Consider the following 288,358-nt stretch of genomic DNA (forward strand, 5'->3'; position numbering starts at 1 on the left):
GTGTGCAGGTAGAAACTCCTGTGGCTAAAACACCACAGGCCAGCACTTGGAATCCCAGCTTGAGGCTGCACAGCTTTTGATGCAATTTAGCCACGTCCAGTCTTTCACTTTTAGAAAACATTGTGAGGATGGTTGTGACAAGACAGCTTTGTCATGTAGGAGCTTACAGACCTCCTCCCTGCCTTCCCATCTGGCTTTTGGGTTGGCTTGCAGAATATCAGAGAGCTGTCATCTCTTTGCCAAGCCCCTATAGTCACGAACGCGGGAAATTGCTGTTCATCTTATCAGCACCCTATAGTGGTGGTGATACTGAATTATTTTGATACTGATTTTTTAAAATTCATCTTCTTGTTCGCTGAACGTCTTATAGCTATATCACAATATTTAAATCCTATACAACACTTTCAAGTCACAAAAGACCTTGCAACATAAACGCAAAATGCAAACTTTACTTACATACTCCTAGTTAACATAGCTATGTATAGAAGCTAATGACAGGCAACAGGGAAAATATTTATTTTACCTGTGCGTGGAACAGAAAATAAACTATTGGGAAATTTAGCTTTTTAGGTGGCATGGACAATGTATGAGGTGTTAAAACCTAAACAGCTACTAATAAATTACACAGGAACTTAAGAAACCCTAACAACAGATGTTAAGGGACTTTGCAACCAAATCCATTCCTAGGATTTAAGTTCTAGGATGGATCCCAACTAGAAATGGATATTTCACAGTATAAACAGAAGTCCGTCCTTTTCCTGGACTCCCTCGCCTCCCACGACTTGTCACATTCAGGGCCAAAATCTTCCAAGAACACCACATTAGAATCACACTTCATCCATGTTAAGCCACAGGCTTTATGTTCATCCTCAAATCTTTCTGCTCTGCTCTTAAAGCTAATCTGGATTCAAATTTTCACAAAAGATGTTAACGGATAGGCTGCTCTATCCCTGTTGAATATTGTATATTTGTATACTTTATAGGATTATATTTTAGTCTTCCAATCACAGAAACCATGAAAGCATGCATATTTGATAGCTACTTTTAAAGCTATATCCTCTACTAAGTATTACTCAATACAGTAAAGATCAGACAAAACACACCTAAGGGATATCATAAAGCATTTTCATAGAAGATCATCCTTTGACACTTTTCTGAATCGTAATGAAACCAACTTCCCTTTGCTGTTTTCACTAAACTTGTCACATGATTAGTTTTCTCCTAAAGCAATTCACAGATGGATGATTCAATCAGCTGCTGTGTTCAGCACTACAGAAAGATTTACCTCCTCTTTCCATTCCGTGCTCCAGCACGAGCTGCAGAGGTGGCACCTGTGCCATCTCTGACCTGCACCAGCATCCTCTGGACCAGAGGAATCCTGCACACCGCAGTGTTGGTGGCATCGCTGCCTGGTCACAACGCCTGGATGTGGGAGATCATCCTTCAGAAACCAAGCCTTTTCTTCTGCTGCTGGTCAGAGCAAGAAGCGCTTCAAACAGCAAAATCTAAATAAGTGCTCTCCCTAATACAAGGTAGTAATTTTTTCCTAGAACAGATTTTGCTCCTCTGAAAGGATTTTATTCACCTTCCTCTGCTTATTTAGTGAAATTCTATCTTAGATGTGTAAATTACAGTCACACAGGCACAGGATAACAGTTCAAAGGCAAGAGAGTGTCAGCAAATAAATATTAGTGCTTTTAGGCGGCTTTCATGGTGTTTTTGCTTTGACATTTCTATGTAATCTGGGGTTAACAGATCTGGCATTACACCCAAATGTGTAATGCCAAACACTAGGGAGCAGCTAGTTTTTATTTTACCCTTTTCCTTTCAGCTTTAGCATTACATCCCATTTTCCATCACAGCCTTTTAGTGGCAGTGTTCATCTCTTTACCTGTATGCACCACGGGGACGCAACTGTTTGCTCAGAGGTGCTGTTACTGCAGACAGCACGGTAACAGAACCATACCTACCATTCACTGTTGTTTTGAGGAAACCGGTAGGATTAAATATTTGAATTTTTCCTAAGGTGACACCGAAGAGCAGCTCGCTGGCATTTAATGACACCCGTTCCCATGCCACTGTGTGTGTTGATTGCAGTTTTGCCTGCAAAACTATGGGTAGATTTAAAAGTTTGCAACAGGTGTTTTCATGGTAGTGTTTTTCATGGAGCCTTTCACCTCTGGGGTGGCTGGAGATTGGGGGGTTAGGGTACAGCAACCGATTTCTGCAGCAGAGAACGGCTGGCCCCGTTAACCACGCAAATGGCATCACCTGCGTGCGCGGGTTTGGTCCCCCGGTTCTGCTCCTACCTCAGTCACTAGATCGGGCGGCACAACTAACAACTTCTGCTCACGCACCGGCCCGGCCTGGAAACGTGGGAACGTTACCGGTGGCGAAGGAGTTACAGATACCGCGAGTGCTTGAAAACGCGGGCGGGAGCTCACACCGACCCACGGCAGCTGGCGACAATGGGCGGCAGGGAAAGAGCCAGCGCCCGGGAAAATGCCGAGCCGAGCCGGGCCGATCCGATCTGCTCCGAACCGAGCCGATCCGGTCCGAATTGAGCCGAGCCGCTCCGAACCGACCCGAGTCGCTCCGAATTGAGCCGAGCCGCCCCGAGCCGAACCGAGCCCGCGGCTCAGCGCGGGGCGCAGGCTGCCCCCTGGCGGCGCCCGGCGGCGTGGCGCCGCGCTCGGTTCCTCGGTGCGTCGGAGCCCGTTCCTGGTTCTCTCCACTCCTCCGCCCTACAAAGCCCGTCCTGCAGCCGCCTGAAGTGCCGTCAGGGGCCGCAGAGCTATTGGGGAGCAGAGGCTGCGAAGGGAGCCCGAAAGCGGTCAGGAAATCTGCCTGTGAGCCAGGCAGGCTCCCACAGCCCTCCCCTTACTCAGTCTTTACACACACCACGCAGTCTAGGGAGGGAAATCAGCGAAGAGTCCTATGTTCATTTGTCATCTCTTCTAGTCAGTTTCCATCAGTTTTGAAATCAAAATCTAAACGGCTTGCTGCCCTAAGTGCCTGTGTCCCTGTGAGGATGGTGGTGATGACATTTGCAGCAAAGTCTTGTGTCTGCCTGTGATTTCTCAGGGGACCATTTTGGGGGTGTTTCCTCAGTATTAGGAAGTAATAATTGCATTTGGGTTCTACACACTATGAAAAAATCACTTCCTTTAGTTACTACACCAAGATAGAATGGAAAATACTTCATGTTTATTTTCAGAGAAGATGGTTACTATCAGGCTAAAGTCAACCCAGCTATCAGCATTCAGAGAGGAAATCAAAGTGCCACTTTCAGAAGTCACCTGCTCCTGTTTGGTTTGAAATGCCCCTCAAAAACGGGGGACTGTTAGTAATTTGTCACTGTTTATTTAACAAGCAAACCCAGTTGCAGTCAGGAAGGCCGCAACTGGGACAATGGTTAGAGCCAGAGGGCTGGAGCAGGTTTGTCCCTGGCTGTGCTCAAACCCACTCAGATCACAGGAATGAGTCACCTGGAACTGAGGATCGCTCCTTCGTAGCAATGATTTGAATTTCTGGGTGAGCTGGTGCCTCTGTGTGTGCAAACACCGGGGGTGACGGGAAAAGCAGTGCAGTGACAGCTCTGGCTGCTGGCGGTGCCCTGGCTGACGGTGCACATGGAGTCACAGCCAACCTGTGAATAGGCATGAGGCCAACACATCTTGCTTTCTGTGTCTGGTAAAGCTCTATGGTTGTTCTCCAACACAATTACGTGAAAGATCACTTGACCATTTTTAAGAGGAAAGTGGCTGGAGGAGCTCCAAAGTGTGACACGACTATCTTGCAACCTCTGCAAAAGGCTGGTGTTTTGCAGGAGGTGACCTAATGCCATGTCTGCTCTACAGATCTCAGGGCAGAGATGTTTCATAAGGATATCTCGGAGGTTGTTTCAACTCTGCTGAGCTCCAAACATCCACCTTGGCTGTCTCATAACATGTTTCGGTACAGAAAACTATCCAGTGCCATGCCAGGTCTTCCTAACATCACTGTTAACCAGACAAAGCACACTTGCTGCCCAAAGTGGGAAGGATCAGCCAGTTTGCAAAGGAAACGAACGGTGTCAATTATACTATGTCTATGCAAAGTAGGAGGGAAAGCGTGCCCTGCACAGCGCTGCTATGGTTAAAAACCATCTCACAAAAAATATGGGAATAGGAATACAGTTATCGCATAGAGAAGACTTGTATACGCATCACTCCTACACAGCACCACAAATCTGGATGCCAAAGTTACAAGCACTACCATAAGCAGCTACCACAAAGAGTCTGACACGAATCATCAGCTGTTTAACAATTAGATTATTAGATCAGATTTAACCTAACCCAGGTTAACAGTTTAGAACTGGAAGATTAAAACCTTCTCTTGTTGGAGATTTTTTTTAATAAAGAGCTTGTAGCTGAATGGTAAATAAGGTTTAGACCTGTTAGAAGATTAAGTGTTCTGCTCTGTTCCTAAGCTTATACTTAAGGCAATTAATAGTTCTCAAGGTCTGAGCAGTAGGGATATGCATGAATTTTCTTAATTCCACTAGCTGAATGAGATCTGAATGACTTTTGCCTCACATTGTCACACAGACTCTGGTAGGGCTTGCAGTGAGGTAAATCAGCAGTAGTATGAGATTATCCATCGCTGATCCATTAGATTACAGCAGATTAAAAATATGTTAAAAAAATCATAGTAAGAATGGGGTCTGTTTGGGTTTTTTTCTTAATTTAATTTGTCCTCTTCTTTAAATTTACAGTTGAAATGGATTACGTGTATGAAGAACCAAGTTTATAAAGAATGAAGAAGTTACAAACCAGCCAGTTTCCTGCACATCTACATTATATTTGTTGCTCCTCAGAAAAATGAGGCTTATTGTGCATGGGGTATATGGTGTGACATGTATGGAGACATATATTTCCTTGCTGGGACCACAGGCATAAGCATAGACACAACCTCAGTTTTTCCAGGTGAGGATCCTGAGACCATTTGTCCTGACTTCCTCCTCTGCAAACCGAGACTTTAATCCCATGCTTTCCTTTTTTCGTTGCATATATTCATTTCATTACCCTGTGCTCCCACATCCCGAACACGGAGTACAAATCAAGCAGTGTTATCAGGTGATCAGCTGCGACAGACACTGTTATCACACTTGGACCAAGATGGAAGTCACAGGTTGATATCATGGCAAGATGTCATGAGCTGGATGACTCCATGTCGTACCTTTTTTGGAAGTCAGCTTTAGCAGAGTCCAGTGTTAATTTGGTGTTCCTGATGCACAACACTGACATGTTTCATGGACCAGCGATGTGTCACAGAGCAGAGCACAGCTTAGGAGGTTCTGGATCACATGGTGGTAACGGCCATTTTTGTCTCCGAAATAGTGAACCACAAAGCAATAGCAAATACAGAAAGTGATAATTACCAAGTGGCCTAATTAGGTGTGCCATCTGCTTGTTTAGTGTTACAAATCGCTTCATCAATAGGCATTATGTCTTGTGTAAAGTTCCTACTTCATGTAGTAATTCTAGTCTAAAACCCCTGTACAGCCTATTCACCTCAAGAAAACTGAATTACAGTCATAGTTTTGCAGCCCGAATTGAAATCCTTAAGTTCTACCACACAGAGAACACACATCCTCTGGTGAGAGTGTCCTTTATCTAGACCCTTAAAGACCCATAGGCAACAAACTACCTGCAGCCAAATTAATGATTTTTCTTGAAAGTGTTTCACCTTTTTAGTTTTTATAATAAGCCATAATTTAACTTCCTACTCATTTGAAATACTGCAAAGAATATTGCTAGTTTCTGCAAATACAGAAATTCCTCCTGCCTGGTTGCTATTCACGCTTCACTTGAAAGGTCTACTAGTCATTCTGCTATTGTCTCTGAGTGATGTACACAAGGGGAACTGGTTTTTAGTTAAATTCTACTTAAACGTATAACACTTATGATTTCTTGATAACTGTGTTCTGCAAGCTCCTCAAATGAGCATGCAAGCCACTTTATTGTGAAGACATGTTTTCATTGCTCTTCAAAACACTTGTGCCTTCAGGAGCACAGATTTACCTGGTCAATGGCTCACAAGTTTAAAAAAAAATGGATACCTGCAAATTATCGACCAGATTTTCTTCTCCTGAACATGTTAGTGAATGCCTTTCATGTGTAGTTTTATAGTCGGGTCCCGTATTATCAGGAGATTCTGATTAAATTCTCATTAATTTCAGCATCATAGAAAAGGAGCTTCAACATTTCAAGTGGGTGTTAAGTTGCATTAAGACTTGTGTACTCGTTCCACCTGAATTATTATTCATGCACAAAGAGCTGTAAGAGCTTTTTTAAAAAAGTAGGATGTCGCAGCCCTTACTGTAGAACTTCTTGGTGCGTATTTTGTTCTCCCCAAGGTGTACATAAGAAAAACACACACCCAGCATCATACCGAGGCAGGTTTCTCAGTTCATCCAAAGATTGTTCCACAAATCCTGTCAGTCTGTCATAAATAGCTTGTCTGCTTGAAGACTCACTCTAAGCACATTTTTGCACATTTTTTCCTGGGCACAGTTCTGTGCTGTGTCTGGAAATAAGTTTTGCTGTGAAGTGTGTTTTCTCTGGACCAGGAACACAGATGACATGTATTTAAATTTCTAGGATTATTTTTTAAAATTGTGTTCTTAATAAACCTTATTGACTTTGTGTTCTATTTTCCTGTTTAGCTCAGGTTTCTATTTTCTTCTGTCTCGTGCAAAGTGTACTTATATTCCATGAGAAATTAATAAGACAATTTCAGAATTTGGTTCCTGTTATTTTTTGTAACCTCTGTTGTAAAGGGTAGGAGATAGCAGTGTTCTATCCCAAATGCCTACCAACAATGTGTCATCTCATATTTTAGGCTTTGTGACCCACAACCAAAGAATCAAGATGATAGATGCGTAATAATATGAAATCTTTACTCACCTGCATACAAAAAATGAACCATTTAAACAGTTTCACTGCTGATTTCAGGATAAGATTGTAATGGGAAGCACTTCTTCTCCTCGATTTCCTGATGGTTCATAAAGAACAAACCTGCAAAGAAGAGCGAGAGTATAAATACAGCATGCTGCTTTGCCAGTAATACTTTATTTATTTACTTTATTTATTCTTAATTGTAGTCTAAAAACAGAGTGACTTCCAGTTTACCTGAATCCGAAAAAGGTGCACACATATGGCAGAAATGTAACTGTCTCTACAGTACTTTAATTTTGTGCCAGAGTTTGTTTCTCTAGAACATCTTGATAAGTTGATGGATTGTGTCATAAAACGCTTAAAACTTGTAACACAACAATCTCTTCAACACAAAAATATGTAACCAAAAGATGTTGAGATTTTAATGTTTGTCCCTGGCAGAAAAATCTTACTAATCAGTATCAGTCACATTATTTACAAATTCTCTTAAAACTAACCCATAGACACACTTATTTTCTTTTATTGAATATGCTAAAAAAAAAGCTGTGTATTAATTTTTCAAATCAATATTGACTTTTTTTTTCTTAAGCTAGGAAAAATGTAATCCATTTCTGTTTGGGAATTATTACCAAGCAAGCTGATGTTCTGCTGGATGCTGTTAAAGCTTTTCAGTGCAGTAAATATTGCCAATATAATTTCACTGACATATAGATCAGAATAATATAGATAGTTCATAGCCAATTGTTTGAAATACATTTGTGTACAAGCATCTAAGAGAAGTGGGAAATAAAACAAAAGCTTGTAAAACGTGCTGTCAGTGTCTAGATCAGTAAAGAAAGAGGTGATGGAAAACATACCAGAGTTTTATAGCACAGAAAGAATTGCTCTCTTATACAAGGTCAAATATGTAGAAGAAAAATTATCATGCTCTGTTTGAATAAAGTATAGATATTGATTAGACTTAACATAAGAGCCTGGAAATAAAATAATTTCTAAAAATATGGGATTATCTATTAAATATTCACCAAGAATCAGAATAACAAGGTGACCAAGAAACAGTCTACTATGTAAACTGGAACAAACAGAGAATTACAAGCAGCCTCCTTGCAGTGTAATCGATCAAAGACAGTTGCACTTAAAGTTCTGTGTGAGAATGTGGGCTGACAGGGTCCATTACCAGCACAAATCCAAAAAATGAAATAGCCATTTCCCAGTAAACTGCAACCTTTGCAGCTGGTTTTGCCCTCTCAGAGAGGAGCTGGCTCGTTCACTCTCTGATTGCAGCCCCCCAAAACTCCAGGTTGTGGAGAATGAACCAGATCCTTATTCACCAGCAATGCTCAGAACGTGCACACTGTTGCTGTCAGATCCGATAAGTTCTTTTTGTCCTCCCAGTCATAATAGCAGTTAACTACTCATGTGTGGTCCTCTCTAAACGCCTGTGACTGACAAAGATGATTCCTGGCCAGAATCAAAAGCTAAGCATTTTATTTCTGAAGAAGTGAAAACATGAATAATTTGTTAGCACCCCTGATTAAATTAGTCAGTATATTTTTTAAGGGAAGGCATTTTCCAAACTGCATGAAGTGTCCTTATGTGGGTCAAGGCAGCACAAGAGCTGTCCTCACATGGAGGTGGAAAGTATGACAAGAAATACCTGTAAGTTATTCACAAACACATTAACTGCAGTTAAGGCAGTAGAGCAAGCATGAAAATTACAGCTCACTTGGCAGCATGGAACTGGTGAAAACAATTCCCTGAGAGGTCATGTAATCAGCAGGGCAGGTAATTGTATTGTTATCCTACAGGCATTATAAGGAATCCCTCAAAATTGACATACAACACGTGAACTTCCATAGACACTAAATAAAGCCATCAAACAAAACTTTGTCCCTGATTTGCACCAACCTTTCTAGTTCTGCCACACCAACTTACCTATTTTTACTCACAGAAAGGAATCTCATTTCTGTTGTAGTGTTGTAGTTGGCGTCTCAGAATAATAAGACAATGCAGACATAACTACCCTGCCTCCAAAATGCTGCTCTGACCTAAACGGTGCTCCAAAAGAAATGTCCAAGATTCTGATATATAGTGAGGAGTGACATTGTCCAGAGCTGCTGGCAACACAAGAGGAGATTCTTATTTGGGAAGGAAATCTGGGATGTGTAACAGGAGTTCCAAGGTTAAACAGCAGTTTCAGGGTGGCTGTCTTGGTAAGGGAGGGAGACAACACCTTGGTGTTCTAACATTGCGGTTTGAAAGGTGGTGTCCAGAATGGCCATCTAAATACACAGAAGAGCAACAACAGAGAAATGGCATCCTGACCTTTCTAACAACAAGGAGGAATTTGGAAGCCCCTTCTACCTCTCCAGATTGTTTGAACTGCTGCACTGTTGGTGAAGTGGACAGGGAGGGAAAAGTATTTTCAGTACAGACCTACTGCACCTCCCATGTACAGATAACAGCTGTTAAGAACAGACTCTTTTTCCAAGTTTTACAAAACGCGTCCTTAGGCAGTAGTTGCAAACCCACTTAGTCGGTTTGAATTTTAAGTCTCAAGAAAATGTTTAATTTCCTCCATGAATATTTGATCCTTACCCACACAAAACAAGAAAATTACAGGAGTTTTGCAGTCTTTAATTCTTTCTCACCACCTTAACAAGGAATACGGTGAGGATGATGTTACCAGAAACTGAATCAACCAATTAGTGAGATTATTTATCTTGTGCTTCTACTGAAGGAGTAGCATGAGAGATTTAAGAATACTGAAAGAGTAGTAGAGTATGCAGATTGTCAGGGTCTTTTGTGGACTGCAGCAGCTTTTGAGAGAGAACACAAGGATTAAAAAAAAAAAAGTCTAATTTAATTACTTCATCTCCCACCATTGCTGTCACCTTCTATAAACAAATGAGTAAAGAACAATTAACTAGGAAAAGTAAACTAAAGCTTAATTAAGAAAGGATTTTTCTTTCTTTCCTATTCAGGCTCATGTGGGTACCTTGTCCCTAGGATCCAGCAGACATGCCATTTCCTTCCTCTGGTAATTAGAGACACCGTATTTGCTGAACAGAGTGCTGAAGGCATATTCTCAACCATTCATTTTCAAAACAGAGTGACAGGCACGTTTATAACCTAGAAGTAACTTGTATTCATGTAAACACAGCCTATTTGCACATAGCCACCTCAATCAAATTGATGTTTCACGGCTTATCAAAACTAGAACCATTCCAAAAGAATCAACACTGAAAGCCTTGGAAATGGCACCAAAAGAGTTGTAGTAGGTGGAGCTGAGCCAAGAATATTTTTAGGCTACCACAGAAAGCCTATGGAGGCCTGAAAGACATGAGATCTTATTGTTACATATCTGAATACAACTGAAACAGCGGAATGACTGATAAGCAAGTAGAAAGTAGACTATTAAGCAGAATATCTGTGAACTATCAAAGGACTAATGAAAATATACCAAATGTATCTATGGCATGATATGAGGATGTAAACACCAGGAAATACCTGAGTATTTAAAGATGTCTACCACAAACTGAATAAATAGTACTGCCAATAAGTGGAATTTTCTCAATGTTTATGCATTGATAAATAAATAATTTAAAGTTCCGTTATAGAAGATAATAACCATAACATAACGTATAAGGACCCAGCATATAGAGGGGATGCGTAGCTTTCCTCCTTTGGATCTGGGCTGTTAAAGCTCAGTGTGTATTGCTTAATCAGCACATAGTGTTACGTGTATCTATCATATGAAGAAGAGTGTTGTAGCTTTATAAGGCTGAGTCAGACTTGGAGTAGGCAATAGGTGTCAGTAGGTGAGAAGCTGCATGTTGAAATACCATGAGTGTGTTGAGTCTGGAGTATCGGGGCACCAGCAGCTCCACAGGGACAAATTTGCCTGAGATTCTGATTAAATTCTCATTATTTTCAGCATTACAGAAAAGGTACTTTAACATTTTAAGTGGATGGCAAGTTGCTTTCATCTGATGACCCATCACTGACCATAGCCCTGGGGCCTCTGGTGTCATTCCATGCCCACACTTCCAAGGGATCTGCTACCATCACCTGCTTGTACTTTTCTGTGTTGTGTTTTATTGTAGGGTCATAGATAATTCACTCTACGCTAAGAAATACTTGCCATAACTACCTGTTAGTTACAGACATACACATAACTGTAAGCACTAGCACACAACTGCGCACATCTGGACAGAAGCTAGCTGGTTGTTAGTTAGCTAATGCTGTTACAACCTGGTAAACTAAACCAGAACTCCAGTCCAGGCACAGCCTGACAAGTCTTGAGGCTGGTGGCCTCAGTTTAGCACAAGGTCTGTGTTCTGCTACATGCAGTGGCAGCACCGTCTGTACTGGCCTACAAGGCTACACGTAGTAGTAGTAGATGCGCGGTCTCTCCTCGTCACCACTGGCTACAGAACAGGGCTCCACAGGCTTAGATGTCTGAACAGCATTTTAATGGTTTTGCCACTTCTAAACCAGCTTCTCGACAGCAGCCAACCTCTCCATCTTTCATAGGAAGGACAAACTTGATGTGTTTCAAATATCACTAATAACCTTGCTGCAGACATTAAACAGAAAATGTCTGTAAATACATTGAATATTAGAGTTGAATATCACCCTTCACATAAAAAACAGAGTAAAGCTATTTAGGGAGGGCATTTCCATCTAAGAAAAGTGCTTGATATCTTGTAACATATAATTTGCATAACCAAGAGATGGCAGCACTCCATCAACCATTTGCCTGAAGCATTTATTTGAAAATGATTATGCATCTGTGCACATGATACCTCAGTGTGTGAACAACAATGAAATAACAATGGAGCGACACCAGTGATTATTATTCTATTCCTTTACAAAGGTCTGTAAAGATGAAATTCATTCACCGGTAACTTGAATGACTCAGCTTATACTAAGAATAAGACATAGCAAGTTGTGGGGTTTTATTGTTTGGTTTGTTTGTTTGTTTGTTTTAATTTGGTTGTCTCATAGGTGCATCTTCTCAAAACGTTTTTCATAAGGTAACTAAATTACCTAACTCCCCTTTCACCAAATCTTAAGAATACATATATCAAATATACACTTCCATTTAAAGCACTCTGTCAGCCTTTTCTCAGCAGCTGGAAAAGTTCCCAGGTAATAATCTTATGGATCGAGGCACCTCTAAAAATTCAATTATGTTTTTAATATATATACTGCTGATTGTCTCCTGCAGACTGATGCTGGCAGAAATTGGAGGAGTTTTGCCTTTCCCAACAGCCTCCAGTGTGTGTGTATATATATATATATATATATCATCAGGCTCACAAGGGGTTTGGTTAGCGATGATAATTAACCTCTTTTAGTCCATTTTACATTAAGATTCCATGAATAGCATACAGACTTCAGCAACAGTCTTCAAACAATGCTACATGGGAAATTAGTCGTAAAACTATAAGGATACTATGAGGTGATTAGGAAACCGGGTAAAAGGCAGATGACAATGAACTGGACTGAAAAGGAAATTGTTGAACTGAGACGTTGTGGTCGGATGAGTTTTGAGAACAGCATTATTTAACTTAATGAGGAGGTTCACAACTGACTAAAGCCAACACTGGTTTCCACCTCTGTTCCTTATTGCTAGAACTAATTTTTCTAACAAAAAGGCCAGGTTCAAACAACATGGGCATATTTCAGAAAAATATGTCATGAACAAGCTGCATAAGGATCTTACAATTTCTTGCATTATTATTCTTACTTTAAAATGTCTGGATTGATTTTCTCCTATTGCAACCCATTTTAGTTTAGTGTCTCTCTAACTTCATTGATGTTACACTTAATTTAATCCAATACCCCAGGAGAATCTGTTTCTTTTCACAGAAAATACTGGATGTAAGTTTTTGGGAGGGTTGCTTTGGCTTTCTGGTTTTTTAAATGTGACCTTGTTCTTCCATATCTGTCTCTAATGAAAATATCCACCACTATTGCATTCATTCCTGATATTTCTAATTATACAGAAGATGATCATTCTTAGAAGACCAGTTTTGTTTAACAGTTTAAGAAATGCTATGCAGGAATATAACTCAAAAAACTATTCTGTGTTTCATCAAAAGATACTAAGTGTAGGCACTACGTAGAAACTGGAATAGCAAGTATCACAGAATCACAGAATCAACTGGGTTGGAAAAGACCTCAGAGATCATCAAGTCCAACCCTGGGTCCAACTCCAGTCCATTGACCAGATCATGGCACTAAGTGCCACGTCCAATCTTAGTTTAAAAACCTCCAGTGCCGGTGAGTCCAGCACCTCCCTGGGCAGCCATTCCAATGCCTGACCACTCTCTCTGCACAGAATTGCTTTCTAATCTCCAGCCTCAATTTCCCCTGGCAGAGTTGAAGCCCATGCCCCCTTGTCCTATTGCTGACTGCCTGGGAGAAGAGACCAATCCCCACCTGGCTACAACTTCCCTTCAGGTAGTTCTAGAGAGTGCTGAGCTCACCTCTAAGCCTCTTCTTCTCCAGACTAAACAACCCCAGCTCCCTCAGCCTCTCCCCATAGGTCTTGTATGCTTTCGTTCTATCTTTTATTCTAATATAATGTGTGCATCTTAAATTACACCAATCAGACTACATGAGACTACAGCTATGAGAACAAGTCTGTAACTGATCATCTCAGGGTTTTTTTTTCCTGAAGCAAGAGGCTGCAGCACCAACTTTCTCCTCTTTCTCACACAAATCAATCTTGCTGCCTATAATGAGCTCCTGTGTCACTGGAGGAATATCCATGGCATTGTACATACCAGCTAGATCAAAACACTTCAAGCAACTGAACAAGTTCTCCAAAATACAGATTGCAATCTAAGTTTTTTTGACTCGTAACTGTTTCTATTGATGGGCCTGAAGTCCCCATTCATTATTAGCTCAATACATTTTCAGAGGGTGACAAATGAAATCTCGAGAACATATATTGCAAAGAATTTGTAACAGCATGTTTCTTGAATTATTATTAACTCAATAGAAATCCTGTCTTATATAAATATGCTTTAAAAGACCGGACAAAATTAAATATCATTGCTGGGGGTAAAAATATATCTTTTTTTCTCTCTGAGATGATCAATTCTTCCAGAACTCCTCTTCCCCCAACACTGTGATGTGGTTGTATCAGAATCAATAATCTATTTCTAGATAAAAGGACAATTTTTTACTCAGCAGTTAGTAGGTTTCTACTGCTTGCTGTTGTATTTAGTATTCCTTTTAAGTTGTTGGGTTTTTTTTCTCCAGATAGAAAACTTCGGATAACTACTTTGAAGATAATTCCCACATCAAGCTGAAAGCACAAAAGATAACAAAAGTTCAAAACTTTTCAAGTTCTGACTTAGGGAAGATAGGACAGCTCACTTCTTCCGTTTGTTCCCAACACAGGGAGCTCAGGGCTGCTCTGAAACACTATTTACCTCGTTTTCTTTCTCCAGTTTCATACTTTCGACTCTGTAACTTTGCTTTGCATTCCTTTCCCTGGTTCACAGCCACAGGATGCCCCACCAGTCTGCTGCCCAACCAATAACCAGTTTCTTATTTTTCTAAGTTCTATGACAAAAACTTTATTAGGTTATCCACTCCCAATACAACCACTTGTAACATGTTCCTGTAAGATGTGCTCTAAATGCTCTATTGCCTACATGACTTAGGGATTGCTGTTATGAATATTGATAAAGAAAATACATTAAAAATTGCCACAGTGAAATTTCATACAATCTGTTTACAACTAAGTTGATGGAGCCTCATAAGTTGTATTCCTACAATTTTATTCAAAAGAGCAAAATTGCTCAATTCAAAAATACTTAAGGGCAAAGGACAGGACCACAACAGAGTTTAGATAGAAGCTTTCCAGCAGTATGAGTTCAGATTTAATTGGGTTGAACCCTCCAAGGTGCTCATGTCACATCGTGCTGGTGTTATTATTTGGGCTGTTTGAAGGTAGATAATGCTTTGATGTCTCTGAAGTTACTTCTGCTTTACAATGTAAAGACCATCATGAGTTTCAGGGCATCATCTGATGAAATTTAAGACCAATGTAAATTCAAATCAGTAGGAATACACGTGCTTAATGCTGAGCACAGGTACACACCTTTGCCTGCTGAAGAACTAAGTGGATAGACAAGAAAGATGTTTTGATTGTGTTTCATGTAGAAAACATGTTTTCATGATTCTTATCCATGCTAAGGTAATAGTTTCCTGAAAGAAATTGAAGTAGAAATTGCAAATTTTGAGCTCATTCACCAGAAAGCAAATGTACAGGATATGTCTAAGAGTAAAACCAGATGATATTTTAAGTGAATGCAAGCTAATAAATAGCATCATGTGGGAATTTTGAGATATGGTGACAGAACTCAGAGGGGCAGAACTCAGCTGTGGTAGCCTATCCCACATCAAAGCTAAGCTGAAGGAAATTTAGGCAAGCTCAATTCATATTTGTCAAATTATCTTCAAGCAAAAATTTGCTTTTATAATGATAAAAACTATGATGCTGTGCCATGGGAAAGAGCCATGGTTCATTCAGTTCCCAAACCAAGGCAGATTAAATAGGTGACTGCCTAGATTCTTGAGAAGTTTTTCTGATCACCTGCAAAGTGATTCCTCACTTCCACAGAGATAACCACGTTTAGAACTTAATGTTTCAGCATTAACACCTAGCTCTCAGCTCCTCTGCCTTACTTCCAAGACAATCGACTAGGAATCGTAAATTTGCACCACTATCTCCTATTTAAATATTGCACTTGTTAACTGGTAGTGCCACGTTTACTTTAACTTTCAAAGGCCGGAGCTACCTGCTGGCAGACACCTCCACAATGCCAGTCTTATCAATGCAAAACGCGGCTTATTAAAAAGATATGCACCTATTATTGTTATTATTGTTACTATCATCATCATCATCATCAGATAAAAGGCACCAGTTTCAGCATCTTTATACAGGAAGCTACTGCCCACAAGCCCCTTACAGAGCATCCTTGCACTTGTCTGATGCTTGTGCCTCTTACACCACAGTGAAACCTGCTCTGTTCACTGAAAAAGAGCACAGTAGGATGTATCTCTGAACAGACTCACACGTCAGTTATTATTGGTCGCGATAAACAATTCTCTCCTGCTTAACAAAGCACACACCGAGTCCTCTGGCTCACTTTCTGAGTGATTTAACATTTCAGAGATGAACTCAACAGCCCCACTCTACCCTGAGTAATGAGTCAGACCTTCCTAAACACTTCATTGGAGTTTGTTTACAGCGATGTCGTTTTCTACAGCAGGGGGAGGAGGTGTCTGTGTTTCCTTTATATATATATACATATATATATATATACAATTTTTTTTTTTTTTAAGCAAACACAACTGACAAAACTGTCAACTCTTTTTATTGTTTTCAACTTATCCAAACAGAATTAAGCTGCAGGGAGTCTATTAATAAGGGCCTACACAACAAAACCTTTCACAATCTTCAAGGCAGGTTTTAATCTCCCAGAAAAAAATCAATTTTATTTAGAATAAACTAGTAGAGAATGGAGATTACTCCAGGGAATTAGTCTTTAAAGTATGATGGAGAAATATAGATTTTTCTTCTCTACAGGAATATGATGTTGCAGCGCATATTAAATGTGCCATAACAATTACACCAAGACTTCTTTAAAAGTTTCAGGTTTATTAACCCTGTAGCTTTTTAGAAATAAGTACTTCTGATAAAAACAAGAAAAAGCATAATTAGAGAGAAAAATACCTGCAAGAAAAAGCTTAGAGCCTTGAATAAGTTCCAGTGCACTAATGAACCACTCCACCAAATCCCAGGAGGTTAAAATATATTCTGTGTGTCGACTCCAATGCAGAAGAACTAACCTTGTGCCCTTGCTTTCCATATCTATGGTATCTCCAAACTGTCACAAAGGGATGAACACAGAGGGCGAAGTGATATTAATACAAGTTAAATGACCGCCTGGAATACAGCTGCCAAGACCCTCACTCACAGATGGTGACACTTTGTCTTGGAGGTTGAACCTTTTCAAACAACCCAAATAACATAAATTCTGCATTGGGTTGTACCTGCACCCACTTGCAGCTGAGTGTGTCTTCATCAGCTGCAGCAGAGAGGATGAAGCTGTTTTTATTGAACACAGGATTGGATGCATTTTCACTGCAATGTAGACACCACTGGGTTTTTAACATTCGTAGAATGAGTTCAAGTCCTGACACTCTACATTTACTTGTTAACAGGGTCAGTATTTTGCTTTTTACCTCTGCTTTATACTTCTCTTAGCCAGATAAGTGAGACCTACACTCTGTGCCTGTTATTGTCACTGCAAAAATGTAAAGAACCTTTTGATTCACTGAGACACAAACAGCATGAAGACTGAACCACTTGCAAAACCACTTCTCAGCTCTTTACACACTTTAACTGCCTGTGCTCCAAATGAAGCTGATGTAAATGAGGCTTACAGGGTTTGAAACCCAATTCACACAGGTGTCGCAAATCTGCACAGGAGGGTTTGATCTGGTGCAACCATCACTGTGTGGGGGGAAAAAGGCTTGCATGTTTTTCATCAAAAGATACATCTGGGTGCATACATACAGATTTGGATGGCAGTTAACGCTTCTTCCATACACCTACACTTCTGAATGAAGTTGGTAGCTACGCAACAGCTCCGCTCTTAACCACACATCAGGGTCTCTGCTTACATTGTCGCTGCAGCTTTTCAACACCGGCTGCCTTCCGTCCTCCTCCTTCATCCCGACTCCCCTATTCTTTGTTGTAGGAAATAACAACCCAGACAACGGCAATGTCTCTTTTCCTTATTGGTAAACATTCTCTGGGCACATCTGCTGTGATGATGATAAGGCAGAGGTCCACTCTCAAATGGGAAAACCAGAATGTCAGTTTACATAATGACCAGAAAACAAGAAAAAGAACCTAGGCGCTCAAGCAGCAAGCCTGTTTCTATCTTGCTTCATTGTCTTAACAGGATTCTTATTGTGTTTATATTTAGAGACATGGGAAACTGTGCTAGCCATGCTACCCATTGTTACTTAACCTCAAACAACCTATATACTATGCTGTCCATTAAGGAACCTGAATATAGACTCTAATCAAGGTGGCTAAACAAGATATAGGAAAATAAAGCTCAGTGCTTCCTCCTTGTTTGGGAAAAAACAAACAGGAAGGCTCCCTCTCAGACTCACCTCAGCTGAAAAGAGTAGGGGGTTTGGCGTTGTTTCCACAGGCTCACAGAAAATTTTAGCTCTCCTTTGTGCACCTGTTTGGCTTTTTCATCATTCATGCACAAATTTAAATCCTTCAAAGGTTTAAATTGGCAAATTTATATAGACAGCTTTCGCTTCTTTCTGTGGTGTTTCTTCTTGTCATAATCATAGCATTCGAGATTCCTCAATAAGTATTGAAGTTTCCTATAGAAATGTTCAAACTTTGGATATCTAAAAGTGTCTCTCTTAATAGATAAGAGATTGAAGGCAAGGTTGCTCCATTGCTATCCTTAGCAAACATATTTCCTTGGTGAACACACTTCTTCCTATCTTGTCTTGTCACTCAGTCATCAAACCACATAAGGCTGATGTAAACATAGGGAGACTGAAAAGGCTGTAGTTCTTTCTTACCTCGTCTTTCATTTTCCAATACCTCTGGAATACTCCTGCACAAAGATCAACAGAAAAGCAGGAGGCACGTAAAAGGAGCATCAGTCTCCAGGAGGAGCTCAAGGAAAAAGTGATCCTACATTGCACCTTCCTACTCCACATGCAAGGAGAGAACCCTTTCCTGTCAGTTTCCTCTCCCTGCTGCTCGGTTTCATTTGTGTATCATATCCAGTGTGTCTTGGATTTAGTGCTGGAGAAGAAAACAAACTGATTTCTGGTAGAAAGGCCAAAGGCTGGCCTCTCTAGGAATGGCTGCAGCAGGGTTTCAGTTAGATTTTAAAATGAGACCTTTACTATGATTTCATTTAATTACCCTCCCTGCTTTCTCCCTCACCCTTAGAGTGTCCCTTTCCTTCAGGTGGTGGCACTGCTGCGCCATTTGTGGTACTCAGGACAGATTCCTTTGCCAGATTCCAGAGTGTCTCTTAACAAGTAATTAGAGCAGTTTTCACTAGCTCCTGCTGTCGGCTTTCCAGCTCCTGCATGATCCAAATGGCTCTCAGGGGATGTTACATTATGGTTGGTTTGTTATTGTTTGTTCCAGGCCAGTGCCACTAGACAAAAGCCTTATAAAACTGGTGAGTGGTATTAATCACAATGTCTTAAGTGTCTATATCTGCACTGTCCATGTTCTCACTTTCCCATTTTTTTGCTTAGCTTTCATTTCATTCTGAAATAAGAATAAGAATGTGATGTACAGAGTACTTCACCATATAAAAGTTCAGGAATAGGCTGAAACATCTATAAGGTTACATTTTAGAAGTCTAAGCGTTGCATTTCAATGACTCCATCCCTTTGTTAGGAGCAACTGGATTAGTATCTGAGAGCTTCCTTGCAAACAGCAAAACTCCCACCAGCTTTGAGTATTTCAAGCCCTTAAATTCAACTGAAGCTTAACTACTTACCCATTGTGTGTCTCCACATCTAACTTGACTTCAGCATACAATGCAGAATGTCCCCTGCTGCGCATCCCCAAAACAAGCCCCTTTGAAAATGGTGTTTATTTCAATTCAGTTAATCCTTATCATAGTTTTGAAATTCACTGAGATGTACCTTTGTTCCTGTTTTAAGAGACAGGTATTCAGTCATACAGGGGGAGGAGAATAAACAGAGTAAATAAACTAATTTATTCCACTTCCGATCTTATTGATTCCAGGTCCAGTGGGCTTTTAAACCTGTTAATTGAGGCAATAATAAGTAATAATAACTTTAGCCTGTCTCCCTCCTGGGTCTCTTCAGTACAATGAAGTGGCTATTCAGTACTCTCAAGGAAAAGAGGCCCTCCAACTGAAAATCCACCAACACAACTGAAGGTCCTCTGAAAATATGAAAAAGAAGGAAGAAACAACCACTTTACTGGAATTGCTGAAAGCAACTCGACAGTTGTTAAATATATTTTACAAATAGGACTATGAGCCTGGTAGATTATTGACTAATGTAGCAATAATAATAAGGCTGCATTTACATGGTGCTTTACATCTTCAAAGTGCTGTGTAAACATTAACTAATTGATCGAGTCAGAAAAACAACTGCTTCCAGTGTCGTATTTAGTCACAAGAGAACAAATTAGTAACTAAAGGAAGCAATTTATTTGAAACTCTATTATCATAAATTATACTGATCTTTTCTCCTCCTTTTTAAAGTTTTTCCCTCTTCAATCTGATTAATGCCTGGATTAATTTGTTCATGATTTCTGGAAACTTAGTAAATGCAAACCTAATAGGAAGCTGATAGAAATGTCAGAGGTAATTGATGCTTTAATGAGCATGAAACCTGAAAAAGTACCCAATCGGAATAGATTCACAAAGGCCTTTGTTAAAGCACATGGGTAGATGCTCAGAATATCAGGCTCGCTTCCTTAGACAACTTCAGTAAATTGTGTACCGTGAATATTCTCTGCTTCCTAAATGTAGAGGGACAAAAGATCTATCAAGCCAATATAGCATTTCTCTGAATAACTCCACATATTATATTATTACCTACCTCTTTTTTATCAACATTTTTAAATTGCTGCATTTTCAACTGAATGGTTGCATAGAAGATTTTATTTTTTTAATGATAATAAGTAGTTTGTATCGTGCCACATCAGGACAAAAGTATTATAGGAGTTGGGGCCATTCTATTTTTTTTTTCCCTACTTGGATTGATAGAAAAAGTTTCTGTTCCCGTTTGTAATTTGTCCTTTTAAACAAGGCCTGATCTGATCAGGTAAATCCTATTATTCCATTTCACTCATTAATACAAAGGAAACGTCCCATAATCTGTCCACAAGAATCTCATCCAGGTCTGTTTCTTAATGGAATACACATACAGTGATAATGCACACATTGTGTTTTATCAGGAGGCAAAAAATATCTTAATCTGTGGATGTTCCTTGGTGTAAATGCTCTGTTTATCACTGCAGTGTGTTTGAAAGCCTTTTTTTTTTCCTAAGGAGAAATAAAGTTGGAAAAACACCAGTGTATCTCAGTTTACCACAACAGACTATAAGGCTCCTGTCTGCCAAGTCCCTGCTGTATATTTAAAGTCAGCTCTCAAGTTCCTTTCCCTCTGTTAATGCCATGAAGTTCTGGCTGCTGCACTCGCACTACCCATCCCCACATTAGCTCTTGAAGTAGCCGGTAAGTAAAAACCATTGTAATGCTGTCTGGCTTGTAAATGAGAAGAACAATAAGGAAAGTCTAAGCCTGACAGCCAGCAGTCCATGGTGATTAGAGAGAAAAGGGACGGCATTTTTTACTCGCTTTTTGTTATTGTTATTAAGGTCAGTGTCATCCATCAAGATGCGGAGTTATTTCTGACACAGTTTCAAAGGTCAATTGGTCATGTGCAACGACAAATGAGATTCATGGAATAACGTACCCAAAAACTGCGGAATGTGCCTTTTCACTTTCTATTGTCATGCCACTGCTCATATTTCAAGGCCCGAAATCAACCAAAAGAGACACTTGAAAATACCAGTTGAGTAAACAATGAGAAGAAACCACAAGTAACTCACTTACGTACAGTTTGAAAACCATGGAAATTCTCCGTCTAAGCTACTGTTCCCTTTGTTCCAAACATTTAGTCATTTTTTAGCCAGGAGAAATATTTCATTGGCCTCCCCATGCTACAAAGTGGCAGCCTTAAAAAGGCTCCTGGTCCGACTCCAATGAAAGTTTAACAGCAAAACTCTGAGTATAACCTCTCGCGCTATGATTCACTTGGCTGGCACACTGCTGGCTTTGTCCTTCCAGTTGTTTGCAGATGAATCTTTTCATGAGTTTTAATTTGGGGGAAGTCTTGAGCAAAGTCCGCAGAGGTTTCATCACCATACCTGCCACATTTCGACAGTAAGAATTGCTGAAATCGGTAATAAATGGGTGAAGACTGAATCCAACAACCAGCAGGACACCAAATAAGAAATTCCACTTTTACCCTCTACTGTGCAATGGCTGCACAAATACAAAGCTGTAATACCTTGTGCCACCCTCATCCGTCTCTCCTTGATAGCAGAGCAGGAATATCAGTGCTTCCCATGTACTGGAGCCAGGCGGAGGAGAATTCTCTGCTAGGCAGGCAAAGCCTGTACAAGAGGCCCCAACCGCTGTGCTCCACTCCTTTGCGACAAAGAAACTCTCTGGCTGTGAGTTGCTCAGTGAGTAACTTTGGAAACAAGGACTCCTTCTAATGAGTTACTAAGCTGAATTCTCTGGGAATACGAACAGCACAATTCAGAGCTACAATCTGTTTCTCTTTCGAACGGATCTATCTATGCCACATATTATATGAGCTTCTCAGCATACAGGCCCATACAGCACTTCTGATAAATGAAATAGTAGCATTATCTTTCCAAATGTCTAGACAGAAATAAGCATGTAGCCAGGCTGTACAACAACTGCATTTCCCACCTGTGGTGTGGATCGGTACCTTCAGTATTTCCTGTGCAGTTTAGCTCATTACATTTGATAACAGCTTATTTGGAGGCCACAGATATAATGGAAGTGCTCAAGGCACTCATAGTCACTATTGATCACTTAATTGCAAGGTAGTACCATAGAATAGTGTGGAAATTATATGGCAAATAATAGTCAAGTAAACAGTTGTATTTGTTTCATGTAATCTTGCAGCTTTACAACATTTGCCACATAGTAGTTCATAATTTAGGCTTAAATAGGTCCTGTGAGTGATAACAAAGTGTTTAGTATAAAACACGGCAGTGAATTGCTTCTCACTTCTCATGTTTGCAGTATAAAAACCAGAAAACATATATTCAAGGATGCATTATACCATTAAATTTGGAGTACAACAACCAACGAAAGAAATAAATTCATATGGAAAGATTTACTTGGAAGTGGATCTTGGAGGCACAAGACAGTTGTAACCTGCCCGTTTGTGCTAAAGCTCATAGTTCATAACCATGTTGTGTCTTTACACAGCCCTGGTTTACTAAACCAGAATAAATACAAAGCTGATATTTTGAATCGATAATATTATTCAGTTAGACACATTCAGTTTAACAGGAATCAGTGATATATGCACTAGGTCAGCTGTTAACAGCCTGTTTAGTCCCACTTTAGAGTCAATGATATACCGCCAGGCATATATATTGACAAAACAGCTCCCAAAAGTAAAAACATTAATTATTTAACTGTGGAATCAACGCAGTCATTAAAAAAGAAATCAGATTCTGAAAAGCTGGAAACCTTTCTGGTTTATCTTTGTCAAAGGCTCACTCCATTGCCCATTAGGATGGGCAGGCCTGACTTTTTCAAACATTGCACATGTCAGCCTGTCTCCCCCAACAAAACACTAACCTCTCTTTTGAGTAAGACTCCCACTTAAGCACCCAGAGTCACAAGGGGGTTATTCTTCTGTATTCTCAGGGTTTGCCCTTCCTAGATAAAACCAGTACTGTAAACTCAGCAGGAGATTAAGCCAAAGTTCTCAAAACCAATGGCTCAACTATTGTTCCTCAATAGCTCTCAAGTGTGGGCTCCAGATAAGGCACTTCTCAGCAACAATTTCTTTTTTTCCTGCTTCTTCATCCTCCCACTGCCTTTCAGATAAACCTACAGGATTAATGCATTCAATAGCCAACAACATACAGGTTAACAGACAATATTCAAAAGTTACTAAAAGCAGCTTCAAATTCTGCCATCTATTTTCAAAGCTTTGGCAGTGATCACATATTAGAGGTACAAAAATTGAAAACACTGTTATAGACTTTCCAGTTATTCTTTCAGCTCCCCTATAACATTGTGATTCCTCCCATGAAAAACATTTAGGATATTACTCAAATCATTACTTATTTTTCCCTCTGCAAAAAGTGAGACAATCTGCACAACTCAGACACACTGAGAAGCCCAGGTGCACAATTTATTTTTTTAACTCCCTGCATTTTTGTCTCACAGACAAAGCTCTCCAGTGAAAGGGCTCTCTTTTCTAAAATGCTGGGGATCTGGGGATACTAATAGGTCTTAATGGCCCTGACCTACCTCACCTGGGCCCCACTGCCCTGCCCCTAGGGCTCCATTTAAGCCCAGGCTTTCAGTCCTTGTCTGAACTATTTTGTAGGTTTGTTTGCCTCCAGGTTTACCTCCTGGCTGGACCCTGGACCCACACGGCGGGCAGCTTGTTGGCTGCATGTGTGCCTCAGATGTGTGTTCTAGCTTGTCTCTAGCCCCCTGGTTGGCCTTCAGAGCCTTGTCTCCAGTCCTGTCCCTGGCCCTGTCTCCTTTCATCCCTGCCTGGGCTCCTTAGATGGAACCTGGACCTGGTTTATCACTTGCCTTGTCTGGGGCTGTTGCTGGACCCTGTTAGCAGCTCCTGGCTCTGACACCATGGTCAGACCCTGTAGGACTGTGCCAGGATCAGTGGGGATGCTGCCACCACGGGGTCACCCTTGGCACTAGGCTCACCTTTCCTTATGTGGCAGCAGGCTACAATCTATAAATGTGCTCCAATAGCAGCAATAATTCTTTAATATTCAATCTTGGAGAAAATTAAACAAGAAATATGTGGAACTTGGTTTTCCCCTTCATGCAACTGATGGTTAAAATCAATTGTTCTGAAGTCCTGCTCAATCCTCCCAGCAAAGTGCCTTCTGTTACAAGTGATTAAGACAGATTCACTCCCTTAAATACGATTCCATATGTGTTGTAAATATCATAAGCTGTAAGTTTAACTGATTTATTTCCAAAAAAAAAGGACACCAGTCAGTTATAGCCTTGAAGTTTCCATCCACTAATTGTTAAAACTCCCCCAGATGAAAATAAAGAGCTGGAAATCTTCAAGTCCCAAAACTTTCATCAAATGTAGACGTTCACTGAAAGAAAAATCACTGTGAAAAACAATCAGGCATTCAGGATGAAATTCTGAAACATGTTGTGTGTCTCCTGTTACATGGGGTCCTTGGCTTTCTTCTCTGGTCATGCAAGTTGAGAATGGCTGGCAGTCATATCCAAAGTTTACTTATCGCAGAAAAATAACACTCATTTTAACTAAGGTACGCACATGAACACCCATTGGAGTTGACTCTATTGATGTGTAGAAAAGCACATATGTTATTAAGGGCAGAAGCAAACTTTTATGATTGGAAAAGGAGTTAATTTTGCCTGTTTGAAACATGCCAACCATCACAAGTCAGCACAATGCTGACAGAGATTTCTCCCAGGAATTGTTTCTTTTCTCCAAAACCACATATTTATGCTGCACAGAGCACCCTGGTGTATGAATGCATTGATATAAACAATATGGAGAAGACAAAGGAGAATCAGGTGTCAAATTTTCAGCAAGCAATGTTATATAGAACATAATTTTTATCATTTATTAGAAGAACGATTACTTACTAAACTAACTCAATATATCAGTATATATAATCACTGCATATGTGTTGATATGTAGATAGGCTGGTTAGACATTTCTGTGAGCAAAAATGATAGGCTTCTACCCACCAGTGAAACTCTAAACTCCACTCATGTCAGCAGTCTGTGTCACCCAACTGTTCAACCCCAAGGGAAGAGACTCTTCCTGGAAAAGTCACATCCTGCCCCATTACGCTGGTGTAAAGTTTGTCACCCCATGGATTTTAATGGTGTTATTTTTTCATTACATGACCACCTGAGAGCAGAATTTGTGACCTCAGTGTTTCACTCTGTATTGACAGAACCACACTGACTGTTTGCCAAACATGAAATTGATTTCTTAACATCGTTTTAAAGGCCTATGAGGTTGTGCATAATTTCATAAGTTGTCTATTAAACTGAATTGCTGAGTCTAAGCTACTAATATCATTCAGTTCTGATCTATTGATCATACAAAAAATGCAGGCTAAAAGTCTGTGCAACACTTGCTATAAATTTCTATATACCAGACACAAAATGCGCTGCTGGTCAAGGTTATGAAAGCTAAATGAACATACTTGTTTCAGTCTAGAGATCTCTATTCCTGATAACTTCATCCTCAGAGGAAATGACAATTTTGTATCATAGAAACACAGTTGTGTTTCAATTTATTTTATTTTAGTTGAAAGCACTTCAGAATGTATTTGTATATGTGATCCCTTGTACATCTGAATGCTGAATTATGTCACGTTAATAAATTGTTTTCTTTGCAAGATACAGCATAGCTTTTACAGATTGATACCAGTTTAGGTAGAAAAGCACCTACTTTACAACTTAGAAGAGAAAATAGAGATATTCTGAAAGTTCATTAGATAATCCTCGTAGTATTTTGCTATCATTTTGGTAATGACATACACACATACATACATTCATATTCATAAATACTACCATTTTACAATGATTGCCATTGTATTGTGACCCAAAGATCACAAATAGCATTAGAGCATTCCAGACCAGTACAGAATTCACTGAAATTACAGGCAAGATTAGCAGAATAAACACTTCCAGCCTTTCCAGGCTCTCTTGCTGAGTTTGTTTAAAGAAGAGAGAAGATGGAGACACTAACACAAATGGAGAAGTCACAAGCCTGGCAGAAGCGTCTGAACTGGACACTCCCTAAGCTTCCCCAATGGCCATGCAGATTTGCCTAAGCATCAGTAGATGTCTGTTGTTTGGCTGATCTTTTGGACGAGAGGTTCTCAGTTTACCAACCCTTATCAGCAACAGGCCCAGGAATCCCCAGCCTGTTTGTTTCAAGCAAGTTTGTTCTCTCCCCCAGGTTTCCCAAAAGCAATTGCCATTTGCAGTTCTACACAAAATAACACACAATACTTGCATTTCTAAGCTCAGTGGTTTCATGTCTCTTGAATCTTCCTTAGAATTCATTCTGCATCTTCAAGGAATCCTGATCTCTTCACTCTCGATTTTGACTGGTGGTCAGTGAAGACTCAGGTCTATGCTCATCATCAGTGCTCAGCCATGTCCTGTCATTCGTCTGTGTTCCTCCCTTCCCTGTGTTTCATCTTTCTGAGTTCCCCTTTGCTCAATAACTCCTTAATAAATCTCAAGAGGTGATTTGTACCCCCAGCTTAGACTAATTAAAAATATTTCTGATATTGGTCTTCATGCTTTGGTACAAACATTCCACTGTACCTGCTTGAGCTTAGGAACTGTTCTCATCCTTACTCATGGTTTGGATGGCTGCAGGGAGTTGGTATCAGGGAGGAGAGAGTCATGTTCTGCTTTCTGCTGTTGCTGAGTCTGCCATCAGGCAGAGAAATGCTGCAGTACCAGGACTGCACACTGGGCCAAACTGGTGCCAGCCCTTGGCCGGCAACCCCAGCCCAGAACTGCACTGCGGAGCAAGCAGGCGGCACCTCCTATCACTGTGACTAGTCCAGAGAACGGCCAGATAAACATCAGATCCAACTCACCCAAAACAAAGATATCTGGGGAGCCAGAAAGAGCTTCCTATATTTTTACTGTTGTTGTTTTTCTTTTTATTTTCTTGCCAATTATTTCCTCCAACCTCCCTCGCTTTCTCTACACCTCAGCTTTTTGGTTCTCCTCCATAGCTGTTAAAATACCCTTCCTTTATTTGTCTCCCTTGCACAGTTCTTTTTCCTTTTCACCGTGCCAACTCCTGCTTCTAATGGATCACACCTACTTTTTCCTCCTCAAAAAATCCATTCTTTTTCTTGCCCTCAAGTTATTCCTTCAACTTGTAGAACACCTGCCTCATGTCTGCCTTACCTACTTGCTTTATATGGTCCTTGAAGCATTTGAATTATGGTTGTGAGCATGAATATCATAATAAAAAGCATAAAAATAATACTAAACCACATTTTAATTGCTTATGATAAAGAATTATTCCAACAGAGCAAATGAAATGTTATCATCCTACGGTTGTGTTTTACTCCTAAGGAAGACCAGAGCATGGACAATGTGGATAAATGCAGACCCAGTCTGCAATTACAAAAAAAAGTTGTCAATAACCCTCCACAACTGTCACTTTTATTACTCGACTCCCCTTCCCATAACACTACCTCATTTGTAGCCATGGTAAGATGCCAAATTGCTTTATTTCCAAAGTGTATGACTACATTTTAAAAAAGCCTTTATGTGCAATATATTTCACAGTGCTTAGTCTCATTAGTATTGCCTCAGCATGCATGGATTCATGACTAGCATCCTTATTTCATACGGAGGCATCCTTTAAAGAAATTGAATGCTAGAGGGTCTATACATCAATGTTATGATGCTGTATTTTTCATGAAATCTGTGAATAAGCTAAACAGGCTGGGGATATTCCAGATGACAGAATCCCTAATAGTTTTTGAGGAGCAGCCTGTTTCCCTCTAAAAAGTCAATTTGCTTTTGACCCATGCCTATTAAAAAGTGTACTTTGTATAGCAGAGGCAAAGCACAATTCCAGCAGTTTTCATGGCTTTGGGTGAATATTGTTCAGATGATGTATGCAAGAGTAGCTGCCCATAGCTCCAGAAGGACAGTAATGAGGACTCTGGATCATTGTAAGTGGCATTGTTTGACTCTGTTTTTGAGGGTCTCAAGCACGATGAATTCATAACTAAGATAGCATAGCAAGAGAGAATAAACAGCAGTGTTGGCCTTGTGAAAGCTATAATTTAGAGAGCCAAGAATGCCATTTCTGTTGCTACACAGGAAAATGTAAATAGCTTAAGCTTCTTCCAAGACTTTGGACCCAATCCTGATTCCCTGGGAACCACTGACTTCAGTGAAGGGAAGGTCAGACTCTGTTTCACAATAGGAGGATTTGTAGTTTCTCCTCCCAGCCCCTGTCAGCAGCTAATCAGAGCTCATTCCAGAAAGAGGCACTGAGCTCAGGTCAAAGGTACGGATGGGATCCAGGTCATTTGTGATTGAAAGTCACTACAACTGGGCAACTGAGAAGTAAATTAGGGGGTGAAACTAGTTCCTGGTGGACAGCTGTCCCCTGTACAGAAACCACCACCAGAATGGGAGTGGCAGAAAAGGGGAGAAACAAAAACTAATTGGAAAAGAATACAGAGGTGTGAAATAGAGAAGCAGATATATAAGAAATTGAATGAGGCAAGCAAAACCAGGGCAAAAAAGCCAATATAATTCATTTTAGTTTATGACACAGTAGGGTTCTTGTTTATCTGTAACTCCAGCATTCAACAGCACGCATATCAGATATTCAGACTGACAGCATTCTTTGTGTTAGCTAGAATACACAAAACGAGAAAAACGAGGAAAACTAAATTAACATGAACAAAAGTGAACAAAATTAAAGTGAGTAGAAAAGGAAAAACATAGATGAGATTATTTGTAACAAGAAGACCTAGTTCCACAGTTCATCACACACCTGGTTTGTGTCCCATTCTTATAAAGTTCCCTCCTTTCTGTCACTGATGGACTCAGATCCTGCATCTGTCCCCAAATCACAGGACATTGGAACAACAGGCTCACAAAAATGGGTCAGCATTCGTCACAAGAAAGGTTTGTGTTTCTGTTAATGAATTCTCATTGCCCACAGCAACTCGAGAAGTCGTTTCTTTCAAGAGACAAATGACCAGCCAGTGGACACTGAATCTTGAAATTATCTCAGTCTACTTTTATTTACAGTTCCTTTTGACAATTCTGTTTTCCCTTTTTTTTTTTTTTTTCCCATCCTAGCCTCTTCCTCCTTAAAACTGAATTTAAGCCTTGTCTTTTTCTTTCAAGATGTTATCTCATGGCTCAGACTCTGTCTGTGAGCCCATCCTTTTGTTTTGAGGTGCAGACACATGTCCCAGGGACCATTCAGGTGGGGAACCCACCTGCTGGGGCTTGGAGCCAGTTTGACTGGCAGTGCCTTTCAACACCAAAGCAGTCACATAATCACTTTGTCACTTTCATGGCACCTATTTTACTGCAAAGGACTTTCCCTTTTAGAGAAACCCCCTAATTCCTTAATTGCTGTCTACTAAAGACCACTTGTTTTGCAGTACTGATTAGCTTTGGAGTTTCTATAACCCTTTGGCAGAGGAAGATTTTTATATGAAATGGGTAGAATTTGATTTACAAGGTAGATCTCTCCCCTATATCTTTGGCAGCAATATCTCATACCTGTCAGTGCAGTCAGCTGATTCTATGACCACCAAGACCAGCAATGCCTACGGTAGCCTAAGCTCAGTCACCAGTACACGGTAGTGGAGAAAGTCACAGAGAATAATTGACCTACAGAGAAACTATTAGTGGCATTAGCAGAAGTTAGACACATTAGTGGCACCATTAAATCCCTCTGTTTTCTGCGGATTTCAGGATTCCTGCTGTGACTTGACTATTCACCCATCCCTTGTTCCTAAGAATCATGTAGGCATCTGAGGTTTTCATCCATACCTACCATACACTAATGAAGTCTTATAATCTTAGCCAGTCTGCTAAGTACTTTTACAAAAGAGGCATCATTCCACTTTTATTCTTGTATGATTCTTACACCAAATTGTGCAATTTTCCTCCATAACCTTTTCCTACCTAATCTTTCCACTGCGTGGGATATGATGTAGCTTCATACCCGAGAAAGCCATAAAAATGACTGACGCTTGAACCCACCTCTGTGGGCACACTCTGCATTTTAGCATTGTCATATAGTATCTCATTCACCTCACGGTAGTTTATGTTTATTAGAGGAATATTGGGATTTGTCCTATTTAGGATTCTACTTCCTGGACAGTTAAATAAGTGCCGGGCTGTTATCTGGCAGTCTTTCCAGCTTTCATCATCTCCTGGGAGAGATTAACCATAGATACAATGAGAAAGAATAGTCTGTAACTTGTTAATGCTTTTGTTCATTCATAAGTATCAATAGCAAAGCAATGTTGGAAAATACAAGTTTAATCTTGTAAGAGTTTTTGCTGAAGTTAATATTCCCATGGAGTACAGGAGTAACAAAACAGTATCTTCCAAAGTTACTGCGCTGAACGGAATCAGGAGTCCTGAATTCTACTATCAGCTCCTCTGCCATATTTTTGATCATTTTCTTGAATAAATCAAAATAAAATAACTTCCTTACGTCTCGGTGCGTATTTAACAATCCTTCAGCACCTTTTAAAGTTCAGGTGCATCTGCAGTTAGGGAGCATTAATACTTCTATTATAAGCTGATTGGAACAAACATGTCTGACTGTCAAACTCCCAAGCTTAATTTTAAACAAACCTTTGGATAAAAAGTTGTTGCACAATTACTAAAGTCAAGCAGAATTATTTCAAAAAGCTTCATGTCCCATTGAGATGACTGGGTATTAAGGATTCAATCTGTAACCCAGTAAAATAAAACAAGTCTTTAGTTTGTATGCACTAAAAAAAAAATATTTAAAAGTCTTACCCTGATAGTAGTTCAGTCTTTGTTGGCATTTGGCATTAGATCTCCTAATGTATCTCTTGGAGCCCTTCCAAAGAGGAAAAGAAGGGTAGAGAGAGAAGGAGAGAGAAAAGAAGGGGGGGAGAGAGAAGAAAGAGAGAAAGAAAATTTGATTGATGCTATTTTTTTGTTTTAATCACTTCTCTCTACAATAACGCGCAACGAACTACAAGGTTTTAGTGGAAAATGCTGAAATATTATAAGCAGTTCAAATGGCTGTGGATTCTTCCCATCTGTCATGGGCTGCAACTGAGCATTATAACAGAAAAGTGATATTAGTTTCAAACTAAAAAATAAATCATCAAGCCAAGTCTGTGTCTCTAATCCTACCTACAGTGCCCTATCACTGACCTACCCATGGCTGGGACAAATCATATTCTATAGGGAACTGGTAAACTCATTCTTCATGCTGGCTCATTTCGGGTCTCCTTGTGGGGGAAAAAAAATCTCAGATACCTCATAGCGAACCAGTCACATTAATGTTTCAGACATCGGCAACATTAAGCTCCTCTCCATCACAGTCTAGCCAGACCTGCTTTTGTGTTTAAGATCTCGGATCTTGTCTACTAGGAGTTGATAAGGGCTAAGACATTAGTAGCTAATGCCTGTCCCTGAAGCAGTCATGTAAACGGAGGGAAAAATAATGGAATCTCACTCCAGACATGGATACCAAACAGAGACATATCCTTCCACAGGTGAAGGAGTAAGGGCAAAGACAACTTCTTCATGTGTTTAGCATCTTCTTCAAAGGTCTAAGCCGGTGCACTTAGAGGAATAGTAAAATTCACTGAATACTGTTACACAAGGCAAAATCAAAGCTGCTTCTCTTTTTCACACAATTGATTCAGGCCAAGCTAAGTTAATTTTTGAAGTTAGATTCATCCTGCTATAATCTTTGTGTCAAATTATATGCATTCTCTATAGTCTTCATTCACGAATGTAAATTGTTTGATTAGTTCATACGTTACTTTTTCAGAAAAGCCGGTACTAAACAAACCTAACAAATGGAACATATTGGTAGAAGAAAACAACAACTTCTTTCTTAATTTTAAGAAAATCTCATCAATGGTCCAGAAAAGGGAAGTTAAAAAATGTTCCGCACAGTGGGCTATTAGATGAAAACAAAGTATTTATGCTACTTTGCCTTGCTTTAAGACATGATTTTCAGAGTGGGAAACAACTAAACTCTCACAGACAACAACTAAAATCACAGATACACAGCATATCTGAAAAGAACAGGCTTAAGGTACCTATTGTGCCTGAAAACACAAGTTCTCAAAAGTACGGGCCTTTTAAAAAATATTCTTTATGTGACAAGGTCCAAGGCCAAACAACATGTTTGTATTTGAATCTGGGAAAGAACTCGGGCTTCCCAGATCCACATCTTAAACAAATGATTTGCCTTTGTTTGCTTCTTCTGAAAACGCTAATTTGCACATGCAAATGACTAGTGTGCACCTATGTCCATACGTATTTGTGGGAGCACATTTAGAGATTGCTTTCCCAAAGCTAACTCAGGAATCCAAACTTATAAAAAACCCTCCACACAAAATATATCTTTCTGAATATAAAGAATCACAATTTCTAATCAGTTTCATTGATGTTCAGTGTTTCAGGTTACCATAGTAACCAGCACACACAATAAATGGTGTTTTGTTTAATCAGTCATGAGAAAGAAGTCTGAGCACGATGAATCAGCCTGAACCAGAAACAGTTTCCTTTACTATCCTAATCAAAATAACTTCAGTGTAACTATAGGACAATTCAAATCAGCAAGACAGGATCAGACCATCAAATTCAGATCTCAGTCCTGTTTTCAAACACTCGTCTCAGAAGCTCAGATGAAAGTTCTACTTCTGTTTCAAAGACAGCAGTTTATGTAGGATAGGATTTAGTTCAAGGTTCAGATTTTATCTAGCCTATACTGTAGGTAGTTTGCATCAGGCTGAAGTCCACGTGAGACAATAGAAGTTCAGAGCCAAAAAACTCAAAATAATCTCAGCCTCACATAATAACAGGAAAAAATACATCAGAAAATATGATAATTCTTCAATAATAGGGAAAATTCCCCAGACCTAATAACAATGCAAATAAAATTTCTTTACTCCCAGTTAATGCTTTAAAACATTGATTGCTGGAGTCTGCTTTGCATCAGTAGAAAATAAATATAATTAATATATAGCTGCATATTTTTATAGATGAAAACAAAACTCATGTAAAGGGCATTGAGGAAGAGGGGCTTTTCTGACATAGTCATTCTCAGAAAACAAGTATAAAAGTGGCATTCAGCTGGCTGGCCCTAAACCAATTGTAGACTTGAAAAGGATTACCTTTGATGTATAAAGATCAAAAAAAGCATTTTTTCAGGTAATAAGATCTCTCTTGGATGGATTTCAGTAATATGAACATGTTTTCCATAGTATGGTAATAAAAATAAAACAAAGCAATAAAACTACAACTGGGACTAAGTCAGTCACTCTTGAATTCTTAGTGGAAGGTCAAACAAACATACAATTGGTGTTTACAGTTTTTAATGTAACAGTTATACATAATGAAAAATTATAAAAGCAATGTGAGTAATAAGACCTGAAATAATGTTGTGGCTGTGGTGACATCATAACAGGCTTGATCAAGGGGCCTGTGATGTAACCACAACTGTAGCAATTTTTTCCAGAATGTCAGTTTTTAAAGGAGCTTTGGGAATGTGGGTGGAGAAGGAATATAACATAAAACTTTTCTTTTTATCTGTTTTCATTCCTGCTCAGGCTATACCATGTACTTTATTCCCTTCTCTTTTTAATTGCACCATGTCTTTCTCTGATCTTCCCTCCTGAAGGCACTAGAAACCCAGACTGGACATAATCACAGCCATTGCTCTCATCACACTTTTTCAAGTGACCAAATATTTTTTGAAACAAAAAAACCCACTTTTTTTTCTTTTAATTGGGTATTTGATCTTAGGATTTCGAAGTACTGCTAATTTCAATACATTAATTCATGTCTCATTGCAAAGATTTTATAGATAGTTAAGATAAAAACAAAGGCCCAGTGTGACATAGTGGTGAAGTAGGAGTAAGATGCTGTGATTGTGGCAGTGAGAACCCTTTCTACCCACAAATTCCAAAATTTCTAGAATGTTCCATAGCAGTTTATTAACTTCTAGGGCTCTTCTACTCAAGGCAGGACAAGTGGAAGTGAGTGCTACCAAACGCTGTGCCAAAGCCAAGGACCAAGGTGAAATATAAGAGGAAAAAGAAAGATTGTGACTATCAAAGTCATGTTGCTCGTGGATGGCACCTTAGTAATCACAGCATGTTGAACTGCTTACTTTAACATGATTGTAATGGGTTGTTTCCAGTGAGAAGCTACACATAAGGAAAGACTATGCTTAGCCAGAAAAAAAACACCGAATATTTGCTGTTTTCTGTCTTTTGTTTAAATGCTGCTATGAGTCCCTTTGGTATCAATCATGTAAGTGCAGGGAAACACCTGTACGTTTACTCATTTCATTTCATTTCATGTATCCAGTTCAGCTACAGAACCAAATTTCCACTGCAGTCTTTGCTTTTTACCTAATTTTCCATCTGAGCTGGCAGAAGATCAAGAAGGTCAAATGATTTGCTCGGGGTCACATAATGAGTCAGAATCTTGAGCTCAGATTAAATCCAGGATACTCCCAGCTCCAGCACACGGGACTTGTCTACTCGGTAAACTGCACGAGTTTTAGCTGTTTTCCCTCCTCACATGAACTGAATATGAGGAAGTTTGTAGAAAATCTGTCTTAAGTAGAAATTCAGCCAGCAGCAGGCTTTCTGCAGTCAAGCACTGGATTTGAAGTGGGTTTAAATTAATATCCAGAACGGGGTGCTACCTGGTACCATTCTTTTAATTTCTTATCCCCTTCAGTTATCTGTCCCTTTTCTTTCCTGTGGTTATCCAAGAAATAAAGAAAGGTTTTTAAAAATCTTTGTTATCACATGTAATCTCTGCAGACAGAAACAAACAGACAAACAATATTTAACCACAGAACATTTTAGGCAGCTAACAGAGCTCATGCTTTTATTCATTCAGTACACAGAGAAGCTGTATCACTAGTAGGTAAGATCACAACATAGGAGAAGTCTAATCTAGCTGAATTACAAGCAAGACCCAGTGTTTCAAATAATTGCCACAGATACAAATGAAACTTCATGGCAGAATTAGATTGCTCATGCAGGTTACTGAGAGCTCCTGAAGAGAAAATTAAAAGTATATATAATTTCTACTGTAGTAAGGTGGGAGCGTTAGGAATTACCGCTGCAGCTTGGAGGTCCCAATTTCTTGAACATCTTGTCTGAGTTAATAAATTTGAGCTTTAATTAGGTAAGAGCTGAAACTTAAATTGCATGGGAGACCACTAAAGTACCAAAATAAAAGCAAGATGAGGAATCCAGTGCTACTTTACTATCAACACAAGTTCTGCAGCAAGTCTAGAGAACTAAGGTATACCTTACATAATTAATCAATTACAGTGCTAATGTAAATTAAATGCTATTCCTAGTATGAATGCTGCTGAATACCTTGAAGAAAAACATATATGTGGCAAGAGAATAGATAAGAGACTCCTAATTTGTCCATTGGTGGTGTCAGCCTAGGGAAGCATTTGAATGCTACACTGTTTCCACCTCTATAGTTATTTAATGTCTTCCATGGCAATAGTGCCAGGTGATCATGAAGTTTACAAACTTTCCCATCTGAGAACCACAATTTCTGTTGTGGGATACTATAGTTACGTGGATCCCATAATAGAATGTAAGTTTCACCAAGTCGTACCCACTAAAAAGAGACAGATGTTTGGGCCAGTCTAGCTCTTATCACCTTGACTCTGTCAGACCCTCACCTTTTATCCTAACAAGCATTTGGTAAATTCTTCTTAAAAAGCCATCCAAAGGCAAAGACCTGGGAACAGTTCGGTACCTGGCTGTAAGCTGGACAGTAGTCGGCCTCATATTTATCAATCCTATCACCAACATGATGTTCCTGGTACTAACCAAGTCCCAGATGCAGAAAGCAAACTGGTGGGGGCCCATCCTGAGAGAAGATGAACTTCCCTCTTGAGAAGGTACCTTGTATCCACATTGTAAGCTTTGCTCTCTGCGTGATGCTTGGTGTGCAACATAACCTTGGTTTCCTTCAGTTGTGAAACTGCTTCCTGCACACCGGTAGTGCAGAGACTCTAGACTGCACCACTGGGGTAGACAGAAAACCCACAGTTGAAAATAACGCCTTTGGTGCACTAAAAATAGATACACCCTAAGTGATCCTCCCCCAGGATCAGCCCAAGAGGCTGCTCTTTGTCACCTACCAAGTAGATTATAACAAAGCAGTACATTGAGTATTAAGTGGCTGACCCTCAGGAAATGCTAACAATTCAAAATACAGCAACACTTGTTCTCTGAAACACAAGCTGTCATGAATGTATTAAACATGTTCTACCTTAATAACCTGCCAAATGATGAGTAAAGTTCAAGACCATGTATTTCAATCATATGGTGCTCCTCAGTTTGCTAGCAAGATATATAAATTATTTTACACACCTTTAGGGTAAAGACTGTGGTTGACAACTTCATAGCTTAGAAACCTCAGAACTTGATCATAACGAGGACACTTATTCACCTGTACTGGAGCAAGAATACTCTGAATTGCTGACACAGGCCTCCAGAATGAATTCCCTGAATAAGGAAAACGTACTCTATTCTCCATGTTTAGGGTGCACTCGTTGACTTTTTTTTCTCTAAAACAAAGAAAGGTCACTGTGCACACCTATGTATGTCTGCATATCTCTTTGTGTTTGTGTATGTGTATGGATATATGTATATGTTTGCATCTTAAAAGTTTGACAGATTATTTCACTGTGCGTGCACTTTGAGCCTTGCATAGCACACAATGCACTCACCTTCATGCCCAGGGGCAAGTGCCGCCAGAGATGCGCGAAATACCTGAGTCTCTCTACAACAAACCACCACCACTTCCCGTCATCGAGAATTGTGACATGGTGATATCTTACACCTGCCACCAACAAACACTCTTTTAAAAGTTACAAAATGAAGTTTGACTTTATAATGTGTTACGAGTTCACACAAACAAAATAAACTCACAGGAAAGCTGCTGGAAGTTAAAAGTTATGAATATAAAAATGTAAAGCTCAGATTTGAGGCTGACAATGGCCAACTCAAAGATGCATAAAACTCTCAATCGTATAAAATTATTTTGAAGTTAAAGAAAATGTTAATTTACTGATTCCCCTCATGGTCACCTGTGACCCAACTATTTCCATTAGCACTGCTCACATTCTCAGTGCAACATTTGCTTTGACAATCTGAATTTGTCTGAGCTGAAACTCACATCAGATATCTATCAGATCAATGCATTTTTAAAAGTAACAAGAAAGATAAGTACACTGATTAGGAGGTACTTTGAATGGACAACGAACATCCCAGGTATGAAGACAGTAGGCACATTTTGCTGAGGCAAAAGAGTTAGCTTGTTTGCCAAACATGGACAGGTCCTTAGCTGTGATAAAAAACACTAAATGGCCAGAAATGCAGTGGAAATTATTCTTGTTACATTGCTGTAGCTTAAATATAGTTTCAATGCACCTAAGGGCCATTTGACATTGTTAGAGATGTGCAAAGGTTCCTTAATTGCAACTAAAAGTGACACCTAAATGTTCCAAATGCTTTTTCTTTTTAACCTAGTAATCATCTCTTCTGGGTAACTAATTAATCAAGCAACACAAAACACGAATAAATGCTTTCTTTTGCTGCAGAATAAATACTCTTCAGATTTAACAAAAGTTATTAGAAATTAATGCTGAATCAGGAAAGGAAGAGCAAGCCAGTTTTGATTGCACTCCATCTGCTGCAGCACTGCTAATTCTCAGGATTCTATTGCACCCAACATAGGGTTTCATATTTTTCCTTCAGGCCCCTGCTGATGTAATCCTGGGTCAGCATGTGACCTTTCTGGAGGAAAGTTTGCCAGTGTGACTTGGGTGTATCCTGAAGACACAAAAACAAGAAGTCAGATAAAAAGAACTTCGTAAGTACGGCAGCTTCAAATTCTCATGATTTAAGCAAATCTCATGATGCTTTGCAGGCTGACTTATGGGCAAGGGAGGAGAAGCTTACACTTGCGGTTGGCAATGCTGCTGTTATGTTAGAAATGACAACATCAGAAAGCTACTTTGAGAAAATGTAGCACTCACAGCTGTGAAGAGGCAAATTGCTTTGCCTTCCAGAACCCCCAGAATGCACCAAGTGAACAAACCTCCAGATGAATCTCTGTGGGGACCCTTTCTCCAAAATGCCATCTGACCTAGGATTTCCACTCCTGCAGAAATGGACCTGGGGAGCTCACACTGACCCATCAAAGTCATCTTTACAGAAACTATGGAGTTTCCTTTTTAGAGACAGGACACAGCATTTTCCCATTTCCTAACAAAATCTCTCCTGGAAACCTTAGATTTCAGGATTGTGTGGACCCAGTCCCTCCACTCTCCCTCTTTCAGATAGAGGCCATAATACCCACAGACAGATGGACATCCTTATTTGCAGATAGAGAGTATGTATTAATAATTAGACCCAAATGATTACTATTTTACCCAAGATTTTACACACAGAATACCCTTTGCGTCCAAATGAAACCTTTGCTATTAGTTACTTTCTGCATAAGGCTCACAAAATCCAGAAGAAGTTTCGTCTGAAAGAAGTTTTGAGTTGTCCTCTAAGTGAAATCATGCAAGTATTTTTAAGTGGCCGAGTTGCGCATCAAGAAACAAGAATTGTAAATAAGGAAGTACTTTGACTAGAGCAGAAGATTGATACAGCACCTGACAGCTTTCATTACGTAAATCTAATTTATTTCAGCAAACAAGTGACTGGAATCATGCATCATTTCTGAACGAGCTGACCCTCAGGTTTACATGGTTGGCTGATATGGGTTTGAAAACAGGAAGCTCCAGCTGTAACATGAGTGACCCAGACAGCAAAGAGTGAGACACCAACCTAAATTGGAAGGCAGGAAGTCAAAGTTCATGCTCATACCACAAACAATACAAAAATAATAAAGTTCCTCTGAGATACATTTGGCAAAGCCAAATGTCATTGTGAGGCATAAAGTATAAAAGAACTGATACTATAAATGTTTATAGAGAAACAGAGCAAAGAATTGTTGAAAAATTACCAACAGTGTTCCAAAGAGCAAATCCATCTGCATGCATTTCCATAAACACTATAAACGGAACACCAACTCTAACAAGATGCCTGACTCCCTGAGGTTCTGTTAACTGGTCCATTCAAAAGCCCTGGGGTTTGATTCTCTTTATTCTCTGGTTTCCTAAACATTAATTTCAGTTCCCTCTCAGCTCCCAGGATACTGCAGAGTCCCTGCTCCGTTAGGCACTTTCTTCTGGTCCCCTGACACTTTCTTGTAAAGCACTTTTTACTTCTCCAGGGATCTGCTTTGGGGCATATTTGATCTCTCCACTCTCCCACTGGCTCACAGAAAGAGCCTTCACATCCAGAAACACAGCACATCCTGTTTGCATCAGAGCTCCCCAACGATTTCCCCAGCAACTATACTTGGTCTATTGCTGTTACCTTCTGGGGACCACATTTCTGCAGAAACTGTATATACACAAGTATATCTGCCTACAGCTGGGTGATGTTTTCATTTTAGGGACAGAATAAGCCAGTACAGAAGAAAGTTTAACACCCAACAGGGGTGCTAGCTCTGCAAGTCAGGAATAAGGCTGCTGAAACAGAGTCCTGTGAGATTTACATCTGAGCCGCTGGTGGTTGCCAGAGCCATGATCTACCTGTGTTGATACACGGATCCCCAGAAGCAGAAGCTTGATTCTGCACCAAGGTTGCAGCAGTTACACCCATATTTTCCTAATTCCACTCTGCAGGAAATAATGGAAGTTTTTAATTTAACTTCATGTGTATTTCATTTCTCTGGGAATATAATTCATTCCTTGACTCCTGACAAGCTAATCTGCCCCATCACCAGCTATAAATTCCAGCTTCATCCTGTGACTCCTCTGCATCCCTGTGCTCTGTAACCAACTTCCATTTGCTATGATCTGTTCCACAGCCTTATGCTCAAAAACTTGAAGGGTAATTTCTGCCTCTCTCTCTCCAAGCATAACTATTAGCACCATTAGCACCATCACATCTACAGAGAATATTGACTGTACCCTATATATCCTATATAAAATACTTTTTCTCTGCAGAACTAAAGGCACTATAGATTGCAGACACAGAAGGCAAGATTTGCATTGTCAAACATCCGCAATAGCTCACAGCTGATCTAATATAATACTTTATTTTACCACACAAACAACATTGGTATTTTCCACAAATCTTGCTCAGAGGACTTTTTTGCTGAAGTTCCTTTTTCATCTTGTTTGCCTTTTTGCTTTCCAACTTCTCTTGTTTATTCCCTTGTGTTCTTTATTGCAATGAAGCTCAAAAAATATACCCTGTGAAAAGAGCGGCAATCTTTCTGAAATTCTGTACTGAGTCAATGCTCAGCTTACACATGCACTAATGACCTACTGAAGCCAAGGGGGCTTCAGTGCATACAGACACAGTATGTCCTGTTGAATTCATTTCTCTTTCAGCCTGTGGATAAATTCTTTAAAATTGTAACGTAAGAGAAAAAGGAAAACTTAAACAGGAAAGACTGAAATAAAATACAGGAATTTTAAAAACATTTCCTTTTTATCGAATACCTCTTTTCTACTTATTTTTGGCAATTTCTGTATTAAAAAAAAAAACAACCTTCGAACATTTGAAACCCTAGAAAAGTACTGTTAATTCACCTGACAGCTATTAATACTGCAAACCACTTGAATCCAGAAACTTTCCAGAAGTTTTCTTTCTGCTAATGGTTACTGGACTACACAGAAGCCATTAACACATGTCACCATCATTATTAACAATTTTATTCACAATAGATGTCAAAGTGCGTAAAAGAAATTAAAAACTACAATAATAATGAGGGAAGTTCCCTTTGTCATTAGTATTTTGTAAATGCAAAATTAAGAGGCCCATAGGATAGAGTCTTCACTTTGAGCATAAATCTAGCATTTTGAATTCTGGAAGTTTGTATACTAATCTTAAGGTGATGGGCCTATTCTTCAAAGACAATTTTACTGCCACTATTTACTATTAATGTTGCCAGGACAACTAGTGAACCACAGTGCTCTGTGGTGCAATAGCACGGCGGAGAAACACAAGGCAGTAGGGAGCCAGACAAAAGTGTGAGATAAACTCGTACCTGCATGTACATTGATCTGGAGGGAAAATACAGATGTGCAAATATCTGAGAAAAACCCCACAGTATTCTTAAATTGGATATTCGAAGACTAGCAATCGTTTTAAAGCTCCAAGTGCTCAGGCTGAGATTAAAATGTGAAACAAATCAAAGACCTAGGGACAGGATTTTGTTCTCTCAGACTATCACTACACCTGTTACACAGTATTAAGGCAAATGAACATGCTGGAAAATATATCAGCAAAGTATTCAGTGCAACTTAGTTTATCTTAATTAAATGTTAGCTTTGTATTTGTAATTAGTAGGGTTTCTATAGTTTCTGTAAAACTTTTCTGATATGTTTACTCTGCTTTAAACCTTTCTTCTACACAATTCCCCTTAAGGTAAAAATGTCTACAGTCTTGGGGAAAAAAATGAAAAGAATTGTCTAAATGGATAAATGGATTTAATGACAGGTTTATTTTTACTTCTGTTTGGTGTTTTTACGTTTTGCAACCTTAATTGTGACACAGCTTCAATTTGTTTCCTCACTCAAGTAATTTAAGTTGCAATACTGCTTCCTGACTTTGCAATTTCAATTTTCTCATTCTTTTCCACAGGCTCATCTTTCCTCTTCATAGTGAAGGTTTACAGAATCAGCCAAAGATGCCTTACCTGTGTCCTGGATTAGATCAGTGAGACTTTAGATTAGAGGTCTTTAGGAAGGGAACACAATTATTATCCTCTGTGTTTAATTGTGATGATAAGTAACTAAATATCACTTCAGGGAAAACAGAAAAAAGCTTTTTGCTAGAGAAATTTTAAAAATATAATTCTATTCTAGTATTTTCAGCAGTTTCTAATAATGATTGTGTAATTCTAGAGATCTGTGCACTCTAAGTGCATAGGACATACACCTCAAAGGTGGATGTTGCATCAACATTCCACTGCTTGTCTTGGTTCAGTACTGATAGGTACACAGACAGTGGATTCCAGATGTATTTGTTATTAAAGTTGTCTTAGAGGTTTGCAGTCATTGCATACTGTACTCTATATGGATAGAAATGTTGCATTTCCTCTCATACGTGAGCAGGATGGCTTAAATATAATTCAGTATTATTGTATAGGTAAGGGTAGGCTTTTGCACATATACGTGCACACTAAGATACCACATACAGATAGTTACATCATATAGTATGATTTATTATTTATCCTCAAGCATGCACATACAGTATGGTTGATTATTTATCCATATATATCCATATATATACATGTACATCTTCAAACTACAGAAACATGCCTGTCCATCCCTTGACCAAATGGAGCAGTTCAATAACTAGCAGATGTGCAAACAAGCTCTTAGTGCATTTTACTGATATGTTCCCCAGTCTCTCAAAATGCTGCTCTCCATGAACTAGGATCAGAGAAGTTCTGCTACATGTAGCCTAAAGAACAGTCTCAAGCAAAATGTAAATCCTTATAGTAGAAAAAAGTGACTTACAAGAGGTCAGATATAGATTTGCCTACTCCAAATAATGGAAAATGGTACTTTTCCATGCATTAAACAATAACAGTTCAAGTTTTAGATATGCATCTGTATAAACCATGATGAAAATACAATCTGATTGAATTTTTAATTAGTTGAGCAGCTTCGTCCAATTTTTTCCCTTATATAAAATGAATAAACATCCACGTGCATATATGCAAGCACCAATTTTGTTAGGGTTTTTACCTCAAACACTCTTCCTTATTTTATTTCTCTCTGTATCCTTCCCCATAATGAAATAATGTAAACATTCAAAAATTAGTCTCTGTTAACTACAGACAACAGCAAAGGTCTTGCTTCTGCGGTTGTGTCTGAAGCAGAACAGACTATTCCTGGGCACAAGTACAGCACCAAGCACACTTCACAGCCGCCTCCAAATCCCAGTGAATACCACACAGAAAATAGAGAGAATAAGCAGAAATGTGAAGTGCTCAGTACTTAGCAACAATACTTAGACAACAGCAGCAGTTCATTATTCTGCTCTGATCTGAAACTGAAATGCTTCAAGAAGACGGAGTTTGGAGCTGCTCTTTTTCAAGGACAGAGAGAAGAAGCTAAGCTAAGCTCCCCAGGCATATAGGACAAGATCAGGATGCGTCCAACAACTCTTCTTCACATGTGCTGTATCCATCAAAGGAAGAGGAGGCCCAACCTGCCAAGCAAATGTTTTATATGGAGCTGGAGGGTTCCAAATGTCTCACAACAGTGTCAGATAAACAAAAGGAGACACGAGGTGACAGGGAAGCTCTCACTCAAGTGTTGCTTCTGTTTTGAAGATGAGTGACAGACAAAGAATTTTCCCCCATTTAACATCAAAAAGAAATCTCAGACTACTCAAGCTAGACATCTATGTGAAACGTCAATGTTGTGCAAAATCTTTTCTAAGATAAAGTATACAAACAGATTTGGGTTATAAAGAGAAACCAAATCAAAATGGCATAAATTATGCTTCCAATGGTAACTTTCAACAAAAAAACCAATACCATGGTAAGAACATTTCAATAATTTCATTAAATATTAAACTTTACTGACCACAAATATTGCTCACTTATCAAATTAATTTCTTTTCTGCTAGAAATGGTTGCATCAGATGGTTATTGATTGGCCAATAGTAATCTGAGGCACATTTAATAAATGTAATAAACATATATTTAGTTTCATACAAAATTACTATGAATATAGATCTCCCTAGAAGAAGCGTGAGATGGCAAAATTAAAAAATGAGGGACAAGCAGCAGAATATCCAGTTTTTTCTATGATTGATATTGATTTACGATGCAGTTGAATAGCTGAAACCACTGCCTGCTTTACAAGAGTTAAAACTACTCACAAGCACCAGCCAGGGCCTGTCTCAGCACCTCCATGAGGGAGCAGGACAGGCCGGGGGGCAGCTGGGGACACCCCAGAGCAGCAGCCGAGTGTGTGGTGGCAGCAGGGACTGAGGTCAGGCTGGGACATGAGCCCACCAGTGGCCCTGGCTTGGCTGGGACTGGGACCTTACGGCATCACCAGAGCGAGGACTGATGGCCCCAGAGGGCTGAAGTGGGGCCCTGTACCACGGGTGGGGTGACAGAGGCCCCGTGGAGGCTGGTAAGGGACATTAAGGGCTATTTGCGTCCCCTATAGCCTGATGGTCAGTAAGATCTAACTGCTGAAATGAAAAATACAGTAACGTTCACTTCCAACAACAAATTTCCATGGCAAAGAGAGACAGAAATAACAGTTATGAGAAGATCTGTTTCTGAGAGATCTACAGACTGGCGTCGGGAAAGTTGCTACACACATTTCCATCTTGGTTTTTTAAATGATTTTTTGAGGAAATGGATTATGGGAGAAGTCAGCCTGGGCAGATCCTGCAGCCCCACCAGAACCTGGCTATAAATGAGAAGCTGTAAAGGCTGAAATAAAAGGAGTCAAAAAGCTGTTTCATACATCACTGAAAAAAACACCTCGCTTCTTTTGATGAGTAGAACAATTCTCCTAATTTTGAAAATATTCCTAGCACTTCCCTACTATTTTAAGTCTACTGACTTCTATAAAGTTACTGTAAATTTGAACCCATGTAAGACAGAAATCAGACATCAGTACTTGCTCTGTAAATCAGCAAATTTCCCCCTCTCCGAAAAGTGAGATTTCACAGTCAATTTAAGCTGATCTAAGACTGCGCTGCTCCCGGCCAGGGCAATCCAACTTCCTTTTATCTCCAGCTGCGTGTTCCCACCACTTCCCTTGTGTGGGCTCTAGAGATCATACAGCCAAAGGATAAACAAGATCAGCTCACTGATCCTACTGAAAACTAACACTGAAAATACTTCATTTTGAGCCATTTTCTAAAGACTTGAAAACATTCCTTTGAGGGCCAATCTACAGTTAACTTTCACCTAAGTTGTTCGTGAAACCTCAGCATTAGACAGAAGGCAAATTGGAAAAAACCAAAATGTATTAATACCTAAGCAAGAGGTGAGATAATCCAAAAATCCTGGCAGTCTGTTGCAGGCAATTACAGTATTTTAAAAGAACTATTTTTATCCAGTTTAGAAAACCTCCTAGTCCACAGAGATCCTAATGCACAAGAAGTGAACAGTTAAAATGAAACTAATTACAGCAAAACACTCATTTCAAGAAATGTATTTCAAACCTACAAATACTTAGCTCACATGAGAAACATAATCCAAAGAAAAAAATAATCATTAAAATGTTGTCATTTTCCCTTTAATTTTTCTTCACTATTTTTCTTCCTGGATCAATTTAATTTTTTATGCATTTTTGCCCTGGCATTGGAGTTTTTATTTTGTAAGTTTTTTATCAGGTATTTTTTGCTAACCCTGCTTGCAAAGCAATTAGGAAGATGTTCTTTCCCCTTTTGCGCTCTTTCGTGTTTGTTAGATTTTATCTATGTGGTATAGTGATAATAAGCATACTGTTCCTTTCTGATGTTTATTTCTTGCTGATTCTGGTTTTATCTATCATCTAATGTGTGTTGTAACAGAGAAAGTGTATCTTTTATGGCAGTTGCAGATACAGGAACAGAATAATATGTAACAAATAGGTTGCTCTAATTAACTTATACCATTACCAAGAGGTTTACTGTTTACACTAGGGAACAGACAGGTAATATGGATAATTAACATCATCCCAGATTTTAAAAAACATAGTTAATAACATCAAAATACTTAGCTGAGTTCTGAACTTCCAAAAATCACCAAGCTCAGAAGTGTAATCACTGGGTTTGGCCCTGTTCTGATGCTGGCATTTTATAATCACACATCTTTTTAGTTTAAATATAGGGCTTGTAAGAATGACAACATATCCGCCGAGGTCTATAGGCAGGTGGAATCACCCAAAAAGAGTTATCAAGAGTTCTCAAGTCTCCACATGCAGTCAGCAGTAAATTAAGGGCACCTATGAAGTCTGCTAAAAGAAGGTTTTTATTGTAGTCATAACTTTCATGATACGGGCATACAAATTAAGACAAATAAATGTCTTTAATGTAAGTCTTCTGAAACACAAAGAGTAACATTTGGTTGATACAGACCTAAACTTGGTTTGAATCAGGGATTTAAAAGCCTTAGACAATCCGTCCTATTACAAACCTCTCTAATATTTGATTTCTTAATACGTTATTCTTTTGTAGTGTTATTATTAATTGAATTACTGACAATTGCTTGTATGTGTAGCTTTACCGCTGTGCACTGTTTTGTATTTTGAATACATTAGCACCCATTCACACATTTAAAAAATCACCCAGTATGATTCTATAGATTATAGAAGTTCTATGCAGGTAGGAGTGGTTCACCATCAGTACGAGTTGTTGGCCCAAACCCTATTTAAACATTAGGTTTTGCATGGTACCCTCCAAAATCAACAACTGGGGAAAAAAAATATGAATTTCTTAAAAATGGGCAACACTCATCTGCACACAAACAAGTAAAATTCTTAAAAATGGGATGAGCCTTCTTTTAGGTTGATTATGGCCAGACTGGGGTTCTCGGAGTTACTCCCTGACTCAATAAACTCACCAAAAGTGACAAGATGTTAAAACACTAATGGTTTCTATTCTGACGTTTTCTATGCTTTATCTTTTTGTCTGGTTTTTTTATCATGTAACCTCTTAGGGAAGGAAATATTGCCTTCTTTTATGTTGGGAAATTGCCCAGAACATTGCAGACGCTACCCAAACAAAGAGTAACTATAATAATAACAAAAATAGGAGGAGGAGGAGGAGGAGGTTTGCTTGACCCCATACCAGCAGTCCACTAAAGACTCCTATCAAACTCAATGGAATTGTAACCTGGCTTATTGCTTAAGTAAAACTGCCCATTGTTAATTGCACCAATATAATTAATGCTATCAAAATTTATGACAGAAGTGTTGCTATGCAATCAAGAGATAACTGAACTTATTTTTGTAGAGAGTCATATATGATAGTTAATGTAGCCACTTAGAAATATATAAATAGGTACCTTTTGTGTTGTCCTGAGATGAAGTTAAAGAGATCCAGAGTTTCCGCTCAGTTCTGTTGCTGACTTCAAAATCTTCAATACAGCACTGTCAGATAGCTCTCTATGCCTCCATCTCATAATCTGTAAAACCGAGATAATGGTTTTCTTCTCGGAGCGTTTGGATGTATACAAATAAAATGCTACATAAGAGTTCAATGCCATTAATACACTTTTTCTCCACTGACTCAAGGGAAACCCTTTCCCTTTGATCTTGTTTGCTGCAACATGCCCTCTGCCGCTCCTCAACAACACATTTTAAGCAGCGTATGATAAAAAGGTCCATGTAATGAAATGAACTCTGCAAATACCTCGTTTTCCCTAGATTTAATTAGGATGAATCTTCTCTACTGTGATAACATTCTTTAACCTTTCCAATTTTACAAAGTGCTTGTACCAGATTCTGTTAGTCCCTCATATTTCATGCTATGTAGTTCATTTATCTCCCATCCATGAAATATAGAGCTAGCATGACATTTCATATTTTAAAAACTTGCAGTATTACACAAGGAACACTGCCTTCCTGTATCATTAATACCAACATTATGATTCAGACCCATGGCTTATAAGTCTCTCTTTTAGGTTAATTTACTGCAGTAATAAACCATTTTCTTTGCTTACTTCTAGTATTTTATATAACAGTGTAAAGATTTGAGAAGTATAATATCAAGACTTCAGTTATCCTTAAAATTCTGTTATTACTTCCATGGTCTTACATGTGTGATTTTGCCATCAGTCATGAAAACATCAGCCTTATGACAACTGAGGGAGCACCCCACTGAGATTTGTTTAACTTTGGTGCTTCTCATGGGTATTTGGTACAACGGATAGTAAAACAATCTATTTTTCATAGTTATCAGAATCTCTTCTCCTTAATTCAGATGGATCTTACTATATGTTACGTAGAAAATGCATATTATAAAAGAACATAGTCTCTGCAGAAAAGATAAAGAAGCTGCAAGTATATATATATATATATATAAAGAGAGAATATTAAATAAGTAACTGCTATGGAAAGCACTGTGATACGTCAGCAAGTAGACGCAATGGTATCTTTGGCCAAGGCCCTGTTTGCAGCTCTGTTTGAGGTCTGTGAATCTGTCTCACCTCCCGCTACTCATAGAACTCCTTTTGGGGAAAATAAGCTTCATAGCTCAGCATTTGGGTGTCTTTTTGTTCCAGGGAAAAAGTGATTTGACTCCCCATGAATGTTTTCCCCATAGGCAAGATTTCAGTTTCATTTCTCACCCTGGGCAGGACTGGTAGCTAAATTTTTAAAACTGACATAAACTGAATGAAAGTTCATTTGTTATATTTGATAGTTTTCTCACTGAAATATGCTAAAATTTCAAGCATGTTGCAGATAATCTAATACTAACAATTCTAAGTGCTCATATGCAGAAAATTTGAGAACAAGTTTTTTGCATATGATCAAAATCAGCAAAAGCTTTGCCATTTAATTTAGCGCTGATTTAGATGATGTTATGAATGGATTTGAGCTTTTGAAATATCATTTGTTACAAATTCTGACCTTATAGGACAATCAAGACTGTTAGCATTAATGATAATACTAAATACAATTCTGAAGCCTTTAGTTAAGAAAATATATTTGAAGCCAGAATTACTCAGTTTGTGTTGAGCATATTTAGTAGTAATTTTGCTTTACTAAAGCTATCGAAAGTGGCTTAAAAAAATGCTTTGAAAAATTGAAGAAATTGAGGGAGTTTTATTCCCCAAAAAAAGACTCTTTAAATAGAAGGTTTGATGAAGTGAAAGTTGGGCAATGACTGCAAAAAATAGCTTTCAAGAAAATAGTGAGTCCATAATGAAATATCATGGTAAGATCCTGAGAAATTTAACCTGTGGCAAAGTCAGAGGAAGGCCTATGGATAGTTCAGGGTTTCTCAATCACTCCAGTAGCACAGAAAACAGAAGCAAAACTACTAATGAAGGAGGCATTTGAAAGGCACTCAGACTTCTTCTTTACCATTAAGCTGGAGCATTATTGTTTTGTTAGAGAAACATTCCAGAACACGCGTTTTACCAATGATTTCTAAGACAAGAAATAAAAGCGTTTGGTGTACAGTGTACAGGCCATTTGGCTACCAGGGACTTGTGCTGCTTTTCTTGATAGCCTATTTGGCTCGACGCATCGACAATTTAAGGACTATTTGTGATTGTGCATCTGTGGACACAATCCAAATTGCTCTTTGAGAAAAGTTTCTGGTAAAATGTCCTGGCAAAAAGACTGCAGGCCTCGTTTAGAGATGAAATTTTAAAATGCAGATCAAGAGCTGGAAACAGGTTTCCAAACTGAATGATTCTTTAGCACTGTGAAATTTATATTAAAGGATATTTACAAGCACAACACAATGCAAATACAAATAATGCATTTCTATTAAAACAAAGCTGTTCCACAAATAGAAGTATAAAAGCACATTCCCTAAAAAAACAGCTGCAATTCCATGGACTTCAGTCCCCAAGGCACACTCTCTTTGAACACAGTTAATGTATAGGAGACTGTAACCCTTTGCATTGCTTAATGTTTCAGGTCATTGCAAACAAGCAGATTAAATATATCTGCATCAAAAATGTGTTAAAAAAATTCTAAGTTTGTAAATCCAAGCATTCAAAATTTACAAAATGACAGAAAATTGAAGAAATCTAGAAAGTAAAGATTGCTTGTCATAGTGGATTTTTTCCTAATCTCATCCTCTCATCCATTGTACTCTGCATTCAGAGGGAAAAAAAAAAATCAAAAATTTATGGGAAGATCTATAACCTTAAGGTCATCATACAGAAATGCCATTATGCGGAACCTTGTAGAAATGTTGTCGGCAGCACCTCTGCTGTACACTGTAGCTGGCATTTGAGCCTGTCCCTTCTGCAATTAATAGTCACAGTAATAAGATTTTGAAGTTTAAATCTCTTTAAGGGAGAAAAGCTGCTTTTTCATCCCTTTCTCAGAGCACACAATATGATTGGCAAAGTATCAGGAAAAATAAGACAACTGGTTGACGTAAACCCCAGGAGAAACAGAGCAGCTTTTGTTCTGAGCTCTCATCAAAATCTTGGAAATCTTGCAATAGGAAACGTTGCTGGAATGTAGGCTCTTACTGAGAGTTCTTACATGTTAGGCCTGCGATATCTGAAATCACTTACTTGCTTCTATAACCATTGTACACCGTCCCATTTGCTGCCTGTAGCTGAAATGGTGATACAGTTAACTATCTGAAATTTTCTTGACACAAAAAATATATATTTCATTCTCTATCAGTGCACCATTATTCTTCCATCACTGGAGGTACTAGCTATTCTGGTTGTTAATGTAATAATTGCTACAAAGCATGCAATAAATGATGCAATCATGAATACCATAGCTCAGAGAGCAAATGCTTTAAAAAGAAAGTGCAGCTTAAAGCACTGTGCACATGAAGACCATACTTACTAGACTTCATGTTAAATGAAATGTTTAATGTAAAAAAGCCTTGTGTAGGTTAAAATCTGATGTTGTAAAGTCAACATTACCAAGTCAGAAAACAGAAAACTTATGGCTCAAAAAGCTCTACTATATCCACCACATTGACAAGCTGACTTTAAAACATATGGTAATGACTTCACAAGAATAGAAAACTGTACCATCGGTCTGAAACCCCTGAGCATTTGGTGCAAACATAAGGCTTTTGTAGGTATACAGATGTTTCGTAAAACTCAAATTTTTAAAGAAGTTCTCAGTTATATAAGGATCAGTGTCACCTCTTGAATTTAATTTATTCCTTTTTAAGTAAAAGAGGAGAAAAAGAAAGAATTGCTTGTGGAGCTTGCATTAATCGTATACTTTGCTGTGCAAGTTTTCTCACAAAACCTGTTTTTAAGACTGCACTGTCATGTAATTTAAGGTCTCTGTACTTGAGTTACTTCCTTCTAATCAATCTCGTAGCCTAAAGGAGCGCACCCACTCCATAAAAACTACTTGAACTGCTCTGCTCTTATTCACACAGCAACCTGCTTTTGTGTGATGCTGAGATCTCTGGGGACATATCTCACAGATATGAAATGAGGTGGTTTGTGTGAGATTGTGTGTGCTGCTTACAACCACACTGAAGGAACTCTAATAAAGTACCAATCCATTCAGGTAGCAAGCAAAGTTAATGAAATCACTAGTTATTATTCTAGTTAGCTTTGTGATATTTCTTAATGAAAGTCTGCAGGAACCCAAGCAATGGATCAATTAAGCCATTCACCTCTCCTGTAGTCTTCATGAAAGTAAAGAAGAGGCTAGAGCTCAAAATATTGGCTGTGACCATACAGACATGTCATGTGGCTCAAAGCATTCCTAGGTAAGAGTGTGGCAGGAAGGCGTTACACAGTGAGGAGAAGGAGCTGGATGTGTTCCCAGAAGGAAGCAGATTGGTTTTGACTAGATGCCTCTTATAACTCTGAAAAGCAGAGGCAAGAAAGGAGCTTTTTGGAAAGAGGAAAAGTTATTTTAACAAGGATTTGTCTGACAGAGAACTGTTTGTATGTATTTGTTTCTACTATTGTTCAGATTAAATAAATATATATATATTTTAATATAAATTACACCAAAAAATACTCAGCTCAAGGGGTAGGTCCAAATAATTTTTCATATAAAGTCAAAAACACAAGAAAGCCTTGAGGTAAGAACCAGAAAAAGTACCAGACTAATGTGCAGGAGGTTAGGGATCAATTGACATCACCAACCATCTTTTGATTACGTCAATGAACAAAAGTTACTCATCATGAACCAGAGAAACCTGGGTGCCATCTGCAGCAGGTTAATGGAATTTTCTCCTCTCCTGTGATGCCATATTAAGGTTTTAGTTTTAGAGGTGAGCAAGGCCTGTGGGTCTGCTATTGTTAAGAGTAGGAAAGTAGAACCTGGTCACTGCAGCTTTATCTCCCTTTCAAATCTGCTCTCAAGAATGCAATAAACCTCCTTTTAGCAACACAACAGATTAAAGTGATATTAAAGATCAGATTTATTAGTGTGTATGTTTATAAAATCCAATGTCTATGTTCTTGTAACATGTTACTCTTTTTTAATTTCAATTTTAACTTTGTTCTCTCATTTCCAATCCGAGTTACATTCTCTCAAGTTTGAAATGTAAGATATGAGCCGTTCCTCCTGACTGGTCAAGTTGCAGTATCCACAAAATGGTCACCGGTCACATGTGGTGTGAACTTTCAAATAGAGCTTATAAACATCACACTCTGGTGCGTTCTTACAGATCTCTGAGAGATACAACATGGGAACATCACAAAGGAAAACACTGGTGGGTCCGAGTTCTACAAAAAAATCCATTGAAGAATATAGAAACATTTGCTAATTACTTAACATTTAGAAAACGTTTTGGTAAAATGTGTAGTTCCTTCTGCTTTCAGAATGAAATGTGAAGTTGGAGGGCATTTTTCAGGATGGAGGACTGTGGGAGAGGAACAAGGGGAGGAACAGGGGGTTTTATTGTGGAGCTGCAGCGTTGAGAAGTCAGTGGTAGGTGGATGCTGCTTTGCAAAAAAATCAGGGCAGTTGTAGCAAGAGAAGGAAAATTACTCAAAAACTCGATTTCACCTCTTTGTTTCCATTCTATCTGCCCATACTTGTACCTGCAACACCAACTCAATTATATCAGCTTTCTAGTTATTTTAGAAGTGCTACAGTGATGCCAATTGCAATAGCCAAGAGCTTTCAGTTAAACAGAGAGAGGAACATTGTATAAATAAAAGGCAGTTAAACAGCTCCCCAAATTAACTGGTGCTGTGTAGCCCAAGGCTATAAAAAATCTTGCCTGGGCCAGCAAAGCTTCAAGGCTGCATCCTGCCCATCTTCCTGCCCCAGGGAGCCTTTGGACAAGGCTCATTGTTACACAGAGCAGCTAATTCAGCAAAGGAACCACTTGGGGAATTTAAGGCTTATTTGAGGGGATTACCAAAAGTCATTGTTTTGATGTTTCTTAATTTTTAGAGTTTAAGAGAAGAGACAGAACCACAGAATCACAGATGCTAACCTCTGGTCCAGTTCATTAAACTATATTCTGAATTCATTGCTATTCCTGTCATGATAATTTACCATAAACTGTAAAACAGAGTTTTACAGAGTAAATTAATTCATGCACTGAAAGTTTCCCAAGATCACGTACCCTCTGTTTAAATATAATACCTTCAGTATATAGTAGTCATTAAGCATTCTAGATATCACCATAAATACCTAAAGATTTAATATTATTTGATATTCAATATTTATTTAAAGTATTTTGATACCCTGTATTTAACTAGTCACAATATATCAGAACTAGTTGAAATTTTCAGGTCAGCGAATTGGAAGTCAAGATTTCTTACTGCTTTCCCTGATTGCTCACTGCTTTTGGGAAATAAGCGTTAAATTTATGCAGAGCGGTTTTCCCTAGATGACTGGCATACACTCCTAAATTTCTGTGGCAACTTATGCCAGTTGAAAATCCTCACTCTGCAAAGCCCTGCTCTGTTTATTGGTCCTCGTTATTTTTAATTTATTTATATTTTTGAGGGAATATCCCACGTTTCTTTTTGATGAGGAACCTTAGAAGTTTTCCCTGACCAACTGATAAGCCACTCCCTTCACAGACAACTGCAGATGGGCACTATTAATACTGAATTCATTTCGTTTGGACACATACCGCAGAAAAGGGATTCTGCCTAAGCTACAGATTTATTCCCCCACAGCTTGTTAACACAGTCCAGGCAAACGTGCTTTCTAACCCCAGATAACAACATCTCTATCTGGGTTGCAGAGATTCTATGCTAAAACCAAAATACAAACCAAATCCAAACCCATCGATGAATTAATGGCTAATAAAACCTTTTCTACCTTGATCAGGAGAAGAACTGTTCTTCACAAATTGATTAGAAATTTACCACAGATATTCATAGACTAATGATCTGAGGAGTCCAGTTTTCTGTGCCTATATGTGTAATCGATGTTCAGAAGCATATTTCATTATATCTTCAAACCAGTGCAAACCACTGGAAGGCCATCATCATCTGCATCTCATTCTTCTCATCGGAGGCATTCAGTTAGGTTAAATTATTTGTTCTCCATGTCCAAAGCTCTCCTTCAGTGTCTCTTAAATGAGGGGCCATTTCATGCTGTGTGATCTCAACTTCCCCTGATGACAGCTCTATCCTACCGAAACCATGAAACTGTCAACATCGAGAGCAAAATTTAGGTGTGCAGAAGACAGAAATGGCTCAGCAGCTATCCCACAAACCCTTTCAATAGAGGTCAACAACCTCAGCATCTAGGGGGAAAACTGCAAAACTCAATATTTCCGTCAAACAGCCCAAAATAATGCAGCTAAAAGTTTCTTGCCGGTTGAAAGTAAAAGAAAAATATTTTATACACATTACAGTTTCAGAAAACGAGTAGACAGTACCATGACAGACATGGAATAAGACACCGGATCACTTTGATTTAATAGAGGGAACAGGTGTGCATGGTCAGCCTTCGGGGAATAATCATTGATTTTTTTTTTAAACCCCAACAACCTAACTTAAGAAACATTAACTTATCACGCATATTTCCTAACCTGACCCACATGATACGAGGTCATCTAATATTCAAGATTTTCTTGGATTCAAGTACACACACTGTTATCTTCTTTTTTAAAAGCATTAAGCTGAGGCAGTGGTGGTTAAATGGTTTGCCTGGAGTCATCCAGTGCATGAAAGGTAGAGCCATTAATAAAAACCCTGGAGTCTCAACTGACAAGTTCTATGTAGCAAGGATTGGAGTGTAGCTCCTCTCTAGGTAAATTAAAATGTTGTGCTTTATGTCAATAGAAATATGGGAATTTCCACACTGCATTAGACGCTAATAGATATTACAGAGTATCCTTCACTTGATGGTGGCCAGCAATAAAAACGCAACTCCCCCCTCCACCCAGTTGACAAATGTTTTGCTTTTCCCCCCATTCCAGTCAGTATATTTTCCAAAGATCTCTAAAAATACCTTTTCACATTACTGGTAAGAAGATCTAATGGGCTGCCCTGCTAATGTCTGTCTTAATCCTAGCCATATAATCCCACCACTTCCCTTCCCTTGTATGGGCTCCAATTCCACAATGAACCAATTTAGGGAACTAGAACATCAGAAAATTAACCCTAAAAAAAAAAAAAAAGAGAGAGAGAATAAGAAGTGAATTGTCATCTATCTTTTTTCTGCTCGGAACACGTTACTGTGGAAGCAGGTATTACTGATTGTAACAGCTCTGGATATATACAATATTCATATAAGCATCTTCTCCTTTCTGGAATCTCGGTACATTTTTAGCTTCAGTGATGTGAAAATTGGAGCAGCACAAGCAACACGTCTGGCCAGTGACCTCCCCCTGCTACCGGTACTCAGGCACACCAGCTGCGTGGCTTCCTCGGCCAAAGGAGCAATGGGTCACCACTATTTTAAGTTCATTGACTGTCCCCTTATTTGAGTCTTGTAAAATTACAAGATAAGAAGTTCCTCCTCTGTTTTCTCTAGGCCATCCGTTGTTTTATATTTTATCCCCGTTATTGAGGTTTGCTCAACACGTAACAGTGTCAGTCATTTTTGACCATGCCCTTGCCCTAAATAGTCTCATCATTTGGTCCTGGGCACCTCCCATGACAGGGACAACCAAAGAAATATTTTGCTCATTTTAAAATGCACTGCATTTACTCTTAGCATTTTCACTCATTTTCATAAATGCAAATATGCACTCCAAGAGTTCAATTCTGTATCACTTTCCTATTCATTTAGTTTAACGCAAAGTTGATACAAAACATAACTATTCTTACTAAGAAGTATTTTATATTTGTTCTTTACTGATATAAATGACAGTATCAAGTAAACTGGAAAAGAAAAACCAATCCAGCAAAATAGAGCCATATTAATTAAAACATATTGTCTGGCCCTTATTAAATTATACATTTCTTTTAGAAGCATGCCTTTTCAAATAACTCAGGGGATTTGCAGTTGCCTACCAAGCTTTTCATTTCTAGGTCACTTGTTAAATCTACTCCAGGTCAGCACTGACTGAAAATTATTACTGTCTGGCAGCTGGTTTGTAGTCTACATAAAATGAATTAGTGGTTTCATTCCACTTCCTAATGGACAAGTGGCCCCATCTTACACTTCGACCTAAATGACACGCTGTTGACTACTGCGGGGGAAGAACTAAATAAACTCTTTTTATTCTGTAGGTGGGTCCTCATGGTTAGGAATGAGACTGGTGGGACCCTCGGGGCTATTATAGCACTACTTCACAAAAAATAGAGCCCTCCATCTATGGAATTCCTGTAATCAGACTAGATAAAATGCTATTTTGGTGAGCTCTTGTGGTGATTATTTTGGTCCTTGGAGGATCTTTATCATGTGGTTCAGTGGGGAATACATTACAGGTTGTCCACTGATAGAATTAAAAAGAGATCTGTCCCCTCCGTACCATTTCACAGTTCGAAGGGCAGAGAATGTGTGTATGTATGTATGTATGTGTAATTGCATACACATGCAAGAAACCAGAGGAATAATTCACAAAGGTTTCCTGTTTAACAGTAGTAGAACAAAAATTACTGTTTGATAGAGATAAAAATACATGTTAAATGTTTAATAATAAGATGGTGGACAAAAAGAGATTTGCTAATTAACAGCAAGAGATAGAAATTATAATATGATTCATATTTGACTTCTACTCATTGTGCTCTACTTAAAAGCCCCCGGTTTTACACTTTCACAAGCATTACATTCCTTTCTTTTTAGAGCAGGCACAGGCACAAATGCACCAACATGTATTATTAAAGAACTTTGTGTCTGTCTATTTGTATTCAATATATTTCTCACAGAAATAAAGTTTAAGTAAGTCCATTATTTTCTCTGCTTTCTCTTGTCTTTTTTCCTTGGATGACAAATAAGCCTCTGTGAATCTGGTGCTATCACTGTCCTTCCTGAGCTAGGACAAATTTCCCCTAAGGCCCCCATTTTCCTCTGTGTCTCCATTTGTCATTCTGCTCAGCCTTCAGCAATTCAAACAGACCTGCTCCTTGACTGAGAAATCTTCACCTCTTCCTATCCACCAGGATGAGGCTGCTTTTCTATGTTTTTGTGACAACTAAAAATAAAAAAGAGAGACTATCAACTTCATCTGTCAACATCTTTTCATGCTCTTGTCCCTCAATGGCCCTACTGTCTCTGTTCCTATTTGTTTGCTTCTTCTAACTTATTGTTCATCTTTCCTTCTTTGCTACTCCTCACTCTCTTCACTGTTCGACCTAACTTTTCCCAAAGCAGCCTTCATTCCACAAATACAAAGCCGTTAACTTGAAGGTGATTTCTCCACCCTGAGAACACCACCAGGATCCAGCCTGTGCTTGGCTTCCTGCTCCTTTCGTAATTCACCGCACTACTGTTTTGAAAAGCCAGATGTGTAAGTCAGACCAGCTCCTAGAGACATTACCTTTGTGTTGCTAGGACTTGCAAGTAAATAATTGAGCTGATATTGATCCTTCTGTCATTTCATGTATGTTATTTTCTGTTGGACAAGTTATACTGGGATGATTGTACATAGGACTTTATTTCATTACTACATGTACAAGCATTTGCATATACAGTCTTACGTTTACATATTTCCCTTTTATCCTTTACCACTAAGTTAACTGCCTTTTCAGTTTTATTCTGTGGGCCTTGCTCACAAGCTATCTCTCTAGAAGGAATTTACCTGTATGGAAAGTAGTTTCAAGGTAATGAATATTACAAAGATTCACAGGTAGACTTACCAGTGTTTTGTTACCCAGAACTAAGAGTCTTTTCAGGGACTTCAGAACAAAGAATGGGCATGAGGCCAGTTAAACACTCACTGCTGTTTCTTGTCCATCTGTCCCTGACTGGAATGTAAGAAGTTGCACAAGTTTTGCTTTGAAATCAACTAGACATTGTCTAGAAGTAGAGACAACCTGCTGTTCTTTATTACATTACTTCTATTTAATTGTGTACATCTGATTTATAAGAACAGACACAAATGCACACTCAAATTCTAGAAAGAATTTAATATAAAAAGATATATTCTGGCAGCATCCAAGCTACCGTTCCAATAATTAACAGAACCAGCTTACCAATGGATTTGTGATTTTTGTTGTATTCCCTAATATCTAACATAATGCACCCAAAGTATTTGCTACTTAGGCTGAAGCCTTTCCCTCAGTGGGGTACTAACTTGAAAATCAAAGTCTAAGAACACAATTAAACTTTGCTTTTATCATGTCAGGCACCGACCTCCTCTCAAACCCTAGATTCTGGCTCTGGATCTTTACATTTTGCTTTTACTTGCCTCTTCTTGCCTTTGATTGCTACCGTTCTTATAGGAAACCACCTTTCACTGGCAATAAGACAGACAGATGATGAAAAGGCTCTTCTGTCTCTTTGTTCATAAGATTTGAACTGTTTGTGTTTAACTATTATTCAAAGACTGACACTTTGGTTATGACTGGCTGTTCTTGAATCTTCTCCACAACAGTGGTTCTTACACAGTCAGGATCTACTGAATTAATGATTATGATTGTGTTTTTGTGATAAACGGCAGTACAGAACATGACTGATTTTATATGCTACTCTAAGATCTATATTTCAACGTACACATACTTGATACAAGCAGTACAGTTGTATTGGTCAATAGAGACTTGCTCACTAGCTCAGGCATAGATTAACGGCTTGGTCACTAAAACCTGCATTTGTGGCTGAAAATTGCTTCTCTCCTGGACTAAAATCAGGATTTTATGAAGTACTCAATACTACTTTGTCTTTAGGCACCAGAAGAGTACTTTCTCAGCAGTTATTTCCATCTCACATAAAACTGATCTTGCTACCCTAATAGCAACTGAAATCCTAAAGAAAGGGACATAAACTCTCAAATTTAACAAAAATGCATAGCGTAAAAGTTACACAAATGTTTAGATTCTGTGATCATCAGGTATGTGATATTTCAACTTTTGCAGACATTGCAGCTATCAAAGGAACAGAATTTCAGTTCAGAACCTAGGATAAGGAGACTCAACTAGGGTTGACAAGTCTCAACAAATCTGTCAAAGCAGTCAAATGCTTAAAATTCTCTGACAAATCTCTTTCGTTTTTTATGATGTGTATTTATCATGCTATCACATCCAGTTGGTTGTGTGCTAGTACTGGTCCAAGTATTTCTTTCTTGAAGGAGCAGCTCTCCATTCCACACTTCACGCCAATCATCTTTTTCTGTACCTATTCCATTTGAATTTGTTTCCCTTGTTAAGAATTGTAAAAATGATTCCAGACACCTTTCCAGTGCTCAGTATGGCAGCAGTAGCACTTCTTTCTCCCTTCAGTATACCCTACTTGATACATTCAACAAGCAAGGACATCTCTTTCTCAGCCGTATTTGAGAAATTCAGATTCATCCTGCAATTGGCTAATATATTTATGTTTTTCTCTGATATCCCATGTCCAAGGATATTCTGGTTTCAACAGTGACACCTCGTTTTCTGTTAGTAGTGAATTTCAGTAGATCACTACTTATTGTCAGAAATCTAATGCAAAATAGTAAGTGTAACTGGTTCCAACAATGAACATTGAAGAGCTCTACTGGTTGCCTTCCTGCAGCCTACTATTTCCCTTTCGGTGTCGTCACTGTTATTTCCCTTTACAAACTTCCTCATTCACATTAGATATATTGTATTAATTCCCACAGAGTACAGCTCAACAAACTAAGCTCATCAACACTCAAATGGCATCATATGCACTGCTTTACTGAAGTCCAGACAAGTGGAATTGACTCAAGTTTATTTGCCTAAAAAATTAATTCTCAATGAATGCTATTAAGTAGTCCTACTACAATATACAATAAATTCAACTTCCTTTTTGCTCTGTTTTCAATTTATTTCCACACTTTTAAATATTCTTCCCACTAGAGGTTGTTCTTAAGCTTTGCATACTAATAAGACAACTAAAGCAACAGTAGCCCATGTTATTCATTTTAAATGTAGGCTGTGCATTTGCCATTCAATAGTCACCTGACTTAGTCCTGGTTTTGACAGATTTATTAAAAACAAACTGTTTCGAGACTTCTCATTTCGCATCCTTCTTTCAGAATCTGATGGAGCTGATATGGTTCTTCTGATCTGATCACATGGCACTTCTTGAGCTTTGCTTCCACGGGCAATAGGGCAGTTTCCATTTCTATACATACTCATTCATACTATGTATGTTTGCCTTTGTCCACTTATTCAACATCTCAAATGCTTTTGAAAGGTGGGAAAAATCTGTAATTAGTTTATCCTCTCAGCTGAATTACACTGCTGCTTCAGCTAGACTCAGATCCTTTGTAGATCTATATCAAAGCAGCAGAGGAAGATTGACAGGCTACTTCATGGAAAATAGGCATTCCATTTTTCACTAAGATACATTTTGAAATATTTCTGAGACTTACTTATAAGATACCTGCTAAAAACGGATCAAGCATTTTCTAAACATTAAATGCATTTTGACAAATTCCAGGAATGGAATAGCCTCTTTCCAAATTCAGTAAAATGTTACATATTTTGCATTGAACATGATGCTAAAGTGGTTTCGTAGATTGGTTTCAGTTTTAAACCACACAACAATCAATCCTTCCCAAGAGACTTCATTTTGGTGGAATAATCATTATCAAGCAACTTTGCTTTAACATCTTCTTTGCTTAGAAAAGAAGAGGGAATAAAAAACACAGCTTTCAAACCACAGAGCAACCGTTGAAAACTTAAAACCACAATACCCAAGAACAGAGTGAGCCTATGATTACCTAACACAAAGTGTGGTTTAAACTGGGCATCTTACCAAGTTTTTCACAGAAACCCAAGGGGAAAATGGAGTAGAAGTATCCATGGTTACAGTGACCCTTGCTTGGCACCTGAAGAGATCTTTCTAGAAAAAGACAGGTAGAAACATTTTTCAGGGTCCTCAGAAGTAGCAAGGCTTCTTCCTGTTTTTATAAGTTAAAAAAAAGATAAAATAACACTTCGTACAGACTGTCCTGAACGCAGACTGTAACCTAGAAATATTTTTAGAATTCCCCTCTTGTATGTTTTTCACAGTATTCACTCAGTACTGAAAAATAACCTCAGAAATATAGATCCATCTACTTAAAATAATGGTAAATTCCTAGAATAACAAATTCATTTCTAAAGTGAGTATTTCAAGACTAAAATCTTTCATCTTTCTTTGCATGTTCAGTTTCACTGAACTCATGAATGAAGGAACAGGATCATAGGCTACGATTTTTCATGTAAAAAGCTTCAAGTGTAAAATAAGCTAAATTGGAACCATCACTGCCCAGTATTGAAGCTTCTCCACTCCCGGTACTTCTGTTCAGCTATAGCTTGGATGGTCACAATAGAGCTAAACACAGATGACAGTTTGCTTGAATGATATTTTTTTCTTACTTCTTCACTCACCTGCTCCCTGTTTATGTGTATGTTTGGGGAAGATTTTTTTAAAATGTATGCTGATGCATAACCAGCTATACTGAAGCATGAAAAAACATGCACACATGAGCAAATATTCATGACAACTAATTTTCTAGATGTTTCTCATATGTGTGCAATAATCTGGTGAGACAGTGAAAAAATAAAAGTGAACTGAATTTGGATGGCAAGTTCCTCTCTCCCTGGCGGGGAGGAACACAGCTATTTCTTAATGTCCTTGTACAAGCCAAATGCAGCTCTCCTTCTTGTGCAAAGGAAAAAGCAGGCAGAGATTTTTAATGGCCTTTATTTTCCAGAATGCTCATCTTCTATTCTTTATGCTCCTTAAGGATTCTGCCTCATCTTCTCCTGTAGAGGTGAGGGCTCCACAGTTCCTCCTAACAGATGGTTGCTGAACCACCCAACTGTGCAGATCTGCTCTGGATCAGGCATTAGCCCGCTGTCACTTCTCTGCCAAATCAGCCAGAGCACATGCCATGAGGTTTGTAAAATCTTCATTCTGGCCATTATGAAAGTGATGTGGATGATGCCTGGTTCAGCATAAAGCTTGCCCAAAGTTGCCTGTTCAACTTTCTAAATACAAATTTGAACCAGCAAGTTGAAGTTTAAAAAGTTCAGCTATAAAGTATTAGCTCTTTATATCACATGGCTGGAGCACTCTTTATGCAGGAAGAGACACACTGAAAATTAGATTTACCTCCCCATTAGATCAGAAACAGAAGTTCAACATCCCAATCATTTCATCAAGCAGTTCTGCTTTTGTAGAGCTTGGTCACCTAATGACTGAGAAGAAATCATACCATGTGACCTCAGTGATTATTTACAAAGATTAGGCCCCAAATCCTACCTACCAAATTTTCAAATAAGCAAAAGCAAACATCTCTATTCATAACCAATCAGCTCAAAATAATGAGTGTGCAATATCATGATAATTTTACTGGGAAATAATGAACAGAGAAACAAACGTACCTGCCATAAAAATTCCTACAGCTCTTTATCTACATCCTTATATTTAACTATAAATAAATGGATATAGCAGGCTGTATACGTGTGATTTACTCATGGTATTTAAGCAAGTACTGTATATAGAGGGTTTGACTGCAACACTGAAAATCTGGCAACATTTAATGGAGAATTTTTGTGGTTTTAGAAATGTTGGATCATGTTTTCAACAGGCATCAAACTGATGGACAGTTACTGAGTAAATGCTGTCAATTTTATTACCTAAGTAGGAAGCGCTGACTCAAAAAAAATAAACCCAGCCTTACTCCTGCACCTCCTGATAGAAAAAAGGCCATATCTCAATGGCATATGGCAAACCTGGCTGCCAGCACTAAAAAATGTTTGGAATTCTAGGGTGAATTTTCAGGGAAACAGTGGGACGAGAGATCCAAAAGGGAGAAATGATGGGAATGCACATCACTGAATTTGGGTGACCTCCCTACTTGCTGAACAACAGATCCAGTCACCAATTTTGAGAGGAAGCAGAGACAGGAGCAATCCCTGGCATGCAGATTCAAAAACAAGTATACAAGCTGAGGTTCAGCACCCATATGTACAGACTTTACTTCAAAGCTGTTGCAATAAAACTAAAACATTTGTGAGCTCCAGGCTGCTAAACTGAGCTAAACAGGAAGAGCTGTTGCTCCTACTCTGCTTTCAGTGCCACTTTTTAGACACAAAACAAGTGGGAAAATGACCTAAAGAAATTATTTCAGCAAGCTCAGAAGCTCACAACATATGAAAAATCAATACCTACTACCACATCCCAAGAAAGGAATTAGAAGAAATGTGTCAAAACAATAAAGAAAACATGACACATGCTAGAATACTTTCCTATATCCCAAGCACACAGTTCCATGGACATCATTTCAACACAAGATTGATCAAAAACTGGCAGGGCAGAAACACAACATCAAAATGCACTTTCCATTGTGTAGAGCAAACAGGCTTAATGTACATAAACATAAGTGGGTGTATTTTGATCCGGTTAACTCTGGGCACTGCTGGTAGCAGAGGTATGAGGACATGGTCTGGTGGACCTATTTTGAGTCACAGAATAACTCAGGTTGGAAGGAACCTCTGGATTCAAAGCTAGACCAGGTCACTCTGTTTGGTCTACTAGTGTCCAAGTAGCTATACTGTGTTTGCTCTAGTAGGAGAAGCAATGCACAGTCCCACATTAACTGTATCTGTACAGCGATATGAAATAATGAGATTGTGAAACTGCACACATGTATACATGAATATCTGAACTAGAGTGCCTGACTTTATCCCTGTGCTGACAGGAATACGGCATACTGTTAGTACCGTACACAGAAGCAAATCCTGTCCTTAGTAATCCAGACTGAACTGTGATAGTTTGTAATGGAATTTTACAGCATAAAAAAACATCGTAAGGAACACATCTCCTAACTAAACAGAAATGTATCTGAATGCTATGAAAGCCAAAATCCTACCAGGTTATAGTAAAGAAATTATTTGTGATATAGTTAGGTCGGTTTTTGTTTGTTTTCATAATTCTGATCTGACCGCAACTCTGGAAAACAAAAACCACTTCAGCATGTCTCCAGAAGTGTTCTGCTATATAACCATCACAGATAAAACCTTTAGCTTTAGTGATATGCAAATGAAGACATGTTTGTTGAAAGGATTAACAAAGTTGTTCAAAGCATCTTTTTAGTCTACTCTACTTCCAAACAAACAATAAACGGTCCACATGCAGTGAGATTTGCTAACCCATAAACATAGCCAAATGGAGGAAGAAGATCAGAACCTTAATGAGTTTGGTCCCCTTTGAATTTTAGCTGATCAGTGTCACCAATAATTTCGACAGGCTCTAAAATAAGCACTTTCTGTCTTCAAAGTGCCTTGCAAACATCAACCAATTAATCCCTACAACTCTCCTCTGAGGTAGGTAAGTAGGTATTGTTATCCCCATTTTACAGTTGGGTGAACACAGTCAGAAGGGTTAAGTGATTTGCTGCAGGCCACAGACGGAGGTGGGATTAAAACACAAGACTATGATTCCTTTTAGAGGACAGCACTTTTTTTTCCTGCTGACTTTTCTGTGCTGACTTTAGACATCTTGGCCTTGTGGTGAGACTTAAAGGAAACAACATAAATTCTCCTTGTTAAAAGCAAGCAACCATAAAGAAATCTGCCTTTCAAACCAGTGCTGATAATGTTTTTGTTGCCTTGTACTGATGTAAGGCTTTTCCTTTAATTTTGTTCTCATATTCAAATATCATTCCTTATACAGAGAGACTTGTTCCTGTGGTAATGCAACATGCTACCAATTGAAAGATATGTCCTGCTCCTTTGCAGATTTCGCCTTTCTGCTTTCACATTAGTAACTTTAGGTGGCATCCTGCCCATAAGGTGGGCAGACATGCTCCTTCCAGGACCAGGGTAACAGTTGGTAGCTTGTTCCACTCCAGCACAGACAGAAAGAAATGGAGACAGGGAGCTCTGAGAACCAAGAGCAAAGCCATTAACTGAAACCCAACTCCGCAAACCGCTTGTAACCATTCTAACAGGCGTAAGATTGATACCTTTCCCACTTCAACAGAAAGATAAGATGCAAAAGGCAGAGTATATCCTTTTCCTTTCTATGCATACAACTTTGGGGCACTTGAAGACCTGTTTGTCATGAAGTCAATTCTATGTATGGTAATAAACGTTCGAGTTTTATAAGGAAAACACTTTTCATCTAGTGGCAAGCAAGTCCGCAACAGCAGATGCCTGGAATTTATTTTTAGAATAGAAAAATCCACTACTCAAAGTTAATGTTTTCCAAACCTTGAGCACAGTTTCTGTTATTTTTTCAGAAGACACTGCCCCCACTTTCAGAAGCCTTCCAGTACTGGGATTGACATATAGAGTGAAAACCAGTGAATATTTGAAAATTGTTCACCCCCTATTATATAGCACAGTAATTTCAGTCATATTGCTGGTGATCTGTTTTTTAGACACAATCATTGATGTGTACTGAAAGGACAGCTCCATTAATGCTAAAAAATAAGGAATAGTTCATTAATACGCTATTGGAATTAATACACTACAGTGGTATTAATAGATGACATAAACCAGGGCTCATATCTCCTTTGTGTTGGCTCTTGCCCACATTCAAAGGTGCCATCAAACTTTTATTAGCTAGAAGTTTACTTTGTTAAAGACACTTGTGAAGCCTTGAGATTAAGTCAGTCATTCAATATAGTTAAATAAAAGGCAATTTATTTTTCTGCTTCTGTGGTAGAAGTGTATTTTTCCCATTAGAAAAGTTTATTAGAAACTACTTTGCTCTTGAATGACCAGCACTTACGTCTCTTTTTAGAAGACAAAAATAGGTTAATGATTCACAACCTGAGGGATTGTATTGTTAGCATAACTGTTTAAGAGCACATAGGATTTTGAATCTCAGAGGGCAAGTTTTTTGTAACAAAAACGTGTATTACATGGATCAGGAAGAGTCTGATTTTCACAGTAATTCTGTGACCAGGAGAACATGTAATGCAAAACATAAGCTTGGAAATTGCCATTTGCTAGCTCTGTCTTAAGGAGATTTGTAGCTGACGCTGAATTACATGCTCTGCAGAAACAGCTCCCTTCTTTTATCACTTTGGAAATCATTAACTTGCCCTCGATGGTCCTCCGTGCAACAAAGGAAGTTTTCACATGGCTTTTCTGATAGAGGAAACAAAAGAGATCATAGATAACAAAACAGCAGTGTGAATGATAGTTTTAGAGGACCTCCAGCCAAACACGTCTCAATGACATCTCATCAGATAGGGTATCAATCCCCAAATTTCTCACCACTCAGCACTACTATGCTTCAGGGCTAATCCATGGAACTAGATCATTCCTCAGTTCCGAATTTCTTACGTTATCTGGGAACACAAATAACTGAGTACCTGTCCCATATCCCACTAATTAACAAAATCAGTTCTCACATGATGCGCTTTGCTATCACAGGTCTACCCACACAGTAAAACAGAAGTGCGATAGCATTTGCCTACTTGGGCTGTAATTATCCTTGCATTTCCGTGCATCAAAACCCCACAAGTCAATGCACTCCACGCTATCCACCCCAATAAATAATCACCAACTCTCAAACTTGTCAAATAGGCCCAGAGTTCATGTACATATATATATATATTATTTTGCTCATCTGCAGCCATTGCCACAACCCACCTGCACTACAAGAATATTTTAATGTCCTGCACTGCATGCATGGAGAAAGAGCAATGTTTAATCTTCTATGCTGCTCTGAGATGAGAATATGTTCTCCATAAAAATACATCTGCCACCCATATGAATTTCTGGCAAGGACGGATCCAATTTTCCCTGAGGGTTCATCTCCCCTATATGGAGCTCCATGTCCTGATTAGTTTTTTAGCACCTGTTCAATATGCATATTTCTGAAAATTCGGTTTGCATGTTTGCAAGTTCAGTAGGCTGGGGAACCTTCCATGCAGCGTCACATTGCTGTAAACTGCACAGCAACTGCTGGTGCCATGAGTTGGGCATCCTCCGTAAGTGATAGAGTGAAAAATGATTATGTGCATACGATCCTACTCATCCATATATAAAAATCCCTCATCTGTTCATTTATCTGCCTGGTCATCTAATATGGGCTGCAGGTTACTTGAGGCACATATTTTCCTGTTTGTATGTCTAGAAAGTAGTGAACATATCACAGGTTCCATGGAAAATATGGAATGAAGAGCAATAATTACAATCTTGTCGCATTTGCTTTTAAAGAAGTGCAGCAGAGTAGAACGATGGCAATATATGCCTCATCTTAGCATCTAAAAATGGGGATTCAGCAGAAGATTTTTACTTCTCTAGAATTCTAGCATGGTATCCCTCTCAAGTTTTGGGTTTTTTTAATATAAACTCAAAGTAGAACTGAGTTTTCTGAAGACTGCTAATTCCTGAGTTATAATTGCTTAAAGTTGGCTTTTAATGCAACTTCTGTGTGATAGTCTAGACCTGCTGACAAAATATTAATTACAATGAAATTACGATGTAGTTAAAGTACACAATCGCATATCTTACATACCATGTTTTTAACAAAGAGAAAGATAATCAGTGTTATTAATCATAACCAAACTCACAAGCACCATAGGGCATGAGAAGGAGTTCTAGAGTTTTTAGGGGAAGAGTAAGAGAGTGACTCTTCTCAAATATCTGGAAATATTTGTATCTAAAACTGGCAGCAAACTCGAAGCATGTAAAGTGGTAATACGGACATTTAAGAATAAAACTTCAGTCAAATTTTCATTGTATTCATCCCTTGAGGCTACCGGGGTAATCTGAGCATATTTTTATTACATAAAGAATGCACTTCTCACCTCTTCTTCTTTCCTGTTCAAATTCCAACTGTAAGGAGTAAATCCATATAACTAGATAAATTATTCCCAACATAGTTACTCACTATGGTGTGAGCAGTGAGACTGAGGGGGAATGACAACATGCTATTCTAATCAAAATCTGTTCTGCAGATCAGTTAAACTGCATGTCAACAGTACTGCAACCCCAGAGACAACTTGAAAGAAAATCCATTATTCTGGAGTTTGGTTTGGTTTGGTTGGTTGGTTGCTTTTTGTTTTTTTTACTTTATATTTGTTTTGGTTTTCCCTTGCAAACCTATTTTATGATTGCTATTTTTATCCTAGATATACAATTTCTGTGTTGTGGGACTTTTTTTTCTTCAGATTATCCAACTACTGGAAACAGATCATTACCAAAGATATTCACCCTTAAGACTAAAGAAAAAGACAAGCAGCATTCCTGATATTAATGGGCAAATAAAGAGCTCACTGTCTGCTATTTTTAGATTACAAGATACTAAGCATGAAAACCCATGGTTTTAAATTAAGTTGGCAGCACCATTATTACGACAATGTTTTCTTTTCTTCCTGATTTCTATTGTTTCCTTGTAATGTTCCAAAGCTTTTTGGAACCATCATCCTATCTCAGACACGCTGGCAAAGCACCTGCAGCTCCTCCTTAGACTTCACACCCAAACCACAGATGGCAGAGGAGTTCAGCAGGCAATCAGCAGCCCACTCGGGTGGGTCTGCAGAACTTCTCATCCCTCAGGAAGGACCATGCCCTTAATTCCTGCATCTCAGGAAACTCTCTTCTCAGTAGGGATGGGAGACAACTCCAGGGACTGAGTTGACTGTATGTTGAAGGGTATGCAGGACCTCTCCTCTTCCTCGTCCATCACGATTCCTGAACCAGTGACTTCACCCGGAGCTCGCCCGGGGTACCCATGGCAACACGGGGCCCGACAACACACTTCAAAGAATTTTTTGAGGGGAAATTCAAAAACCCAATTGTATGAACACATCAAACAGAGGGTGGCAAATACCCCTGTGAAGAGCAACGCCCCCGTGGGCGCTCGGGGCAAGTGCAGTTCCCAAGCCCTGGCGCTGCAGACAAAGGGCGGTTCGAGGCGCCCGCCCGGAGCCCGGAGCCCGGGGCCGCGGTGACACCCGTCGGGGAGGAGCCATTCGCGGGCTGCCCCGGGGGCGGGGGGGCAGCGGGGGAACTTATAAGAGCCGCGTCCCGCCAGAAGAATCGGGGCGGGTGTTTGGTGCAGCTGCGAGTGACGGTGCTGGCAGAGGCGCGGCGGCAACAACTCGAAAGCCCGAGACCGTTAGATGGCTCACAGCATGGACAACAGCCTTGACGGCCTGGATGTAAGTGTCGGGAGCTGCGCCGGCCGGCGGGGCCGCGCTGGCTGCTCGACGCCGCTGCTCCGCGGCAGGGGCACGACAGCCCCGGCTCCCCGCAGTGGTCGCCCATGTGCGCGCTGTTTGCAAACAAAGATGCCCTCGGCGGAAAGAGCGGGTGTCGGAGGGGAGGGATCGCCCCGAGCCGCGGGGAGAGCGGGACCGGGACAAGGCGGGGGTCGCGGAGCCGAGCGCCGCGCTGCCTCCGGCTTCCCAGCCCACGTAACTGCGGGGGTATGCGGGGCGCAAACGGGCAGGGCTCAGCCCTGGCCTCTTGATGCTGCTGTGCCTGGCTGCAGCGCTTCGGACCCTGCTGGAGCTGCAGCCGCTGCTGGACTCCCGCTTCTTTCCTCGGGCTTTGCTGCTTAGCCGTCAGTTGCAGTGACATGTGGCGCCTTTGTGGACTGAAAAACGCCGGCAGGGCAATTAGAGACACGGGAATGATGAGGGGGGATACAAGCGAAGAAGTTTGGAGTGATGTGACGCCAGGGATGGCATCCCTGAGCCCCGGCGCCCCCTCTCACCCAGGGCTACCGGTGTGCGGGGAGCGGCGGCAGCGCCCAGCCGGACCCTCCGGCCGAGCGGTGTTCCCATGCAGAGCCCGCTCTTCTGCCACGGGCTTTTGAGAGTAGTGAGGAGCAAACTGGAGATCTCTGGCAAGTTCCAACTTTAATCCGCAGTCAATGCCCTCCCGGGGCTGGTGCATCCCTGTGTGAAGTGCTGCGGATCCTCGGGGCGCGTCCCGCGCGGGGGTCAGGGGTTCATGGTACACGGGGCATGAAAACTAAAATCTGAAAACCCGAGGAGTTGTACAAGGCCAGGTGGCACTCGCCCGCCTGCATTGCTTTGCAGCGTGGTGGCCAAAACCGTTGGTGGTTTCCTGATGTGCTTTCATGCCCTCACCAGAATTTCGCTTCCTTTTTCCACTGCTGCACTTGGTTCGCAGACTGGCTCAGCCCAGCACCAGCCCGCGTCACCCCTGCCCCGCCACCGCAACGGGTGGGGAACAAAAGGAGGGAACGTGGCTGGTCGTGATGACCCTCCATGGGGTATGAGTTCCCCTGCTTAAGGTCACCTCTTCCTTTCTTTTCTTTATGGGCTTTACGGTTTTTTTCCCCGTCTCTGTGTGTGGAGCTGTCAGTTGCTTCTCAGCAGGGAATTCTTGCCATTATTTATCCTTTATTACATCAGCCGAGGGTACCTTCTCTGTTTCTCCTTGACCCCATCCAGCTAATGAGAAGGGACTTTGAGGCAGCAGTATTACCATCTAAACTTTTTTTTTTATATAATAGCTCTCTGTTGTAAGAGTTAAATGTCATGGGTAACATTCTGTGCAGACTAACCTCTTGCATCCAGCACTTTGGGGCTCCTCCATCTGTAGTACACATCTAAATTTGAGCAGTGAAGTGTCCAGAACCAACAATATTTCTGGGAGTAGCCATTATTGTTCTTTTCCCTTTCATCCCTGGCCTTCCTTACAAGACCTTAGTCCTTAAAGACAAAGGAATTTTTTTATCTTGTTCTTATTTGCTGTATCATATATATATTTCAAAATTATTTTTTCATCTGTTTTTCAAAACGTTTGCCTATTAATGATGATGGAGACTGTTCAGGCAACTCTTAACATACTGATATATTGAGTGAGTTTTTGCAGCAAAGCTAACTTCTAATTTTTTTTTTTCCTTTTAGCTGTCTTCTGGGTTCACCATTGAATTTTCTGATAATGGCACAGATGAGGTTGGTTCAGGTGACTATGGGGACTATGGAGAGCCATGCTTCCAGCATGAGAATGCTGATTTCAACCGGATCTTCTTGCCAACAATCTACTCCATCATCTTCCTGACGGGAATAATTGGCAATGGATTGGTTATTGTTGTTATGGGCTACCAGAAGAAACAAAGGAGCATGACAGATAAATACAGGCTGCACCTCTCTGTGGCTGACCTCCTTTTCGTCATCACCTTGCCATTCTGGTCTGTGGATGCGGCCATAAGCTGGTACTTCGGGAATGTTCTGTGTAAGGCAGTTCATGTCATTTACACAGTCAACCTCTATAGCAGTGTCTTGATTTTGGCCTTTATAAGTTTAGATCGTTACCTGGCAATAGTCCATGCTACCAACAGCCAGCGACCACGAAAGCTGTTGGCTGAGAAGGTGGTGTATGTGGGCGTGTGGCTACCAGCTGTGCTTCTGACAGTGCCTGACATAATTTTTGCCAGTACTAGTGAAGTAGAAGGAAAGTATCTATGCGATCGCATGTATCCTCATGAGAACTGGCTGATTTCTTTCAGATTTCAGCATATCTTGGTAGGACTTGTCTTGCCTGGTCTAATAATCCTGACTTGCTACTGTATTATAATATCTAAGCTGTCACATTCAAAAGGCCACCAGAAGCGCAAAGCCTTGAAGACAACGGTTATCCTCATCCTCGCCTTCTTTGCCTGCTGGCTACCATATTATATCGGCATCAGCATCGACACATTCATCTTGCTAGGAGTCATCAGACATCGTTGCAGCTTGGAGACGATCGTGCATAAATGGATCTCCATCACTGAAGCCCTGGCATTCTTCCACTGTTGCCTGAATCCAATTCTGTATGCCTTCCTGGGTGCCAAATTCAAAACATCAGCACAAAATGCCCTGACATCAGTTAGCAGAGGATCAAGCCTCAAGATTCTTTCAAAAAGCAAACGTGGGGGACATTCTTCTGTTTCTACAGAGTCCGAGTCTTCAAGTTTCCATTCCAGCTAACGCTGCTCCTTGCCATCTTTTTATAAATAGACACTTTAAAGTCGGGCAAGATTTCAGAAAAACAAGACTGACCATAATGTACAGATTTATTTACAGTTGGAATTTTATATTGGTTCTTTTAGTTTTTGTGAAGTTTAATTGACTTATTTATATAAAAAAACTTTGGTATTGATGAATACTGTCTAGGCGGGTCCTGTGGACAAGTGGTTAGTTCACAAAAGTTTTAGTGCTTGTATGTATAGATATGTGAACTAAACACTTCTGGATTGTAGCAAGTGACTGTTAAAAGTTTAGAAAACATTCCTTTGTTGTTTATATGTAAATGTTTTCAGTGTTGCTGTTAAATTCTTAAAAATTTTGGCTGGACTTTTTTACCTTACTACAAGATGTTTGGTTTACAATAGCTTAACTCTGCTGTAGAAATGGCACTTATAACCAAAGCCTCCTCTGTTACATGCTAGGGATTTTTTCCCCATTCTCAGTAACTGATGGTTTGCAAAAAAAATTCTGTTCAAGGTAAATAAAAGTATAAGACAAAAAGTTATTTTGAGTGGTATTTTCATTTCTGGTTATTTTTTTTTTCAGTGCTTTTGTTTACAATTCTCAATGCACAATAATTTCTTTGAAAATTGCTGGGCTCTTGTATGAAAAGCAGGAAAATGACTTTCAGTACTTAGTGATTATTCAGTTGACACCTGTGAGTCTCAAGTCATTTGTTTTTTTCACCAGAATACATTCATTCCATGAAAACCAATCTATATAAGCAATTGCTAAAACTTTACAGCCTCTTTATAAAGTCAATCCTACATTTCTTCTGCCTTTTGCTGTTCTTCTAAATTTCGTTTCACATGGTAATAGTAATTAAGTAGTTGGATCAAAGACCATTTTGCTATTTGATTTAGCATTTGAACGAGAAATAGTTATTGGTGTATCTGTGGAAGATAAGTGTTTTTTCTCTGGAGTTTGCCCTACCCTGTCTATATCCACATTTTCTTAGGATAAAACAATCTTCTTAACATTATTTTTAAAAATCCAGAATGTGTACCAATTCTCTTTAAAAATATGCTTTTAGTAGAAACCAGCCAGACTACAGAAATTCCAACAATTAAAGTTGAAATCCTATTTGTCTCAGTCACAACTTCATGTTAGTAGAGTACACTCAAAAGTAATGAACACCCAGGAGGACAGAGCTATTGTGAATATTTGTATGTTCCTACACAAAAAAAAAACCAAACATAACTGTTACTGTCCTGTAAATATTTAACAGTTTGGAAGGCAAAAAAAAGTAAAACCCAATACCTATTAGACACACAGAACTGAAATAAGCAACATGGATATTTCAATATTTCCCAGAAAGAAGATGTTTTCACATCACCCTAGTGATTTTGTGAAGCATGTACTACTATGTTAAACTACACATTCAATTGCATGGTTTGTTCTAGCTATAAATGCAACTTCCCTACTCCAGTCAGGAGGCTGCAACCTTGGCTGCACCCTGCATGCTTTTTCCCTTGCAAAGGTGGTAGAAATCATCTGATTCTATGTTGAGCTGACTCAGTTTGCTGAATCAGCACAAAACTAACCCAGCAGAGAAAAAAAATCATTTTCCAGCAATTTAGTGAATTTAGTGAACTGAACGAGCCCAGTGAGGAATCCAACAAGCACCACAAAAGTGCAAGACCCTGTAACCTGGAGCCAGGCACGGGGAGAGAAAAGTGAGCAAAGAAGAGGAAGGTCTCCTTTTAGGTCAGTTCAGCATTCAACCCTAATGTCTTATCTTCACTCAACGTAATATAAATTAACAATAGAAAAAGATGCATTGTCAAGAAACAAAAGGTCTCACTTTCATCAAGTTGTTCCTTGTTAGAAATGTTGAGAAATGAGGAAAACGTGGTGTAGGAGCAGAACTTCTTAAATGGTTTATTTTTGTTGCTCATGTGTGTTTTCTTAATTTAGTGAGGGTTTCCCCGTGAAGAATTTGTTGTTCTAAATGATTCTGATTTCCACCCCAGCCCAATCAATCACTGTGATTTAATTGCACTTATACTTATTGGCTATCAACACACTGTTGCTTATTTGTTGAGGAAATAGTTAGAGCCCTCTGGCATTAACTTCGATTATTCCCATTACACTTTACCATCAGCCAACTGTTACTTCAAGCAGAGAGTAAGCAGGAAAGAGGGTGCACGACAGAATAAACTCAGCAGTCCATGTTACTGCCAAAGACCACTATAAAAGGACACTTTGAACAAACAACAGAAAGCATTTGTGTAGAAAATAAATTAGCAAAACTAAAACATAACCCAAGCCCCAGAGGAATGAGACCTTCATTAGTTTTATAAAACTGTCATTGTTTTCAGCAGAATTAGTGAAACTATGGGCAAAATAATGTATTGGAAAGAGGTTGCAAGATTATTAGGATTTTGCTTCAGCAACAAAAATTAGTAAAAAGCCACATGTATTTCTTTTGAAATAGCTTTATATATCTCTAAATAAGAATATAACATATTTTTACTCTTTACAGAGCAAATATTTGTAAAAATAATTAAGTTGCCATGAGGAAACATAGTAAGAAATTATGAAGCCTGTTCTGTCCTTTTACCTCTGAGTAAGTGACAGCAAATTGGGCAAATTTCTCTCAGTCACTGAGCAATTCCAAATACAACCTGCAAAAAATCGGAATTTATTTCCCTTCAAAACAAAACCACTTTTAAGCTGATTTTTGTTGAGGCTCTGACTTTTGACATCTTTGTGAATGAAAAGTAGTCCCAGTAAATGCATTTCTCAAAGTGTAAATTCAGTGACAAAGGTGAATAGACCTAATTTTGTAATCTATCCACTGAATAAGTCCACATACATCAAGAACTTTCCAAAGCTTTCAAAGAAATTTTCCAAGTCTTTTTCCAAATCATTCCTCTCTAGTATATAGAATAATCAAAACCAAACTCTTCAAGATAGACACAATTCATGGTCTCAGCATTTTCTTGATGTCACAAAATGATAGCTGTGCTCAAGTAATTTAAAATATGCAACTCAAGATACAGAAAACAAATGGGAGTACTGGTGAGTATTGGTTACAAAGCAGTTTAAGAATTTATATGGTCATTAAAATGTTTATAATGTATTTACAAAGAAATACATTACAACGTATTTACGAAAACTCTTTGCACAGAATTCAGTCACTAAGTATTTCGCCATGGTTGTTACAGTGTGCTAACAGCAATAAGGGACTAAAACATGGATATTCACCTAATACTATAATGCACACATTTTGAGTGCTTAAGATTAGTTAGAAATCCTTTGGATCACACAAGGCTAAACCAAGAACAGAATGTGTACATAAACTTACTTTTGCTTCCTCTGAAAGGCTGTTTGGAAGTCAAGCTAGAATACTTCAAGCAGTGGGATAAAATTACGTTATAATCCATTATTTGTATTGCATATTTTTACTCTAATCAGGTTGTACAGGGTCCACATTAGAGGAGCATGTGAAACGAGGAGTAGTGGTAGTGAGGGTGTCAGGGCTAATGTATGCAGGCTATAGAGGGCAGCCAGTAAGGTGGAGTTTCTTGTTTTTTCTTGGCTAGTCTTATGACACAATCATTATACAGGGGGTTCGACTTCTATGCATTTACATAAATCAAAACAAAATCACCATGAAACTAAAAAGGAAGTCGCAGTAATAACATGGAGCCATTCATACAAATGAATGGTTTATCTTGTGATGGTTGAGCTCTAGTTGGACAATGTACAAAGTGACCACCTCTAGATGTTTGGTTGAAAAGGCCATTTTTTATATTGTTTGGGAAAGGAAACAGCATGACGAGGAAGTACTTCCTTGATCAGGCATGCCTCCAAAATCCCCTAACAATGGGGTATTCTCACATTCTCATAGTGCTGAAACTTAGGAAACACTTAAGCAGATAGGGCAGCAGAGTTTTTGCTCAAAGGATGCCACTCCCTCACTTTATGTTTTGAAAGAGCTATACAGGTTCTTTTTCACAGCCATAAATCACATGTCAATTGAAATTATATGAGCACTGGGATTATTTCTTATAAAGAAGGCAAAGATTTCTTAAAATCTTTTCTTTTTAGGCAAAAAAAAAATTCTGTCACTTTTAATTTTCTCTGAAAATCTTTAATCTATAACAGGATGAAGTTTAAAGATCATTTATTTTAACATCAACCCTATTACTATCTTCCCACAATTCTAGTTCTAACAGGACATAGAGTAAAACAATGCTACGTTTATTGGGTTTCAAACATATTTTAATAGCACTTCATTTTAAGTATACTTTGTGCTTTTTATATATATATATATATTTAACATAAATATATCTACATATCAATAATTACGTAATTATAAGCACCATTTTCAGTTGTTGATGCAAATCATCCAGGCTCCACTGACTTCAGAAGAGTCAGGAGTCATTAAAAATGTAGTAGGTATTGATTAAAATTACTATTTTCTTAAAGGGACAGACAGTTTCAGTGACAAACTCCCACTGAATTCAGAGACAGTAGGGTACCTAAAGAATTATGTTTCCTAAAGTGTATAAACTTATAGCCAAATCAATTACAAATGCAGATTACGAGTTCCTCTGATTTCAGCTACAGTAAGAGATCTACAAGAAATAAAATCTTTCAGTATGGAGCAGGTGGAACTGCTCTGCTGAACACAGAAATAAATTTCCAGCAAAATGGTTTTCTCTTACTGGAGGCATGCGAGCTTTGCATACCCAGCTATCAACAGCCTGACAGTAATTTGTCTTCAGTGGCACAGTGTTTGAAAGAAATAGGTCAACATTTTAAATATCCTTATCTTTTGGAACTCACACCAGGAGCATATTCTCACTGCACAAACATGTCAAACTGAATAGAAATTATGAGAGTTTTTTGAAAGGGTTACATTGTGAAGAGTTCTTTGGCTTCTGTTTTGGTTTGGGTATTTTTGCTGTTGATGTTGCCTTTTGTTTCTACTGTCCTCTTCTTACAGCTTCTATTCTACTTGACTTTTCCTTTAAAAATATATCCTTATAGAATTTTAACAGCTCTGTTCTGTTAAGACTACACACAATATCCTGGACAAGTAAGAAAAAGTAGAGAGAGACTGTTTGAAGAAAAATTACAGCCTTCAGAAGAGTTTCTATACCTTCTCATGTGCATTTCCCTTCCAACATCTGCTTTTCTTTAGCAGAAAGATAAATTACTTCTATATTATCTGAAAAGTTTAAACTCAAACGCTGGTTTTATTCTCAAGTTTCTTAAAGTGCAATTGCAGCATGGATTTGTTTACTGTTTTGGTGGTTTCCTACTCAGCACACTGTAATCAGCCAGATCTCCTGAAGTGAGGTCTGGATAAGAAAGGCTGAAGGGGGCCCTTACCTGCTTGTCAGTGTCATCCCTGATGCTAACACAGCCATAACACCAGATGGCCCTCAATTTGCCCTCACTACTGATGCGCTCTGCCAAGGCTACAGTAAGAACAGACAGCAATACTGGTAATATTCCTAAAGTGTCACCTTCCCAAAGACTCCTCAACAGACATAATACAAAATAAACCTGAAAAGTTCAAATAGAACATCTTTCCTTAACTCTCATAACTACTCAACCTTTTATTGGACAACCCACTTGTCACCTTTCTTACGGTTTCACCTTTTTAGTATTGCCCCCTCTTAGGCTTTCTTCCCCTTTGGGAAAATATCTAACATTTAAAATATCTTTAAAAGCACTCATTCTGCTAAGTCTGTCTGCATGAGTTCACCAAAGAAAGAAACGTTGGTATACTTGGGAGCAGAAAATGAAGAGGGGACCTCTGTTTCCACAGGTCAACTCTATCTCTGTAATCTGTGGAAAGTAAGAGAATAATCCTGTTTTTTTAAGGACGTGTTTTAATTTGACAGCAATAGATGTGTCTTGTCAACATTAGGCTCACTGAAAGCCTGAAATCTATTTTCCCTGCTCTTTGGAGAGGTATTATATCTGATCTGCAAGTGTTACACGCACTGTTGGAACTCACAACAGGACTGCAATGGTAAGAGAAGCTAGAGTCTCTAACATGAATAAAAAGGAAGAAGGGATTATTGTACAAGCACATGGTTTCATGTTAGATTTAAGTTGACGGCAAAGTAGATTTAATGAGTTCCTGCCCCCCACTTACATAGCGTTTACTACTTTCCTTTCCATGGCCTTTCAGGTGATGCACCCCATCCCCTTTGCTTGCTCTCTTTTTCCCCAGCCCCACTGGGGTGGTTCTTTCACAGTGTTCTCCTGTGTGGCACTGGCACTCACAATGCACTGACACAAGGCAGCTGAGCTGATCTACTCACCAGCAGGACCAAAAAGGACAGTCTCACACTTCACAGCCCCCCTCCTTCTCTCCTTTACTCTGAACTATGCATGCCCTCAACTTCTGCTCCTCATGCGACTCCTTGGACAAGCCAGTTCAGCTCTTGGAGACTGGAGTTTCACAGGAATTTGAAGCAATCTAACTTCCTCTGCTGGGAAGGTCTTCAGCCTCCCTCCCCCCATTCTCTTCTAATCCTTTCATTTGATATCTTCAATACTCTCCAGTTCTTAGTCCTGCTGTGCATGATCTATTGAATCAGTCACACTTTCTTTTGAACAGACTTAACTGACTAAATAGATAGACAGTATCTATATTTTTTTCTAATTTATTTTACACCATTTAAATTAAGTTAGTTAGCTCAGAAAGATTGCTGAATACATCCAAGATTTAAAAAGAAAAAGACAGTCAGGTGCATGGCTCAGCAAAGAAAGGTTGTAACAGGTTTTTTTCACTTTTTCTTTCAGCAGCAATTAGCTCTTAATTTGGCTCCCCATATTTGGGAAGCTCACACACCACAGAAAATGTACCAACAAAATAAAGCAAATAGATTTTAGCCAGCATCGTGAAGCGAATTGGGTTACTAAGAAGTCAAAAGCCAGAGCAACTGCAAGAGCAAGCTTGGAATCATGCACCTGGGAGCTGTGCGGGGAGCAAAGAAGTGGGATCCCATCTTTTCGGGCAGCAAACTGTTAAACCAGCTTAACTATCTTGTCAAAACTTCCTTGAGTAAACAGCCAAATTGTTAAACAAACATAAACCAGTTCTCAGGTAGAGGGTAAGAGCTGAAAAGGTATGAAGAGAATAGATACCCCTCTATAAGGGAAGTGAGCCCTGCTTCCTCCATAACCAAATTATGATTACATGACCATGGTCCTGCAGAGGACTTTTCAATGAAATAAGGCTCAAGAAAGAGGTATTGAAAGCAGTATTTTAAACCACAGAGATCTGTCATAGCATGATTAGTCATGTTCTTGATTATAACCTATATTATTAATCAGATTTAATGTAGTTATTTGTTAAGACGCACTGCAAATCTACATTCATATATACACTCCACAGGGCTTTTTGAATGTGATGGATGTTTCTACGATTTTTAAAAGCAGAATCCTTGAAAAGCAGAGAGCAGGTTTTTTCTTATTTAGCAACCACTAAATTTTATCAGGGCTTCCTATTAAAAAAAAAGGAAAGCATTTAGTTTAAGTATTATGTTGTAACTCTCTCCTTCTTAAAATTAACCTATCAATTAAGAAAAAAAAGAAATTGCCTCTTGGTATGAAATCTGCTTAGGAAAAAACATTAGATCCCTGCCTCAAATGCACATTTAGTTCCACTGAAGAAATATGGTCCGCCCAGTTATGTTGAAGCCAGACTAAATATACTCAGATTGTACAGTCCGAACATGTGGAGTTTTATGGCTCTCCTAATACTCTGCAATGAAGGGAGAGGGCCTGGCAACTGCATGAATATTCAGTGTAGTGCACACCAATCCAACCACCTAGCCATACTGCAGCCCAGAGAATAAACAGTCAACAGAGCCACGATTCCTTCCATCTACTCACTCTTGCCTTTTCCAAGCTAATAGGGAGGGATTATTAGGAAACTTTATCACCTCATCAAGCACCTTGTGGGCACTCTGTAATAAAAACTGTGACAGATGATGGATACAAGATCCTTTGTCTGTGATATTTAAGAACCACTCTGCTACTCAGGTGTTTGAAAGAGATCCTGTTCCTTCATTCACCAGTTTCAGTAACAATTAAAAATCAGAACAAAGGATTTTGCATCCCTTTAGAATGCTTTCAGTTTCTAAAGGTAATCTATTTTAAAATTCTCAGTTCTTAGTACCACACACTACATGTACTTGTGGGCCAAACTGGGGCCCACTGTACCCTCCATAAGCCAAGTTCTGCAAGGAAAATGAAGGTACATCTACCTGAACTGGATCATGGTATTGAAATGCTGAGGTTACAGCTGACAGTGGTACCGTTTGGTGATATTAACCGACTTGACTTCAGAAATCAATGCAGCCAGAGGAGCAGCTGGGATTACCTGTCCCTTTATCCATCTTGACTGTCCTGATCACTGGGCTATAGAATTAATCTCTCTCTGACTCAGTGAATATTTATTTATGCAAAGTTAAACATTTTCGAAAGGGCTCACAAGACAAAAGCACCTCACCAGATACAACAGCATGGCGATTAAGCACCCTCCCAGGAGAGAGTGCCAGGAAACCCGAGCTTCTGCACCAATGTCCCTTGACAAGGGACATTGTTTTTGTAAGAGGGCTCCTCCTCCTGCTCTTCAATGTTTTGTATAGGATTAAGTGTGCGTTAAAAAAAGCACCTACAGGAGTAAGCACTGTCCTTTGAAAAAAGCTGAGAAGTGCTTTGTTTATGATGGGTAGGCGGATGTACTTTCTCATTTGGCACTATCAAGTCTGAAATGGTTCTGTACATTAGCAGCAGTAGATATTTAGGTACTTAGATCTGCTAGAAATCGACAAAAGTTTTTAAGATTTGTGTTTAGATTTAAGTGTCCATATAATTTGTAGAAATGTAAATTTGTCTTGTAAATCTAGCAGACAGTATGTGGAATCTGTAACACTACAGAACTCTGCCCCACATTAATAGAGCTGTAGATTATATTCATACACTAGTAATTCAAGCTCTACACCAGAAATAACACAGCTACAACATGTTTTCCTCGTTATTCCTTTCACAAACTCCATAAATGAATGGACAGCTCATCCTAATGAGCTCTTCAGCCACTGAGGTACACTTAATCCTGAATCAGCAAAACCTGATAATAACTCTCAGCTGCTTGAAATGGAATTATTTTCTGATGACTGGACTTAATCCAACCAAAGGTCAGTAGAAATAAAAAATACTGTCAGCTCAGGACTTAATGATATTTCTTACCTCTGCAGGCCTATAATTTCTTTAGATACCTAAGAGGTCATGTCAATCCTAATGTCTCCTAGTTTTATGAATGCAACCATGAGCCCCTTTTAAATCAGATTACAAATGATTATTATAACTCTAAATCAAGGGAAAGGCCCACCATTTTCCCTAATTGGAAAGACTAATTTAATTATAATTGTTTTCTTTCCAGATGCTTTGTATTTGTTCCATTACGTTACAATAGATAGGGTTTATGGAAAAGAAACAGTTAATTGTTTATGACTTGGAAAGGATGAGAAATTAGTTCACATTTGCTGGTGTAGCCACACTTCAGCCACACTTCTGTTGCTTTTGAACTGCAGGTATCTTCATATACAGTTCATGATGACTTCATTTCTAATTTAAAGTAGCTGAGAAGACTGCATAACTGGATAGCTTATGCCGTTCTAACGTTTTTTAAAGATCTTATTCCATCTAAAATAGGCAGTTGATAAAACCATCAGAAGCAAAAACCTAAGAATTCTTTACCAGTCTGCGGGGACAAAGTGAAAAATGCTTAATGTATTCAATATCCTAGTGTGATTTTGCACTGAATTAACATAAATTGATGTAGACTGCAAAGTGAATCTTGTCAACAAACTCAGCTTGCCCTATTAAAATCATTGCTATATCTAAATTATTTTTGTTTGTGAAAAATAAGTAGCTTTTCAAATATTAAATAGGCCAAATCTATATTCTGTGTAGCTTTGCTGAATCCAATGTTTAATTATTTATTAGATATCAAATGTATAGCATCTGTGTAGAAGGCTGACATATGTTAGGACCTTTGACTTTGATATACAAAAAATGTCTGCTGAGTTAGGACTCCCTCTATAAGTTAATTGGATAAACATGAATATAGCATGTATATTCTTCCAAATCTTTGCTTCCCTAGAGATGAGGATAATGCTTATACAGAGGACACAAGACTGAATGTACGAATGGATCCCTTTTGTCTTTGAATTAACAAGGTTACACTTTATGCCTTCTTAACTTTGTAGTGGATGGCTTTCACAGTTTAAGGATTTCACAGTCTAAAGGTTAATTCCTTGCTCGTTTCTTAAGCTGTTTCTGAGACTCTGTCAATATTAGAGAAAGTGACACCAATATAACTACCTAGATTTTGTTTCATTGGTATAAATTTTGTAGGCAGAGTCTCACATAAGAATATTCTTCTGGAAAGATATATTGTTTGTCTTCTTAATTCATACATGCCAGCACACAGGCACACACATACAAATCCAATTGATTATACTTTGGGTCATAATATTATATTTTGATAGGAAAACTTCAGTCTCATTTATCTCCATGGCTGTACCTTTGAGTTGGAATCCTTCTAAACCTTGCTTGTGCAGCTGCCTGTCATTCCACTATATAATAAAAAATCATTTTGCCTAACACTCCCTAGAAAGCAGAGCCTACTGCCTATACAAGGTATTTCCTTTTTCTCAGCTAGGTACAGAATGTAGTATCTTATCAAGATAAGGAAAGGGTCACAGCTGATCTTCTAGTGAAAGAGCAGAGCCTTCTCTCCACAATATTTTTTTTCCTCTAGAGATCCTTCAGTAGAGATTCAGTTTTGATTTATGATTTAAGTTACAACTTTGCAACAGAAAAGGAGTAGTTTATAGGCAAGTATGCGAGGTCGTAAATTGTGCCCATTGTCACTACTGAAAAGGTATCATCTTCTTCCAAATAAGGCTGCATATAGCAGCATATCCAAGGAAATTAGAGAAGCAGACATGTGCCAAGAGCATCAACTAACGTTCTTTGCCTGAGTAGGGCCCATAGTGACATGCATGCAAAAGAACTCTTGCTTTTTCAAAAAGCAATCCTGAATAAAAACTCTTCTCATTCAAGATAGAGGCCTTAAGGAACATCCTGCATGTTAACAAACATCTTCAGATAATGCTGAGTTTGATGCTCATTTCCTAGTTATTCACAGACTCTCTTAAAAGGAGCTCTTTCACGTCTGTAGCTTAGCCTAAGGAAATCCTGCAAGAACAATGTGTGACTGAAATACACACAGGTTTCCCAAATGGTAGCAAGACCCATTGATGCTGCTTCAGATAGTACCACGACAGCAAGTTATAATACAAGCTAAACAAGAAAGGGTCTTGTTTGTATAGGACTGATTTTGGTTCAAGCTTTTTCCCTTTCCATTTGTAGTACATTATGTAGAGTGTCCTTCACTGAAGAATATATTCAGCTGCCAAATCACATTACCTTTCTTCAAGTATTTTAGTAGACAGAATTTCAAAACCACATATGCAATTGCATTCCCATTTACTCTTCTTAGTAAAGGAGCCTGGAATCTACTTGCAGATGCTGAAGGTCTGGTAAAAGAAAGAGAAGCCTTAAATACACTACTTCTAAAATTAGATACCATGGCAATGACACAGTTTTATTAATTAAGGTTGATTTATTTCTATAGAAGATACCTGGTTTGATGCTCATAGAGTCTGTACAACCTGTACATATTTACAGAAAAACTGCAGCACTGAGGACATTCCAACTTTCCTGGGATTACCTCTGTAAACAAGGGAAAATCCTTAGGACCCCAAGATTATCCAGCTTATCAAGAGAGTATAACTGATTCCAGTATATGGACATCTTTCCATTGTACAATAGATTTAAAACATTAATTTATGTTAAGACAGATAACACTTGATGGATGGCTTCCAACTATATCCAGGGTTGGGCCCAGTTAGTACTTGGATGGGAGACCGCCTGGGAATACCGGGTGCTGTAGGCTTTCTGGGCTGCTGTGCGCTATGCCGAGCGGGCGTCCGCGCTAAGGCCGACATCAATGTGGTGAGTCCTGGGGAGCCAGGGGACACCAGGTTAACTAAAGGAAGGGGTGGTGGGAGGTAAAGGGGGTAACAGGGAGCATCTGCCATGGTTTATTGCCGCCTTGCCTTAAACCTTGACACCAAGACAGATTACTTTCGGATCTCAAAGAGAAATAGCTCCTTATCCCATTACAAAATTTCTAATCACACAGTTCTAGGAAAGTTGTATTTTGGCTGAAAGAAAGACAGGAAGCAGAACGTGCCTCGTATGTACACAAAAGAGACAAGTAAACCAAAATATATTAAATTAAAAAAATATGTAGGACACTGACCATGGAGAAATGAAAAATAGTAGTCCATCCAATAAGTGATTTCAGGGGGTTTATATACAGGCAAATATAGGTATCAGTTCAGATATGATATATCATTTAGAAGTAAAAGCACGGTATAAAGAAGATTATATGCATAAAACTGATCCTATTATAAATTCTATTTTACTGAAATCATTAATAATCAAGCTTTTGAGACAGAACAAAATAGTCCAATGAAAGTACCACTTTCCTGCAATCCTACAAAAAAAAGGCAGAACTAAGGTAAAATGTTTCTCTAGCAAATCTTCCCAGTTACCATACTCATCCTCTTAAATAGAAAAGAAGAACATTAGACTAGAACTTTATTCAAACACCTGCTAAAATCAGTGGAGACTCCCACTGGATTGATACACTTTGAGTGGGACACTAATGCAGGGTCTCCTGCTCATTGGATTTCTCCATTCTTTTCTACTGCCACCACAGCTACCTAAGTAATTCTGACGAATTTTTGTGTCGGAGAGCTGGGGCTTTTCAGGAGAGTCATTACAGTGAGTCCTGTGTGGTTAACTGATGTGCTGAGCAAGAGTGAGATAGTGCAATGTAGTATCAGTCTGGAAAGCTAAAACAATGAGTTACTCAGAAAACAGTTGGAATACACCATGTTTGTTCTTTGCCTTTTTATACATAAAAATGCTTTTGACTGTATCTGTTCAAACACTAAAATGTATCTAAATATAAACTTGACTTCGAAATCTCACATCTCCAGTTATAAGCCAGTTATTTTTACAAAAAGCAATGCTCATTTACCCATCAGGCACTTCTAAGCACATCTTTGGATGTTGTTGCTCTTAGTTTTTTATATAGTTGAGCTATTTGTCTTAAGTAAAAAAAGTGGCATCTGTATGTAATTTCCATGCTCACTTGGCACCACTACCTCCTTTTGATGACAGTCTGTACTGTTTCCCTTTCTTCTTCTAGTCACTCCAGCTGCAGGACCCAGATGTCAAACTCAGGAGTGTATTTTTTCCCAGCAGAGATATCTGATTCTGTTGTTGGCACCTCCACTGGTGGCTGTTCTGAAGCTGCCTGTGTGCAGCTTCATAAGCTTAAACTGCAGACAGTGGTTTTTTATTTATATGCTAAAACCTTTTCAGCTGCCTTAATTACAGGAACTGAATATTATATATTCATCAAATACACAAACATACAGATTCCATTATTTACACTACTGGTTTCATGACAACTGTCATGCTTCTGTAACCAGAAACTGCTAATGAGACAGTATAAGTAATTGCTTACTTTTAATAACTGATACAAACAAACAAATAAAAAACCTAAATTTAAAGCAAAGGCTGAATGACAAGAGTAAAGAGTGAGGTAGAAAGGAAAAGCTGAAAAAAGAAATGTATTGAAAAGGAATGAACAACAAAGAGATGAGGGGAGAATAAAATATGTTAGCACTGTCTAAAAACATCCTGCAACATGTCTCTAAAAAGTGAAGTTCTTTTTCTTTCTCCTAGCTTCATGTTTTCATTTTGGGAACTTTTTGCTGCAGCATTTGATTCTCCATCACATAGACTAGGTATTTGTCTCCGAGAGGCTTTGCTTAGTCACAAAGAGTGACTGGTCTGGAGCACTGAATGAGTCAAGCAGCTTGCATCCTCCCACAGGCACCGGATAACACCTGTGTGCTTACTCTGCCACAGTCTACATGACAAATTAATTTTCTACAGATCCCCTAAAGAAATTGCAATCCCTTCCCCCTGCATTAGTTCTCCTGTGTAATAAACATACTTTTGAGACAGCTTCTAGCTTACATAAATAAATATTACTAGTTGCTTTACACTGATGCACATATAGGCACAAGAACAGCTTGTGAAGACAAAAGAATGGCTTATTAACAAATTGCTTGGTCAAGAAACTAACAAGTGTTAGGCTGAAAAAGCTAAGAGGTTGGTTAAGGGAAGGGACGGTAGTGGCTGAATCTATTAATGAGATAAAGGAATGGTAAGTGGTGAGTAACTCCAGTAAGATAGATAGACTGGGAAGTTCAGAGGTAAGAAAATATTAATACTTAGCAGCATTTGTATTATCTTGAGAGTCCATTTGATTTCTATCTCAATATATCTCAATATATTATACTTACCTGAAAAATATTTTAGTTCAACAGCATGAACATTTCTAATAATTGTTATAGTTCTTCCTACAAACAAATTTATGGAGATTAGGTGCTGTTTAGAGTTTGTGATCCAAGTGTTAGAAACAATCAGTTACACTTGTAAGCGTGAAAACTGGAGATGTCAGCATACAAATGGAAGGAGAAAAGCATGTCTTTAATTAGCTACTCAAAACTGTGACATCTTATCACAAGATTAGACATAGCACAGAAACAAAGACAATGCATTTAGAAGTGCTGAGAACATTATCACATTCCTCTATTTACTATTGTTTTTTTGATACAGGAAAATCTTATACAAATAGGGGAAGGCAAAAGAAAAACAAGCTTGCCTATATGTAAATAAGTAGGCCAACTCGTCTATGAACTTGGCCTCCAGCACCTCTGCCCCTATTAAGTGAATTTATTTCCTTCTACATCTACTGCCCAAATAGTTCTTCAAATTGTTTGTGTAAACACCAGGTGTTCCAAACAGTGGAGGTCTTTTTTGTCTCCATAATTCCAGGAGAACATGTTTGACCTAATGACAGCTTTCTGCGCGCACACAGGCACAGAAGTGCAAACTGTACTCTCCATCCTTCAGTTGCTTTCAGCTCCAATGTTTTAAAGGGGCTCCAAGAGATGACAACTTTTTGTCTGTTTAAATGAAAAGGTGGCATTCAAAGTCCACAGCTGGAAGGAGTCCCTCAGCTTTTTAAGACTATACTTCCAGAGGAAAGTGATGCAAAATAAGTATTACAAATTTCATAAACCTGTACGTAGATTGATATTCTCAAGATGACCTAGACAGTGATCAAAAATCACAAAACATTCCCTTGCTAACACTGTGTGGGTTTTTCCACTATCTAATGAAAAATTTGACTCCTAGAGACTTTGTGTTCATCACGTCCACTGAAGGTGCACAAGTTCAAAGTCATATTTATATGCTTTGAATGAAAACTTTCAAGGGAAGGGAATGGTTCCCAAAGGTAAGTAGGTCTTCTGTGACACGACAGAACAAGCCTCCACCTTTTGAAGAATAGATCCTAATGTTTGGAATTGACTCCAGACACATGAGATCTGGTATAAATAAAATCAAGATGGGTTGTTATGTATACATCATGCTGCACTTCAGAGGAGACTGCTAGGTATTGACTGTGAGTCATAAAGACTTAGGAAGTGCAAAACAGACTGTGGAGTTTGTAAACATTTCACCTGCCCACTACCAAGATAAAGATAGAAAATAACTTGGGATGAGCTGATGCCACTGCAGGAACCTTTGATATTGACTCTCCAGGTAACAGAAAGATTGAACTGTGCAATCCTGTACAAACAGTGGTACTGGGGTGCAACAAAGTGAAGAAATTTCCTATTATATGGATTATAACACGGAAATAAATTCAGATTAAGAGAGAGAAGTGAGCTTACCCTTTGAAATAATGATATTATTACCATCATTATCATCATGAGCTTGAATTTGGCAATAAAAACATTCAACTGAAGTCTGAGATGGCTCCCTAGCTGCCTTTCTTCTTTGGATACTAGAAAATGAATACTATAAAGCTCTTTTTCTCTGATATAAAAGAGAAAACAATCTGTGGCTCCTAGATTATATAAGCAACTTTATTTGGAAGGTCTGTGGTGAAGGCAACAGACGCAGAGTATAGAGATTCAAGGAAATATAGTGGAAAAATGGGCTACATTTTAAGTATCTTACATGATACACTGGAAGAAACCTAAAACTTCCAGGATCAGACTACAAATGTATCCTTCCAAAATTCCATAAAGGTATTTTTTAGAATTTGATCTGTCATGGGGTTGTCCTAATAAAAGCCATTTGGCATGGGAATCTTTGAGTGGGTAGAGCAAAAAGGAGAAGACAGAAAACGAAATATTGTAGCTTTGTGAAGCTACAATTAAAAAAAAAAAATAGAAACAACTGGAAGTGCCTAAAAGGGAAACACCACTATCACAGTAAACAGAATACAGACAAAAGAAATCCAGTATTGCTGTTTTTTTTTCTTTTTTTCTTTCTTTTTTACTTATAATTATGCTCTTGGAAAAGATTACCCAAGCACTTTTTCTGCTGACAGTCAAGCAAGATATAATTAGACATAGTCAAGTAAATTCGATATGTGAAAATATAAGATTTTCTTCCTCTTTCAGCAAATTCTTCCAGCCAATTGAATACCCACATTGAGGAAGGAATACTGCATAATGCTAATATGCACAGATTTCACGTCTGAGTGTCTATTTCAGTCCCTAACTTAGAACTGCGAAGAGACTTAGATTTCTTCAACTCAAAAACTGGACTTACCATGTTATGTGATTCATAACATGCTATTTGTTTTGGTTTGGTTTGTGTTGTTTTTGTTGGTGGTGGTTGGTTTTGTTTTCTTGCAGTAGATATTAAGAGGTATAATTAAAAATAAAAGCAGAACCAATAAGCTGATAATTTGCTTTACACAGCCTTCAAAGTCATCAGTATACCAGAATTCTACAAAATAGAAATTTAAAATTATCATATAAGTAATTATCGGCTGTTATCAGCTGTTCAGTATCCAGCAAATGAAGGAATATTCTTTATTATCAGTATTAAGAATTGAAGTATTCTTGCAACATTTTTATGACGATAGTCTTTTGCCAATGTTAGAGACGCAATTCTTGTTGGTTCACGGTATCTTCAGGACACTATGACCTAGCAATGAGTTGAACTTGGCAAAATATACAACTGATAGAGAATTACGAAAAATGAGCATTTCTTAGCTTGAGAGAAATCTTAGTTAACATGAAAGAATTCTAGCTAAATTAGCAGGTCAAATATATCATTATGGAAACCACAAAGTGATTTGTATTCACTAAGATCTTTTATAGTCTATAGTTCATAGCTGAGACTAACTCAGGTTTTTTAGACTGTTTTGGCAATGAAAACAACGTCTGTAGGGCAGATGTCTGGTGGAAACAGAGACAAAAGCAGTGATAGAAATTATCATGCCAGATGTCCAGAGCAAGCAATTATTCAAAGTAAAATTAATTGATAAGACATCCAGATTTGAAGGCAGTGGTTACCCTAGAACACTTAGACCCTAGCAATACTGACAGAGGTGAGACCAGTATGAATTTTAAAAGTAAAACCTTCTATGTAGGTCAGTAACTTTCCTCTCATAAAGAGTATGTTACAGCAGACTCTCAAAAGGTTGCTATTATTGAGTGCAGGTGACCAAAAAACAGTTTTGCACAGAAATTTTCAGATTTTTCCTCAAAAAGAAAAAAAACAATTTAATGCTCAAAATCCAGTATTATATAAGGCAGTGTAGGAAAAATAAATTAACCATTCCTTATTGAAAATGCAGTGAAGCTGGTAAACAAAATTGGAACAGGCTGCACAGGGAAGTTGTGAAGGCTCCATCCATGGAGATGTTCAAAACCCAAATGGACCCAGCCCTGTGCATCCTGTTCTAGTTGACCCTGTTTTGAGCAATCTCCAGAGGTCCCTTCCATCACCAGCCATTCTGTGATTCTGTAAATGTGGAAAATACCAGTGTTTAGGAGTTTTCTTTAATTTCCATTTATCATCAATTCTTTTTCAAGCTCTTCCATTCCTGCGAAGTTTCCAGAGCACAGAAGTATTCTAATTTACAATATCTTTAATCTGGAATGATCCCTTCCCTTCCAGATTGCAGAGAGAGTTTTTTTCACCAATCTTTTTGTAAAACTTCACATTTTATCATAAGCACTTTTCTATGTTCTCCTTTAAAACTGCAGTTGCCTACAGAAATGTATGTTTCACTGTTTAGAATCACAGACAACGACTTCAGTTATCTTTTATTCCTTTTATAAAACTGTTACTGTTATGGAACTGGTAGTTCATGCATCACCTGATCAGTTTGTTCAGAAGAAATTATTTTTTAAACATGCGCACAAAAATCTCAGCTTTTCCATCCTTGAATGTCTACTGTAAACTAAGTACATTCAATATGAAAGGTTATGAGTCAATTAAATATAATAACCTTTTTATTTTCAAAGAAACCCTTTTCACATAAAAGCTTAATGAATTAACACTGCACAATTCTTACTGTCCTCACCTGCTGCTGGTATTAGAAACACTGAGCTACGTGAGGAATTGTCCTTTCAAATTCTCCACTTCTATATTTACATATTAAGCCTCTTTGCAGGTACGGGTATGATTAGAATACATAAATTTCTGTTTTGGCATATGCAAGTATGCTGTGTTCAAATGCTAGCATTCATATATGATTACAGGTGCCATTTGAAAACTAGTTTAGGTATTTGGTTCTTTGTTATGATACACATTTGCAAATCAGAACAATATTTGTCATTGCATTGGTATCATAATGAAAATACATAGTATTAGTAATGTGAGATATAATTTCTTAGAGGCAGATTTTCATTGGGATTTCTGCAGTAGCACGTGACCAATGCTAATCATTTGTCTTGTTCTCTGCTTCGCAGCAGAACTGTATTCCATTTCAGCAGGACGCTTTATGGGCAAAAAGAGAAGCTTTGTGAACATCTACATTCATCACTACTAAAAATAAAATGTATACAATAACAAAGGCATTCAATAATCAACACTTGTTTGAGAACCGTATTGTTACACGAAATGCTTCAGTAGGACTCCAACCATGACTTCTTTTGAAATTTTATAAGATATCTTCCTTTGAAAGTATTTCAGACAAATTTGTTATGGAAGAAGTATTGATAATACCAAACAACAAGTTTTCTACAAAGTTCACATAACTGACTTTTTTAAAAAAATAGAGCATGTACCTTCCATTGGATATGAGAGTCGCTGAATTTTTTTGATAATTTCGTAAATGCAATCAAAGCATGTTCAGTTTCATTTTGGTTTGTTAGAACTACAAAAGAAGGAAGAAACAGCAATTTGCAAGGAGATGGAAAACAAGGCCACATAAATAGAAAAAATAGTTACACTTAATGAGATTTGTTTTCATTGGAACTGCTGCTGGTTTTCACTTTCAAACTACAGAGATATCTACTTTCATTTGATTAGAGACAATGCTATGCAATCTGAGTCGCTTTGATTCTCTCACCAAATAAAAGAACAAGTGTGTCACACTTAAAGAGAGAAAACATTCAATTTAAGGAAATGAAAGAACAAAGAAAGAACCTAGTTACTTTAAATACAAATGCGAAGACATTTACATTAAAGATAGTAAATCACACTCTGGCAAGGATGCTGGTGGAGAAATTCTGTCCTGACACAAACCCACAAGGAACTACTAAAATTCACAGGATTACTTTGGAAGAGCATAGATGTGGTTTTGTTTATACTAAACTCTCCATCTCCATAGATTAGTTATTTTCTTTTGAGTAGTTGCTTCTGAACTTTATTGTAGTTTTCCATCATCATTCTTCAGTCTCCCAGAGACTAATGACTTTTCCATCTCTCCCTGTGCTGCAGCAGTGCTTGCCACCTTTTTCCTTCAAACTGCTGAACATAATTAGGTAATTTAAATTATCAAACCATGTATTCCTAAACGGAATACAGTTTGACATTTGCTGCTTCTACTTCACGTCTCTTTCTGTCTTGCATTCTCAAAAGCTTACCAATTTCTTCAGCTGAAAATGGATTTAATAAGGTTTTGCCTTTTCCTGGAAGTCCAGCCCACTTTCAGATCCCCACAGCTACAGCACTACCACTAATTATGGATGTGCTTGTACCATCTATATGTTGCATCATGTTATTACATCCTTAAACATGCATTCCTACACCACCTAATTATTAATACCTATGTCTTAGAAAATCTTCTACCTCCAATTCAAAAGTCATTCATATTATGTATTATAAAAGAATATCTGTATTTATATGACAGAGTTACATTGTTTTAAATATCTTAGTAAGTAATGACAAAATCTAAAGTAGCCCTAGATAGTGAACTGGAATGCAACACCTGTACAGCCAGCATGTTCCCACTAGGCTTCATGATTTAGCACAACTGCTCATGCAGCCTAAATGAGGGAGTCAGTTCTGTGTCTGAAAAGATTGCCTTAGATATTTACAGAAATAAAACTTAAGAACTTACTAAGGACTTCAGAACGGGGTTCAAAATACCAATTTTTAATTACAACTGGTGTTTTCCCTGTGTGAAGACTACAAAATGGGACTTAAAACTATCTCAAGTTATCAAGGGTTGTGTATCTGCTGCTGTGTGTCAAAGTTCCCACCCAGAAAGCATAGGAATCGCTTTGGGAAGTAGAAGGGAGGATAACTAGGGAAAAAAAACCCTTCTTTTCACAAATATATTATGTTTCCAGTTGCAATGATGCTGCAACTATGATGGTGTGTGCACATAAATGATTTAAGCTGCATATGGATAGATAATATTTTTACTAGACGAAACAATGTATTTGGTAGTTCCTCTACTTCAGGCCTAAATAAGAGCTTGTACCCCAGAAAGTCCAGCTGCTATTTCACTTAAGTCATTTGTCTAGTAAAAGATATTATTTCTTCATACTGGCTTTGACTTACTTTATGTTCTTTCATTTGCTGTTTCCAACGGTTGTAAATTAACAGCGTTCACATGCAAAGTGTGTGGTTACTTATAATGCACTAAAAGACAGGTTGTTGACTTAATATTTTATTTTAGTTTTGAATACATTATTTTTTACTGTACCTTTTGCTTTTTCAGTACTTTTGATACTTAAATAGTTCAAGCTCTTTCATTTGCCTACAAAGTAAGCCTACTGTCAGTGGTAATATGTGAATTCAAATAACACGTTTTAACAGGATTCCCAGGCCCTAATAACCATTACTTCCTGCATTTATCATAAAACCAGTGTGAGATGGCTATGTTCTCACATATCAAACAAAATTTCAGGACAGCCCAGTTAAATGATTTGCCAACATACAATTTGATACAGCATTAGCAATTTTCCAAGTCTTTCTCAATTCTCCACATAGCTGTTCAGTACACACCAGGTTAAGTGCTAATCAGCATTACTGAAGTGTTTAAATCACTCATTCCATATTTTGAAATAACATTTTTAGTTTTAAAATAAGAGGTTGAATGATACAAAGTATTTTTTTAAACAGTTTGCCAAACTTTAATGTGTTTCTTTACAACAACATATGGTATAGTCATTACTTAAAGGCAGGTCCTCGGCAGTACACATCTTTCACTACAAGGATTGAAACTGGGGACCCATCTGCTCATATCTATTAAATTCTCAATACAATTTCAAACATTTGCCGAGCTGATGATACTTTCAAATGTGGTAGGATTTTTATGACATAGGTGAATAACGGGAACATGGTTTCACATTAACCAAAATAATCTTAAATTGTTGTCAGAGAAAATAAAAAAGGGAATAAACAGCTGCAGTACTGAATCACGTTAAACACAATGACAGGGCTGTGTAATACAGGCTCCATGTTATAAAGCTTTCTGTTTTTCCTTTAAACTAAGGAATGTACAAATGGTGATCACACTAGCTCAACAGAAAAGCACTTTACTGAACACCCAAAAATGTGGAGGTGATCTCTTTTATTGGGGCAACTAAAAATATACAGAAGTCTTTGGAAATTTTATTTTAATTTGTTTTATCAGACCTTGTAAGCAGTAAAAAAGAAAATCAAAGGGTTGCCCTGTGTGGTGCCTCTTGGTAAAATAAGCAGCTTTGAAGTTATTCTTTGGATAACACAAGACACTGGGTTAAGTAAGGGGCACCTCCTTAGGATTTACTCCCATTTGACACAGCACTGCCAAACATATGTAAATTTTATGCCAAGCTAAATGTGAAAACATGTATTATACTAAACAACCCTATAAACACACTGTTTGTTCCCTAAATAACCATATAGCTGAAAAAAAAGATGGGAAAACACAGCAGAATAAAATAAACGAAAATCTAGGGGGGGGGGAAATACAAAATTACAGAAAAAAAATTAACCATTGATCCATCGATATTCCAACACTGGCCACTCCCCAGCTGGAGTAATATATCACAGTTCAACAAGTCATAAGCTACGACAACTTAGACAACAAAGGATCTGTACCTATATGCAGTATAAACTAAATCAGATTTATTCTTCATCTGATACCCATAATATTTTGACGGTTAATTATGTTCATTTAAAGAAATGTGTCTCAATTCATGTTAACTAAAATGCTCACTATGACTCAAAATCTTTTCATCTTTTACCTTGAATGTTTTTTCTGTTAATTCACTGATTCTGTTGCCTACCAGAGGGACAAAAAGGAAAACAGGAAAAAGAAAAAAAAAAGAGGACGAAAGAGAAAGAAACAGAAACAAACAGAAAAAATACAGAGCTCCTCATACTCCTCATAGCAGCAGTATCTTTGATACAGGATTACAAACATACATACAACGTCAGACCTTTCTACAGAATTTTTAAACTGAATACATTCTACCTTGTACCATAGATTTCCATAGCAACTTGCAATAAAAACCTACATATACTAGAACAGCATCTTGATAAAAGCTTAGGCCTTGCCTAGACTTGCTCATACAAATAAGATAAATGTTTGAAGAAGAACAATTACTTTAAAAATTCCAAAAATATTAACCCTCTATGTATGGACATTCTTATTCCAGAATAAAACCACCCCAGAGTGACAGTAGCAAGAAAATCCTTAATTGTTTGTCTCCAATATGTGTTAACCTTCCAAAAAAAAGATCACAGCTCCTCCTACACTGTTCAGACAGCTCAATGAACACTACATATTTTGGTTTATTGTTCATTTGCAGGCACAGAACATTTGCGAAAAGCGCAACTTTTTGATGCTGGTATGGTCATTATATTTCATTTTCCTCCTGGTATGTCCATACAACCTCATTATTGGAATTAGCAGACTGTAGATTTTGCTTGACATGTATTTATTATCAGTTGACTGTATTTTATCATCACGATATACTTACTGGCCAACTACATATATTTTATAGATATATAATTTATATATTTTTAACATATAATATTATATATTTATGTATTTTATATACGCTTAATAGAAAATACCATAGGAAAAAATATTGAAATTTATTATTCACATTTCTGATAATATTTTGCCACTGGAATACACTATAGTAATTCAAATACTCTGTGGTTTCCAGTAAAGTTATCTCAGACAGGACAGCATAAAATTTCTCAAATTAATCTAGCTCATTTATAAATACTATGTAGGAAAGATACTATGCAGAAATGAAAGCAAGGATAAGAGGGACTCAATAAAGAAAAAATATAGGTGTCAAATCATATTTGTGGAATCTATGGAAACCTCATAAAAGTGAATAAGATTTGTATCAAGGGCCTTTTTTGTGATGCCCAATTGAAATAGAGTAAATGTGCTTGGAAATCTATGTCTGGACAAAACGAAATAGCTCGATGTGGGTCTGTAAAAGTTAGACTAACTATTGACAGCACAGCCTTCAAATCAGGCACTCAATCTGGCATTTCAGAGCTCAAAATACAGAACAGGTTGATCAGAGGAGGTTTGTAAAAGGCGGAGAATTTCAGAATTGAACACGAGCTCTCAGCTTTCAGTGTTGCCTCCAGACAAGAAAAAAACTACTGATGCATAAAAATATACAGCAGTAAGTATTGCAACTAATCTGCTGCAATAACTTTTCATTCATTTTGATACTTATGGGATTATCAAACTGGAGCAGACCACTGAAGAATTATTTTGTACAACAAACATCATATACAGCAGTAAAAATGTTAGGATACTTTCAGCCCTCAGCTACAGTCCTTTCAATTTTTGAGAACATTCTGTTTGTTGAGTGAAGATTTTAATGAAAACAGTATTTCAGAACTTCCTTCCTTTGTGAGTATATGTCCTCACCTTAACCTTATTTTAACATTGTTTTTTGTGTGGGCGTTTATTGTATTGTAGAGTATGGCAAATCTGATAAGAGAAAAGCAAAGACTAAGACCAGTCTTACTCTATCAGAGTGGCTGAAATAATCACATATCCTGGAAAACCTGGGAATTTCGGATCCTACTTTCAGACACAGAATGGATATACAGTTTTTGATTACAGAACATTCCCTTGCAGTCAAACACAAAGCTAAACTTCGGTTGTATTCTCTGATGAACAATCAACATGGCTCATTTCCTAGGCTTTGGGAGAAAAACTGTTTCTGCACAACCCAGTGAACTGAGAATAACAGGAATTATATGCTTGATGACAGCAGCAACATAGAACCTAAAAAATATCCCAGAAGACTGCATTTTTGAATTGAAGTATGAATGTCATAGGGACAGCACATAGGATGTTTGATCCCAAAAGATTTGTTTCTTTCAATGCCCTATAAGCTACACCTGTAACTGTTACAACCACCCATTATATGGATAGTTAATTCTCCCCAGACATTCTATTTTGTTTCTAAAAAGATTGCAACAGTTATTAATAGACAATGAAAAAAACCCAGTAATCTACATTTTGGTTTCCTAAGGAAACCGAATAATTTCCTTTAGCTACATTTTATTTTATTATAGCTTCTTTTCATACCTCATGATGCAAAAAAGTGTAATTGTCTGGGTTTGTTACCTCATAGGACAAATATAATCGAAATATTATTCCCAGTTCTTCGGGTATTTTTTGCTAAGAGAGTTTCATGATCTCTGCTCTCACCATAGAACAACAACCAATAAGGTAACTGAGAAAAGATCCATGTTGCTTCCACCCAAGTCTGTCAGTGTCATTCCTGAAATTCAAAAGTGGTTGACTGCTGCAGAACAGTGGCCTTCACACAACAGCATAGTATGACACCATATCCGTATTCTTGGAGGGTATATTCAATCCCTAACATCTCATCAGTCTCATGTACACTAATGAATGTCCAATTAATTTGAATACATTAAGCACATTCATACTACTAGCTGGATTTCTATACGTACCTCGAGGAAAATCAAAGAACATTGAACAATATAGTGTGAGCAGAGCTCCTGGCAGCACACACCACAGTAATTGTTCACCACAGAAAAATAATTCAAACTTGAAATTGATGCATATGTCTGTAAGGACTTACAGCTCTTCTGGCGTTCTTACAATGACCAATCATATTGACATATATTTTCTTTAATCTTTACATGAAAAAATAATCCTACCGTCAATATATTACAGTTTGAAAGAGACTCCCTTTAGAGGCAATCCTTTTCAAAATTATGCCTAATATACTTTCCTGTACTTCTGGTAACTGTCAAAAATGGGCTTCATATCAGACATAATATTGGTCTGATTTAATATAGCATTTCCTTTTTGGATTTTTAATTAATTCCAGTATTTTCTCCAGGGCTTGAGTTTTTCACTAAGAAAGCCTCCAGTGAAGGCTGTTTCAGTGCTCATTTCCTGAATCTGATATTGACTTCTGAGAGAATTAACCATTTAGTTCAGTGAGCTGCTAACTCTTAAGGTGCTTAAGAAGTCCATATTCACAACTATATAATTAACAATTCTGACAACAGAATTTAGTTGGACTCATTTGAAAGCTTGTTCCATAAGAGCAAGGACTCCAATTTTCCAAACTGTTAATAATTTAAATTACTGATAAATATTTCTGCATCTGAAAATGAATACTCCATATCTATGAATGAGGGGGGAAAGAGACTTGGACAACAAACAATAAATTTAAGCTCCTATGGAAACAGCAAGACTTCTCAGGACTCAGCTCATTAATTTTCCCTGGGAGATATGCAATTGAAATTCAGTGAGAGTTAAACACTTGACTCCCTTAAGTTCTTTAAAATCCCAGATGAAGTGATATTTAACTAATTCCCACACTAATAGAAATTAGTCACTTGGCTCAACAATGCAATCTAATTGTTGGTCACTATAATAGATTCAGTCCCTGGCACAGCATTTAATGACGTCAGTATGGGAGCTCACATGTCCTGTCCCGCTGGGCTAACAGCAGCTGAGTGTACTGGCCTGAGAGCCCCATCAGCCAAAATGTGATGTAAGCAAGTAGGTGCATTGGAGGATGCTGCTCATCACCTGAAGGCTGTGGATGTGCATTCAGCTTTCAACAAACACTTTTTTGCTTTTCAGAAGCATGCATATTCTACATGTTTGAAGTAATATATTCTTTGGATGTGACCATTCTCACATGTTCTATAAAATCAGTAAAATTAGATCCCTTATTTCATTCATGAAATATAATTAAGTGTCTCTGGAGAGATTTACTCTTAAGTAGCAAGAGTTTTTCTCCCCCTTCCCACTTTGTTTTCCCTCTTTCATTCTTAGTGTGCTCACTTTGCTGCCAGAAATTTCTAAACGGGTGAGCTCACTCTCCCCCCTCCTCCTTCCTTCCTTTCTCTCTCCCTTCCCTCTGCCCGTCGCTGGGTTTCAATGGGCTCCTGCAGTTACTCAGGCGGACAGCATTGCGTTACCAGGCAACTCTCTGAAAAGAAGCACATGCTGCTGCTGCCCAGACAGAGCGTGCCCGTCTGCTCCAGTGATGCTGTGGCCTAATTTCTACCGCTGTTGTGTTAGATACAAAAGGGAACATCTCCAGAGTAGAGGGTTAGGGAGCTCTGAATTATCTGCACCTTTTCTTTGGTTGTTTTTTTTTTTTTTTTTCTTTTTTTTTTCTTTTTTTGTTTTTTTTTTTTTTTCACTCCTTTCCTGATTGGGTTCATCCCCTTTGATCTCAGGGCCCCCAGAAGTCATGCATGTCTAATCTGCATGTCTGTGTTTGGGACTGTTCACTGGCTTTGTAGAATGCTGACAATTTTCTGTTAGCTTTTGGCTGAGTTAATAGTACTTATAGAGATCTGTTGAGCCTTCCTGCAGCTCTCCCATAAGGGCAGTTCCGCATGTAAATTCTCAAGGCCATTCATCTTTTCCTACCTGACTCTTTATTGCCTGGGTGTTTTGGTTTTGTTTCTGTGTTTTGTTTTTGTTTTTTAAAGGTCTCTTTAGGAATGCAGGCATAGCCTTTCTTATTTTCCCTCCTTTCACTGTGCTTTCCTGAGAACAAAGAACAGCAAACTAAGAAATTCCTTTGGTTTTTCCAAAGGCTAAAGAAAGACCACTGCTTTATCCATGGATTTAGTTTTGGACTGCCTAATCTTCTCAAAAGGCAGGCCTATACAGATTCAGATTTTGTGGTTTGAACTCAGCTCTGCAATCACAATCCTTCACTGTCTATTACAGACAGTATTATCATTAGGTAAAAAACAGCACTCAGAATAAGAAGCAAATTTCCTTCTATTTATTGCTAGCTTTTTAAAATTTATCGTTAGTATGTTTTTAATATGAAGGTTGCTTGTGTTAGTTGTCTTTTGTCAGTTCTAGTACCAACTCAGCAGCTCACTCAACCTGCAAACAAACATGAACCTCAGAGAGAAGCTGCACTGTATTCAGCCTGACAGAGTCTGATATTGCTCTGGTGCTCTGGGCATTCCACCGATTCTCCTCACACTTCTGGACCAAGCCTGAAATCCCAGTCCTAATCTACAAATCCCTGATTTGGTTAGTGCACATCTACTTTAAGGGCAGCCAAGAATCTTCATCAACTGATCCCTAGAGTCAGCAATACACTACAAATTTCTGCCAGCATAGCTACGTCAACACAAACTGTGAAAAATGTATAACCTCCAGCTGACACTGCCATACCCATAACTGCCTGGTTTGGCCTTGTTTATGCCATCAGGGCAGCACATTTTCCAGCTTAGTTTGTGCCTTCAGAAATGTGCTGTAATTAAACAGCCAAAAACCGCAGTGGCACAGAAAAACACGGAAATCACAGAAGCCCTGTAACAGATAAGACCAGGTCCAATGTCTGTGGACACATTAAAAGAAAGACTGCCAGACAGAGATCAAATAGCTCTGAAGAAGAAAGGTCTCAGCCCAAATGTTCCAGTTCTTCCCTATGGCACAGTACTTATGAGATTGCAGCCACTTTTCATTCCAGTGTACTTTATGTGTATATTGTTATGGATAAGATTTTGCCTATCTTTTCCTTATCTTTTGCTTATCCCCTACACAAAGTATCAGCACTGTTCAACTGTGTGGTAGCCATAGTTCTGCAACACTGAACGCAAATGGAGTAAGTGTCATCCTTTTGGAGCAAAACTATATTTCAAACCCTGAGAGTTTTATGTGGTAGGCAGTCAACATATTATTTACAAAATGTTTTGAGACCTTCTGGAAAGAAAGGTGCTGTATACAGGCAGAACATAGTTAGTACTTCCATGAGTCACACATACACAACTTTCAGTATTATACAACTCCTCAAACATCCTTCCTCTCCAAACACACTTTGTATAAGATGAAACATGGGACTTATCTCTCTCAAAAAGACAACTTAAAAGCACCAAATAAAAAACAAAATGTCGTAACATTACATTAAAAATTCACACTCTCATTTGAAGTCAATCTAAAATGGAAAATGAGGCCCCAGAACTGCTGTGATCCCTTGCCAAACAGGTAACACCACCAGCCAATTCACCATACGGATACCAATTTCCTACACACTGTCCAGAGGCAGTCTGTGTGTTTCTCTACATATTTTTGGATCTTGCATCAATTCAAGATGATGCTACAGTTTGGCCCACAGCCAGAAAGTGGCAAGTGAAATAACGTTCCGGTACTCGCACTGTGAACACACAGCTGGCTTCAAAGGGAAATGGACTAATCCTACTTCATTTCCCTTCTTCAGTATGTGTTTAAAGAGCTTTGGTGCGCTAAAGGAAATCGACCAGAATTCATTAGTTCCCTTCTGATTCAGCTCATTGCTGTTGGAAAGGGAAACAGGTCGTGATCGCAGGATCCTACTCAATTTCCTTTTGAAGCAGACTTTAAGCCAATTCTCCTCTCAGTTGTACACACACAGATCTTCACTAATGATGCATATATTTAAATGCAATACCTCTCCAAGCTGGCTAAGACTTATAAAGACTATGAAGGGAAGAAGAAATATTAAATAATTTTTAAGAATATAATCTATTTGACTTCATACAATTGTGAGCTTTTGGCTGAGAGCATTCCTGAGAAACAAACTCAGAAAATCATGAGAGGAACTTCTAGAAAGAGACACGGGAAAAAACAGGTGGGGAGAAAACCCAACCAAGAATAGTAAAAGATCACAATGAAGGAAAAAAGAGAAAAGTTTTATATATATATAATGTTTTTGCTATTCAACAGAAAATTACAGCAAACTAAAACAGCGATTGTAATAGCTAGAACAAATCCTAGGCATCATCTTGATCTTGATGTGGTTTGGGAAATAGAGAAATGAAGCCTAATCACTTGCTCTGGACAGAAAGCTTTTCCTCCCATTCGTAATCAGATGTCTCAATTTCTCTCTTGAGAGCTTGTGTCGTATTTTTATGAGCCTTCTCAAGGTTACTGGAAGCAATATGATTTCAAATGATTCCAGGCTATTCCTGTGTAGCTGAAGGCCACTGCTTTTGAGACAATAAGCCAGAACTAATAGCCTTCCAAAGTAAACCTGCAATTAACTACCTAAGCAGAAAGTGGTTTGTAACAAACAAAGCAGAACAAAAGAAAGCTATAGTGTTCATGATGGAATCATAGCTGTACTTGAACCAAATAAGCACAACATGTAAAAATCATTTTTTTGTTACTGTAGTGAAGAGAAAAAAGTATTATTGTTGCAATGAACTGTCTCTTGAGCTTGAACAATGATACTTTGAATCCTTACTAATTATGAATCCATGAGCTTGAAGCAGCATATTGCACAGAAAACTGTCCTGGACTTGGAATCAACCAACAAGCCTTTAAAACAGCAATACTGTATCTGAGAAGAGAAGGTGATTCCAAACACTTTAAGTTTTAGAAGGTTTTCTTGTATGAAGTTGTAGAGGTGTCTGAAGAGCTCTATTTGACAATTTAAAAATCTGATTCCTCACCAGTCAGCTGCAGAAATACAGTACAGACACAATTTATATCCTGCACTAATAGCTTCTCAACACTGGAAAATGAAGGCCAATTAGAGTGCAAGTAATGGCTCAGTGATTCTGTACAACACTGTACCAACTACAGAGAAAGTTAAAATGAGATTATTTTCTTTTCCTATTCTATGTCAATATCAGTTTACAGCTTCAACTTTTCTCACTAGACCATAACTTAAAATGTTATTCAACCAACTCTACAAAAAGTTACATGACATTTATAACTTTAAAGGCTGAGAGGTTCATACAGAAGCCCTGGGATTGCCACATCAGCAACACAGATAATCTGTTCTCTTTGCATATACAACTTATTTTCTCACTCCAAAGACAAAAGTTGAATGTCTTATCCCTCTTTAGTTGTAGTGAATGGATATTGTACAGGAAGAAATCAGTCACCACTTGTAGATAACATCATAAACAAATAAATACGTGAAACAAAGCCATTTCACAGCTCAAACATTCAAAGTCAAAACTACTTTATTCGGCATTTTTCTCGTTTTTGTTATTTAATGTACTTCAGTTTCGAAGTACAAGACAGTAGATGATACAAAGGCAATTCTAGCTCCGTCATCTCAGTGAGTATATCTAACTACATTTTTAATCCTTTCTTGTTTACTGCAGTTATATCTCTGTTGTTACTGTTCTTGTTTACTACACTGATTACACAAAAGGTTTTTCTTTTGTATTTCCCTTGCAAAATCTGCGTTCTCCTTCTTCCTACCTGCTCAGTTTTCTTGTCTCTCTCTCTCTCAAAAAAAAAAAATTCTTTTGTTCATGTTGGGCATACATATCATTTAAACTTCACCTGATGTCATCTCAGAATCCAAATTACTCTCCAATTTGAGATAAATTATTCTGGATAAAACTATATTCTAAATGTATCCAAGCCCTTAACAGAAATGAGAATTTTGTTTTTCCTGTCAGAAACATTTCAGCTAGTAAAATATATTCCAGAAAAACCATCTCTTGATTCCTAATGTAAAGAGCCATAGGTTGCTTTTTCAAAAATAAAAATGAATTCTGGAATGAGAAATATAGTTCAATAACCTAACCAACCATGGAGATAGAGTTGTTGTTTACAAATGTGAGCTAGTTACTAGTGTATTCAAGGAGAATTGGGTTCTTGAAGACATAACAGGAAAAGAAAACATCCTTTGGTTTACATCAGAGATGTCTCTTAGACTTCAAATGGGAAGCAGTGAAATACGGAGGGAGAGAGTTTACATACTGTGGCAAGAGGTAGAACATAGTGATGGAGGAACACCTGCCCCTATTGCTGTTCTTTGACAGGTACCAAATGACCATGTCTGTCTGCAAGTAAGATTTAATACACTGTGGAGACTGACACAGGCTGCCCAGTGGAGGAACAAAAGGGAAAGGAAAGCAATTGGGGAGCCAGGAAATAGCAAGTCCTCCCACTATGCACTGCACATACTGCAAATGCTTGTGCAAACCACCCTGGACAACCAAGGCACTGCATATTGTTTGAGCAACTCATCCTTCTACTTACGCAGAATTAGGAAAGGAAGGGCAGGGATGATGGGTGCCACATAACCTGACATACAGGTACTCTGAAAATACATGATGGTTACTTCAAATTACAGACAGAGATATATACCTGCATTCATCAACTGTACCTCTTAGTCCCAACATCTTTTTCAGACATCACAAATTAAGAAGAGTTAGATTTGATGTCTACAAACTTACTCTCACTGAGAGGTTTAACGTATGACTTGTCAGTATTATCCCATCTCCTTGATTCTTCAAATATTAATTATCACAAACCACTAGTGATTCAACATTCCTGCTAAACAGTAACAGCCTTCTAAGCACGAGATTCCAAATTTCGACGTTATGTAAAAAATCCACATATTTCTCAATTCATTGACAAGTGTCCTTGCTTTAGTAATTGTGCCTAAACCAAGAAAAACAAGAGAGTCTCTTTTAGCAGAAAGCCCAGTAGATAAACTCTGAGTGAAGAAACGACCTATTAAAATCTTCCTCTTCTGTCCAACCCTGGATTAAGCAGCTGTCCATTTACCAGGGATTTAGGAAGACTACAAATAGAACCCAGTCTATTATCGTGCACTAAAAAGTGAGCTTTCTGTATAAGAATGCCCTCACTTGCTTCACTGTACCCTGTTCAAAATATGTGATGTGCAGCTACTGATAAACGTGGAGAAATCAATTCACTACAACTATTATAAAATGTTGTGTATAACACTAACCGGTCCAGCTGGCTTCTTGGCTTTCTCAACAGCCTTCGTAGCTTCCTTGAGTTGTTTTCTAAGGTCTTCCTTTGGCTTGTCATGTTCATGTTTACAGCACTAGAAGAGGAAGAAACAAAGCAATTGTAAAACTTTTTAAGGAGTAGTTCATGTGCTATTAAAGGTGACCTTCCCACTTCCAGTTCTATTTGTTCTTCCTCTCCCAAGTGGGTCCAATCTTTCAGTTTAAGATCTGAACACTATTCAACAGTCAGGTCTCTGAGAAAAGCATTCAAAACTGAGTCCTGAGATGTTCTGACCTGAAAAGCTTAGAGCCACATTCTAATAAGAAACAAACGACCACTTCATAGCAGGTTGAAATCTACAGATATATTAGAAAACAACACAGTTCTAAGCAGCCTTCATAGTGTATAAAGAAACTGTCAGTCACACCAATGCGGTAAGCATAGTGGTAGTCTGCAAATGCAGAAAACCCAAGATGTACATCTTCTCAAAATGATTCACACTGTAGACAAGCATGCCTTTGCAAAGGGCTGTGCTGTACAAGCTACTGCCCACTGGCTCTTTCACAGTTTTTCATCACACTGCACTTCAGTGGAAATCACTAACCCTTATCTACACTGTCCATTCCCATTTCCCAGCGTTTCAAGTACGATCAGCCAGGTTAGATTAAACAGCAGAGCTTTGCTAACCTGGAAGAAATGGACAGGTGTGCATTTATATGAGTAGTTCAGTCTGAGGTTGTGGGTTCCTATTGAACTTAATTTGGTCTAAATGCAGGTTACCACAGAAGTTAACCTTTAAGAGAGTACTGTGGACAGCCAGTCTCCACTAGCTGTACTGGAAGAAAAGACTATTGCCCCAGGCTTGCTGTTAGGTATTAACTAGGGAAAATTTGCAGATTCTGATTATTTTTCTGATTTTTTTTTTTTTCTGGTATCTTGATCCTTCAAGGGATAAAACCATGCACACAGTTCTTGAACCTAGTGCTCAGCTTTCCTAACTCTTCCCTCTCAAGGAAGGCAGCTGAGGTTTTGGCTTCGTGCTAGTGTCTGTCTCAAATTGACAACTAAAAAAAAGGGCACCCCATCTTTATTAGCTGAATAACTACAACAAAGGCAGAACCACAGCAAACCTTGATAATTGCTACAGCAAACTGAAAGATGTACATTTTAAGCATGTTTCACAAGGTGTAACTTAGTATCTTTAATATCTTATTTTCCACTTAGATGGAATCTGGAATGTAACTACAAATATATGAAAAATTAGCAGACAGACCTTGATAGTCACATAGTTAAATCATATACTGCAGCCAAGCACAATTAACAGGAATGTTCTCAACAATCTCAAAGAAGTATTGATCTATTAAGGTCTGAGAAACAGAATCTTCAGAAAAATAAAACAAAACAAACCCAATAAACTAACCCTGCTGTCAGGTAATGTATTTAGTCATTCTGAATGGAGGACAGCTAAACCATAACCCTGTTACCATGTAGATTTGCATTTTCATTTGTAAAAAGGAGATGGGATATGCCAGGTTAATCACTCTGTTTATCTGTTTCTCTGGTACTGGCTGTGAACCTTACACTCATCTTCTTATGCCTCATAAAAAGCAGCAAAATGTAGTGGGGAAACCCCACAGTAGGATAAAGAACTAAACCAGCAGCTCTGTAGGCACTCCCCACAATCCTGACCACCATAAAATTTATAAATGCCTATAAGGTTAGCTCAATAGATGAGGAGAAAGGGAAAAAGGAAGTACAGCAGTGAAAAGTAGCTGCAGTTTGTAGAGCGTGCAGGTCATACTGGTGTCCCCAGGACATACTAGGCTGTAGGAATGCATATCATTTAATCACACTGCTTGCTCAGAGTTGAAAACTGGCATCACATTCTCCCTGCTCCCTCTAGAAGAAACTAATAAAACACATTTCTAGAACTCAGGATTGCATCACATAAAAACATGATGTGTTAGGTTTGCAAAGTAAGGTGCCCAAAATGAAGGCCCAGATCTTACAGACATGTGATAGACTTTGCACTGTACGTAATCCCATTACCTGAAAATTAAATGAACTTGAATTTCTAGGTATTTAGACCATTCTGAAAATCTCATTTCAATCCTGTGGAAACTAAGTAACTTCAACCCAAAATGCTACACTTATCAATTTGTTCTAATCAAATTTAAGATTTATACTATTTCTTACTGACATGTGAGAGCCATCCATAAAGGACCACCAGTTCAGAAATTTAAATGACAAAATCTAGTTTTATTTTCACACCAAAATGAAAATGACTATCCTCTTTTGTCCAAAACTCAGGAAAAATACCTATAAACTGAGAACAAATATAAGCAAAGAAAAAACCTCCTCAAATGAAATGTTAAAAATTAAAAGAAATTTAGAAGAGCACAAAGATATTTGCTGAATATCTTTGTTGAAACCCCCAATCAAACAAAATTTTATTTTTCTTATGAAGGTGAAGGCAAAGGCTGAAGTCATACCTAATTCAAATTGCATGACCCTGGTGAGATGGAATTATCTCAGTTTACAGAAGGAGAGGTTTGATCTTAGCAGTGTTTGCCTGAAGCTCCCTGGTAGAGAAAAGCTTGAGCTATAATGACAGTGTGCAGAATGACCCACATTACCTTTTGGCTAAGTACTACTTTTAGCAAGCTTTAGTAGTTTATCATCACTATATGATAATAATAACTTTTCTGAGACACAAAGAATTATGGTTTTTATCAATGGTTTATGTCAAATCCAAGTCCTTAAAAGAAATCAGCCCAAAGCAGGTGCACAGAGCTGTCAGACCTTGAAATTTGTTTTGAAACCAACCACCTGTTAGTGCAATTGTGTAGCTGTTTTTCCTGGCTTATGGGATTTTAGTTCAGCTGTTGTTCTCATGCTAATGCTTATTTCCTCTAGGAATCAGTCTGTCCGTTTACACTAACCTACAAATTTCTGTGTGACTGTCTTCACAGTCCTGATTCAACGTATACATGCAGAACTTCTGGTGTAACACCCTTAATCAGTAACACACTTTGTTTACAAAATAGCTTGTGATTGCTGTAGGAAAATCTCTGAGAAACAGTATTTAACATCCTCTGTGTCACATTTAATCATTGAGATGACTCGTCTCTGTTTCTTGTTTGTTTCAGACAGCAACAAAGAACGTTTACTCTTAATGAATGATCTCAAAGACCAGATTTATTGTTGGTGCCTGAGTCACATTCTACTGATAACAGAGCACTATTCCTGCTGCTGAAATAAAGTCTGAATCAGGTTTCTCATTAAAACCTTCTGTTTCTAAAGGTTTATAACTTCACCAGAAGTTGACTCTGGGTTAGAGGTTAGCAAAGATACTCTCAGCCCACATTTACTCGAAAATCTGAAAGAAAAAAAATCTGCCCACATGTGAGATAAAAGTGTAAAAATTATCTTCAGAAGGATAATGGCTTAAGGTGCTTTCTGTAAATGTGAAATGGCATATAAGGTACAACAATGAGCTTGTGCTTAAGTGGCAAATCAGAACTGCAGTTCCTTTATTCTCCAGATTGCAGTTTTCAGCACCCTTTGGACATGAGCCACCCCAGAAAAAGAACTAGACACTTGGCTGAGAATAGTTTAGCGGTTCCTGAAATGTCTCCTGCAACGGTGATTCCCAGTCATTCCACAGCTCCACACTGCCCTCCAGGGAGGGCTGTCAACAAAGTTATGAGGTTTCCCTCAGTTTACCTCTGACAGCAGATAGATAATTCCTTGGGAGTAAACAACTAAAGCAAATAAGAAATATACAGCTGACATAAACACGAAAATATTAATAAGATATTTCATGACATAAAACCAGTAAAAGATAAATTATAAAGATTAAATATTCCATGTGTTCTTATTCATGCACAGATAACTGCTATCCAAATGCCTTTTTCAAGCATCATATAAAGGAAACAATAAACAATTTATGGGTAATAGTTCATAAATATATGCAGTACAGTACGTCCAATGAGCATAGATATTTCATTGTGTAAGACATGATTACTAGGTTTATGCATGGTATGAAATGCGAGTTGTCTGCAGCTATTTAAAATCATTTTGGGACACAATAAACTCCTGACAAGATATATCCTATTTAAATGTATTGCCCATCACTGACTGGAGAGCATGTTGTCTCGTGTTTATCAGAAGGAACACTTTTAAAATGCACTGAGAAACCCAATTGTTATCATTGTCTTAACTTAAAAAGACTGCACCTTTGTATAGAGTTCTGTTAAAAGAAATCCTGCTGCTTATCATAAGCACGTACTTCCCCAAAGTTCCTGTTTTTTTAGAGGTTTTATTAATTGCAAATGTTGTTTACTAGAGGAAAAGCATGATTGAAGCTCTAAAACAAAGAGAATACTTGTAACTTTAATCCTTTCAATAAGCCTTTGTTTCCCATTGACTAAAAACTTCCTAAAGGAAGTAGAGCTGCGAAAATCCAGGAAGGAATTACATTTGCCAAATTCTGTTCCTATTTGGATTTAGATGCAAGGGCTTTGTTACTCATTGTACAAATATTTGAGTAAAAAAAAGACTTATCAATTTAAAAATGCATTTTTTTGCCAAGGTTGAAAATTATAAATAGAAGAGCTTTCCCTGTCATAGAATGCATACTATTAGCTTACATAACTTAAAAAAAAAAAAAAAAATTTTAGCTGCTGCTGCATTTTTTTCAGTGGCTTTTTATTTTTCTCTTTTTGTTATCTAAAGAGAACTCGGATACTGGCCTGACAATCATACAAGAATCTAGATAAGTAAACAAATATGGAAAGGAAAAATCAAAGGCATCCTCTTACTTAAATTAAGCATGCTTTGCAGCATCCAAAACAAATCTCCAAAATCCCTTTCCATGACAACGAGTAATTGCATAGTGGAAAGTGTACTATTGTGGCAATAAAGCTGAATTCCCTGAAGACCTTTCAGAGACACTACCAATTTGTTTGTGTTTTTTTTTCCACAGCTCCTTATAACTCTGTACCACTTCATGCTCTCCAGGTTTTAACTAGCCAAACATGGAGAGACTAAGTAAATATATTCTCACTTATTCCATAGGCCAGAGGCCCTTTTAATTTCTTATCCTAAAATAACTTCAAGGCAATTCCTATCTCCTTCCCACCAACACGGTGTATATTTTAACTGTTCATTTCTTGATTAATAGTACTCTGGAAGATTAAAGAATACTTGAGCCACCATTTTTATAAAGTGCTACATATGTATAGACTATGGAAGGTTCTGGCTAATTTCAACTTCCCATGGTTTCAGTGGAAGTGTTGTTCAGCATATTGTGGTACCCAGCTCTTGAGTAAAATCCTCACCGTATTTTAACAAAAGCTTAGCTGGACCACTGAGTTGGAAAAGCTTTGCTACAGGTTGTAGTAGCCAAGAGCAGGCAATGAAATGCTGTAGTGAACATCATATCCAGGCTTTGTGTGCTGCTAGCTCAAACCACCCACAAGAGAGGCTGACTGGGCGTTATCTTCAAACTAAGCAGAAGCAAATGCCTCTGGATTCCTAATGAGACAGATTTATGACTCTGCTATGGAAACGCCCATATAACATGTGGAACACAAATACACACAGGACCAAATTTTGGAATAGCTTCGGTTTAGGATATTACAGGTGCTAACACCTAAATTTCAAGGATATCTTGGATATCATTATTCACAGTGACTTTAAACTTACTCTTAAGATATTCTAGCACGTTAATAGAGATATGTGGAGTACATCCCTAAAATCACTAAAATGTGTTTTATTAGATCAAATTACAACAGGAGAAGAGGGAAGAAAAACACCCCCTGATTTCTGCATTCCATTTTTGATCACAACACTTGACAACTCCCTCCCTCCCTTTAAGACAGAAAAGCCAGTTTTAATTTAAACTACAAACTGTTGACCAGGACTCAGCTTGGCTTTGCAATTCACTATATGCCTGAGGGATAAATTATTTAGCATTAGCACATGGTATGTCATGTCTTGTTACTTAAGTGGGATATGGCTTCCATCCAGCTGCACCCCCAGGACCCCCCGATTGGCTGTGGGTGATGTCATTTCCATTTGCTAATCCTCTGCGAAGGCCCAGGGGACAGCGCTGGCCGCCCAGCAGGTCCCCAGCCCCTCCGCCTCCTGCCCGGGCCCAGCACCGGCTTTGCTCCTACTTATCACTCTAAGGTTCACTGCAGGTACTGCCCCAATTACATGATTTTCAATAATAGTGCAGTGAAACAGAAGGTGCAGCAGATGAGCTACATCATCTGCACACATGATTTTGTTTTCTTAACAGAAGATCCGTAATAAATTTAGTGAGACGGATATGGCAAAATAATTTTTTGCTGAAGATACAAATTAAATTCAGAATTTTGAGGGGTTTATTTAACCAAATATTAAATGGTTATTCCTAAAATTGATTTATTTTTCTATTTTCACTGTATTGTAGAATTTTGTTCAAAAAATCTGTTTCCACACTGCAAGACAAAGGGATTCAGGACAAACAACCTGAGAGCATAAACTTCAGAAAATGCTTCTTCTGAAAGTTTTGCAACGAATTAATTAGCTACAGTGCCCTTTAAATGGACATATTTTGTTTTCAGTCAACATCCTAATTATATTAAAAGGGTTCTTCCTTCAGAATCACCTTCAGGTTATTTGTCACAGAGGAAATACTCATTATGCTATTCTCTATCGGAAGGCTCCTTGCATAAAAATAAGGGTTACAGGGTTGGTTTGGTTTAGCTGAATTTCATAGCAAAGTCAGTGAAATGCTGAGAATTACAGAGCACTGTTATACAGATGGTACCATCCACTCCGTGGTGAGGTACAAGATTTGCATTATCTGTATGTTAAGGCTCAGCAGCGGTTCTGCTCAGCCTTGCATTCTAACTGACAGGTAACAGAAAAGATGCAACTGACAGGCTGTAAGAAATCCACGTGTTTTGTTACTGTTACATTAATGTTTAAGCAGACTACATGATACCCTATTCTCAGAACTTTGTGTCTTGTGGTGAGGAGGTATGAAAACTGTGATTTGCCTTCTCTGTTACTGGATCTTAATTCTTTGCAACAGTGCTTTGCATGAGAAGAAAGGATTTTGTGAAAGCTACGCAGTCTTATGGTGAAGTGCGTAATACTCCCCTTCTCTCAGAAGGGGAACTTTGCAAGGGGATTCCCACGAGAAGAGATGCTGAACCAACGCAGTACAAAGTGCTGTAAAATAAACAACCATAGGACAGGAAATGAAGAAGTCTAATCGATACCGCAAGAGGGATTAGTTAGTCAAATTCAGAACTGCAGTTTAAATCAGGACAGCTAACTCCTTCTTCCCATCCTGTACAAAACAAACCATCTATAGCCATAGAATTCAACAGCTGCTTGAAACTTTGGTTTCTGTCATTTGAAAGTTGGTATCTGCAGCAACCCCTGGCCTCAATAACATAGCATTGATTTAAACACTCAGCTGGAGGGAAACACCTCGATTTGCACTAATGTTCGTTCTCCCCAAGCTACCAGACCTACTTTGTGTTTTACCTCACTAATAATAAACAGCAGGATTAGCAGGGGGACAAGTGACTAAACTGGCAAGGCAAGTTAGCTGGTGAGATAAAGCCAAAGTGCCCTTGGGTTTGGCTGCTAAGCTGAGCCGATCACATCAGTTATCCACCATACAACCCAACACTTGGGAATTAGGGATTAGGAAGCAGGGTGAGCGAGCACCAAACCCACCCCCTGCCCATCCTCAGAGCTGCGGCGCAGCCCGGCACACCTCTGCTGTGCGGCACGGCGGCTTTCGCCTCAGCACCAGGGCAGCACTGAAGGCGCTCAGCCTTTTTAGGTCGGTTGCAGTTTCGTGAAAACTCACATCTGGAATATTGTGTCCAGTTCTGGGCCCCTCAGTTCAAGGACAGGGAACTGCTGGAGAGAGTCCAGTGCAAAGCCACACAAAGATGGTTAAAAGAGTGGAGCACCTCCTGTGTGAGGAAAGGCTGAGGGAGCTGGGGCTCTTCAGTTTGGAGGAGACTGAGGGGGGTGAGTGTCAGTAGCTTGGAGCCAGGCTCTTCTCGGTGACAACCAATGGTAAGACCAGGGGTAATGGGTTCAAACTGGAACACAGGAGGTTCTACTTAAATATAAGAAACTTATTCTCAGGGAGGATGGCAGAACACTGGCCCAGGCTGCCCAGGGAGGTTGTGGAGTCTCCTTCTCTGCAGACAATTCAAAACTCGCCTGGACACCTTCCTGTGTAACCTCATCTGGGTGTTCCTGCTCCGGCGGGGGGACTGGACTGGACGAGCTTTCGAGGTCTCTTCCAATCCCTGACATTCTGTGATTCTGCGGAAACGACCGTTTGGGCTGCGGAGGTGAGGAGCACAGGGGGCCGCACGCCCGCCCTGAGGCGGCTGACAGGCAGAAGCTCGCGCCACCCCAGCCCTTAGCGGCGCGTGCGCCTCCCGCCGCTGCGCACTGCCCCGTGGTGGCGGCTCCGCTCTCGCGATAGGTCGGCCGGCGCGGAGCTCTCGCGAGAAGCGGGCGCGCGGAAGCGGCGTGGCCGTGCGGTGCCGGGGGTGAGGGGCAGTGCGGCTGCAGCAGCAGGAGGATGCCGAGCGCTGCCGGCCGCGGGCAGGGCCAGGACCAGGACCACCGTCCGGACAGCAAAGAGTCGGCGGCGGCCGATGTGGGTCTCCCGCAGGGAGGGAGCGGGCGCGGCGTCGAGGCTGCCTGTGCCGGGAGTGGGAAGGGGCAGCGTCCGGCCTAGCGCGGGGCTGGAGCCGCCCGAGGGGCCTGTGGGACGGGGAGGCCGAGCCTGAGTGGGGGAGTTGGCCAGACGCGAGGACAGAGCTGCCTTTGCGCTGCCTGTAAACACCTCCCTCTTTGCCGGACCCGGTCACTTGGTGCTTCACGAAAGAGTTCGGCTCTTCTCCGGTCACACGGCGTCTCCTGAGCCCCGCTGGGGGTCGGTCACGCGTGTGCGGCTGGCGGAGGCCCTGCCTGGGCCTTTTCCTCCTTGCAGTCACCTGCACAAACCTCTAGGCTGTGGTGCTCATAGCAGCAGGGACACCACTGGCTCCTGCTGGCCTGGTAGCTGTGCCTGCCCTGGACTTGAAGATAAGGAAAATTGTAGGCCAGTATTTCTCCAAGAAGGAAAATAAAAAGTATTAATAATGAGCACCAGTTCATTTCATTATAAAATTAACTTTACTTGCTGTCAAAAAGCTGAAAATGCATCAGCAGTAAGGAATTTTGAGTATGGGTGGCATCTGTAAAATTAGACATGAGCCACAATTCATCAAAAACAGAGAAACAGAGACCCCTTCCTTCCCCTCCTGCCAAGTAAAGTGTTTAGAATGAACTTAGATTAATGTATTGAATAGAATAAAATAAATAAACTAAGGCCTTTTTGTATTTGGAAATGAGTGGACTTAATTGGGAATCTAGGTTTGTAATCTTTTTGATTGAAAGGCCCTGTCCACCTGTGTCTTACCCAACATTTTGTTAGTAGTCAGACAAGCTTGCTTAGGCTGTCATAAGGATGTGCGATCTGCTGAATTTCTTAGTGTACCTGAATATTGGAAGGAAATACTTAGCCATGGGTCTGCTTCTGCAGAACTCATGTCGTGGGCTCTTTCCAGAGGTATTCACACTAACTTCTGTGTAGCAAATAATGATCCTAAGGTGTGTTTGCTGTTGTTGGATTTTTTTTTTCTTACAGGGCACAGTTACCTTCTCTCACTTGTGCGTGTCTAAGAGTCTGAAACACAATTTCTCGACTTTAATATTATAGCTGATTGTTTTGTATTATCTCTGGTAAATCTGTAATGATTTTGTTAATCTTTTTGCATTATGCTTCTTTGATGTGTGTTTCTCACCTTCATTTTAGGATTATGCTAAGGAAAGATATGGAGTGTCATCAATGATACAATCCCAAGAGAAACCAGGTCAGTTAAAAAATAGAAGAAGTTTATTTCAAAAGAGAAGGGGGAAAAGGAGTTATGTACTAGATATCCTCTGTAGTAGTTTGAGAAATCATTTATCAAACTGCCATTCTTTCCCTTGGTTTGAATACATTTGACATTTGTGAGGCTGCATTTGGAGTGCCGTGTCCAGTTTTGGGCTCTTCCAGTGCAAGGAAGGTGTTAGCATTTTGGAGCCAGTCTGATGGAGCGCTACCAAATTGGTCAGGGGACTGAAGCACAGGATTTGTGAGGAGAGGCTGAGGGAGCTGGGCTTGTTTAGCCTGGAGAAGGGCAAGTGATATTACTGAGATATTACTGTTTAAAGCTACTTAATGGGAGGGTGTAGAGAAGATAAAGCCAGACGTTTGAAGGTGTGTGGTAATTGAACAGGAGGTCACGGACACAAGTCGAGAGACAGGGAGTTCTCATTAGAAAAGAACCAAATAATGAGTGTGGTTGGATATTGGAGCTGGATCCAGAGAGATTATGGAATCTTAGTCTTTGCCCTTGCCTGGACCATGCCATACACAGATTGTCAGGTTTTGTCTCTGTCCATCACTGCAGGCTTTTTTTTTTTTTTTAATAAATTCTAATTTATAATGTACTGAGTCCAGAGATGTCAGGTTTTTTCTTTCTTTGGAGTAAGTTCTGCTATGGCTTGCTCTGACAGCACTCTCTGATTAGGATATCTGCATATTCAGCCTTTGTTACTCCTACATATGACCACCAAACCCATTAATATTATATATTAATATTTATGGGTTTTATAGTTATTCGCACCGCTGTGAATTCAGGAAATCCTCATACTGATGGGGAATTGGGATTTAGAAGGATTTGTCAGCTGGAGAACAATCTTCCAGGCCAGCATCCCAAGAAATATTAATCTTCATATTATTCAATGTGTGAAACAGGAATGAGAGATGATCATAGGTTGGCTTCTTGTAGCTTCTTCATAGTGAAATGTACAACTGGTGGATCTCCTTTCCCTGCAGTCCTCTGTGATCGCATTTGGCTCGCTAGAGTTTCTACAAACTATGTTTCCTCTGCCGGTTTCACACTGCATAGCAAACAACTGCATGAGAGATCCAAGCTGGCAGATTGAGATGGTGGATCAAATCCTAATCTTGTAAAGTCCACTCTGCCAAGTGTCTCCTATTCAAAAGAAACACTCAAAAATACTGTGGAGAAAAAAAAAATATGTTGAGAAGGAAAATGGCAAAATTGACAGGAAATTATATGGAAAAGCCTGAGTGGTGTATTTTGGTCTGTTGTACCCTCGATCCTCATTAAAAAAAAAGCCAATGTATTGACAATATTGAGTAGATTTTCCATTGGGCTTAAGATGCAACCTATAACACTCCTGCTGTTCCATTTTTTAGAAGATGCTTATCCAGAGCACTAAAATTAGGTAACAATAAAAACTAAAATGCCTGTAGTAAAAAAGTTCAAGATTGGCCTAGTTCCTTCTTTGAGAGTAATGCCTTCTTTAAAGATTCAGTAGTTCCTGTCAGGGAGAGCTCTTATCAAAGGACTCACAGGAGGGTGAAGTCATCGCTCTACATCAGTAGTGTATGAATGCTTTTCCCCAAAGTGTTCTGATTGCTTTGAGTGTCTTGGAGGAGTTGCTGCTTGGGGCAGGGGGTGGCGGGGAAGCACAAATGCGGGTGTTCCCATCTGTCTGTACTGTATTAATTTTGTTTGTTTCTGAAGTCTGTGTGGGTAGGTGCCATTTCTAAGTCAGAATAACGAATTGCGGTATGACATGTGTGGATCCACATACCGTCTGGTGGCTGGAGCTGGCAGCCAGGACAGACAGCACAGACATGGGCAGGAGCTTGGTTGGACAGCTGCAGCGCTGTTGCTTTTAGGCTTTACTGCAGTAGCTGTGCTGTCCTGAGGACACCAGCTGGACGTGGGAAATTAAAAATCTTAGAGTGATCAGAGCAAATTACTCACCCTTTCCAAGGCATAGGCTTGTTGTCCTTTTACCATACTCATCTGTTTTTATTCCTCTGTAGGCAAATTAAAACTCTTTTCACATGTTCACAGAGTTGCTGCTTAGATGCTCCACCTTGCTCTGCTGATCTCACAGACACCTGTGCCTCCGTTCTTGGCCCACTTTAGTCTTTCCTCTGCTGATGTTGGATGCCCTGGCTCTCTGATGTTCTCCCTTCCTGTTACGTCATGTCTTCAAGTCCTTCCTGCCTGCTTGCGGCTGTAATTGCTAGTAAAACGCACATATGCCTTTTCCTTTTTCGCCTTTCAGCCACATGACTTTCATCTCCCCTCCCTGGAAGTTGCTTTCATGTTATAATGCTTTTGACTGTCAAGAATTTTTAATGAACTTATCTTTTTCAACTATATTCAACATTGTAAAGATGCTGTCTCTTCACAGGGACAGCAGAAATACTGATGATACTCTTCAAAACTCCATGGTGCAAGATAAATGAACTTAGTGAGCAGGCTGATGTGACAGGCAGGAAATGGGGGCTTGTGGGTGGAAAAGTGATTTTCGTCTTGTATAACCCACACAGCTTTTTGGTTTTTTATCCTCTCTCCCTATGTTTAGAAGAGGTTGGGTTCTGGGAGAAGGATATTTAGTGTGTTGAAAAGGAGAGATTGCCCTATACAAGAAGGAAACAAAAAATAGTTTCCCCTTAAACATGATTCAAAATGGCAATGAAGGTGAGATAGCATAAATATTGAATTGGGGCTGGAGGTGTAATTTCAGACTTACAGAGTGTTTTGTGTAAAATCTTTGTTCCCTTGGCTTCACTGAAACTGTAACATGGTTTAAAATGTTTTTTGCATTATTTGTCTTTAAGTCTTTATGTGGCAAGAACACAGAAAATGTACATATAGCTTGCATTTGTGGAACAAGAAGTAGGTAGTAGTCTGAGTATGGTGGGAGGACCTTAAAGGTGAAAGCAAGAAGCTTCATTTTTATCATGGAAGAGATGGAAATGAACTGAAAGGAATTCCAGGTGAAATTATATGTGAGAGTATAGAGGGAAGATTTAAGCTACAATAAGTTGGTTGGACAAGAGAAAATGAGTGACAAATGATTGCTTACACTAACAAATGTAGACATCATCATGAACCACAGGTGTTTTGGAAGTGAGAGGCAAAGAAGACTAGGTTGGGGAAGTGTTGAAGGAGGGAAACAAAGTGACATTAACAATTGCTACATTGAGCAACATTGAGCATTGTGAGTGGAGCACATGGGCAGGGCCAGCGACAGTGCCCACAAGCTGAAACACCAGAGGTTCCGTCTGAACATCAGAACCCAGGTTTTTCACTAGGAGGGTGACCAAACATTGCTACAGGTTGCCCAGCGAGATTGTGGAGTCTCCCTCTGTGGAGATATTAAAAACCCATCAGAACATGACTGTGGACAACTGGCTCTAGCTGACCCTGCTTGAGCAGGGGGTTGGTCCAGGTGACCTCCAGAGGTCCCTTCCTACCTCAGCTGTGCTGTGATTCTGTGATCTGCTTGTGGAAAAAAATGACTTTATGGTATCTCTTTTTGGGTATTATTTTATTACTCTTTTAATGAAATAGTTTTTAATAATTCATACTATATAATTTTTTTTGTGTTAAAGGTGTCTTGTTTAGTCTTGATGAAACATGAACCATTATGTATCCAAAAGATTTTTAAAAGTATTTATCTAAGGCAGATGGTTCTTGTAACACTAAGGATTCATAAAAAAAGTAACACCTCATTGCGTCTTTATGCTTATGCCTGGAAAACGTTTTAAGTTTCTAACAACACAATTTTCAGTTGACTGAGGTAATTTTAACTATCTGAATATCAAACTCTTAGAAATACTAGTGCTTATGGATTGTTCTGGTTGTGTGTTTCTTATAGTACTATACTGGTAAAGTTTGAATGTCAGAAGTTCCTGACAAATGATAACATTCTTTATTCCCCTTTCTCTCTTCCCCCGTACACGTGTGCACGCACACGTACATTATTAATATATTTGAGCCAATTTCCTATCACATTTCTCTGTGCATTTTCATTCTGTTCTGGTTTTGATGGGTGTCTTTGAGGAAAAAACTTCATTGCCCTGAGCATAAGCTAATAAACATTTTCAACCCCCGTGGAATTCCCAGTGCAGAATAATAGGCTTGCAGGGCAAGCTGTGACTGGTATTCAGTGACAGAGGGAAAGGAGTCCAGAACAGCAGATGGTAACCTGGGGTAGGCAAAACTTTGGAAAAGTTCTGGCGGGAAAAGTCGAGAGTGGAAGTGTCTTAGAAAATTAATGTTAGTTTGAAACAATGTCTGTGATGAAAGGCAGAGAGAGAGAACTAGCTTGTGTGATAGATTATAGAATAACTTGAGTTGGAACAGACCCATAAGGATAAATATCTCCCTTGAAGATTTTTTTTTTGTCTAATGAGCAATGTTTTTAACCACATACAAACTGTAAATAAGTAAGTGTAGCTGTTAGAAATGTTTGGGTTCTATGCAATGCTATGTATATCCTCTAACTGATTTGTAGATACTATACGACATTAGTGTTGGAGACCATGCAACAATACATTTGGCCAACAATCTATGGAAAAATACAGTTAAGCAAGTACGTTTCAAGCAATAGTGGCATGCAGCCAGCATCTTGGCAGCTTATGATCGTGTAAAATTTTTAAAGTCCTGTTTTATTTAAAAATATTTCCCTGGATAATTTTGATTTTTCCTTTGCTATCCAAAATCTGTCTTTTCCAAACTATGCATTCCTATTGTTATTCAGCTTTCTTGAGTACGTGGAATTTGAAGGGTTCTTTCTGATGAATCCTGGCTCTTACAATGATAGTAATGCTTCATCAGGTTGTTGAAGAGATGATCTCTTAGAATAAATTTTACTGGTTTTACACAGTAATACTGTTGTTCCAAAACTCCGTTGTGTTTCTCGAAATCTTCTTTTAATTTTCAATGCACATTTATTTGTGGTTTATTTTTATTCTTTATTTTAAATAGCAATTATTTTACAGTTTTATTTGCCTTACATAGATACAGAGAACAGTCATATCACCTCTGAGCCTTTGTTTTGCTGCATTGAACATGCCACCTTCCATGTTGCAGAGTTGCAGGGCAGACATCCCTTAGCTAGCAGAAATCCAGACTAATAAGTGCAGCACAGGGAAGTTCTATCAAAGATAGTGTAGTCATGCTGGGTTCTGCCATCTGTGGACTACAGTAAGTCTTGCTTTCCTTTTAGTGCAGTTTCACCCTCCTATATAAGTCAAACAATAAGCTCGAACCAATTTAAAACTACTTGATCAAGTAAAATTCACTGAGAAAGGAAATGGGATCTTGTGTGTTTCCGATACACCTGTTGTGCTGTAGAAACAAAAAATAATGATTTAGATTTATTGTAAATGATAGCAAATATGTATTTGGAGTTTAAAGTGAAAAATGTTTTGCTTCATAAAAAACCAAAACCATTTAAAAACGTGTTGTTTTTCTGTAATTCAGATAGAGTTTTGATTCGAATAAAGGACTTGACAGTGGAGAAGGCTGATGAAGTGGTTTGGGTTCGTGGCAGAATTCATACAAGCAGAGCTAAAGGTGAGATGTCTCCAGAGTTTTTATTTTTATTTCCTCATATTGTTGATATAACCTGAATGTTCATTTTGGCTTCATGACCTGTTAGTTATGTCTTGCATAGAAGAAAACTTTGCCACCTGATTACTCAGTGTTCACTTGGTGTTCACTTTAACTGGTTATTTTATCAATTTTCCACCTCGCTTTTCCAAACAGGGGAAAAGGAAATTTTACTTTCAGCTGAGTGGAAATTGGGTATTACTATTACATTGTAGTAAAAGTGAATTTTGGTTTTTAACATATTCCTAAGTAATGTACAGACAATTATAAATAATAGGAATTTTAAAATATTACAGTAATTTTCCTTTGGGTGTTACAAGCTTCTACTGTAAAGCATGTTTTTATTATAAATGTATCAGTTGTCAGACAGACCATATGCATTCTGCTGCTTCTGAATATTTTCACTATACCTTTTCTTCAACAGGAAATAAAAATTTGTGTTTAAATTGCAGAACTTTTACTTTCGGTTACCAGTGTCTGATGATATCAATTTGAACTTAAAATGAGAAACATCATCTTTCGTTAACAAGACAAAGAGAAAATCCTTTCATAGGTTCTCAGTAGTGTGGGCTGTCCTACTTGGCTGTCTGACAGCCAAATTTCTTCCTTGGAACCTGAAATTCTCTCTGGAGATCCGTTTGCCATATGCAAACTTAAATAGGCTTTGGCCTTTTCAGTTGACATCAGATGCTGACAACTGTTATACTGGTTTCAGTTGTGTTTGGCAGCTCTGTGGTGAGATACAAACACCTTGTCTTCCCAAGAGTTGAAAGAAAGGAGCGTAGAAAAATTATATTCACGAATGAAATTTAACAGTAGTTTTAGGATTGGGAATAATGCAAATTAGGGGCAAGAATACAATACAGAATATTGTCACAGATACCAGATTAATTTCTCTTTTTGAGTCTTCATTTTCCTAAAAAATGTCCCTTTTAATGAGCATCTGTACTGCAGTCAGTTAAAATAAGGAACTGCATGTAAATATATACAAATAATGCTCATTTTATTTTTTGTTAGAATCTTTAAGTTTAGGGAGTCCTCTGTGACTTCCTAAATCCTAAAGTTCTGTGGTGTGGTCTTACATGGAAGTCTCTCTTTGCTACGTGTAGAAAATGTGAACCCCCCCCCCCAAAGCTGTGAAAACCTTGGTCACTACAACTTGAAGTTGTTCAAGCAGTAGACACTATCTAATTCAAATGTTGCTATCAGTATACAAATAAGATATCTTTGTGGCTTTTTCTTTTGACAATTGTAGGAAGAGTTCAGACTATTAACAGAATTTTATACATTAAAGTGTCTCTGCAGACCTTTAAAACGACGTAAGGTTCAATGGTTGTTTATTACTGTCTCTATATTGCATTTATATACAGTATTTTGCATGATACATGCATTTACTTTAATCAGAGTAACATATATGTGGCATGGTAATATTAACTTACGAGAAACTGTTAGTCATCCTTCACCTTTGACCTCAGGAAAGACTTGTTTTTTGTGAATTAAAAGTGCTTATTTTCAAAGCTCTTTAACAACCTGAAGAATTAGAGCAAAATGAGTTGATTATGGGCATGAAATGTTCTTAATTTATTGATTGTGCTTCTTGTTCTCTCTTGGTCTGACAACACAGAGCAATTCTGACATTCAGGGAGTGCCACATGCTTGTTTGCTTAAGCTTTGGGGGAAAGAATCTTACCAGAAAAGCAAATGTTAAAGAGTAAAAAGTAATGTTAGACTTTCCCACACACATCGTGGCACTATTCCTACTATTATGGTAAGTCTTGCAGGAAACAGGAAAGTCTTACAGAAAAATAGCTTTAGTTTTTCTCAGAAGCTCAAATTTGACTCCTAAATAACCAGCGTATCCTTTATTTAACCCTGTCTTGTTTTGACCAATAAACAAAAAACATGAATGTGAACAACTGCAGAATCCAGCTGTCTTGTATAGCAAGCCACTCATGAAGCCTGATGGAAATTAACTGAAGGATGTGTGAAGAATGGAGTGTTGGGAATTTCTGTGGTTTGTACTAAAATTGAAATGCTTGGGGCCCTGTGGTTTTTGTCATAGATTGACTAAATGTTATTTCTGGCCTTATTTTCAAGCCAGCGTAAGCTCCTGATCACGTTTATCATTGAAAAGCAGTTGGGAGCTCTGTCAAGCAGCTGGGACTTGTGCAGTATGTTAGACCTGAACTTGGTTTTGGTTTATGGGTGCAAAGGTTTATAAAATACCAAAATAGTATGTTTGAAAATAAGAGTATCACCAAGAGCATTTTAAATACTGGACCCAATTTACAATAAACCACATAAAGTTTTCTCTTTGCTGGCACATTTCTGTAACTAGCAATTAATAAATTTATAGGACCAAACTTTTTTTATTATTTATGCAAATTCCTTCCTTACATCCTTTTCTCTCACAAGGTCACTTGTCATTTGGTACTTCGATCCAAGAAAGGAAATGGTTTGGAACCATTTGGAAATGGTGTTTAGTTTTATGTGCCTACTTTTGATGGGATTCTCTGTGGTGTCCTCTCTTATTTGTTCAGTGACTAGAAGTTCCTTGCGTTAGGCTGTGTCAGACCTTTTTAACCAAATTTCTTTAAAAAATTTCATGTTTATAGCCATTTCTATGGGACAATGTATTGGTTTGTTTTATAGAAACTTAAGAGTAGTTTACTGTTGAATCTGAATCAAGTTGGTCTTATACTTTTCAATGAAATACCATGTAAATGTTTTGAAACACATGGAGAACAACCCATAATCCAGATTTTTTTCTCACTCTGATGTTTCCTTTTTTTCATCTCTTGATTTGGAAAGGCATCTAATCATTAAGTAGATTTGATTAGAGCTTGTCTTTTTGATACTTTATTTTGTATGCATTAGGCTCTTTTGGGAAAAGTTCTGTTTCCTCTTACAATCTGTGTAACTGTGATGTTTTAACTTTCCTATCAGTGAGGCTTTTTGATCACTTATTTTCTGTGTGATTAGAAATGGTTATATTCCACAAGACTTCCTCTTTCCTCATGAAAACAACTACTGTTACTCATGACAAAAAGATCTGAGTCCTTTTGAAAATGCAGATATTCATCAGACTTCTAGTGTTTGGGATTAAGTACAACTGCCAAACTTTTGCTTCTGATTAGTATGATAGCGGCTCCCTCCATTTATTTCACTACCTTCTCCTTAAATATTTACTAGTTGAATGACATTGTAGCTGTCTTCAGTTGTGTTTTTTGTTTGAACACCTGATACAGCATTGCTGAAACCTGGATCATATTTTGCTAAATTATTTATCACTGTAATCATGGAGACAAACACTGTTTTCTAGGAAATACTGCGTCAAACCACATTGTAAGTAAGAAATACTGAGATGTCAAAGGCCTGAGATACGCCTAGCTTATCTAAACAAACTTAGCGTATTGTGACCTATGGAAAAATCGTATTTCATTTGTTGACTTGCTGGATCTAAAACCCAGGCATGTGTACCACTGAAGGCTCTATTTAATTTCTAAAGACTGTACTTTTCTAATTTAAATCTGTGGCTTAATATTTGTCTGGAAGAAATACATACATTTGTACCATATTAGCTTCTTTCCTTAGTTATGGCAGCTTCAGGAATATAGAAATAGTTGTACTCTGTTTTCTGAAAATACAGGATTAATTTTGTTGCATTTCTGAAATCACAATCATAGGACAACATGAGGTATTTCCAATAATTATAATTTTAATTTTTAACAATGTTTTGTACTAGTTTTCTGTGTTTGGTTGGATTTCCATCACATTGTATGTCAAATGTTCTGCATTTATCTTCTGATACTATTTAGATTTTCTGCAGCTATGTGTCAGGAATGGTAATCTACATAATTGCAAACGAAAACTGCAAAAGGCTTTTTGGTGTCAGTGTTCAAGTTAGATGTATGTATTTTAATGTTTTACAGTCTAGGTCAACAATAACTGGGAAATAGCTATCTTTAACAAATCTTCTGGCTTCATCCTATTCTCATCATTTTAGTGGAAATGTTTTAATGTTATGAGTCAGAACTCAGAATTAAAATTATATTGATGCATTTTATCAAATACTGGTACAACAATGAAGTGTTTGTTGTTAATTTCTCTCTCTGAGGAGGAAGCATATAAAATCACCATATTTCCTTGAGTCTAAGTTAAGGAGTAAATGTTTGTTAGAGGTGTGAGGAGAAATACAAAATTATTGTAATTGTCAGCTAAACAGTTTAGAAAGAATTTGTTGACCTGAGAAATTCCCATTTTAAAAGTCAACAAAGTGCACTATGTTCTTTGTAAATTATTATTAATGCCTATTAATTTCTTTTTCCCTAAGCTGTTAATGAATAAATTGCTCCTCCAGGAGTTTTTACTGGGCTCTTTTAGGTTCTTGTCATTCACCAGAATCAATACTCCTTTTGTTCCCCTTCATCCTGAATGTGTGGTGTATCATAGAATGAACATTGTTGGTTTAGTCCCTGTGGTGCAAAATCAAGCCTATTTGTCTCAGAGCAGCTTTGTGAAATGAACTTTACAGCTTTAATTTGAGAAGATGAGAAAAAACTTGTTTTAAAAGAATGTAGAGCTGGAAGTAGTTGTGAGCAAAGCAACAAGGAAAAGTATGATTTACTTCTTGCAGTTGAAGAACAATAGGTATTTTAAAACTTATGAGTTCTAGTTTTTGTTTTGTCTAGATGTTCTTTATCTTGGAAGGCTTATTATTTTTAGAAAATGCCCATTCATGTGTTTATAGATGTAAGGCAGAATTATTTATCTCAATGCCCGGTGTCTGTACATGCAGACTAGTTTGATGTTGCTATTTGGGGTGGAATGGGTGGCAAGGAAAAGAGACTCACACTCCCCTCTTAAAAGCTCAGTTGAGTTTTAAAGTAGTAAAGTATTTTTTGTCATTCACAAAGGCCTCAAGTAACTTGTCCTTAATACACCTGTGTTGTTTTCCTTTGTATTCAGGGAAGCAGTGTTTCTTAGTCCTGCGTCAGCAGCAGTTTAATATCCAAGCTCTGGTGGCTGTGGGACAGCATGCGAGCAAGCAGATGGTAAAGTTTGCTGCCAAGTAAGTAAGCAATTATATCCTGTTGTCAGAGTAAACAATGGTGGGAACCAGGGCTCCCAGGGGCTGGGACCATTTTCACACATTAACATCAATGCTTCGTTTGTTTTAAAATGTAGTTATTTAAATTGTCAGTTCACTATTGCGTTGAATACATTACACTGACAAAAGATAAAATAGAGAACAGGCTTGAAATTCATTCTGAACTGCTGAAGCAGCATTCTCTCGCTGCAGACAACCTACATTTACTTTCAAGCCAGCTAACAAAAAGTCTGGCAAGCTGAGCTTGGTGGGACACTTCATTTTGTGTGTGGTGTTTGTGTGTGTCTGCACATGTGCAGGGTTTTTCTTCTACAAGATGTGCAGTGTAGTGATATGTTTTATAGCTAGATCTGATGTGAAGAAGCTCCATGTTGCAAGTGGTTTACTGAGTTGAAGAAATTAAAGAGTTGCTTCTGTGCACTGAGTTAGTCTTATTTACAACTTATTTTTTGGCACTAGAATTTTTAATGAGGGATTTAAGTTACTTTTAAAAATGTTTTGGAGATTAATGGCAAGACTTGCTGATTAAACAAATGTTTGTTGCAGCAATTTAAATTCAGTTATTTGGTTTGTTTCATTCTTAAAGATAAAAAAATGACACTTTGGGTTGTCCAGTATACTTGCATGACAAAGGTGTTTTTATAGTAGAGCTTTTAGCCGTGTATATCTACTTGTTCACAAATAGAAATGTGGATCAATTCAGTGCAATAATATGTTGAACATGTGGCACTTGAGTTGCTTCTGTTTGGTTCTTGGCACTACTCTCATGCCTGGGAAAGGAGCCCCTACTAATTAGCTGCAAAAGTGCCCCAGCCTTCAACCTTCAATATGCCAGGGAGAGGAGGGATTCATTATAGCACAGATTTCCAGAAGCCAAGTTAAGAAGGTTGGGATAATGCTTGTGCTGAGGAGGTTTGAGGTTCAAGGCAACGAGAAAACAGAACCAGCAGTGTTTGCTGTTTGGCGGTGCTGAGTGCTGGCAGTGCCAGGGTGAAACATGCTGTTTACAGGTGTTTATGAGCCAAAGTGGAGTGTTCTGTTTCTTTATGAAATAGTTTGTTCTCTCTAGCGCTTAGGATCTTTGAAAAGAATTAAGAATATAATGTACTCGTTCCCCAGTTCATCTTCCTCTAACCTACCAACAGACTGTCTGTACTTGCACTGAAGAACCTGCACTAGAGAACAGTGAAACAGCTCTTGTGATGCTCAATCTCCTATTCTCCAGTTCTCTCCAACATCTTTCTTTTTCAGTTTTCTTCGTGGTTCTTTCCTTCACAACAGAATTTCTTACGTTTCATAAGTGGCAGAGCTCAGTGTTTAGGAGCTTACGAGAGGGAAGTTGATCATTACTCTTTTCTTTCATGTGCTGACTCTGCTATCTCTAAGCCTTCCATGACTTTTTTTTTTTTTAATTCACTGATCTTTTTTTTTTACTGAGTTAGTTTTCTGTCAGTTTAGTGATTTAAACGAGGTCATGGAGGTCCAGAGCTAAAAAGGAGTGGTAAATGGTGGAAAAGGATATCTGAAAAGAGTAGAAGGCGAAGCTCCTTTCTCTTTTGGCTGCAGCGAGCTGTTCAGTCAGATGGAACCTCATCCTTAGGTTCTTTCCAGCTCCCAGTCATGTCCCTGCTTTTACTGATGTGACAGACCTGAGTAGCCCAACTCATATTTGTACTGTGTTTTAACTTTTTGTCCTGCTCCTTTTTGTGATAGCTTTTTCCAGCTAAACCCTGATACTTCAGCCTGTCCAATTTATAGCATGCGTATTTTACTCATTATTTGTGCTTCTGAAATGCTTCCTTGCTTATGATCATGTGCTTTGAATAGCAGAACTTTCTCTGCTTCAGCATTCTGCGTTTTCTTTTAGGGGTTTGCTGCTATTTTTTTAACACCATTAGTGCAATCATCTTCTCATTCCTTCTCACGAACAAACCTGTTTTATGAATATCCTCACAGGCCATCTCACTTTTTGTAGTGTTTTATCTCCTACAATTTTACCTGATACCACCATTGCAGCTGCCACTTGTCCTCAGAACCTGCGGTTGTTCGCTGGCTTCTGAGTGCACTTGTGGTCAGTACCACCTGAAGCGCAGCAGCAGCACCTGCCTTGTCTTCAGGCACTTTCCTCCTAGTTCTCTCCTGCTGGGGAATGATGCCATTATTACCAGCAGATCAGGCTGGTCTTAGATGTCTAAAAATAACTATACTGTTTCTCTACCTTTCTCAGTGTCTTCTTTCTTTGCCTCCTCTTATTTCTTACACATTAAATGAGGAAATACACATTTATTGAAGAAAACATTTAACTTAAATACCTCACATTTCAACTAAATTTTTAAACTAAACTTTTCACTGGTAGTACATAAACTTTATTTTTCATGTGCTGCTTTCTTATATTTTGATACTTGGTCCAAAACTTCCTTTAGAATAGTCTGTGAAATTGTGGATCTTGAATTTCTAATGAGAACTGATTAAACCATGAGCAATTTTTTACAAATTTTCAGAAATAATAGACAAACAAGTTCCTCTTTTAGATATTGGCACATGGAAACCAAGAACTTTCATAACCTTCTGTGGTCTAGAAACATGCATATACTAATTATCTCTTATCACAAGAATTTGAGTCCTTTTTAGTGAAAGATACTTAATACTGGTTTAACTCAGTTTTTCAAAGAAATACCTGTGAGTTTAGCTATGAAAGGTTTCTAGTTGAACTTTCAAAGCATACATAGCCAACAATATAGAGCCAGTCAAGATAGTGGCTTGGCAGCTGTGAAGTTCTGATGTCTTCCATCAGAAAAAATAATTCAGCCTAGTCCTGCAAGGGATGCTGCATAAGAGACAGAGTTAATCGTGCCTTTCAGCCAGCAGAGGTGCCAGGTGGTGCAATTAGTAATTTATCAACCTGCTTTTTTTACCATAAAGTATTGGGTGTGGCCAATTTTGGTTTTGTTTCTATCAGCATTGAGTATTCCACCCCCCTGCCCTCCCCCCCCCCCCCACCATAGCCATGTGATATGATAGAGCAGTGGGAGAGGTGGTTAACACATTCTAGTTTAGCTGCCCAAACAGTGTGCTCAGGAAGTACTTTGATGCGTCTTTATAGTAGGCTGGAGAATGAAAATCCATGAAAAGAGGTTAAAAATGGAGGGGAAAAAAAAGGTTAAACCTGCATGAAAATACTTCACAACGTAGAAAAATATACATAAGTTCATCAGCTAGCTGAATTCGTAATACCATGAAAACTGCTGGCTCTTGCAGAAATATTTTCTTTATCCATTTCTGTTTAATTTTTATATTGGTGATCTGGAACAAAATGTCAAATCACAGTTGTTAAATTTGCTGATAACACAGACATTGGCATGGTAAACTAGGGGCTAAGAATACATAGTAATGAGGGCTCATTTAGAGTAACCACTTCAATGCACTTCAATGTGAATTTGTACCTTTCTGGTCATTAGTTTGGATTTTGTATATGTTCGGGATTAGTATGTAGGAAAGTCAGTGATGAGAAATGTGAGATCATGATAAATAACGGACTTCACAGGAGTCTATGCAGTTCTCTTAGCTGCTATGCTAGATCTCTTGAGTTTTGCAAAAGATGAATAAAATGCCATTAATGTAATATATGCCAGTCATAAGACCATTTCTGGAGTATTTTGTCCACTTTTGTTGTCTTTGTGTCTGAATATAAGCCAAATTGGAAACAGTTGATGAGGAAGCTGCAAGATGGAATGATATATGGTCAGGCAAATCTGCCTTCCTGTGAGACTAAAGAAAACTCTCTATTCTATCCAAGAGAAATTAGTAATTTAAATCCCACTCTGATGGTACCTATGCAAGATTTACTGCCAGTGGAGTGTTCTTTACTTTACAGATACAAAAGAATGACAAGATGCAATGAACCGATAGTGAAGCTAGGTAGATTTGGAAGGGAAATCAAGTGATTTTTTTTTTTCTATGAAAATGATTTAAAACGTGTAGTGGATTTTGATGCTTAAAAACTTTAAAAGAATAAGCTGGTTTGGTTTTTATTTCCAAGAAGATATCCGGGTTCATCTAGGTGTTAGAATGTTGGTACAAGGAACAGATCGCTAGATTTGTAGAATGAAGAGAATGACAATAGGTGTTTACCTGGCCTTCATGTATCCAATGTCAGTTAACTCCTCTTGCAGAGGGCTTGGTGGATACTTACTGTGTTTGTGCAGACAGTATTACAGTTGTTCTTACGGAGTTGAGTATAAAATATTGATGCTTTCAACTATTTACAAACTGAACTCATTTTTTTTTAGCATAAGCTCTATTGCCTTAATCTTTCACTAATGTTCAGATAAAATATCATTATTTTGTTTTATGACAATTATTTAGTATTTTTAGATTTAATAATATTTTGTGCAGTCTGATTACACATAAGTGTCAAAGGAAAAAAAATGTCTGAACAAGTATAGATGTTTCCATCAAGTAAAACATTTTCTATTTAAATTCTATAAATAATGAAGTTTCTTCCAGTTCTTCAGACTTTTGATCAAGAAAATGCTGATTGTGATTCGCTTAGGGAGGCCTGCATGGGGTTCAGCTTGCAACATGAAGCTGTTGATGAAAGATGTTGTCACACAGACAGCAATAATGCAATCCTGTGGTTAAAAGAGAAAGTCTTGGCTAATAGACACGCAGATAATTAAGAGGGACATAAAGGCATCTAGTGGACACTTTAGTAATTATAGTCTTGATTTTTTTGGAAGGAACATTACATTTAAAGAAGCAGTTTGCTGTGCAGAGGAACTTTTTAGCATTGGACTTCATGAATCTATAACTAAAATGGCTTCTTTTATGATTAAACAATGTCAAGATGTCCTCTGTCTTAATGTATCATGCATCCTAATTTAGTTTTTAGTACTTTGTAATATTAGTTATAGATAGAAATATGCTTGTCTTTAATGGAAATGGTGATGGCTTTGGCATGCTTTTCTGCTACTTGTTCACTTTTTTGGTTTGTTTGGGATTTTTTTTGTTACCCAGTGGAACTTTATCAAAAAATCACCTAGATGACTTAGTGCTGCTGCTGTGGAGAACACTGCAGTAGTTGCTGGCATTTCATTAAAGCAGATTGTTTCTTGTAACTTGGACTGAAGTTACCATTTCAGTAACATTCTTGGAATTACCTGTTGGAATTGAAGCTGCACCTTCTAGGTTTCTGTTGTTTCCATTTGATGCACCACATTTGTGACTTCAGCTTTTTCCAGCACTGGGTCTTGCTGAGCACAGTTCAAACAGAACTCAAAACATGAGCTTTTACTTCCATACCAGGTTAGATACATAATCTGAAGGAGCAAAAGCGTGTTTTCCAATATCAAATGAAAGTTTAGAGTAAATGATGAACGTTTGTAAATACAAGGATGGTCATATGCAGTAGAAAACTTGGTAATGCTTTTGTGTGCCAAGGCAGTTATACACATATATGGATACAGGGATCTACGTATGTAGGATCTGAGTTTAAATACATCTTAAAATTATAACAAATTTAATGACCAAGGGATGTTACAGTTTTAAAGTGTGTTCCAAATGAAAAAAAAAAATTAATTGCAACTGCAATTTAGAGAGGAAAAAACCACATTTTATCACAAGTGCAAACTTTTAAAGTTCTGTTGTGCAAGTTCACAAAGCAATATTGCAGTTACAATTATGTAAAAACCAGTTCTTCCTGTATTTTAAAACTGATACCATTGTGCATATCTTGAGTCCTGTGCACGTTCTGATCAGAGCTCTATGACGACTTCACTAACAGCAGTTGTCAGCCATGGGATCAGTAATCTGATAATGAATCCCTCATACAACATGTTAACATTTAAATACTCTTTTCTTTTGCATAGTGCAGAGAATTTGCCTTCAGTGAGTTTAAAACATTGTTTTTCTTTGCAGTTATTAGTGAGAGGGCTTTTATTGGGCAGATTAGAAACGTATGTTTTCAGTGAAGACACTGCTATTTGTGTCATTAGTAGTGTTTTCTGGGCACTCGCCAAAATGTAGACATGAAAAAGGAAGCATGAAAAACAGAGGAGAACTGTTTAGGGGGAAAAATAAGTTAGTGCAAGAGTAAAACTTTTGTTCTTTTAGACATTCACTTATTTGAAAAGGAAAGAGAATATATAGTGACACCTAATACTATTTTAGCATGATATGTTCTCTGTGCATTTCTTATAATCACTTTCTATTTCATCCAAAGCATTGTTATTCCTGCCTCAGTCTTTTTAAGGAGTTTTAAAGAGACTAACTTGTAAGAGGGTGTACTTGTAAGTACTTAGTGTAATTTCTCCTTGTCTGTCTTGTATTTCATGCCTTTGCTTAAATAATGGAGATGAAGCTCACTCTTAACTAAATGAATTCTGATTTAAGGCCTACTATCTACCTCTGCTTTGTACAAATTCAGTCATTTGTTCGTGATGTGAGCAACTGTAGCTCTTTTAAGTGTAAATGTACCAGAAAAACCTACTGTTCACAAATTTTATGTAGTACATGAAATTATCTAATGGTTAAGCAAGTCAAGCATATGGAGCACTATGGTCTCCATAACTTATAGAGCAGCTGCCAATGAGTTCTATCACCTGAACTTATTACCATCAAAGAAGTAGTGTAATCAACTAAAATGCTTGAATTTTGCTTTTTTTAGTTATGTGTCATTTACTCACAGTGATACGGTTATGTTTGGAGAATTTTGATGCTTGAATTTTCCACTGTTACTTTAATATGATCAGATTTTTCCAAAACCAATAAGTTTTATTAAAAAATTTGGTTGGATAACTTAAATGTGAACTCACCTTTGTAACATTAAAAAGTTTCTCCCAGGTTAAATGGAAGATCCACATAGGTTTTCTTAGGGCTGATATGGATGCTCCAGGAACAGCAGAAAGCAGAGCAAGCAAGTGGTCACAGTTGGCAACACTTGGTGATTTGTATCTCAGCTGCTTCTGGGTCACACCACTCAGGCTTTGAAAGCTAAATTCCCCTCATCAGCTAAAAAGAGAATCTGAACTGTTTAGCTGGGTAAATCCTACTTTAAAATTGTGAGAGAATGACTAATTCCAAACATAAGTATTTCTAAAGAGAAACTTCTCGATCCTAACAAGTTTCTTATGTGGTTTTACTGTAGAGCTAAAATACCTCGGTTTTGTTCACAGCCTTAGACTGACATACTGCAGGTGGTACTAGAAAAAATGAAGCAGATGCCAGTGACTGGGACTGTAGTACCATCAGTAGTAGCTTGTACCTGCTTCTACTCTGTCCTCACCCCCTTTAACTGGGGGTTATTGCACCTCAGGAACACCTTCTGTGCATAGAAGTATTTATCTCACCACCCTCCAGCTTAGCTGTATGAGGTTTGTGGGTTGGGTTTTTTGGGGCATGGGGTCTTAATAAAAAAGAATTCAGCCTTGTAAACTTGATTGTTAATTGCTCTTTGCTTTACTGAGTTCAGTAGTGGCCAGCTTGTCTGATGACAACCTCGCTCATCTCTTATGATTTGCGGTTAAATTGCGGGCCTGCTACTTCCCTGCTTTTTCATAAAAAGGAAAGAAATATTTTCTGATATTTGGCCATTTGTAAGCAGGTTAGCAAAGAGACAGAGTGAAAATATATTTCCAGTGGGGGTGATATTCTCTGCAGAATACTACTGGTTTAAAGTCCAGTACCTTAAATACCTAAATAAAAACAGGTCATACAAATTATTTTCTCACCTATGACTCCTGAGGATTTTGTTATTGTTTGTTTATAGCACACATACTTTATACCGCATTTTTGGAAGACTTTCAAGATGTTGCGTGGTGTTTTAACGTACTATTAGTGACTGTTAGCGGAGAGCAATTAAGATGTCTCCTGTCATAGAGAAATGACTTAAAAGCATGTTGCATCTTTCAGTAACAAGTCATGTAGTTTAAACAAGCTCAAGCAGTTTTGATTTTCCCCTCCGCATCAGGACTTCCTTTCGGTTCGTTGTTCTGCTGGTTAAGACACGTCTTTCAGATAATTGCATCAGCTGACACATACAAGAGTGTATGTGGCCCAGAAAAAGAAAGATGCAACTTGTCACTTTATGTATACACACAAAGAACGAGTGAGCACTAAGCTTAATTACAATTCTTTCTCTCCCACGTCTTCCATCCCAGTTTGAATTTGTTGTGGCTGGGAATATTTAGCCAAGTCCTTCATTACTCAGTTATTTTATTTATATATATATATATATATATATATAAAATTAACTTTACCTAAATCCTTAACTTTGTTTAGTTGTTCCAGCAATCCATACAGTACATGAAAGTCCTAGTGCTCAGTACTGACTCTGGTGCTGTGACCGATGAAATTTAGTAACCCTCCTATCCTATCTTTATTGACAGCATCAACAAAGAGAGCATTGTGGATGTAGAAGGCGTTGTGAGGAAAGCATATCAGAAAATTGGAGGTTGTACTCAGCAAGATGTTGAGCTTCATGTTCAAAGGGTAAATTTTTGAGCAAATCTAGCATTGGTTAATTGTTTGAGAGATTATCTCAGCTGTCTGTCTGTCTACGTGTATGAACTTTGTCAGTACGCAGCCACCAGAGAAATAAACTGCTTTGAACTACAAATTTCAGTGTATCATATGTAAACATGAAACATTTCTGGTTTAAGAGATCTGATTTTTTGAATTGCCTCTTTTTATCTGCCATTTGAATTACAGTACCAAGTAAAGTAAAGTATCTCATGAGAACAATTTGGCTGGGAATGCTTGTAATTCTAGTTTTTGATTCTTAACTGCAGCAGATACTGTAATAAAAAGTCTGCTTTTTTCAGAAGTTTCTTCTTTATCAGAAAGTTACAATCTTCCCCTTAGTACAATGGAATGGAATACGTAACTCTCAGCAAAAGCAAAGCACTGGTTTAGCAATATGGCAGCTCTTGAAATCTAAAATTCCTGTATCTTGTGCTATAGGGCTGGAGGAAGTGCAACTTTATAATTTCTTTAAATAGAAAGCATATTTAAACCTTTGTGCAATATCCTTTCCTTTTAAAGATTTTCAGCCAAGCTGCATGCCTACAATACGGCTGAAACTCAATCACCTCAGGAGTACAATACAATGGCTATTATAGCAGTTAGATAAATTTTAGCTAAGAGCATTGGGAAAAATCTGCAGATTTTGAAAATGTTTTAATATATGTGCAGATTATCATATGCTTGATTTTTGTGATAGAATATAAAATTTACTGCACCTATGACTAGACTGAGGCAAGGCAAGGTGCTTTTCATTCTCTGATTATATTTTAGGTACCTCATACATTTTCAATCTGAAATGGCTTTTTCAGGTATAATCAGACAATAAATAAAATAATACGTTAACCACAAGAAGAACAGGATGATTTTGCTGGAATCAGAACGTAAAACTCTGTGAAATCTAGTAGTTTCAGACCTGGCATTCACACCAATAGTTTTGTCCCTTAGGCAGTTTGTACTTGCTCAGCATAATGCTTCCCAGAAGCAAAAAGGATATTTTTAATCTTTCAAAAGGAAAATAGAAGTATGCACTTCCAGTATTGTCATGAGAAGGCACCCATGTGTCTCAAGTATTTGAATAAAATCACAGTCTTCCAGCTAGCAGCGTATGCAAACTCTGTTTCAAGTCTATGTCGAAAATACTCTCTGGTAAATCACGCCTTCTTTTGAGCTGAGTCTCATGCTATTTCTGTTCCTGTCTCAATTTCAGATCTATGTGATCAGTTTAGCTGAACCCCGGCTGCCCTTACAGCTGGATGATGCTGTTCGACCAGAAGTAGAAGGAGAGGAGGTGAAAACTTTGCGTCCTCAGATACTTTGTATTGTCTTTGTAATTGAACAAAAGCATGAGAGCCATGCAGCTTTCTTAATGCAGTGATTTGGGGATTCGTTAGGCTTGCGTTTTACTTCCTGTATGTTATCCAGAATGGTGTTAGACATCTCTATAGCTTTGATCTCTGCTGAACTGCAGTAGAAGGTCAAAACCAGAGGATTTGCCATCTTTTTTGTGTGTGTCTTCTGGATCCTCATAGGTGGGTTCTGCATGGCAACTCTGGGAGAAGTTACACCTTAAGCTTTGCTATGCTGTCAATTTGCTGTATGTTCTTTCTAGAACAATCTAAAGATTGTACTGAACTTAGAAGTAGCTCTTGGCTTTTAGCCAAAGATTTTTTTTTTGTCGTGTTTTTTTTTTTTTTAGGTATATGTATTCATTATGTATTTTTGCATAACTGTTTAGGATGGAAGAGCTACTGTAAACCAAGATACAAGACTGGACAACAGAGTCATTGATCTGAGGGTAAGGAACATGCTGCATTGCATGCTTGCCTGCAGGTGTTTATTGTTTACATTTCTAATCCATGAAGCAATAAAAGTGGTGGATTTGGTGGAAGTGTAAAAATAAACAACACATTTTTCTATTTGTGAGTGACACTATGAAAACACAGGATTTATTATCCTAAATGTTCGCCTTTCCTGACATTATTGAAAGAACACATTTTAGTAGTTTAAAGGTGACTGTTCAGGATTTGGCATGTGGCCATGTAAATCTGGGCTTTTTTTATTTACACGTGTCAAAGGTGACTAAATAGAGACAATTTAGAGACACCATTTCTTCTCAAATGTAGTCTTTGATACTCCAAAACTGTAGTAAGAGCTCAGTTTTGAAGTATAAGATGGAAGTTCTGAATTTGATGTCTAATAGAGATGCTATAATGCACGTCTCGCAAGTGAAATTGTACTAGGCTACGATACCAATCTCATTATCTTTGTTTCTTCCACAGCATTCGTATCTTTTTCTTCTTTTCTTTTTTTATTGAAACACCTTTTTTCATCCAGATTATAGAGATAAAGACTTCTGTGAATTCATATACCTCGAAAATATTTCCTCTTTCTGATCAGCAGCAAAAAACTATCTACTAAATCACTCATATCACTTTTCTTCTCTTTTTTTAATGAAACAGCAACTAACACTAAGCGTGTAAGTCACTAACCATTCATATTGACATGAGGCTTTCTGGTCTTTTCCCATATTTGGCTCTCCACAAGAAAATTGTAATTAACTTTTCACTGAATGAAGAGTGTGCTTAGCTCATTTTTATGGTGTATCTAGTACTGCCTTCGAAGTTCTGATAGTAGGAATTTCTCAGTAAATCAATCTATGGACCTGGGAAATAAAACATAAAAGTTAGTTATTTACTGAAAGATTTGGAAAAGTTCTGGCACTGAGATGCTTAAAGTACTTGAACATCTGATCTCCTTATTTCAGCAACTAAAACTACTTATGAAAATTGTTTTACTTGGAAGAAAGTTAATTGCTTTTCTCTTGACCTTATGTATAATACTGAGCAACTTCAATTTGTGATTACTTTTCAGGATTCTTAGTATCTCATCATATTGTTCTCTTCATCTGTGTCTTAAATTAAGCCTTTGATGAAAAGAATTCTATACTAATGGTTGAAAGTGAAAATAATTTAAAGGATCATCGGCTTATGGTAGTGGTAAGGCAGTGTACTAAACTGAGGGGAGAAATCTGGGGTGTTTGAAGTGCAAGCTTGCACTTCAATGAAGAAAAATACTCAACACCACTCCAGAGAAACTTTAAAAAAAATCCATTAAGTTAATGAAATACTTGTATAATAAACTGGAAAGAACCATGAACCCCAAAGAGAACAGAGAAGTAATACAGAGGGAAATAACATTTAAAAATTCTAGCCGGAAATAATGGCATAAAAGTATCCTTGGCTGTAATTCAGATGGGGGCATCTGCAGAGTAAAACCTAAGAAGATATATAGTAATGGAAGAAGAAAGACAGTAATGCCAGTGTAAACACAGGAGATGGAAAAGAAAGGGGTGGGCTAAGTGGATGTTGCTATAACCATGTCTAACTTACGTGTCCCGGCCATTGTGGTACACCATTTATTCAGCAAAGTTTGGCACCTTGTTTTGAGGTCTGAACTTTACCTCTGCCTTCTGCAGAAGCTGTTTGTCTCCTTTGCTCCAACAGCTGCTGCAGTGTGGTTCTGAACAGCTTCTTTATGCTGAACAGGAATTTGGCGTAACTTTTTACAAAATGGATGGAAGGATGAAATGTCAAATCTCAGTACTTCAGTACCTTAAGTCTTGCTCTCTATATGTGCCTGTGGCTGGATGTAAGCTGGCCATGGTTTTCCTTTGATTAAGCTGAAGTATCTATCTTGCCTTCCTCCTATGGACAGGAAGAGTTTCTGTCTTTGACTGTGTCATATTTCTCTGTGTTTTTTCTGTTGCACATTTCATTATTTGTTTCCAAACAAAAGCAGATTATTTTGGAACACTAGGCTCATGCCTATTAATAAGTTTGCTTTGTTTGTTCTACAGGAGCTTTGCTTATGTGAAAGAAGATTCTAAATAATTACATGTTACTTTGACCTGTTGTTTGAAAGGGAAAGCTGAGTAAACAGAAAAGGTATTTAATGGAGAAAGGGAAAATCCAGTGAGAATACAGGTACTTTATATAGTAGAAGACATGATGAGTTAAAAACTCGGAGGGATATCTGAAACCATAGTTAGCCACTGCCCTCCCATACCTCTTCCTCTAGGAAAACCAAATCATGGGCAGCAGGGAAGAACTGTTAACAAGAATATTTCTAACAGAGATTCTGTGATGATCTGTTCCTACAAGTGCGAGAGGAAGTCCAACCACAGATATATGTGCACGTAGTTCTGGTTTCCTTGGTGCCCCAGTTTTTTAAGGAAGAAGGAGGTCATCAAACATCAAAAATAGAGATACTGTTTTTTGGAGAAACATTTAAGAAACTAAATGCATAGATCTTGGCTAGACTCGGACTATTAAAAAGTCCTTAGTGTGGAACTAAAATTGTTTTTTTTCATTTCAAAACAGTCTTTAAAATAGTTAAGTGGTTTAACTAATTTTAAGTAGTGATTAGCCAATGAGGATATTGGATAGGGCCAAATTGTGATAAAGTGGAGCTGTGAAACTCAGTTATTGCATGAATGAAAGTGACTGAATTTCCCAAACTAGCATTATTCCATGCAGCTCTGATGAGTGCCAAGGAGAGTTTGGTTATGATGCAATAGAAGGAGTGCAAAGAGTAATAAGGAAATTACATTAGTGGAGATGTAATATGCCAAATATCCTATAAAGATTGCAAGTCTTCATTCTTGTGTCCATGTGAAAACAGAGTGAATAGTGCACTGCATTTTTAACAGTCTTGCATTTTGGTTGCTGACAAAGATCTTCCAGAGGGGTCTGGTAGGTTTTTTGATGTTAGGGATGAGAAGTACTTAAATGTCAAGATCCCAGGGTATTGCTGTAGTTGCTATTCTGATATATGGAGGGAAAATGGTGATTATTAATATCTAGGGTGCAGGTGTTTTAAAAATCCTTTTCAAGGAATGATGACTGAGGAAGAATGAGTCTGTTCCTTATGGTTTAGCTCATAAAATACAGATCACGTGCTAGGGGAGTGGAAAGATTGTGAGTACAGAGACAAGAGCTGGTAAGACCTTCTATAGACCAGATATTCTTTCACATAACCACAGGTGACCATGAGGAAACCACTGTTGACCTGTTTTTCATGATAGCTTGATAAAAGTCGAAACAGTTGATTCTAGAGATGTTTGATTTACCATTCCTTTATCAGAACAATTAAAAAAGGCAAATTGGAGCACTGATTTGGTTTTTAATCTTTACTTTTCTGAAGTTTAACTGAAGTATTGTGATGCATAGACTTCCCATGTCAGTAAAAACGCCTACAGAAACCATATTTCATGAAGATCTGCGGTAGATGAAAAACAGCGAAGACAACAAGTGAAATACTGAGTTTTGGGTTTTGCTTCCTAGTATGTCTTCCTCTGAAGAAAATAATCCATTCAGGTTCATCAAGTTTTAACAATGGACCTGACTGGTGTCCTTGCTCTGGCTTAGTTTTGATGTCCAGCAGGGTTTTTATCTTAACAGTATCTGTCCAAATGTAACTTGAATTATATGCAGTTTGCAGTCCTGATGCTATAATTGTGTCTGCTAATGCACAGCTCATGGAGACCAAAGCATAGACTGTTCAGGATCAATATTACCCTGTTCAAACTGCTCAGGGTAGAGCATAAAAGTTAAACTGTATCTTTAGTAGTTTATGGATGTCAGACCATGTTATATGATAGTTCAACTGTGCACTGATCTCAGTGCAGTTTTTTTAATGATACTTGATTACTTCAAGCTTGATTTCATTGTGTTGAATTCAATTTGCTCATTGCAAAAGCTGTATTTTTCCTGACTGAATTCAAGCTGTAATGAACAGGCAGATGTACAGTTTGTTTTATTGTGAAGACATAACACAGTGCCAGTCATTTAGATTATGAACTTCATGTTCATATCTTCTTCTTGTACTGTAAGTAATATTGAAATTTGAACACAAGTTGACTTTTGTCACTTTGGCATCAAAAGTTATTGAACATAAACCCTATTTTCTAGTAAAACCTTCATTTCTCATGTATATAGCAGAGGCATTGCAAAATCATTTACTTTATTTAAAATAATGTATATTACTTGAAATCCTATAGATTGTATTATTTCCCTTTAGCCTACTTTATGTATTTAGTGGTTGTTTATGGTGGAAGATAGGTGGTTACAGCAAACAGAAAAGCAAAACTGAGGTGAGAGTGGAACAAATTCTACAGCTGATGTGAGTAAAAAGAAAAGTTCTCAACTTTGCACATCTGTGCCTCAGTTGCACCTCTGAGATACGATCACGTAAGGTGATAACTGCCCTCAATTCTGTTGAAACACATTTGTTGGCCTCTGGCATCTTAAGTGGCTGTGATTATTCTAACACTGCAGCTTGTGCTGAATAAAATGTGATAATTGTTTTTTATGATATTGCTTATAGAGTTAAAATACACTCTGTTCTATTATTGTTAATATTTTCCTCTGTGGCACTTAAATAATAAACACATGGGTGAAATTAGAGTGAGGTTATGACCAAAACTTGTATTTCAGACTGTTAGCTAAACATTTTTCTGCTCCCAGTATCAAAAATAACAAGTTTTCCTGTAAAATCAACTCCGCAGACCAAGTTAAAACATTAACACTGTTGACTGCTACAGCATTTATGTGGCATAAGTTTGTTTCTGCTTAACTCTTGAAGGAATATTTACTGTCTTTGCCATAGTCTCAGTTAATATATGAATATATATGTGGAAGGGTTCCTATTAGAGTAAGCACTACAGGAAAAGAACGCTGTACCAGAATCTTTCACGAGGCAAAGGTAAAAATCAACTCATGTTGGCAGCTGTCTCTGTCTTTTGTTTGCTGTGTCGTACCTAAGTGTGGTAGCTCAAAAGGTAACTGTTAACTGCCATTGTACCAAACACGGTAATATACATACCAGGGTCTGATTTAAAGACAGGATAACAGCTTGCTCGAATGATTTTCTTCAGATAAATTCACTCTGTTTTTGTCTTAAACATCATACCAGGGCAAAAGATGTAATTAAATGTGAAAAAGTTTGCTCCACATGTAGAGACAGAATCATATTTAAAATATTTTGAAAGATCTAGTGGCACATAAAGCTTTTGAGGTCATCCCTTTGACTCGACTGCACGTTGACAGTTGCAGTTCTTTAGGCTTATCTCAGGTATCTTGTTGGTCTGTTAAATTCTTACGAGGTGACTGCAGTGTCACAAATTCTGAGTGGTTATCCATGTTGGCAGCCTCTGAATGAATGGGCACTGAAACTCAGCGACTTCTGCTAGAAAGAAGAGTGGTCTTGTCAGATGTAATTTGAGGTATGGGGAATTGCTGCTTGCTCTTTCCTTGGTCTGTAGTTAAATAAAAGCTTCAGTGTCCAGGTCTATGACTTTGGCTGCTTTCATAACTACTATTTTTTAAGCATAATTTATCACTGTAGATGGGATTAGGAGGACAGAGTCTTTGCATCCTCACTGAAGCCAGGACGAGTTACTACCTGATGCGCTGTTGTTAGTGGAGCAGTGTGTTAGTTATTGACTGCCTGTGTTTCTGTGCACACTTTCAGATCAGACCAAGTGATTGCTTTCAGATTGGGCTTAGCAACCATTTCTCTCTTTCCTCGGACTGTACGACTTAGGGCTGCATTCTTACCTGCTCTGGCATGAAACGGATGTTGGTTCATCCGGAGAGTAGAGGAGGAAACGTTACTATCCCTCTTTAAAGAGATGTTACACATTTTTGTCTCTCAGCATCTTTAGAAAATTTGTCTAGCTTATCAAATACTGTATTGGTAAACCCAGATGTGACTGTTTCAGTTGTGATCTCCTGGAAAATATCTTTTACCTCTTAAATAGGAGATGGTTAAGGAAAAAAAGGAATGTCTTTGAATTACCCCAGTGCTTTGATATAACACTGCCAAATTATAGCCAGAACTCAGGCAAAGTCTTAGCAAGTGTCTGATTCTGAGAGACCCATGTGAAAAAGGTGAAAAAGTTTGAGGGTACTTTTGTAACTGTTGCTCAAAACCTCATTTCCTTCATTTTGAAAGTAGTGGGAGTAGTGGCTGTGGTTAATGCTATCAGACAGTGAGAGCTGCTAGCCATTATTTCATAGTCTCGACCACTTATGCTCCTGAGATATTTTATCGGTCAGCTAAAACTGCAAATAACTCCAAATTGCTACAGATCTGCAGTATTATTGAAGATTTCTCTTTTATCTTGCAGAGGTGGTAGCTGTAGCTTTATTTCATCATACCTACTGACTGACTGTCTAATTTTAGGTGCTTGTATCATTTGTTTTGGTTGGGGGTTTTTTGTTTTGTGGTTTGGTAGGAGTCATGTGAAAAAGCCCACAAGGCTGCTCTTACCCTAACTGAAAAGCCGGGTACCTTTCAGAAAGCAGAAGTAAACAGCGCTGTGACGCAGATTGTCGCGAAGAGCTGGTCTCTTAGTTGTTTGCAAGAGTTCGTTGGGTTTTATGTGTGCTTCTGGGTTGCTCACTGGCAGGTCTTGAACTCTGCAAGCACGAAATCAGATATGGGTTCGGTGCTGACGTACTGCAGTGTTTTCAGCCTTCACTAAGGGTGGTTTTTTTCTTCACTCTGAAGCCCAAGAGTGTTGCAGGAACATTTAGTGTAGGTATTTGCTAACCAGATAAGTAGCTTAACTGTGTCACGTACGTAAACAAAAAGATGATGATCCTTCTGGCTAAATCTACTTTTGTTTTCAGCTAAATGTACTTCTCGAGTACGTTTTGAAAAGACAGAAGAACTGCAGCTCATGTCATCACGTGTTATGTGGACTGGTTTAAATGCTGGGAGTTTAAACCTTGGTTTTGGGATGTTTTTGTGGCGTTGTTGTGTGGCTGTGGTTTTACATGAAAAACATGGCATTTGGTAGCCTCTAATAGACACAAACATTTCTACCTTATGTAAGTTATTGAGGGCTTTGCTTTTATCATGCACTGTGTATTACTGCAGCCGTTTAGTTCAGTGTGCTGAAAGCTTTTTAATAACTTTAGTGGTTTTGTTCCATTTGTTACTATAAAACCTTTATTTGCAGAAGCACATCTCATAGATCGGTAATTCTTTAGATGTAGAGTTGATTTAAATGTAGAATTGCCTCCTTTATAACTGAATATGCCATAAATTGAAATTAGGAGTTTCTCTTGTTTCCTTTCCTGTTTCTTTTTTGTGTAATAAACAATTACTGATTTGCACTTTTCTCTGTTTAGGCAAATGCAACAATCAGGTGTTCCAAAGAAAAGAGATTCATCCTTCCAGCTGTCCAGAAAAAGTAATAGAGTCAGGAAAAGCTAACTTAGGATTCATTATTTTATCTTCTTCTTATAGACCTCCACTAGTCAGGCAATCTTCTGCCTTCAGTCTGGTATTTGTCAGCTTTTCCGAGAAACTCTTATTCGCAAGGGATTTGTGGAAATTCAGACTCCCAAAATCATTTCAGGTACTGTATATGTGATCCAGCAGCTACAGGTCTGCTTCTTTTACTGTTGCTCAGCATACCGTTCTGCCAAAAATTTAGTAAGTTTTGATTTAAAAGATATAAAGTTCTATTTCTGATTTAGATGCAACATAGCAGACTTCTTCTAGCAGGTGTGAAAGTTGTTCTTTACTTTTCTCTGACTTTGGATGTTAAAAGAATGACAAGGCAAATATTATATATATATATATCTCATATATATGTGGTGCATTTAAAATTTTTATTTGGTTAAATACAGATGTCAGATCATATGTATTGTTCTTCAGATCAGTTTTTTCAATGGTAAGCACTGCCAGTTCCATTCCCAGTATCAAAAAAACCCCACACTAATTTAGATTAAAAGCAGCTTCCATCATAAAGAAATTACAATGAACGTATCATGGTATGAAAGATGATGCTGTTATATACAATACGTCACTTCTTTAGCAATAAGCATATGGCTGAATAGAAGGTGATTAAATCATCTTTCTGAAAGTGTGACATAGCAGCTTCAGCCTGACTAAAAGTCTAGAAATGTAGATTTTGCTTCTGGTTCTGTTGTTGATCTGCTGTGTTGTTTTCAAAAGTCAAATTAACTGATTTACTGATGGATGTTTTTATTGGTGTTCTTTGAGGTTTTGTTGTTGTTGTTAAGACATGGCATGGGAAATGCAGGGCAGAATATTTGTATTATTCTCATTGTATGTGCATTCAGTACATATATGCATTTTGCCTACTCAATGTTATATTTCTGTATTTGTATTTTTGAAGGCAGCTCCTAATTGAGATAAAAGGGCTTTTATACAAAATACATATAAACAGCTGTTCTTTCAATGTGGAAAATATCGTTGATATATAAGATTAGATAAATTTTTTCCTATAGGGACAGTTGAAACAGCATGAACTACCAAAGGCTCCCAAGCACTTTATTTCTGCAGGACCGTTGAGGAAGTGTGCTATTCTTACTGTGCAGTGTACCATGGAAAGCAAGCAAGCAAGCATCCTATTGTTTGAATGAGATCATGATTTGTAAAAATAACTAAGTCGATGCAATCTGTACTGAACTTCAAATTTAAATATCATAGCTGTTCTAAGATTTGAGATTTTAAAAGTTACCTGTATTCGAAGTAACAGTAAATATCCATGGAAACTATTTCAGTGGGTAATGAAATGTAGTGGTAATGAAAGAAAAGATCAGTCTCATTGGAATGGTTAGTAATAATGATAGTTAGTACTTTATACCTAAAGTTATCTTAACATTTGAACTTTCAAAGATCATTAACTAATCTTTCACTCTGGCATGCTTTTGTTAGCAAGTTAGGCAATAAACTCTCATCACACACTGGGAAGTGGGAAGGTGAAGTGTCTCAGCTGGTGGTTCTGCTAGGCAGTTTGCACTGAGGGATTCAAATGCATCTTCTTGGTTCCTGTTCTCTCAAGGAAACCTTCTATGAAAACTGCCTCAAACTGAGAAGCAGCTTTATACCTTGGGCAGATGTCCTCTGGTAAATGTAGTTTTGGCTCTGGGAGATATTTATGCCTTCAGTTAGAGAGGATGGTCCTGGCCAAACAGGGTCTTGCATCTCGGCCTCTGCGGTTAACCCCTGGAAACCTGTGTCACTGATGGAGATTGGTTTTCACAGAAATGTTGGGCTGCAGGTAGACGTGGTGGTACAAGCATTGGTTCTCTGCTCTTCTCACCCTAAGGCAAAGGACAGCTGGGAATAATAACAATTTAAACTACCCCAACTAAATTTGCAGATTTGAAAGCCAGTGTTTGACAGGGCTGCTTCCTTTCACATTAATGGATGCGAATGTATCTTTTTCCTCTAATATGCTTTGAAGAACAATCTTCTGATCTCTAAATGTCAGGCCAATAGTCCATCATTCTACCTCTGATTTAATTTTCACATTTGCTTTTCAGCTGCCAGTGAAGGAGGAGCCAATGTGTTTACTGTATCATACTTCAAAAGCAGTGCCTACCTGGCTCAGTCCCCACAGCTGTACAAGCAGATGTGTATATGTGCTGACTTTGAAAAGGTTTTTTGCGTTGGGCCAGGTAAGAAAAAAGTTTTATTTTCCAAAGTGTGAAGTGTGCAGTGATGGCTTTTAGCAGCTGTGGTATAAATCAGATAACACGCACACTGAAAGCTTTGAGTGGTTTCACTTAATATAGTTTCACTTAGCAAATATTAATACAAATTTCAGTTGGGGCAACTGCTGAGAGTTAAGTTGACAGAGAAGTTGCTGGAACAAAACTAAAATGCTGAAATCAGGGTGGAGTCCTCTTCCCCAGGGCCTGCTGCTCTGTGAGGAGGAAAGGTTGCCTTGGAAATTGGTAATATGATGAAGTTAGTAAAACATGGAACAACACTGTGGTTACTGAAGCCATAGTTTCCTCTCAACCATGCCCGGTAGGTGCCTAATTGCCTTCAGTTGCCCGGTAGTAAGCAGTTAAAATAGGCAAGCTGGGTTTTATATACTTCACATTGCACGTTAACAAGTACTTATCCCTCGCTTTTGTTTGTGTACCAAACAACTTCAGTTAGAAAACTCATACTTTTAGCTGGACTGTCGCTAAATAATAAAAAATAATAATTTCCCATCTCATGCTCTCCTTCTCAAAAGCTGGTAGGACATGGTCTCTTTAGGTTGTAATACAGCATCTTTTTCTAAGACCTCAAAGACAGGTTTAAAGATACATAGGCTGGAAATGCTGGAAAACTAATCAACAACAGCTTATAAAATTAAAAAAAGAAAGGGAAATAATTTAAAATATCTTAAATTTCTTGTTAATTATTAACAAATGAGTCATGGCTTATAGGAAGTTGTGTTTATATTAGATTCATATATCTGAAAAAAAACCCACAGAACACACACACGTGCACACATCTATTTCCTCTGAAAAGGCACTTTTCAAACCTGAAAGCTGCGTGTGCCTGAAAGCTTGTCTGTTTTTTCCACTTGTGTCTGTTGGTTTAACAAGTACAAATCCTGTCTGTGTTGTGTCCTTTGAGCACCACAGCTACAATAACGCTGTCACTGGTGGTGTAAATGATGCTCTGAGGCAGCAGTTCTCTTTCTGTTTTTCGGTGAGAATTGTCATGTGTGCCTGATCCAACTGCTGATGTGATTGATTGTCAGTGTTATTTTTCAAAATGGAATGATAATCTCAGGTCAGTTAGAATTTCTGTTTAATTTTACAGTATTTAGAGCTGAGGACTCCAATACACACAGGCACCTGACTGAGTTTGTTGGTCTGGATATTGAAATGGCTTTTAACTATCACTATCATGAAGTGGTAGATGAGATTGCAGATACCTTGGTGCAGATATTCAAGGGACTTCAGGAAAGGTAATGAAAGCATTTTCCATTTCATGAGCAACTTCATTTGAGATCACTTGCATCTCTTATATGAAATGGGTGAGTGTTTTATCCTCAGCTTGTCCAATAATAATTAGTAATCTGATTTACAGCAGAACTTCAAAACAAACAGGTTTGCTTTGCTCTTTACTATTTCTTTGTACCTGACTTTTTAGTTCACTCGAGCCATAGGCCAGTAAACTGTCTATTTTTAGCCTGAGTTCCATCTCATGGAGTACACTAGTTTGCATTAAGGAAACTTGATTATTGTTGAATGGACTTCCTAACAGAAGTGACCCATCATTAATTTGAAATGTCCTTCTCTTTGTGCCCCTACAGGTAGATTGGTTGCCCTATTTTGAAATTATCTTAATATTTAGTTTTTAAGTAAATGCATCTCTGCAATGAAAGCAGCGAAGATTATTTTCCATTGTTCACAGTCTAACTCATTAAAAAGCCAGGCCAGACGTTTAGGAAGTGGTTTTCATTTGCTTTCAGATTAGACTATCTTTCCAGTAGAAATGCAAATCTTTTCATCTGTCTAGAGGGAAATTTCTCTTTTGTATTTGAAATAGGATATTACTCAAATCAAAGAAGCAGCCAAGTAAATAGTACAAATCAAAGGGATGACTTCTCGATGTTTTTACTGCAAAAATTTGACCTAGTCAATTATTTCTTACAAAAGAAATAAAACAGAAGTAATAGTAAAATATTAACAAGTGTATCATTGAAGTAGATGCATTAACTTACATGAAATATTTCATTAGGATTATATAGAATTTCTCCAGAAGCAACTTTAAAACAGTCTTTTTATGTTACAATGGGGACCTCTTGTGGCAAAATTGTATTGCTGTTGCAAAATCATTGTTAGGTACAAGAAGAGGACGTTTCTTTATCGTTTTGTATTTTGCTTCTGTTCTTGTTTTCTCCTCCATAGATTCCAAACTGAAATTCAGACAGTGAGCAAACAGTTCCCTTGTGAGCCGTTTAAGTTTTTGGAGCCAACTCTGAGGCTGGAATACTGTGAAGCCGTGGCCATGCTCAGAGAGGCTGGTGTTGAGATGGGCGATGAAGAAGATCTGAGGTACTTTGGCAGCACACGAATGTGTCAGAGTCCTGTGAAAGGGATAGTGGGGTGTCAGTTTTATACTGTGCAACTGACACTTCTCAGGAAGGAACCACAAGCCTTTAGAGGAATAAACAGTACTCATGTCCACATCTCTTGACCAATAACTGAATATGAAAATAGTCCTTTGTTTTACCATAGACTATACATACAGACTGAAATCCAAAAGAAAATACCCTACAGCATAAAGTGAGAGTAACTTGAACCTTCTAAGGATAAGCATTTGTTTTTACTAACAATTGCAGTTCTTCGTGTGAATTGTCACATCTTTGAATAGGATTTTTAAAAAGACTCTTCAGTCTTAAGGTCTTTCTTTTCATTAACACCTTCCCATTTCTTCCTTATGCTTCTCAGGAAAATGATTAAGCAATCTCGATTGCATTCCCATTGATTTACTAAAAGAGAGGTTTAATTAACTGATTATATGTAAACTTTTCTTAAGACAATAAATGAAAACATTTCTGATTTTTCCCATAATATATCCAGTACCATTTGCATAATGTGTGATTTTACAGTTAAATGATCTGTGTGTCAAAGAAGTTCCAATTTTAAGAGTTTGATAGAGCAAAATAGTTTCCTCAGCAACTGCTTGTGGTGTTTGTCAGTTATGGTGCTGAAGAAGAAATGGCTGCCCAAGGTATATGACAATAGGAGACACACAATTCTTCGGTAATCAGAACATGGTGACTAGGAAGTAGCTATATCAAGAGCAAGAATATCTTTAGGTATCAGTTAATTTAAGGGATTTCTAGGGCCGATACAAAATATTAAGGAACAGAAGTAAGTGTGGTTTACTTTTGGAATTTCAGTCTGCACAATCTAAAACATTTGGAAACAAGTAGCAGATTTTCTAAAGGGTGTGGTCTGGCAGATCTGCACCTTGTAATCATTTTAGCTTTATGAAGTATATAATCAGTACAAGTTTAAATCTTTTAATTTTAATAGTGATAATATTTTTCAGCACACCTAATGAAAAGCTCCTGGGACGCCTGGTAAAGGAAAAGGTAACAATTATTTTACAGTAAATAAATTTGTCATTGAATCTGAAATGTGATGTTGTGGAGTTGTTGGGCTCGTATAAATGCCTGCTTCATGTAAAACAACTTTTTACACTCTGATTGAGAATGCAGTGTCTTAGAACATGCAGAAATTCTGAGGAATTTGTGATTAGCATAAGCATTTTTAATTGTCTCATTGCATTCCCACTTTGCTGCTGCTTATTTGATCTACTGACAGTATTGTCTTTGTCATTATTAAGCTGTGTCATACTATTTTTAATCTTTTATATTTATTTCTACCACCTGTTCTATTGAGTACACCAAACAGGATGGTATGTTCCAAACCGAAACCACCACGATTCTGACTAAAGCTAAACATACTTAAGTTTACAGTAGGGGTAGTATTGGAAAACTGAAAGATAATACATGACTTTTATTGAATAAAACTATTTTTTTTTAAGCTAATACCATCACATTTGTGGAAGGTTGTTGGGAGATCATTTTTTATTTTATTTTGAAGATTCATTGGTTGTGTCTTCCTCTTGTAATTTGTTCCTTACATCATTTTCTCTTGTACTAACTATTAAATTATCTTCTTTCAGTATGACACAGACTTTTATATTCTGGACAAATATCCCCTTGCTGTGAGGCCTTTTTATACAATGCCAGACCCAGTAAACCCTGTAAGTAAAATTCTTGTTGTCAATGTGGGGTTTTTTGTAGTTTAAGTTAATCTATGTAGGGATAACTTGACAAAGTAGATAAAAATGTGTATCATTGCTGTTATAATTAAAATTCTGATAACAGGAGTAGGTCAGTGTTACATGACTTGTGAAATGTTTACAGTTACTCTTCACTGGTGAAAACACACCAGAAACAATCTAGCTAAAACTGGGAGAGCTTTGTAAAGAGATCTCCATGGTCAGCACTGCTGCCATCCCTGAAAAGAGGCAAACAGATTCTTCCAAGGCAACAGACCCTTTAACGCTTTTTTACATTGTTAGAAATTCCTTGGTTTATTTCTAAATTCGGGGTAAATGTCTTTAGAGCTTCCTTTGCTGGGACAACTACATTCAAGTACAATAATGGTTTTTCAAAGGGTGTGCGGATGAACTTCAGTTTTTTAAACCAACTCCAGGGTAAGAGAGGAGCCAAGGGGCTGTAAATCCCAGGCAGACTCCAAACACATTGCATTTACTGTACAACTTTGGATATTGTAAGTGAAGTTATCGAGAGGTGCATGTTTGCCACCTAAGGATAAATAAATTCATCTTTGTCTTTCCAGAAAAACTCTAACTCTTATGATATGTTCATGAGAGGGGAAGAGATTTTGTCTGGAGCTCAGAGAATTCACGATCCTCAGCTGCTGACAGAGAGAGCCCAGCATCACGGCATCGGTAACGAGTCAAATAACATGAAGCTGAATTTAAAATAATATAAATCATGACTAGGTTTGTTTCCTTTAGAGGAAAAATTTGGGGCAGAATTTGTTATATGGCAGTAGTGCTAAAATCACAGTACTCTTTCATGCTTAGTGTTAATCCATCTAATTCTGTTTAACCATTTTAATCTAGAATGGTGGTATTTAGAAACTAGTTAGTTTCCCAGCAGCACCTTGATGAAAAGGAATTGTTTCCGAGCACTTTGGAGAGAATGTAATGCAGGAAATACCTTTGACAGAAGGAGGGTGGGCAAACAAGTCTCCTTCAGTCCTGCCTCTCTGTACTCTCGCAGACTTCTTATCGAGTACTCCAGCAGAGTCTTGTGGGCTTCGCTGCCCTTTTAAATCTCGAACTGAGAGCAAATAAGTAAGAAGTGTCCATTGTTTAAGGCTTTTTTTTTAAAAAAAGGACTCACCAGGGGCAAGGCTGGCTAATAATAGAAGGGTAAAAGAGTACATTAGGTGGGGATGAGGAGAGTTATTAATGTTATGCTTTCATTGAATGGCAAAGTGAAGTGGCAGGTAGGCAGTGGCCAAAAAAAAAAGTGTAGCTCCTGCCGTAGCAAGATGGAAAAGCAGTTGTTAAATCTCTATTTTGTCACTAAAGTCTATTCAAGTCATCATTTTTCATAAGTTGCAATGAATGGTTGGGCCTAGCTTTTACTGAGTTCTGGAATTCTGTCCCTGATGAAGTTTTTAGCAAAATAGTAGAACAAAACTGTTATAGTAATAATTTCGAGATAGTCCTGGGTAATTTATATGTTTAATGAATAAAACCCTGCTGTTTGTGAGTTAAATTGGGCATCTTTTTGTTGTGCTTGCAGTTGTCTAGTCAGTTGAATGTTTGGCTTGGGGATCATTAACCAGGTGGGAAACATATCTTTTTCCTTTCTAGATCTGGAGAAAATAAAGGCTTATATCGATTCCTTTCGTTTTGGTGCACCTCCACATGCAGGTGGTGGAATAGGTAAGTATCTGTATTTTATTTTGTTCTGTCTTAGCCTGAGCTTAATTTAAACTGCTCAGTCTCAACTAGGGTTCAATATAAAATACAGAATAGTAGCTTTCTTAGGTAAATCTATGACACTGTTCGTTCTGGAGAATTTAAGGACAGAAGCTAAAATGTAAGTATCATCATAAAATAAATAGGCAAAATATTAACAGCACGGTCTGGCAAGTTTGAAAAGTAGGTGATCACAAGAAAAAATGCCAATTTATTAGCCAGGCACATCACTTTCAAACTTGACCAATGAAGAAAATGTAAGGAAACGAGGAAATACTGTATTAGGTATGGATTTATTGTAGCTTACTGATACCAGAAGCCACCAGACTCTTAGTGCATTTCATGAAGCTGTTTTGCAGTGAGGAGAATTACGGGATTGATTCTTTCTTATTCAGTGATTTGATTGAGTTTCACTGATCATTTTGGCTCTTGCGAGTTGTTTCAGCAAATGTACTGAGGCTTCCTGTCTTGGGTGTGAGTATTTACATATTAAAATGAAAACAGGTAGGTTATAGCGATCTTAATGATAACAATTTACAGTTAAGCACATTACTTTCATTAGCAGGATGAAATCTGTTCATGCATATGGAAATAGGACACTTTGTAGTTCCCGATCGATTAACACAATGATTTCTTTGGTTCAGTCTTTCTGCATTTGCCTTACTTTAGTAAAGTATATTTAGTCAATTTTTGGCATGTTCTCAGAACAGCTTTCTAAATATGCCTTCAGAAACTGCATTAGATCTGTGATAAGCTATTGAGACAACTGTTTAGAAATACCTGTGAGGTGTAAGCATCGATGATCACGCGGTACTTGTGAGCAGAGGAGATGCCATGTTTGCAGATGATCCACTTAGGCCAGTCAGAACTGACATCAAGGATGCTGAAACTACATCAGTAAATGCTCCTCATGGCACATCCCAGAGGTCAGGCCAGTTATCAGGCAAACAGATGCTATGAGGGTGAATGCTGTTTTCTGGCTGTTTCAGATGGAAACCTTAGCACAGGAGAGCAGTGGGGGAAAAATAGGAAGCATCGTGGGGGTGCATGTGTAGCCCCATGGATTAGGAAGTCTTTCCATGTTCCACAGTACACACATAAGCTCTAATATTTCAGGAAGAAAGAACACAATGACCAGTGAAATATTTATTATCGTAAAGATATCACCAGATAGTTACATGGGTACGTATTGCTGAATCTACATTTTTGTACTGCAGAGGGTTTGGGATAAACTTCTCCAGCTGTAGGCTTTTACTGTAGTTGCCAGTGGCCTTTAATGTCTCTTTCTCTGAAGCTGTTAAGGCTGGTTGGACTGTACTTTGTGTGTTCAAGATGCAGCTTTCCCAATTACCCATTTCAGTTTTCTACACTGTCTTTCTTGAAAGTCCAAAGTGATTCAGAGGAGGATTGAGTCTCTAGTACCATTGCATATTGATACCTGCTTCAAATGAAGCCTGTATGGTAGCAGAAGGCACTGTACGTAAAATCCATAGGTTTTGGAATTTTTGGTTCTAGCTCCTTTCTGTAGTCAGACGTGTTGATGCACACATTTCAGTCTTTGGTTATACTGCTGTGTGACCTATAGGTTATTAAGAGTTTTCAAACAAAAGACTGACTGTCCTGACATTTGTTCTTTCATTTGTTGTAGGGCTGGAAAGGGTAACCATGCTGTACCTAGGGCTGCACAATGTTCGTCAGACCTCCATGTTCCCACGGGACCCCAAACGACTGACACCTTGACACGAGCAGCTTTGGAAAGTTTGAGACGATTTGCCTGGCAAATGAGATAGGATTGCAAGTACGTCCCCTGCTACTGATGAACCTGCATTGATTTGAGCATTATAATACGCAAAAAAAAAACCCAAACAAACCATCTTGTTTACTAAAGTGCCATAATATTTTTTTTTTTAATCCTTAGTTGTTTATTTAAAAGAAAATATTTTGACAGATCAAGACTCTTTGTATTGGCAACTGTGCACATTTTAAATGAAAATATGGTACTTCAAGTTAGTGTTCTAGTGCCACATTAAAATGTACCATCTTTCTAAACATTTTAATAAATTATGCAATAAAAAAACCTGGATTTTTAACTTATGTCAGAAAGATTGAATATTCTGAAGTACAGAATTGACTAAAAGCTAAAGTAATTGGATGCTTGCTATTTAAAAATTAGGAGGAAACCAGCCAATTGTTAATTAACATGAGTGTCAGGTAGAGAAGCAGGTGAGAAGAACAACATTCTTAACAAAAAGTCTTCATACAAAATTGTGAAAGTAGATTGCAATAAATCTCTCAAAGCAAATTAGACACAATATCTGTAGTTCTGGTTTTTGCTTTATATCTTCACAAGATAATCATGACTCAATAAGGATTGGGTTCTTTTGTGGTTTTTTTGGAAGCTGCATATAAGCCCTAGGCCCATTCTCTATTTTATGTTACTATTTGAGAATGAATAGAACGTTACATACATACTCATGGAATACACAAGGGATATATAATATTCTCAGAAAATAAATGGACAGTGAGTTTGATGGCAGGTGATGTGGTTTCCTGCCTAACGCAGCCCCTAGGGTAGGAAACAAAACAAATGACCGAGGATTTCATGTATTTGTACGCCAACCTATTTCAGGGGTTTTTTTTCATTTATAAACAGCCCAACTGTTGGACATTTAGAGGAACAGGGTGTTTCTGTAAGTCAGAGTACTAGACATCCCTTTTCTCAGATGAGTCACCTACTTGAACCTCCTCAATTTGCAGTGATGTGCGAAGCTACTTCTCTTCCTCCTCCGCCCAGCCCAAAGTATGTCCCCTGCGTTTGGACAGGAACCCATATATTTGAAACTTCCTTTTGTGGACTGCATCTGATAGTTGTTTTTCAAATTTAATTTTTTTTGGTTTTTTAAGCATGGATGCCAAAGAGCAAAGGATTAAATTCCTTACTTGGGCACTGTAATAGAGTTACTCTAATATTCATAAGAATTTGTAATTCCTGACTTAATTTTTGCTTAACATTTTACTTGATAAAGAGCTTTCAGTAGGATGTATGGTTTAGACATTCTGTGCTATTGTTGCTACCTTGATTTTTAAATGTCAGAGAAATCACATATTGCTTACGGTACAAAAAGGTCAGTGAGTCTGTGTATAAATTGTGTAGAATCTCACAAAAGGGCATATCATCTTTTGCAGCTGCCATTGAGCAAGACTTAATGTTTTGTGACGAGAGCTCTCCATTAGAGAACAATCATACTAAAGGTCAGTTAGGCAAAGTACTGGAAATGTAAAAATTGAAGTTTGTTTAGAAGTCACACAATTCAAGGAGTAACATAACTTCGCAGCTTTGGATGTGAGTCTGTTGTAATAAATTTACCATGGAATCTTCCCCAAATTATTAACTTTAAAATCTCACAGTGTACCCAGTCATACTGTACAAGGCAAAGTGGATTAGAAACACAGCTTATGGTCACAGACTTGTTACTGATGAATCCAAATTTCAAAACAGTTTATTCAGCTGAGCCAACTGGAATGAATTTAATTATTTTTGTTCATATGGAGCCGGTAATGTATTCCACATTGGAAGTGCTTCCTTCTAATAAGACTGACCTATATTTCATGCCAACAAAACATATTCTGAGAACTAAGTTTCTTGCTCTCGATCTGGCAGCAAGTTCTGTGCATACACTCCTGTTAAACCATGCTTATCCCAATTGTGTTAAGAGTCATTTGAGCTCATGTTGGAGTTTGATTTATTCACAGTAGCTGCACAAAGAGGAGAATTTGGATGGAGACCCCGATTCCTTTGTATGCAGAATCCTTTCATGCAGTTGTTCTTAGCTAACTGAAAATAATTATGATCATAAATCAAAACGCAAAATGCATTTGTCCTGAACGTCATTTTAACAGGATACTTTAGTGGGAGCTGCACATTGTTAGAACTTAGCTTGAAACCCTGGAAACAGTAATTTCGGAACTTTATGTTGTTTTGATAGGTAGTGACTCTGGTTTGGTAGTTCTGAAAAGTAAAACCTGTATAGTCCTTTACTTCCAGTAACTTGCAGAAATTTAGGGTTTTACATGGAGTCCACATTGCTGCTGCTTTTCCACCAGTTAAAATGTGGGTTGTTTTTGTTTTTTTCTCTTTGCCTCATACTAAACTTGTGCTTGTGCACATTTTTGCTTGTATGTTCTCACAAAAGGTTTCAAAAAGTTATCAAGTTAATTCCCCATTTTCTTCTTTTTATTTAGAACAACATGTAAGTATATGATAACTGTAAGCAGTTGGACAGTTTTTCTTCTAGTTAGCTACCTCTTTAACCCTTAGCCATATTCAAAGGGAAAAACAACAACAACAAACCTTCACAAGGCTATAATTAAGTACCAAAGCACAACAATCTGCATTAAAATAATACCGACTTTCAAAAAAGACTGAACCCAGCTAGAACCTCTGCTCTGACCTCTGCACTGAAAAGCGAGTGAACCGTGCAAAGTTTAGTCTTATTACATCTGAAAAAAAAAAAATGCCAGACAACCATTTTGCAATTAATCCAGGTCTCTGTTCGTTATATGGCGGGTGCACCATAACATGCAGTAACAGTGGTGCAGGAAGCTTGTGCTGCTAGTGCTTTTTAAAGGGTTTCAGAACTGAAAAAGCCCTTAGTTGCCTTAATTACAACAAATCCCCACCTTAGACAGAGATAAATGACTTTGCAGGTGGCAGGCTCACTCTAAGCAATTTTTCATAGATGTTGAAATGGTTCCTGCTGGCAGGTATCATGTGCCATCAGCTGCCATCCAGTACTGCCTGTCAGCCGTGGCACCACTTGGCAAACCTTATCTTACACCATCCTGCAGTAAGTGCAATGGAGCCAAGTGTCCAAGCTGAGGCCTGACTCTCCCCTGGTTTAATTTGCACCCTTTTCACCCAAGGCCAGTCCTTCAGAAGCAGGAGGCTTCTGAATGTCCTGAGCTGGAACGGACCCACAAGGATCATGGAGTCCAACTCCTGTCCCTGCATGTGACAACCCCACAGTTCACACCATGTGTCTGAGGGTGTTGTCCAGTCTCTTCTTGAACACTGTCAGGTTGGGGCCGTGACACCTCCCTGGGGAGCCTGTTCCAGTGTCCAGCACCCTGTGGGTGAAGAACCTTTTCCTCATGTCCAACTGACCCTCCCCTAGCACATCTTCCTGCCATTCCCTTGGGTTCTGTCATTGGTCACTGAAGAGTTCTGTGCTGACCCTTCCTCCTCCCCTTGTAAGGAAGCTGTAACCACAATGAGGGTTGGTCACAGAATCCCAGAATGTCAAGGACTGGAAGGGACCTCGAAAGCTCATCCAGTCCAGTCCCCCACTGAAGCAGGAACACCCAGCTGAGGTTCCACAGGAAGATGTCCAGGCGGGTTTGAATGTCTCCAGAGTAGGAGACTCCACAACCTCCCTGGGCAGCCTGTTCCAGGCTCTTGTCACCCTCACTGTGAAGAAGTTTCTTCTCATATTTAAGTGGAACCTCCTGTTTTCCAGTTTTTACCCTTGTCCTATCATTGGTTGTCACCGGAAGAGCCTGGTTCCATCCTCCTGACACTCACTCTTTACATATTCATAAACATTAATGAGGTCACCCTGCCCCCTCACATTCACTCCGCTCGGGGTCCCGCGGCGGCCGGGAAGTGCCACTCTACACTTTCCCCTCCCCGGAGCAGGAACCCGCCTCCTCCGCCTCCTCCGCCTCCTGTCCCAGCCCCGGGAGCGTCCCTCACGTTTGGCGCGAAAATGTCTGTGCGGGAAGAGGGAGGAGCGGCGGCGGGGCGGGGCTCTGCGGACCGCGTCCGCCGATTGGCCGGCGCGGCGGAGCATCGGCGCACGTGGGCTACGCTGTGGCGCGAACCTCCGTGGGGCCGGGCCGGGTCAGCAGCAGCAGCAGCAGCAGCAGCGGCGGGCGGGATGGATCTGGCGGTGGCAGCGGCGGCCGCGGGGGGCACGCAGCAGCACCAGCAGCTCCGCGATGAGGTGGCCGAGAAGTGCCAGAAGTTGTTCCAGGACTTCTTAGAGGAGTGAGTGAGAGGGGCCGGGCCTGGCGAAGGGCGGACAGGCCCGTCAGGGACGGTGGGCCGCGGGAGGGCGCCTCACGGAGGGGCCGCCATTTGCCGAGGCCGAGATCCTGTCAGGGGCCGTCGCTCCGATCTCCCCTGTTTCTGTCAGGAAAGCTCTCGTCTTCTGGGCCCGCCGCTGGGGCACCGCTCTGCCTTGGGGGAGCGCCGTGCAAAATCCTCTCCAGAGAGCTTCGGACGGGACTTCTTTAGCTGCATTTTGTCCCTTTTAACAAAGTTTTGTGACGACCGCGTTAAGAATCCCTTTTGCGCCTTGGTTGTTAGACCTTAATGCGCCTGACTCCCTACGTTTTGTCTCCCGAGGGACTTTCCTGTGGCAAGAGGGAAACACATGGCCCTGAGGAGCGCAAAACAAAACCCGTTTTGCTGGTGCAGTTATTGTTAAACCATAACTAAAACCCTGTGTGAAATGCAGATCCAGTGAGTGTGTGCTGGGCTGTTCATAGAACGGGTGTAACATGGGGATGGAGGGAGAACTGTTGTTGGAAAAGACGTTTGCAAGGGACTGTGGGTCACTGTCATTCCCTTGCACACTCCCTAACATGTGCCATCCTTTGTTTCTCCTCTCCTGAATTCCAAACTATTCAGTTGCTGCCTGATATAGAATCATTTCAGTTGGAAGAGACACTCAGGATCATTGAGTCCAATCATAACCTAACTCTGGCACTAAACCATGTCCCTAAGAACCTTGTCTAAACGCCTTTTAGACCCCTCCAGGGATGGTGACTGTGAAACGTTTCCCTGAATCACTTTCAGGTTCCAGAACAGCGACGGGGAGGTCAAATATTTGCGTGATGCTGAAGAACTGATTCGGCCAGAGCGGAACACGTTGATTGTCAGCTTTGCGGATTTGGAGCAGTTCAATCAGCAGCTCTCTACCACTATTCAGGAGGAATTTTACAGGTAAAACGTAGAGATTACCTGAGAGCTGTGCAACGGGGCAGTCTCAGGCCCACAATGTCTTACCAGGGAGAACTTTATGTGCTTTCTGTCCCCAAAACACTTATATTTAAGAAGTTGATTTGGTTTTGGTTTTGTTTTTTACTAGATCAAAACATATCTCTAAACTATTCATAATTACTCGTTTTGTCTCTCTGGAAATCATGAGTTAACTAAGCAATTGCATTTGTTCCAGTAAAGAAGGAGATGGTTGGTACAGTAGTACAGAATAAACTCTAGAACTTCTTGCTCTGAAAATATTTTATTGAGCCAGTAGCTTATTTTTAGTATCCACTTCTTAATATAAGGATAAAATTGTCATATGAGACTTTAAAAAGTATGTGGAAAAAGTCCAGACAATAAAACAAATGGAATTATTATGCAGTAATCTCATATTTTGGTTAGGTTTTGTGTGTTCTTATCTAATGTGCCAGTAAAAAACAGAACCTGGAAATGTATGATACATGCTTTTGATGTAGTCTAAAGCAAAGAAGGCGTTCTGATAGCTTCTATAACATTTGAACTTATTTTCCGTATTTCAGGGTTTACCCTTACCTCTGCCGGGCAGTAAAGACGTTTGCTAGAGACCATGGAAATGTTCCTTCAAACAAGGACTTTTATGTTGCGTTCCAAGATCTGCCTACCAGACACAAGTAAGATAATTATTAGTTCCGGAAACTGGTGCGGTTTTACTACTGGAAAAAAGCGTCAAAGCATACTGAAAATGTCTCAGCTATACAGCGTGAAATGTACGGTTTAACCTATCAGTTGTAAAGTAGTTGCCCAATCTTGTGCTGGGTGTTTTCTGAGACAGTTTTTCATTTGTGAATCATGCTCAGATACTTACTTTTGTTTGTGGAATATGATGAAGGTAACTTCTCTAATTTAAAAAAATATTGAGAGCTTTTGAAGTATCAGTGAAGTAACTTTTGCATTTGACCTTTACTATTAATCAAAAAGTTTATGAAAAATCATAAAATGAGAAAATATTCTAGTAACATTGTTTCTTTGTCTGTTACAACTGTTCTTTAGTCACAGACTGAATGAAACTATGTTGCATCTCAGTACTTGGGCAACACCCTGGGTCTAAAAATAGCAACTCAATTTCAGAATTTAATCCATATGAATTTCTGTTTTAAACAGGATTCGAGAGCTGACATCAGCAAAAATTGGGTCATTGATGCGTATCAGTGGGCAGGTTGTACGTACCCACCCCGTCCATCCCGAGCTTGTGAGTGGAACCTTCCTGTGCCTTGACTGCCAGACAGTGATTAAAGATGTGGAACAGCAATTTAAATACACACAGCCAAACATCTGCAGGAACCCGGTCTGTGCCAATAGGAGGAGATTCCTGCTGGACACAAACAAATCAAGATTTGTTGATTTCCAAAAGGTACAGTGGGGAGGGTGAGGGATGGTGACAAACGATGATGGTCCTCTCATAGTGGAAGGGTGTTGTTTGTACTGATACATGTTGAAGACACTTAATTTTGGTTCTGTCAACATCAAGAAAAGGCGCTGGAATTTCTGCAAATATTGTATTTCAATGGAAGGCTTTTGTTTAAGCATGGAAAATTATGAATAGTATCAAAGCAGTTTTGTTGTATGAGATTTATTGTCTAAAAAGCCACTGAAAACCCACATATTTGAGCCATTGTTAGCCTTGTGTTGCAGGTACATCATGCATAGTTTTTTTATATGAGTATGAAAAGAGGTGTCTTTAGTATCTACAGCATTTTGCTCTTCCAGATTGATATACTCTGCCAAATCCCCAGCACTTCACATCCTGCAATAATGTTTTCTGTCAGTCACATTAACTGGACTTTTCAAGCTGCTTTTCCTAGCCCTCAGAATTGTCATTGCGACCCCTGTGAATCCTTTTAAGTTTCTCCAAGACTCTTCTGAGGTGCTGATTAGTAAAGGGATTTTTGCTTATGTGCCTTATTGTAAGAGGAATTTCATGACTGACACAGATAGCAGCAATCAAATGCTACTTCCTATATTTATTAGGAGCTTAGCTTAAGCTTTGCTCTGCACTGGTGCAGCCTCACCTGGAGCACAGTGTCCAGTTCTGGGCACCACGGGATAAAAAAGATACTAAGCTAAGTGTCCAGAAAAGGGCTGTGAAGTTGGTGAGGGGTTTGGAGGGGAAGCCATATGAGGAGCAGCTAAGGTCACTTGGTTTGTTCAGCCTGGAGAAGAGGAGACTGACGGGAGACCTCATTGAGGTTACAGCTTCCTCACAAGAGGAGGAGGAGCAGGCGCCAAACTCTTCTCTTTAGTGACCAATGACAGAACTCAAGGGAATGTCAGGAAGATGTGCCAGGGGACGGTCAGTTGGACATGAGGAAAAGGTTCTTCACCCAGAGGGTGCTGGACACTGGAACAGGCTCCCCAGGGAGGTGTCACGGCCCCAACCTGACAGTGTTCAAGAAGAGACTGGACAACACCCTCAGACATGTGGTGTGAACTGTGGGGTTGTCACATGCAGGGGCAGGAGTTGAATTCGATGATCCTTGTGGATCCCTTCCAACTCAGGACATTCTATGATTCTATGAAGCAATTTCAAATTTGGTGACATCCGCTAAGCGCTAAACATTCTCTCCCCCAGGTTCGCATTCAGGAGACGCAGGCCGAGCTGCCGCGTGGCAGCATCCCTCGCAGCGTGGAAGTCATCTTGCGCGCAGAAGCAGTGGAGTCTGCTCAGGCAGGCGACAAATGTGACTTCACGGGGTCGCTGATTGTCGTGCCGGACGTGTCCCAGCTCTCAACACCAGGTTTGTTGCTGTGAACCAAACGATGCGTCCCTCCTGCTTGCCGTGGGACATGCTATTCTGACTGTGGCTCTGATGGCAGGGGTGCGCGCGGAAACCGGCTCGCGGCTGAGCGGCACAGAGGGCTACGAAACCGAAGGCATCCGAGGGCTTCGCGCCCTGGGAGTCAGAGAGCTGTCGTATAAGCTGGTCTTTCTAGCATGTTACGTTGCACCAACAAATCCACGGGTGAGTTTGGAGAGAAGGTAGATTTAAAGGTGTTGATCATTTCTGCTCTGTGTGGTTTTAGCTCAAATTAGGAAGCAGGAACAGGTAAAGGTTTAAATCTGTATATGTACCACCTCCCTGTGCATTTAACTCACTGTATATTCTGATTGCATTTATATAGCAGGTTTTTTTCCTTGTCTTTATTGCTCATAGCAGTTTTTACATATGTGGTTACTTACCGATGTTATGAATTTATTCTAAAAAGCTAAACGGTCCATTTATTTCCATTCAGCTTTCATCTATTTCTCCAGCATTTCTTTTTCCTCCAGGAAATCCTACTGCTTCGTTTTGTCACAGGGAAAACAGTGATCCTTCTTGTTCCCTCTGGTTTATCACATAACATCTTGAGATTTCATTACAACATAAGTCATACTGACTTTGGTGGGGTTTTAGCATAGTACAGTATTTTAATCCATACTTCTGCTATCAGGTTCACTGTCACGTAGGATAAAAATAGTGTTTGTTATTTTCTGTGTGTAGAAATTTCCTGCCTCATTCCAGAGCAATAACAGACCTTGTGATTTCCAGTTAATGAAGAATTCTTACAAGTTTTAGCCAAATTAAGCCATACTGTTTACTCTCTTTTTAATCTCTGGACAAGCATCTCTCCTGGGTTTTTCTCACTAACTGAAGTTAGATTCCATTGATTTGTTCTTATATTTTTCCCCCTCTAGGAAATTGTCTATTGGTTTTTAAAGGATAATGTGCTGAGCTCCCATAGCCTACGGTCAGCTTTTCTGAATGTGTTCCTCCCACTCAGCTTGCAGAGCAAGTTTGTGCAACCTCCTGTCTGCACTACTCACATTCACTAGTGGCCACGTTCTTACTTTTGTTTAATTTCCTTTGTTAAGTTTGGTGGAAAAGAGCTCCGAGATGAAGAACAAACCGCGGAAAGCATTAAAAACCAAATGTCTGTGAAAGAATGGGAAAAGGTGTTTGAAATGAGCCAAGATAAGAACCTTTACCATAATCTGTGTACCAGCCTCTTCCCCACTATCCATGGTAAGAGTCTAATTGTTTGCTGTTCGGTGATCTGCTGCTAAACCCTACATTTGACAGCTGGATATAAGCTTTATTTTTTATGGGTGTCCTTCAAAAGATTTAACGGTTCCAAACATTTCTATGCTGTTGTACATGTGTGTGTCTGTATGTTTGCAGTTGTTTCTGGCTCAGAGGTAATTTCAGGAATTATGTTGGTTATGTCTGAAAAGTTTTATCACTGAATTTGCTCCATATTCTGAGCCACTATAGAGCATAAAGGAATTTGGCCACTTTCTAAGTCGTTGTTCCCTGAAACTGTGTTGAGCACATAAAAGCAATTTTAGTGGACGTTTAGCAAATAGGTAAATTCTGAACGGATGTGCCCAAATGCTCCAAAATTCTGGTGGGCTGAAGTTTTTTTTTGAAAAGGAAAAATGTGGTGTTTTCTTTGGATTTTTAGTCGAGTGTCTTTTCTGGGGCAGGTAATGATGAAGTGAAACGTGGGGTCCTGCTGATGCTTTTTGGAGGAGTTCCTAAGACCACTTCAGAAGGCACTTCATTGCGTGGAGACATCAACGTTTGTGTTGTTGGTGATCCAAGTACAGCCAAGAGTCAATTTCTAAAGTAAGCATCTCTTTAAAATTCAGTGTTTAAATATTGTCCAGTGTGACTAGAGCTAGAAATGTGTACTCTGCCTTTCTACATTAAACAGAGGAGAGGGAAGTAACATTTTGGAGCACATTTTCCAGGAATTGTTTGGATGTGGTTGAATTACTTGAATAGGGCCAAAGTATACTCAACAGGCCCCTGTGGTTATAACAAAGAATGAATTCTTTTTTTGTTGGTTAGGTAGTTATCAAAGTATGGGTTTCCAAATATTTTCAAAAGACATGGATTATTAAAAATACAAGAGTTACTGCACATCTTAAAAAGTCAGAGATAGATTAAATATTTCTTCTTCTATTTTTAGCTTAGTCTGAATTGATAGGTCCCAACATTTTTAAGAAATATTCACTCTGAGAAATAGTTATTAAGTAATTATGGTTTATGCTAAATCTTAATGCTTTTTTTATTTGAAATTCTGTTTAATGTGGTTTTATTTCATTATGCTGCATTGTTCATTATGAAGCTGAGATCCTTGCAGCGTACACCACAACTCAGCAATGCAAAGGGACCCCAAAAGCTGCCTGAGGCTGCTGGTTGCCAGTCCCGCTACTCACTGCTTTGAAGCCATTTGTTCCCTCGCACTGACATTTACCTGACACACAAGAAGCTGTGTCAGCTTGTCAGGTCAACAGAAAACTTGTGGGAGGAAATCTGGGCTGTTTTTTCTGCTGGTGTAACCACGAGTGAATAACACCCCTGTGACAGACAGCAGTTAGACAAGGATTCATTTCCAAGTCTTGCTCAAACATCAATAGAGGTGGCAGGGCCTACCTAAATATTAATTACTTCCTCAAGGAAGCGACAGTTCCTGGCCTGAGAGGCGGAAAGCAGCACTGCGTTACAGTTACCTGCTTTCTGCAGGTTTTAATCTGACTTTTTAAGCTTGTGCAACACAATTCCTCATGGTTATTTCTCTCCGTAGGCACGTGGATGAGTTCAGTCCTCGTGCTGTGTACACCAGCGGCAAAGCCTCCAGCGCTGCTGGCCTGACAGCGGCTGTGGTAAAAGATGAAGAGTCTCATGAATTTGTCATTGAAGCTGGAGCACTGATGCTGGCAGACAATGTGAGTCCAGAAACTAGAGATTCCTGCATCCCCGGAATGATTTTGATTAATGACCAAGACCCCCAAATTGCTTTAATGATGTTTTTTTTTTCCAAAAGCGATTGAATTTGGGTAACTTATTTTTTATTGTTCCGCTGCAGGGGGTTTGTTGCATTGATGAGTTTGACAAGATGGATGTGCGGGATCAAGTAGCCATTCATGAAGCGATGGAGCAGCAGACTATATCCATTACGAAGGCAGGAGTAAAGGTAGCTCGCACTTTCCTCTGGGTCTATAGTCTCTGTCATCTCTTCTTTGTTGCATGTACTGATCCAGCATCAGTTCACGGATTTTCTTGTCAGCTCCACAGCTGCCTCACTGTGGCAGGAGAGAGAACAGTTCTTGTGCCACGTACCCAGGAAAGATCAGAAATGATGCTGAAATTAAAAAAGAGATACTAGTGGGTAGGAAACAGAAAACGGGAAAATCCTAACCTTGAAGTAACCCCCAAAAGAGGATATGGATTTGTGTGTATTTGTAGAAGGAAACTGTGTATATGCACTGTTAAAAAGAGGGTGTTGTGAAAAGCTGTTTCAAGGGCTTGTTTCAGAATTGTTGGCAAGAGTGTGGCAATGTTAAAATATTGATTCACCAAACTGTTTTTTGGGACAGAGTCCTGGTTAGAAAGGACTGGTTAGAAGCTTTTGTGCCCTTTTGAGGAGTGATTGTTTTAATACCTCAATTGAAACTCCATCTAAAAGATGTTATACTGACCCATTTGAATTGCATGAGTTGGTTTAGCAAGTGGTCACTGATATAACTTTTTGGGTTTTTTTTAATTTTAGGCTACTCTGAATGCCAGGACCTCCATTTTGGCTGCAGCAAACCCAGTTGGTGGGCGCTATGACAGATCCAAGTCCCTGAAACAGAATATAAACCTGTCAGCTCCCATCATGTCTCGCTTTGATCTCTTCTTCATCCTTGTGGATGAATGTAATGAGGTAATTTTAAGGAATTATAGAATAATTTATGTCAGAAAAGACCTCTGGAAGTCCCTAGTCTAACCTCACTCAAAGCAGATAATTGAGAACAGGTCGTGAAGACCTTGACCTGGTGAGTTTTTAGTATTTCCAAGGATGAAGATTCTGCAGCAGCCTCTCTAGGCCCCTGCCGCCATGTTTGTCAACTCTTATGTGTTTAGAAAAAATAATAACTTTTTAATCTAATCAGAATTTCTCATTATTCAGTTTGTGTACATTGCCTCTTTCCTTGTCAGTCTGTGCTTCTAAGAACAATCTGGCTCCATCACATCTGTACTCACCAGTGAGGCAGTTGCTTCTTTTCATGCTGAACAGACCCAGCTCTGTCAGCCTCTCTGCTTTTGCCCTCTGACCATCTTGGTGACCCTCTGAAATTTTAGGTGAAGCTAATCTCATAAGAGTGTGTTGCTTCTGCTTTTCTTCTCTGTCTGCAAAGTTAAAAGCTGGCAGTACAAATTCGAACGCGCTCTGCTGAGTACAAGGACACATTTTCATCTTGTAGTGATTTGACCTGCAGACTTAACACCATTAGTCATTTTTACAAATCGCCGGTCACTAAGGCTGAGACTGCTACCACCTGTCTGTGTGCCGTTTGCCTTGGGAACACACGAGATACAGAGATTAATCTTGGTTCAGGGCTGTTCTCTCCGCTGTTTTGCTCAGAGTGATTATCTGTTTGAGAAGGGACCGATGACAGAGACAGAGTAGGCTGAAAAGGAGGAAAGCAGTTCCCACGCTGCAAAGTGCTGCTCTCTGCCTGTTCTGTCGCTAACTTGTAACCCCGGAGAGTTCCAAGGGATTATAAATCCTAAAACTGCCTTTTATCCCTTTTCTGCTATGTTCCCTTGTGTTAAAAACCTCCAGGGTGCTCTCATGGATCTTCTGGCAGAGAGTTTGGCTTCTGGAAAGACTTTTTCTGCCACAAAGAATAAAAGGAATGGGAAGGAAGAATATAGCTGTTGTTTTAATATTTGGCTGGTGTGAAAGTGGTCTGACAGAGCAATTATATCCCAGGTTACAGATTATGCCATTGCCAGACGCATAGTGGATCTGCATTCCAGAATAGAAGAATCTGTTGACCGTGTCTATTCATTAGATGATATTAGAAGGTATCTGCTGTTTGCAAGACAGTTTAAACCAAAGGTAATTCTACTTTCGTGTCTAAATTGTTCTGCATGAGGAGGTCTTTTTCTGGCAAATGCAAAGACACTCAGTGTAGTGTTCTCTCAAGAAAGGAGCTGTAAATTCAGTTATTATCTAGAAATATAACATATTTTGGAGCCGTGTACTCTTTTTTTGAACTCCAGAACCCCAACCAACCCAGCTGAGACTATGTTATAATCCATAGTCTTAACTGCTTTGGTGAAACATCTTAACCGCTGTCTAGGGCAAATGAGGGGTCGTTTCATAGCTTTCTCATACCTCAAGGGCATGGGTTGTTCAGCATGACTGCTGCAGAAATTTCTGTATTTTATTGACTTAACTGCTTAATCAAATAGTTTGTTTGTCTTTATTTTAAAAGTGTATTGTTCCTCAATATATTTTTGCTTGGTTTTGCTCTAAGTACAAATTTTTGTTGTCTATGCAGTTTGGATGGGCTGTGTACAAGATTTTCGAGAAGTTCTTCTAACGTAGTTCTTCTTAAATAGAAGGAGAGAACACCCTCCTTTACAAACATTTGAAAACTCCCATTTCCATGTGGTGGGGAGATTGCTTTCCTGGTTGGATCTGTTTATGTGCAGATAGACTCAGGTTAAAAAGCACATACACAGAGCTGTACGTGGTGTTACTATGTCAAGTGTACGCTTGTGTGTGTTTGCACGCAGATTGAAAGGTAAATAAGCGTAGAATGATCTAGTAGAGACAGACATGAATTATGCCCAGAAGCAAGTCAGTGGAACAGAAGAATAGTAATTATCAAAAATCTGCTGTAGAATAATAGATGCATCAGTGTACTTATTGTAATATCATTGTTACTGTAATCATTATTACAATATCATTTTAGCATAAAATGATTGTCATTGTATTGATGTGTAGTATGTTTAGAGCATAGAATATTTCAGACAAAAGCAGCAGCCAGTACAGAAAAGTCTGGGAACTTCCAATCTAATGCAAGAAACATAAACTTTTATACTTTAACATGGCAAACTGTTGTACTGTCTTGTGTCACAAAGATATCTAAAGAGTCTGAGGACTTCATAGTGGAGCAGTATAAACGACTACGGCAGCGTGATGGCTCTGGAGTGACCAAGTCGTCCTGGAGAATCACGGTGCGACAGTTGGAAAGCATGATCCGGCTGTCGGAAGCCATGGCCCGGATGCACTGCTGTGATGAGGTATCAGGTTTTTGATAAAAGTTTGTATAAATGTTAATATAAATGTTGTGGGAGTTCTGGCTTTGCTATTTGACTATGGTATTGTACATATTTAAACCCTGGTGGGGGGAGGAGAGCGTGGGTCACATTTTCACCTGTGATGTGGTCATACGCAGTCTGAATTTGTATGCCAGAAATACTGGTTTTAAGGCATGTCTTGTAGAACTGACATCAGCTTGTCCAAACTGAGAACATGCATGTTTTTGCATTACAGTTGTATCAGCACTCTGAGCTTGTTGCCTGTGAAATTGTGACAAACAAGCTGATATCTATTGGTATCAGCCAGGGCCATTGGCCATGCTCTCCTCATCTGGCATAGTTTGTAATTTCTCACAGCTCTTCATCTGCAATCTAAAAAGCCAAAGTTCATCGAAGTATCTGAACCTCTTTAATAGCACTTGCATTTGCGATCTGAGCTCCTCCTCACATCAACCAGTGTTGAAATGTATATTGCGTTATGACTGTGAGCTGTAGTATGACTATTAGCCACCTAGTCCCGGCTTTAAAACTGAGCAGCCTTCTTGATGTGTTGTCTAGGGATTATGTGACACGTGCAGTGATAGAAAGTTGCTCACTGGTTGAGTAAGAAGGGCACCCATTGGGGTTTTTTTTATTAAATTCAGCTTATAAAGAAACAAATACCTTTTAGCTTATGGCTCAGGTAGAGATGATTTTTCCAGTTTTTGCTTTTCAATTCTGGAGGAGACTCTTCGTTAACTAATCTTTTTTCATATTGTTTCTGTTCAGACCCATTTCTTTCATGTTTCTTGCTCCTCCACTGATCTTTCTTCAAAGTGTTCTTGGCTTAAGTCAAAATTATATCAACTCCACATGATCGCTAAAGCCTGAAAGATTCATCAGGCTGCTAATTCCCTCTGTAATCTGGTGTGAAGTCAAAGTACTTGTAGTGGGATATAGTTTGATTTGCAGGTTCTTTACTGTTTAGGAGTAATCAGGTGGGATGGGTAGAAAGACCCTTTGTCAGAGTCAGGGGTGAGTTTCTGGAGGTTTAGGGAAAAAAACTTAACACTAGAAGAGCCACCATGCCTATTTAATACGTGTATTTCCCAAATCTTCCCCAGGTTCACCCAAAACATGTGAAGGAAGCTTTCAGGCTTTTAAATAAGTCTATCATTAGAGTTGAGACTCCTGACATCAATTTAGACCAAGAGGATGAACAGCAAATGGAGGATCAAGAGGACCAAGATGGAGCCAATGGTAAATTAATTGTAGAGAATTTTTTCAAATGGGAAAGTACTTCCCTCCTTTAGAGCTTACCTTGTTTGGGGATATGCTTCTCCTCAGTTTCTCCATTATTTCTCATCTGATGAGGTCTAGGAATTTTGGCTCCCGTTCTTACCTCTCTTACTTCTTCAGCCTCCTTGTGGGTTCACTCACCTGGTTGGCCAATACAAAACTTTTCAGTCACTCGAAGTACTAAACAGTTGAAAGATGTTGCAGCTTTAAACCTGGGTATGTGTCCAAACAGGTGAGGCAGCAGCTCCAGCTGGGGTCAATGGTCTTGTGAATGGGATCAACGGCCATCCCGAGGACATGAACAAGGATGCTGCCCCCAAAGCGTCTCTTAGACTGGGCTTCTCTGAATACCGACGGATTTCTAATCTCCTGGTGCTGCACCTCAGGAAAGCAGAAGAAGGTGAGAATTTGTTTATTAAAAAGACAGGAGACCCTGAGTTGTGTTGCCAGAAAACATGCTGATTTAAGAAACAGAAGAAAGTCTGAGGGGCTGTTGCATATTTCTCTCTTCAGCATTATAAACGTTAACATAGAAATCCTTTTCTCTTACGGTTTGAATGGTATCTTACTGCTGCTGTTTATGCAAATCGTTTTTGTTGCAGAAGAGGATGATTCAGCATTAAAGAAGAGCGAACTTATTAATTGGTATCTGAAGGAAATTGAATCTGAAATAGAATCTGAAGAAGAACTAATAAATAAAAAGAAGATCATAGAGAGAGTCATTCACCGACTTACACATTATGTATGTATAGACGTGTGGATAGTGAAAAAGTATTTTAACTTATGTAGTGCAATGGTTCATTTTTAATAGAATGCACTGCTAATTTGAGAAATGTGTTTTGTGCTTCCATATTATTGGCTGGTGCAGTATAAATGCCTTCTTTGTTTAATATCGGTTAAAAATAATTGTAGAGAAAACAGTGAAATAAATTAGAGATGTATATAAGTAAAACTTCAAAGTGCCATATTGTATCCCTATAGCAGTGTAAGTGGTATTTTTCTGTAGTTCTATAGTGTTAGGTTACATATTAGGACATAGAAATGCAAACAACACTTTAGTGCCGCTGTGACTTCAAGCTATCTATCTAGAACAGTTTGGAGGAAAAAGTATGGGAATTTGAAAAACTTCTCATTGTTAAAGATACAAAACCACTAGCCTGAAGTGTTCCCTGAAAGCATACAACGCGTAAGAGATTTCCACTGAATGTAGCTCTTAAGATTAGGGACCTGTTACAGTTCACAATGAAAGAGGTTGAATAATTCATCAGTAAGAGGTGCTACCAGTTTAAACAGGAGATGCCTTTCAATAAGTACAAACAAACCTTTCTTATTCTTGTTTGAATAGCAATTTTTGTCTGTTGCAGGACCACATTCTGATAGAACTGTCCCAGTCAGGACTGAGAGGATCCAGAGAAGAGGAGACTTTTGATGAAGACCCATACCTGGTTGTCAACCCAAACTATCTGCTGGAAGACTAAGGGCCGAGAGAGAACTGGGTTGTAGAACTGTCTAGTTACATGTTGGAAAATTCCTTTCTGCGTTGTTGCAATGGTTGCTGTATAGCTAACATCTTAAATTCATGTGAACACTTTACTGTGGAATGTGCCAATGTGTGGTTAGTAATATACAATTGCTCGTTTACACTGAGCATAGCTGGCAAGTTTTTAAAGAAATGACACGCTTATATATCAGTTCTGTTATTCTGGGTTTCATTGCCATCGTCCAGAGGCAGAAGAGAATCACTCAATAGGTCTTTTCAGCATCAAGATATGTAGATGCTTCTGTTTCAAATGAGAGGAATTTTGCATTGCTTTATTATATTCAGTAGACTTTTTATGCTACAGTTTTTTACTGTTTTTCTTAACGTAAATAAAAGTTTATTAACTGTCTGGAGATGTCTGGGGGTGGATTTGTTGTCACTCATATGTGGGATTGCTATTTTCTATGCCTGTGCTTTGAGGCTGAAAAAATAGTGATCTAAATGCTTAATGTCTTAAGAAAGATTAAATTTCCTGGAAGAAAGATGTTGTTTTTTAATAAGTTTGTTTTTTTTTTTTTTTTAACTTCCAGTACTGGATAATGAGAAACTCTGATTGCTTCTCTTTCTTTTTAGATGGACTAAAGATGCGTATGCTCCTCTTGCATATGTAAGATAGAAAATTGAAAATAGGCAAGCCCAAAGCAAGGCTTTAAGTCAGGAGGTCAGAAACCCCCGTGCTGATGAGTGTCTCAACTTGTAAGTGAATTGAAAACTGCCGTCATTTGTGAGGGATTTTTAAGAGTGTATTTGTAAACTTTTTGTTGATTTTTCTATAAGAAAATGTTACTTAAATTTCTCTTGCTTTCAACTGTTTGCTGTACGCTATGGGATTGTTAAATAATCTATTAGGAATTAAAAATACATGAATATTTGTTCTGTCAACCTGACACCAGCACCTATGAAACATTTTTGATACTGCCCTATCACTGGGCACTAACTTTAGCTGCAGTAACTTCTCTCCACTAATTTCTTTCATAAACTGCAACTGGCAAATGCTACATTTAGTTAAAAATTGCCACTCACCTACAACAACAGATTCATTTTATTCTATATTGTTCATAATTTACTTTCAAAATAAGCACAGGAAGGTGTTTGTGCTTCATTCTGTGTTTCCCTCTGCCCTCCCCTCCCAGTCTTTGTTTGATAAAAAGCATTTTTCACATGGAGAAAGTAAGCGTTTTTTTCTGCTGCTCTTTCACCCAGTTCTAAATGCTCCATATGGTAGGAGGGGTATTCTGTTTCTGAGTTAACACCACTCTACTGAAAAATAAGCAGCAGGTGGTGCTGTAAAGTTCCTGTTAAGTAGTTCAGGGAAAAGTAAAAGGAGAAAAAGAGAGTACTTAGTTGTTCAGAGCAGCAGGCACAATGTTCCAGCAAGCTTTTCAAGGATTAACCAAAAAAAAATACCCACCTGGGAATCAAACGGGGTCAAAGTACACAAATGACAGTCCCTGTATAAGCTATAAGATTGGCTGTGTGAGCAACAGCAAATGTTGAGAGACATTTTCTACTGTAACTTAACATTTAATGTTGCTTGACAGAGCAGTAAGGTGCCCAGGTAATTCCAGGTGTACTTTACACAAAAAGATGGTTATTAAAGGCATAGACCGGAAGATGGGACTTTTCAATACAGCTATACAGAATTTAGTATTTAGCTGATTCAAACGTGTTGGGTATTTAGGCAGCAAATGTTCTCAGCTCTTCAGTTTTGGTTTATTTGAATGCAGAAAAGTTGTGTTCTCTCTTCCCTGAAGCGGTTCAGGTAGGTGATCGGTACATGTCCACCCTGCTGAGAGAGCATGTGTTCTCGAGGCTGACAGGAACAGTACTTTGGAAAGCAATAAAATTCTGTTCAAATTCCTTGATATTATCAGACATGAGGACTTTACCAAGTGAGTGAGACACCACATCTCGTTTTCTTTATGCACTAAAGAATTATAGCACAAACGTGCCTCTTGCTGGCCTGCCCACCCTGAGCCTTGGCAGCACCCAGCCCCAGTAACGCTGATTTTGTGCTCTACAGACAGAGCTGTGCTGGGATTCCTCTTAAGCCAAGAAAATAAACCAAAACACCAAGAGGAGATTAAAAGTGTTGTCTACTTATTTTGTTTCTCTAGAATGGAGGCAGTATCAGCAAATGTCAATTGATGTTCAAGCATAAAGGGGAAGCTGAACATCTCAGAAAATGTTTCCATGTGAGCTTTCTCTAATTGTTTGACAGTGGTTTTTTGTTTTCGTCTATTTGTTTGTTCATCTATTGATTGAAAGTCCTGATCTGTTATCATTCTAGCGTCAGCTAGTTCTAGGACTATTTATCTGTATAATAGATAATTTCAGTTAAATATTACTTCTACTGTAATATAAGTAGTGTGGAATAACTTTCTGAAGCAGGTCCAGAAATGGAGTTAATTTGTGAGACAATTGTCTTCTTTCTGTTAGTCTCTCCCAGCCTTGGGACAGGTGAGGAATTTGCTCAGAATTTTATCACCATTGCTGGACCACTACCCAGCGAGTTAGTCAGTAGATTGTATCTGCAGAACCAAGTCCTGCCCAAGGAAGATGAGGGTCCTACCGTGGCTGAAGCAGACGGTTACCTGTGCCAACAAGATCTTGTGGCTCCTGCCCTGCCCCAGTACTTCTCCCAACTCCGTGAGCTCGGGGTGACACATTACAAACTCTTCCTGCCATGGGCACACATTCTGCCGACGGGGAATGCCAAGAAGCCGGATGAAGCTCAGGTGCAGTGCTACCGAGAGCTGCTCCAGGCCTTGGCTGCTGCAGACCTCAGGCCGGTGGTGGTTCTGCATCACCAGCGTGTCCCTGATGCTGTGGCCGCGCAAGCTGTGGGCGGGAAAGTCAACGCTTTTGCTGACCTCTTTGTGGAATATGCAGAGTTCAGCTTCCATGTTTTTGGGGACCTGGTTGACGTGTGGCTCACCTTCAGCGACCTGCCGGAGGTCCTGCAAAGCCTGCCCCATGAGGACCCCCGCGGCCGAGCCCAGGCGCTCGCTGCTGCTCATGGGAGAGCTTATACCAGCTACCACGAGAAATACTCGCCAGCAGGTAAGGAAAATGGGGAGGGGGATTTTTTGTATATGACTTTTTCACAAATATTTTGTGATGGAATCAAATGGCAACTGCTACATGCAGTTTCCTTCTGAATATGCTACCAGTGCTCTCAGAATTACATAGAAATCCTTGAGTAGCAGGTTCCTTGAAATCTCTTACTTGGTAGTTTAATGGTTTATTGATGATAGCATTTTACTTGAAATGACAGCCAAAATATTTGGGGATAATATATATGTGTATGTGTGCATATTTATATTTAATCTTTTAAGCATGAGGGAAGTATTAAATAGCCTCTGGTTAATTTAAGCAGCAGAAACTAGTACTTCAAATATTATACTACTTCTGTCTGCTTTTTCCCTATGGCCTCTTGTCTCTGTGCTCTTGGTTTAAAGACCAGCAGATGCCCCTCATGAACTGTGGTCTCATACTGGCCAAGCTCTTTCCACTGATGCCCAACAACAGGTTACGGGGCAACGGTCACAAATGGAAACACGAGAAGTTCCATGTGAATTGGTTGTAGAAATACTTTGAAGGTGCCAGAACCCTGGAAGTGGCACAGGAAGGACATGGACCTGTTGGAAAGGGCCCAGAGGAGCCACAGAAATGATCCGAGGGCTGGAACACCTCTGCTGGGAGGACAGGCTGAGAGAGTTGGGGTGTTCGGCTGGAGAAGAGAAGCTCTGGGAAGACCTTATTGCGGCCTTTCTGGACTTAAAAGAACTATGGGGACAGACTTTTTAGCAGGGCCTGTTGCAATAGGACAAGGGGTGATCGTTTTAGAGTTAAAGATGAGAGATTCAGGCTATACACGAGGAAGAAATTGTTTACGCTGAGTGTGGTGAGAGCCTGGCCCAGGTTGGCCAGAGAGGTGGTGAATGAACCATCCCTGGAGACATCCCAGGCCAGGCTGGATGAGGCTTTGAGCAACTTGAGCTGGTGAAGATGTCCCTGCTGGTGGCAGGGGTGGCACTGGGGGAGCTGGGAAGGGGCCTTCCAACCCAAACTGTTCTATGGTTCTGTGATTTGTCCTTAACAATAGACTCCCACTTCTTGTTTCAAGGTGGAAAGGTGTCCATTGCTTTAGGACTGGGTCATATCTTGGATAGTGCCTCATCAGAATTTCTTTCAGTTTCTCTTCAGGTAACACCTTAATAGAAATTATTTCCAAAATTATATACATTTGATTTAACTTGATTTTTTTGTACAGGATCAAATGACCTATTGCAAGTTATATCGAATTTTATCTAATGTACTGATTGACCAATTTGGTGAATTTTACTTCTGTGATTAGTTTGGTCATGTGAAGGTCACTGATTTTAAGAATGACTTCAGCATCCTTTCTTGTCTAGCAAGCAGCGATTAAGCTATACAGAGAAATATTTGCTCTAATAATGGCAATTTTAGCAATATACATGCTTTTATGAGAAGGCATATGCAAAAATGTACCTGTTGTTATTTTCTTTGCAAGTCTACTTAATATACCACCCAATTTAAAAAGATACTTTATTTTAAATAACAACTATAATAAAAATGGCTTATTATGTTAAAACACAGATGGAACTGTGCTAAAAGTGATCTGGCTGCATGGGGGTGACACACCACAAAAAGAACATAATCTCTACGATGATGTTGACCTCCTTTCTGGAAAGACCAAACCCTTTGTCAGTAGTTGTCTTCACCTGGGGGATGTTAATGTAGGATTTGGGGAACAAATAACAATGAAGGGTTTGGGCTTGTATTCACAAACCTTCAAAATCGAGTAATGGAGTAAGGAATGTTATAGGCACAATATTTCCAGGATATAAGCAAGTTGTGGTGTGCAGGGAGAGGAAAGATTTTGTATTAGACGACCTGAATAAGCCAGAAGAAAACTTTGGATGGAAAAATAAACTGAAAGCTTACCAATTTTTTTTCCAGCTTCACCCGCTGGTTTAATAAAAGAATGTTATCTCTTCCTTTGAACTTTTGACTTCTAGTGGGATAACGCTTACGGTTTGGAATGCCTAAAGATTTCAGAAGTGGACTTTCCCCAAAGGATTGTTGATAAGGAACAACATAGTTGCAAAGGTTTCTCTATCTGATTAATCATGGATTTCTTCAATCTTACTAATAAAAAATCAACTGTAAATCGTAAATAGTACCTCATATTCATAAAATACTCCCAGAATTTAATTTAGTTTTTTAGATTTTATTTTTTTGAGAAGGAGAGACACAAAATCCCATGAATTATCCAGTTTGTGTTCATTATGTTGTCAAGGGGTCCCATATAGCTGTATGACTTACTCCAGCAAAGTATCTTTATCAAACTTTTCAGAATTTTATATATATTTTAGCGCAATACTTGCAAAAAATACATTTTACTCTGGGGCTATTCTTTTCCTTTACTTGTTTCCAGGATTCAGTAGACTTTCTGTCTCTCAACCTTCAGTACTGTTGTGGAAATGAAACAGATTTCTACAAGAAGTTGAGTGAATTCCAGGTAACATTACTCACAGTGTTCAAATTATAGCAGCAGACAACAGACCATAAATAGAAGGGGAATTTCATGCTTCTTGATGCATGCCTAAACAGTTCTGATTTGCTGTGACAGCTCAGACAACAGCGACACTAGGGAACAGCTGCATACCGCTCACTCCTCTGTTGTTATTCTGTCTTTAAAACAGGTGTTCGAAAGTGCTGGAAAGGATCGTCTTGGTCAGTGCTCATTATTATGTATTAGTGCCTGGAATGGCACAATTATTTTGTCTGGGATTGAAAAACCTTCTCTCTCACACCTTGAGTGTTTGATAAGCTGTTGCCTGTACACTGAAAGACACCATTTTATTCTAGTGTGGGTTCTGCAGCTGTACTACCCAACTTCACAGCTCCTCACCAGCAGAGGCCGTGCTAGAAATGTCAGTGAATTTAGGATAGGATCACACAGCAGCAAAAATGTCAGTGATGTTATAGGCTGATACCTGGTATTAAACCCCTGGTAGTGAATTGCGTTCTTAAAATCCCTAAGACGAGTCATCCAGCAACTGAGCAGCACAATAAGGAGCTACCCCAGTGACCGATTCTCCTCAGGGTGCCACCATGCTGCAATTGCTCCAGAAATCTGGAGTGGGCCATTTATGGCAATGGATCCTTACCAAGTAACCTTTCAAAAAAAGACTTAGTCCCCTGTGCCTTTCCAATGATGGGTGGAACACTGAAGGTTTCTGGGGTTTGTGCTTTGATTTGCTTTGGGCTTTATTTTGGATCAGAGACAAATAGTAGGTGGTATTAAATGCTTACTCTGTTGGTTTATTACTTTAACTTTGAAGAACTTTATCGCCAATTCTCAGTCTTCTGAGTATTTCCCATTCTGTGTTAAAAGCACCAAACACCAAGAACATGGTTTTAGTAGCTGGCTGATGCTTCTTCTCATACAAGTCTCTGTTTTCTGGTTTTGCAGAATGTCTGGAAGGACGTAGAGATCTTGCTTTTCAGTCTAAAGTTCCTTGGTTGTGGTTCCATGGAGGAGAATCACTTCATACCAGTAGCGGCCATTGTCATAGGTGAATGACATATTTCAGGAAGGAGGAGAGTTTTTTTGCTAAGTTCTGAATGGCAAATTATAGAGGAAATTCAAATTCCAGTCCAGATCACTGCTATTAGATGAAATAATTTTATGGTTTCTTTCATAACCTTCTTGGAAAATGAGTGTTGAGGGAGTGGGAGTAGGAAATTTTCCCCAAAATTTCTGATAGTTTTTTAACATTTAATTGTAAATATCTAATAAAACCCCAACATATTGGATGTGAGAAAAATAGCTATTAGTTATGGAAAACACTTTGCTTCAAAAGGTGTTATTGTACGTACAGTAGTGTCACGCAGCCCGCGGCATCTAAGTTATGACTAAATCCATCGCTTATTGTTTGTTTGTTTTCAGCTATTAATAAAGAAAAGACACGTACAATTGGATATGATGTTAATGAATTCTTAGACTTCTCATCTTCTCGTGTTTTAAGGTACAGTTTTTCTCCCTTAAATCAGATACTATAATAAAGTGTTGTTCTTTAGAAGCCTATGCGTAGGCAGACAGAAGGCAATTTTAGTGGTTAAATCTGCTGTTAGTTCCTGAAAGGACTGGAGAATAATGCCTTTGTGCTGAGCCCTGTCTCTTGCTATTAGAGGCGATGGAATTTTCTCCCACCCTCTCATCTTTGGTTGCCCAGGTTGCACCTTCAAGCCAGTAGTAGCAAGTACATATTCCAATGCTCCTGTTCTTTTCAAGAGCAAAACAGTTAAAAATAAATACATAAAATAAAATAGAGGCTTTCCTAGGAGAGAAGCTAATTGTGCCTACAGAAATGTAAATGTCGTTGTGCCAGGTGATGCTGAGGATTAGAGGAGCAGGACTGGTTAGTTTTAGCTTCTCCCATGAAAACTCATGAGAGCAGTTGTAGCGTGTGAAAACGCTACACACTGCATGGATTTGGTTTGCACCTCTGACCCAGCTGTAGTGAATTATGAGAATCTACCTGCAAAGAAATGCATTAGGCATGTAGTTGTTGAGATGCTCTGCAGTTACCTCACTGCACTCTGCCTTCACCTGCGAGTTGGGTGGTAGTAGGTTGGACTGATCAGATGACAAAGAAATGGGACCCTACATGCCTGATGTCAGCTGAATGGGAAGCAAATGTTTCATCTGTCCTCCATGTTCACAAGTTTTGTGGCACTGGCATCCACCTTGGAGTTTGTAACTTGTTTTTTATTCTCTTTGCAGCAAAGCAAACACTCTGCAGGAGAACCCAGTTGCTGGTTTTGCCCCTCGCTCCTCCTATGAAACAGTTTGGGAAATGTTTGCCAAGCAGTCTGAACTGGAGAGGGATTCTTTTCTGCAAGATGTTTTCCCAAGTGGTTTCCTCTGGGGCACATCCACAGGTGCCTTTAACGTTGAAGGAGCTTGGGCAGAGGATGGGAAAGGAGAGAGCATTTGGGACCATTTTGGACATGCAGGTCATGTCTATATGAACCAAACAGCAGACGTGGCATGTGACAGCTACTATAAAACCAGCTATGACGTTTACCTACTTAGGGGTCTTCATCCCCAACTGTACAAATTTTCTGTATCCTGGCCTAGAATTTTCCCTGCTGGCACCAACGACACCATCAACTCCAAGGGTGTTGATTATTACAACCAATTAATTAACCGATTGCTGGACTCTAACATTGAGCCCATGGTGACTCTGTTCCACTGGGACCTCCCACAAGCTCTTCAGGTTCTTGGTGGCTGGCAGAATGACAGTATCATAGATGCTTTTGTAAACTACGCAGACTTCTGCTTTGCCACTTTTGGGGATCGAGTCAAGCTCTGGATTACTTTCCATGAGCCTTGGATGATTAGCTACGCTGGCTACGGCACCGGAGAGCATCCTCCAGGAATTGCTGACCCAGGAGTAGCATCTTACAAGGTAGGGATGCAGGAATAACTGGGATCCTGCAGCTGCCATGGTTGTGTCATTTTCCTCTGATGGTTCTGTACTTTAGCTATGTTTAAGCCTAATGTGGCCTCTGAGACAGCTATTTGCTTGTTGAATTTGTGATACTTGCAAAAAACTGGGGTAGTTAATGAATGCTAGATGTCATTGTTTTATTTTTCTATTCTGAAAGCCGGTGCTGGTGAAAAGCCAGATTCTTCTGCTTAATCCAAAACCTGCTGCGCTCTGGCTATGATTATTTGTTTTGTCAAGGTTTCTTCTTTTAGATGGAGATGACATTCTCACATGCCAATAATCTCAGTGCTTGAGGGTTCTTGTGCAAAGCAGTGTGACACGTATTCCTCTGCTCTCTGCCCGCAGGTGACTCACACGATTCTCAAGGCTCACGCCAAGGTCTGGCACCTGTATAATGACAGATACCGCTCCCAGCAACTGGGAAAGGTGGGGCTGGTGCTGAACTCAGACTGGGCTGAACCCAAGAATCCAACCAGCTCTGAGGACCTGAGGGCATCTGAGAGGTACCTGCAGTTCATGCTTGGCTGGTTTGCTCACCCGATATTTGTTAATGGTGATTACCCAGATGTGCTGAAGGCTCAGATCCAGGAGGTAAACCAGCAGTGCTCCACAACAGTTGCACAGCTGCCGCTGTTCACAGAAGAGGAGAAGTCCTGGCTGAAAGGGACTGCAGATTTTTTCGGCCTTTCCCATTACACTTCCCGCCTGGTCAGTGCTGTGACTAACGGGACCTGCACACCAGGCTATGAGAGCATCGGGAACTTCTCCGTGCATGTAGACCCTTCTTGGCCACAGTCTGCCTCTTCTTGGATCCATGTTGTCCCTTGGGGATTAAGGCGGCTGCTGAAGTTTGTGTCTCAGGAATATACAGGGGCAAAGATCCCAATTTACATCGCAGGAAATGGTATGCCAACAGAGGACACGGGGGATCTTATTAATGATACTCTGCGAGTGGATTTTTTCCGCCGGTACATCAATGAGGCTCTAAAAGGTATGGAGATGTTTTTTTTTCTTAATAACGGCAACAAGTTATTGTATCACTTCTGCGGTGATTAGCTTTGAAACATCACCACTTGTGCAGTGATATGAGGTCAGCTGCCTGTTGTGTATGTAGGGTGACCTCATGTACTTCAGCCTGTCTGGTGTCCAGATATGGAACTCTCTGTTCTGTTTAGATGTGGGAATAGGTTTTCTGTATATATGGATGAATGTAGCCTGGACCCTAACGTCTGTCTCTCTGTGAGAACAGTGTTTATATACATTGGCCCCCTGAAGATGATTTGCTGGAGGCAGACTGTTAGCTATAGAGATCTCACCGATCAGGACTGAATGATGGCTTTACTGATTAAGCAAATCTAGCTAACAGCATCCTGTAATGTTTCAGGATAGGATTTTTAGGGAGATATTTATATTTCAGTCATTTTCTGCAAGGTTCAAGGTATGCTCTTGTCTTTGCAAACTGCTTATCAATTGTCTTTAAAATAATATTAGTGCCTGAAGTTCCAGACAGGTATAGAGATTTGAGAATTCAAATACAGATTTGACTGTTCTGCTAAAAGAAACTCTCTTACGTTCAAGGAAGATAGGCAAGCACTAAATCCAGGTAATGTTTCAGTCCAACTATAGAGCGCTATGTACTTAAATTGATGAATTCTGCTTGAAAATAAGAACACAGGGAAAGGGATACTAGTGGCACAAATGCCCTCTACTCAAATATCTCTTGACTAGTATTTGTTTTCTTATGCATTTTAGCCACTAAGCATTTGACCAGTGCTGACTGCTTTTCTTGCCGGATACTCTAATTGTCTGGGTGGAGGCGGTTTGCCTAAAAGACCATATGTAGATGTTTGGCTTATTACACTGTTACCTCAGTTGTGGTGCTTATGTTGTGCTGTGCTGCATTCAGAAAATGAATAACAGTGTCTTCTACTGTTTCTGCGACAGCGGTAAAACTAGACACAGTTGATGTTCGGTCATACATTGCTCGATCCCTGGTTGATGGCTTTGAAGGCCCCCTGGGGTATAGCCTAAAATTTGGGCTACATCATGTGAATTTTGAAGATAGCAACAGACCAAGGACTCCCAAGGCATCTGCTTATTTCTATTCTAGTGTCATTGCAAATAATGGTTTTCCACCCGAAGTCTTGGAGAGGTTTTCTACACCAGCGGTATTTGACCTCCCCACACCATCAAAGTTGCCGAATTTACCAGCATCAGAAGTTCCCTCCAAGGCAAAAGTTGTCTGGCAGAAGTTTTCATCTCAAACGGACTTTGAAAGGGACATGTACTTTTACGGGACGTTCCCTGAGGACTTTACCTGGGGTGTGTCTTCTTCTGCCTACCAGATAGAGGGAGGCTGGGATGCTGATGGCAAAGGACCCAGTATTTGGGATAACTTCACCCATGTCCCGGGGAATATAGAGAACAATGACACTGGAGATATAGCTTGTGACAGCTACAACAAAGTGGAGGAAGATATTTACCTGCTGAGAGCCTTAGGAGTAAAGAACTATCATTTTTCTCTGTCCTGGTCTCGAATTTTCCCCAGTGGAAGGAACGATTCAATAAACAGCCATGGAGTTGACTACTATAACCGTCTCATTAATGGACTGGTTGCAAACAACATCACTCCAATTGTCACTCTGTACCACTGGGACCTGCCACAAGCTCTCCAGGACATTGGTGGCTGGGAGAACAGCGCACTCATCGACCTGTTTGATAGTTTTGCGGATTTCTGTTTCCAGACCTTTGGGGACAGGGTGAAGTTCTGGATCACGATCAGTGAACCCCAAGTCGTCGCTTGGATTGGCTACGGCACTGGGGCATTCCCACCCAACGTCAACGACCCTGGCACTGCTCCCTACAGGGTTGCCCACATCTTACTGAAAGCTCACGCCAGGGTCTACCACACATACGATGACAAATACAGAGCGAGTCAGGGAGGGATCATTGCTCTGTGTCCCAACATCGACTGGGTTGAGCCGGAGACACCAAGTGACCCCAGGCACATCGAAGCTGCAGACAGGCACCTGCAGTTTTTGGTGGGGTGGTTTACACACCCGATTTTCAAAAATGGGGACTACCCTGAGGTCATGAAGTGGAAAGTTGGGAACAGGAGTGAGCTACAGAACCTGCCATCATCGCGCCTTCCGGTTTTCACGGCAGAGGAGCGTGAATACATCAGGGGTACAGCAGATGTTTTCTGCTTCAACACCTACACCTCCAAAATTGTAACCCATGCAACGACTCGGTTGAGGCCCTTCTCTTATGAGTATGACCAGGAAGTTTCAACAAAGGTTGACAGCTCCTGGCCTTCGTCAGCTATTGCTGACCATCGTGCTGTGGCCTGGGGGATGAGGAGGGTACTGAACTGGATCAAAGAAGAATACGGAAATCCCCCAATATACATAATGGAGAATGGGGTGGGGATAAAGACCACATCAGACGTTGATGACAATGCCAGGATATTTTACTACAAAACATACATTGATGAAGCTCTCAAAGGTACCAGTGTTTGTTCTGTTGGTGTTATGTGTCTCCTCTCTAGATTTCTGGTTACTTTGAAATACCTTTGTCTTTAAATATTCTTAACACAGTATAAAGGTAGTGTTTCTTTCTATGATCTCCTTTGCATGGCCCTTTGTGCTTTGCATCCTCCAACTATGAAGAGTCTCTTAATGATCTTTGTTGACCAGCATCAGCTTTATGAAGTTAGAAATGTGTGTGTTCTTACATGTGAATTGCTTGTGGTTCATTTAATGTGTGATTATACAATTGATGCTCTTCCGTTTTGTTATGTTTTTTCAGCCTACAAGTTGGATGGTGTTAATCTGCGAGGATACAATGCTTGGTCTTTTATGGATAACTTTGAATGGCTGCAAGGTTATGAGCCAAGATTTGGATTGCACCAGGTTGATTTTGACAATCCAAACAGGCCAAGAACTCCGAAACGCTCTGCTATGTACTATGCAGAAATCATCCGCAATAATGGCATCCCACTGCCAAAAGAAGATGAATTTTTATACGGAGAGTTTCCAAAAAACTTTTCGTGGAGTGTAGCAACTGCAGCCTATCAGGTTAGGAAACTGAGACCAACTCTTTAAGTAACTGCAGACACTTAATTCATTTTGAATGAGACATCTACAGCTTTTGTAACATCAGGTTTTACTGTTACTGAGAGATGGTGTAAGAACCACAGTAAAAGAGAGGAACATGGAGATGTTTAAGGGTATAATTACACCACAGGAACTGAGACAGCAGCATGGGCTTCACAAGAGTCAGCCAACATGAACTGAAACAATGCCTGTTCTGTGACATTGTACTTTTCTAATATGTCTTGAGGCCTAAGAAGTCTTAGTAATTTGGTACAGCATAAACATTGCTATTTCTGGTCTTAAGCTGGTAAGTCAAAATATTGTGTGGTGCCACAAAGACTAAAAGGCTAAATTCTTTGCTAAGCCAAGACCTAAAATTGTTTACCCATGATTTTCCCCTCTACCTCATCTTCAATTACAGATTGAGGGAGGATGGAGAGCAGATGGAAAAGGACTCAGCATTTGGGACCAATTTGCTCACACTCCCTTGAGAATCAGCAATGATGACACTGGAGATGTAACTTGTGACAGCTACCACAAGATAGAGGAGGATGTGGAAATACTGAAAAACCTCAAGGTGTCTCACTATCGCTTTTCAATCTCCTGGTCCCGCATTCTCCCAGATGGGACCACCAGGTACATCAATGAAATGGGACTGAACTACTATGAAAGGCTTATCGATGCTCTTCTGGCAGCTAACATTATGCCTCAGGTAACTAAACCCAGTAACTTTTAGGTAACTGGTGATGGTTTTTGGTAAAAGCTTCATTCTTTTGTTAAAAGCTTCATCTTCACTATCAGGCAGACCTGAGAAGCAGCGTGATTTCCTCATGTTCTAAAGACACAGAAACACTGGCAAAAAGGTATTTTATTTGCGTGCACGAGTGATCACTACAAACACACACAGTTAGGAGCAAGTAGCTGCAGATCGAAGCACGCTTTCTTTATGTTCATAAACGAGGCTGAGTTACTGTCCATATTTCTGAAAGTGAGTGACTGATTGAGTCTCTTTTCTTGCTGTCTTTCCCCACAGGTAACTCTCTATCATTGGGACCTCCCGCAGGCACTGCAGAACATTGGTGGATGGGAGAATGATACTATAGTTCAGAGATTTAAGGAATATGCTGAGCTCCTCTTCCAGAGACTTGGAGATAAAGTGAAATTTTGGATAACCCTCAATGAACCGTACAACACTGCATATTGTGGCTATGGCGTTGGCATAGCTGCTCCAGGTAAGACCCCTGGCAATAACCTCAGTGCCGTCACGCACGGTGGGCACAACTCCGGTTTGTGCTGCAGGCAGAGGAGGTGTAAGGTAGAGCAAGGAAGATGCGTGGTGGGGATAAATGGGGTTTGGACTGATGTGGGGTGGTGAACAGGCCCTTCTTTCATTTTACCTGACCCCTTCAAGACATCCTCCTTCTTCCCTCCTCTGCAACCTCTGGATTACACTTGCTGCCTGGAGCAGACCCCATTTCCAGACCAGCTGCAGGGACTAGAGGGCTGAGCTCTGCTGTAGGGTAAAGGCAGAGGAAGGGAAGGGGAGGGGAGGGGAGGGGAGGGATGTGAGCTGGCCTGAACACACAGCTTTCTGCTCTCCATGCCAGCAGCAGCAGCCTGTTGCCAAGGCTGGCAGCCCTGCACAGGCAGAGAGGGCTGAGCCAGCCCCTGTTCCACTGCAGGGGGAGGAGGGAGTGATGTGGGGTCCTGCCCACTGCAGCTGCACCTTCAGCTGTCTCTGCTGAAGCAGTGATTGCAGCCCAGGCTGGGCCTGAAGGCACCAAGTGCTGCCAGTTTATTCATTTACCAGCGGGTAGTTCTGCATGTCCTGGGTATTGTGTTAACCTGGGAAGAAACCACTGAGAAACTGGTAACTGCTGCTCCACTGCCTGTGCTGTCCCTGTCTCTGCAGGCGTCTCTATCCGGCCAGGCCGAGCCCCTTACATAGTGGGACACAACTTACTAAAGGCCCATGCAGAAGCTTGGCACCTCTACAATGAGACCTACCGTGCAAAACAAGGAGGACTGATCTCCCTCACCATCAACTCTGAATGGGCAGAACCGAGGAACCCACACAACCAGGAGGACATTGATTCTGCCAGACGATATTTGCAGGTACAGAGACATCTGGTCACAGCTCTCCCTGCTGCTCCTGTGTTTGTTCATGGTGACACCCCCATCCTGGGTGCTGGAGATGCCCAAAGCCCAGGTCAGCATCTTGCCACACCAGCATGAAAGGAAAGGGTGAGCCAGAGGCACCACTGCAAGGAAATGTGTCACCCCCATCTGGTGGCTGATCAAGTATGCAACAGAAATGAGACAAAGTACGATAGCAGTGCTAAAAGCTTATTAAATTTGCTGCTGTTAAATGAGCATCCCTGCATATCTCCGTGTGCCTCTTCGTTACAATTTCATGTACTAGCTATAAGCAGCGCATGAAAGAGAAATGGTTAAATCCCTTATTTTGATACATAATTTAGCTTTCTCTTTTATTTCCTGGCTTAGTTTTTGCTAGGTTGGTTTGCTCATCCCGTTTTCAAAAATGGCGATTACAGCGAAGTGATGAAAACGAGGATCAGGGAGCGCAGTCTGGCTCAGGGTCTGAGCCAGTCCCGGTAAGAGCCTGGGCACACTTCTGCTTTTGTTGTACTTGCTGTGTTGAATCCTGCTTTTCTCAAAGTGCTAAATTTCAATGATTTTGTTGCCATGTTTGCTGTAAAAATCTTAGAGTACTCTCACACAAAAAGTCTAGATTACATTTTGCCTGTTCCCTGTCTCTACATCCCTTGCAAACTAAACTTAGTAATATAACATATCTTTGGGGTATTAAGTTGGTGTCTTAGAATGACATAGGAAAAGATCTGCATTAGACACAGTGCTTTATCTGACTGTGGTATATTAAATGTGTTTTAACTGTTCTTAAAACAATGTCCTGAACTCGGGCACGGAGAACTCATTGGTCCCTCTGAACTATGTTTCTTGTTTTCCATTCCCATTAATTATTCTTAACCCCGTTGTGCTAGCAGTGCTCCATCATGAGTGTTCTCCCTTTTCATACCCTTTTTAGTTGCATATAAGGAAAGAACTTTTTATCCCCTCTTCACTCTAATAGCCGTTTAATGGGACATCATAGTAAATCTGGGGCTATGCCTGATCATTCTGCTCTGAAAATGTGAAAGACCACTTGTCAGGAAGAGTCAGTGTATGCTCTGCAGCAAAGGCAGGTCTCTTCAAAATTTAAGTTATGCTTTTATGTGTGCCTAAAGCACTTGCATTCTTGAGAACTTCTTTCTGACACTGTTTTTTCTCTGGTAGTTGCAAGTTCACTGTGTGTTGCTTTATGAGCTAACATGTCCAAGCATCTCCTGTCCTCACTCTAAGACTGCAAACTCTCAAGCATCACCAAATTGCCTGCATTTTCAGCAGGGGTTGCCTGTGGACCTAATTCCCAGAGCAATTTTCTCCCACTTCTAGCTAAAAGTGACCCAAAACCTCACTGCTTACTTCACAGCACCCTGTGGATGTCCCTGAGTCCATTTCTTACTCTGTGCAGGGCTGCAGATCCCAAAGGGGGATGTTCTTCTCTGAGGAGACCTCCCTTTTAAAGGGGACCGAGCACTTTGGGATTCAATGGTGGAGTCCACAGACAGAGCCTAGTTCTCAGTTTCTCCTGGGTTTTCTCATGTTCCTCCAGAAGGCTCATGGTACCTCCCCAAGTGCTTGTGGTGCTGGTACCAGGGATACCAGTGTTACACTGAGTGTGTTCGCAATGTGGATCTCAGGGAAAAAGCTCAGAAGTTTTTATTGTTTCCTGTGTAGAAAATGGAGTTTGAGACACCCCTGTAGGTACTTCTGCTGTGACCTACCAAGTACTACTGCTGCCACAAAGAGAAGAGCTCCTCTTCCTTCTGTTTTCAAGGGCATGTAGTGATAGGACAAGAGGTAGTGGCTTTAAACCAAAATAGTGGAGATTTAGATGAGATACAAGAAGAAATTCTTCCCCATGAGGATGCTGAGGCCCTGGCACAGGCTGCACAGAGCAGCTGTGGACGCCCCATCCCTGGAAGTGTCCAAGGCTGGTTGGACGGAGCTTTGAGTGACCTGGGCTAGTGGAAGGCGTCCCTGCCCATGGCAGGGGTTGGAACCAGATGTATCAGGTCCCTTCCAACCCAAACCATTCTATGAATCTATTTGTAGCAGACACCTGCTCCCCTGCAGCTGTGAGCACACCTGGCACAGATGGCTGCTGCACCTTCGGTTTCTGCAAGCAGGGGTAGGGTGTTGTGAGGGGGCTCGTGACAGCTCCCCTGAGTGGGGACAGGAGCCCTGGTTGTCCCTGGCACCATTTCATGCTTCCCTCTGCCATTGCTGGTCATGTTCTTGGAGGATGGTGGTGTGAGACAGGTCACTCGTCAGTCTAGCAAGAGATTAGTTTAGTTTATACAACAGGACTGGGGAGGAATTAGAAGCAAAAGAAGGGAAAATCCTGAGAAAATGTATATATTCGGGGGGTTTATGCTTGTCTCTGTTTTCTGTTGCAGACTTCCAGAATTTACTGAAAGTGAAAAGCAAAGAATTAAAGGCACATATGACTACTTTGGTCTAAACCATTATACTACAGTTTTAACGTACAACTTAAAGTATCCTGCTGGCGTTCTGTCGTATGACTCTGACAGGTAAGAGATGAATGTAAATTATTGGTCAAGTGAAATATGCACACCTGGAACCTGAGCCAACTTTCTGGTGCTGTTATTTTCACAGAAGTCCAGCATCAGCCCTTTTTTTACAGACCTGATGATAAATACAAATGTTTAGAAGAGAACAAAGAAAATTAGAGGATCTACTAAGGGAAGGAATCTGCACTTTTGATCTCCCAATGGTGTGGGATAAGCTGTAAACAGTATTTATTGTATTTCCTACACCTAATCTGCAGTTCAAACTGCTAGATTATCATGGTTTATGGACACTGCTCCATTTGCCGTTAAACAGTTGTTAGTTCCCTCACCACAGTGGGTAAATGTATGTTCAAAGCCTAAATAGCCAAATCGCTTCATGGTTAAGTATACACAAGTCAAGATTTTTATTTAGACACCAATGTCTTCCACAGCTTCAGAAGGTAAACAACAGGAGCTTACCAGTTTTTCCGATGAGAATTAAGGTAATGGTGGGACCACACACGGGGGTGAATATTGGCTGTTTTCCAAAACAATTTCACAGAGAGTATCTGGAATGACTATAACTTCCCTTTGCTGCTGCATCCTGGCCACTGTGGTTTTAGCCTGTAGGACACTGGGCTCAGTCTTGCATTCCTGGACATAGGTATAAATGGCAATTTTGTGTTGCTTAGGCACTGCATTAAAAGGCAAACAGTAGAATTCATGTCAAAGGACAAGGATTAGGAGCTAACATTGGGTACTCACCCATAGTTGATTTAATATGATTGTAAAGTAAGAATCTGATTGTAAAGTATGAGAAGTGTTTTCTAGAGGCCTGTGAGCACCAGCACCACCTCTGCCCACTGTTCTTCCATCAGTTTGGCACAACATCACCGCTGTGGGCACTTGGGACTGGGCCCTTGAGTGATGTGTCCTCCTCTTCCTCCTCCGCAGGGGTGTAGCTTCAGTAGCCGACCGCAGCTGGCTGAACTCTGGTTCCCTCTGGCTAAAGGTGACACCCTTCGGTTTCCGAAAGATCCTGAGATGGATCAAGGAAGAGTACAACAACCCTCCGATCTACGTGACCGAAAATGGCATCTCGGAAAGGGGAGCCTTCGACTTCAATGACACTTGGCGAATGCATTACCATCGGAGCTACGTTAATGAAGCACTGAAAGGTAGGAATGATTTCAATCTAATCATCCGCATCGCTAGAGAGCAGTAGTGTCTCACCACAAAACTGACACGTAGAAAGCAAGTTGTGAGGAGCTAGAAGTGTGCAAGTCACACGTGCATATGGGTTTACTCTGCGTCCAGTGCTGAGAACTTTCGGGTTTAGCAGAAACTGGCCTCAGACAGGCAGGACTTTGCAGGTAAAGGTGATCTAAAGGAAGAACAGGCCCTCGGTTTAGTGAGGTAACTGCAGTGTCCTTGTAGAGCTGTTTGGTAGCAGAAGGTTCCGCTACTTGATGGGTTAACGGTTATGAACAGCTATTTTGACTTTAGTTTGACTACGGCTGTGTCTAAAGACTGCATCTTTAAAAAAAAGAAAAAAACAAAACCAAAAAGACCAAGGCACCCAAAACCAGAAACCCCCAGCCCAAACTGGTTTCAATTACAGCCGTGGTCAAGCAGCATCAGCGAAGAGCACTTTCAGTTTGCTTCATTTCAGCTCAGTGCTCATTTACTGCCTCTTAGCAGTGGAGCCCCACAAGCCTTTGTTGAAGCAATGGATGCATGTTGATGGTGTTTCTTCTCTGTTCCTAAACCTTTGTTTATTGGACAAAAGCTTTGATTTTTGGAGCAGGGACAAGGCCTCTCCAGCACTGGCAGGCTGACTGGTTGCTCATTAGCTGTAGCTTGGCAGCTGAACTACCTCAAAGCAGCTGAGCTAAAGCAACACGTGAGAGAACTGGGAATGGGGAGGTGGTGACACCAGTGAGGCCAAAGCAGCACTAACCTCCCTGTGCTTGGACCCCGATGACTGTGTAAGGTTCCCCAGCACCTTTGTGCCGCTGCTGGCGTCATGGCGACACCTCCTGTTGCACACCTAACCTGTTCTCTCTGCTCCTGGTGACAGCTGTGGTGCTTGACGGGGTTGATTTAAGAGGCTACACCGCGTGGACGCTGATGGACAACTTCGAGTGGGCAGTGGGCTTTGACGAAAGGTTTGGGTTCTACCACGTGAATTTCACAGACCCCGAGCTGCCGCGGCGCCCTAAGGCATCTGCCAGGTTTTACGCACAGATCATAAGCTGCAATGGATTTCCAGACCCAGCAACGGGCCCACATTCCTGCCTGCAACTGGAGCCTGAAGGTAAGTGGTGCAGCAGAAATCGTGTTTGGGTCTATGTCTGATTCTAACCTCAAAAGATTTACATAATCTGTGCTCTTTAAAGATACCACCATTTTCTGCAATATTTTTTGGGGGGTTCCAGTAGTGCACTAATCATCAGTTTTTGTTATGACTGAAGGCCTACAGGTAGAGTTATGTCCGTTTTGCATGCAAAAGCAGAACAACTTAAAGTGTGTGTAATAGCACCTCAATACATGCCTGTCCCAAAAATACAGCAAGAAAGTTATTCCATTCTACTTTTCTCTGACTAACAGAACTACACCCATTCCATTCCCACATCAATTTTTTTTTTAACAATTCTGAATACTTTATACAGATCAGTATTTTGAGTAAGCATTTGGAAATACTGATTCTTTTCGTCATTTACATTCTCTGAACTAGAGGAGTACAGTGAACAGCAACCATTGTTAGTGTGGGTGGGTTAAATAATCCTTCTAATCAGCTTTTTGGGGTGACCATGTGTAGCAGAGAACACTTGCCTCTCCCCTAGTCTCAGGTGTTTTAGTATTGCCTTCTTTTTTGAAGTCTTCTCCCCTCAGTTGTGCCTTTACCCCGAGCTAGAATTGTGTCAGTCACTGATCCTACAGCATTACGGCTGCTGCCAGAGCACGGCCCAGCGACGCTGGCAGAGTGTGGAGGCAGGACCCAGCACATATGTACAGGAAAATGTTCACCCAGGCTCCGCACTAACACTTCCTTATTGTTTTCCCACTGACAGTGACACCAACAGATAGGACCCCGGGACTGGCTGCCAGTACACATTTTTTGGGACTAGATTTAACATCACAAAGTGCAGAAATAGCGCTGTATGTGCTTTTTGCCCTTTCTGCAGTTGGAGCACTGGGCTTGGCTCTTCTTGGATATAAATATGGAAAATTATCCAAAAGATCCCGTAAACGATCGCACATGGAACTTAGTCGAATGTAAAGTTTCTACTTGGAAAAGAACCCTAGTGCTTGTGCTACTGCCACTTTCTGTCTTGCCTTCATTTCATTGCTTGCTTACCAACTTTAAAATACAAAATAATGTTTTTTTCTGTTAAGGGTCTGTTTTAAATCAATAGTTGCTGGGGACAAAAGTAAAATTGTTTGTTTCTATCCATGTAAAGATTCTGAACTTGAACTTTGATCTGTTCTTGTGTCATCCTCTCCCCCACGTGATGTTGGATGATGTGGCAGCCCCCAGCAGCTCTACTGTGTCTTAAGTGTTTTTAGAACAAGTCTGTGTCTGTACTGCTGAGAACAGGTCTAAGAGAATGTACTGTTCTATTGTAGCTACTGTACAGATTGGGTTTTTCCCTTGCCTTTATTTCATATACAGTCTTCTTTAGCATTCTGTACCGTACATTATTAAAAAAAATAAGACAGAAGTGGCCTCAGTACTGCCTTTGCATTTGAACAGAGTGCGATATTTAATTAAATCTCCTTGGGCTTGGAAGCAGCACTGAACGCCTGTAATATTCAGGTCTCTGAGATGCTCAACTACTTGGTGGGACGAGGGAAGGTCCTTCCTCCAAAATAAAATCTTCCAGGCTCTCATATAGCAGCCCCCTGCTAACAACATTTCCATTTTAGTGATAAAGACCCATCTTTTTTATTTCCTGGACCCAAAGCACTATTTAAGTATGAACAAGTCCTGCATTTAAACTAGAACAATAAGGTTGTATGCTATACTTTAAATTTCAGTGTATTATGTTAACTGCTTGCTTCCTTGTGACACAAATACTTCAGAAGAACTTCACAAGAGAAGATAGGTGGTTTTTTTTTCTGGAAAATAGTTTATTGAGTGCTTGGGGAATTAAAAACTACAAGGTTTTGCTTGCAGTTGCAGAAGCAAAAAAAAAAAGTTAAATTAGTTACCTGATTCGCTACGTATAGTTCTTCTGAAACCCTCATTTTAATCAGTCATTGCCTACCATGACCTTTATATTAATATCTGGCCCTTAAATTTATGTAGCAGAATATTTATATATTAAAAAGTGCTTTCTGTGGCAGTAGGTAATGATTATGAAAGCAGATGGAGATTTTCAATCTGTCTAGGTCTCAGCTACACCCACTTGATTTTTCTGACCTAGGTGACTTTATTCCATACTCCGTGCAGGAATAAGAATTAATTCAATCAGTGTAAAATAAGCCCCACTTGTCCAGAAGCTTCAGTTGTCTTAGATCAAATAAGAAACAACAACAAAAAAAAGCCAGACAGTGATTATTGCAGTTAATCAAAACTACATTTGTTGTGTAGAATTTCCATTCCAAGTATTGTTTTCATCTTCTCCATCATCTTGAGTCCTCAGTCTATATATTTTGCCTTCTTTTTTGAAGTCTTCTCCCCGCTTCTCCACCACTCGTTTCCTGACTGCTTGCCTAGGTTACAAATGACAGTGAGCTTTGACAGTTTCCTTGGTAATAATTACACGAGAGAAGCAAATGCAATAAATGCAAATCATGCATCCTTCCTTCTCTTATCCCCAGTAAGAGTTTTCTTCAGCCCTTTGTTTCCTAGGAGGGAACACCCATCTTAGTTTGTCTGACTGCTAAATGACAAATGTTAACTGAATCCCGTTTCCCCTGGAAAGCATCTGTCATTGCGCCAACACGCAGCTGCTTCACATCAAACAGCCTCGCAGCTCTCCTGGTACAGCACATCTCTCATTTTCTGGGGAATACAAAACCTTAACTGCCAAGATCAGACCTAAGTTCCTCGAGTTTCTTGCACAAACACACCATAATATTTCAAAATGTTTACCTTCCAAATAGTATCAGCTCAAGAGAAGCCCACAGTTGTAGCTACAGCTGAATTCCCTATTCATACCTGTCTGCAAGATGATGCTTTTTCTACTTTGTAATTGGAAATTGAAGCAAATAGTAAGGATCTTGCTTAATCACACGTGTAAAAAAACCAAGAAATCCTAGCGAGAGCTGTCATGCAGTTTACCAGCCACCAGGTTATCCCTTTGAACCAGACGGAAGGGTGGTGGCCAGAAACTCCAAGGAGAAGGCAGCAGTTCCCTGCTACAAGACAAAACCAACCCATCAAGCAGTGTGAGGAATAGCTCTGATTACCTGCTTTGCTCAACGCCGCTGGATGCCGAAGGATTTGGATGGTCTTGCTGATGAGCTGGTCTCACGTTAGACTGTGAGGGGGGTGGACTCGTGAAGAGGAAGTTGCTAATAAATCTCCAGACTGCTAAGAGGGGATACAGTATTGTACCCAAGAACTTCCACAGGTCACCGCCTGAAGACTGAACAACAGAAGTAGCAGGTCTTCCCGCCTGGGCATCAACACACAAAGAAAAAGTGTCAGATATTCAAGTCAGGCTCTTGCAGACAGAGTATTTCATACATAATTTAGAGGCAGCTCAGCAGACACAAGAGAACACCTTTGGTTACACATTAGACAAGTATCTATCTATGTCACCATTTATCTGTTTCAGAAACAGTCGTCCCCCAAATTGATGCTGACAAAACTTAAAGTAATTTTGCAATCTGTCTCAGACACAGAAAAGACCAGAATTCAAGCCAAATATTATCATGGCCAACCCACAGCAGATATACCACTACAGTACTGCTGTCTGCAAGGAAACAAAAAGCAAACAAACCAAAACCCAACACCTACCGGCAGCAACACTACTGAAGCACTGGGTGCTAACTCTAGCTCCAGTAATTTCTTCCCATAATCTTCTTTGGTAAACTCCCTCCTGGGAAACATTGTCGCCAAGGAAAAATTGCCATAAGCATTACCAACCGTCTGTGAAAATTTAAAGAAAACATTTTATTTATAACTGTCAGCTTTCAAACAACTGCAGATTCGCCAGTTGAGAATACCTCACCATACTGACCCAAGAGTTCTATAACAAATTGTCAATCATCTTCATATAGAGAAATGAAGGATTTTTCACACCCTACTATCTCTAACTAATGTAGTATATTAGTAGTACAAAGGCAGTTAGTGGCACTGGAGAAGGCTGCTAGCAAAACCCATCTCAAATCAACAAAAAGAAAAGCAGTTGATGACAATTTGACCATGATTAACAACTAGTTGATGCTGCAGCAAGTTGTAATCAGCATGTAGCTAAGGAAAAGGAAACACCAGTTTACCTGTGCAGCAAACTGCCTTGCTTCTTCCAGCCGTGCTTCAGATGGGAACTGGTTAGTAAAGGAGGATCCATCCGGGAGGCGGAACTGAATCCTGGCTATTGCACTGCAGGACACGTACGGGGGTCAGTCAGCACATGAACAGTTACAGACAAACGCTCCTGGGGCTTTGGCTTGGCAGTATTGAAGAGAAAGACACTCGTCCTACTTATGGCACTGCAGATGGGTTATAAGTTTGGATCCAGAGTTGATAACCAACTGCTTATATATCATAATGCATCTTCACTGCTTTTTATCAAAGACTAATCACCGTTCAAATAAGGTACTGAAATTAATCATGTAAAAAATGAATACATGAAGGAAATATAAACCATACGTATTTTGTGTATCCTGTATTACTTTTGTTCTTTTTTCAAGAGGTTGTACTATGAGGACACAGACATTTAAGCTAGTTTGGCAAGTAATTCTATATTCAGCTAACTATGGCCTAGCATTACTGTTCGAGCTTCAGCACCAGCACAGGTGGCTCCCCCTGTACTCACCCTCTGTCAGGGGCAGCACCAGATGCACAGTGGCTCCACAACTCCGCCTAAGGTCTCTAAAGGTTAGAATATTTCTGAAAACAGCAGTGTTGAGCCCAGCAGGAGACAGCTCTGGCAGGACCGGCTGATGAGCCCGACCACGCCTTGCTGAATCCAACAAATGGCACACACGGCAGAAAGGGTGGGCACCGTGCTCCCCGGCACAGTTCTGACATCGGCTAGTCATTATTTATCACATTCCCCACCTAGCCACATTATACCTGGTATTTAAATCCAAGATGAGACAGAAAAAGCTCTTATCTAATTAACACACAATGAAAGGTGGTTAGAGTTTCATGATCAGGAATGTCAAAAGGATGAAAGTTATCAGAGAACATAACTATGTAAATAGCTACAAATAAAAGAGAAAGCCAGCTTTTTATGTCACTACTTAAACAGTTCAACATGGCATCAATTAATAGATTAGATGTATATTAAATATCTTTAAAAGTTCACATAAAGTTTCTTTACTTCTCTCCCCAAAAATATCCACTGCTTCGAGACCAACTCACCTTCGCTCCTTCTGAGATGCTTCTTTTCTGGCCTCTATTTCAGTCTGTTTAGCCTGAAGAGCTGCAGCTTTCGCAGCTTCTGCTTCTTCCTTTGATTTTGCAAAGCGAGCTGCTCTCTCAGCACGATCCTGTGAACGGACCAAACAGAAACCTTAATCTTTACCGTAAATTATACTTGATATTTATTACAACAGCGAGCTATGATCTGTGCTCAGCACCCAACTACACAGATATAAGCGGGCCAGATGGAGAAGAGACAGGAAAGCTGCAAAGAATTATTCACTGTCAAGCTGCACCATCTCGTGTCATTAGCCAAGATGACACACTTCTCAATGAGTCACTTCATGCAAATAATTGTTAATAGATGTTCTTCACATGCAAGTTTAACACTCCAGTGAAGGCAAAGGGAAAAATCTTCTGACAAGTTAAACAATTACAGTTCTAATTGTTCCAGGCCAAAACATAATGATAAGGAGGGATTTCAGTTGTCATGAACTGTTTACATCCATACATGTACACACATATACACAAACTTAGAAAATAATCCTCGCTACCATTTTGAGATCAGTGTTCTGCATGTTCCAAAATTAAATATTCCCTATGTTTCTGTTACAGAACTATGCTTAAATCGCAATTAATATTTATGTTTAAATGACAACTCTCCTCTGGACTCAAGCAACAGAAAAGTTGGTGTGTTCACTCAGATAGAAAAGATCATCATGAATATGAAAGCAGCAGCTTAATTTTATAGACAGGAAATGCTACATGAGCCCCAAACATGTAAATTGTTACAACAGAAAGCCATGGGACTACAAGCAGGAAAAGGGACAATCTTTCAAAGTTTCAACAAATGAGAAAATGTATCTTTTTAGCACAGGGGCGGCCCTTGGGAGAGAAGCAGCAAGCCGTCTTCCAAAACCAAAACTTTACCATTGCAATCTGTTGTCTTATCCGCTCCCGAGCAGCTCTCTCTTCTGCCTTTTCTCTGTTCCTTTCCTCTAACATACGTTTTGTCAATTCTTCTTCCTGTCGTCTTTTGTACTCCAACATTTCTTTACCAGTTTTTCTCCGTTCAATTTCTTTCTTAATTTCTCTCTGAATAAACAGCAGAGATATAAAAGTTGGACCACAAAATTGCCTTGGGCAAGAGTAAGACAAGATTTAAGTACGTTTGTTTAAAAAGGAATTAAGCATTTATTCAAGAAAGATTATTAAAAAAACCTGCAAGCAGTTTTACATTTGTATTACCTGTTCTTCTTCTTTCCTTTTCTCTTCTCGTCTTTCTTCAAGCTTTTTTGTTACTCTGAATTTAAGAATGAAGTAAAAAGTCTTAAAATTGCGGTTATTATTAACATTTTAAAATTTTAATGAAGCATTTGCAAAATACAGGAGAACGGAACACATGAAAATGAACATGAACTGTAGCACCACACTAACACCTCGAGTAACACATGGGTGTATCATCCATAAAAAGAAGAGGTGATGATTCACCACCATGTTTCCAACTTTTACTGGAGCTCTAACATATTCCTTCTGTCCTTTTCCACTCAGTAAATGAAAAATCTTCCATCTTCCTGTTGAGCCACCTTGTAAGACATACAATAAGCAATACTATTTATCGTCTGCAGTAACAGAACACTGAATCTCAATCTCTTCTTAGCTATTTAAGCCATCTGGTTTCTTCTGCGCATCACTTCCTAAAACGGAGAGGAAATAATACATAGCGCTGACATAGATGCACATGCGCCTGTCTCACTTATCCAGAAAGGTGCCTTAGAATAAGAACTGACTTAAAAAACTGTCATTTACAACATATTTTAAGTCTGGGGAGAAGGTAGGCATGAGCAAACAACACAAGAAGTTGTATAATCAGGAAAATGTTGTTCATACGGTAGTGGTTTGCTTTTCAAAAAGAAAACAGTAATTACTACAGAGCTTTGCCTCTTTTTTTCCCCTGAAAGGAATGCTGTAGATACATGCAAATATGGTATAATTTAAGATTAATGCATCTTTTAAAAAATAACTTTGGTATTTATGGTGAAATATCAACTACATTTTCTTATCAGTAGTACATAGAAATTCTACTCGTTGTTCAACATCTTTCAAAGAAAAATTAAATATGGAAAAGATTTAAAATATATTTTAGCAGTATAAATAATCTGACTTAGTAAGTATCTGTTACTGATTTTAGGTAGGATACTGCAAATAGTATCAGTCTTACAGATGCTAAAAAATGAGTTTAGACACTCAATCTTTTGTTGAAAAACAATCAATTTAATGAATGAACCAGGTGCTTCTGGTTACCATACTTTAAAATACTAGAACTAGCATTGCTCAGACCTCATTACTGATCAAAACAGCCTAAGAATAGGATTCTTCTGGATTTTTCAATACACCCACACTACAGTCATCAAATAGACGAGAAAGAACTAGGATGGCATCTCTGTACAAAACCAAGGTTAGTGCTTCATTACCCCAGTTTCAAATGCTTTCAGTTCAATGTTTTGACTCCTTCAAAATTTTTGCAAACATATTGTCTGTATTCAAGTTATATCAAAGGAGAACATTTTCGGTTTTCCAGATTACTCTTTTCTTTCAGAGTCCATGAAAAATGAGATCAATTTAAAAGCTGTTTTTGTATTGACTCTAGTATTGTCACAGACATCTAAAGGAAAATAAGACCACATAAATGTTTGCCAAATGATAAATGAAAAAGCACCAAAAATCCTGCAATTAAGCCTGTTTGTTCAAAAAACAAAACCCAACCCAAACCAACAAAACCACTTTCTGAGAAACAAATACAATGCATTGGGAAGTCTGGAAAAGATTTACCTTTCTACTCTGAGTGCAAGGTCATTCGCAGGCTGAGCATCACTCACTTGCTCATCTGAAGATTTAGTCGCTTCTAGGTTTGCTGGACCTGAATTTGCTCCATCTTCAAGTGGTTTACAAGAAAATAATGCATAAAAGAAAAATAAAAGGTACACTTCTTAACACAGAAGATTATTATACTCCTTGTTAGCCATAGTTTGCAGCAAATAACATATCTCAAAGAGATACAAGGCTCTGCTATTTAGACTCTCCACGCAGCCTCCCCCCCTTCCCATCTGGTTTCAGGTTACTAACCCAAATGAGCATTCTCAATTGAATCTTATTTCAAGAAAGCATACACAATTTTTATTGTATTATAAACCACAGACTTCTCACTCATTAAAACTGAGCAGAATGACAGGCTATTCTTCCCTCTGGACTTGCAAGAAGCATTCTGGGATACCCAAGTTTTTCATCAACAAGTCCACTCAATATATTGCCTTTTAGGTACCAACATATAACAACTTAAGAAAATGAAAACTATCTCAAAAGCAAATTAGCTAGCACTTGTGTAAAAATACTAACCATTACCAGCAGAAGGTCTTATTGTCTCTGTTGTAACAGACTCAGAAGAGCCACAAAACTCTACTGCTCTGGATTGTGTATTTTCTGTAGCACCAGCAGATTGAGGAGAGGGACAAGGAGCAGACGATTGACTTCCATTTTCCAAAGGCTGCCCTTTTACTGTGTGCATCTAAGAAATTTGGGAAAAAAACCCAAGACTATGAAACTTCAAATATTTTCCACAGGTTCAAAGATCAAGACTAAGCTATTTTTGGAAAATCAGTCCTATTTAAAATATAAAATGAAAATCATCGCATATTGTTGAGTGTGATGCCACCATACATTTCATATTTATTCCTAATTTTAGTTTTACACTTAAAATCAAAGTGATAAAACTATCTACATTTATATTATGTTCCATAGAGTAGTTTTATAAATCCACATCACAAAACAGTATTATAAAACCATATATGAAGAGTAACTGGTATTTCATCCCAGTTTAGAGTTCTTGACATATTTTTCAATACTGTAGGTGTTACATAGATGATCTAAAACAATCTGTGAAACGAAAAAACAAAGTAGCACTTGCATACAGTGCTTTCCAACCTGTTCAATTTGTGTACTGAATTTAAGTTTGCAGATTTTGTTGTTGGAAGGACATAGAACCAGTAATTCACACTTCCCCAAGGCACCTGCTGAGGACCAGGGACATCTGTCTGGAGCAGGTCAGCACACCCAGCTCAACCTGAAAGCTCTGGCCTGTCAGCAAGTTACCTGTTTAACTTTATGGATTCTGGTAACGAGCTCTTCAACAGAAACGCTGCCAGCAATTACTTCCAGAGGGATTCCGTTGTCTCCTATAAAAAAACTGGATGGAACGCACACTACAGGATCTGCACAGCAACAGTTAAGGGCAACAAACAACAAAAGTTTGTAAAGTGACTTGAAAAGGAAAAGCAGAAGTCCTTCCTACAGAACCTTCTAGCCCAAGATTCTACCTCCACCCTGTTACCAGTAGTCAGTGCCAAGGGAGGAAGAAAAAAAGACACTAAAAAAATGCTGGAAAACACTACTCACAACTGGTTAGTATTTCTTCTTTTCTTTGAAATGGTTTAAGCCAAAAAATTTTTCTCCAACACACACATACCCAACAACCAACTAGGCTTTGACTTGGAAGATTTTGATTTAGTGTGAGACAACATCTTATGCAGACAACAATGAATTCTTTCCAGCATTAAGAAAATCCAAGTGAGGTACTGAATTCCCTTTCTCAGCATCATACAGAATTCCTGAGCTACACGCAATGACCTACTTAAGGCAGGCAGACGTTTACCTCACCTCACACCTGTGTGTCTGATAGAACCCAGTCCCCTACTTGTTCTTCTTCCTCTCTAACTCGGAACTCCAGCTAATAATTGAAAGTACTGCTTGTTTTCTAATGCTGATTAACAATGGGTTATTTTGTTTATATAAAGCTTTGGATAATTTTCTATTTGGAGAATTACAGAGGATTAACATTAAAAAAACCCAACTTTCTCTAAGAACTGACAGTAAGTCAAATACATGGATGTATCTTTTCAATTTTCAGTTTATTGCATATTTTGTGCCATATGAAGCATTTTTAATAACATTGCTTGTAAACGTTCGTCTTAAGAACAGTATTAACATGTAAAGAGCAATTCTCTGTAACCATAATTTAGCATCTAAACTGATCTCAAAGGATACAAATTTGAGAAAACTGCAGGCATGCTTCACTGTTTAAAAGAAAAGATTTGTTTAGGAGGAGCAATTACTTTGCAACAACTATAGATTAAGTCTTTCATCACAAAAATAACTGTTCTACTACCACACATAAAACTATTTTAATACTTGAGAGAACACTAAAAGCAGATTTGCATTGCATCTTCTCATTAACATTTTACATAAGTGTTGACACAGTGACAATCTTTGGTTATCACAGCTGACTACCTAAGATTTAGGGAAACAGTGCTAAGAACCAATTCAGGAAAAAGACATCTAGTCTATGGAGCGCAAATAATATAGTAAGTCTAATAAAATCTCTACAAAGCATTTCAAAATAATAGCACATCTGGAAATGTCAATGCACTTTCTGCACATGGACTGGAACACTTACACGTAACAAAAAGAGTTGAGTAATTTACCCAGGAACTTCAATGCTTCCCTATTTTATGTGTTACAATAGAGGCAAACACATTTTCTCTGAGGCTTTACAGATTTTTATCATTATGAATTCATGAGAGTTTTAAAATTCGTTACGTAACTTGGCAAATCAAGAACTGTCTCAAGAATACTTGCATTTTGATTCCAGCTTTCTTATATAACTTTTGTCTCCTCCTGTTGAAAAAGTCCAACCTCAAGCATTCTTTTACTACTACTGAAATACAGTCTGAAATACACAATGAATATTCTGCAGAACACAACAGTAAATTTGGAATTTTCTCAGGCGCTAGTAGCTTCACGAGTACTGAATTCACTTATGTTCTGCACTCTTGCGCTTAGACTACCTCAAAACCAGGGCAGGACTTCAAAAGCCTCTTACTCTCATCATCATCCACGCAAGACTGTATAAGAGACAGAATTAGGATTGGATCAAACCTTTTGGTGTCGATTTTAATAGCAACAAAGCCATCTGAGGCAGCTTCAGTCACCTTCTCATCTTCCCACCTTGCAGCCATCTCGGTGGACTGTTCATCCTCACCTGCAATACACAGCACACGTGTGAAGCTGAACACACCGCCAATTACTGTTTCTTGTCTCATTTGAGCGTTGCTTCAACTGCTTGAAATCACCTTTGAAAGACACTCCTGTGATTATTTTCAAATTAGTTTATCATTTTTGTAATCTGGAGACAATTCACTCCAGATGATTCACTTTGCTAACATGCCAAAAACCTAATATACCAAAAATGCTTCCAACCCCGCAAGCATGTAGCTTTTGCATTGAGCCGCATGGTGAGCTGGTCCAAGAGAGCAGAAGGGACTGGACCACAGAGATGGAACAGAGACAGAGGAACTGAAGATGATGGCGAGCCCAATGTTTGGCTCGATTGCATCATCTAATTGCACAATCACTGAAGGGTCTCGTTTTCATGTTACAGAGAATATGCTTATGCTTTAACAGTGCTTATACTCTCATAATATGCAAGGAGATGCTGCAGCACAGTCAGAGTGAACCTTTGCTTCTCCCTAATACTAAGCTTTATCTCCTAACATGCTAAAACACTGCTTACTCTTCATTATAAATTTAATTACATATTGGTACCCCAGCTACTAATAGGTAAAACTACATTTTCTAGCCTTTGTAAATATGTAATTCAGCAGACAAGGTTTCACAGTTTGATGGTGTTAAAAAAACCCCACAAACCAAAAAGCATTTATTTGCAGAATTATTTGTAATTTAGTTTTGTATTCCAGTTCCTGATATGAACAGTAACAGCAGGAGGGGAGGAAAAGGAGTGAGGAGCACAGAGGAACAAGTATAACAGTAAAAGATGCACTACTTAAGTAAAGGAAACTGAAAATGTGTTCTGGGGCCACAGATTGAGAAGCGTTATTTCAATCAGATGAAACCACATCAATCATCTTCCGAAGCACTGGTTTAGTGAGGATGTGGATTAATAAATAGATTCTGATTAATATTAACCATCTTTTAACAAGTAAACTGGCTGCAACCATTTGTTTATCTTCAATCTGTATGACTTCCTAGCAGTTTGGAATCGACTGTTCTCTTGATGAAGAATTTGAGTCACAAGTACAGAAGTATAGTAGTCCATTCTTCAATTACAACAACAAACCATTTGTTTGTTTCATCCCAGTTGCCATTTCATGCAGTATTTTTCACTTGTTAAAGATCAGGAGTTATATGTGCAATCCCCAGATGAAGCAGTGCTGCCTTAAGGGCAAAACTGTCTGGCCACAATGCTTCTCAGAGAGACACATATCCAAAATATACTGATCTTGGAAAAGCATTTTCCAATCAGATGTGTTGATTTTTCCCCGGAAGCATTAGAGCAAGTAAGAAAGTATTCATCTCTACTACTGTAATTGTATATAAGCAGGTAAATATTCAGCATATTTTGTGCAGAAACCTCTCCTCTTCCTTTAACTGCAATGCTTCCAACTGTGGTCAACAGATGCAGCTGTTCTGCCAAGTGGTTCAGCGTCCTCCCCCATTCCCAGCTGCTCACAGACAGACAGCTGCTTCCCCACACACACTCTTTCAAAAGGACACGTGCTCATCCCATTAGGCTACTAAAAATATCTACATACTTGCCTAACACTAACTTTTCCATACAACCAACTGCTGTAGAAAAAGAATGCTGAAAGATACAAACGGGTCACAGACTGTTCACAGCAGAGATGAGGCCCGTGAATGGAAATGCTGATAACTCACATTTTATCAAGCTCTGTGCCACAAAGCATAGCTTAATATTGTGATTACCCATAGAATCATCTCTTATTCTTGTACATATTTTTGTTTTGATAACCCTTTTTCCTCTGGGGGTTAAAGTTATTACATTACACTTTTGTAGTAATTATATCCTGAAATGAAAGCTGCCACATCACAGGAAAAGCATCAGGAAAGTCAAGAGGTCAAGCTGAACAGAACTTTACATATTCACAGTTCTGCTGAACACTGAACTATCACAACCACCTCAGAATTCTGGTTCCCAAGACTCTCAGATTATTTATTTCTCAACAAAAGCATCACTTTGATTCACTTCACAGCAATTAAAGACCTGTACATAACTCTCAGTTGCAGTTGTGAATCTCTTATGTTTAGTCAGGTAAATTGAGATATCTACACGGGGAAAACTTATCCATCATTTCTCAAGTGATTCAGATAATTGGAAGAGACACTTTCTGCAACAATTTACAACCTGTATAAGGACTTATTCAAAACAACCGCAGGTTGTCAAAGGACTTTAATTCCCCTATTCCTCAGCATGGAGTCATCAGGGAAAAGTGTTTTCCTTTCAAGAAGAAGAGAGATAAACCCAGCTGACTTCTCAATATCCAACATTTTTGTAACTACTCAGTAAGAGTAAGGATTGCCCATTCTGGAAATGACAGAAAACCAAGACATTAAGCTGTTCACCTCCTCTTCCTGTGCTTCATTTCAGATATTTAACTTGAGGAATGCTTTCATACGGCTTGGATATAAAATATTAACAAATGGCTTGATGATTTAAAATAAATGGAAAAAAAAAATCCCAACCACAAACATAATCTAAAACCAAACAAACAAAACAAACATAATCTAAAAATAAAATTCTGAACAAAGGAAGGAGTGTTTCTACAAATGTTTCCAAAAAGAAACACAAACATTTTAGCTTGAAGTTTCTCTCACCCCCTGCAGTCATTTCTCATTCTGAAAAGCACTTTTTATGAGTGGCCTGGTATTTTCATGATCAGAACATGTCAAATGTTTGGAAAGAATAATCTGAAATACCTCAGTCAGAACAGAGGCTGCACCTGAGGAGGTTTGATATCAAATGAACAATACACTTTAGATTAAGAACTCAGATTGTGAAAGGAGTTTTCTAACTCTGCAGACTAAAAAACCATTGATGGAACAGCTGCCAGCAAGACTGCAGAGACATTCACCAGACATGTTCCCATTTCAGGAATACTTCTTCCCTGTGCAGTAGCAGAACCCATCAGCAATTATTTGGTGCCACAAAGTGACTTTTCTGCTCCTCAAACACAATTCCTTGCTTTGTGTGCATGTGTACAGAAGCCTCTAATTTAACACCTTGCCTTAATATTTGAAAATCAGTTTTGTAAGGTGGACACACTTCATTTCATGCTCCCTTTTACTGCAACTTGCCGTTAATTTAAGGGGGTGTTTAACACACTTACACAACTGCATCACAAGGAACTATGCTGTTGAAGGTTTTAAAAACTGCACTAAAAATGTTAGGAATATAGCTGCAAACAAAAATGTTAAAGAAAAAAAGCTGGTTGAAGAACATGTAATTGCAGTCACAAACACCACCTCACTGTTAAGATAAATAGCCACATTATTCCTTACTTAGCTGGAAAATATCCTAGAATCAGAAAGAATAATCTACTTCTTCATTTCCTAGCACCTTTTTAAAGAGGTGTACTGAAGAAGGAGAGAGGGAGACAGATGGTAGTAGAAACCAAACAGAGATGGACCTGCCAGAATTCAATAATTTGGGTCAAGGCTGTATCTAATAGCTATCCTCCACAGTGGCCACACTAAAATTACAGTTAATCTGTATTTTCCATTTATGTCGCTAATTTGTTTCCTTTATTAATTTTTTGTCCACCTGTAAATTATTGGACAAAGCGTTCAAAAAACCCCCAGAAACACTGAACACTTCTGAACGCATGTCTTCCTGCTCAGAAAGCTGCTTTCAAATGTTTGTCTCCAATGTCTATGGGCAAGGGTGTAATGCGAAGACTCAAAGTTAACATCACCACCAACTGTGCGGTTTTAAACATGGATCTACCCAAACAACAAACTGCTGCCATAAAACCAGATGATTCTTTTAGCGCTCCGCATCCTTCGAACACACCGGCTGCCGCACACAGTGAGAAAGTACATTCTTGGGCTTCCCAATTCCCTTTCTCAGCCCTGTTGCAGGTCAGCTGCCCTGATCCCACTGTTCTTGGGGTAGATCAGAACCAGGCAGAACTCTCCAACACTTCCATTTTGGAGATATGGTCACCCAAAGTAACACTCTCCCTTTATCCGGACTCAAAACCAAACCAAACAAATCCTTACAGCATACTAAAATGTCAAAACTAGGTTACATTCCCGCAATGATAAATTTATCTCCACTCTATATATCTACATATTCCTGTATCCCTCTAGTCAACATCAATGTCTAAAAGAAAAAGCTAGTTTTGTGTACAATTTTTGTTTCATTAAAAATACTGAAAATAAGTTACAATGTGTGCTTCTCAAGCACCAATGCATACATACTCAGTTCAAAACACTCACAGGTAATGAATTATTACTAAAAAAAAAAATCTTTGTGGTTGGTTAACTTTGGCTGGATGCCAGGCCCCACCAAAGCAGCTCTATCACTCCCACATGGATGTGGGACAGAAAATACAATGAATGGCCTGTCTGTTGAGATAAGGACAGGAAAATCACTCACCAATTACTGCCATGGGCAAAAGAGACTCAACTTTGGGAAATTAATTTAATTTATTGGCAATCGAAAGTCAGAGTAGGATCATGAGCAGCTCCTCCCCTTCCTTCTTCACTGACTTTGGTGTCTGCAGAGTTGTTTCTCTCACATCATCTCACTCTTCTCTTCCAGCTGCTGTTGCACAGCAGTTTTTTTCTCCCTTCTTATATGTGTTATCCCAGAGGTGCTACCACTGTCACTGATGGGCTCAGCCTTGGCCAGCAGTTGGTCCATCTCGAAGCCAGTGTCTTTGGCTCTATGGGACACGGGGGAACCTTCTAGCCACCCCTGCAGCCCTGCTACCAAAACCTTGCCATGCAAACCCAATACAGAGCATCTGAAACATCCAAAACGTTTAGTAGAAAACTTCTGAGTCGGGACTGGGGGGATGATCAGCCTTTAACCAAGTCACAGCACATCATGTTCCACATGCAAAGATAACAAGTGTTGCAAAACACCCCTGCCAGAAGTTTCTCGTTTACCACCTGTCTTTCTATTTAATTTTATACAATGCACTACGGTCATCTCATTATTGAGTGTGAAGGCAGAGAGCTATCATGTAGGCACTGTAGGTAAATACACTAAGGTACGCTTATATGAAAAAAAAAAGTCCAATGGTATAAGGCTTTCAAATCACAGCACCCACCTGCCATCACGATTCATGGGCTTTAAAATACTGCCTTAAAACCAGCACACGCTACCCCATCGGAGAAGACCTTGTTTTCTAGCAATATGTTCACTATCCAACAGAAAATGCTGTTCTCCGATTACAAGAAGAGTTGTGTCAACAAAAGAGCTTAACCACACTTTCCTGTTCTGTTCACACACCCTTTGGGAGTGAACTTCTCCTTGAAGCAAAGTGAATCCCACAGTTGAATACGTCCTAAGGGAACAACACTAGCCACATGTTTAGCGTCGTCCCTTTTTCATGAGGCATCTGGAAAACTTCAAGCCACAAGCAATCACGCCAACAGTAGAAACAACAGAAACAACATGCACACAGACATAAAAACACAGAAAGAAAGTTGAAGAGCCTGTCTAATGTCCTCTTTTCCCTTTAACCACTCCCATTTTTCCAGACAGACAGGCAATGTACACAAAGACAATACGAGCTTCTGTAGGTTTCAATTGCCTTTCAGTTACATAATAAACACTATAGGTAACTCGAAAGAAAAAGGACACTGTATGTAAACAGCTAAGAAAGTTACAGAAAAACTGGATGCGGGCTTGTGTAAGGATGAAACGAAGGGAAACGCGAAACACGGAACAGCCGATTTCAGCGCCTAGGCCTGGGGCTCGGACAGCCGGACTGACACAGCAGAAATCGCCGCGCAGCGGGAGGGGAGGCGGGAAGCACCAGCTGGGAAGGCGCCGCGGAGCCTCGGCCGAGCTCCGCCCGGGGCTGACAGGCCCGCGGGCAGGCCGGGCCCGCCCGGTGGGGAAGGCTGCGGGGTGCAGGTCGGGAACTGCGCTCCACTCGGGCGCCGCCGGAGCCGGGGGCCGCCCCGGGTGGGCTGAGGGACGGCACGGCCGCCCAGGGCCCTGCCCGAGCGGCGCCTGCTCCCGGGACCCTCCAGACAGCAAGCGCTGTGTCAGCGCGGCGGGGTGGGCAGTCCCCGGCGCTCAGCAGCGCGCCCCGCCCGGGCCGTACCTGACACGAACACGACGAAGACCGAGCTCCGCTGCTTGGCGGCGGCGATGGCGGCCGGGATGGACCCCCCGAACCACATCATGGTGCCGCCGGGCCCGGCCGCCGCAAGCCGCCGCCGCACGCATGCGCCACCGCCCCTCGCACGCACCAACGGGCCGCCACGCGCGTGCGCCGGCCGTCGCGGACCCACGCCGCCTTCTGATTGGCGCCCTGCCGCGCGCCGTGCGCCCGCCCGAGGGCCCGCGCTGGGGGCGGTGGGTTCGCCTCAGCCTGGCGCCATGTTGGTGAGGTGGCGCCTGGCGGCCTCGCGGCCCCGCCGGGCGGGTGGCGGCGGACGGGTGGCTACGCCCGGTCCCGCCGCGCAGCGGCTGAGGGAGCGCTGACGCCAGCGCAGGGCAACGAGGATGGTTAAGGGAGTGGAGCGTCTCCCGTATGAGGAAAGGCTGAGGGAGCTCGGGCTCTTGAGCTTGGAGGAGACTGAGGGGTGACCTCATTAATGTTTATAGATATGTAAAGGGTGAGTGTCACAAGGATGGGGCCAGACTGTTCTCGGTGACAACCAGTGGTAGGACAAGGGGCCAAAACTGGAACACAAACGATTGCACTTACATATGGAAAGAAACTTCTCAGTGAGGGTGGCAGAGCCTGGCCCAGGCTGCCCAGGGGGGTTGTGGAGTCTCCTTCTCTGCAGACATCCTGTGGAACCTCAGCTGGGTGCTCCTGCTCCAGCGGGGGATTGGACTGGACGAGCTTTCGAAGTCCCTTCCAATCCCTATAACATTCTGTGATTCTGTGGGACAGGGAAAGGGGCCCGCAGACCTGTGATGCACCTCACGCACCCCAGGGCCCGTGGGGATGAGCTGCAAGGGCAGGATGGTCACAGTTAACCCCAGCCCCAGCATCCACCCTGGGGAAGCCAAGGTGTGACAGAGAGGAAGAATGATGGAGGAGGTGCCTGTTTGACAGAAATCCAGAGAGTCTTGCATGCACAGAGTGGCAAAAGGTGAGGCCAGGACACCCTCCGTTCTCCCTGGTGAGCCAGGAGGGACCCTGACTGGGCCGGTGCAGTGTTTACAGTGCAGCCCTAGTGGGGACAAAACCAGCAAAGGCAGACGGGCTCTTGATGGACGTTCCACAGTAATAAGGACAGGACAATTTTGCTCTGATTATAACTTTTTTTTTTTTTTTAAATGCTGCACTTGGGTTTTCTGAAACCCAATTAAGACTGTGACTATGTATTCTGGGTAACTGTTGCTGAGGCAGATACTGTCAAACATTTGAAGGCCAAAAAAATAGAGTCTCTCAGCCTGGAACGCTTTTTGCTGTTGTAGCCTGGATTTTAATTGCAAAAGTCACTGGATAAATGACAACTAAAACCCTACAAAGCTATTGTGAAAAGAGGCAAATCAGTGTGAACAATATACAAAAATGAGCTTATGGAAAACGTGTCACAGTAAGCCTGGTCACTGGGTAAGCTCTGTATACACATATTGTGCTTCTGCAAGTTTCCTAAAGAAGTAACTGCCAGAACACTAGAGTGTCTGCTGAGATGGTATTATTTCTTTGTATTTTCTTCATTGTACAAAATATATTTAAGAACAATGCTCAAGGTTGGATGGTATTAAGCTATACATTTTTCAGAGATGAACAAAAAGACATCTTTGTTCTGCATGTGCATCCAGAGCAAGAGGTTAGGCTGTAATGTGTATTAGTATCTTATTATTAGTACTCTATGAAGAATTTGGATGTGTTGCATTAATTCTCGTGACATTCCTAACAGCTGTAGTTTGCATTTATTGCACTCATTTAAGTTGGAAGCCAAGTTGCACGAGGAAGGTGAGTGAAGTGGTCAACACCGTATTTTTTTGGAAATTATTTTGCAAATGTCATTTTCAAAAATTTCTACACTTCAAGCAAGAAAGAAATTGTGTTTAAACATAAAAGTGGAAGGGCTTACTGATGACTGTATAAGTAATTTTGTGAGGGTGTACAATCTTTTACAACATTGGAACTATTTAAATTATGTTTCAAATAATTACAGTTTTAGAAGTATAATTCTCTAACTGTAGGGTCACTGAGTTGCTGCTACAATTGATCTGAGAGCTGCTAGAGCAGATATCTCTGGAAAACAGCAGAGTTCTTCAATTGGTAGGCCTAGGAAAAGAGAAGGATAACTGATAAATAGAGAGTTTTATTAGGAAAAAAGAAATAAATAATTTGTTAGCTGAAGCATTACCTGTAATTCGCTTCCTTGGTGTGCTGCCAGGTCCCTGGCTGACTTCAGCAAATTTTGTGTGTGTGTGTATTACGGTTGTTACTCTTGTGGAAATGTCAGCTAGTTTGTTAAAATGAATACACAAAACCAAATTCAGCAATCAGTATGGGAAACAATGCAAACCAGTAATTTACATTTTAAGATATTATTTTTTTTTCCCAAAAACCAGCACAGATCTACTTGGATTTAAAAGGAAAATATTTTTATTACTGATTTCCTTGTTTTTAATTGCACTGTTGCTTCACTCTAATAAGTGGTTCATTAACAAGTCAAACTATCAGTTTAAGCCAAGTAAAAAGGCGACAGATTTGAGTAAATGTGGAAACAAGCTCTGGTGTATTTCTTGGTATGTATAAATCAATGTGACAGACTATCATAGCACACTTAATAATGTTGTTTCTTAGAGTAACTGACTTGGAAACCATAAGAAGGACAAGGCTGTGCTGCATACCAATCTCTAATTAACCCTACACCCAGCGCAAAAAATATGAGAAGGAAGCAGAGTATGTAATTCAAGTATGATGTGCAATATTGCTTTATTTGGTGTCCCCTCCCTTTTGTTTTTTTTCCCCCAAGTTAGCTGTCAAGTAATTTTGGGAAATCAAATGTAAGAGATCCCTTAGGGCCTAAGCTAGTCCATAGTGCAGTCGGCTTGTAGCGTGCCTTCCCTTCTGTTACACTTGCGTCTGAAAAGTTTACTGTCAGCACAGTGTATTATCATCAATCCTCAGTCTAATTCAGATTCTCAGTTAGCTGGGGTATGCGAACTGAATTAAGAATAGACCTCACTGTTAAGCATTATCCACAGCAGCACAGTTTATTTTTATAATTTATACCATTTTAAAAAGTAGAACTATCAGCAACATACAAATCTTCCTATACAGCTCTTTCATTTACAGCACTAGTTTCATCTGACGTTCAGATTTCTCCTCAGAAGTGCAGAAACAGTTCATTGCAGCTGCATGCATCCCATATAATGATTAGGTTCATGTGCTTTACCAGTAAGACTGAAAAACTATAAAAAAGCAGCAAACATTGAAGTGTTTGTGCCCTGGACCAAATTTTAATGCTTCTTGAGAACCTTTTAAGCAAGATCCACTTACAACCTGACAAATGCCAAATATTGCAAAATGTCAAGCAGTTACAAGCAGGATAAAAAAACCTTGCTAATAAGGGGCTGTCAAACAGAGTCAGGTCCAAACTCCAGCCCTACGGCCTAAACACACAAGGTAGGCACTGAAACAAATGAACATTCGTACATATTGTGATAAGAATGTTTGTCATCATGATACATTTTCAAGTCGGCCAAGAGGCACCTTCATTTACACTGGAACTTGCCTCTGAAGTTTTCAGATGCGAATAGTGACTTTGCTCTCAGGTTCCAGAATAAGAGAACTTAAAGAAATTTAATTTTCAGAATGTTCTGGGAAATAGGCCCTTTTAAGGGTTTTGGTCTACACACAAGAAGTAAGGCTTCCAAAATGAAGTCACATCAACACTGTGCACTTTAAGTTTATACTTGTTGACATCAATAGCCAAAAATACCCAAACCCAAAACATTTTAAATGTGAGCAGGATATTGAATAGAGACAGCACATCAACCTTCATGAAGATTGAGCTGTAGGTGAAGGGATTGAAATAAGTCCTTTCTCAGCTAAATATATATAAAAATTTTAGCTACAATAATTTTTCATGAAAGTGGTTTGATCCGTTTTCTCCAGAACTTCCTATAAGCAGTCTTTGCCTCAGGGCTAAATACAGGAAATTACAGCCCACACCAGTTTTCTAGGGAAAAAATATGTCACAGAGCTAAAATAGGTATTTATAAAGGAAGTTAGTTCCAAGTTGAATGCTGACTCCCTTTCAGGTATCCAAACAAGTTAGTACAAGATCACCTGAAAACAACAGACATGTCAAATTCAAAGTTTTAGGGCACAGATGAATGTCATAGCATGAGAATATAACTATTTATTCCACCTTGAGAGAGAAGTGGTTTGCATTAGTAGATAGGAAAAGGGTGTAGAGCTATTTGAATAGCACAAGACAAAAAAATGGTCTTGCTGTGAAAGGGGTGTAACATATTGAGGTACTTTATTTGATTCATCAAGCAAAACAATTCTTCACATGCTTTGACAAATCTGAACGCTTGTCTGTGTCACTGCCCTGTACCACCTGGATCTTGAAACGTGTGTTCTACAAGAGGCTGGTAGGATTTGGGATGGTTGTGCGTTGAAACACCCAAGCGCTACAGTCTTCAGTACACCACAGTGCTAGATTTCTCTCTTTGTAAATGTTCCACCGCTTTTCCTTTTATGTCATTTGTGTGTGAGGGAAAGAAAATGTTTTCAGATTAGAATAGGTGACATTTGCCCAGGGAGGAGTCTCAGGTAAGATGCAAGATGCTCATTACCAACAATTCACTCAACACCAATTCAGTCTTGCTGAAACTTGAGGCACAGTGAGGCTGGAGTTCAGCAGGGAGGAATAGCTGGGAATAGATTCTCAGGTGTGTTCTTCTGATCTACCTGAATCCAACCTCTTGTCCATGTGGATGTGAGTGTTCCCAGACTATGAAACTTAAGTTTCTTTTCTTAATTTTGAATTATAATTTTCACTGTAATATCACAAATAACCTTGAATCTATTCATAGTTCAGGGATGCATTTTACACAGTATTGTAATAGTATTAATTAAAAAGTAAAACGAATAGTAGCCTTTGATGGAGTAGATAATAGCTAGATTTGTTCAGGTTTTGGTTATTCTTCCAGTGCCTTTTCCTCAGCTTTAAAAGTTCTGAGACATTTTCCCAACCAAATGAAATGTATTAAATTACTGCAATATAATTTAAGTCTCCACTTAATTTCCTTTGCCATATTTGCTACGAACCAGGCTTTAATGTTAAATGACAGGAAGGTTAAATACACTGGAGAACTAAATGATTCGTTGAGAACAATGGAGAATGCTAGTTTTATGTACAATGTCTGTTTCATGTCCTAAAGTACATTTGTTTTCTTTCCAGAACATGATCCAAATCTATGGAACAAATCTAGTGCCAGGGTTTTTGTACACAGTCTAGAGGCCTGTGTGTTTTGAGGAACCAAAAGGTACAGAAGTGTAAAATCCAGGAAGGCAGAAGTGGTCTCGGTCAGATGAGTTTAAACCCTGTCCAGTTACCAGGGACAGTATGAAATAGCACAACATCAGGAATGAACCAGACTGTAAGAAACAGTGGAATTCTGGGCCCACTGTAGATGTCAGAGACATTTGGCACTTCCAAAACCCTGTGAATTGTATCTGCGAGGCTTGTACCAGCGCATCCCGACCAAAAAAAATCAGCTGCCTTTGTTTTAACACGAAGGAAAACATTCTGGGGTGACCTGCCTGTAGTAATCATAGTCAGCCCTTAGATTCAGGATTAGAATACAACTAGCTTTTTACACATTGTAATTTTTTCTTCTAGAGCAATTTGCACTCAGCTTTACAACTGACTTGGTAAGAATTAAATACATGCTGGGACTTGTTCCTAATCAGTGTATCCCTCCTATCCTTTTGTTTGGCTTGCATTTGTTCTCCATGCTTACCTTTTGTTGCATTCTCTTCTCTTTGGTTGTTGCAGGAAAAGTTTATTAAATGCAGCAAGTCATGCAGTATCCTTTTCAAATGGTTTGACATCTGATTTAGTTCTTGGGCCATTCAGAATAGATGGAAGCTCTCAGCTATTGACTACTCTTCAACATTTATGAAAAATCTTGTCCTGGAACATGTTAGCCACAGGAGGCAGCTGCCTCTCAGCATTCTGACACCTGCCATTACAGACCTTTAATCTGTTAATTACTTTACAGGATTAAAACCATGATTTAAACTAGCACTGGAAATGGGCAAGAGGCAGTGATGGAACCTGTGCCTTAGTCATGTTATCTCTGTGTTATTCAGAGGAGGGGAATATTGTAGTCTGTGCAAGATGGGGCTCTTATCTTTGGGAACAGTAAACTACCAAAGATAATCCAACCTGAGGAGGAAAAAATATATCCCCTCATTTAAATAGTGTATTAATTCAAGTAGTAGCATAAAAGCTCAAATGACTAGTACCATCCTTTCAGAAAAGGAGAGAGAGATAAGTAGATCTGTCTCAGAGCTGAACATTTTCCCCTGTTTTAGGAGAGCATCTGTGTGCAAGTTTACTTTTAGTCATGTAAATACCTGCAACTACAGCATTTTCCAGAACCAAGTTCCATATATCTACTTAATTAGGCTATGCTTTTCCCAGACAGGTCAGTTTTCTTCCAAATACTTTGATTCATCACAGGAAGGATTTAAGAATTGAACATGCATAGGACTGTTCTCACCACTTCACACATTTGTTTGGTGGTTGTTCTTCAGGGACAGGATCTTTTGCATGCAAGATGAAAAGTAATGCTGGTTTAGGCATCTAACTTGTTTACTTTTCCTCTGCAAAATGCATTTTTCAACATCTTGTTTACCTTGACCTTCCATTTAATGGAAGTTACAAATGTGTCTTTTACAAAGCAACAGGCTGAGGAATCGAACAAGTAGTTGCTCATCTACACAGCAAATCAGTGCTTGTGCTAAGAATAAAACCACAAGACCAGTCCCTTACGGTCTCTGATAAATGTGTCTTTCTTTTTTACTTACATAGGGAAACATTTAAAAATGGTGAAGGGCAGGATAACAAATAAATGCTTCAAGAAGAGGAACAGCAAATAGTGGTTCTTTGAGTTCTAATATTTTGTGTTATTTTTAGGTTATTTTCTCACATTCGAAGGGATCCAAACCATTAATATGTGGTCATCCAGGTTTCGGAAGACTCCTAGAGTTTTAAACAAGTGCACTGAAAGTTTGTGTTTGTAAACATTTATTTTCTTGAACTGAAAAAGGCTTGCATCAGCACACATTGTACAGCCTTGCAAATTACACAAATTGAAAAAAGTTTCATTTATGTGCAATGAATCTTTAATGTCCAGTGAGCATCTGCAAATGATGAAAACTTAAACCATTAAAAAGGTTTCCAGCACTTATCAAACACAATTATCTTAGCGTGAAAAGGAAGAGAATGAGATCCATACTGGTGGGAACACAATTAAAGTGCAAACATTTTGTCACTTGTGAAGATACATTTTAGTTTCTTCACGCTTTTGCTAAAAAGAAGAAGAAATATTAAAATGTGATTCAGTGAACATTCTTTGTAACCTATTCATATTCCTCTTTAAATAATTACTAAACTTGCTGGATCAGAAGCAAATCCTTCAAGGGTACTACCTACTTGTAATTTCTTTTGACATTGCTTGAATGAATCTCAAAAGAAAACGACAATCTAAGGAGTTAGTTACTAAAATTACTTTTTTTAACAAAAAAAAAAAGAAAAACACAAGGAACAAAGAACAGGTTAACTTGAAGATTTGGGGTAGTTTATTAGAAAATGAGTGTAATTTGTTGAAAATGGTTCTCTTTTCCCCTCCACCAATCCTCAGGTTCCTGCCTTGGAATGGACAGCTGTGTGCTGGCTGTGAAAAGGGATTATAAAATACAAATCTGAATATGGATTTTTATGAACATTTGCTGTACAATAGAACTTTGGATCTGATACAAGAATTCAAAAATATAAAACAAAACTACTATAAAAGTAGGGGGCATTTCAACAGCATTCCTTGTAGAAAGCTGCCTGTCTCAAAGATGATTCCTTGCTATTGTCTGGGATTAACTATTTTTTTTTCTTCATCTTGCTGGATCACTGGGTTATTTATTCTTCAATGGCTAATGTCATATGACAAAACATCCCAGGAGTCTCTATGAAGAGAACAGAAACCCCCTAACATCAAGCCAATCAAGGACAGGAGGACATGGAAGTAGTAAAGGCTGAGCGTCCACTGCTGTAACTGCTACTGAGAACTAGCCCTTTCCAGAACATGAAAGTCGTAGTGCTTCTTGCTTGTTCTCAGCCTGAACTTGTTCACTGAGGTACTGCTTTGTTTCTTCAACGCATTCTGAGCAGCTGACATTGTAGGGAACGTAGCTAGAACCGTGTAAGTGGAAGCCAAGTCACTGGGTTTGGGTGGCTCAGTGTTCACGCTACCGTCTCCGCTGCCACAGTACCGACGATGGTGCTGCTGCTGTGTCTGTAGACACTGCGAATCCCTTAGCCACCGAATCTTGGCACCGACTTTTAAAAGTTCTCCAAAGAGTTTTTCTGCTTCCGTACGAGTTATGCCTTCTGGCAGTTCAGTAATTTCTAGAACTTTTCCCACAGCTGAAACAAGAAAAACATTCAATCAGAATTGGTCATTGTACAATGATATGACAAACACAATGGAAAAATGATTTATTTCATACTTGTATCTCCAGTTAACTAATATGAAATACATGGGCATTCCATTTCTGCTATTCTAAAGAGCCTTTTGCTTTCACATTTAGTACTGCTTACAGCTACAAGCATGCAAATAAAAGCTGAGAATACAAAGAGGACCTTCAAAAGAAAGAGGGAAAAATAAAATAATCCACGCCTAATTTTGCAGTAGGTTTGAGAATACACTATAACATCTGACTGGCTTTGCCTGTTAACTCTTTACATATCACTGTGCTAAAAAACTAGTCTGTCTGCCTTCTCTCAAAAAATCCTCTCCAGTAAATTGTTAGAAAAAGCTGATTTATCTGTAACTTTCTGCAAAGAGTTGATAGTAGGTCACACTTGCAATGAAAATTACTTTCAGTAAAGATATGAAAATAGATGATGTCTGGTTTTATTTGGATGATATCTTTACCAGCCTCAAGGAGCTAATCTGTAGAAGCACAAACTAAGTTGTGGTCCATGTTTGATTTCACATTCCATACAAGTAAAAGGAAGCAGGGTTACGTATAATTAATATAACAAGATTTAATGTAACAATATGATAGAACTTATATCCAGTAAACTGAAAAACATGCTTTTCCTTTTAGTACTGTCCAGTTCTGATCTTCTCTGGTCTTTTCTCCAGACTTCACAACTACACTTTTCTCATTTAACCTCCCTCTTCCCCTCTTGTCCTAATCAAGTCTCCCTTCTCCATCCTTATGTTTCCCGTGTTTGCCATCTCCGTTTCTGGCTAATTACTCTTCATTCTGGCTCTTTTCTCACCTGTGCTTTTCTTATTACATTCCCAGCCCATCACCCTAATTGATTTTGTTGGAGGACTGTGGCAATCAGCAATTCTATACCTGGTTCTCCTGCACAGAGATCTGCTGACGCAGCCTTCTTTGCTGGCTTCTTCCCCCTGTTGCCATGTCTGTTTCCAGGCTGACACTGGAACAATTGACATAAATTATGTACTTTAATGACAGTGCATCAGTATTTTAACATTTCTGGGTTAGATCAGTGAAAAACAGTGTAGATCAATGTCTCCATGCTACCATGGTATAGAAAAGATGTTCATGTACAATTTTAATCTTCGAGTTTAGCAATCCTGCAGTGATTCAATCCTTGGCTTCAGAAGAGATGAAGGAAACGACAGAAAGAAAATCACCTTAAATCTTCTTAGAAGAACATGACCCTTCTACCCTACCCCCCCATCCATCACATCTTCTGTCTGATCTCAGGTAGATCTGAGCAAGGTAGAGGGTCTGTGTGTCTGTCCCCAAAATTAAACAGATCGCAAAACTTTTTAGCTTTGCTAACAGTAATATTTTGGTTTTGTTTTTCTTATAAGAAACAAACCCTTTGTTTAGAAATGCCCACATGTATTTTCTATTTTTAAAAAATCGTTATTCAAATAAGACAAAATCCTTTTAGCAAACATTCTTCCTGTGATTTTTGGAACTGTTGGCAAATTGCTTTTGAAAAACTAATCCATAATCTACACTGCGCCTAAAGCTAAATTTCAGGAAAATATTTCTCACTTTGTTTGGTTTGTTTAATACAACAAACAAGAACAACGGGAAGTATCAACACAGAATAAAACCATTACTGGAAAGCAAGCACCTTCCACTCAATTACTTTTCTAATGCCATCACCCATTCCCCCATTCACGCTGGTTACAATAAGCAGTCCTGAATTGTTTTTTCAGTGCTGTCAGGAGATTGTTCTCTTTAATACCTGTTGGCTTGTTACTTGTCCACGTAACAAAGATGGTGGATTGTATTGCAGGGGTTGGCCAAGCAATGGGTATCTGGCATCTCCTTAAAGAGAAAGGTAATTAGAAGGGTTTTTCTGTTACATGACATCTTCCTCCAAGTTCCTCTTACAGCGTGTATCTTCCACAGAAAAGAAAGCAGAATGACTATGCACAAAGTATCGTATTTGGCTAAGCTAACAAAATAACATTGGGCATGATTAAATAAATACAAGTCAGTCACGTCCTGATCACAAGGTGACAAGGTGTAAGCTTTCTTGCATCTAAAGGACTACACTGAAAAATAGGCAAGGTTTTTCTTCACTGCAGTCTTATCTAAATCCTCTCATTTCAAAATGAGCTTAAGGCTAAAGCTCTTCTCAGTGTACTAATGTAATAATTTTCATGGTTATATCCCTGATTAGTGCCAGGTACATCTTCACAGTCTTATTTGCTCCAAAGATCCACAAAGACAATGGAATAGAAGTTTTTAGCAATCACAGAAGATTAAGAAAGTTGAGAGGCATACTGCTTTACAACAAGCAATGTGGAATTTTTACAATAACATTGGAATACAAAGCAATGACAAAGATTTTGCAGAAGACACCACAAAGACACACAAAAAAAAATAAGGTTTGCTTTTTCAATAAGGAAGACATACAGACTTTAACTTTGCTTTAAAGTAAATCTTTCTGTAAAACAGACCCATTAATTCTGAGTTTGGTAACTACAATCACAAAGGATGTCTTTGCTCACTAACAAAGGGGGTTTTTGTCATTTGCTTTTTAAACACTACCAAGTATCACATCTCAGTGAAAATCCTCTGTTTTCTGTTAACATGGCAGCAGAGGACTGAAATTCTACAATGAATTTTTTCTGTCTTTGAGTGGCTACTATCTGAAATAGGAATTGAAGCAGCAACAGTATTGGCTAGAGGCTCTCGTCCCATCGTGCTACTTTTTCTCCAAAGGAATGAAGAATTCTCGCTGAGGCAGTGGTTTGATTCAGTGCATCACCAACTAATAAGTGCATTTGTCAGAACATTATTCTCAACATCCCATTTCTGTATCCTTTCCCTCAAAACATATTATATGCCCAACTAATATATTAAGATCAGCTAGTCCCACATTATTTATTGTATCTTTGTAGCTCTAAAATTATATCTGTACTGAGAGTGTGCGCCAAATTCTTGACTTATGGTTAGAACTTGAAGCTATCAGTGGATAATTTTGATGATCCTGCTTCAACAGCATTGTACTAAAGTGACCTACAGTTTGTCAGAAAATCCTCATATAACATGTATTTTAAAACATTCAAATAAAAACCATTTTAGATAACTAAAAACATACCTTGTCCAGGGACAAAAGGTCTAGAAAACTGGGACACAATGGAAAGAGGTGTTAACGTGGGACGGATGTTCTTCATGTTTGACAGCTGAGCTGGTGCTGGTGATGGGGCTGGTGAGGTGACAGGACTACCGAGTTGAGGACTATGCTGCAACTGGAACAAACAATAAGTTAGTGGTTTAAAAGGGACCTAGTTGAACAAGACAGACAATACCCACAGCATTCACAGACGGAAGTTAAAATAGCTATATTAACTACTATCAGAGCAGATTTTTATTCCCCAAAGAGAACTTTTGAAAAAAACCCCAAAACATGCAAAGACGCAACTTATGCAAATTATCAAGTCATCCTGGAAAACAAAACATTGAACTCATACCTGTGCAGCACTGTCTAAAGTGCTAAGTTCTGTGGACTTCTGCCCCCTTTGATGATCACAGTAATACTTATTCTGTTTCCATTGTGGCGGTGAATGGTTCCGGGGCTGAGGACTGTTGGGTATATTTAGCTGCATCATCACCACTCCTCCACCTGGGGGTGGTGCTACTGCTACAAGACAAGAAATCAGCAGGATACAGTTCAGCATCCATTTCAATGTTCATTTTAGCAGAAAAGGCATGAATAAATAAACAAAACACAACAACAACCCCACCCAAAACACAGAAAAAACCCTTAACAGGGAAATAACAAATGTTTTGCTAAACAAGCTGCTGAATTCTAGAAAACTGGAGCAGTATCTTGTGTATAATTATATTCCCAGTATCAGACAAATTTGCAATAGTTAACTTCTAGAGGGCTTCCCAGAAGCAGAAAAGTGCATCACTGAAACTTATTAATAATATTTTTTAAAGAAATAATTATATTTAAAAGCAGGTGAAAGTATTCAACATTCACTGTGGTTACTGTCAGAGCAATGCGTTGAACACGGGATATTAAGCAAAACTGTGCTTTATTTAAAACCAGAAGTTTCCTAGCTTGTTTTACATGATGTACAGCAATACAGACTCAAAATGTTTTCTCTGATATGACAGCACACATCAGGAAGACGTGGAATCCATCTTGAGTCTGAGGCAAAATTATCCTCATATAGATGTTTTATATATCTGAACATTTTTCTGGGTGGAGACTGCAAATTGATCCCCGCATCCTGTACCACCGCGGTAGCTACAGAAATGCCGAAGCCGGAGAGGACACCTGAACAGCCAAGGCTGTTCCATAAGGTTTTGCATGAGAAGTTGTGCTGAGAGGCTGCCCGAGAGGGAAGCTGCCTTCCCCCTTTGGCCTGGCTCTGTCCCAGGTAATTTATATAATGTCCTGTTTATTTGCAAATGGTTGTTTGCAATTTCCTTCTCTGCGCTACCCACTGTTTTTATCATTTCTCAGAAACCACAATTAAAACACATGGTTTAAACATAATTTAATAATCCACCTTTAAAGGAGGAGTCTACAATATTCTCAATTTACTACTTATGTCATAGCATCATTTAGGAACAGTCAGATATAGATTATAAAATGCATTCATCTTGGTTTTGTTTTTGTTTTTTTTTAAACAGGCTACTGTTTCACTACCCCTGGGCTCCAAAAAAAAAACCAACAAGCAGACTCCTTCAGAAAACAAACAATGTAGATTAATTACCTCATAATATTAAACCTATACTACCTCTTGTAAACTGTGTTCTGAAATATTTACTATATTGGTATTTACAAAAATAAAGCTCACATCTGTTTTCACACGCCACTGAGGATGCTGTTTATACACCTTTTAAAAATTGCCTAAACATTTTGTAGATCGAAACATTCTGAACCTGATTTAAGTGTGTCTGCTAAACGACACTCTGACCTGAAGACGGCTGCCTGGGAGTTGCCCTTATGAATTTGGCTACTGTTTCACTTACGTTCCACGTCGTCATTTTTAAAGTTGCAATAACAGCAATTCAGGTGAAAGATTATGAAAAAAAAACGTATTTGCAGAGATGGCACTCAAGTTGTTTTTTCTAGCAGTTAGCCATGAAATCAAACACTATAATTTACAACAGATTTCTAGACAGAATGGCTTAGATGGAAGTCCCAATAAAATATACCTTTTATTGGCTGCATGATGGAAAGACCAGTGGACAAACTTTTAGATGATGAAGGTGGAGACACTATGCTGTAGTGCACAATGGACGCAGCCTGTTGGGGCTTTGACTTTGATGAAGGTGGCAATAATGTAGGAGGTGATGGCTTCTGACTTGAATGGTTGCTATAAACTATGAAAGTAAAAGCAGTAAATAAGGCTACCATAAAAACAAAACAAAAATTCCCCCACACAGCTCAGGAGTATTTCATTTAGGTTTTCAGCAGGTCAAAAAACTACCCCTCCTCTCTATCTAAACCCAGAATGCTCAGAGTTTTCACCCTCTTCTCGGGAACGCTTCAGAAAAAATCACTGCTCCTTCTCCATTAAGTGAAGTCTAGAGTAGAAGAGCCAAGCGTACTGCCTTGCTCTTGTTCTATCAAATGTAAACCCAGTTCTCAAATGTTTCAGACCCATGTAGCTTCTTCAGGAAGAGACACAAGTCATTCTGCTGCAAATGTATGGTTCCCATGTCTGTCTCGACTCACAAGCAGACGTGCAAGTCATTATGGTGTATTTTACTTATTCTAAGACAGTAACTTGAGAACCTTCAGTGATAAATTGAGATGTCAAGTTAACCTGCCTCCAGTATAACTTCAAAAATAGAACACAGAAGGAAATAAAACACAGCAGTTAATTCTAAATAAAAACCTTACTAGCAAATATCCAATCACCCAGCACAATAATAGCTAGACATTTTTGAGGTCTTTCAATAAAAACTTGATTCCCCCAACCTGCGCACTGCTGTCCTTGAAGCTGCTGTGAGTTGCATGGTGATGATGTTCTAGGAAACTGTATCTGCTCTGATCCAGGAGGCTGCAAATATCCTACTGATGAACTGTAATAATAATAAAAAAAAGAACATGACTAACAGGCATTTATGCTACACTCATTTATTTAATCATGACTACTGCGTTTGCTGTCTACACGTACTGCAAATCACTGAGACTGTTAATTTTAAAATCAATATTATTCCCACCTACCCCCAAGTCTACTCATTCTTCAGAAGACTGGAGTTTCACATCTCTTCTTTGGCAAAGACTTATGCCCTGCATACATTAAGCAGCTGTACTAATTCACCTATTTTGATGTACTGTTCTTGTGTCAATAGTGCTATATCAGTATAAAGACTTGTATGAATAGAATAACAATAAAAAGACAATTTGTTGTCTTGCCCAATTAACCAGAATTAGGTCTCAGTTAAATGATCACCACAGAACCTTTCACGAGGATTTTGGATCCATTCGCTCAACAGGAGGGTGGCCCCGTGCAGCTCAGCCGGTTTATTCAGCACACCAAACAAGCCAACTCTGTTTCAGCCACAAGTAACACAGTTTAGAGATTATTGCCTTTCCTTGGCTTTACCAAATAGGGTTGGACTTATCATTTTTACCTGTTGTCACAAGAAGTTTGTTCCATTCTTTGCCCCACAGTGCAGTTATGTAATTTTAAAGATACCCTTTCATTAAGGCAGACAAAACTCATCAAAAATGAAACCAGATGGTTTTATATCTGTATGGGATGTGTGCTCTCATGCAGCTTCTCATCCGTCTATTGATTACAGTTTTCAATAGTGACCTGTAGGTTTGAGACAACTGAGTTCCTACAGAAGAGCATTCTGCTTTCCTTGTCAAAGTACTGCCGTGTAACTATTTTGATAAAAGCAAGATGCTGTCATTAGCTGCTAGTCTGCTCTGAATTCCAAACAAACATTTCCCTGTTCAAAAGAGAGGGACACTCTAAATGACGCAAAAGATCAAGCAACAAAACTTTCTTCAAAGAAAAGTCTGGGATTATGTTTACCTATGGCTTCACTGAACCTCAAATATAACTACAGATGAAAAGGATAAAAAGAACCTTCAGACACAAAGAACAAGAACTCACATTTAAATAGATGAAGCCATGCAGTGATGGCACAAATGCTATATAAGTCACTGCACTCACAGAAGGATGAGGCAAGCATTATACTGTTGATGCTTGTTTAAAAGCTGCAAGCAAGGTATTTTTAAATGATGCACTTTTGTAAGTTCAAAAAACTGAAGAAAAATTCGTAACACGCATTAATCCTAATGAATTCTTTTAGGTATCTGCTTATTTGTTCTCTCACACACACGGACATTGTGCTGGGGACACAGCTGTATACACAGGCAGGTCTGTATATGTAGACCAATTTGCTGTTACCAAGGTAGATAAAAAGTTATTTATCAAACAAAAGCCAAGCATAGGAAAAGGTTCCTCTGCTTGTTTCATAGCCAGCTTTGCACCAGCAGGCCTCCTTAGCTATCTCGACAAAATAAGCTGTGCTCCTTCCAGACAAAGCTCCACAAAAGAAAGTAAGTCTTTTTCTGGGATTCTAATTGTCTTTTCTCTATACCTTATAAAGTAGTATCTTTGACAAAACCAGTGAATATGGATAGTCATCTTAAATGTTACTGCATAAAGGCACTGTCACAGAACACACTGGTGTTTTGTGTGTAAGAAAAGGAATGCTGAAATCTTAAGATGTGGAACTGTAGTAAAGCATTGCTCAAAGTGATATAGAAACAGTGTTTTACAGTCTAATAAGTATGTCCCAATTAACACAGTACTGGGCTTTTTTGTTAATTCCAAAAAAAGACCAAAAGAGATATTAAAGTGTCTGTAAGTCTGCCTTTAAAATACGTTTTAACATATGCAATACTATAGCAAATCCTGTCAGTTATTACAAGCCAATTAAGCCTAATTGCTGAGAAATCAAATAACGGAGTTCTACTCACCTTAAATTATTCTGCTGACCTGACGGAATGACACTGTAATAAACCGGCATTCCTGTTGTGGGCAACCCTTGATTTGACTGGCTGGGAATTATCACAGGCTGTTGATACGTCTGCTGGGGCACTGCTTGGGAACCTTGAGGCACCGAAACCTAAAATTGAGAACACATTAAGATTTTCTTCTGCAGACAATATTTCTTTCTGCTTCTTGACCATCACCTAATTTATATAAGAGTTTTTTAAAGAAACAGAAACTGAAATGGTCTGGAGGTCTCTAAATCCAGCAGACCAGTGACAGCAGTAGTTGAAATAATAGTGCTTTATTCCAAAAACTTTTTATCTTCCCCCAAACTGGAAATGTTGGTTCCATAAATTAAGAAGAGAGATTTTTCTCTACAACAGAAAGCAGGATGGCGGGCAGGGAAATCTAATGAGCTCTTTCTTTCCTTCCCATCCTTTGAATCACAATTAACACAGCACTTGGCATTCAACAGGACTAGAACTCATACACTTGTGACAGATTTTCTTCTCACTTTAATTGTGGTGGGGCTTTACTTTGGTTTTGTTTTTTTAATTTCTGCCCCCAAAGTCACCTTTGACACCTGCCTGCAGCTTTCTACCACTTACACAGCAATGTGATTAAAAAATAAATCACTCAAACACACAGAAGAGTGATTGGAAAGTTATGAATAAATACCCACCTGATAAGATGGCACTGAAGGATATGGAACAATCACACCTTGAATTTGATTCCCCATGTTGTTGTGTTGGCCACTGACTAGATTTTGATTCTGAGGCTGCTGAACTCCAACTAAACCTTGGTAGTTTTGCTGTTGGTTGGGCAAAACCTGGTAACCTGAAATTATACATTTAAATCTTATTTTGAAGTAACGAACACATTTTATACAGAGTTGCCTATGTGAAAATGTATGTGCAGCATTTTTCAATGGCTTTTTAAATCTGGCAACTTATCATGCCTATAAAAAGAAGCCAACAGATTTATTCATTTGGATCCAGCACAAAATACTGTACATACTATTTGCAATTCTGCTCTCACATGCTTGCAGTATTTCTTTACACTCTAGTGAGCTGCATGCATTAACACCTTGATTTGATAGGTGAAAGCTGAAAGCATTTGAACAAAGCATGCTGGATAATACCAAAACCAATTAGTTATCCATTATTATGAACAAGGCCATTCTAGGTTCATCAGTTCTGAAATTCTAGTTATACTGAATTCTATTAGTACCTTAGGTGCCCTAGGGATTAGAATACCTTGATTATGTTTCAAAACTGAATTCTACTTCAAAAAGAACTGGGTAAGGCATGTGTGCAAATCTTTTTTAAAAGGGCAATTCGTACAGATATCTGTAATGCTAAAAACAACTGGGAACTGAGAAAAATCTTCCAAATAAAAGCCACGTTCATATACAGTGGAAGGCATTTTGTATTCAGTTATCTTGGGGGAAAAACAAAAGATGTTCATATTGACCAGTGTATAGTGTCTCTACAACAGTTTATTATTGCTTAAACTGGTATCCTCTGCTATCTTTCAAAAAAGGTCTAAGATAAGCCCAAACAAACAACCGCAAGCATGAGTGCCAAACAGGAAATCTGTGCATTTATTAGGTCCAACCTTAACTCTTGCCTTTTTAAATTTTATTTTTAAAGTGTATCGTAGGTAACCGCTACCAAGATCAAAGCACATATAGAACGCAAGTTCTTTTTGTCATATTCGATTATATAGGTACGTGCTGCTTACAACACCAGCAAAATCTCGTAACTATCAGTGTTTCTGAGACAGAGCCGGTTATCGCTCCAGAACCACAAAACTGGGCTTGTCAAGAAGCACTGACGGCAAAAAGAGCCTGTATTTAACTTGGACACGTTCACATCCTCCTGACCGTGACCCTCCCCGTGCTCCCTACCTTGGTATGGAACTACAACAAAGCAAATATAGCTGCAAAAGCTCGCTTGGATTTCTTTTAAACTGTGTTTAAAAAATTGTACTGTCTGTTTTGAGAATAATTAGTTAACACAAAAGCCTTTTGTAAACAAACCCCTCCAGTGTTCATTGATTACATACATACAGGGCACAATGAACCTTGTGAATTAACAGTCTCGGCTGGCTGTCTCTAGAGAAATTGCCACAATGAAGACTAAACCAAGACTGTTAATATAATCAAATATTCCTTCAGGAAATTAAAGAGGTCTAAACCATGAGAGCTATTCATTTAAAACCCACACCACACTAAATATTTTCAGAGTGCTATACAAAACTTAAACAAGGCATGCTGGAATCAGCATTAGTAATGAGATTTTTTAATAACTCTAAAGTTTGAACTGTGCACAAAAATCCATCTCGTTTCTGTAATAAACAAAATTCTTAAATGTACTTTGTTACAAAATGATGTATGGCGCCTAAAAAGCAGCAGAATGCAAAGCTGCAGTATGTGACAGATACAATCAATACAGCTGCAATCTAAACCCCTCATTTCTCAGAAATTGCAATGTAGCTGTGAATATTTTTCAGCTTTTTCTGGCACTTCCAGAGACAGGCATAATCAATTTTGCAAGCAGAGAGAACTGGAACAATATAAATTGACTGCCAAGAAGGTTCCCCGCAGCGTTCCAAAGAATGCTCTATTTTTAGCTTCACAATTTCACCTCTGCATAGAGAGTGGTCTGAGAGAAATGCAGCACTCAGCAGAAAACCCACACCTGCTGTAGCACATTGGCTCATTACACAGAAATACTCTGAAACAGCAGATAAGAAAAGAAGCACGCTTCTTAATATTTACGTAATTAAAAAGAAATCACTGTTAATATCAGAAAGGTTAACTTACGGAATATAGAAATGCATTTTCTAAATAACACATTAAGAGTGAGGAGCAGCCTTTATTCAAGAGCAGAAAAGCGAGGCCAATCACTCGGGTAACAAGCTAGGAGTATAGCTTGATTACTACTGTTACAACTACAGCTATTAGTACAATGGAAGAGTTTTGTCACTGGCCAGTGTGAAGCAGAAGCTGGTGGAATTTCAGCTGATGTTCCTGCTGTAAATGTAGTTCAAGTAAGATTTTTCCTCAACCACGTCTCATGGTAACTAGGCCCTCATTACAATGGCAATGGGAAATGCCTTTTTCTTAGAGTTTTCTTCTCCCCAAAATCGGACAACCGCAGCATTTTTATTAAAGGTGACACCCCCGCAATATTTCACCTGAAACCCCTTGAGAAAGGAAGCCAGGAAGCAGCTGAAAAAGAGACCGGTTCACTGTGAGAAATGTAAACCTCTCAGACAGTGTTACGGCCCCGAATCCAACAGCTCATAAATAAAGTCGGGTTACTCCGTAATATTAAACCAAAAGTGGCTTCAGTTGCCGTGCTCTCAGCAGCTGTCAGCTTTTATCTAAATTTGTGTTTGGAAAGTTATTTCATAGTTAGTAACCACTTTACAAGATGAATAAAACCCACGGCTTTTAAGCAATACAAGATCTGTTAATTCTCATTTTTGACAAGACACATTGCTGTATTATCCAAGTACCACGCTGCCTTTGTTCTTAAAAACAGTCATTGCTAATAAGCATCAACCATTTTGGATGTAGCTTTGTGTCAACTTGCTACAAATACCTACAGTTTCAAAGAAATCTACAGGAGAGAGAATTTCAAAATATGCCATCTCAGGAGCAGTTTACAGAACATAGAACATAATGTGGAGCCTTCCATCTCTCGAATGCTGATTTAAATTTGCCTATAATGCAGTAAATGAGCACCAGCAATGGGTAGGTAGCAATTTGGAGATTTTGAGTTAAACGCTAATTATACAGTTGCTAAAACATTAAAATACTTGTCTCTACCATTAGTGCTAGTAAACACCAAGTCACCAAACAGGATTGAAGGAAGTTATCGGCTGGATGACCCCTCACTACTTAAACACAATCCCTTGATGTCAGGGTTCCAGGTACAAGGTGCATTACAAAGCAGTGAAGTGGCTGTCTGCACAGCTTGCTTACTGGATTTCTTTGAGGACACAGAGGGACAGTTTAGCTGCCGATGCTTTTTTCACCCTGCCCACATCACAGGCAGTGAAATTCAGTGAAAACATAAAGAGCTAAAAACATACAAGAAACAAATTTACGCAATAGCAACCCATTCCTCCATTCGCATCTTGGTGCCGATGCACCGTCACCCCACGCTTGCAAATTCAGACTGTTTCACTTCGCTACACCCTCTGATTTAGTTTGTGTGCTGTTCACAGAGAGTGTCCCTGTAAACGGGGAAGTAACCCCAGCCGAGCCTCAGACTTTTTGCTGTTAAGTAGTCTCAGTATTAAAAATTCTGAGATTGTGTAATACAGTTGGATAACACATCTTTAACACCAGCGGATGAAACAAGTTGCAAAACCTAGTAATTTGTTTTCCTTTGAAAAAAATGTCAATATGGTTTCACTTCTGAAGAGTGCAAAGTGGCAATCCGTTTTGCAGTAAGCAGCCACTAACAGTATTTTAAAATAATCTGACAACCCTATGTGTGGGCATCGCATCTTGATGATTCTGCAATGAAATAATCCTGTGTACATTTGTGGACTGAACCCTGAATAACAACTTCAAGCGTTGTTGCTCTTGGAGCACTTCCTGGAAGAGCTGCAGAAGAGAGAGCGCACCCCTTCTACAGGTTACTGCATAGAACAGCTATAAAACAATCCAGTTTATATTTGTAAAAGTTGGTCTTTCATCCTATTTCTGTAGAGCAACGCATAGTTGGTGGCAGAGTGGAGGAATTAAAAAATCCTTCTTCGTGAAGAAAACCCAAAAGGATGCTAAGTCTAACATATTAAACTAAAACGTGGTATTAAAAGCCTGATTTTTAAGGATCTCTGCCACTAGTTACTTCTGAAAGTTTTGACTGTGAGACAAGACATTGCTCAGAAGTAAATTTGTTTCAAGAATCCACATCTTCTGGAAGAAGCTTTTAAGTACAGATTATTAAAATGATGACAGTTACAGTTACAAGTTGCAAGGAAAAGACAACAGGAAAGAAGACAGAAATACAGCTTGATAACATTCACAGAAAGGTAACTCAGAGACAGCTGGAAAGTCTTTACTAAAAATACTAGTTCTAACCACTTAAGTCTCATTATATGTTCTATTCAATACTCAGATACCTTTAATCCTAGGATAGAAAACCAAATTAAACCAGTATCACCAGTATCTTATGCATAGCACTCTTTTCATGCCACAACATCTAAAATTAGTATCTTTTGTTTAGAAATGTCAGTCAATGTACATCTTTGCAATGTTACATCATTTAAAGGGACTAATTCACTTTACTTTGCAAGTTACTAAAAGACTTCCAGCAAAATAAGTTAAAAAACAGCAAAACCAGGAGAAAACACACACGAGGTGTTCTAATGAAATGCTGAAAGTTCAACCAACCTGTCTGCTGTCCGGGCTGTGCCAACGGCTGCGTTTGCTGGGTGTTGTAATGGACAGAAACAGGGCGGTATTGGGGACTGGAGTGCGGATACTGGTTGGGGGCACAATAACAAGCTGGCATCTGAAAACAAGCAACAAGTGAAGATTCAATACCTGTAAGTTTATAGGAAGCAGATATCTAAATGCAAAAAAGAATCATATGGACAAAGATGGATGCAAAACTTATTAAAATGTGTAACTAAGGTTAAGTGGTTTAGCAATTAAAAATACTTATACTACATAAATTCCCCCCTTTAACAGCTGATTTCTTCTACTTTTCACTGTGGAAGTAACAATTCCCAATTTCTACAAACACTAGAAAACTATGCAGAGCATGAATTTTACCAGCTACAGGTAAACAGGAAAAGCTGGGTGATTGTTCCTCCTCAAGTACACTGAAGTCTTTCATTTCAGAACACATAAGCCAGAAAAAAACCCACCCAACCCCAGAATAAATGCACACAGCGGCAATTTCACACCATAGAAAAAGCTCATTAATAGAACAGCATGATCCGTTTTTAAATTTAGCTGTTGGGAGGATGGAAACAGAGCCGCTGTACCTGTGGTACAGGTTGCTGCATATATCCCTGCTGCTGGAGTACTTGCTGGTTGACAGGGTGGCCAGATGTGGAGTAGCCTGGAGCAGACACGGGCTGGCCCGAGGGCGCAGCTGGAGCAGCTGTGATGATGTAACCTGGCTGCTGTGGGGGCTGCAGGACCACAGTGGACTGGAACAGAGCACTGGGAGCTTCGGCTGGATCTGCAGGTGGCTGGCGGGCAAGACTCATATGGCTGAACTGCGATCCTAGGTTGTCTTGCTGAAATAGTTTAAAAAAAAAAAAAAAAAAGAAAATTACATTCACAAATGCACATTCAAGAAAAAAAAAAAAGCATAGTCAAATATCTCAGTAAGTTTCAGATATGCACATCTCAAATTACTGTGCATTAGCAACAGACAAAGAACAAAAGGAAAGAATGAGAGGGAACACAGTGGTAAATCATCTTCAGGGCTGACAGCAGGAGAGAACATCCCCACTGAGACATTTCACTGCAAATACTCAGTTTTTGGATTACATCTGCCTCTGTCTACCTATTGTAAGAGTTCAATTGTGAAAAATGAAGTGAGAATTTTTGTCACTAACATTTTCTGATTGGACTCCAAAGCTTGAGTGAAAACATCTAACCCAGTTAAAACGGCAGAAGGCATTAGTATTGCTAAGTAATTTTCGGTTTTAAGAGTTTAAGTTAATAAGGCTGTAATCCTGAACAACAAGGTACGTTCCTCTAACTTGGTACTAGACTAGGTGCAAGGATTAATTTATTTTAGCCTGAAATTGAGTAACAGCTGCAAGTAACGTGCTCTAGTGGTTTCCTACTGTCTGTATTTTATTAATATCTGAAACCATGGTGCTGCCTGCACTGGACACTGCAGGAGTCCTGCAAAATTTTCAGGTTCTATTACTGTAACCTCAAGCTCCTTTTCTTTACAGGCAACTTAGCATCAAATAATCAACATCCTGGAAATCAGAACCAATCACTAGTATTGAATTTTTTTTGCTGAACAGAAGATTTGGTTCACACTTCAGAAGTGGACTCTCCAAACATGGAGGAACATCAAAAATATTTTAAGACCACCTGATCTTCTCTTAGATCATCCTGAAGAAGAGAGGAGTTAATCGAGAAAGAGTAAGAGCAAACTGTCATTTACTGATTGGCTATGTTCAAATCTTACAGTGAATTTTTAGAGTTTCCAGGCTAAAGATATTCTTAGTTACCACTGGAAATCTGAATTTGCATTTCAAACTTTATTTAGAATACTTCTGCAGCTTAAAAAGCCTTATTTTCATTAGATCAACAATTTAACTTTGCCTTTGGCATTTCACTCTTTAATGATGCCTATTAACACAAATATAATGCTCTTCTATGTTGGATTTTACGTTCTGCTTCTCATAATACCCAGTTTAGAGAGGAGATACCATCAGTCCTTTTCACTATGTTACCTAAGTTACCATCAGCAGGAATAAATTTTTGAAACTGCCAGCCTGCTCAGTATTTGAACCCATTTCCTGAATGTGAACCACTTTGAAATTGTTATAAACCCAGAAGAAGTTTCATTTTCGACTTTAACGACCATGTACCTAATGACGATTGTCAATCATGGCATAGTGACACCTCAACTAGCTGCTGCTAACAGCAATTTAGTCATAGGCTAAACTTGCATAGGAAGCTCACACTGGTTGACTAACCATTCTCATTTCATTCCTAAGGAGGTAAGTTACAGTGACTGCAGGTCACAGGTATTCAAACAATAAAATAACACGAGAAACAACATCGCTAAAAAACCCACCACCCTCCACAAAGTGCAGTTCCTTTTAGAACTGCCTACCTAAAGTACAAATAACAGTCACAATATAGTTTTAATTATATACAGGCTTTCAAGTTAAGATAAATCCGTATCTATTATTAGAAGACATTTCTGATTAATGTTGAAAATAGTAACAAAATAAAAACCCTGAATACATATTAAAATGGCTCTTGTGTAACATTGTGGTGGCTTAACCAGTGCCCACCAAGCTGCTCTATCACTCTCCCATCCATAGCAATATGGGAGAGAAAATGTATTAGGGTTCAGTAGAAGAAAGAACAGACAAAGAAACAAGAAAGGATGGAAAGAGGTTAATCTAGAGACACAAAAAGGTAGTGACTGGTTAACAAAACAATAGCATAGAAAAACTGTTCCTTTACAAAGGGAAATAATATATATCTAAATACCTAAATATAAGGATATATGGATATAGCCTCAACTGTATAAATTTCTGCTGAATTTGAAATAAACATGTTAAAATCTCAGGAACTATTTTCCCCCACTCAGGTGATACTTGACGGGGATTGAAAAGCTAGCCAGTCATGACACTGGTATTGCACACCACGTACAAACAACCAAGCAAAGGTCAGCACCCACTAAAGATTAACCCATGCAGAAAGGAGATGAACAGAAGATGTAATACCACAGAATATTGCTGTGTAGAGGAGACTGGCAGGAGCGGGGGTGGATAAGAGACTGCAGAGTACTGAACAGGCTGGGAAGAAGGCTGCAGAGGCCGCATAGGCTGAAGAAATAACAGGTTTATAAACATGGTTAACATCAGAGTAAGAGAAGCAAAACCAAAGTCAAAGTCTTGTAATAGAAAAAAAGGCAACTATGCCCTATTATCAGAAATAGAATGGATATTTCAAGCTAAAGACTGCCTAGAATTAAAATGAAAGTAACTTTCAATGTCTCAGTCTCCCAGCAGAAATACGTTTCTCTTATTTGTTATACGTTATATTAGCTATAAGGCAGCAAATTGCTTCTATTTAACATTTAGTGTTTCTTGTAGAGGATTTTTTTGAAACTATGAAATAAAAACTAACGTGCATTTTAAAGTCGTTTCAAAGCATCTAAACACAGAGTGAATTTACTCCCAACTGTAGCTTAAAACATATTACTTTCACTTATTCAACAATACTCAGATATTTTCTCTAGATTGTGGTTATTTGAACATCAGAGAGGTATCACGGCTGATAATAATTTTGGCAGGTTCAACTCCATTTTCCATGGAGAAGGCAAGCAGAGAAGTGGTAAAGAATTTGTGAAGAAAACTACAAATACCACAGGCAGGCTTCTATACACTAGACAGGGAGAAAGGGTACAAAGGAGCCTTTTTCAAAAGAGACCATCTCTGCTGTGGCATACACAGGTATCCTCAACAGAAGACTCAAGCCAGAGGAAATGAACAAAGATAAAGGTTTAGATTACGTTCTGTAAATAACTTGTTGATAAAATTTGAGAACAATTTGAAAAACACCGTGGGAGACGATAACCAGTAGCTTGGTGCCTGAAATAGCTGCTGTAAAAAGAGGTAGAACCCCCACTTCTCCTGCCCATACACACTCTTTGCTTTTCCTTTCTTCAAGGGCTGAGTTCATCTCTAATTTGGCCTATTTTATTAAGTTCCTCTTATATAAGATGAAATGGATAAAATACATCCTGTTCTTCAGCGTGCAGTTTTGAGTAGAGTAAGCCAAAGTTCTACTGAAGAGTTGTTTGTAATCTACCAGTTGTAAGCTACCTCTTTTGTGCCATAACTACTGCTTGTGCAGTGCAACCCAAAGAATGCATCTGCCTAAAAACCAACATCAAGACAAGGAAACAAAGATTTCAGTTGGATCCGCTCTCTTCCCAGGTTGCTGTGTGACTGCAAATGCCAGGGGTAACCACATGCTGTGACTCCTGAGAGGACAGAACCTCTTGATACACCAAAACGCTTTCATACTCATATTTTCTATAGTTTTAAGAAAAGGTTGCTTACAATATTTGCTTATTAGCAGAACTGATAGTTCCGAGGACTGTGGGGAAAAAAAAAATCCAGTTCCCCATATCTAGGCAGCTATTACTTATGCTTCAACAGAACAAACCTCCTGATCCCTTGTTATCAGACACCAACATGACAGTCAGCGGTACGAGCACCACGTGTTTGACATGTGCACCTGTGAGAGGACGTGATTCGCTGCTGGCGGCTGTGGAGGCGGCGCGGGAAGAGGCGGCTGTTGCGCAGGTCCAGGCACTTGGGTCCTACCAGGTTGCTGAGGCATGGGAGGGTTGTACACGACTGGAGTGCCATCTGGGTTGAGGAACGGCTGACCTGAGAGGTGGGAAAAGAACACACACAACCCAATGGCAGCCAGCTGCATCATCCAGTTTTGGGGAAAAGAACAACACACGCGCTCACAGCAGGCAAAATGAATAATATTTGAAATTTAATCAAACTGGTTTATATGACAGATTTATGCCAAATACCCACAACTATATTTATAATAGCAATGACTACACAGGCACCATTTGACAAACTACAGGCAGTTAAAAAACAAAACAATTAAACGAAACCACTCTGTCTTTACTTAATAAACACAGATATATATTTGCTGTATCCTGCCCGTCTTGAAAACTCATTTTTAATAAAGTGGACTGAAAAAGGCAGGAATAATAAAGGAAAATCCTACTAAACTACTATTTTAAGGACCTTTTAGAAGGCAATTAAATGAATCTCCTTTAATCAGTTTGAACAACAACCAGAACACAGGAGAGCTTAAAGACAGATATTTTAAAAAATACATAAAAAACAATAGTTGCAATGGTACTCCCACAACTGCTAATGAGATCACTGTTAAGACTCTCTTCAGTTTGTCTGAACCTATTCATAGATTAATTGGCTTTTAGCTTTCATGAAATAATGTAGTATTACTTTCCTATTCAATAGTTTGCAACTTCAATATTACAGCAGTGGACTAATGAAAGACAATTTAAAGAATAAACTATTTAAAAGCAAATTATAAAGAAACAGTGATTTATTTTGGTGCCTGGATTGGGAAAAACCAAAGCAAAGGAACAACAGATGAGTTGGCAAGGACCTGTGTATAGCTGCTTAAGGACCAGTGTTTTACATTGGCTTGCTATGGTGCTTAAGGTCTAAATATTGATGTAAATTTGTATCTCTTCCTATATAAATATTTTATTGTCTGAGAACCTTTCCAGAAAGGTATAAAGAGACACTAAAGCCTTTGCACCCTAGCTGGGGTCTGGTCAAAATAGACTAATGCTCCTTCAGACTTCTTTGTCCCATCGGATTTAAGTGCAACTGGACAACATAAAAGTGTAAAAGTTACTGACAAGAGGACTGAGGCAATTAATGCATGAGACAGGAAGCATGAACAGACTTGCTATATTCAATTTAACTTAATGGGTTTCTCCTTATTGCTCAAGAATTGGGAATGTTCCCATAAATAGGGATTCAGATTTTCTTATTTCCTTCTGCCACTTTCTGGTAATCACTGGAGCTTAACTTGTTTCCTGTAGTGGCTCAATAAGAACTAATTACTGTCTTCAGGTACTGGGAAGAATGACTCTGCTGACCCAAGGTCACCAGACCCTCTGTCAGAAATGCTGAAAAACCAACCTTTGTTGGTTATTTTTTAAACTCAGGCTGTCATTTGGAACAATAAAGTCAGATTAACAATTAAAGAACATGATGATTCAAGTACATTATAAGACAAAATTTTTTCTGAACCTAGGTATTTCTTGTTCTGGAAGTGTACTTTATCTTCTGTTAGACACTCATTAGATATTAACATAATCTGTTATGAAAGACTATTACTGACTGGTTTAACTACAAGAAAAATGGATAAAACAGGAAGAATTACAATTGGAAATCAAGCCAATTTTAATTAATATTAAACACAGTCAGGTCTAAAATTTTGCTGCCTTATCTGATGAAGGTGCAAGTATACAAGATGCTTTCAGATGCAAAACTTTCACAATCACATTTATTTCTCTGTCCCTTCCTGTTGTGTGGAAGCGCCATCAGTGGAACAGGGAAAATAACAGTACAGGAGGAAGAAAGTGACACTAATCACATGCCAAATGTTGACTAGCACATAACTGAAATGAAGATGACTCAAACCTGCTCTTATTAAATTAAAAAACTGTGTCATGTTTTATATGAAATCAATTTGAAGCTGATAGTGTAATTTCAGTGCCTGCAATTTCTGTTTTTCTGTGCAGTAACTCCAAAGATTTCAGTAGTCGTGCCACAAACTTGTAATATAAAAAAATGACAGCAAACATTCTTCTTATTTCATGCAGAGTATAAAGTACTCTAGTGTGTGCAAACACTAAACCTGCTCATTTTTCTAGCAAAATGTGTTCACTAATCATATTTGTCTTCAGATGGTCAACACACACAATGGAAAATTCATGGAGGTGATGAACAACTATCACAGTACAACTAGAACACCTCAGTCAATAGTGCCCTTGTCCAGAACCCAGATCTAAGGTGGGAAATACAACCTCCTCCAAATCCAGCGGCTAGCTGTGGAAACTGGATGCTACAGCTACTCAGTTGTAACCAATTTTTTAGCAGGCTTGGTTTAAACTATTTGTTCATACAGTAAGGCATAAGAGAAACGTTAGGCAGCATATCAATATACAGAATCATTAATTTAAAAAAAAATACAACAACAATTTATTTGTATTAAGGAAAAAGGAGAAATGTATATTTCAGTGTTAAACCTTTTAGTTATAGAAGATAAGTAATTTAATAATTGATCAGTTTAACAAGCCTAGCAGGAAAAATTTAGTTTAAAACAACATGTGCAGTTATATTCAAACATAAGAAAGCCCACCTACAGAATGGGGAATATATCTTGGAAGTATTTCCTTTTCTACAAGGAAAACAAGTCTTTAAACTAAAATTAAAATATAACCATTTTTCAAAGATTACAATGTGCTGCATAAAAGGTAAATTAAAATTTTCAGGATTTCTTAACTTCTGCAAGGAAGTAGAATTTTGCCCAGAGAGCACTAACCAGTCATTTAATCCAGACAAGTTATTACACGTCTTGCATCTACATTATGAAATACCCATTTCCTACTGCTTACTAAAAATACCAGTATTGACCAATTACTCCAACACTGATTTCATCCTGTTTTAACCTAACAAACAGAGTTTAGAGACAGCATGAAATCTCATGCTCATTTCTTTCAGTGTCATGAGCATAGAGATACAAGAATATGTTGCAACAAACAAAATTACGATAAATTCTTTCAAGTCAATACAAATACTTCCTCAGGCTCTCTCCTCTCACTGAAACTGTTTTATAGTAGCACTAAGACAGGCTTTTTCCTCACCCGAAAAAAAGCCAAATCAATTAAGTTATTCTACGTTCTGGATAATAAATCATAGGATTTTCATGTTTCATGCAAGTCACTCATTAGAATATTACATAAGTTAAAATTCTAGAAGAGAAAATTGAATTTACTTATTGTTTTGATCCTAGAGCCATGCTTTCTTTTTAAATTAAGTGCACTGAACAAACACAACCACAGGGGAAAAAAAAAAAAAAAAGAGAAAAAGGACAATACTGACATTCAGCCTTATGTAAACACTCGTGCATTTTACTCCAAGATCTCAATCATAAGAAAAATATCCACAAGCGCGTACCAACCTGTTTGCGGGTTGATCAGCACGCTGCCAGGCGGTATGCCTGCCGCTTCCAAGGGAAGCAAAAAGAAGCTAGTGCTAGGAGGTGCCACTTGCCCGCTTATGCCACCATCAAAGGAAAGAGAGTTACTAGAGCTGGCGGTGGGGTAGGCGGCCGGCGTGCCGTGAGAGGGCTGGCTTAGAGCTGGCACTGGAAGAGGCTGCTGGGTGTGAGAAAGAGAACCCGTGGATGACCCTACACTACTAGAAGACTCTGAACCTAGGAAAGGAGTAACGAGAAATTGTTTTTACCTCGAGACAGAAACATCACGATCGCTTAAAATATATACTTCTAAATGCGTACCCTTAAAGCTCGGTGTTAAGTACATTTTCAAACAGTGGCCTTTTCAATGAATTCCCCCTTCATCTCCCCTGGAATACCATTACGAGATCCTTCTGTGAACCAAGGGTCAGTTCAGCACTGCTTTGCACTGTCAAGTGAGACTTTCATATCTAGCTCCGATTTTCTGGAACAAGAATACATTCCTGTACCTATGCACATGTGTGAATGTTCAGTTCATCCACAATTTAAGCGATTGGTCACTTACTCCAAAGCGGTGCGTGCACATGTATCAATGGGATACACCAGAGCAATTGCACACGTGCAGGCCATGGGGTAGTGCAGGGGCAGTGGGCCCCATGTCCCTTCAGGTACACTGGCTAAATTCACCTGCTCTGTAGACACGGCCAGCATACAAGCAATGTTCTTTATAAATTTTTTCTCCACTAACAGATGTCAGATCTTCTCTGACTCACCTGCTGGACAAACTACAGAAAACTAAAACAAAAAAACCCAAACAAAACTATGTTGGTTTGTTTGGGTTTTTTTTTCCCTTCACTCACATTTTTCAGACTGAAATCACAAACACAGCTGCAAAAAGTGCTGGTAATATGGTAGCTTTAGCCTAGTTATAGGCAACAATTCGAAGTTCAAAAGTATGAAATAACTGCTTGAAAATAATAATCCTTGTACAGATATGAATGACTATAAACATTGCAAGGCAGTGGAGAACCAGACCCTGAGCTTTCTGAAAGCCAAGGCATGCAGCTCAAAGCAATACTTCAAGAGTCTGTAGAACTGCCCTGTTCCTAGATCACTGTATACCTAGATCTCTAGGTAAACAGTTTATTATACCTTTTTTAAGTCTTTGCTAGGGCATTTGCAGTACTTGGAAACAGAATAAGGTTGTTTAATTCAAGAACTCTTCATCAGCATCCTCTATACAATCCAGAAGAGAAAGTAAGACTCAAAAAGGGCTGTGATGAAATATATCTACTGTTGGAAGTTACTCTGCAGCCCTTCATAAGAATTTCTAATTGCAACCCTTGTGTGTACGAAAAGACAGGACAACTTGAAGCATTTGCTGATGCTGTTTCCAGATGAAGTACAAAGCTTACAATTGTAAACTGAGCAAAACAGCATAACCCAGAACAACCCTTAAAACAATCTTCCCCTGACGAGAGTTACTTTGATTAGATTTCTTTACAAGTGTATCCACTTCTAGATTATGTAGAGAAATTAAGTTTAAGCCATCATAATTAAAGCCAATTACATCCTTGGTCAAAATGAACAAGCAAAACCAATCTCAATGCATGCAAAATCACCACAACCTGTAACTGCAGTGAAGCAAGCACCATCGCAATAGGTATTCCAAACTCGGAATGTTAACTCTCAGAATGCCAAAATAAAGTTTCCAGTGAAGTGTTGAGAATGCCTTTATTGTTTGTTTTTTTTTTCAATTTAGAAAACAAGTACTTCTAAGAATGTATTTCATATATATGCTATTGTCAGGTTGTAGTTTCTTTTCAAGTTGTGCCAAATAGTATTACTACATTGCTAAATGAAATAACTTAATGTGATGGCACAATTTTACAGCATATGCAGAAGTACCTTGGAATGTATTTTTTTTATACAAGTATACAACAGACAAACAGAATTGGTAATTGTTCTCTTGCATCAAGATATAGAAGTGTGGTGATAACCTATAAGGCAGTGGTGCTTTAAGGGAAAGCAAAAAATTTAAGCAGATCCTCAATTGAAAGAAGTTTTATAAGTAAGATCAAAGCCAAGCATAATATAGGCAAGCAATAAAACTCTGCTTTTTTTACAGTTCAAATTCTGAAGTAGTGCATCCATGTACTACAAGCCTCAAGTTCTCCACACCAGGATTATCTATTGGATCAAAATATGTTGGCATTTGGAATACAAATATGTAGTAAATTCCATTTTTGACCCATAGAAGATTTATATCCATATTTTGAGATTCTGTTTTGACATTAACTACAAGTTAACACATCTTTGAAATCCAGACTCTTATGACTATTTCCCCCAACATTTCTGAATCTTAAACAATAGACTTTGTTCCACTGACCTGATTTTTCAGCAATTTAATAAGTGAGTAAGCTTTTTAGCCATATTAATTTCAATTTAACAATGGCACTGAAAGATAACACAATAAATATAGCTAACAATTCATAGGCTTTAATGCTGTTTTTTCCTAACTAGTAGGACAGCAGCACACGGACTGCACAATGCAGCTGTGTCACACTGAAACTGGAGAGCTGAACACCAAAGTTTTATTTTGCATAAAGCACTTATGTGGACAAATGTTTTCAAATCCTTTGAGGTGAAATGCATTTATAGCTTAAAGTCATGTATAATGCACTTTAAATCTCTACTTCAAAGTCAGAAGTCTTTGCTTCATTTGCTACCTGAGTTGTAGCTCTCCAAGGCAGTTCTGCACTATAGGGCCAGGTCTGTAGTCACCCCGTAACTGCAGCACCTGCTGCACCCAGAGGGAGCTGCACACACCGAGCACCTACATGACCAAGGCCCCTACCTACGTACACACCTGCAATATGCACCGAGCACCAAACCATCGCTGCTACAGAACTATGTATTTGTACGGATGTTATTATACCTGTTTTGGACAGCCTGCCTGTGCTTTTGCTGCTTCCGGAGCTGTCTCCTCTTGTCAGCACGGATATCCCGCTGAAGCTGCTGGCTTTGGTCACCGCTGGCTTCAGGTTGCGGAGGGAGCTGTCGGAGTCCGTGCTGCTCCAGGGACGGGGTTCACAATACTTCAGCTCAGTCTCGGTACTGCTCTGATGGCTGTTGGCTGATCTCCCTGATGCTTCCTTATTGATTCTGTAAGTTATAAACTAAACTTTTAGCACAAGCATCAACTGCAAAATAAGGAAAATTGAAAAAAAAAAGCGCATGCAAAATACTTCGGGATGTTATTTTGTTTTAAAGAAAGCATCAAATACCTAAGTATCTGTCGTCTTTGTTGTGTACTATTAGTTTCTTCTTCCTGGATTCTGTTGACATTTTAATAAGATAGCTTAATATTTATTAAGAAAATAGGAAAATGAAACAGAATTAGACTGCAAATTTTCTTACCTTTTATCAGTGAAATAATTCTCTTGGGAACACAGGGACTGAAGGGCAAAGAAGTGTAGAAATTAATATGAATGGCATCTAGATCCCCTACTACAGAGCAGTAACAAAATGTTGCAATTTGGAATCTTTTATATTCTACATGGACTTTCACAGCATCCTCTTTGTATTAAACTGCCTGAAAACAACCTCTTTGGTGGATGATTTCCATAGTATGAAAAAAAGACAAGACAATACTAGAAGGCCCATCTGCAGGAAATAAAAGTTCACATTAGAACAGTTACAATGCCACCCATTTTGTTTCTATCAGTATTTTTCTGAAGTTACAATTCTTCCACTAGGCCTTCGCTGCCTTATGCAACTTCTGGCTGCTGTGCGACCTCACAAGTCCGTCACCACCACCTGAGTGGCCTTGTCTTCTGCTTGGAAGCGTGAAGTACAAGATGCTGCTGCCTGCTGCAATAACTGTACTGAATTCTTTGGGTATAAGTAGAATATACAGTAAAAAAGGCTATTATTAACTTCAATTATGTTGTCCTTGACTGTGACTTCTGACATTTGGTACAATAAATTCTTTCAAGTCACGGTACATTCTGAGAGTACAATACATGGTAAATGAGCATGCAAAAGGAAAAGAGAATTTTAGATCCAAAAGGCCATTCTTTTTGTTCGTAACTACGGTGAACAAAGAAGAACAAAGGCTTTTAGAAAATATTGGGCTGTAGCAAATTAGCCTCTCGGAGCTCATTATTCTCTCTTCAGAAGAAGGATCTGGTTTTGGATGTGTAAGAGCTATGGATAGATGTCAGAAAAAGTGGATTATTAGAAGTAATACATATTTTTGAAGACATATATTTGTTCTGTTTCACTCAATATAATTAAGTATAATCACTCCTTGTGATTGAATTACAGTTTACACTGTAGTCCTACTTGATAACTCCAATCAAGAGAGACTAAACTTCTGCATTTCTGACGGAAATTTCACATATAGGAATGTAAATCACCTTATAGTGGTGACATATGATGTGTTTGACATAGACACAAATGAGAAAAACCCAATGGTTTAGATTTAGTTTAAATTTCGGGATTTTTTTGTTGCCTTTTTTAAAAAAAATAACTATTGCTCTGGGTAAGGTTGCTTGAATTTCATACAGCAGTGATTAGAGAAAACAGAAGATTTCTCATTAACTTCAATAGATTTAAAACTCACTCAGGCCACACTAATGATCTCTGTCTGCTCAGTCCCCTTCAGATTCTGTATAGAAAGTTTCCTGGGAAGAAGTATCTTTTAACAAAAACCACATGTGCGTCTATGCGTGTGAAGTATTCATACAAAAGATTTTCAAGGATTTTCTTTGATACATACATCTTGTGCAAATATTCTTTCTCTAGCTCTCTGATATTCTTCTTCACGTTCTTCTATGGATTTACTTCTTCTGTCATCTTTTAATCGTATTCTCATCTAAATTAAGTGATAGAGTGTCAACTTCTACAGGAAAACAGTATAAATACACAGTCAAATACAGCAAGTGGAAGGAAATAATCCATACATATTTACCTGGTTGTCATCTTTGTCTAAACTAGAGTTATCTCTTTTAAGGATATACCGCTTCTGGAAATCATCACTCTTCTCATCCTTTATATGTTCACAAAACTTTTGGTCAGGTCTATGAAAAGTCATTAGAAAGAAAGGATTTATGCTTCTGTAGACATATATATAGATATATACATACACGTATATACCATATGTACCATACAGTGGAACGGAAATGTTCTCAAGATTAATGTTAAATATACTTAAAATTCTAATTGAAGTGATAGATTTTGGTTGTCCAGGCAATGCAAAAGGTACCAAAAATGCAAGATGATGCGTTCCCCTGACAAGTCCTGTTGGACAAGATGTAACAAACCTGCTTTTAAAATCTCTTCCTCTTTCAAAGCTTTTGCTTCCATTTCGAATTAAGGTGGCAAACAAACCACATACCCTCGGGGAATGAGAAGTGCTCCTGAATCCAGACTGGTGCCATGCAATGGGTATTGAGCATGCATGGAGGTGAAGAGAGCTGCTTTCTGCTAGAGCTGTAATACCTCAGAACTCATTTCAAGGGAAAACAGAAGAGAAGGAGATAGAGGAGAAAGCATTGCAACTGACAAACTTCTAAAAGAAAATGGAGTAGAAATAAGCGAGAGAAGAACAGTACAATGCAGGCAAGCAAGAGCTTCACAAGATCACAGTGAGAGGATGAAGCAACAGATTATACATATTGTTTTGCTAATTTATCTACTTTGTGAAAGAAAATGAGATATTTTGCAAACTCTTGTTATTAAAAATAGATACCAAGTACCTAGGCAATAAAACTACTATTATCATAAGAGAAGTTCTCAGACAATATTTGCCTAATAAAGGAGAAAATGTAGGTATTACTCTTCTCCAGGACATATCTTTGTATAAAGCAGCCAAGCCTAACTCTTAGTTACTGGATGCCCAAACATAATTAGCAGGCATTTCAGAGAACCTTTAGACTGTCTTACCTCTTTCTTTTAAAGGTCCCTGAATTTACTGCCCTGCAATCACCAACTTCCCACTCCACTGAGACGTCCCAGTATGCACTGGGTTGTCGATGTCAGTAACATCACTGATCAGCGATGGAGCCGGGAATCTGCCTATGAGGAAAAGGTAAGTTTGGTTTTATTCAACATGGAGCAGATCTCCAAGGTTTTCTTTCTAAATTCTTATTTTATATCCAAAGCGATTTAAAATAAGAATACTGAAAACATTAAGAATCTAAATGTCTGCAGGTTAGATGAAATGCCTGCTAATTACTAACTACACCTAGAGGGGGCTTCCAGAGGCCATAAGCTATTTAAATACAGTCTAGGAAAAAAAAAAGCATAAAAATGAAAAAATTAGCTCTTAATAGCTATTATTCCATACTTGAGTGGCTAGACTAGAGCTTCAGTCTAGAGATGCTGGTAAATGCAAAGGCAACAGATTTGAAATGTATGGCTTTATAAGTCAATCTAGAGAGAGAATGTATAGCCAAAGCAAAACCACATACATTACTACCTTAGCTATTTTAAATATATTTAGGTTCTATATATGTTTCTAGACACTTTTGAGGAGGAAACTGTTTACTTAAGTGAAATTTCAGTGTGGTATATTATTTCAGTTCTACTGACTTTAAAATTAGAGTGGATAATTAGGGTTTTTTTTCTCCCAAAGCTAATATACATAGACACTGGGATTAGTATGCAGGAGCTGTGAACTCCTATTTGCATGTATGAATCAGACAGTACTTAAACACAAGTGTCAGACAAATGTTTAAAGTTAAAACTAGAAACCGAGTGGTGTAACTATACCAACACATTAGCCCTTTGACTTTCTGAGAGAGAATGAGGAAACAGAGCAAGTGCAGAGGACAGAGAGAACAGCCAGGTCCTTCAAATGAAAAGGCCAACTACCCATGGGGTTTGGAGCTGCTGTGGCCCCAATTCTATGTTTTTATCCTATTGGATTTGCCATTGTGGTTTCTGCAAGAGCCCCCCAGCCCTCACAGTAAAGCAGCATTCCATGACTTGTTAACCTGGTTGACACTTCCACTGATGAGATGTTTTCCCTGCTACATTTATCTAGTAAGGCCATGTGATACCTGTAAGCAACTTTATTCCAACAAAACACTTTAATGCTTGGATTTGCCCAGCAGATTTTTTACAGTACAAAAGCCAAAGCTGTGCAAGTCTTGTCCCCTCCCTTCGCCAAATCAGATATGACCGTGTTCTAAGTTAAGGTCTGGTTCTGCTTTCCAAAAGCAACAAACCCCATACTTTGCTGGTATAAACAGGTAAATAGGTGACGTAAATTCATATTTCATGGAAACAAAGTTAGCAATGCATCTCTGTGAGAAAAGCAACAAAAATTCTTAACTTGAAGATAATACACTTTTTTCCTCAAAAAAGGTATAAGCATGAAACACGTCACATTATTACATAGCACTGGAACACAAACAATAAAGATCTTCCAACTACCTCTCCTTGACGCATGGTTCCCAATGAGCAGACAGATCCCTGCAGATGCACCACCATTGCACATTGTATCCCAGGTGTTAAATCTACACATCGAAAAGTTTTTTCAAGACTTTCACACTTACATTCTTGTATTGCTAGTTTTATTTACTATGACTGCCTTCCCACTCTGGTCCACGTTGTGCTCTAATCCAAAGTAGGCAGCTACCCTGTGCAACAGCATTCTATGGTAAGATGTCATTGGGGGAAACTTTTTTCTTGGAACTCTGGAAGAAAGCAATAGTAGCTTTATTAAATAAACAGGAACACTCTTGAATTCTTTTTTTCCTATGAGAGTACAGTACTTACTCATTATTACCAATGAAATCTAAAATTTCCTGTTCTAATTTCAGCAGCGTCATTCTGTCCCTGAAAATAAAAACAGAGCAACTCACATATGAGACACTCCAATAACTGCAGCTGTATTTATCTTAAGAATACACAGATAAGATCTGTGATCAAGGGATGATGGTAGACTGTAAATAGGACCACAAGGTGTCGTATGGCAGTATTTTTAGGACAAAGTATTCAATTTTCACTAAGAAATATCTTAGTGAACCTGCCTAGCGAAACATGCTCTTCTCAGAAATCAGAATATAAGGATCCTCCAAGTAATCTCTGCCCAGTAGGCTCAAAGAAAATTATAGTCACTAAGACAGTCTCAAGAAGAAGTGACAGGGTTGTTTCTTGTTGGTCAGCATGGGTAGTAAGAGGCCTGAAATGGCCATTGGGTTATGAAGTACATCATGGGCTCACTGAGACAGAGTGACAGATACTGATAACAGGAGGCACAGCTGCAACACACCAACAACCAAGTGCATAAAAGCTGGCACACATCACAATCTGATGCGGTATGAAGAGAAGATGAAAAAGCTAAAATTCAAGTTGATAGAAATGAACGTTAGCTGAAACACCATAAAACAGAAGTTTTAAAAATGCTTAAGCCAGTTCCCATAAATCATTAACATGTAATGACATTAACTGTCCCACAGTTCATAATTCACGCACATCAGGTAACTGAGCTTGCCAGTTACTGTGCCTGTCAACCCACAGCAGACCTTAACCTACAATTTCTTATTTTCATTGAGATGCTCCATGACTTCAAATAGGAACAAAGTGTGAGTCTAACAGAGGTCTGTGCTTTCTAATTTTACTCTATAAGACAAAATGGTGTTGGACCCTTATTACAGTTCATTTTACATTTTTTGCCAATAAAATGGAATCCCAATACATTATCACATAGGAAATCGTAACTATAATATTAACAAATAACAAGTGAATCCAAAGAAAGGCCATGAAGATGCTGAGAGGGCTGTAGCACCTCTGCTGTGAGGACAGGCTGAGAGAGTTGGAGTCGTTCTGTCTGGAGAAGAGAAGGCTCTGGGCAGACCTTCTAGCAGCCTTCCAATACCTAAAGGACCTACAAGAAATCTGGAGAGGGACTTTTCACAAGGGCATGTAGTGACAGGACAAGAGGTAATGGCTTTAAACCAAAAGAGGGGAGATTTAGATGAGATACAAGAAGAAATTCTTCTCCATGAGGGTGCTAAGGCCATGGCACAGGCTGCCCCACCCCTGAAAGTGTCCAAGGCTGGTTGGACAGAGCTTTGAGTGACCTGGTCTAGTGGAAAGTGTCCCTGCCCATGGCAGGGGGGTTGGAACCAGATGATGTTTCAGGTCCCTTCCAACCCAAACCATTCTATGATGCTACGAAATAGTAGTGGAACAGCTTTTGCAACAGCAGCACAATTCCACCAAGTTAATTTTGTGCCTTGTATGTATGGTCACATAGTATGAAACTCCACTGAGGAAAAGAGCAAACAAGACAGACAGCAATGTGTGGCAAACCTCAGAGCAACAACCATGTCAACTCTTGAATTAGATCAGATTTGGTTTCTGATGTGCAGAGTGAAGATGAATCTCCCTAAATATGGCTATACGATATAGCTTAATAAAAAAGTGCCTTTGTCTATAAATTCAGTGGAAGGCAGATTAAAGTAAGAGAAGGCAGTTCAGTCTCTAACAAGCTGACACTGAAAGAGTACAAGTTTTAGAGACATAGTATGAGAGTCCCTTCAGGGATGGAACTGCACACAGACGAACTAATTAATTGCTTATTAAACATTACAAGCTTTTAAACCATTTTGATGTCTTGAACCTCCATTCCATATAACACACAAAGTACAGTGGGTTGGTGCTTCAGATAGCCTGTCCAACAAACACTCATCTGAAATAACTGGCATATGTTGTTAGACATGCAAGGTGGGGGTAAGGGGAATGGAAAAAAAAAAAAAAAAATCACAAACAGGTGGTGTTACATCTGAGGCAAAGATGAGAAAAACAGAAAAATTACATTACTGATGCTTACCTGGGATTGTTTTTTAATGTATTTACTAAAAATTCATGAAGATCTATACCAGTGGAATCTGTGTATTCTTGGCTGGAATCTAAGGGTGAGGTGGAAGAGAGAAAAATTACCCTTTGAAAAAACATTATATACAATTGTCTTAGGATTATTGCTTAACATGGTATTTATGGATCAATACTATACAACTATTTGGCATGTTACTCCCAAAATTACACACTTCCATTTTCCAGGGAAAAAGAGTATTAAAGTGAAAACCTAACACTTGTCGTCTTTACTTATGCAGTCCATCCTTCCTTCAAAACTTTATAAAAAAATCTAGATGCTACCAGAAGTAAAATAGATGAACAAACAAGAACATTTTCTGATCTTTGTTCAACAGAAGTCAAAGTAGTTGTCATTCGCACTTCAATTTCACAAAACCTGTTACAAAGTCTAGGAATAAGATAACAACTTGTACTGACTAGTAAAGTCAGTTTTCCAAAGAACACTTGGACACAACTGAGACAACACAATTGCTCTTGTGCTGGTTTGTGTAGCCAGACAGGCAAGAAAGGAAAAGCATTTGCTGAAGTCCCTGAAAGGACTATAACCCCTGGGACCAATTCCTTCTCCATCCCAAAGATGTCTATTTGCTCCATTTGCTAAAAAAAGTCATGTTTATGCAATGATATCCTGGAAACAAACTGCATTTTCTCCAAATATTCTTTATCTATACAGTACATTTAAAAGTATAATGACAGATAGCAAACCTCTTGATAACATTTTTCTGGACAGTTTATCACTGGATTTTTCCTTTTCTGTTTCATCTTTTGCAGGCTTTTCTTCTTTTTCAAAAGACTGTGACAACTGGATCTGAATTTTCTCCTGTCAAAAGTAAAATTCAGTCATTCATGGAAATTACTGCAACCACCACCTGCAGGAGAACTGTTTTGTACTATATTACCTGCAAAAATAAAGTAGCAAAAAGGAAAATAATTGCTTTGATATTCTTTCTGATCTCATATGTACTTTATGTGACCACCAAATGCAATTATTTACCAGCAAATCAAAAACTATAGAGAAGACAGAGAAAGTGCCATTCACATTTTTGAATTTACATGCACTTCCAGGCCCTGAATGCTAATTCAAAATGAATTAGTATCTTATGTGATACAGATATGCAGATATTCCTGTTTTTCAGATGTTTAAATTGTATGCAGCCGCTATATTTTTAAGTAATGCATCATCTACAATGCTTTTTTTCTCCATTCTTCACAGTTCTTGACTATAAAGTTTGTTTCAAGTTTCAATTTGGTTTATATGAAGCAAAAAAAATAAAGCAAATGTTTCAATCTAAGACAGACCAGCATTCCCAGATCCACAGAAAAAGAAGTGTTTACAGTACAACATATCAAGGCAAAATTTGTAAACCTTACTGTCATCTAGGCTTAGATTCTTAACTGCCCGCCTCTTCTGACAGTAGCATCGTGTGTCATCATCTCAAAATCCATGTTTTTACACAAGTAGGTGAACTGTTTCCCAAATACAGCAAAAAAGAGCTTCCCTTTGAAATTATAGTGACATAACAGTCCCCTAAATAGTGGGAAACTGTAATTTCTTTTTCGTGCTTCTTTAAGAAGGTTGTCAGTGAAGGATTAAAGCATTTCAGACAGCAAAGTGAGGAGATATGGGGAATGGAGACACCATCTGTCTGAATAACTCCAAGACAGGAAAGCAAAGCCCTGTGAGAGCAAGACTTCCCTATTTCCTTTTATCCTGAACTCCCTCAAATGGCAATTTTGCTCCCCCGATGCCAACTGAGTTGGTGTCATCTCCCTGACTTGAGAACATCTGATCCTCCCCAGCCCAAAGAACCTGCCCCTCATCCATCCTTGCCTATGGCTCTTCTGTCCCACACCTAAACCTTTCCTATGCCTGTCCTCATTCTTCCCTCAAACGCATTCCTACCCATACCTGGGCACCTGCACTAAGCTTCTCTTATATCATTCCACAGACCTGATCTCATTCATGTGAGCTGACCAGAGTTAAATATAGTCAGGATTCACCAAGACCGTTTCACATGCAAACACACCCTTGCACAACCTGCAAGAACGCTCATCCCTGCCCTGGTACCCAACCACTCTCTCCTCCTTGCTCCCTTCAGAGCTGGGCTATGGAAAGCCTGTACTAATGAGGTTATGGTAAAATATAGGTTCAATGTGGAGTAACAACTTTTTCAAATGAGAGAAAAAAAAAGCCAATAGTTTTATCAGCTCTCCCTCTCATTATGATTTTTCCCTCACATTAAATCTTCTAATTAAACTTATTAATTCATATATACCTTGCAAAGCAGCATTACAACCGTGAAGGCTTCTCAGCTTTTATGAGATTATCAACATCCAAGTCTGACAAAAACCATTACCAATAACTAATAATGAACTCTTCTGTATAATTCTTTCCTGTCTAGAGAATTTGCTTGGCTACAAACCATTGTCAAGGTTACTGTCCAAAACAAATCTTTGCATGCCTTACTTCATAAACTTGAACATAATTCAAATGAGCAATTTATTGGTCAATATAAAGTACACTGCACCTACTGTTCACCTAGTAGCTGCATGAACAGTTATTTGAAAAAGAAACATAGCTTATGTGTTACTAAGAAATTATTTCTGACTTGCATCCACCAATATTTTATTCTCCATTTTACAGTAATACTCTGCAAAACGATCAGTAAATTAAGGTAATTTTCATAGTCTTATTTTTCTTCTCTAGAAAATAGGTTGACTACATACTGTACACTTATCCAAAGTAAAAGCATACAGCAATAGTCAAAGGATTTGAACAAGCAATCATTTTCATATTTCTTCTTTCCCCAACAAGAGCTAAAAAAGGAACAGCCATCTGAACAGTCAGTTCTACTATCACCAATTCTACTTCGAAGTGTGATACAACAGAACCGTTTACCAAAGGGCACTTGCTTGTGATTTCATGCTATAAAAACTGTAGCGTCTAATTAAATATGACCTACTTAAAGAAAAAAATCTTTTAACTTCTATTCCCTACAGTTCTCTTAATCCCATGCTGTTTGTGGTGGGTCTCTGCTGGCATACTGATTTAACAGACTCATTGCTGTAATTCGGATACCTATCTGGAGTCCTCTTTGTAGCAGAAGAAATTGTCATCAAATCCCAATTAAAGAAGAAAAAGCCAAATGAAGACCAAAACCCAATAAATTAATCCAGTGTAAAACATTTGAAAAAACATTAAGAGTCAGGAAACATTACAGAATATTATTCAAAGGCCCTACATCCTGGGGTCTTGGCTTTTTACCAGCAATCTCTAAAACCAACAATAACCTGAAAGTACACCAGCCAGTATAAACTAACATTACAGACTCTGGTCTTCTCTCCCCCCACCCCCTTCCTACAGGTTGTTTTATTTTACCAAGGAAGAAAAGCTTCAATCTTTTGTAGGTTTATATACTTGTTACCATAATAGTAAGCCATTCACATGACAACAGCCCTCCCTTAAAGAGGGCTGAAATAGATCATCCTTCGCTATTGTTCCTGCTTCATATTCAAGCATACAGAATATGAACAACCTAATATTTAGACAAAGAATAGCAAAAGAATAAAGAGCTAGTGTATTTACAAAGATAGAAGATCACATAAAACAGTTATGTTCTTCCTCCTGCAATAAACTGATGGGCTTGTGCTTTCATAGGACCTTTTGCCAGTGCTTTATAAACAATTAAAGCTTAAAAGTTTGTGAGCTCTTACCTAGGTTTCTCGGTAAGGAACAGTATCTTTTTTCATGTTGCAACTGCTGAAGAATATATAAACAAGTATACCAGAAAATAAATTGATCTGCTTAAGACAATTTGTCTGGTCTGTCAACCTCTTTCATTAAAGCTTTCTGAGGAGAAGCAGCCAGCAGTGACTTGCTAAGTGACTTCTATGCCTGCATGTGCCCTGGAGTTTACTAAAACCTTGCTACAGGCTGCTCTACACACTGATAAACAATCACAGGCAGGACTACAGAGTCAGCCCAAAACTCACATCACTTTCTAGTTGAGTAACTATATTTTTCATCCTATCAAGGCTAACACTTTCTAACCATTAAAAACTGTTATTCTTCAAGAATTATCAGCAACTTTATCCTAAGTTTATCGTGGAGGTTATTCGTGCTGCCAGGGAGAGCTGTGCAAGACAGTCTCTCATTCACCCAGCCACGAGACCTGCCACTGCATACACATTGTGCTTTAAAGTGAGGGGCTTGAGGCAGCCAGCAGCCACCTGGTGCTGACAGAACTCTTTCATGCCATTCCCAAAAATTCTTTGCATAAGAAAGCAAAATGGGTGAAGAAATTGCCTGTACACATTGTTACAGAGGGTCACGGAAGACCTGTGCCCCATAGGATGTGCCCTCCATCATCAGAACCTGTAACAAATTTCTACTTGTAACTCCCCTTCAACATGCATTTCTCCACTCTAAAGGAGAGAATTAAATCTGTTCTCTTAATCATTTGCATTGTTATTGGGATTCATAAGCCATTTTTTTCTAGATTACTGTCTCTAAGGAAAACTCACAGCGAGATCTAATTTTGTTTCTTAATACACAATCTGCTTTATAGTATTCCCTTTGTATAAACTTAGATTATCACACAATTCAATTCACTCTGTAGAACCAGTCTTTACATCTCTTACATTACTGCAATAACTCCTTTCAAACAGGACATTGCGGAATCCAGCTAAGGATCAATTCCCAGAGGACACAGTAACAAGTGTCATCTGCAGAGAATGCTTATTATAGCAGTCTGATTTTAAACCATTGAATATATGGTGTAGAATATATGTAGAGTGATGGGGGTTTTAAAAATCCTAATGTCTCTTGTGTCTGAAATACACTGTGAATGAACAGCCCCTCAACTTAGGATTCTTTCCTTCTGTAATTAGACACAATGACTGAAAAAGTTAAACCCTACTGCTGCAGACTAAACGACTTAAGCCTGAGCTAGATCTCAGAGTCAGTTTTGTTAATCTTATGCATAACATTACAACAGGGTTGTAAATAATTGTAAATAGCATTAACTTTTCTGTTGTCTTCTAATCTCTTAATCTGCAGCTTATACCAATCTAAGATTTAGTTTTTCATCAAATAAGCAGGCCTGGTGTGACAAATTCTCTAGTCAACTCTTCAAATATTCGTATATTAATGAAGGACTACAAAAATACTATTTTTCTCAGGTTTCCCAAGGGAGGAAAATAAAACAAAACCAAACCCACAACAAAAAAATCCACCACCAAACAGAACAACACAAAATCAAACCTACCTACTTTGTGGTTCAATTTTACAAAATTTTAATGAGTTCCACAAATACCTACATGAGTTCTGAACCTCCCTCCCCAAAGCTGAATTACAACTTGCCCAGCAAACCCCTCTCACACTCTGCTATTCACTGGTTCCTTCTACTTGTTAAGAAGCGTGAGACTTGTCACAAAAAGATAGTTCAGAAGCTTTTCAAGTAACAGCAAAGTAAGTCAACATGCTTTATGAGTAAATCACTAAGGATCGTTTCAGTTTTGTTAGGAAGGAAAAAAGAGCAGCAAGAAAAGCATTTTGATGCCCTGCATTCAATACATAGAACTAAAACCAGTCATAGTATTTTGCTTTAAAAACACAGAATGGTATGAAGATAAAGTCAGAAAAGCTAGATTTTGTTTTAAATTCTCCAAAGTATTTTAACATATTTTGTCCGGCATTTAGGAACTTCTTTAAGTGTGTTATATAATTTTAATAGATTAGTCTTCAGACATACCTCAAGCAAGTGTTAATAGAAATATGAACAATTATGACTAATATGCAGGAATTCAGTTAAAACACCAGAACTTACAACTGCTTATATTGTCTAAGTATAAAATGTTGATAAATTATGCTGCATATATTAATCATCATTTTTCTGTTTTACTGATGGCAGGCAGCACTTAAGCAATTTAAGACTGCCTCAAGTGCACTGTAAGACTAGAAAGTTAAAACTAACAAACCAGTCTTCCTGTGTCCCAGATATCAACCATTACAGTTCAGAAAAACAAAGCAGCAAATCCTTCAGCTGATATTACCACCTCTGTCAAAGCTGCGTGTTTAAAGAGCACCCAAAAGATTTTCTTTCGAACAATAAGTTACTTCAAATTGTTTCAGAAACTTCAGTAATGTGATTTTTACCTGGAAGTCCTGTGATATTTCAGCTGTGGGAGGTGGTGGATATTCTTCACATACAGCAAGGCTCCGAACTAACTTTAACTTTGTGTTTGACTGAAGGAAAGTATGTAAAATTAAAAGCTATGGCTTATGAAAGATTATATAAATATACCATAAGCTGTTATTTTTCTATTCATTTTATGTAAAGCAAAACGGCTGAAAACAGCATTTTTAATATTTTCAATAGAATAAATAATTTCCTTTAGGACAAAAATACCCAAGCAACTGCAGCTTTTGAAGGCACTGTCAGCACTATAAGAGCACATCTAATGAAAAGTAAATAAAATCTTTGGGAAAGTGTTTCTCTCCATAACAATAAGAAGCCACCAAAAATATAAAGGCAAACCACAAAAGCAGACAACTAGGCAAGACAAAAATCCAACAGAATAAAACAAAGCTTCAATGCCAAAAAATAAAACTAAAGGCACTTTTCACAAAGTAACAAAGCTTCATCAAGCATGAAGGGCTTCCTTAGCATGCCAGCACACACGTCTACCATACCTTCGACCTTTTTGCTGTCTGTCCAAAAGACTGCACTGGCCGCTGAATGATGGGCACAACAGAAAAGGTTTATATTAAACTTAATAGTACAGTTTTATTATTGCAAAAGTCTGTATAAAAGAAAGCTTTAACAGTTATTACTGGTCAAATCTGTGAAAGGAACAGCAGATGCTCTTGGCTGAAGGATTATACGTTTTCCCAAATTCATCGTGCCTGTCCTTGATTTCTCTTCTCCATTTATCAACAACAGACATGACAGGAATTGAACAGGAAGCAAGCATTATTCTCGTTCAGTGAGATCCAAGCAGTTCACTCTCTCAGCCAGATCCTACATTTTAAATTATTGTGTCCTAATTGCCTTGGCAACATATGGCTTTATAAATTTTCTTCCTACTCCAGAAACCTACCTGGAAAAAATAGTGTGGAGGAGAAAAAAAACCACCAAACAACACACCACAACCCCCTCCAACATCACCTCTATCAAAGGAACAGAAGATGACCTATGATAAGAAGGTTAAAACATGGGTTTTTTGTTTCATCTTAGGACCTATGACAGTGAGCTTCAAAATGGGCTACGGTCAATTTTTAAAATTTAATTTAGTAACTTAACATTTATTAATTTTCTCCTCCCAGAGCCATTTTAGTAACTTACTACACTCTAAGTTGCTCTTTCTCCTTTCTTCTATTACTATTGTTTTTTTCTTTTAAACAAAACAATTACCAGAATTTTACAACAGTATGCATGACTGAAAGGTACATTTGAATCAACAAAAGTGTTTAACAATTTCTTATCTGCATAGTTAAAACTAACTCAAATGTCTGTGACAGTTACACAGTAGAAGCACGCACAGTAGCGTAACATAATTTAAGTATTGGTTTCACTGTAGAACTAAAACTGATGAATAAGATAAGCTTTTATACAGAATTGGTTTTATTGAGCACAGGCCTAATATTTGTAAGGAAAAAGTAACATTGGTAACACAATTTCAAGTGTTTTTAATAGACAATATTTCCTCTTTTATGAAAGCAGTCTCCTTTCAGAAGGAAATAAATAAAAAGCCCTATTGAACGCTACGCAAGAACAGCCCGCCCCATCCTGGGCTCATAGGTGCAGATATCCATCAAGTGCCTTAGCAGAACACCCAACCTACAGAAAAGGGCTCTACCCTGTAAGGACAAAAAAACCCACTATTTCTCTCATTTTCCCCAAGTCTCAAATGTCTTTTTTGGATGTTGCACCAGTTTAGCTGAAGAGCAGCAGAAGGGGAGCTCATTTAAGCTCATTTCACTATATAAGAGGATTTTAAATAGCAGCACTGAAAACAAACTGAACTCATCATCATGTTTTTAAAGGCAGCTTGCTGAGATTTTGAGCAGCAAAGACGGTTCAAATGTTCTCAGACCTGGAACAACACAGACTTCGAGTTTTACTGTTACCTGCAAAGTATCTTTATCTTTCACCCAGCTATTCTGAATGCAAATGTTGCATATGGAAAACTGGCACTCTACATCACCCTGGAAAAAGCTTCTATTACACCAAGCTACTAAACTTAAGAACTGGATGATTTCCCAGCCTTGTATCAATTAAACCAATATCAATTGTCTTAGGTGGGTTTGAATCAAGTAATGTAAACTTCAAATCAGCACCGCCAACGGAGTCCTCAGTTTACCGTCAAAACAATGGGCAAAAGAATCTGCATTTGGGCAAATGGTTTACCTTTTGCAAATTTCTGGAAGCTTTGAATCCAGTATAAAACTGAAAAGAACATACAGAAGCAAACACCCCAGATCCACCATTTGGGGGAAGAGGGAAAGAGAGAAAACAATCCTTTGTTAGGGGTGGATTCCTCGCTTTCCTGAATGACTTTAAGGATGTCAAAAGCTGAAATGCAAGCCCTGCATCCAGCTGTAACCATGAGGATTAAGCACCACACACTTCACAGGTAAGAAGCACTGGAATGAATCTGGTACAGCTGATGCGAGAAAAGGTCTTTGATGTAAGGTCTGGCCTGGAAATATAAACCCCAAAGTGCTGTGATATCACCAGTAACTGCGCTCACAAAACCTGACGACAGCTGGGCTTATCTCTGTTCTGAGGCAAACCCACGCCAACTGAGGATAACTATGTTTCCACTGAAATTCCAGCACAATAGGCAGTCAATGCATGTTACAGCTGTTAATTCACATTTTCTCTTTTCAGGTCCATGAATTTTAATCCTGTCCTAATTTCTCTGCATTTACTAAGTTTTGCTCCTACAGAGCATCTTTATGTTCCCCATTTATGAAAAACAATATAAAGCTACTTTAGAATCCATAATCCTTGGTGAGTGCAAATTAAGTAATTTCTTTCTATTTGCAGCTCTCAAAGACTTTTACTGACTTGAGAAAACACTGTGTTAATGAAAGCAAGATTAAAAATAAATTTATGCCCCATTTGAAGTCATTATGGGCTTGATTTCAAGACAGTGTTTAAAAGCAAGTAGTCCAAACAATTGCATAATGAAAATGATTAGGTTTTGTCTTAAAATAAATAACTAAATAAATAAATAAATCACAGCAGCTTTTAAGACCAACTACTATGCTTCATTTCCAACTACAAAAAAAAAGGAATTAAGACAGAGTTTACCAAACATACATAATCACTTATATCCAGGCTTTCAGTAGCAGTATTTGCCTATTTCATACTTCCCTTATTACTTCCACAGAGCACGTATTTTAGATACAAAGTAAAGACCTGGAGCTGTTGCTCACCTTCCTCTATCATCATTATGCTGCCTAAACAAACAGGTCAAGCACAAGATGCAAACTTAAAAGTGTGAAAGGTTTCGTGAGAAGGTCCTACATCTATTATGTTTCTGAAGTACCATTTGGACGTTTCAGAGGACAGGCACAACATGACAGACTTGAACAAAGAGTGTTTTAAGGACATTCAGTTTTTCACTTTTCCTTCTATTAGGTCTCCATTTTAAAGCCAGTTAAGGGCTGCAGTCCCAACAACCGCAGATACCGAGGAAAGAACAGTATGGTCTATGGTTACGTGCTGTCCTGTATTAGTCAGAAGGGAACAGCAATTTTCCATGACACAGCAGAGGACGACTGATGGAAAACAGTTTCACCATTGGACACAAAGACATTCTCAACAGTTCAAAAGTAACTAAACAGAATCTGCTCAATCATTTATCTTATGAAGTCACATTTTGGAGGCAAAGATGGGCAAATCCTGACAAGACCAAAGCAGCTGAGGGAAGGCAAAGAAAGGCTTCAGAGAACTCAAGCTGGGGAACAGAGTGAGATAACAAAGGCTTGTGCTAGTATGGAGGGAAGAAACTTCTAGAGAGAGAGATGTCTAGTTGTTAAGTAATAAAATTAATCAAATTCCTTCAAAGGATACAGATAATTAGCTTAATTAGCATAAATCCACAGTAGAATCATACTCAATGCAACATTTGCCTTGCCTGTATCCTTTGGTGGATGCACACAACTCCTGCATTCATGTACCAGCCTCCATCCTTCTGTGAGGCTTTTTTTGTTGGTGGTGTTTTGGTTTTACTCTCCACAGCTTGCAAGTGCTTTTTCCGATATGTAGGAATATGCAGCTCTCAGTCTGCTACTGCCTTGACAATCATCATCCAATCAAGGATCTTATCTCTACTGGTTATTTTTCAATGCAGGGATGACAGTACTTAAGACTAACATTCTTCTCCCCCCAACCTCCACAATGCATGAATTGTAGAATAAGTACAACCCTCCTTTTCTGTATTATACATGAGCCAACATGAATTTTTATGGAGATAAAAAATATTAATCTTCCCAGCCACACTGTAAGATAGATCCATGCTGTTTACTTATTTTTTGCCAACTTTTCTTGACATGTTAACTTTCTAACATCTATCTTTAGAGTGGATGAAGTATTGCTCGCCCCACCATACAGTGACAGAGTCCAACTTCAGAGCCTGTACTGTAGCTAATTCAGAATTAGTATGTTGTCACCTGAGTCAGATAAGATTAACAACTGAGAGACAACTGTGACTTTTTGATCACAAAAACTACCATAGTGCTGACATGCACACGACTTCTGTAAAAGTATTTTTCAAGAGTGTTTCTTATTTCCAGTCCCATTTGAATGTTATTTGATGGTCACTTCAAAATATGACAACTCAAAAATCTTCCCTACTATTCTCTATACCAGTTACACTACTCTTGTACTGCTTGAAGACATTGGGCACGCTACCCATGAACTCTAACCAAATATTTTTCTCATTCACATTGTACCTCCAACAGTGTATGCAACAGCATAAAGGTTACTAGTACACATCATCTCAAAAGAATCTGGAATTTAGAACCAAAGTTATATTTCTAACTATAATCACCAGTTTCCAGAACCATGAAGATCTAGAAGCACACCTGAATTCAAACCACGATAGGTTCAGACAAAGATCATCAGCCTGTTTCTTACGTGGCTGTAAAGAAGTTTAACAGCAACTTAGAAAAACAAATTATAACTGTACTCAGGAATATTATTGCAGTTTGCCAATAGGTGTAAAACTTCTTAAGCAAACAGCCACTAGCTAGGAAAGCCAAAACCAAACCCCATAACTCCCATCCTTTGATCTACTCAGTTAGTAAGCAAAAGAACACAACAGGTTCCAATAAGCTTCTGATAATCTTCTCTAACATTTCTCTGCAAATCCTTTGCTCATTTTCCTACCACTACAGTAACATTTAACCTGCCCTTAATGAAGAGTAGTGCATCCAGTGAAATTTCACTCATCAAACGACTTAATCATCTGTTAAAAACTTGCTGACTCCTCTACCATTCCCAGAAGTTTTGTTTATTATGGACAGGCCAAAATTTTTGTTTTATACGTTAGCATAAGACATGCTTTCAATGGAAAAGCCTCAAACATATGACATACATAGCTGCACTAACAACTACTGTAGTACAAGTGACATTAACTTTTACTGACTTCAATTGTTGCAAAGGGCTTACACTAGCAAGGTTCCTCTTCATAACTGACCCCCTTCCTGTCACTCTGGAAATCAACGTCCTCAGCCTATAAACTCGGTTTTTAATTACACTACTCATGTAACAGCGATGTTCTGATTCTGGTGGAGACTCCCTAACACACCACTCACATAGACACTAAATGAAGATGACAGTAAAGCTATCTCTATCTCTATCAAATACCTTCATTACACAGTTATTCAGTTCATCATGCATATACTAGATAATTATTTCGGCCACCGGCTACTACTGCTGTACAAGAACAAAACCAAGCAATCAACCACCTCGCCAAACCCCACAGCACTGACAGCACCAACAGATTCATTTTTCTATGCTAGGCCTGAGAATACAGCAACACTTGCTAGCGGGAAGGTAGAATTGCTACTTGAGTCCCACAGAATTTTCCACAATAAAATTGGTTGAAAGAGAACATGTGAATGAGATTTTTTCCAAGTTACTGAATTATATGAAAATAAATTTTAAATCAATGTTTAAGGCTCACTACTGGGATATTCCATTCATTAAAAAAAAAATAACAGCTCAGCTATAGCATTAGCTTTTCAGTAGCAGTTACTTCTCATACATTACAGAAGAAATATTTCATTTTAAGAATTTATATTTTCCATAAAATTATCAATTTACACTGATGCCAGTCTTAATAAAGTCAGCAGATATTAAAGTGTAAAACTGCATTGTTATTACAGTGGTCTACAAGATTTATTTGGAAGCAGTTTAACACAGCTGATACAGCTTACTTCATTCAGTGGAATACTGAATTGTTAGTCTTGAACAGAACTACTCCCCAAAGAAACTTTTACTCAATTCTCAATAACAAGAATCTAATAAGCTACTGTCCTGCTTCTGCACTCCACAAGAGAATACTGCCATACCCCATATCCCAAACAGGATTTCATCAGAAAATTCTTTATTATTAACCCACAGACACAAAACGCCTATAGAAAACTAGTTTTTGTCCAACACAAGCTGTGTTTTCTCTTATAAATTTGCTCTGTTTTCTATGTTGTGCCTGAAAAATTCAGTTGCTTTCCTTAACTCCTCGCTTCATGTATGACATTTCCAATGTTTGATGACCATGTGGGCAGCCTCAGCCAGCAGTTAGCTAGTTTGCCCCATGTGAGAGACCCATCCATCCTTCAGGACATCTGAGCACAAACTAACTGCAAAACTCAACCTCAGAGGTATTAAATCTGCTGCCACAAATTCTTTACCCATCCTTATTGGTGTGTTCTTCTTTAACACAGGATATTTTCATACTATTTCCCCTTTCTCATTCTAGATTTGATGCTGCAGTTTCTTTATAGGTCCATCTCCCACCTTGCAATGGCCATTCATTTACATGCATCAGCTCTTCAGTGTGTGCATGAGGTCTCTAAGCTTTCCTATCTAATAAATCATATACCAAAATTGTGAAGTAGTGCAGAACGGAGGAAAAGGAAATGTATGGGGAGTACTGGCTAGCAGCTGAGATGGGATGGGAGCTCATCAGCTCACTGTACCATTGACGTAGAGAGAAAGAGGCTGGACCTTCTGCTGACGGCTAGGGCAGGACCCAGACCTACTGGCCTCAGGAGCTCTGCTGACTTGATTCGTCCGGTACCTGGGGATTTGGATTACCTACATCTGATTACTGGAGCCTTATGCTGTACAGCTCTGATGTAAAAGTGACACCTGGACCACCTGTAAGCTGCACACAGTTCAAGAGCCTGAGATTGGTCACCTTTGCTGAGGGCAGAGAGCTGAGCTGTGCTGCAGTGTTCTGTTCAACACTCAACATTTCAGTGGTTTGATCAAACCACACTATTGCTATATTGTGTCTTCTTAACACAGCCCTGTTGCTGAAACTCAGTCAGGATTCAGCAAGAGCAAAAGACAGCTTGAGTGCTGAGTTCTTCCCCTTGTTCTGCTACAATGAAAAGCCTCAACTTTACACGTGCACTCAGGAAAACACAAATATGGACAAATTGTCTGGTCTCATGCAAACTGCTCATCTACTTCAAACAATTAAAAATTACTGACTCTCATATTTACATGAATAGAAACAGAGAAGTGAGGTGAAGGAGGAAAGAGGAAGCAATAAATCATCCTACTTGCCTCCCTAACACCAGTTGAGTTTTTCTGACCTGTACCAAATCAACACATAGGAGGATCATGAGAAACGGAGAACAAGACACAGACTTATTCAACATGATATACTAATAAAAAATAAAAGTGAAAAGTTTCTTACCGGCATATTGTTTTTGCTATCAGGACAATTTTCATCCTTTTCTGCTTGAATCTGCTCCTGACTTCCTGATTTTATAAGGTTTTCAACTGCGTCTGTATCTTTAAATTCAGCTTCTGAACCCTTCATTGCACCAGTTTCATCTTTTACGGTAAGAATATCAGACATCCTCATTAGAAAAGGTTATTTTAAAATTCTACAAGAAATATGGAACCTTTAGGACAAAAAAAAAAATGTGGATCGCTGAGTATTTTTTAAAAATAAAATTACATACCTAAACAGCTACCCAAAATAAACATGATTTTGCTGCAAAAAGGATTCCCTCTCCTGTTATGATATTTGTACTTTTCTTGAATTAGAGAAAGTGATCATTTTCTTTTTAACCACTTTTATAAAAAGGCTTATAATAACAGACATCTATACAAACAAGAACTAAGAGCTACAGTATAGGATAACGCTTGCAGATTCTCCCTTCTAATTCTCCAAATCAAAGTAGGTTCTAACAGAAATAAGGAAAGCTTTTCTCATTTGAGAGGAAAAAATAATTACATAGAGACTTATTTTAAATGGGTTGAAAGTAAATAGGTTAATCATAATGCACTAAGTGTGCAAAGTTGCATACATTTCATTAATGCTTTTAAGTATCCCAGTTGCCAGGTAAAAACCAGGCAAGTTCTGAATGCAGAAACTATCTTACCTACTAAACGTAACAAACCTAGTCTTAATAAAATTAAGCACTCTCTCAAAAGCAACAAAGAAAGAAAGAGACAGCTTTGGTAATCAGGATAATAACCACCATTATCAGTAATTACAATTTATAATAATAATTTTAAATACTATACAGAAAACTTTAATGATTAAAGCTGTAGCAGAACCACCTCAATTTTCCCTAAAAAATAATACAATTTCTTGTCATTACTCAGCTACAGAGCAAGATGTAAAACCAAGAATTCTACATTTCTTAAAAGAAACAAAGACTAAGATACGAATGCTTAAATTCCTTCATAGAAAACAAATAACAATCAAATAACATTATGGAAAAGGCTAAGTATCTGATTTAGTACCTGATATGTCCTACAGTTTGGGGATTGTGGTCTCCCACAAAAATACAATAAAATAATCCAAAGTTCCTTTTCACAGTTGTCAACCAAGATGTCAGTTGTAATGAACCATCTGGAATCTGGCAGAAGGAGTCCCATGTCCTTATCCCCAGTGTAGAGTTCTGGACAGAACTATGTTGTCTTGAATCAGCAAGAACATCCCTTTCGAATGCCTAAAAAAAAAAAAAAAAAAAATCAACAAAGCAAATACATGACACTTTTATTCAGGAGGGATCATGATGACAGCCAAAAACTTAAACAGTCATTTCAAGAAAAAAAAAAGCACAGAAGAAATCAGCATTTGTTACATCTATCCATTCTACTAGCAGTGGTAATATTTTTTGTTAGACTTCCCAGATATTTCTGTATTACAGAGTTAACAAGTAGTCATAATAAACATTTTGTTGGCATTCCTAGTGAGAAACTTTCTATAAACAAGCAAGTATCTTCCAGAAGAGTCTGAAAACATGGTTTGAAATAAGCAGCCCAGCAGGTGTGGAGGAGTAATAGGCCATGAAAGCTCACAAATCCTTGTTAGCATAACACCATTTTTCTCTTTGTCATAGTTAATAATCTACAGGCACAATACATGACCCGTATTTTAGGCAACTTGAATTACAGAAGACAATTTTATTTTCTTCAAAGTAGTAATTGCTCTTAAAAGAGGAATTAAACATTTCTACAAAATTGACAATGTTCCATATTCCCTTTTTTCAAATTTGCCTTTCTGAAGAATAACCTCAGCACCCACACGCATTTGAAGTGGTAGGCAACAACAGACATCTAAAAGCAAACAAAGTGTAACCTATTAACATAGCAAAAATATCCCAAAGCAAAGATGACAAATTACTATCTTTCAAACCTGTGAAGGATACACTGAAATAAAATAGCTGAAAAGGATCTCTTGTATTGCACTCCCAAATATTTTTCTCATGACTAGTCAGAGGCTATTAAAAACACTACAAATTATAATAAACGCCAATAATACTTTCTGTCACCTCAGTTGAACTACTTAATTTCCATGTGAGTAACATGGTAGTTAGAATTGTTTCAGGAAAACAAACAAGCAAATAAAAAAGCATCAGAATTGTTTGAAGTGAAATTAAGAAACAAATGAGACATTTACTCCACGGCTATAAATATTGTTTTAGTCAACATAGGTGAAGACCCTGCACTAAACTGTTCTCTTTCAAAATGAAAAGTTGCACTACACAGAGGAAGAAAGGATGGAAAGACAAGTCCTGCAAGATCTTCACGTCTCCAACAAGTTGCATTTTTGCTGGAAGAACCTGAAAGCATTTAAGCTTTCTACAGTCTGAGGTCACTAGAAGGCAATTCATATCCAATTTACAAGGCCAGGCTGTGATAGTCCCCAGCCTTTTATCAGTTTTAATGTTTTGTCACATAATAATTCAACAAAGAGTTTAATGTAAAATAACATAACAGAAAACTAGCTAAAAAATAACACCGGCTTTACATGAGACATAAGCCATATCCTGTTTTAAGAAAAATCCACAGAACTGAAGATGGGAAGTAGGATTTACAATGAAACAAAAGAAAGCAAATACTTAATATTCTCTATGTTTCACAACAGTATGACCAGCTTGTATTCAAATTGGTTTGGATCCACTTAAACATACTGAAATCTTTTGATTCCTTCCTCAAAAACAACTGTAAAAACAGCACAAAGCAACACTTCAGAAAATACGCACAAAAAGAACGAAGAATAATCTATTTCCCCCTTGCCCCCAAAGAAACCCTGCAAAAGAAATTCAGGTAAGACTCTTAAATTACTATTTAAAAAGTAGGTAACATTTAACACCCCTTCTAAGTGCTAAAAGGTCTGCATTCATCACAAATAGTTACATTAAAATTGGTAATGCAACTTTGTGACTCTCAATAGTGAGTTACTAGTCTATGGAAAACATTCCATTGCTTAAGTTTTCTCTAATACAGGCAGTTTTCATAGTGGAGATAATTTGGCTCTAGTTTCTAAACTTGCACTGATTTGATTAAAAGAGGCTTAAGGATTTTTGTGTGCTGCAGACTGAAGGGGAGTGGGACAGACCACAGTCCATCCTTAGGAATCCCACCTCTGTCACCTCCCCATGTATTTGAAGGTTGATTTCTCCTGCCCCACGCAGGACAGGGAAAAGGAGAAGCAAACAAGAAGGCAGACCTTAGGATTTGCTCTACTTTTGGGAGAGAAAATAGATTCTAGTAAGCAAACTGATTAAGTGGCTATAGACTGGATAGCAATATAGACCAATATCGGCCAGCAGATTTTAATAGGAGGGACATGATACCTCTTGTCCTAAAATTATCCCAGCAGTTAAAAGGACTGAGCATTAGGGGTAGAACATTACTTGGTTTTGCACTTAAAAATCCGTAGCTTTCCAATTTTAGTATCTTTTACAGGTGACAACAATAGGCACCAACTCTAATAGGCAAGAAGCACAAGGACTTGCGTGTTTAAGAGTGGAGGATAACGTGTCATATTTATCTTCTTTAACCTTTGGGATTGCTGCTCAAATGTATGCTCTTCCACTTCGTCATACTGGTAATGCTATATCACCATCATTCATCCTAAATTCTATTACTTCACCTTCTGGAAAGAGGTAACCATTTTGTTTAAGGAACTATTCTGAATGTGGCCCTTTTCAGAGGAAAAATTAAATCATGATATGTGGAAAGCCACTGGATCCTTTGTTCCAGGTTCTGACTTGAAAATCATCATATGCAAACCCACTAAATTGACTTGTAACGAGTGAGGATATTTCTGGGAACAGGATCTCCTCAACTTAATCCAATTTCTCTAATAGGCATCACGACTTCCTCCTTCTTGTTGGCAACATAGATGGAGATAGAAAGCTTTGCTCTGCCCATTATGGAAAAAATTGATTCTCTTTTCTTTTAAAATGAAAGTAAAAGACAGAAGGTAATTTTTTTGCTCTTTGTTAAAGCTATAACTGGTATCATTGCTTTCAAAAAAGACCCCAGAAACAACTGTCAATATAACTGGTATCAATCAAATTCAAGACAGGAAATCGGATTAGAAGGGTGGGGGTGAAAAACTTACATTCAACACACAAAGTGGACACACTGTTAGTGGAAAGGTCAAATGAAAATTTATTTCTTAAGCAAGCTTCTGTCCACTGGATTATTGCACAGGTCTAAAGAATATCCCTTGTTGTGGACAATATCCACCTACCTCATTTTTCCTACAATTATAACTAGTTCACCCCCTAATCTGACAGTCAAAAAATCAGTCAGTGCTAAAGCCCCAGTGAGGCTTGTTCCAGGTCATTCAGAAATCTCCAGACTATACACAGCCCCTTGTCTTAGCTCTCAGCATTTGTTCTAGTTACATGTAAAGCTGTGCTTCTCTTCAGAAGTTGCTTTAACTTTATTATCGGAGCACTAAAGGCTGGAACTTCATTATCCACCTGTACTCTCCCTGAAACCAGACCAAGTTTATGTGGAACTGAACAGAGAAAGCCATACCTGTTGCACTGTGTATCTATATTAGAGTTTAAAGAAAAGAAAGCAAAAACAACGTTTTAAAATTTAAAGCAGGAAGCAGCAGCAGTTGAATTGCTTATCCCAGCACCAGAAGGCCAGCAACCACAGAAAAGACAGGTGAGATACAGGACCAAGAAGCAGCTGGAGAGGGGAGGCAGTAAATATTTAGACACAGAGACAGGCAGTAAGGAAGTCTGATGCTTGGCCCAGCTTTTTACAGACATGTGAAAAAATTGTATATTTTTTTCACGTTTGTTATATAGTTCCCATATGCTAAGTGTGAGAAGAGATGCAACAGAAATTGATTATCTCTGGTACTCCTAGATTTCCTTCAAGTGTTTCTAAAACACTTCACACTTCCAAAGTCTTTCAGAAAAACAGTTCTAGGGAAGATGAACAGAGGATGCAATATAGAAGATGTCTGACCAATCAGGAATCCTCCATTCACAACTAGATAAACCATCTTCACAATCAAATTAAGTGAAGAGGCTGCGAACGTGCTCAAACCAGTGAGGACAGAGTTGAGAACAGACTATATGAATCTAATAAAAGATATCTACAATTACACATTTGTGCTGTTGGTTTGCTTTTGCTGTATTTTATTTCTTAATTCTCCTAACTTGGAGTCACAGATCTGACATTCTTCTGCTTAGAAGAACCCTTTATGCATGTACACATGCCCAGAGGAATCACAGCCATAGGTTATTTTCTATACTATTTATGCTGGATTCCATTAAACTGAGAAGAATCAATGTTGGGTTCACTTCTGTGCTCTTTCAAAGAGGATTATAAGGATAATCCTTCCTAGAGAGGAAGTATCAGGAAGAACAAAACGGCATAAAAGATGCTCTGCACTAAACAACAATTACCATTACCACAATAACACTAGACTAGTGTTGATGTCATCAGAAGCTGTACCATCCGCATAAGGACAATCTACAAATTCACCTGGTTTTCCCCTGGGAGACCTGAGCTTTGTGTAGGATCCACGTTATTTCAAGAACTGTTACAGAAGTAGCTGCATGAGAAAAAACAATTTTAAAAAAACCCACTGGCCTTTCACCGTAACTTATATAGTAGCTTCAGGCAACTCGCTACACAGCTTCAGTGGGAGAACTAATTGACGAGTACATAAAAATTTCTGGGAACAGTCTTGCCTTACCCCTAACATAACTTCACGGGGTGGGAGAAATCTTTGAAGACTCTTATATAAAAGACTTGCTGCAACAAGAGCTTTTCCAGCTATTTTTCACCTCAATTATTTTAGGAAACATTTAAACACAATATAAACATATTTATATTAGCACCATAACCTCAAGGTTCCTGTGATTAGAACAAACACCAACCCTCCCAATCAACCAAAAACACTCACAAAAATGTTTCTTTGTTAGGATGAAAGGGGAAAATGTTTATACCTTAAGCAGAAAGTTATGCATCAAAATTCTCACTCTTCCATTATGGGTATAACCAAAACAGAATTACTGCATCCAGCTACTGCTTAGTTCTTGAGGACCACCTTAGAAATAATTCTGGTAAGTTAGACCAACATCTCAGACGGCTAAATCAGAGAACTCACTGGTGTCTAAAAGGGGAGGTCTTGCTGCTCCTTCTTTTCCGTGTGGCTTCTGCCCAATGCTTTTGAAGTGTGGTCTCACCTCCACCTTCGCATCAGCTCTGGTGTTTGTTGAACTTGCCCGTTGTGTGATTCAACTAGAAGTGACTCAGAACCATAAAGCTCTTCTGCTATGGTAGTTTTTGCTGGGCTGCTGAGCTATGGTGGTGCACAGAACATGTATATGAGCAGGAGCCAGCGTGAAGTAAGCAACAAGTGGGACAGAGAGAGAGCTGTACTTTCCCCTTTTGCGGTGGTGACTTTCATAACCAGCTCCGCCCCAGTAGTCAACAAGGCTCCAACAGCATCAGCCTAATTAAAATAAATTTATGTGAGGGTGCAGATTAATACTGTTTCAGGGAAAAAAAAAAAAAAAAAAAGAAAGTAGGTATCTTATTAACTGAAAGCCTGTAGATGAATCCTGAGGCACAAGATGGACAGGCCAATAGACACCTATATTTGGAACAGATTAGTCTCTTCTGGAAAACTTTCCTCAGGGGAGGGGAGGGAAAAGGACTGGAGAAAACTGCCCCAAGTGATAAAGAAGAGGAGAATGAAGAACAAAAACTCCACACAACCTTAAAAATCTAAACTTGGAGAGGAAGGGAGGATTCCAGAGGGAGCAACAATCCCCTGCCCATGAACAGGCCAAGCTGCACTCTCAGATATTCTGAGTGCCATGAGCCAGCGTCTGCAATCAAACTTTTGCTCTCCTCTTTTCAGTTCATGCTTTACTTACCTCTGTGGCCCAGGGATTCAAAGACTTTTAAAATCTACTATGCAGCTTTTATTAAAATGTAGCAGCTGATCTTAAGACTACCATTTATTTAACAGAAAATTCAAAGCAGCTCTGTACAATTTGAGACACAGAAACTGAAATAATGCAGAGGCAGCTGTTCCCTTCTTCCAAAAAAGCCAACACACACAACTCTGTTCACATGCTTTCTGCATGTTATCTTATGTCTAAAGTTTGAGATCCATTAAACAACTAACTAGGGAACAAAGAGTCCCGGCCTCCCTGCTGAACTATGATATTGTGCAGGTCCCGTCCCATTAATAACACAGCATTTAAATGAGAAACTTGTCCATTTTTGAAGCACGAATTAAAAAAAGAGTTCCTAATCTTGTTTACATTTATGTATTGGAAAATGCTGTACAAATTAATCCATGCTGCATTGACTTAAATACACTTAAAAGATCTATGCTTTTCCCAATGACACCCTCTACAGAGGTTTTGAAGTTATACATTAATCAGTTAACAACTGAATGCTATTTACTCCATTAGCATGAAAAGATACTTTTTATTTTATTCAATTTACCAAAACATTTAGTAATCAGATTTTCAAAGCAACAGTACAATGATAAATCAGAATACAAAAGCATAATATATACTGACTCTACCTCTTCCAAAATTAGTTAAGGACTGGATGCAGCCTGCTGTCTATGCAAATTACATCCTACTAGCTACTGAGTGCAGACATCACTAAAAGGATCAGCTGGACAGGAAGAGCATCATATTCACCAGAAGGTATTTGATGACTTTCTTGAGAAAACTCCCTCCAAAGGAAATTGAGAAGAAAGAAGGAAAAATCCCACAATTGTGAACAGTACACTATAGTTAATCTTGCTGTACTGCTTATACGAAGTAATCTTCTCCCTTATTTATTTGTCCTGTCACTCTATCAGAGGTACTACAGCAGAAGCTGGCAGAAGTGAGCATGTTTACACCTCAATCACTCCAGCCTGGCCTGGTGTCCAAGCTCACACAAACCCTCCCTGACTGCATGGTGCAAGAGCGAAGCAGGAGAGACAGGGAAAGAATTTTTTTTCTGAAACAGACTTCAAAACAGTTACCTGAAAACCATTTTCTATACCATCTCACTGTCAAGCACCTACACAGTACGCTTGCAGACAAAAGCTATTTTAGCCTGAACACTATTATAGCATTAACCTTTAAAAAACTACATACCTTAAAAATAGCAAAGCATTAGGTTAGTGAAGAATACATATGTTGATTGGCTAAGCCCCACCTCCCCCAAAGAACATGCCTGTCTGAAGGCATGAGCAAAGAACTATTTGGAAACGCTTATGAAATACATGATGTATCTTTAGTTTTTGCTACCGTAGTTCTGTTGACTTGGGAGGTGAAAGATGCTCTTCTCACATGACATTGTTTCTACCCAGATTTTGCTGGTACAGCAACTATGCTGACGGAAGATTTTGTTAGCTCAGCTGACGTCATTCAGAGAAACCCAACTGAAAGCAGAAAAACTCCTCCTGTCTCTTAAGCCACTTCTGCTCTGGGAGCTCCATGGCAGATGCACATACAGTTCTGTATCTGTGTGCCCACACCAGCACCCCACCCCAGCTTCAAGCCATTCCATATTTCAAGCAATTCCCAACTCCTCCCTTTCTGTCCTTATTTTGTTTACATCGCATGGTCACCCATCATCCTGTTGTCACTTGGCATAATTTCTTCCATAAAATTTTCACTCATTTTCAACTACATATTTAGAAAGCCTCCAACAATTCCATGAAACTCAGTGACAGCACACAGCACAACATTGCATCACCATATAATACTGTTGCATACCTATTTAATACCTTTAGGTCTAAGTCATCCAGTTCAAGCACCTAAAACTGAAGCATGACCTGATAGATAGAAACATTTATTCCTTGGCAGTGTATTTTTGCTCAAACTATAACAAAGCCATAGCAGTTCTGATGTCTGCTTTGATAGTGCAGGAACTTCAAAAAAACAACAAACAAAACAACAAAACACACAAACATTGATCTTCATGGAATCAAGTGTCACGATTTTTAACAGCCACCCAAAACTACTTGTTACCTCAACAAAAGGAGATTTGGCCCACAAAACAATAGAGAGTCATCAACATCCTGCTTAAGAAAACATTTGTATGTAGCCTACTGCAAATATTCTTCCTATCTTGATTTTAAATCTGTTTTTCAGTACAAAACTTACCTTTAAAAAAAAATAAAATCTTAATGATAGTTCCTCATTAGAATGGGGATAATAGTAACACTTAAAAAAAAAAAATATAAATGTCTGCCCCATTTTTGCCACTGAGGGAAACTGTCTTGTTTTAGCAGATGTATTTGTAATGGTTTTCCAATATCAGCACAAGTAGAATATCCAGTAAATAAAAAATAGCAAGAATGCCATTATTAAAGCAGATAAGAGAAAGTCTGTTTAAAGTCCATGTTCAAAGAAAGAAGAGATTTAGGGATGCTGATGTTAATTGATTAGGCCTAAAATGGCTTTTGTGGAAAAAGAAGAAAACCAAACAAACTGAAATTTGGGTATAGATATTTTATTCTTCTCTTTTCAGACAGTGTTTAAATATCCCACTTAAGAATTCACATACCTGCATCATATTGGCAGCGTATTTTCCTTCACTACGCAGTTACTTAAGACGTGCTTTCCATAATATCTCACAGGAGGCTCTGTGTGCACCTTTGGAGAGCGAGCGTAGGGCACAGACACACGGAGCTGATTGCTCAGCATCCCTCATTCTGCATTGAAGTGGCTGCTGAGCCACTTGCTGAAGCCTCCAAGACACCAAAAAATCAACAGCTGGCTGTTGTGCTGCCAGTGACACCCAGCCAGTCACAGGCACAGCCACCAAAACGCACAGAGCCTGCACTGAGCAGTTCAGCAGCAACTGACCCAAAAGCCTTCTGAAGCTTTGAAAGTGCTATAAAATGGCTGTACAGATTTTAATCACTTTCCCCATTAACCGACTACTCTCAAAATGAAAGTTCATACCACGCTAAAAGGAATGTTGATGTGACGTACAAGTAGGACGAAGACGTTCATATTGTAAAGGCATTAATTTCTTTTCTAAACATTTCTATCTCTTCAGTTTGGCATTGTGAACACAAGTTTGTTCACAGTGCCAGCAGATAAACGCAGTTGTCATCAGCAGTAGAAATGCCATGATAATTTTCTGTGCTGGCACATAACTGCTATCAGAACCCAAGTAGGGAAGAAAAACATTTTCTGAACACAGGGATAGAAAAAAAAAAAAAAGCACCAGTGATGATTTGCTAATTATCATACTTCCAAAAAATCAGTATCCAGACCAAGGGTCTATAATTTTCTTGCTTCCGAGAAACTGCTCTCACTACCCCATCTGTAGCATTACCACAGTGCTCAGCAGTTACTGCAGAATGACAATCCCCTTTCCTTCTCTAGCAACCAATGAAGAATCTTGCATATCAAGTAAGGTTGCAAGGCAAATGGAGCAGTATTTTTAATTTGGGGGCTCCAGAGAAGGGAGGTGGGATCTTGGGAGGCCATACTTCCTGACCAATAGAAGATCGGGACCTTACATTTTTAATTGACATGTTTAAAAATATACATATAAAATATACATACATGTATATATACACAAAAACACATTTCTATAATATAACAAGCCCAGGAAATAATAAACAACAAGCATAGAAAGATTTGGACCTGTCACAAACTGTAGCTGTCTCAGTACCAAAAGATCTTTTTATAAGTGTATATAAACAAAACATATATGAAATTATATTTTGGTATTGAGACTACTACAGTCTGTGACAGGTCTAAATCTATATCTACCTGTGCTTGTTATTCCTCTCTTCTTCTCCCTCTGTGCTCTATCTTTAAACCCTCCACTCTTACCAGCTGCAAACAGCAGTGGCACACACTCCATGCATCTCGGTTGTCATCCCTGACCTCGAAGATCACAGGAAAAAAAAGAAAAAAGAAAAAGCCCTTTTCCTTTGGCTGAAGATGGCAGCTCTTTGAATACCTGTTTTCTCCTTGTGCATGGCAGGTTCAATGTAACTGCTGGCTATTTCTCCTCTCAACAGTTACCTCCTGACATTAATACACAAGCCAGATATTCCTGTTGTTCTACCCCAGGCTATGGCTTCACCATTCTTTTGATCTAAATAACACTGCACCATCTCACACCTGTTGTCCCATCAACACACCCAATTAGCTCCCAACAGACAAGTCTATAACAGCACTAAGAAAACACATACAAAACGCATAATTCTGAGAGGCTCTTGATATTTTCACTGAGGTTTCACCTCTTTAATCTGGTCTGCAATAAGAGCATTATTCATCATGGTAAAGACTTCTTTGGAAGGATTTTAGAGAATTTTTTTTTTTTTTAATAATATAATGAATTCCATATAGGTGAACACTTACATGCACAAGCCATTCATTGCAGAGTTTGTACTTTAAATGCTGTCAAAGAGAATAGTTTTTAATTTTTGGATACATTATAGAAGATTATTCTGACATTAGCATAATCTGTAAGTAGTCTCCTTACACAGCACTAGGAAAACATGTCTGTGTGCACGTGTGTATCTAACTACTGTTATAGACAGATTGGGCATTCACATACATCACTGCAGAGAGCCTAGAGTATTTTGCTCACCCCAAACAGGACATTTGCTAACCCCAAACAGGACCCAAGGGGAAAAGGGAACTGGGCAATGAATTACTGTTACATTCTGCACTGCCCCTTTGAAAATTTTTGTTGATTTTCCTAAAACTCATGCATGCGTACATTATAAAGAGTCGTGAACATATCAAATACTTGGTTTTGGCTTCTAATAGCTTGTATAACTCCTATCCTGGAGGCTGTCACCATACAGGATAGACTGGTCTGGGCTTTCTTTCCCATAAGCAAAACAAAACCTTTTTCCCTCTCCACACAAACTTATTGGTCTGTTCTGATGGATTAAAAATGGGAATAGCAGTCATTATGTTTTTTTTCTCCATAACTAGAAGCTTATCTTTCAGCAGAAACTTAAAAAAAAAAAAAATAAAATGTCTCCAGTGAATTCCAGGAGGCACTTTCTGATAAACCCCACCTTCTAGCCATCCAGATTCTATTAGATAACATTCCTTCTCTTCCAGGAGTTCACTGTTTCTCATTATTTCCAGTAGAAGAGAATCTCTAACACCTTTCCCTCCTGGAAAAGGGTAGACCACATGTCTAACTGGAGAGCAGAGGAGAATGCTAATAAAAAAAAAAAAAAAAAAAGGAAATTTCTAAGCCAAAACCAAAGCAGGCTTGCATATACAGTATTACATCCTGTATGCACCAGCACTACAGGCTCCACTCTTGACTTCGAATGTGTGTCAGAACTATGGAATAAATTTCATCTCAATACTGCAGTGTTTCCATTGCTGCAATAGGACTCCATAAATTGTAATCTGGTTGAGAACAACGGGTAATTAAAAACAGACTCTTCAGAAAAAATTCAAACCACCAACCCACAAATAAGATACTTGCAACGTGTACCCACGGCCAGTTACATCTGTTAACTACCACCACTACCAGATGCCCTTCTGAATAAAAGCAGAGAAAGGTAAGACATATGGTCCAGTGAAAAAATTTATACGAGTCAACATAATAAAATTGTCTGCCTCTTTAAAACTGCAGAATTTTGAACAAAAATGAAAATGTTAACTTAAAGAAATACAATGAAGCTATCCGTAAAATTTGACCATTATACTATTAAATTTAACTTTCTGCAGTGGGTTTCCATTAGCTGTACTCTATTAAAAGGTACCTCTTTTGCATCTTATTTTTTTAATACAAAATAATACAAAAAGGGGAGATAAAACCACATTTTGTTTCTATAATTTTAAAACAGGTGAAGGGAGGCATTAAAACCTACATTAAGCACATGCAAAATACGAAGATATGAAAATATGAAGATATATTCCTACCCCACAGTTGTAGCAAGAGTGGATTAGAATCCTTCCCACTACAACTTGTACGATCTGCTGTACTTCACTCTATGTTCCTTCCCATGAGATTGTCTTCTTTCAGCTGTTGCTATTCCATATAGACTGGTGCAGGAAGGTATGGGGTTTAGTGGTGGATTTCATTAAGCAGGAAATGGGAAAAGATTGCTAAAGTGAGCGGAAGGGAAAAAAAACATGGCAATGGAAGGTGGAAGATCCCAAAATGCTGGTCTAGTTATTACAATTACCATTAGACAAATATTTCAACCCCTTCACAGGGAGGTTTCCTTACAACCACTGCACTGAAACCACAAGATAACCACCAATGCTTGTAACAACAAAAATTTTTCTTAAGAGATGAGCAATAATTTTTAGCTTAATATTAAAATAGTCTTCAGTGCTCCTGTGCTTAACATTAAAAAGGAAAAGAGGATTTTGACAGGAAACAAGTTACCTGAAATATTCCCACTGAGGAAATGTATTGTATAAATGCTTTTTTGATGTTGTGTCTACAGCTCTATGAATGCCTTTTAACAGAGATTATGCCAAATGTAACTATGTGTAAATGAATACAGAAATAACTCATAAACATATATGAAAGGGGAAAATAACTTGAGCTGAGTATCACAAAAACAGACTTAACATTTCTCTGAAATGAGACAAGACACAGAATTAATAGGCTTAAGATAAGTAAAAATTTATATCCTAGAAATGAGAGTTGAAGCACTCAGGACTAGTTTACAATTGCATTATCAAGCCTGACTTAGTTGGTCTTCAACTCGGAACATGCGTAAATTGTGCCTCTTATCAAACACAATTACATTTGCTGAAATGCTATCTAACAGAATAGGCATTATTAGCTCAGAAACAGATACACAAATCTAAAGTTTCAATTCAATTTAAATTTCAAAGCAATACCACGCATCAAGCACACAAGACAGATATTCAAGAGATAAATGAAAAACAGCCTAGAAAGCAATCAGATGCTTGCTGAAGGAAGAAAGATTCTCTAGGCTTGCTTGAGACAGCAGTGAAGACAAGCAACACAGCCACAACCACTTCATAATGATTTTCCTGACAAAACAATAGCCTCTATGCTAGTTGTACTGAAAATCTCAATATAAATGAGTGATTGTGGAAACTAATATTTTCACTTCCTTTTTTTATTTTTAAGTTGTAACAAAATCACATAACTCAGCAAAGTGGTCAAAGTGCCCCCAAACCAGTACCTGACTCACAGAACAGAGAAGACTAGACTGCCCTGAATTAAGTTTTCTTTAAAACTTGAACAGGAATATTGACACAGACAGAAATCCAAACTGATTTAAAAAGCAATAAAATACCATGCTCTGTTACATAGGATATACTTGGGAAGCAGGTCCAAGTGGCTCTGCAGTATCCAATCACTTGAGGCACAAGGGTCCTATATTCTCCTAAAGAACTCACAGTAAGATTTACAGGCCTGTACATTTTCAGAGCAGAAAAGATAGGACACAAACTCCTGGAGGAGAAAGCACACAGTTAACAAACAAAAGTGTTCGAAAAACAGCCTTGCCTTTTAGAATAACAAAGGAAGAGAAAGAAAATTAATTATTTGAAGACTCTCAAAGAACAAGCTAAAAAGCAAGCTTCTGGACAAACCAAAAGACATTTAAGAAAAAGCCTGAGAAATGAAAAGCTTAAAAAAATATTAGAATGAGATAGTAAGTAAACTAATTATCACAATTCCAAAATGGAGTTTATCTATAAACCTAAAGGAAATAGAGTAGCTCTTCTCAGTTACATGAGAAAGGGAGACACTTCAGAGTATAAGTAATGTTTGGCCCATCTACATGAACTTAACAGAAGTGCCATATGAAGTCACCTTCTGATCATACCATTTGACTGATTTTGAGTTTGTCTCTTCTGAACTGCTAGTAAGTCTTAAACATTTGATTGAACAGAAATATCTTGATCTCTACCCTTAGAGAAACGACAGAACTCCACACTGGTCATGAATGCCTATTCTGCATTTAGCGCATATTATCTCCCTATAAAAACCCCTCACTTCTGAGAAAGCACAAATCCTCTAGCACTACAATTTCATTCCTTTGCATCATAAGCACAGTTTAGAGAGTACAATGATGAAGCTAAAATAAGCAAATTTCTCTGGTGGTTTCATTTTTGTTCCAAGAAATGAAATGCATCCTTATTCTTACTAACATAAATGAAACAACTTTACTGTTTCAAAACTAGTCACCAATTAGCTGTGGTTACTAGGTAATGACAAAGTGCTGTCCAGGTCTAAATATGGTAGACCTTAAGTTAAATCCTTAAATTTAAACAGTTCCAAGGACTGACTGTGCAAAGCTACTCTTAAAGACTAAATGCAAATACGTTTCAAATGCCTTCTGGATAATGGATACCAAAAGAGCAAGTGCCTGTCTTACAGGTCCATTTGTAGGGCTGATTGCTGATGAAAGACTTACTGTTAATTAAAAAGCCCAGAGTAACAGTATAAAAACAAGCTGAACTAGTACTTCTAGCTTTCACAGAATTCAAGACCAAAAATCTCTTTTAAAGTACTCATTACAACAATCTACTAGAAAAATATCAACTATATCTCTGGGTATAAATAAACTTTTGGTGTTACGTAGAGTACTGAAATCCTAAGTAATTAAATAAGAACAACATTCGCCTGACCAGACTCTGCAAGGAAACAAATTAACAAAGAAACAAACAACCCTGGCACCTCTCAAAGTCAGTAAAAGTTACTACGAACAAAGTTTTGGGGATCAGGAAAAGAAGCAGCTGAAAGATATATTCTGTCCAATTCTCCTCTTGAACCAGGCAACTCTAATCTCCTGTTTATTTCAAGGGGTGAGGAGGACTTAGGGAAAGCACATTCTAGTAGAAGATGATACTACAGTTATTGAGGTAGTAATTCACTTCACTAATTACGGTCCTTAAAGTCATGCTTAGTGAAAAACAAACACAACTTTTTATTTTCCTCTAGAAAGCACATTACAATACATTTTAAAAAGCCATATTTCTTATTTACTTAGAGCTAGATAATTGTGTTACACAAGAAGGGGAAAAGAAAGAGCTACTAGTAGAAGCTCTGGCCTATACCCCTGATCTGGAAGAAGAACCACTCAGATTATATTCAACCACAGATTGTTTAGTTCAATAAGCAGCATTGTTTGCTCTAGATCTCAAAAATCAAAGTATGGCTTTGCAGCTAAAGCAAAAAATAGAGAAATGTTTCACACTAAACAAAGCAGTGAATACATCACAGAGCCAGACTAAAGATCAGTTACCTAGTTTTGTCAGATATATGTTTTATCATTGTAATCTCTGTCCTTCCATCCCCAGCTGTTGCTATTACTCACTGTCACTATTACTTCCCAATAACCTTCAAGACCTTCACATTTTCTCCACAAATGACTTAACCTACTTGATCGTCTACAAAAAGAAAAAAACAAAAGTAAATTTAGTCTCAAGATGATAAATGAACCTAATGAACACATTATATCTAGTTTTGCATTCATATCTTGATATTAACATTTTCCTGAACTGTAGTTTAAATTCAGATTGTTGAAGACATCTGCTTTTATACAGTCTTACCCAAACGCCAGGCATTAGCTAAGCAGAAAATAAAGCTATTCACTTGCAGCTTCGAGTTTAAGGTCATCCTAACTGCCTGAAAGCAAAACCAATATATTTTAATATCCTCTCAGTACACGAGGTTCATTGTGTTTTGGGTTAAGTAATGAAAAAGCAACAGTCTGAACAAAAATGTAACATCCCTGATAAATTTCCTCTGGGCTTCCCCATAAATGACCCAGTCGGCCAGGTATATGAAGGTCCCAGATGTAGAACAGAAAATTTTCACAATCAAAATACCTGCTTTAAGGACCAACACTCATAATAAACGTGTGCTGTCTCACCCTATACACTTATCCATTTTCCCCCATTTTTTTTTCATAACAAAACCTGGTCTCCATAAGGTATGTGATATGTAAATAACCATTCTCTAGAATATACTGATCTGTAATGATTTTTAAGCCATGCTGTCCAAAATCCATGAGCATTTCACAGAGAGCTGTCACACTAGGCAAAGGAGAAGAATGTTGAGAGGGTGCAAAATCAATTTTTGTTGGGTAAAGATACTATCAAGCAACAAATAAAGCTAAGTTTTTGTCTATTCCAGCAAAAAGACACAATGGTCAGTACTTTTGTGAACACAGACATGAGAATCGAAAACTGTAAGAAACTGTTTATTCTAAACCAGAGTTATTTTCTGCAAAGGGACAGCTGAAATAGAAGTTTCAAAATAATAACGCCTACTCTCGAAATATCAAAAACCCAAACAATAAACCTTCCCTCATGTTTTTAAAATTCCATGTTTGGATAGCACAACAAATTTTGTTATCATCCCAAAGAATTCTAAACAACTGTGAACAAAAGAACACCATTTCAGTGCCAGGTGCCTAAGAGAAAAGACAAGGAAGGGGGAGGCTTCAGCTAGAATCACCACGAGCAATTCAGTTGTAATCCCACATTTCTCACTTATTTCAGTTGTTCCTTGTCCTTTCCCACGACTTAACATTCACTATGTCACTAGTTACCAGGTGCCTAGATTAAACACCCTTGAGATCACTATATGCCAAAACCAGACAGTTCTTGAAAATAAAAATATTGCTCCAGCCTTCTGGAAAGGACTTGTCAGAAGTCCTTTCCTTCTGTGTTCTTTCTCTGCAGTTCCTTATACTCTTAAAACATTGCAAACTGGTAGCAATGGCTGCCAGCATGCTTTCACGTCATGAAGCAGGCACAAAGAAAACTCCTAAGAAATCATAAAACCTCTCATTAATTCAAATCCTCCAGTACTTCAGCAGCAAAAGACCAAGGAACACAGTAGTTTAAACCAAGGAAGACTCAAGAGTCCGGACAAATAGATACTTTTCTCGCGTGAAGGTTGACAACAGTTCGCTAATTTAGCAGAAGTTCTCTCCAGAACTCAGAATCTGAAAATGAATAGGTCACAGAAGAGTGAGAAGTTTCCTCAAAGCAGGTATATGTTACATACCACCCATACAGAAAGGAATCAGAAAAACTGTAGGGTTAAACCAACCAAGCGACAATACAACATGGAAGGAGCATCTGAATCGCCTACGTAAGAGGGGCTAGGCAAAGGGTTGTAGCTTTCTTCTTGCTTCATGGCAATGGAGATGATTTGGGAAGTTGAATATTTTTTATGTTTATTTTTCTCTCTTGAAAAAAGAAAATCCAGAATATCAGCTTTATTCCTCAGTTTTGTTGTGAAAGTACTTGTGTTGGTATATTTTTCAAGATAAATACGTTCAACTTAAAACAGTGAGAGCTGAAGCTGTGAGAGATTTGTGTTAGCTGTGGCATTAGCAGTTTCAAGGACTTTGTTAATACCACCCCTACTCCCACCCCAAATTCGGTTACTGTCAACTTCATAAGCACAAAGAAAGATCTTTTTAAAACCCAGAGTGTTCAAGGTTAAACAAGATCTGAGTTCTCATGTAAAAGTCAACAGGGGGAGGGAGAAAGGAGGGAGGAGATGAGTAGGAGAAATGGAGAGGGACCCTAAGAATATCAGGAGTCAACATGCGATTTGTCTAGAGAGTCAAGTATCTCTATTCAAATTAAATAATGGCATTAGCAGAGCCTAAAGGGACTTTATGGTAAATCGGCATCATATGTAATATCTATGACTAGTTAAAGGAGGAAAAAAACCAAAACCAAACACAACAACCAAACAACAACAGAACAAGTTTCGATTAATGCCATATAAAAGGAGACTATTATTTTTTAAACAACTAGGACTGGGACCCAGAGTTGCCACTTGAGATGCATCCTGCAATAATACAGATTGGATAGTGGGCTTTGCTAGATAAACAAAAGCTTTTTCATAGATGCAACACTAATTTTCAGAATGTTGCCAGGGCAACAGCAGACTGCAACAAGAATTTCTGAATAATGAGCAGGTGGCAATATACGAAGATCTTAGACTCCTGACTGAATTATTCATATGTACTCCTGAATACCGAAGTTTATAAAAGCAATAGCCTTATTCCATCACCACAAATGGTAATACTATATACCCTGTCTAGAATATTTATTAGAGTTCTAAACATGCATCTCTTTATTGCTTTAACATGATATGCAAGGCAAGATCACTAGTCTGAACATAAAAAGGCTCATGGCTCTAGTGTAAAGAGACATAAGCCATCGCTTTGCATAAAATACAGTTACACAATCTAAAAGAGTAGGTTTTCTAAATCAAAGTTAAATCTAATTTTCTGTCTAAGAGTCTCCTTGTGCTGATCCAACAATAATTCCAGCGGTATGGGAACAAATCTTGACAATTACAAAATAACGACCAGACTAACTGAGAAGAACTGGACAAACTTTATCCATCATGAACATCCACAGTAGGAATTTTGCCACATACGCAATGCCACGGAGGAAGGCCTTATGCGCAGTTTAGAGATAGTCTGTTATTGCACTTGAAAAGCAATGGCAGCAAGACTTGGCACGATTTTTGTTAATTTAAAATTTTCAACTCTGGTAAGTCAATATACTAGTAAAGCTTCAGAAAAAAACAACTCCTCCATCTGGTTTTCCAACAAAGTCTATGATTTGAATATCTGGATGAAGCAAGCTATAACGTTCTTCTTTTGCTGCATATGACAGAAGATAATTAGTTTAGTTTATTTTAGGACTGAACTGTTCTACCCTGGGAGTTCACTGAGAAGCCCCCAACCTGCCTCACCTTTTGGGGCTTTTTGTCTCGGATCTCTGTTTTAAACACAAATAAAAATAGTAAGATTTGTAGTTATTCTAAGCAAAGTTCCCAAATTCTGGAGATAACAGTATATGTATTGAGATATAAATTCATATACCACAAGTTGACTGTATATTAATGCTTGTAACTACAAACTTGTTTTACAAAGCTGACATCAAAAAAGGTTGCAAAACCACAGTAAAAGTTGGATAATCTAATTATTTGATATTGCTTTGATAAATACTCTTCAGTTCTCTGTGAAGTACCTCTATATACTAAGTGAAATTGTTTCAGTTGAGTTGATTTTCAATTAATGTGCATTAATTTCAGGACAAGCCCTGGAATAAGCTACAAATGAAATTGTTTTGTCATCACGTGTGACAGTTTTACAGATCTGGATACCCCACAGACCACCAGAACTGTTTTTTAAACTGAAGTTCATCCAGTGAAATCTCACAGAAATAAGCTAACACCTGGTCAAGTTCTACCAGCAAAGCCTGGCATGTCAGCAAAGCTTCTTGAATTAGGTTTTAAGTAAATCAGCTTTCTGTAGAATCCACAATTCAAGAAGAATGTTCAGTGGAGACAGACTAACTTGCAGAAGATTGAAGTAACTGATTCTCAGAGCTAGTCTTCCACATTGTTTATAAATGAGCTGCTGTCCTCTGCAGCAGCTTCAGTCTAAATGGGTTTAAGATCCAGTGCTGAGCAGCACCCTGCATTGCAACTGAACCTCGCAAACTCCTTTGTTCAGCTTTCTGGTCAAAGGAGGTCAGAAGACAACTGCCTCATTAATATGATGGCCTCATCCAACAGCTGTTTAAGCATGATTTTATATCCCTAAACTGAAAATTCTGGTAACAAAGGAAAGTAGAGTAAAATCAGCATCTTGCTGCTTCCAAATGAACACTTCTGAAAGCATGTAATCAGAACAGCAGCTTAATTGTCCAGACCTAAGCACAAGGAGACAGAGAGCTGATTATCCTTTTCCCTAACTGGAAAAAAAAAAACATGAAGCATCATTTTCAGCCACCTTGTTACTCAGACATCTCAAAAATATTCCATCTTCTTAAGAAGTAGGGCGTTCAGTCAAGGAAGCAATGCTAACTTTTACACTAAATATCATTTTTTTTTGTGATTGCATATCCTCCTCTTTCATGGTATAATCACCAAAACAAGAGGCTGTGCATTAAAGAAACTTATCAGGATCAAACACTGTATCTCTCTTTAGAGCAAAGGGAGAGAGGAAAAGTAAACTTAATGAAGATTTGTTTTATAGCATAATGGATTTTTTCTTTTTTTACTTTAAAAAATTATGAACATAGGACAAATACCACCACCAGTAAGTTTATATTCTGAAGGATCTCTGTAACTCTTAGCCTTCAAAGTTTAGATGAGAAACCAATACAGTGAATTAGAACTTAGTGAATTTATTTGAAAAGTTTTCTGGAAAACTAGTTAAGATACAAATATAAATGCATGAGGGAACTGAAAAACAAGCACCAGAGTTTCCTTCAAAAATACCTCAAAGATGGCATGACCAAACCATTGCAGATTTGACAGGAGAAAAAACCCACCCTCAAAATGCAAATACCAAATGCACCTTTCTTTAGCTGAACACAGGCATACACACCTAAGTTTGGGGGTAGAAACATTTTGAAAACTTGAAAGAACAGGAAAGCAAATCTTGCTGGAAATCAGATTTTTTACATCTTAAGGGTGCTTATTTACGATCTAGATTATGCCTTGCCTAACACACTCAGGAGGTGTGAACAGACCAGAAGGTCAGTGCTACAGTCATTCTCTGTGATACCAAATGTGGGATAAAGAAAGGAGATGGTTTGAAGAGACAGTAATCTTTAATACTGCTCTATTACTGAAAAAGTCACTCCTTGAAGATCTTATTCATACAGTCGGAGTATTCAAGCAAGGAAGGATTATTAATAATTAATAGAACAGCTGTTAATAATTATTAGAATCCCACATTTCTCTGACCAAAAGGCTTTACTCAATCTAGGACAGGGACTTTGACATAGCCTCAGGATACAACAATCCATGGACTGAGGATAATCACACTACCATTGATGCATATATATGAAAAGATACTGATTAATTTTATGCAGCATTTAACAATGTTATATGTGTACATTACTTAAGAAATCTTCTCTAAAACACCTGTGGAACCCTAAGACAGAGGAAGAAGGGGCTGGAAAAGGAGGAGAACCCTTTAAAAGCAATAACTGCAAATTTAGCTGGGTGAATAAAGGCAAAGAAAAAGAAAATGCCAGCCCAAAGCAGACTGGCCAACCAAAAGGTAAGCCATGGAAGACAGGAACACACATTACCGGTCTGAGTCAGAACTTGCTAACAAAATGTTCATTATCCATATAAATAGAAAAAGAACACAAGAAAACCAGTACAGCACATCTGAAATGTGAATTGAAAGAGTACATTCAAAAGGAAAAAAAATATTGACAACGTAAATGCTGAAAACAGCATACTCACTAACTACAGAAAATTAGAAGAACTGTCTCATCAGATCAGCAGTCCTGAAGCAGAGATTTTTTTTTTAACAGTACCAAATACATGATGGTATCATTTGATGTTAGAATAACAAACACAGAACTAAACATAAGGAAAAAATAACTGAATGCCTGGCTTTTCAAAAAATTTTGAAGGAAAGAATGAATCAAAGGCACCAAAGTCAATGGAAAATGAGTTAACAGAAAAACATGTTTAACACAGAGATTATGCCAAACAGCTATATTTAATAAAACAATATTTCTTATGAAAAATAAATGGGGTAGGACTAAACTATTTGAAATATATGTGGTACTATACAGGAAATTGATAGAGACAATGAAGATTAACAAAAACTATTTTAGTAATTACAATGCTTACTAACAAAAGGTTTAACAAGGAGTGGATTAAAAGAAGGGACAATTGGGTAAGGCAGTGAGGGGAAAATGGGCAAGGGGGTCAGCAATGGAGCTTTGTTTCATTTCAGTCCTACTACGTGAGATGTAATACTAACATCTTTGGATCACAAATGTGGGAATTACCATCAGCAGAGGCAAAAACATGATCTTAAAGATACTGATAACAGTACTGGCTCTTACCAATGACCGAAATTCTTTAACAAAGTAATCATCCAATAGAAACCAGATGGAAGATAAATAAATAGTTAAATAATATTAATGAGTATTGATTCTAAGACTAAACTCACAATGCAAGGTAGCCTTGAAAAAGGTAAATGCAGTAAGATGTACCTACCACTCAAGTTATTCTGAGAAAAGCTACAGAAGCATAAATGCCATTCTAATAAAGCCCTGGTGAGACCCTAAATGGAAGATGGTACTTGCACTGATAAAGACTTGCATGGAAAACATAATTTCATTCTAAAAACCAGGTAGCTGAAAACAAGACTGACAGAGGCCACCTAGCTTAGTCAAAATACAGACTGAATGGGACAGGTCTTCATCAGAAAGCACTTGTCGCTATAGTAGGTAACAGGTGGGTAGAAAAGCTACTTAAGCGAGAAGAAAATGCTACCACAAAACCATGTGTCTATAAATTTGCCACAGTCAGCCAGGCTGGAGGCCAGGAGACATCACAGAACCAGATTTTACAACTGCAGGAAAGACAACAGCCAGCAATTTAATTGACATTTAGATAAATTTTGACACTGTGATGAAAGGATTATTTGCTGTAATAAGAAGGGCCCGAACTAAGTGACCCATAGAGTCTCTCCTTTCAGGCTCCAGGCATATTCATGCAATACAGAGTGCATTAAGTTGCATACTTCTCCACAGACATTTCATTATTTTACTGATAATTACTGCTGTTCAATACCAGAGTGCCTTGATGCCTAGATTTAGTAGGAATCAACTGAAAATTTTTGTTTCATCCAATTTTACTTTCAATTAGCCTGGTAAGAAGTCTTCTTAGGGTCAGCAAGAATTTTTCCTTTAATTTAAAAGAAACTGGATTAGTCTACTTACTCGTACTTTGTTCCTAAAAATCTCAAAGAATAGCTTAAAAATGAATTTTGTGTCCTCCAGCATTTTCTATGCAAGTCTATTTTATAATATCAGATGTGAGAGAATTCATCTTCTTCACAGTAGCCATGCCTACATTTAACCTACATATAGTAGATGTGCATTCTGAACACAAAAATAGCTTAAAAGTTTTAAAATCACTGCCATTATAACCATGTAACTGCAGCATCTGCAGACATGAATAAAATATGGATAGAGAAAACTACTGATACCACAAACGTAAGAGTCCCAAGATTAATAAGTTATGAGCAGTATTAAAGCTGAATGCCTGTTAACTTCATGCATGAGGACCTTCTTACTTGTCATACCAAGAACTAGTCAGCTGCCCAGATACAGAAGTGGAATGTGGGCAGATATGGCACAGATCTACAGGAGACTCTGTTGCCTCTCTGGAGCAGCACAGTGAGACATGACATTCAGCCAGACAACTAAGAATCACTCTGATCTCAGTCAAGCAACAGGCTTCAGCATTATCACAACCGACCTAAAACGTGCATGAATTCACACATTGCCTGATCAAAGCTGAAAAATCTTTTCAAGGTCTTTCACCCTACACTGTTCCAGGTGTTAAAAATGGGCTAAATCATTTCCTGCTTAAAATTAGCTTATATTTCATTCCATATTGGAAGAGAGGGCAAGAAAGAGAATACCTACATGTTTACATTTCTTGATCTTTACAGAATGTTATAATTTTAAGCCTTCACACTGTTGTGGACCAAGCCTCCATAAAGTCACTTCAAAACTTTGCATGTCCCCTTTCCTCCTCCCAATCTATACTGCAAGGATGACATCTCACAGAAATACTGGCCCTGGGTTGTGGTAAGGTTTTAAACCCTTGAAAAAGTTGCTTATTTTTCTGTGACAATAATGCAATGCACAATGAAACACATGCCTAGAATCCTTTTTAGGGATTATTTGCAATGAAAATACATTTAAGATAACTTCGATGTGCTTTGAAAACAAACAAAAAAAAAGAAACCACAACACCTAAACCAGGTGTTGTAAACTAGATTTGTAATCTTCATTGGAAGAACAAATCAAAGACTCATTATTTTCAATGTGTAGAGTAGGAGTACTATGAGCAGATGCTATTAGTATCCCATTATCCATTTTACCACAGTTTCTTCCATTGAAGTATATGCAACAGTCATTAACACAAGAAAATTAGTCAGCTTTCCTTGGTTTTCCCTTGGAAAGCCATTAGGCAAAAGTTCTTGTCCAGGAATAGTCTTGCTTCCCAAGTGTAAGAACGATAAGGATGCATCAACTCAAAAAGACAAGCCAAGTTTTACTTTGAGTCAAAACACTGACATTCTATGCACCTATGCTAACCAATCAAGCTACTTTTAAGTGAAAACAGAAATAGGCAAGGGTTCAGTTCTTCCTTTAAGTTATGGAATAGATTCAACAGTTTATAGAAGAAAGGAAGAAAAAGAAGTGAATCCTGGCAGCAAGTTTTACTATTTAAACACCTACAGAGCACATTGAACTTGAAATGTAGCTCTTCATCCAAAGGACAGAGGGGATTTACAATGCTTTAAAGGAAATAGGCTTTTTACTGTACCTTCTGTTGAAATGCTCCAAATCACACTTTGATAACATGGAGAAGAATTCCCCACGACCTGATTTACTGGTTTTGCTACTGCATCGTTTGGGTACAAAAGCTTGATGTTTGATCAAAGCCCAAGTTATAAGGGTCAACAATTTCTCTCTGTCTCTCAGAACACCGACTGTATCTCCAAAAGAATATACTGAATTTTCTGAGATCACTTAGAATATGAAAACAGATGGAAATCTTGTGGATCCAGCATGCTGATCAATGATGCAACTGCTCCCAGCTACTCATCACCAGCAGGAGGTTTTTATGCCCAAAGCTCTGACATCAAAAGGGACTGTGAGAACACTCCTCAATCTGCTGTTGGCAGAAGCAGTTGAGTGAGTTCAGGCTCCACTCACCAGCTGCACATCAACAGCCGTTTCTAGATTCAGCTGTGCTAGAGAAGCCACTGATCTCACTTCCAGTCACCATTTCCTCCATCTGCCAGTTAAACTGCTCCTGTGAGCCTCCCCATATACCTTTCAATTTGATAGAATAAGTAAGCGACCTACATCTTACACAGCTGAAAGTGAAATGTTCAGACAGTCTTCACAATAACTCACTTAACAGATCAGTTAAGAATATGTCAATATGATGGCCTCTTTCACAAAGACAGATATTTTCAAGGAGCACATCTATTTCTATCCTGCTTCACCATAACGTAAAGTGGTTCAGTTGGACACTAAGAAAGCTATAACACCTTACTGAACTGTGAATATACTTCTTCAAAACAAGTGTGGTAGGTTAATTGCTAGGCAATCATACAAAACAATTTTTAGAAAAATACAAAACTCAGCACCAGATCTTTGCTAAGAATGGTCAGCTAAACCAAATCAAACAATGACACTTTCTACATTTATGCCT

At 38.8% G+C, this 288,358-nt stretch overlaps 6 protein-coding genes and 1 long non-coding RNA gene across 21 annotated transcripts; 4 read left to right on the plus strand and 3 right to left on the minus strand.

The window, feature by feature from the left end:
• Positions 1–4,753: 4,753 nt before the first annotated feature.
• On the minus strand, positions 4,754–113,983 carry LOC139828395 (uncharacterized). Of its 2 annotated transcripts, XR_011739937.1 has the most exons (6): positions 113,355–113,983; positions 105,471–105,569; positions 61,629–61,715; positions 47,726–47,845; positions 31,382–31,445; positions 4,754–7,061 (listed from the first exon to the last, which is right to left on the minus strand). It is a non-coding gene; the product is annotated as an uncharacterized lncRNA (long non-coding RNA). The 2 variants fall into 2 exon arrangements; XR_011739938.1 differs by lacking the exon at positions 31,382–31,445.
• Positions 69,849–73,315, plus strand: CXCR4 (C-X-C motif chemokine receptor 4). Its single transcript, XM_065841535.2, has 2 exons — positions 69,849–69,987; positions 71,710–73,315. Exons 1-2 carry the CDS (start codon positions 69,949–69,951, stop codon positions 72,769–72,771), a joined length of 1,101 nt encoding a protein of 366 aa, XP_065697607.1. The 5' UTR covers positions 69,849–69,948; the 3' UTR covers positions 72,772–73,315.
• A 26-nt stretch (positions 113,984–114,009) lies between the features above and the next one.
• On the plus strand, positions 114,010–154,368 carry DARS1 (aspartyl-tRNA synthetase 1). Its single transcript, XM_065840729.2, has 16 exons — positions 114,010–114,167; positions 115,371–115,428; positions 120,925–121,017; positions 126,022–126,124; positions 134,548–134,650; positions 135,891–135,971; positions 136,419–136,478; positions 143,999–144,110; positions 146,050–146,184; positions 147,332–147,479; positions 148,426–148,572; positions 149,576–149,618; positions 150,215–150,295; positions 150,898–151,009; positions 151,949–152,020; positions 153,705–154,368. Exons 1-16 carry the CDS (start codon positions 114,090–114,092, stop codon positions 153,794–153,796), a joined length of 1,518 nt encoding a protein of 505 aa, XP_065696801.1. The 5' UTR covers positions 114,010–114,089; the 3' UTR covers positions 153,797–154,368.
• A 3,577-nt stretch (positions 154,369–157,945) lies between these two features.
• On the plus strand, positions 157,946–171,390 carry MCM6 (minichromosome maintenance complex component 6). The gene is made up of 17 exons (XM_065841365.2): positions 157,946–158,102; positions 158,916–159,062; positions 159,641–159,751; positions 160,242–160,491; positions 161,710–161,875; positions 161,955–162,100; positions 162,991–163,141; positions 163,603–163,744; positions 164,709–164,850; positions 164,991–165,098; positions 165,675–165,830; positions 166,884–167,012; positions 168,044–168,205; positions 169,327–169,462; positions 169,734–169,901; positions 170,104–170,243; positions 170,866–171,390. The coding sequence occupies exons 1-17, from the start codon at positions 157,993–157,995 to the stop codon at positions 170,977–170,979; spliced, it is 2,478 nt and encodes an 825-aa protein (XP_065697437.1). The 5' UTR covers positions 157,946–157,992; the 3' UTR covers positions 170,980–171,390.
• A 140-nt stretch (positions 171,391–171,530) lies between these two features.
• LCT (lactase) lies at positions 171,531–192,779 on the plus strand. The gene is made up of 17 exons (XM_065840616.2): positions 171,531–174,104; positions 175,171–175,250; positions 176,506–176,589; positions 177,547–177,649; positions 178,024–178,102; positions 178,861–179,548; positions 179,936–180,581; positions 181,535–183,094; positions 183,398–183,666; positions 184,106–184,396; positions 184,718–184,916; positions 185,597–185,799; positions 186,190–186,299; positions 188,226–188,360; positions 189,294–189,517; positions 190,420–190,656; positions 191,414–192,779. Exons 1-17 carry the CDS (start codon positions 173,441–173,443, stop codon positions 191,620–191,622), a joined length of 5,781 nt encoding a protein of 1,926 aa, XP_065696688.1. The 5' UTR covers positions 171,531–173,440; the 3' UTR covers positions 191,623–192,779.
• On the minus strand, positions 192,450–208,250 carry UBXN4 (UBX domain protein 4). Of its 2 annotated transcripts, XM_065840617.2 has the most exons (13): positions 208,095–208,245; positions 201,874–201,976; positions 200,983–201,011; positions 200,032–200,150; positions 199,279–199,447; positions 198,715–198,817; positions 197,131–197,185; positions 196,813–196,977; positions 195,883–196,010; positions 194,793–194,895; positions 194,311–194,442; positions 193,758–193,966; positions 192,450–193,058 (listed from the first exon to the last, which is right to left on the minus strand). In XM_065840617.2, the coding sequence occupies exons 1-13, from the start codon at positions 208,174–208,176 to the stop codon at positions 192,920–192,922; spliced, it is 1,536 nt and encodes a 511-aa protein (XP_065696689.1). In that variant the 5' UTR covers positions 208,177–208,245; the 3' UTR covers positions 192,450–192,919. The 2 variants fall into 2 exon arrangements, with proteins under 2 accessions (XP_065696689.1, XP_071666848.1); XM_071810747.1 differs by lacking the exon at positions 200,983–201,011 and having other exon boundaries at positions 208,095–208,250.
• Positions 208,251–215,224: 6,974 nt separating this feature from the next.
• R3HDM1 (R3H domain containing 1) lies at positions 215,225–263,248 on the minus strand. Of its 13 annotated transcripts, none has more exons than XM_065841490.2 (27): positions 263,111–263,248; positions 262,050–262,260; positions 254,800–254,841; positions 254,263–254,352; positions 248,811–248,925; positions 248,062–248,140; positions 246,003–246,062; positions 245,780–245,920; positions 243,190–243,298; positions 242,998–243,093; positions 241,635–241,672; positions 241,502–241,552; positions 241,153–241,379; positions 238,197–238,451; positions 234,684–234,838; positions 233,165–233,263; positions 230,714–230,971; positions 230,115–230,235; positions 225,381–225,535; positions 224,683–224,831; positions 222,661–222,764; positions 221,892–222,059; positions 220,190–220,359; positions 219,817–219,967; positions 218,452–218,534; positions 217,578–217,662; positions 215,225–216,633 (listed from the first exon to the last, which is right to left on the minus strand). In XM_065841490.2, the coding sequence occupies exons 2-27, from the start codon at positions 262,218–262,220 to the stop codon at positions 216,266–216,268; spliced, it is 3,540 nt and encodes a 1,179-aa protein (XP_065697562.1). In that variant the 5' UTR covers positions 262,221–262,260; positions 263,111–263,248; the 3' UTR covers positions 215,225–216,265. The 13 variants fall into 13 exon arrangements, with proteins under 13 accessions (XP_065697562.1, XP_065697561.1, XP_065697563.1 ...); XM_065841489.2 differs by having other exon boundaries at positions 233,162–233,263; XM_065841491.2 differs by lacking the exon at positions 254,800–254,841 and having other exon boundaries at positions 233,162–233,263.
• Between the last annotated feature and the right edge of the window lie 25,110 nt (positions 263,249–288,358).

This window comes from Patagioenas fasciata, chromosome 7 (genome assembly GCF_037038585.1).
Source record: "Patagioenas fasciata isolate bPatFas1 chromosome 7, bPatFas1.hap1, whole genome shotgun sequence".
In the NCBI taxonomy this organism is placed as follows: Eukaryota; Metazoa; Chordata; class Aves; order Columbiformes; family Columbidae; genus Patagioenas; species Patagioenas fasciata.

Bases quoted from the DNA above. Each gene is read 5' to 3' on its own strand.
- CXCR4 (XM_065841535.2), top strand. From the start codon at position 69,949: ATGGCTCACAGCATGGACAACAGCCTTGACGGCCTGGAT. The intron at 69,988-71,709 runs GTAAGTGTCGGG...TTTTCCTTTTAG, and splicing joins ACAGCCTTGACGGCCTGGAT to CTGTCTTCTGGGTTCACCAT.
- DARS1 (XM_065840729.2), top strand. From the start codon at position 114,090: ATGCCGAGCGCTGCCGGCCGCGGGCAGGGCCAGGACCAGGACCACCGT. The intron at 144,111-146,049 runs GTACTGTATATG...TTTGCTTTTCAG, and splicing joins GACTCCCAAAATCATTTCAG to CTGCCAGTGAAGGAGGAGCC. The intron at 147,480-148,425 runs GTAATGAAAGCA...TCTCCTCCATAG, and splicing joins TTCAAGGGACTTCAGGAAAG to ATTCCAAACTGAAATTCAGA.
- MCM6 (XM_065841365.2), top strand. From the start codon at position 157,993: ATGGATCTGGCGGTGGCAGCGGCGGCCGCGGGGGGCACGCAGCAGCAC. The intron at 164,851-164,990 runs GTGAGTCCAGAA...GTTCCGCTGCAG, and splicing joins CACTGATGCTGGCAGACAAT to GGGGTTTGTTGCATTGATGA. The intron at 165,099-165,674 runs GTAGCTCGCACT...TTTTAATTTTAG, and splicing joins TTACGAAGGCAGGAGTAAAG to GCTACTCTGAATGCCAGGAC.
- LCT (XM_065840616.2), top strand. From the start codon at position 173,441: ATGGAGTTAATTTGTGAGACAATTGTCTTCTTTCTGTTAGTCTCTCCC. The intron at 178,103-178,860 runs GTACAGTTTTTC...TTCTCTTTGCAG, and splicing joins TCATCTTCTCGTGTTTTAAG to CAAAGCAAACACTCTGCAGG. The intron at 183,667-184,105 runs GTTAGGAAACTG...CTTCAATTACAG, and splicing joins TAGCAACTGCAGCCTATCAG to ATTGAGGGAGGATGGAGAGC.
- UBXN4 (XM_065840617.2), bottom strand. From the start codon at position 208,176: ATGATGTGGTTCGGGGGGTCCATCCCGGCCGCCATCGCCGCCGCCAAG. The intron at 198,818-199,278 runs GTTAGTATTTTT...AACCACTTGAAG, and splicing joins AAGACCTTCTGCTGGTAATG to ATGGAGCAAATTCAGGTCCA. The intron at 194,896-195,882 runs GTGAGTTGGTCT...CGTGTCCTGCAG, and splicing joins GCATCTCAGAAGGAGCGAAG to TGCAATAGCCAGGATTCAGT.
- R3HDM1 (XM_065841489.2), bottom strand. From the start codon at position 262,220: ATGAGGATGTCTGATATTCTTACCGTAAAAGATGAAACTGGTGCAATG. The intron at 241,553-241,634 runs GTAAGAAAATTT...AAATGTCAACAG, and splicing joins AATTATTTCACTGATAAAAG to AATCCAGGAAGAAGAAACTA. The intron at 225,536-230,114 runs GTTGGTTGAACT...GTATAATTTCAG, and splicing joins ACAGCCCGGACAGCAGACAG to GTTACCAGGTTTTGCCCAAC.